The sequence below is a fragment of the Perissodus microlepis genome, chromosome 7 (assembly GCF_051167445.1).
Source record: "Perissodus microlepis isolate ML-2025 ecotype Zambia chromosome 7, ASM5116744v1, whole genome shotgun sequence".
In the NCBI taxonomy this organism is placed as follows: Eukaryota; Metazoa; Chordata; class Actinopteri; order Cichliformes; family Cichlidae; genus Perissodus; species Perissodus microlepis.
This window is the reverse complement of record NC_140467.1, coordinates 49132761-49421118: the sequence shown is the minus strand read 5'-3', so window position 1 is coordinate 49421118 and position 288358 is coordinate 49132761. Positions and strand designations below refer to the sequence as shown.

The window sequence follows — 288358 nt, the reverse complement described above, 5'->3', positions numbered from 1 at the left end:
CGTAGTTACTGTAACGCGTTACTTAATAACGCGTTAGTCCCAACACTGGAAATGATACAGGGAAAAAGTATTGAACACATGAAGAAAGGGGCAAAAAGGCATGGAAAGTCATGGCACCTGCTGCAACCTCTCAGTAATTAGGAAGCCATTATGCCAATTTGTGCAAATATCAGCTGGTTCAGTCTCACACCATCCCATGTGTTGGATTCCTATGATGCACTGAGTATTTTTTTCTTCAGTCACCTTCTTACAGTGTGTTAATAGACCTCTGTGCACTGAATCATACCTGTTATTAATCTCTGTATCTCTTCCACAGCATGTCTTTTATCCTGTTTTCCTTCTCTCACTCCAACCGGTCGCGACAGATGGCCACCCCTCCCTGAGTCTGGTTCTGCCAGAGGTTCTTCCTGTTAAAAGGGAGTTTTTCCTTCCCACTGTCGCCAAAATGCTTGCTCATAGGGAGTGATATATGATTGTTGTGTTTTTCTCTGTATGTATTATTGTAGGGTCTACCTTGCAATGAAAAGCGCCTGATGTTGTGATTTGGTGCTGTATAAATAAAATTTAAATGAACTGAATCCCACCCTATACACCATGTTTGCAGGTCAAAGTAACTGCATATTACCCCCAAAACATCATAGCAACAGTGAAGTTGGGAACATTAGGTGGGAACCTCATGGTTTAGGGCTGTTTTTCAGCATATGGCACTGGCACACTTCATATAATTGAAGGAGGGATGAATGGAAAAATGGACAGAGACATTCTTGATAAAAATCTGCTCCCATCTACCAGGATGATGAGGATGAAATGAGGGTGGACAGTTCAGCAAGACAATGATCCCAAACACAGCCAAGGAAACTCTCAGTTGGTTTCAGAGAAAGAAAATAAAACTGCTAGAATGGCCCAGCCAAGCACCTGACCTGAATCCAATTGCGAATCTCTGAAAAAAACAAAAACTAAAGCTCAGCGTTCATTGAATTCAGGGCCCATGAAGCCTTCAGGATTTGAAGGCTGTTTGTGTGGAGGAATGGGCCAAAATCACACCTGAACAATGCATGTGACTAGTTTCTCCATACTCCTCCATACAGGAGGCGTCTTGAAGTATCATCATAAACAAAGGCCTTAAGCGTGTTCGATACTTTTCCCCCTGTGCCATTTCTCATTATTACACAGCATTTATGGACATCTGTGGTTTGATTTCTTTGCATATGTGGACTAGATGGGTTGTTACTGACATGCAGTGAAAACTGCTGGTTTCAACTTTAGAAAATCTACAACAACTTCAATACTTATTTTAAATCAAATTTAATCATGACAGAAAACGTGACAGGAAGTAAGAGGATGAGCTGTTAATGGTGCCTTGCACTTTAACATCTATACGCCCAGTAATGAGACAACTGAATGCTAATATTCTGCACTTGTTAGATTTGTGAACATTGGTGTTTTTACCTGGAAAACGTTTGTGGTGACCACCTACTTCTGCACAGATGTGACCGGAACTGAGGAATTAACTGTTTTCACATTTTGACGTGATCTGCTGTGTTGATGGGATGAACCCACACAAGCACCATTCTCTCTTTCTCACTGGCTCAGCCTTGTCAGAGTAGTGCTTGCTTTGTTGAGTAAGTCTTATTTTGCTGTTATCTGGAGGTGCCATCCTCCCAGATAACACATTGGAGGCAGATGTTGACAAGCTTAGCATTTAGCCATGTTAAATTGGATCTTTTTTCTTTTTAACAAGAATTTTGGTTAATAATAATACCCAACAGCAGGTGGATCCTGATGCATCAGGTCTGAGATTTTCTTCCAAAGGCCTGCTTTGAAAAGTGATATAATGGACATGGGACCATCGTCATGTAGCAATCTATCCAGCTCACTGTAGTTTCAAACACCAATGTGAAACTCCAAGGCATTATAAAGCACAGTACAAGTAAACTGTGTCTTAATAAACAATTAGTCTCTGACATATATTCCCTCTCAACTTAAAAGATTACGATATGCCAGCTTTAGAGTTCACATCTCATTCCCAGGCTCTCTATGTGACATAGCAGCCAAGGTTAAAGCGAGGTCAAGTGAGCAAAGCCCTCAAGGCAAAGAGCGACCCATTCCCTTTTTGACAGGTTTTGTCTAGTCAGTACATAAATACTAAATTCCATGCATTTTTTATTGGAAATGCAGACATAACAGCAGCCTTCACATTAGAGAATGTAACCCTGTTGTCCTACCTACCGAGGAATTCTGCGAAACCGTCACCTTGTCCTTAAATGAAACAGACGTAAAGATTTTAACTAGTTATATTCCTCTAGTGAAACAGAGATGTCCTTAATAGGGCAATGTGAGCAATCAAGAAAGACAAAACATAATGTAAAAGTGGGGTATTATAATCATTACAAACACATCAGTCCAGTGTGTGCACGTTCACAGTCACATCAAGTAAATATCATCTATTTAGATAGTGAGAAAGAACATGCTAAATTAAGTCTACATTAAACCATAGAGTAACTACTAGTATATATAAAATGTTTCAAAAAAAATGCCTTGAATTCTCCTTTTGAAGTAATGACTGTATAACGAAGGGGATCATTAAGCCTCCGCTGTGCAGTGGCTTTTACAATCTCTTAACTTGCTGTTTTGGTTTAACGGCCAGCGGTTTTACAATTCTGGACTCGATCCTGATCACTTTTATTGACTTCTTTTTAAACCACAGCACCTACTCTAGTTGTTGTTAGCAAAAGAGGTCTCAGAAAATATATCTTGATGCATTCTCAATCATCCAGGAAAGTAAATCTCCAGTACATTTGCATCATTATGCAAATGTACTGTTTATAAGATTGGGGAACCCTGCAGTCAGCTGAGACTGAAGAAGTCACTTGGATGAGTGACAAAACATTTCTCCCACAAAACGCTACGTCCAGATGAACAGACTCAACTTTTGGAGGTCTCAGAAAATATGTTACGCAACTTGATGATGGCTATAACGTGGCTGTTATATGGTGAAATCAAATTTACTGCAACTTATGAAAACACCAGCAAACATAAAAACACTACAAACGCACACAAAACTTAGACATTAGCTGCAGAAGTGAAAGAAACCCAAGGCTCTGTGGCATGGTTAAAAGAAACAGAGGATTCAGTGCTGGGTATTAATCGTATGATACATATAATACCGTAGGTACATATGCTATTAGCTTGTGACTTCAGGAAGTGTTCTCTCACATTGTTGTCTCCCCCAAAACACTTTTGTTGCCTTTTCTGAGCTGTTTTTTTTTTTTTTTTAATTCTGTTTCATTTTGTTTGCTTTTGCAGCATTTTTTTTTTATTTGATGGTGTTTTCTTAATTTGCACTGAATTTGACCTTTCGTGGCTACTGCACAGAGATAGCAGAAATGAGTCAGAATGAGTCATATAAGTACAAAGTACTGGGCCACCTTCATATTGCACCTCAGGGAGCTATTTGGCCACTGAAACCCATGTTATGAAGCTCCTGGTGCACAGGTTTTGTGCTAATGCTAATTTGGAAATCTTGAGTCCGCAGAGTGTTTTTTGACTTTTCCAGTCTGTGTTCCTAAGCACTCAGCAACCCTGCTCTGTAAATCATGCAGTCATGTTGCCATGGTTCCTAAATGCTTCCACTTCACAGTAATACCACTTAACATATTTTATTTCTTCTTGGTTAGATTATTGTAATAGTCTTTTACCAGGTATCAATCAGAAATCATTACATATAATTCAGATCCCAACTTCTCCAAAGAACCAAGAAAACTGGCCACATTATACAAGCCTTCCACTTAAGTTGCTGTTCCCGTGTTGTTGTTAACCGGTTGCGGCAGATGGCCACCCCCTCCCTCTCTCAGCCTGGTTCTGCATCCTATTGCAGTACCATAGTCTATAATAGGTGTTTTCCAGTGAACGACTCATTCTTTCAAAAATTTTGTAAAAGCATGCATGGCTAGGAGTTTGTGTTTATACACCTGTGCCAGTGGGGCCATACAGGGAGTGCAGAATTATTAGGCAAGTTGTATTTTTGAGGAATAATTTTATTATTGAACAACAACCATGTTCTCAATGAACCCAAAAAACTCATTAATATCAAAGCTGAATGTTTTTGGAAGTAGTTTTTAGTTTGTTTTTAGTTTTAGCTATTTTAGGGGGATATCTGTGTGTGCAGGTGACTATTACTGTGCATAATTATTAGGCAACTTAACAAAAAACAAATATATACCCATTTCAATGATTTATTTTTACCAGTGAAACCAATATAACATCTCCACATTCACAAATATACATTTCTGACATTCAAAAACAAAACAAAAACAAATCAGCGACCAATATAGCCACCTTTCTTTGCAAGGACACTCAAAAGCCTGCCATCCATGGATTCTGTCAGTGTTTTGATCTGTTCACCATCAACATTGCGTGCAGCAGCAACCACAGCCTCCCAGACACTGTTCAGAGAGGTGTACTGTTTTCCCTCCTTGTAAATCTCACATTTGATGATGGACCACAGGTTCTCAATGGGGTTCAGATCAGGTGAACAAGGTGGCCATGTCATTAGTTTTTCTTCTTTTATACCCTTTCTTGCCAGCCACGCTGTGGAGTACTTGGACGCGTGTGATGGAGCATTGTCCTGCATGAAAATCATGTTTTTCTTGAAGGATGCAGACTTCTTCCTGTACCACTGCTTGAAGAAGGTGTCTTCCAGAAACTGGCAGTAGGACTGGGAGTTGAGCTTGACTCCATCCTCAACCCGAAAAGGCCCCACAAGCTCATCTTTGATGATACCAGCCCAAACCAGTACTCCACCTCCACCTTGCTGGCGTCTGAGTCGGACTGGAGCTCTCTGCCCTTTACCAATCCAGCCACGGGCCCATCCATCTGGCCCATCAAGACTCACTCTCATTTCATCAGTCCATAAAACCTTAGAAAAACCAGTCTTGAGATATTTCTTGGCCCAGTCTTGACGTTTCAGCTTGTGTGTCTTGTTCAGTGGTGGTCGTCTTTCAGCCTTTCTTACCTTGGCCATGTCTCTGAGTATTGCACACCTTGTGCTTTTGGGCACTCCAGTGATGTTGCAGCTCTGAAATATGGCCAAACTGGTGGCAAGTGGCATCTTGGCAGCTGCACGCTTGACTTTTCTCAGTTCATGGGCAGTTATTTTGCGCCCTGGTTTTTCCACACGCTTCTTGCGACCCTGTTGACTATTTTGAATGAAACGCTTGATTGTTCGATGATCACGCTTCAGAAGCTTTGCAATTTTGAGATTGCTGCATCCCTCTGCAAGATATCTCACTATTTTTGACTTTTCTGAGCCTGTCAAGTCCTTCTTTTGACCCATTTTGCCAAAGGAAAGGACGTTGCCTAATAATTATGCACACCTGATATAGGGTGTTGATGTCATTAGACCACACCCCTTCTCATTACAGAGATGCACATCACCTAATATGCTTAATTGGTAGTAGGCTTTCGAGCCTATACAGCTTGGAGTAAGACAACATGCATGAAGAGGATGATGTGGACAAAATACTCATTTGCCTAATAATTCTGCACTCCCTGTATAATGTAGTTCTCCCAGGAGTTGATGAAAGAACTGAAAGAGAGGTAAAAGAAAGTAGGCTCAATGTTTACCAGGTGTATCTACCAGGTGTATACCATTCAAGTATAAAAAAGGGCTCTTTTGACACCGCTCTTTTTTCCCCTTCAATCATAGCCCAAGTCTATCTCCATAAAAACAAGCCAGGTCATCAACATTACAATAAACTCTGAACCCTGAAACAGTAAGTCCATCTTTACAAACTTTCTTTTTTTCTCCCCACTGACTATACTTTTCAAGGTTACAGATGGCATACTTTTTTGAAAATGACACCATAACTATTCATTTCTTGTGGTTTTACATTTAAGCCGAGCATTTAATACACTGGGCTCTGCTATCTTTTTGCATACAGAAGCATGGAAAATGGGTAGGTCACCACGGCATAACTCCTGCCTCACTGCAAATTTACCTTTTTAACAGAATTCAGTCTGTGTTGGGAATGGCCTCTTTTAATCTTATTCTTTTTTTTCTAATATATATTATCAATGCTACTAATAGCAGGTCTTGGAACTCTTCAAATCCCACACACTAGACATTCAGGTAAAACTTGGGAACTAGGGAAAACTTGTCTTTATCAGCACAACATATAAAGTAACTGTGTGAAAGCACAGCAGTCTCTGTGGCATTGGTAGAAGATTGCTGTTACTGTAGCAAAACCATGTACTGCATAAAAACCATTATGAACATTATTCCTGCAGCGGCTCGGCCGGTTCTCTTATACTGCAGCTGTTGACTTTCTCAGATGTAACAGTGGTTTTGTGTGTCTGTTACTGAGAAGAGAAGTAGGCAACACAACACCAACTGCCAAAGTCCCATTTCTCCTTTAACACTGTAGGCGGCTGACTTGCGCCAAAATGAGAACTGTTAAAAATGAACACCATCTCTAATTGAACTGAGTGGCATCATGCAAAAAAGCATTACATCTTCTCATTGTACCATGGCAGTCCGAATGACTCTGTCTCGACAAAAAAATGCAAGCAGAAGCAGAAGGGAAGAATACTTCCAGGACTTATTTGACCTTACAGATTGGGACTTGTGGTTCTGTGATGCACCACTAAACGATCAATAGCAATACAATGCAGAGATGTTCCCAATTTACCCGGTGAGTCAGTTCAGTATTGTACCAATTGAGCTGATGTAAAAGACATTGATGTTTCTGGTGTCCAGCACTGAAAGCTGTAGAGGTTTTCGAAGCAGAGAGTACCACTTTATGGCACGGCTTGTAGGAAAATCCTGTACTTATCCTAATTGACTTCATACACATGCATAATTAGACTGAATGCTGGTGAAGTATGAAGCATGTCAATACACATCTGGGTTCTCATGCTAAGATTTTACGTAAGAACCCATTTCGGCATGTGAAAAAATACACGCATGGCAGGTTGTTTGACAGGATGACATTTCTCTATGAGAATGAATCACCAGCATCAAAGCATCATCCCAGGCTCATGCCTTTTCATTTACATGGCTGTCTATCACCGACATGGCACGCATTAGCAGTGAAAGAGAGAGCGAGATCGAAGTAGGTGGAGAAAGAGACCAGTAAAGCGTTACCTTTGAGCACATCTGTGTGAGCAGACATGTAATGCAGCAAGAAAAGATGAATGTCACACAGCAGCTATGGACATACATGAGAGAACACGAGAGAGAAAAAAATAAAGTGATCACACCGACTGTCTTAAAATCAATATAAAGATAGTGGAGATTATGAGTCATTGAAACAAATCCAAACTTTTTCATCGCCGTGCTTCAAACCATGATATATTTGTACTATAGATTCGTACCAGTTATTTATAAGTGGAATTTCTAAAATAACAAACATATAAAAGCCACTAATATGCAAAAAGACACCATGATATTCTTTCTTTTAGTTCAGCAGCTGCCAGAGACTCTTCTAATAAAAGTGTAGCCACTTAAAATGTAGAAAAATGTAACAATACGAAAGCTGTCACTAGCAATTATTAAACCTAGAGAGATAATTATAACCCGACTCTGCTGTTCCAATCTGCTTGGCAGTGATTAACTGAATTTTAAGTCATTTTCAGCTGTACGGCTCACGACTTTGATGTGATAGTTCACTCTTAGTGCTCTCTGTTGATTTCGGCCATAGCAGGCAGCTGTTTTCAGTGAAAATGCACTAAAAACCAACTGCTCGTTACCTGCTTAATGCTAAATGGCAGAGATGACATTAGCAGCTAGCTGGTTAGCATGTTTAGCAGATGCAGTGACATATGGTATTTTCCTTCCTCAGGTGTTAGGTGCCAAAAAAACAGATCAAAAAAAGTGAGAGGATGTTGGATCTACACTGATAATTGCCATAGAAATTAATCATCGTGAAATCGTGTGTGTTTTCAGTATGAACTTGTTTCACTTTTAAGCCCCATGTGGCAAAAAAAGGGAGAAAAATATCAGTTCTTGTTCAGTGGGTTTGACGAGGAATCTCTTATGCTTTTTTCCTTATTTTCTGACAGAAAATAAGGAACAAGTACAAGTGATTCCTCTGAGCCACAATCTCAGGCTTCAGACTTCTGTAAGCTCTTGGTTTCATACACTTTTTTCAACTCTTAGCTCTGTATGTCAGTGAGGAGTGAAAACCTTAATACGGTCTTCCCAGGCACACAAATCCAACTAATCAAGGCTTCACCAAGGCCCAGTATAAAATAAATGAGACTTATTTTGAACTACAAAATACAAAAAAGAAAAAAAAAGCTTCTTTTGCAGAACACAGGAATTAAAATAATAAGCATCATGGGTCTCGTTTCATAATGTGAATTGCACTCTAAAACCACTGGAGCCTACATAATGGTACTTGATAGTTTAGTAAATTTGAAGCCCCTCTTTAACTTAGAACTGAATCCAGGCTTTGTCTTCTAAATATGTCTCTAAGCCCTGAGCCAAAATAACTCCAATAAAATAAACAGGGTTATTCTCACATGTGTCACAGCTTTAGCTTGTACTCTAAGGAGGAAGCAATGTGGTAAATCCATTTGTCAGCTTAGATGTTTTGGTTTGTTTCCAGTTTAGACTTAGTTTCCACTCTCTAATTTTCATTTTCATTCACGTTTAACTGTTGCTTTTGCTTATTGCGAGTTTAGGGTTACACACCAAAAATAGCTGCTCTGGTTTAGCAAATTTAGATCTGGTTAAATAAGCCTACAGCTCTTGTCAGATTAAGTAAAATGGCACTTGGCATGTCAAAGGTACCCAGTGCGTTAATATGACACTGATAAATCCTGAACATATGTGATAAGTTACGAAGGTATGATAGCCATCTTACTGTGGCCATAAGCAGGAGATGGAAGAGGAGATTTTTTGTGAATGAGATGTCAGCGGTTTTGGTATTTCAAAGAAAAGGCCGTCCAAGTCTATTTCTTGGGGAAAAAAAAGTGACAAATATTATTAGGCTATACATTATCCCATGAACCCTATCAATCTTGTCTGCCATCAGCCCTGATGTCTGGATTAATAACATGGAACAATTTAGTTATGTGAGCTGGACAGATGTGACCGTGTTCACAATCTTTTTCAAAGTGGATGAGCAAAACACTATTGATTTCTCCTCTGCAGATGGATTAAGGAACGCGTTTGGCCTACTCAGGAGAGCGGTCTTGGGATGACTTCGGTGTAAATATGAAATACTTGTGTGTGTGTGTGTGTGTGTGTGTGTGTGTGTGTGTGTGTGTGTGTGCGTGTGAGTATTAGTGGACAGACAGAAAGATAGATTGCTAGCTGAAAGTCTACCAGTGACATTTGGCTGTTTTCTGTCTGACATTTCTGCAGTCAAACAAACAAGGTCCAATCTGTCAAGATCAACAGAGCAGTATATTGAGATACCTGACTAGATAAAGCTAACAGAGAGAGAGAAAAAGAGGCAGATTGTTTTAGACAGATTTTTTTTTAAGTTTAATTAAGATTATGATCTACTGCAAATGACCAATTATTTTAAAAGATGGCTAAATGAAAGAGAAACATTCAGTGTCAGTGGATATTTGATGGAAGGTTTTATGCACATTCACAAGGACACACCAAATAACCTTAGCAGTTTTTTTTACCCCCCCCCCCATTGATTTCTCTTTAACTTTTCATGTTCCAATCATTTTTTTCCCTTCTTGTCCTTCATCGCCTGATCTTGTATTTTTCATATTTCACTGCCTTCGCTTTCCTTTTCATTCAAACTGCCTGTGCACATGTGGGGGATATAATTATATTTGTGACTTGGAAATACAAGCCAAGGTTGACATATTATATAAGTACAGTAAAATAATAAAAAAAAATTAAATGAAAATAAAAAATATCTAGGGACGCTGTGTAAGATTTATATATGATGGAAATATGACCTGAATATGTACTAGAAGGATGCATAAGTTGGTTGTAATATATACCACATATTGGTTACATTGCTTTGGCAACAGATTTAGTTTTGTTATATACAATCTCTCTTTTTATGTCATAAAGTGTGCACGCTGAGGTAGTGACAGTGCAGATAAGTTCTAGTTGTCGGCCTGTATTTTCCTGCCTCTCTAATGCTGTCTTATTACCAGCACCCATCCCACAGAAAAAGACCTCCTTCTACCTGTGATCTTCCAGTGCTGACACTATCTTCTCAGTGTCTTTGCTTATGCTATGCAAAATGACAGCCCCAAGTCCTCTGTTCCACTGCCAGATAGCAGTGCGAGGGGGGCCGCGGCTATAAAGCAGAAAATACCGAATCACATTCAGCTAATACCCTCAGCGATGACAGCCTCCGTCTTAGTTCAGTTAAAATTTGCTGCTGCAGAGACACCAAGGCCTGTCCTACTCTGCAAGTTTGCTACAAAAAATAACACTTTTATTGAGTTTGCATTAGGGCGAGCAAAGAAACTGTCGAAGAAAGCGTCAAAGATGCAAGAGGGCTGTTTAAGTGGTGACAGGCATGAAGAAGAGGCATGTTTTGAATTATTTTTTTGTTTTGGGGTTTTTTTTGGGCTGTGGGGAGAATATGTTGGACAGGCTGAAGGAGCCTGGAGCACAAATGTTGCTCCGTCATGCAGGAAAGAACTAATTGGGAAAGTTTTGACGTCTGATAAAGATGATCTATTGGATTGAGGAGTGGGGATTTTCTAGGGACATAGATCAGAGTGAAGCCTCAGAATGGATGCCATTGTGGTATAAGAAGAAAAAAACAATGCAATTTAGAGGATACATGGGTCTAAGCAGTATTATTTGGATAACAGTTATGATTTCCTGGGTACACTTTGAGCCATCTGGAAAATCTTGCTGTAGGTACGGTTATCAAGATTGACCTTCAGTGTCAACTTAGTCACTGACAGCAAGATCCCAGCAGTGGTGGGATGATTTCCAGAAATCTTATATGGCATGCTAGAAAGATACTAATGCTGGGTGGTAGCAGCAACACCAAGAGAACTGCCCTTATAAAAGTACACCCAGCCCCAATGCTTGATCTAGAGCATAAAAAATATGCCTTTAATCAACAACTGTAAGTACAAAGCTTCTTTTCAAATCAGGAATACTTTGAGTCCCATAACAGCCACAGAGTGTATTGGCTGAACTGAAATAAATAATACTTTCTTATGTCTCTTTAACACTCCGAGATCTTAGTCAATGATGATCCTAACCCTACTCTAACCCCATATTTGGGGAAAGGTAAAACAGACTTTTTCATGAAAAAATTAAAATAGTTTATGGCGTGTGTCGGTTACAGTCATGATTTTCTTTGCTTAAGACTCGAAAGAACTTTAACAGAATATGAAAGGCGTAGTCTGATTTCCTAGAGTTAGGGTTGGGGTCATCACCAATGATGACTAAGACATTAGAGGTTTAAGTATCCAGGGGATGCACACTTTAACAGGTGAGCTATGGTGATGCCCCTTCTTCAGCGCTATTCTGAAAACAAAGATAAAAAGCTTTTCTTTTCTTTTTTTTTTAAAAAAAAGCAATGACATCCCTGACCATTCTCATCTCTGGCTGTTATAGGTGATTCGAGGGTGATCTTGTGCATACACATTCTAAAGCCTTAGGTCTAAAAATAGGCTTCCCTGCTGTCCCTATGATAGGCATAGCAAGCTTACATGTTGGCAGACAAAGGCAGTCTGTGTTGGCATCAGCAGGCTAAATCAGTGGAACGTGAGGAGGACATATGTGCAAAATTGACTAGACCTGCCTTGGTTGGCTCACTATTCCTCCCACATTCTGCTTTGCAGGAAGAAGAAAAGGTAGAGAGTGGAAATATATTCTTGACCGTCTGGTGCTGTGTTCAGGTCTCCCTTAAGGTTCAGGTTTGGATCTGAGATGAGTCCAGTGGGCATGTGAGATTTGTTGTGTAGGAGGCATACAGAGCTGATGCTTTACGATCTGCATGAGTTGGCTGTTGCTGTCTCTCACCTCCTGCTTAGTAGGTGGATTGGATGATATGCCAGATTTGTCCCAGACGACTTTGTGTATGGTGCCCGCAGTCAGTGTAACAAAGCCTTGGCTGTTTAAAATGGTTGGATAAGTAGAGAGGAGCATGTCGCCTTAAAGAACAGGTACAGTTTTTTCCAGGTTTATCTCATTACAACATTCATGTTCCAGATCTACATGTAAGTGTCGGAATTTTTAATGAACTGTGGACTGAAGATCTGGTTCACAGTCTGTGTAAAAATAGATTGTGATGATAGGAAGATAAAGTGCCATCAGTGTAAATGGCATATATTAACACACATCTATATATCATCTTCATGCATGCCAGTGTCACAGTGTTGAATGCAGCTCCAGTAAACTGTGACTGCAGGGAGAAACTATATTAGGAGTGTGGTGAAGACGGTATCAGTTTTATGACAACAGTGTCTAATATCTTAACAAGGTTCAGATCTGTTACCATGAACATTTGTTCAGACATATTTCTAAAAGATGTATCCCACTGACTTCGGTGACTTGTGGCTTTTCTTCGAGTCAAACAATGAGTGTTTTAACATCTACTGAATTTCATTAAACTTTTAAAGGATACTTGGTACAAGAACGTGCACAACAACATTTATTGCTGCATTTTTATTTAATACCTTCAGCGTAAGTCAAATTTTTTATGTATTCAATATTTGTTTTGTGACTAAACATCTGCAGATGAGTGGCAATCCCATCAGTGTTTCTTTGTGTTTAATGCAAATTGGAAAATGTTAGCATGCTGCTTAATACTGGGATTTACATTATCATAGTGTTTTAGCATGCCAACATGTCTGTGCGGCTCAGTAGCTTCGCTGAGACTAGTGTGCCACTCCCAAATATGTCTCTGATGGTCCCTATTCCATTTAATTATGCCCTGTCTTTATCCTTAATGGAACTTAGGCTCACAAAGCCCTTGGCTATACAATTTAGGAAAGTTTAGAAAGGCTGAATTTGATGCAAATTTTTTTCATGCATGACACACTACAGCCGTGCAAAAGGGACACATTAAATTGATCCAAAGATCAGGATAACCTCCAGCCCATAAACAGAACCAAAATCACTAACTTGGACATGTTCTGTCCTTTTGGTGTTAACAGTTACAAATACAAATACAGGTCAGCAATGCTATTAAGTAAATTGTGCCTCATGGAATACACAGTGATCAGACACAAAATGAAAACTACCTTTCTAATATTGTGTAGGTCCCCCTCGTGCCAAAACAAAACAGATCAGGACATAATCTCTTAGTGTCCCAGGGTTTCTGGCAGAAGGGTTACAGCAGAAGTTCCTTTGCATCCTGTAGGATGCACATGGACTACCAGATTGACAATTGCTCAGTACCTTTGGCTCGCTGTTCCAAAGTAGTTTTTGCAGTGTAGCGGGGAACATTGTCCTGCTGGGAGAGTACATGTCATGTTCATGAATGCCAGATTTATGAGTGGAAGGCTGCATTGTTACAGTTAGACCACACACCTTTAGACTCTTCAGGACAGATAAAGGCAGCTACAAGTTTGAATGCACTGTTGATCTTAATCTCAAATTCTACTATGCCAATAAGAACTCGTGTTCTTCAGTTCTTTACAAGCTATATGTAATTAAAGGGTATAATTTCCCTGTAATTAAATTCAATTTCACTGTATTATATTTGAAATTCGAATGTATTTATATTTACATGCAAATACTTAAAGGTAGGTACACTAAAATAAGGGGTTAACAAGTCAGATTTTACAGGAAACAAAGAAATAATTATACTGCAAGTAAATGTAAGTCCTGTCTAATTTCCTGGCAATTTAAAAACAAGCAATATTTATTTACATCATAAGTATGCTGTACCTTTTGGGGATATTGTGCAGTAGTTTAACCTTCAGGAAGTTAAACTTCAGGAAATTATGTGATACTATTATAATTACTTACAGTATAATCAGTTCTATGTTTAATGTAAAAACTGGTCTTGTTTACTTTACCTTTAAGTATTTGTATGTAAATATAATTACATTGCAATTTCAAATAACATACACAAACACTCCAGGGTAATTATGTCATCTTTCTAACCATATCATGGAGCAATGTAGTAGCTCATCCAGGTCCATGATCCACAACATTTCACAGGTTATTATGTGTGAAGTTCAGAAAGAAAGTGAACAGCTTTCTTGCCACTGGTTGACCGTTTGGCAGAAACTACCGAGAATTAAAATTAACAGAGAAGTCGAGGAGGCTTGAAAACAGTCATATCCAGACAAATTAATCAATTTAAATTCTTAGCATGAAAATATGTAAAGCACGTCATAGCACTGACCATATTACTGATGTAAGTGTGATAGGCAGGCCCACCTAACCCTTTTATGCATGACAACAATCTGGATTTTTTTTCTTAAGTATTTTTATTCATCTTTAGGTATGAAAAAAAGATTTTTGAAATTCATTTTTTTAAGCAGGTACTTTTTGAAGAGCTTTTTACATGTCCACTTAGGTGGACGACATCACCTTTGGAGTGGGTGGCAGGGTATGGAGTGGTTTATGTGCAAGTATACCATTAACACTGACACAAATACAAGAAAACAGCCTTTGAATAGCTGTCCACTGTAGTGACCACTATGCGTGAAAGGGCTAATGTAGGAGTCAACTCCCTCCATGGTCACGACCAATAAGATCATTGTCATTACCAGCTAACAGGATGAAACTTACCTGTAACATGTGTGACATTTTTCAGCCTGTCATTTCGTATTTCATGAAAGTCTTTCTTTGTCAATCTAGTAAGATCGACAATCGTATGTTAAGGACTATGCTAAATGGCTTGAACTAAAAAAATAAAAAGAAAGTACATCAAGAGTGAACATTTTGAAACTGCAACAAGTGTTCATGAAGGTTATGTTACGAAAACGAAACAACAAACGTCGTCTTGACCTTTTGCACAATTTGGGCGAAGACCCATTACTTCATCGCTGTGTGAAAGTTTGATTAAATTCAGACCAGTACTGTAGTACAAATAGTCAATTTGGGGATTATTGACAAATGGCCTAGCGACTCTTTGCCATGGCAGGAGCTCATTGGTCCTCAGCACAGATGAGCTAAAACTGATTGCACTGTAATCTGACTGAATGGAATACGGTCAACAACAGAAAACAGAACTTGCCTGCTGCTTTACTGTTGAGTTAACTCATACTTTTTGTGATAAGCCTGAGCATTACATAGTTTCCAGAGCTACTTTTGTTGGCTGGGTGGATTTTGCATCCCATGACATTAGCTGGATTTTCATGGACTTTTCTTTTAATCATTATTTCACTGGTGACAAGCTATTGAATATGCATGAAAAGCTGCACTAAAAAAACACGTCTCAGTGACAATAGACTGTAGATTACAGTCAATCCCTCAAACTGAGAGTGCAATGTGGATGTCAAAACACACAAAGGGATAAAAAAAGAAAAAGCACATGGCAAAAACAACCAAACAAACAAACACGCAAACAGGCACAAACAACACTGCAAATCCTGTCATCTTCATACAAAGATGCATTCAGCAGGCTGTTTGGTATTTCTGGTGCAAACCTCTCAAGACATTAATGAGTAAAATGTTAGCTCATGTTGGGTGGATGGATTTTCACACTAGGCAAATTCTGCCAGAGAGGTTTCACACAGAGACATTGTTTTGTGATTCACACATACCAAAGGAACGCAGACACGCACACACACACATACGCATGTGCGTGCGCATACGCACACAGAAATAAACACAGATTTAGGGAACACTTTGTTCGCTGGAAGTTGCATACTCGCGGGCATGGGGCTGCTGCTCTATATTCAGTGGCTGCCTATGGTTTGGATATAACTCATTTCTGAAAGCAAAAGCCTGACAACCCACTGTGTCTCCTATTGGCTTAGTTTTGTTTTTGTTTTGCCGCTGCTCTAATATTGAATCCCAAGCTTGCTCGCTTGAGAGCAATCTGGCTGAATTTACTGCAGCTGTAATGCCAGTTTCCCCGGGAAAGGTGACCTCCACTCCAGGTGTGGTGAATCTGTCATAGCTTCCCTCCCACCACCATCCCTGCAATCTAATGGCAACAATTTCTTTGCAGTGCATCTTCAAGGAAGTTGATTCCCTTTTGTGGCTAAAGGGATATTTCAAGATCAAGTGTGATAAAGCCTGACATAATTAGCTGCTTATTCACACATGCACATATGGTCGTGGTATAAAAATAATCCTACACATTCATATATCAAGAGACACAGAGGATGATAGAGATGAAAAGCCTTCTTTACACATTGTGCTTCTCTGATTAATGGGAAAAAAGGGGGCTGAAGGCACTGATAAAAGAATCTGTATTATTATCTCCTCATTTGATCATACTACCAACAAACAAGTGTGCAAAAGGCAGCTTGAGTGAAATTCATGTTTTGTTTTCAGTAGAAAGCAGAAGGTAATGAACCTATAACAAGACTAGATAGAAACTTGTATTTATGTTGCATTATAGATCAAAGAGTCCCGACAAAGTAGACGGATAAAAGCTTTTGAAAATGTGCCAAATTTGGAAAAAAACATCACTGTGACAATTTTACATCAACTAATAGTAAAGCTATGATTCCCCCACATGTTCCCCTCACCCCCCCACCTAGTTTTTGTTGTCTCAAAGTATACTATTTTACTGTGTGGCTACATCACTGTATACATTTTTAAGGTTGGGAAGGTGAGATCCAACTTATTGTAGAAGTCACATCACCAATAGCCCAAGGTCTTGAATAATCAGGGCTCACCTTATCTTGAAGACCTCATAGCACCATACCGCCACAACAAAGCTTCACTCTTGTGCTTCCTAGGATATTTAAAAGTAGAATGGGAGGCAGAGCCTTCAGTTTTCAGGCCCCTCTTCTATGGAACCTGCTCCCAGTTTGGATTTGGGAGAGAGACATCCTCTCTACTTTTAAGGTTAGGCTTAAAACTTTTCTTTTTGACAAAGGTGACCCTGAATTCTCCCTTAGTTAGGCTGCAAGAAGCCTAGGCTGCTAGGAATGTCACATGATGCACTGAATGCTTTTTTATTCGCTCACCTCTTTTCCCACTTTTCAATTAATCGTCTTTTATTATTCATCTCTGCCTCTCTTCCACAGTGTGTTTTTTTGTCCTGTCTCCATCCCACCACTCCCTTCCAGTCATGGCAGACGGCTGTTCCTCCCTGAGCCTGCTTCTGTTGGAGGTTTCTTCCTGTTAATAGGGAGTTTTTCTTTCCTGCTGATTGTTGGGGTTTCCTCACTATTAGTGTAGGGTCTTTACCTTACAATATAAAGCACCTTGTGGCAACTGTTGTTGTGATTTGGCATCATATAAATAAAACTGAACTGCAATTAAAAGGATAGAAAATGCAGTTCTGAAAAAGATGAATTCTTAATTTGTGCAACTTAAACGACTTCTTTAAACGATTTCTGTGTTTTACTATGAATGAAGCATTAAACAATCATTTGATCATGTCATATTGATCATGGAAAACGTATGTACCAGCTGTGCCAAATGAGGGGAAAGAAGGCAACACCATCTGCGGTAAGACGATACTCTGGTTGAAGGCATTCTGAGAGAACTTCAACTCGCAGAGAGGATAAGTACAGGGAGTTTCAAGAAATATAATTATTTTAAGTTCTGGGTATAGATATATTTTCTTTTTTGGCACAGTACTATTAGACATAATTTACACTGGCAGGAACTAGGTCAGCATTCTCATAACATGGCTAGTGATTAACACCCTTGTGGACAACCAGTAATGTGCTGACTAAGGTAAAGAACAGCAATGGACATGCTTATAACTTGAAGCCCAGAGGTGTATAATGACCACTGGTTACCATGTATCTGATGTGGAACAGGCTTCAGGGCCATGCAATGTAAAACAGGCCACTCCATTTATATCACAGGAGCTGTAAAGCTGTCACTGCCACTCCATGCTCTTCACACATAAAGCTGATTTGTGATGGCTCCAGTCCGCCAGCCCTCAGTCTCCCTAATGATGCTGAGATCCATCACACTCATTTAATCAGGGCTGTAAGGAAAGCAAAGAAGATGTATGAGCCCATTGTGTGCCTCAAAAGGTGCTTTATAAAGTCACTCTTGTACCCTGTCCCACACCAGTGGAAATTTAGATGCTAACATAATCAGTAATTCAGTGCAGTTGAAGATGTTTCGTTCTCCTTTTGTTATCACCCGCTTGACGCTAATGAGAGTGGAGCACAAACACCTCATACTCCTGAATGAATGTTAACATTTGATACAGTACAATGCCCATTCTTTAAATTCCACAAAAGAGAGGATGCGACTGAAGTCCTACAAAAAGATTACCTTCCCAATATGATCATCCCATAAAGAATTTCGACGTTTTTGATCAGGCTAATAGTAGATTTAAGCACTATAACCAAATTCAGGCACTTCTACTTCTTGGCTTCTTTATGTGTGTACACTAGTCTGGGGTTTCTATAATCAACATCTGAGTCTTTCTTTTCCTCACATCAGTTATGATAGGTGCATGCAGCGAGCATGCATGACAGCTGAATGCCTGAGGGTGGAGGCTGAGGTGGTGGACTTGGTGCCCGTGGAGGACCTGGGAGTTCAACGTGCAGTCAGCTGTGCACGATGGGGAAGCTAGTGGAGAGTGCTTTAAAGAAATATGGAAATAAGTCCATAATTCTCTGTCTGTACAGCAGGAAAAGTCTTTCTCGTGACCTCAAATGAATAATCCGTCATGTGACCCGCCCTTCAACTCACACACTCACAGTGTGGTAAGACAGATAATGAAGAAAGCATGGAAAAAAGAAGAAAGCCAGCATCTTAACAAACTGCTCTGACAGAGAAGTGCGTAAAAATCAATGCAAACTTAAAAAGAACTAGGCAGAGTGATGCCCCCCCCTTTCTTAGTGCTTTTGATTCTGAGAATAATAAATTTAAGTTATTGCTGTTAGCTTCTTTTGTTTTCACTCAAGACCATTTCAGAGGTCACTGCAGTGACTGGCTTTTACCCGTGCTTGACTGCAGACAATTCCACATCATCAGGCGCAAACATTGCATCAGCAATTTAGCAGAAAGCTGCCAGTTTTATTCTGTTCTGAACCACATCATCTTTGGTAGTGATTTTCAAAGCGCTCCTTGTTGATTCAGTGGTCTGAACCAGAACTGGTTCATTCAAAAGACATGTTGCCCATCGCTCAATACCACACTGGTGCTCCGGCGACAAAGTCCCACTCAGTGAACTGAAACACTGCTACTGAGCTATATTCCTCATAAACCAGCTAAAGAAATTGGAATGAGCCAGCATGGTGGCAACGCAGTGGTGCGGTTAGCACGGTGGATGGGACAGTTGTCTCACAGCAAGAAGGACCTGGACTCAAATCCACCATCTGTGGGGAGTTTGCATTTTCTTGCTGTGTATGCATGGGCTCTCTCCGGGTATTCCGGTTTCCTCCTACTGTCCAAAGAAATGCCGTTAGTGGGACTGGGTTAACTGGGGATTCTACATTCCCCATAGTGTGAGTGTAAATGATTGTCTGCCTCTCTGCGTTAGCCTTGCAACACGCTGGCATTGTGTCCAAGGTGTATCCAACTTCTCACCCCATGGCAGCTGTGATAGTCCCTTACAGCACCTGTGACCCTGAACATCCTGAATTAGATAAGCAGAAGAAAATGGATGGATGGTTTTAAAAAAACATCTAAATCTCAATATTTTAGACGGTATCTCTCAGAGTATCAGACACGCTGTTTTTTCACATTGATCTACAGTTCTGACTGTTACTTAAGATAATGTTTTCATATTGGCATAATGACTCTCCGCTATTTCAAGTACAGTGGTACTTTAAAGTTTTGATCATGTGGCTTTCTAAGAGTAACCACCTGAAGACTTGGGCCATCATCTCTTCGGGCTACACCTATGTTCACAGAATCTGGGATTACAGTACATAGCCAACATTTGCTCCAAGGGATATACTTAATCAGTCACAGGATGCAAATAAATCAATGACCTGCATCGCTTGCTCAGTGAACGAGTGCATCCCAGTACATTAGACTGCAACTGACGGAGAACGTGTCATTTCGGGAAGTGATTTTGCTCAGCTCGTTTCCTAAAACTGTTTGCTCTTTAAGGTGCGCAACTGTAACAACACCACCGTGTGCAGATCGTCTGTGAATGCATGGTGGATGCTGGTTGATATACTGGGGTGAGAAACTAGAGGATAGTGTGAGGAAAGAAGAGGGTTGTTAGCATTATGAGGGTGTTGGAAGTGTGCAGTCACCCAAACAAATAGCTGACTCTGTATTCCTCCAGGCAGAATTAGGTTACTTCTCCAGTGAAGCTGCCCAATATACTGCGCAATGAGGTTAGGGTCATTGACAGGCCTCAGATCATCACTTTACCTGTGTGTCACTGTGTGTGTGTGTGTGTGTGTGTGTGTGCAAGCATGCATTAATGAGTGTATAGCCATGATGTAAGGAAAATCAAGAAGAAAGAGAGACAGGAAGAAAAGAACGAAACAGAAATTGAAAGGGAGGTGGGTGAAAAAAAGAGGAGGAACACTCAGAGTGAGACACCCACCGTCGCTGCTTGCGAGAGCTTAGCCCAGTGGGAGAGCCCATGCCACCATATTAGATTTTCTGCCTTATTGCCTCAGCCAGACTCTCTCGCCTCAGGTCACTTTCTTGTATAAAGGGACATGCATTACTCCAATCTCCTGGAAACCTCCCAGATATGTTGATCCAAGGCCAAGGCTTTAATATCAGCCAGATAACCTCACACTGTGCACCCCAACTTAATTCAATTCAAACAACTTTAACAACGAACGTGTCAATATTGGAAAACATTAGCTTCGATAATACATGTGTGTATATGCCATTTGAACAGTCGCAGGTCCCCAGAGATCAGCGAGATTTATCTTAGCAGGGAGCTGCATCAGCAGCCACATCACCTCTCATTCAGTTCATAAAAGAGGAACACTGTTTAGCTAAAGAAGCCTCCTTCACTGTTTTTTCCAATCAGGGCAAACTTGTTCGAATGTTTTCCAGATTGAGATCTCACTGGTTTTAAAGAAAGGAGCAAAGAACATATATAAAATAGTGATTATTTATTGCCTTTGCTATTTTGCTATCTGGTGAAACCTGAATGATTAATGAAAGGCAGTTCATATCACACATGTGCAGACTTGCAAATGATTTAACGTGATGTAGCCAAACACTGCAACACTCCTGATGCCTTCGCTATAGATTAACTTTGCATGTAGATAAGATTGACACGTGGAGTCGCGGACGTGAAAAATATCCCAAATACTTGAAATAAAGCATGCTCATCATTTACTTTAACGTTATCCCATATATAACCTTGAACACCACGCTCATTCAGGAAATATGGTTTACAGGAAAGGATACGGCAGAACTCCTGGCCCTGTACAGTGTGTTACAGATGGGGATGCAGCTCTGCAGGTTATTACTGATGTCTGGAAACAAATGAGGAAATTACGAACAAATGCTATGACTCATCTATCATATGCATCCGTGACACGTCACGGCGTGTTCTAATGCGCACGAGTCTTTCTAATCCCCTTTGTGCGAATTCATATACTGAGCTGAAACCGTGAATCAATATCTGAAGAAGCCTTAGCTACATTCAATTTGTTCGTTTAGCTGCACTGTGCCATTATCAAAGAAAAATCGTCTGCATTATGCTTGTTGCATTTGAAGTCCGTGTGCTGGATGTGTACCTGGGTGAACTCAGAAAAGATGATTGAGAAGGATATACATAAAAAAAATCCATTATCGCTCTTATCATTTGCATTTTCTTTAAACAGAGAGCCACAGCAAGGTTTTCTAACAGCAGCACTGCCAGGAAAGAAGTGACTGAACTCTCCATGGCATGATATGCAGAGACTGGGGGAACAAAGGATGAGTAAGAAAGATGTTTGTGTGGCAAATTAAACAGAGATAAGGGTTCTCTCAAAACAGAGGAGAGAAAAGAGGCATTTGCCAAAAACCGAAGTCATTCCTAGGTCATGCAGATAGACGAAAAACAAGCTGAGACTGCTGCGGAAGCTGTATCAGCAGATAACAATAATCTGCACGGGGACTGGTAACAACCTTTTCTTTCATATATGGACAAATGGAGATGTCGCTGAAGTCTGAATTCATGAATGGCATTTCCAGAGGAACGGCAGCTTTAATGACTCAAAATTCCTGTTTTAATAGAAAAAGACTAAATTATGTAACTTAATTCGCTCTGCTACATTTAAAATCCACTGGGTTTAATCTTGGTGTAGTACAGAGACTAGTCACAGCTATGAGACACGAGTTCCACCCATCTGATCAGCTCTACGGTGCTGCAGTATCAGTTTGTTTAGCTGAATGTATGGAAAAGAGACGAGGGTCTGGAAGCCCAGGCTCACACTTCTATAGCACAGATCACTCTCCAGATGACATTTTAATTCAGTGTAATGATTTATGCATTTTCTATATAATAACCAATGCCAGGCCTGTAATGCATTACATTCCACTGCACAATTGCATTTCAGGTTATTAAACTTGTAATGTTTACTTTTCAAAAGGGATAGATGTATTATTTTTTAATTTTGTTTAATTATTTAGAAATCTGTAACCAAATAAAATGCTAACTTTATTAACTGCAGCACTGTGGTGAAGCAGTATACATCAGTTTGCTTCACTAGTGGCTGCATTACTACATTAGCACTTTTTTGTCTCCTGACTAACATTAAGACAGCGAACATGTTCATGATGACACCCGCTGATTGAATTTTAAGTCATTTATGGACAGAAGATCTAGAAAATATGACGTATGCAAATATAGTGTCCACATCCTTCATGTGCAAATGGTTAGCCTTCCTTATAAAGTTCAAGGGTTGTCTTTTCAGATGGAACTCTGTCATGTTTCGGCTGTGTACAGGCAGGAGAGTAGGACCCAAACGCAAACTCGCAGAGACAAAACGTGAACTCAAAAACACAGCTTTATTGCTGGTGTGAAGTGAGACACGAAAAACAATACAAAACTAAACCGGGAAGACTAAAGCACAAGGAGCCACAGGGAAAACTCACACAGCTATGAGGGAGACTATAACACTGACAAAGAGAAACACAGGGCTTAAATACACAGAGGGATAACGAGGGAATGAGACACAGAAGGAGAGCACGGCTGGGAGTAATCAGGCTGGACGAGACAAGGTAAGCAAAACTAGAAACACTCACATGAGACATGGACCTTCAAAGTAAAACAGGAAACACACTGACTGAACTCTAAACATGTAAACTTAACAGCAACTGAGAAGACAAAATATAGGGACCAGAAACATGGTACAAAGAGGTCACAGTAGACACAACATTGAACACAGGGAAGCCATATTACAAAGCCAAAGAACTAAACCTATGATAACCATAACTGAAATCTAGGGAAACAAGAAACAGTACAACAAAGGACTCAAAACATAACCCATAATATAAAAACACAAGATCTCTTCAAAATAAAATAGGAAACATGAGAGGCAGACATGACAACATAAGACAACAGACATGAAACACACGAAGGGCAAGGGAGACTTCACAGGGGTTGAAAACACAAGGGGGAGCTAATAAGCAAATGAACATAGGAAACCTAATAAGCTTAAACATACACTATGAACATCAAAAGAACTAAAACTCAAAACACTGGGTCATAAGACCCAGGATCGTGACAAACTCAAGCATATCTTCATAAAAAGTGGCTAGAGAGAAAAGTAAACACAACTTCCAAAACATCAGACGTCCATCAGCCAGTTTCCCCTAACCTCTAAATCAGTTTACAAGTAAAAAATGCTTGAAAGAAAAAAACAAACCTTGAATTCCAGTGTGTGAATGTGTGTGTGAATGGGTGAATGACTGAATGTAGTGTAAAGCGCTTTGGGGTCCTTAGGGACTGAGTAAAGCGCTATACAAATGCAGGCCATTTACCATTTTATTTAAACTGATTTTCTCCCATTTACCAACTTACTGCTTATGTTCAGTTTCGGTTTTATTTGTTACATGTACGTGTCATGGTCCTGGATCTGTTGCACAGAGTTTTCAAGGTCTGTTGAAATATCTTTATGTTGTTATGTGGCTCAGGCGATTAGAGGATCATCAGGGGGTCCTTTTGTCCCTCTGTGGGGGGATACTCCCACTAGGTTTATATCTGGGACTCTCCACCATTTGACCTTAGAACTGAAGAAGCTTCTCGGATGAGAGGTGAAACGTCTTCAAGTAACTTAAAGAAGTCCAGACGCTTTTCTTTGCAAGCTCCTTTGACTACGATGACCTGGATGACTGAGAACCTTCACAGACTTTATGTTGTTAAGTTTAGATTTCTTGTATTCTTTTAGAACTTCTCCAATATCTCTTGTAGGTTATCTTTAGTATTTTCAGTGTTTCATAGTTTAGTTATTCACGTTTCTAGTTCTTAGTTTCTTGTCTTAGTTAGTTCCCTCTTGTGTCCTGTTCATCTTAGTCTTTTCTCTGTATGGTCTGGTAGTGTCCCCTGTCTGTCATTCTCCCAACCACCCCTTATGTTGTCTCAAGTCTCCATTTGTCCATTGTTAGAATGTCAGTCACTTTCCTCTCATGTAGCATCAGTGTCCCTGATTCTTGACTCCTTTTTCCAGTGTAGTTTCTGTTAGCATGAGTTTTTCTATTCTGTATTTTATCTCCCTCCTTTGTTTTGTACTCAGACCACCAGCCTAAATAAACGGCTTGCTTTTGTTTACTACAGTTTACTTTTGAGTGTCTGTGTTTGGGTCCTCACATGCCGCAATATTTGAGCTGCGCACCCCGCAGCTCATGACAGCAAGTTATGACAGCGTCAGCATTACAATGAAATGTGTTTGACAAGACAACAACCAGGTCACGCAGCATCTGAAAATTCTACAGGATAAAAAAACTAAAGCAATATGAGTTTAAAAACTAATATGAAAAAAAGTAGATAAAATAAAAAAAGATAAAAGAAGCCATAAATAAATAAACATTCTTGGATTTACACGTCCCACTTCCCATGTCTGCCTGAGAGTAAAAAGTAGAGTAGCTGTTATACTGGATGGACGTGATACCTGATGATACTGTGGGCCTCACGCAGGCACTGTTGGACGTAGATGTCCTTAATGTAAGGAAGGATCTTGCCCGGCTCTCTGCCGCCTCTACCACTCTCTGCAGTGCTTTTCGGTTTGGTGGTAGAGAAACAAACTAGCTAATGAATGCAGCTCAGTGGTTCCTACAGTAGTAAAAAGTAAAAAAGAACTTTTAGCTCTAGTCCATGCTATAACCTAAGTAACATTGACCTCATCTGGGCTGTAACTGGTAGTTCCAAAAGTTTTGAAAGACATTGAGATCACCAAAAAAGCAAAGACAAAATAAAGAAATAAAAATAATAGTGCAATAATCTGTCACACGTGTCTTTTAATACATCGTCTTAATAACGTTGTATTTGGTTGTGCAATGGCAGACAGTCACAAAACAGGATAAAAATAATAATAATGGACTTTTTGGTTAATCTAAACTTACTGGTTCTATGTATTATATGAAAAGGTGGTGTGGCGGTGGAGAAATTAGAACTGCTGCCTCACAACAAGAAGCTTACAGACTTGAATCTTCGTGTCATCTGAGCAGTTTGCAGAGGTGTTGAGGAGGAAACAATGTGTTTTCGCTTTCACCCAAATTTGGACATCTTTTCATCGACGTGAGAAAACAGCTTTTCACCTTTCAAGCACATCAGATTGTTGTTCTGACGTCTGTTAGAATCATTTTCAGCATCTTTCCAAAAGGTTCTTTTCTTTTTTTTTCTCTGGGTGGCGGTACATAACTGCCATCTAAAAACTCACGTTGAGTCAACAAAATAAGCTTCCTCTGAACTCTGGTCTTTCACTGACACTAAATGCTGTCAGACACAAAAAGTATTTTCCACAGGGAAATGCTCAAAGAATGGTTAAACACAATAATAAAGATTTATTGTGCCTTGACAAAAATGTCTCAGCTGTAAATCTGTCTTGAAGTTTAATTTCTAAAAACTTTTTTCTCTCTATGAGATTAAAAGTGTATGTAATGCTGCATAAAAGAGATATATGAGTGTCACCAGCCTCTTGTTTAGGTTCTGCTGACTCTAGATTTATGCAACACACACAGGATTTAGAGTCAACTGAAAAATGTGTCCTCTGTGAATAAAAATGAGAAGGCCATTAAATACCTCCAGGCTTAAAGCCAGTAAAAAGTGACAGTTTCAATGTCTTTCCGGCATTAATTAATAAGTAGCCTACTGAAACTTTAATTATTGGTCAATCAGAGTTCTGGCTTAGAGGGCAGCATAAAAGTCACTGTGATAATAATAATAATAAACTGTACATACCATACGAGTAAAAACAATTTCAGACCTAATATTTGGCTTCTGATGACAACCAAAGGTTTATGTATCCTTTCCAGAGGAGACATTATGAATTTTTCTATTAAAGGGCAGCATTTTCGGGCGGTGTCACATTGACATTGTTTAGTTTCTTTACTGAATGCAACTTGTAGAGCCTGTAAGCTAAATTGTATACACTTCCCCTTCAAATCCTCTCAGGCCCTCACTCAGCACTACATATGTAATTTCATATGAGAACCTGAAAGTGATGGGTGTACAGTAAGTGGCTGAAATGCACATGTAGGCAGAAACCTGCCACTAATGACAGCCTCAGTTCTTTCAGTAAATCCCAATACTGACTATGGGAAATCATGATGTGTCGATACACACAAAAGCGCTTCTTTTTCTGAGGCTTTCCCCCCTTCTTCACACACGCTCAGACTTCTTTGTGATGTTGAGCCATGTGCAGGACTTTCGTCATGCGTTCTGCCATCTTGAGAGTTTCATCGATGAACTGTGTTGGGCAAAAAAGGCATCTTGAACATTCGAAAAACGTCTTAACAACTGTTTTTTAGTTATTTAGACACGTCCACTGCAACAATAGTGCTTAACAGTTAATCGTGTAATATCTAGAATGTGAGAAATTTCACAAATTGACTAGTTGCAACAGTGGCACAGTACCACATTCAAATTCAGTAAGAACGACTTTTTCTTTCACAAAAGCAGACTGCATGGCTAGGTGCTTGAATACACCTGTAGCAATGGGATGGAAAACACTTGAATTCAAAGATTAAGAGGTATGGCCCAATACTTTTGTCCATATTATGTATTTCATCCAGATAAAGCATCTTATTTTAGCAATAAATTCAAATTAAACATGTTGCAATGCCCTGCAAAGCATCCCTGACATCAAAATCTGAGTTGCAAAAGTCACAGTCATGAGGAAGGTGGAATTTGAAGTCAATCCATGCATGCTGTTGTATTCAGAGAGGAAGCTTACTATGGATGGCTACTGATAGGAAATGACAAGATGTGATGAATGGTCGAAAGATGTTCTTCGGATCTCTGCCTTGAAATACAAGGGGGATTTATTTATTTTTGCCTGCTCAGAGTATCCTCATCGTTTTTGTCTTTCATAAATATGTCTGAAAACAATCCTAAGTGCTGTTTCCAATCAGAAATCAGAATGTCAGTGACGCAGTAGCTCATCTGACTCACGATCCATCACAATTCACAGATTATTACCCGGACAACAACAAATGTGATCTTGACCTTGAGCTCAGTTTGGGTAAAGACCCAATCCGTAATCTCTGTGTGTATGTTTGATAAAATTCTGACCAATACTCGAGGACGAGTAGTGATTCTTGTGAATTACAAACAGAGAAAATCTACGACCGAGTCCTCTCCATTGCATAAGCTCAGTATACTTTCGCCCAGATGAAATAAAAATTGTCACTAGAATTTAACTTAATAAATGTTACATTAAGTAACCATTCTTTTTTCATAATTCAGAGAGAATTAAGCAACACTAAGGGAAGGTCACAGACAATTATGCTGCATGCTGGAAGCTTTCTATTCAAACAAGCAACGGCCAATTTCATCCTTATGCAACTGTCAATTTTTTCACGCACAAATGAACACAGACATACAATACATACACAGTGCTGACAATACAAAAGGTAGTCAAAGCTCTAAGTGAAGTAAATGCTCTGCAATTACCTTCAGCACACAATTTTTTTTGACCCCATTTGCCTCTTAGCAGGATCTTTTGAAAAACTATTTAATATACTGGAATATAAATCTTGACAGAAAGGGAAAAATAAATACAGTTAAAAATGCAGAGTTGTTCAAGATAGAGACCTTTTAATGCAATTGTGTATTACAAATGCACGATGAGTTTAAGGACTTCTCTAAACAATAACATTTAGAAAAATGCCGTAGTCGGGTGTGCCCTCAAGGAGTTGCCCCTCACTGCTGTTTGCCATATGACAACCACAATTTGACAAAAGACAAAATCCTTGAAGCGTTTTCAGATTTCCAACGACATCTGCCTTTACATGTGTCTATCAACATATCAGGGTTCTGGCTCCATTGACAGCAAACTAACAAGAGGAGCTCAGGCATCATTTTGCCCATCCGTGTGCTCCAAGCCTTGTGTAGGGGAACCTGAGGCATCCCTAGACCAGTTGGAATACATAATCTCTCCTGGGGCTCCTGGGCTTCCTCCCAGTCAGACATGCCCAGAATACCTCAACAGGGAGGCTTCAGGGAGACATCCTAATCAGATGCCCCCACAACCTCAGCAGGCTCCATTCAACATAAAATAGCAACTGTTGCAAGAAGAAGTTAGGAGCTTAGATAGGGTATCACAGAATCTGAGCTCCCAAGCCTATGCCTGCACAGAAAAACTAATTTCAAAAGCTAATATCTGGAGTTTCATCCTTTCGGTCATGACCCACAGCTCGAGACTAAAGGTGAGAGCTGGAGCATAGATGGGCTGGTAAATCCCAAGCTTCGGCTTCAAACTCCAAGCACACCCACACATGGAAGCAGTATAAGTTATTGGAGAGAGAGCTGCTGAGGCTGATAAATAGATAAATTACATGAGGGACTCAATGATAATGGAAACACTGTTCCATTTGTTATGAACGGACTTTCTGCCTTGTTGTCACAAAACGGCCGGAGGCTGAGCACCAAAATTCAAACCCACGTGCAGAAAACCCAAGGCGGAGGCAGAGTAAAGGGTTTAACAAAGGTTTATTAACTAACACCAAAAAATGATGTGGATTGGATTTAAGGCTTGATACATGGGGCATGATGGTCTTGGCCAGGTGAGTGGGATAAGCAGGGGACAGGTCCAAGAAAGCAATGGCAGCTGGCTGGTGATTAGGTACGTATGTGCAGGTGGGAGATGGAAGCGTTGAGGGAGAGGTGGTGCGGTCCAGGTGGGTTTGGTGGTGTGTGGCAGCTGTCCTGAGCGGTGAAGGTCCCGAGGTGGTGTAAGGGCAGGAGGGCAGGCAGGTGAGGCAAGGAGATAATTCCGAAAGCAGGCGGGTTAACCAGATTTCCAAGTTGAGTGGTTCAGTGTGATGGAGTTTTCCTGGAGTAAATAGGGTAGTTGACAAACTGGCGAGGACGCAGTGTCAGCAAGCAGCTTAAATCTCCAACCTGATTGCCTCAATCAGCTTCAGGTGAGAGAGGCTGTAGGCCCTGCCCATGGGTGGATACCAGCAGGGGCGGATCTAGAAGGGTGGCATGGGGTGGCAAGTGCCACCGTAAAATGATCCCTTGCCACCCCAAGTGCCACCCCAGTTTTGAATATGACAGTGTTGTTTATTAAAATAAGATAGCATTAACAGTTTGAGCGTAGTTACAGTCAACGGTGAATATAAATGCTAAAACTGAATATATTGGATAGTGTCGTTCCCCCCCCCCCACATTAAAAAATGGTTCAGCCCATAGCAGGACAGCTTTTTTCTTGTTTTCAGTAGCAAGCGATGCTTATGATTGTGCCAGAGCACATTTTGAACAACACCATGGGAATTTCGGATTTTACACAGGTAGTTGGATGTTACACTCTGGAAATGGAAGGAAGGTGAGTGTTATTAACCCTCTGTGGTCCACGACACACTGCACCTCCAAATCACATGACTGATGTAAGCTGACATAGCAAAAAGCTGCAGCCACGCTGACTCTCTATTTCAGCCCACATTGAAAGTTCGGACTTCAAAGTTTTTTACATTTTAATTACAGGCCAGTAAATCCAGAGTTATGATAACATATATAAGCCATGCTTTTTTCTAAATACTGTCGTCACGTTTTTGTGTGTGTGTGTTTTAAGCGTTTTCTAAGGACAGCACGAAAACAGTAAAGAAAGGAAGAAAAAGTGAGAGTGAGAGAGAGAGAGAGAGAGAGAGAGTTTTTAGATGTGGGAGATTTGTGATGTTTAGTGTGGAGTGTTTACTTAGTGTGTTGTGTTGTCTTGTGTAGCTGTTCTGTTGGGTAGTCGTTTTGTGTGTCAGTGAGGGCACTAATGAATGTCACAAAGGCACATTTGCAATGTAAACACTGTCACTAAGTAGAAAACCAGCGGAGTGATACACCTCCTGTTGTCAGGCCTGCAGGTTTATCCCTGTGCTGTTCTGTCTTTTGGTGGACAAACTTTTTTTTTTTACTGGCACACATCATTTGTGGGGCATCTTATTGCGAAACCTGATTGTTCTCTCATTTTAGTTTTAGTAATATTTTTAAATGGTTGTAGAAAATGAAAAAAAAAAACAAAAAAAAACGGCAGGTGTATTGGCTGCATTTTTAGATAAATAGTTGTATATGTTTACAAAATGTACAATTTATATTTGCATTTCAAGTTATAAAAATTTACTCAACTTGTCTGTGGGTTTTTTTTTTTACAGTAAAAAATACTACTAGAATTTTAAGTTCTTTGTGTGATTTCAGATCAGTAATAGTACTATTAATAGTAATAGTAGTACTAATGCAGTATGTCAGTGAAAAAAAACAACTAAATTCAGTTGAGCTGAAAAGATACCAAACAAGGCAAGTGGAAAAAAATAAAATGAAACAATCTGAGGGTGAAATGCAAACGTAAACTCAAAAGGAGTCAAAAATGGCCGGTTGTATTTCAGACCTCAGTGGTTTAATCCAACAAATCATGAAAAATTAGGTTTACATTTTTGTTCATGACAGTGCAGATTTCTGACATTTTGTGTAATTTAAGCTGTAACAATGTGATTGTTTTCTAACAAAAAACAGTGTGAAACTCAAGTTAGACTTGTGTTTGTAAATGAACCGCCCAATGTTGTGTAGCTTTCTGGATTTTATACTTATTGGGCTACATATTTATTTATTACACAGGCTATACAGTAGATAACATCAAAACTTACATGTTTATGTAACTAAAGTGTGTAATTATGTGGGCTACAGATAATAATTAAGTTATAGACTATATTTATATGAAAAACGTGTATACTTACTGCATTTGAATCATTTTAACCATATGTAACCACCTGCATATGTGTTTGGGGGGGAAAAAGGCTTTGATTTTGCCACCCCATTTGATTTCTTTGCCACCCTCATGCCACCCTAAGAAAATTTCTCTAGATCCGCCCCTGGATACCAGGGAGGTCCAGACCTTCAATGGAATTTCACAGCCACACACCCAGACCATGACACTTGTTGTGTTGCATCTTGATCACAATGCTTAACTCACCTTTGTGCAACAGTCGCAGAACCTCTAGGCTGAGCAACCATGAGGCCTGTGGGAGCAGCGCAGTTCAAGAATCATCAAGCCATCTAGAAATTCACGATGTTGTTCAGTTTTCTTTTCTGTGTGATAGGGCACTGTTGATGGCTACATTCACACTGACAGCATTACGTAACCAGAGAATGTAAGGGAGACCGGGGATGGTTGTAACAAAGAATGCAACACTATCACTTTCACTAACAAGGGATAACCTAAAAATTATGAATTATGAACTCAGTGTTTTCCCTGCCCTTGCATGAGAAACTGGGAAGCTGTGTGAAGAAGCATTCGTAAATCAACCAAGAAAGTACTTTCTTTGATCAACTGTATATTTTCATGAGTATTGATGGTGTTCAAATTATAGTTAGGAAACTTGTAATTTTTTTTTCAAGACGAGTGTCTAATAAGTAAAATATGAAGCATTTCATCTCTGCTATTTACAAACCACCATGCTACTACAGCTAGCTAAAGAACAGCTGACAGGGATGGGAAGGATTTTAACACCTTTTTAAAAAAAAACAAAACTAAATAATTTCCCTATCTTACTCCTTTTTTAAAACATGCCCTTCCTCTATTTTTTATATTTTATAGCATTTTGTACGTACTGAAATAAGAAGTGTTACTATTATCTCCAGCTCACAGACACAAAAACACCAACGAGTGCATAATGGTTCTGAAACTGACGCTGGATTTATTCATCTATTTATCATCTGTGGTCTTGTGTTGAAGACCGAGTATAGGAAGTTTTTAAGAAGAGGGATAAAAAATGATTTGAAGTGCATGAGGTCAGAATAAGGATATATAGGTGAACACTGTACAGAGGGCTGTTTATCACTGTACCTAATTCCAGTTGGTAAGATAGCCAAGTTTTGTGGTGAAATGCTGTGAAATTGATGTTTAAGCATTTATGTGCTTATGTACGTATGAAAACTTTCTATGACGGCAAAAAGAGAATTTTGTATATATTGAAAAAACAGGTACATGTTTTCATGGTAATTAGCCATGTGCTAGCCAAGTGTGCTGTGGGTGGTAATACCTGGTTACAGCAAACATGTAATACTCTTGTTTAACAGTGTATTGTAGTGAGATTTAGGTAAATGCAGAAGTAGTATAGTATAGTACAGCAGTCCCCAACCCCCGGGCCTCGGACCGGTACCGGTCCGTGAGACGTTTGGTACCGGGCCGCGAGAGTTGAGGCTCAGGTGTGAAATGTATAGTTTTCAGGGTTTTTATCGGTTTTCAGCGTTATTTTGTTATCGTTTTTATTGTTAACTCGGTTTTCCTGGGTCTTTTCAGGTGTGTTATGAATAAATCTTCTTTTTTTCAGTACCGGTACTAGTTTTATTTTGTTGTATTTATCCGTGACACCTTAAGGCCGGTCCGTGAAAATAATGTCGGGCATAAACCGGTCCGTGGCGCAAAAAAGGTTGGGGACCACTGGTATAGTATATTAGTATACAGTAAATTCAGTCAGCAAGGAGCTCTTTATTTTTTGGCTACATTCAAATAGATGCACACCCTCCCCCAGACTTTAGTCATAAGCAAAAAGACACAGTCTGCTGTCAGTCTGCCTTTAAATTGCACATAACTGCCAAGTTGACCAATGTGTGATTGTGATATTATGGTGATTAATGGAGATGTTGCCAGCTTTTGGAAAGCTGTTGCTGTCTTCATACACAAATATCAATATGAACTTCTTAAATTCATTGTCCAGCCAGAACCTCACACATTTGAAACAGAAACACCTCCACAAATAACAATGTAGGTGCTGCAGTATGCTGCTGTTTTAACTGGAAAATGAGAGACTCTCCACAACCTTGCTTCTATGTAGGAACAAGAATGCAATCACTTGGCGATGAGTTGAATCCCCTATTGTTAAAAGGCGCATTACGTGCAGCACTTCAGCGGTGTATCAGGATCGGTAGGTTGTGTTTCAGACCCAGGAACAGAGATCAATGTTACCGTAGTCAGAGTAAAGTACAGGGCTAAGATTTACAGATTTTTAAAAAAGAGATGAAAGACATTCTACTTACCAACATGTGAACTGAAACATTTGGAAAGTTTCATAAACTAAAACCATACTCACAAGTAAGTACCATGATGCGAATAAAACTGAATTATGTGGAGGGTTGCCACAATCTCACAATCCAGAGGCTTATCATCAAACACACAGAGAAATAAAGCCTGAAGAGGAAGAACAATGCAGTACTACATCTGCAAATGGCTGTGGTAAGTGACAGCTAAAGTGGTGTTTTCAGAAAAAAAAATACATTGTTGAGTGTATTATTGATTTGAGTATAATTATAATGCTTAGAATCTGACTTCTCTGCAAAGATGCAACAAAGAGATCATCCACAATTGTGTGAACAGAAATAAAGAGACACGCCTGAAGTGTATCTGAATTAAGCTGTAAAACCAGCTGAAATGCTCACTTCTTATTGTCATAAAAAGCGAGGTAACACCAGTGTGAAACACATGAAAGCAACACCCCAAAATAAAAACCCGCTGCAGTGTGACTACTTTCTGTATTAAATATCCCACATCAGACTCAAAGGCATGCAAAGTGTTGCTGAGTTTGTGTCAGAGTATGTGTGTGTCCATGAATGTGTGAGTGAGAAAGAGACTTTGAATAAAAGGTGAGGAAAAGTAGGATCTGAGAAAGGAAAACAGTACCTAACAGCCTGCAAATCTACTAAAAAGGACAGCAAAAGTGGGGACATAGCACTCAGAGAAAACCAAACAGAAATCTACGGGAAATTTCTGTAATGCCAGACGTGGTTGTCCCACTCCTTCCCTCAAAGACCCAATCATCTGCTTTCCAACAGTCGAACCGAGGGACATTAAAGCTAATCACGTTGTTGCACTGCGGCATGCTCACAGTTGAGGTTTGCAACAGTTTCAATAGTGTGGTTGCAGGAATGTTGTAAAAATGTAGGTAAGCGTGTATTTGTTTAAGTGCTCTGGTGGGATCAGCGAGAGACACTGATCGCACCCTTAGCGCTCCCAAATGAGCTGCAGACAAAGACACACAGCTGTGTAACTTTGTATGTGCGTACAAAAAGCTTTAAACCTTATATCAGGGACAAAGTCACGAAAGTTTGAAGCATATCTGGCTGGTGGTTTTATCTGTGCAGTTTATGTGACTGAAAATGCAGGTATGTTGTACAGCCTCAGATAACATAACAAAATCTAAGATCAAATGTGTCCCATAACCAAGCTTCATACAGGGGATTTGCAAACTTTCTTTCTGTAAAAGGCCCCATAAAGTCATTGATGCTGTGCTGCATACTTAAATCCGGATTAAAAGATAATGTAAGATAAGATGTGTGCTGACATTTGAATGCAGAGCCAAATAATTCTGGGAAAGCTTCTCATCTGGGATATACAGGAGGACCAGTAAGGACTTTCACTTTCAGAAGGAGATGCTGGCAGCCACCTCTGAATACATCACCACTTTATTTTTCAGCAGTCCCCAACTGCATATCTTCCCCCCCCCCTCAGAGACAAGCCTTAGGGATGGGTCATTGACCTTCTCAAGGGCAGTAAAATCTTAAATGTGTTGGTTAAATTTTATGATCAGTGATGAGAGCACATTCACATACAACATTCCGTTTTTTCTACTAAAATTTAGCTTTTAGGGAAATTGAACACAAATTAGTTGAGAGTTGGAAAGTCTGCAGCATACTCGTCACTGACTTTCTGCTGAATTAATTTGGTACACATCAAAATAATTTCATGTGCACATAATGTTTGACACAAGCTGCGTGCCCATCTTTTTTAGCACATGCATACAACCAGTCGGATCAACAAAGTGTCACTTCGATTCTGAAGTTATGCTTTGGAGTTTGAATACATTGTGGCTGCAGGTCTTATTTAGCCACACTTTGTTGAAATTGATTTTGATGATTGATGCACAGGAGTGAAGGTGAATTTGCTTCAGAGGAAAAAATATGATTCCTCACATGAATTCTAATATATAATATCAGCTTTTTTCCATGAAAGAGGAAACTTACATATACCTGTATGGTTACTGACATGCACATTATGGCTGTATAAATACAGAGTCAATTGGCACATTTGCTTACCTGAGTTATTGCTTTATTATTTGTTGCAGTGTCCCATATGTAGCTGGAAGCAAAGAGGAAATTAAGGTTCCATGCGTACATGTTCATCCCCTAATGATGTCAGTTATTAAACACACACACACAAACATAGTGGTACTTAATCAAGCTAGTAAAAATATCTGCTTCTCACTAACAGTGGTGTAAGTGCCACCGAGTTAGGATCTACAAGATGTCTCACATTTAATGACGCATGGATTTTTTTTTGTGACTCTGTTGCTTACTATAACAATACAGGAACTCTCATACTGCCGTAAATTCAATCAGTATCCATGTATTAATTATCAAACTACAATTGCACTTTCTCATTGAAATTCACTCCATACCATGCTCAGATATATCCTTCTAACTGGTTTCTAGCTAATTTTATGAATATTAATAGTCCCTGTTCTCTGTGGGAAGAACCTTTGTGAGAAAAATGTGATGCCTATGTTAGTCTTTTCCCCCACAGTGACTTAATTCAGCTTCAGAGACTGTTAATAAGATGCGCAGAATAAAGCAAGTTGAATATTGAATATTTGATTTTCATCTTATCTGTGCATTTTCTTTTCTTGACAGTAGTCTTGAGTGCTTGAAAATAACTGGACTCCTTTTTGGGTTTGTGAAGCTGTTTCACTTTTTCAAGAGGCTTCTCACTCACCAAACAACTTGTTCATTTTAAACCCAAATCCCACCTTGACTCAGGTGACCTCTACAGAGTCAACACACTTGCTTAAAATTCAAATTCAGGATATTAAAAAAATAATGACAAAAATAATGACACATTACACAGTATTTTATTTTAGAAAAAAACTAAATACAACCGTACTAATTCCACAGAAACTAAGAAGGTAAGCAGCAGACAACTGTTGCTAATCAAATGCAGTTGATAAATTGATCATCAGCAAGTATGAGCACCTCTAAAAAGCAGAGGTTTTGGCAGATTGCTGCTCTGTGATCTGTGAAGCGTTAAAAGCCCATTGCCAAACCATCATTTTATAATTAGAAAGATTATTCACCAGTGGAAATTATTTAAAACAGTTGCCCATTTTCCCAGGAGTGGACATCCCAGGGAATTCACCCCAAGGTCAGACAATGCTGTGCAGTATTTAGAAAAACAGCAACTGCTTTACTCTGCAGGTAGGTCAGTACAAACCGCAAGAAGGTTCTTTGAAAAGACAAGACCAAAATGGAAATATCTGTGGACATGTTTGACTTTCACCAATCCCAATGCTTGCCAAACACAGCATAGTAGCACAAACATGTTAGTAAGGTGATGGAAAAGTGCTGACTTGTGCTTGTTTTGCAGCCACAGGATCTGGGCATGTGGCAGTCGTGGAGTAAACCAGTGGCATTTCTACAGTACAAGCAAGGCTTGTGCTTGTCTAGTGAAAAATAAAAATGGACATTAGTTAAAACCAAAGTGAAAGCGAACCCTCTACTTTCATCTCACACTGTGCTGTCTTAAAGCTTCTTGCCTGTGTGCATTCATTCTTTACATTACTCCTATCTCTAGCATGTCTCGTTTCATTGGCATGTCCTTGTCCTGCTAACAAAAGGTTTGAGCTTGTCAAGCTGAGAGGCCAGCATATTAGCTTTTTCTGGTTGTTTGCACGTGTGCATTGTGAATAAACCTCTGGTCTTTGACAGGAGGCTGATGGGAGATTAGTGTACTAGACAAGCTGCTGATCGCTCTGCTGTCCCTGCTCTGAGATCAGTTAGGAGCTGCACTTTGTGTGGAAAAGAGCTGCAGCTAGATGAGCTTCTTTGAGTTATCTACACTAGTAAATAAAGCCTTTATGATGGAGAGGGAAGGTCACCTCTGAAAATGTTTGGTTTAATAAAACAGACAAGTTGAACTCAGACAGCACTTTCTGATTAGCATGTCTGAGAAATCACTCGGCTGAATAAATATACAAATTTTAACCAGCTGATTTGGTAAAACACCGCCAACACTTTTCATTAATATTGTGAATCCCCCTGTAGGTACATACAGTTAACTATGCCACACACTGCTTATGCCTTTTATTTCTTCTGGATGGATGCAAACTGCATTTCGTTGCCTTGTACTTGTGACATGTGCAACGACAATAAAGTTGAATTCTATTCTATTCTATTCAGCTGTGATTTATTATAAATATATATAATATGCTTTGTTATATCAAGGTCTTGGTCTGTTTTTCTGAGCTCCTTAACAGCAGTTTTTTTCAGATAGTAGTCACAGTGCAGCCATATTTTAAACATATAATTTTATATCACAGTAACAATTTGCCAATAATATAGTTTTATGTGTAATGAGAGGCTTTCACAGGGTTTTATTTGCTAATCTTCCAGTAATGCTTCTTAGAATTCCCCCAGCACTCATCATGTCAGCTAATACTAAATATTTGGATACATAGTAAATATTTATTAAACTACAGGAAAAGTGCAGCAAGCTGAAGGAGGCTGTCAGTACATATAGAAGAATAAAAGACAGGCAGCACAAAATCGTATTTTTTATTCTGATCGAATTTGTCATGTTAAACAGTGGAGGAAGTGGGGAGTGAGGTGGGGGTTGAGGGATACCATTACCTCTGCTTGCCTTTCTGTAATAGTCTCCACATGCCACTGGAGTGGACTCCTGTGTATACCAAAGTATCCTAGAGTCAGCTAAAGCTAATGCTTGGCCAGCACTGGGTCATCAAATAGGACAAAGATAAAAAACCATAAACAGCAGCAAATATACCAGGACATTCCATTTAATTGCAAATGAAAAGAATCAAGGTGTCACAATGATCCAGTCAAAATCCAGATCTTAACCTGACTGAAATGCTAGAGAGTTTTGTGTAAATTTAATCCTGTGAACTAAAGAGGACTGAAGCAACGCTGTAAAGACGTATGGGCCAAAATTCCTACAGAACAATGTGACAGACTCATGAAGTCATACAGAAAAGAATTACAAGTTGTTGCTGCTAAAGATGGTTCTACAAGTTATTGAGTCATAGAGTTTACTTACTTTTTCACACACTGCTTCTGCATTTTGTATTAGTCATCAATGAATAATAACACAGTTTATTCATTCTTTATTGACACCGAAGTTTATAAATTTTGGTTGAGTTTTATTTTTTTACTCTTTCCCTATTTTTAAACAGCGTAATATGTCTGAAGTTTTATTTACCTAATTTTAATATTTGGTAAAGACGTAATATGTAAAACCTTAGAATTGAGAAAGGGGCTCATTTGTTTTTATTAGAAGTGTGTATTCCACATTTTATGATGCACTGGAAAAATAATGCTATGGTGACACCTGATCAGTAATGAGCTACAAGGTGCTTGTGTGCAGACCGAACAGCCTTATTAAGAAAACCACACAAAACTTACTGAGTTCTCTCTGGTAGGCTCCTAGCTCAGATCCCAGCTCAGTTTCTCCTTATATGATTCTGTCTACATTAAAGCTCAAACTCTTATAACACTGTAATATAGTTCAAGATGGAAAGTCAACCATCAAACCCCCATTACATTTAATCATTACATTCAATCACGATGTTTTTCTTAAGTATTTTTATTCATCTTTAGGCATGAAAAGATGAATAAAAATACTGACTGAGGTTGTCATAATTCATGCATGACAGGGTTAAATAACAATAATTACAATGAAACGCGTCATACATCTATAGTAACATTAAACAGCCAGTGGGTGGCAGGGTATGAACTGACACATCAGTGTCCAATGTGGTGGTTTATGTGCAAGTATTCCATCAACACTGATACAAATACAAGAAAACAGCCTTTGAATAGCTGTCCGCTGTAGTGACCACTATGCGTGAAAGGGCTAATTTCAAATAAAATACCAGGACGTTCCATTTAATTGCCTTGACATTAAGCTGTATTATAAGCTGTTCCCAACGTTTTCTTCAACTAACATGATGTTTGCATGGAAGTCATCACTGGCGATGAGAGCTGGAGCTCTGACTTAAACCCAGCTGTTTTCAGTTGAACAGTCCACAGTTTCCATAACTGAAAGCAGACTTTATGAACAAGTGTAACCAGAAACATTTTGGGTTTTTTTGTTTTTTTTGACATTCACACAATTGTGTAACAGTAATACAACCCTGAGGGTGAGACTGTCAACACAGAGCTTTACTGTCCTGAAATGTCTGTGGGAGGATTTTTAATAGAAATGACCTGAAATGTAGTGTGTGCTATTTTCCTTTCATTGGAACATGACACATTGAAAATGCAGGACTTCAATGCTTTCCCAAAATGAAAATCATGTTGGAGATGCCATTTCGACTTACTTGGGGAGATACTGTCATGGAGGGGACAGAATAGAACTTCCAGGAACTGATCTAAAAATAGAAAACCTGCTAAAAATAGTTTGGAGGTGAACAAGAAGATGATTTTGAAGGGGAGATGATTACCCAAATTGAAACTAAAAATAGTTTTACACTTTTGGGTTGCTGTAGCTCAGGAGGTGGAGCAGGTCAACTATTAATCGGAAGGTTGGGGTTTTTGGGAATATACCTCATGTATCTTTATCTTTGATGATCTCATTTATGTTTTATCTTCTATTACACATTTACATTTTGCAGTTTAACATAGAGTGTTGAAAGAAAATGACACATCCATACAACACAAGCCTGTAATGGAAAATTACTGGATGCAATGGACAGGGAGGGGAACCAGACCATTTACCATTTTTAATTTTTATGGGTCCCAAAATATTTTGATCACACCTCATGTGAGAATAAGGGAAAACATTTTGACCAACTACCATGGAGAGAAATTTCTGTCCATAAACTACTGACAATCTATTCCAGTAAATAGTTAGTAAGATTTTTCAGTCTGCATGAATTCTTACCTCAAGTATGTTCCTTGAAACTTCTTTAGAGGACCAGTCCAGTCCAGAACCATTTAGGCTAAACAGTAGAAGTTGAGTTCACCCTTTTATACCCGCCAAAAAGTGAGAGCCTTTTTTGAAATTTGAATAAAAGCCTTGTAGCTGAAATCTCCTGCCAACATCCTTCCATCAAAGGCTCTCATGGGGTCTACTTAGTTATTAGCCAGTGCTCCATATTTGTGAGGTGTCACCAGTAATAAGCAGGTTCCAGGTTACCTTTGCCTGTGTCTGTCAGGCAGGATATCAGTTCCACAGCTCCCACAAGGCCCCACTGGGACCTTCTACCTGGCAGCACCATCAATTAGCCTAACGTACAATAATGTCACACTCCATGGAGATATGGGGACACGGAGACAAGGCTGCCTGGCCTGAGATATTTTCACATATGCTGTACATACCTAGCAGGAGAAGGGGAACCGCATAATATATGTCTTGCACATAGTAGCACATGTGGCTGGATGCATGCAGGGACAATTATTTGACATAGAATGCGCTGAAAGATTTTGAGACTCTTGTCTGACAAAAATAACGCTCTACCTTGGTACAAGAGCTCTATCCATCACTAAAAAGAGACACCACAACAGCTTCATGCGTCTAATTCTAACTTTTCTCTGCGGCAGTACAAAGATGTAACACTGCAAGTATAAAGACCAATAAATGCCCTGAAAACACATTTTCATTATGAGTAGTGGGGTCTTACATAAATCAAAAAAATCTCAGCTAAGGTTAGAAGCGAGATTTCTGTGGGTGTTTTTGTTTCCTTTTTCTCACTGGGAATGAAGAGGAGAGGATGTATTTAGAAGGAGATTTATGTTCTTTTGTGCACAAGTGAGGATTTAGAAATATCTGATGGAAATAGAGTGGAAAGCTTTTTGTCACTTTACAGAATACAGTAAAATTAGAAATGCTATTTTTCCAAGGTGGTGGGTTATTTTTAGCAGTTACTAAATTGCAATCAGCCACAGGTCCAACTGATGATACCTAAATATATTTTACTTTGATTGTTGCATTTTCTTCAAGTATTTTATGTGTACAGCTATACAGCAGCACACTTAAAATACATCTGAACCAAATACACTGCTCCGAAAAATTAACGGAATGCTTTTTAGTCAGAGTATAACATCAGGTCAGTTAAACTTCCTGGAGATGAATCAAATTTTTCCCTCCTAATATTTTCTGCTGGAGTCAGTTTCACTCCTGGTAGCATGAAGAGATACCTGGACCCTAACAAGGTTGCACAGGTAGTCTAAATCCTTGAGAATGGCACATCCATACATGCCATAACCAGAAGGTTTACTCAATAGCATGGGTGAGATTCCAGGAGACAGGCATTTACTGTAGGAGAGGCGGATGGGGTTGTAGAAGGTTCTTAGCCTATCAGAGAGATCTGTTGCTTAGTGTAAGGAGGGACAGGGTGAGCACTGCCAGATCTACCTCCAGAAGGAGACTGGTGTGAATGTCTCTGACGGCAGAGGGATGCACAGACCTCTACAAGCTAGGCAGTGGCACTCTGACTGCCATACGGTATTGGGATTAAATTCTTAGACCCACTGTCAGACCCTATGCTGGTTCAAAGGGTCCTGGGTTTCTCCTGCGCAGGCCAATACCCAGACTGATGTGGCAACAGTATGCAGGCAGTTCCTGGAAGATGAAGGAACTGATACCACTGACTGTCAATAGAACATCTCTGGGACATTATGTTTTGGTCCATCCAACGCTGCCAGGTTGACTATCAGACTATCATTATAGAAGTTATACAAGCACGTGGGGGCCATAAAAACTACAGAGCATCATTTTGAGTTGCTGCATTAAAATTCTGACAAACTGGTCTAGTCTGCCACAGATTTTTTGGGGTGTTTTTTAATTCAGCCCTCTGTAAGTTGATCATTTTTACTTCCATCAAATCATGTAGCGTCCTTTCATTCCTGACACATTACCCAGTTTATATCAGATACCTAGCATTAGTTTTCCCCAATGAGATCTGATGTGTATTTGAATAAAATCTTGTCCTTGTTTGGCAACGGCATCTTCTCACATCTGTTCAAGCCCAAATCTGACCCGAAATATACGACCGGACAGCGCAAACAACCATAGCAACAAAGCTGTATAAGACCAACCTAATACTGTAGGTTTAAATGAGCTGAAATGGTGACTGAAGTGGAAACATATGTGCAGTAAGCAAATACAGAAGGTAATGTAGCAAGAAAAACATCGTTCTGCTGTTGCTGTTTTGTATCTCAATAGCTTGCAAGAGTTAGTAGAATTATAAAGAACAGCTTAGCTGCTTTGCATATGTCCACTGGTTTCATTGAACTGTAGTCACAAGCCGTCCAGGCTGCTTATCAATGAAGAAAAACATTTTAGTGATATATTCGTACTTCCAGCTTGTAGTTGTAACTCCTGAACATTGCCTTTTATAGATGGAGCAGCTCTGTCTCTTTATCATTAATCTAACCCAAAATCCAGTTCCTTACTCTTGAACAGAGTCATCCGTAAAGTGGTGCAAACAAACAGGAGTTAAAGAAGTTATATAGAAGCCCATCCGTGAGCTTAACTTGACTGTGACAGCACCAAATTGCTCCTCGCTGCATCAAATTGAACTGTGCTCAACTTTCTGCCAAAAATGCCGAGATCTCTAACCCAGCACCGCTCTGCTCTCTGGTGCTCTTCATGTCTGAGTGCTCATTTGAAATGAATGACTACTGTTCGGTTTCTCTCTCAGTGTCACTCATGGTGTGAGCATTCATTTATAGAGATTGTCACAGCTGCTGCCAAAGCTGGACCCTGAGAAAAAAAGGTTTCTAGTTGTGTTTGTGTAGAGAGGATGTCACAGTTTCTGTTGTTCGGAAGGTTCAGCTTGATGTTCAGCAACTGGGTCAGGCTGCCTTGCCCTTTCATCTGAAGGGACCCTGAATGGGCACAGGTGGAATGCATTCTTTGCAGTAAAAGCTCTCTGAGAGAGAAACTCTCCCTTTCTCCAGGAGAATTGAAGGGCTGTTTAATAATATGTGCTTTCACAGCAGCTGATTCAGAACTAACTTAAAGCTTTTGAAAATAATACAAGAATGGCTTGGTAAGTGTCCATCCATCTAAAATCAACCCCATGGGTGGCTTCGCTCAAGCACATTATTACGCTGTGTGGTTATGTGGTCTCTGTGATAGTGTCCTCCGTTAGTGTAATGGGAGGCAATAGAGGAAGTGATGTAATAGATTCTGCTCCTTACACCCTCCAACTCAGTGACAGACTGGAGCTCAGCTGCTTTGTGTGACTTCAATCACTAACTTTAACAACCTGCTTTTTTAAAATTTATTTTTTAAATCTCTGCACGTGAGAAGTTGTTGTTATTATCAATTCTTTCCATGTACAACTTGTTTCTTGGTGGTTATGTCTTAGCAACTGACTAATCAAAGGTGTGTTTCCTTCAGATTATAAATCTCTCAATAGTGTTAACACTGTTGATGCCTTTTCGAGGATTTTTAATGGAATTACACCAATGTGCAAAAGTCTTGAGGCACCCCACATTTCTAATATTCAGAAATATTTCTTCTCGAAGGATATTCCAAATCTGCTCTTTGGATGGTGGCTGCTTTTCCATCCATTCTGTCAAGATGATTTGGCACTGTTTCAGTAATGTTCAGGTCTGGGCTCCAGGCTCTGGGTGGGGGTGTGAGGGTCCATGACTGATAGTGTTCAATGTGTGTTTTTCTATCCAGGTATGTTTTTACTGCACTGGCAGTGTATTTGGGAACTTTGGTTCTGAAAAATAAAGCCGCTGCCAATCAGACGTCTTCCAGAAGGTAGCACACGTTGGATCTTTTCTGTGTGCTATAATTCCATCAGTTTTGAGAAGATCCCTAATATCACTGATTGAAACGTAGCCCCAATGCATGAGAGAGCTTCCACTGTGTTTTACAGATGTGGATGCTCACTGTTGTACCTCTTTCATGACATTCTCTTTAGATATTGATGGCAGATTGAACCGAGCATTTCAAATTTGGGTCCATCACTACATAGAATTGTTGTCACTGATTTTCAGTCCTGTGTAATCGGCAAACCTTAGCGTGTTCTCCCTCAAGACACCATTGTTAAGAATTCTTAACAGTGGCGCAAAAGCCACACTTCAACTGAGAGCATTTCTGATGTGGCTTCAAGCAAATAGTATCCTCAGATTTTTTTTTTACGACCCACTGCACACCATGACAAGATTTGACAGATTTTCTTTGAGAATCATCTTGTTGGAGTTTATATATAAAATTTCTAGCTACAACTTTCTAAAGCTTCTAAATATCATATATAAAAGTATTTTACTGTGTATTTTACAGTTTTGTACTGTTCTTCTAGAATATCATTAAATTCACACAAATAGACTGTGATTTTACATTTCAAATGTAAATTAACGTAAAATCACTGTAAATGTAATAAAACATAATTTTCTTGTTTTTTAAATGTATCTGTCTGTACATATGCATATGTAGATTGTTAAAATACATTCACAAATGCATCATAATTTCACAAATATTTGTCCGTTATTTGAAAGATTGAACTGCTAAATTCTAATGTAATTGTGGCTCAAGAGTTGGCAGTTCGCCCTGTAATCAGAAGGTTGCTGGTTCGAGCCCCGGCTCGGAAAGTCTCGGTCGTTGTGTCCTTGGGCAAGACACGTCACCTACCACCTACTGGTGATGGCCAGAGGGGAATTATAAAGTGGAATTGTAAAGCGCTTTGAGGGTCTCAAAATATATGAATGCAATCCATTGCTATTTAAACCAACTGTTAACTGTATATTTCTGTACATTTAAGTATTATTATTCATATTGCCGCATTCATTGACCTTTTTTATAGGTAATTTCATTGTTTAATCACATTAAATTGTTCCTAATTTAATGTTTAAAAGCACTTGAAAAATGCAAAATCCCATGTAAAATTAGGGCAACAAACTGTATTGTCATTACTGAAAATAACCGTATTTTCATGGGGAAGTTATTTTCTGTTAATTTATGGTATTATTTTGGCACCCCAGCTGCCGGAATATTTCTGTTTTTTTAGGATTTTTTTTTTTTTACGGTGTAGATATGAGACCTGATATGTGTGTCTTAAAGAATATCCAGATCGAAATTATCATCAATAGAAATATTAAAAAAGTACTTTTGGAAAAATATTAGTAATTCAATTTAATTCAGTGACTGCTCCAGTCCAGGCCCAGTTAACTGATTATAATAAGCAAGTATAATGGGGATCAATTTCTACTGTTTCGCTGAATAATATGGGTCTCAAATGTATTACAGTATAATATTTCTAAGCTGGGTTTTTTTCTAAATGAGCTCCCACCGAAAAACTCTGAGTGCTGCTTTAAAGCTGTCAAAAAATGAGAAATAGTCAGTCAGATCACAAATTCAAGGATCATGCTTTCATGATTCTGATTTATGAAGAAAGATATCTGTCAGGTAAAGCAAAGTAAAACAACCAGCTTCAGTATTGCCTCAGTATTTCATCAACCCATTCTTATTCTCTTTGTATTATCATTCCAATTAAGGTGCTGACATGCCCAGAGCACTGCTAAAAGCAAGGTGAATTCTGCAAAGGAGAAAAAAAGACCTGTATTTAAAAAAAAAATTAAACCATGGCTCTGAGAAAAGGCCAGAGAGGCAGTTCTGCTCCTGCTCTAAGGAAAATCACTACAGTAAGTCCTTGTCACTGTTCTGTCGTACACATCATTGAAACTCTTCATGTAGGATTCAAAGGACGATGGCACGATGAAACGCCTCTGGTGAGCTGCAGTACAGAAAGATTATCATAAAAGGGATTTTGAGAAAAGGGGTTGATGGATATAACAGCTAATTTTTAACATTTTTAGCATTTATGAATAAGTGAATGACATTGCTAACTTAGATTGCCCAGCTTGCACATGATAAGAATGTAAAAATAAGGTAAAAGGTAAAATAAGCAAAATTATAAAAAGCAAAACTGCTGAATTCCAGCTGTTATATGTGATTTTGTGTTGTTTTTTCACACCTTTTTCAGTTTATTTCACACCTGTTTGATAATTTCGTATTTTACTTGTTTGATGTAAAACTGCTAAAATAAAATAGTTTCTTTCTTTAAAAAAATCTTAGTTGACTCAGTATTTATACGATTCACATATTGGAACATTTGAAAAAAAAAGATGGAGTAAGCCTTTCTAATATAACAGACTTCTTCTTAAATTAAATTGAACCTGTTAAAAGTTCTTTCTGTTCCGTGCGCATATTATATCTAACCCCGGCTCTCTTAACGGATTAAATCAGTGGCTCGTATTGATTCACACAATACTTTTCTAGCTAACCAGCAAACGGGACGGGTGTCTGTGACTCCCTTCATATTTTCCTTGAGGATGTATTCATAACACTCCTTGACATCTGGCTAAGAAGCAGCCACAAAATCCTCCGTCTTGTTTAGTTGAGAAGCCAGTTTTGAACAATCTGCTCTGCTTTTCTGGCTGCACACACAAACTGCTTGTGCACGGAGTGCTATTGTGTTACTCCTTTGCTCTGGATCTGGCTCCACCAGGGGAAAGGTTGAGGTCTGCAGAGGGCTAGTTTTTCGGCCTGGGATAATTAACCCCGTCTGTGGGATTGATTCCCTGTCCATTGTTCCCTTTATGTCATGGTATTTATCCATACTTCACAAAAAATCTCTGCTGGCTTAGTGCAGTTATGTGGGTACATTTTGTCATTTTGTTAGCCATTTTTAGAAAGCTGTGCAAAAACAACATCACACTAACATCTAACTCTTCCTAGTTTTTACATGCAAGCATACAATCAGGTTATTCGGTCAGCTAGTCTAGCTGTTATTGTCACTGCATAGGCAATGCTTTTTAATTAATTTCAAAGTGAGTTTTCAGAAAAAGTACTGAAGCACAGTGTGTGTTTGATTGGCTGACAACATTTCTCAGGGAGAGTTTACTGAACCTTTAATCAAGTATTTGTCTGCAGCAGTCAACAGGTTAATTTTCACTTTGAATTGAATTCATGAATATGTTTCAGGCGGGGCCACTGTAGTCCAAAGTAGACTGCTATTTTCATTTGTATTTTTAAAATGTTATTTATATTTTCATACATGGAGCCAAACATGATTGCACCGCTACTAAAGTGCTCTTGAATACTACTTCAAGAGTACTTGAATAAGGCATTTTTGTGCCTTGTGAAAGAAAAATCCAGCAAAGACCTAACACAGGAAACGAGAGATAAATAGAATTAGTAAAAATGTGCTGAATCCAAATTTGAAACTTTTGGTTCAAATCATCATCAGTACAGAGAAGGTCAGAGAGGTACAAACAGTGAGTGTCTACAGCCATCTGTAAAACATGATAGAGGGTTTGTCATGGTTTGGGGCTGAATTATCTCCAGTGGTGTTGGGAATCTTGTCAAAATTGATGGAATTTTGAAAGCAGTAACGTACCGTCAAATTTGAATCCACCATGCAATACCATCTGGAAAGCATCTGATTGATAATAGCTTCATTTTTCAACATGACAACGATCCCAAACACACTGCCAGTGCCTTAAAACAGTGGTCCCCAACCCCCGGGCCTCAGACCGGTACCGGTCCGTGAGTCGTTTGGTACCGGGCCGCGAGAGTTGAGGCTCAGGTGTGAAATGTATGGTTTTCAGGGTTTTTATCGGTTTTCAGCGTTATTTTGTTTTCGTTTTGATTGTTAACTCAGTTTTCCTGGGTCTTTTCACGTGTGTTATGAATAAATCTTCTTTTTTTCGGTACCGGTACTAGTTTTATTTTGTTGTATTTATCCGCGACACCTTCAAGGCCGGTCCGTGAAAATATTGTCAGGCATAAACCGGTCCGTGGCGCAAAAAAGGTTGGAGACCGCTGCCTTAAAACATACGTGGACGGAAAAAGAAAAGAATGGAAAGCTATCAGTCATGGATTGGCCTCCCCAGATCCTGGACTTTAAGATTTTTGAAGCAGCGTAGGATCATCAGGATGGAGCAAAAGGCAGCCAACATCCAAAAAAAAACCATGTCCTTCAAGGAGTCTGGAAAACTATTCTTGAAGAATACTTTAGGCTGTTTAAAGAAGGCTTGCCCAAGAGAGTTGAGACTATGTTTAAAAATAATGGTGGTCACACCACCTGGGTCTGGTTCTGCTGGTTCTTTCTTCCTGTTAAACTGGAGTTTTTCCTTCCCACTATCAACAAGTGTTTGTACATAAGGAGGGTCGTCCAATTGTTTTGTGTGTTTTCTCTGTGTTATTGTAGGGTCTTTACCTTGAAATATACAGCGCCATGAGACATCTGTTGTGATTTAGTGCTGTAGTGAATTGAGTATATTGTAGTTATTAAGTACAGAATATGTCATGTATGCTTCTGAAATCGTACAGTCTTGAAAAGGGTGTATGTAACAATGAGCTTTTTTTTTTTTTTAAGTATTCTTCATTTTTACAATTATTCACAGTGGCGAGGATTTACAAAATAAAAGTGTAAAATGTCAAAAGGAAGTTCTCAAACTATTTCAGCTCCTCTTTGCTATGTGTATATAACCTTTTCCAAATTAAAACATTTTTCCATCTGCAGCTCAGATGTCAAACTGTATATGGTGACGGTTGCTGGCTTGCCAACATTTGTTGACAACAAAGGAGCATTTGTGATATAAATAGGAAAAAAATAATCGAACCATACAGTAGCTGTAAGCATCTGATCAACGCACAACAAAGAACAGCCTTCATGTCTTCCTCAGTATGCATTGTTGTCTGACGACTTTTTATTATTTTTAGACTGAAGGTGACAGTAATGTAACTGTTTTTTTACTTCATATAATTAGATCATCAAATTCAAATAGTTACCTCAAAGTTATGAAAAAAACATCAACACATTCTCATTACAAGGTCTTCGAAAAGCACTAACGCAGCCACTCAGTGTTACTCATTGCATTGGTTCAATCAATATAATGAGAAGAGGAGGCATAATTACCTGTCTGCATTGAAACTGCTTTGCAGTACATTGATAATTGTGCCATGTTGTAAAAAAACAAACAAAAAAACAAAACAAAATACAAGACCGTTAGACAGCATAATATCAGTCACATTTCTAATTCCAGCTATAACTCAACTAGTGAGACTTTGGAAACCACTTTAAAAGCACCACATCATGTGGACCAACTTGGCCGTGTCCGGTTTGTTTTTGTTAAATGATCCTTTATACAAATGACTCCAAATCAGCTTGGAAATAATGTAGGTGATGTAAGGAAACATGGCATGATTGTAAAAAAAAAAAAAACTATACTAAGACCAGACCAGGCTTTTTCAAGACATTAAACATGGCATGCACTCTGCTCTTTTCCATCTTACTGCTAAGTTTTTATGATCTAAAGGCTGAATAATTTTTCACTGTCAGACTGTGCAGATTCCCTGTGCAAAGCCACTGAAATAGCTCAAATCTGTGCATCCGTTTTATGCATATTTTTTTTATTTTTTTGCTTATTATGTATTGCATTTGTTGTGGCGTTTCTTGGCTGCATAATAATGACTGCTGATGCACGATGGTAGAATTTCTAAAACGAAAACACGAGACAAAAGATGTGTCTAATTCAGTCAGAAAGACAGCAGCCAAAAGATAAAGCCTTTTTATAGCAAGAAAATGGCAACAGATTTCTATTTGACTTTCATAGCTCTCCTGTAAGCTGCTCCCCTGCCTTTCTGGAGACACACTGAAGATATAGGCAGGCTGTAATGTAAATCCCCCATGGGTGTTCATAGAGTGAAGCCAGGGCAACAACAATACTGTGTTGTCTGTGTCAGAGCCACTGGATAGACTATATCAAATTTAGCATTAGGGATGTGGAGGTAAAGCTTTACCGTGCAGGAGGACGAGTGCAGCAGCAGCAACGATCAGTGTACTCGCCATTTGAACAGTTTTCTTTTCGCTTTTTTGTTATTAATAGCAAAGCCCAGAGATTAGCGATTAGCTGATAGATTAGCAAAGCATGACATGGGTGCTCTGCCTGAACAAATACAATGCTCTCATTCAGGCAGGTGGCCATGCGTTTAGTTGGGTTTAATGGCTCTGCTTTCATCTGTGCGCTTACACTGCTACCATATTAAAAAGATATGCAGGGAAGGAATGCTTTTCTTCTCAAATAAATGGGAAATGTAAAGCATGTTGGTAAGTCTTAGTGAGATTCTCATGCCACAGTAAAATAAAAAAACTACAGAATGACTACTGTGTTTTGTTTTACGCCTCTTACCTCTGCGTTGCCACCCTGTGGTTTTATTGATTTGGATTTTGCTAAGAGAATGGCACTAAATGCACTCCGTGGACAGTTCTCTAACAGGTCTTTTCAGTTGTGATCCACAATGAAAGCTGGTGTGGAAAAAATAACATGGGCTTTGTCCATTCCTAAGATTACAAATGAGACAGGACAATGCTGTAGTTGTTTAAGGTAAGGCCAATCAGTGTGACAGGGGCATTTGCGAAAGGAAATGAAAGTATGCAGCAGGCTTCAAGTGAAGGAAGTTCTCAAATTGCACAGGATAGCAACTGAATTGCACAAAATAGTAGTAATGTTGCATCACCGCTCATTGACTGATCTCTGTGGGAAGAGCAAAAACGGTATTTAAAACCACCTGACACAGCCTCACAAATAAGCAAGCCACATTTTTCCCTGCCAATTCGGCACTTTTGAAGCAGCTTGAATAGACGACGCCACCAGTGAGCATGCTGTGTCAAGGCCAGACGAGAATGTATTCGCGCATCTAGTGGCTCTCCAGAGATAAGAACTCGGTCCCTGACATCATGTGCTGTCTTTTAAGCTATGAATTGAAGAGATCGATCACAAGGCTGGCATCCTTCCCCACTGCTAGTCTTTCAAGCAGACACCCTCCCTATCGCAGCTCACACTCCTTCAGGGTAATTAGTAGATGTGCTATACACACAGACAACTGAAATGCAATCGAGGTGCACAGTTTCAAAACACCCCCGGGATCCATAGAAGATTGTTCAACGTCAGGGGTTTCTCTGGCTTTCTTATTACAGCATGGTATGAGAACTCACCTCACATGTGGGGTTTTCAACAGGAAACAGAACTTTACTTGAAATTAAATGCAAGACAATTGCTTTTCCATGATGTTCGCTGGAGCTGCAACGAGTAATATGTTTCAGTGGAGCAAGAAAGGATACAGACTCTAATGACACAGCCAAAATGTGAAAAGCAATAGATGTAGGAAACAGAAAACAATAAGGGCAATAAAATCATTCAAGCAAGAATTGATGCCTGAACAACTGAAGAGTCTTCCATTCTTACATGCTAGCCATCACGCTAGTGCGGTGTATGGGAGAGAAATGGAAAATAAACATTTTCTCTTATGACAACAAACTAATGCATAAATGTTATTTGTGGGCCAACATTATAAAAGTTTAAAGTAATGTCAGTGTTGATAAGTCCTGAAATAATTGGTTGGTGACAACAGTAGCAATATGTTAACTGAACAACACTGGAGATACAGGGAGTGCAGAATTATTAGGCAAGTTGTATTTTTGAGGAATAATTTTATTGTTGAACAACAACCATGTTCTCAATGAACCCAAAAAACTCATTAATATCAAAGCTGAATGTTTGTGGAAGTAGTTTTTAGTTTGTTTTTAGTTTTAGCTATTTTAGGGGGATATCTGTGTGTGCAGGTGACTATTACTGTGCATAATTATTAGGCAACTTAACAAAAAACAAATATATACCCATTTCAATTATTTATTTTTACCAGTGAAACCAATATAACATCTCCACATTCACAAATATACATTTCTGACATTCAAAAACAAAACAAAAACAAATCAGCGACCAATATAGCCACCTTTCTTTGCAAGGACACTCAAAAGCCTGCCATCCATGGATTCTGTCAGTGTTTTGATCTGTTCACCATCAACATTGCGTGCAGCAGCAACCACAGCCTCCCAGACACTGTTCAGAGAGGTGTACTGTTTTCCCTCCTTGTAAATCTCACATTTGATGATGGACCACAGGTTCTCAATGGGGTTCAGATCAGGTGAACAAGGAGGCCATGTCATTAGTTTTTCTTCTTTTATACCCTTTCTTGCCAGCCACGCTGTGGAGTACTTGGACGCGTGTGATGGAGCATTGTCCTGCATGAAAATCATGTTTTTCTTGAAGGATGCAGACTTCTTCCTGTACCACTGCTTGAAGAAGGTGTCTTCCAGAAACTGGCAGTAGGACTGGGAGTTGAGCTTGACTCCATCCTCAACCCGAAAAGGCCCCACAAGCTCATCTTTGATGATACCAGCCCAAACTAGTACTCCACCTCCACCTTGCTGGCGTCTGAGTCGGACTGGAGCTCTCTGCCCTTTACCAATCCAGCCACGGGCCCATCCATCTGGCCCATCAAGACTCACTCTCATTTCATCAGTCCATAAAACCTTAGAAAAATCAGTCTTGAGATATTTCTTGGCCCAGTCTTGACGTTTCAGCTTGTGTGTCTTGTTCAGTGGTGGTCGTCTTTCAGCCTTTCTTACCTTGGCCATGTCTCTGAGTATTGCACACCTTGTGCTTTTGGGCACTCCAGTGATGTTGCAGCTCTGAAATATGGCCAAACTGGTGGCAAGTGGCATCTTGGCAGCGGCACGCTTGACTTTTCTCAGTTCATGGGCAGTTATTTTGCGCCTTGGTTTTTCCACACGCTTCTTGCGACCTGTTGACTATTTTGAATGAAACGCTTGATTGTTCGATGATCACGCTTCAGAAGCTTTGCAATTTTGAGATTGCTGCATCCCTCTGCAAGATATCTCACTATTTTTGACTTTTCTGAGCCTGTCAAGTCCTTCTTTTGACCCATTTTGCTAAAGGAAAGGACGTTGCCTAATAATTATGCACACCTGATATAGGGTGTTGATGTCATTAGACCACACCCCTTCTCATTACAGAGATGTACATCACCTAATATGCTTAACTGGTAGTAGGCTTTCGAGCCTATACAGCTTGGAGTAAGACAACATGCATGAAGAGGATGATGTGGACAAAATACTCATTTGCCTAATAATTCTGCACTCCCTGTATATTTATGCTACACTGTAGTGTGTGATCTTACTGAGAGAATTAAATTTAATTATTCACCCACTGGCTTCACTAATAATTGCTCTAAATGCTCTAAGAAGTGCAAATTAACATGTAGCAGTTAATTTCATTGACTTGTTCTGCATCCTTTATTTATGTTTAGCTGGTTAGGAATTCTGTTTGGTGCCAAAGTGAGCAGGGACAGGATATGAAATGTTTATTACCGCTGTCATCTAACTCTCGAGGGAGGAGTATCTGTCTGTATGGATATGTGTGTTTCTCCGATCAGCTTCATCCTTCATGAGTGGCCTGAGGAGGTAGAGCAGTTGAAATGAGGTCTTTGGATAAAGCCGTCCTAATATTGTGACCAACTCTTGTTTTCAGCTGACACTGGCAATGACAGCTCATTCACAACAGCTTTTAGTGACATCGTCAGTCATCGTCACACTTTCAGCCATTTGTTTGATACTGCAGTTGTCTTCTTCACTCCCTCTGGGGAGGAGACAGAACAAATGCCTTAGCAGTGGCTGCAAACACTGTATATAAAAGACTGAAGCACCAACAATGACTGTGATCAACTCATTGGTTGGTGAGATCCCATTTTGAAGGCTGCACTGGCTTCACTTTTCAAATCTTTCTTCTTTTTGGTCTCAATCACACATGTATAGAGCTTGGCTGACCTCTGGGAACCCCTGGTGTGTTTCCTGACTGGTTGTTTGAGGTTAATTAGGTGTAATAATCACAAAGAGACTGCTTCACCAAAAAATCCCTTTGTGATTGTGTTGTCTGTTAGCAGACTTCTACGGAGCCTCCCCAAAAAAGATAAAAAAAAAAATTGAAGATGTATTTTTGCGAGATCCCGCAGAAAGTTTTTAATTCAAGTCCATGCACTTCCAGGTCATGAACCTTGGAAAAAAAACCATAGTGATGGAAGACAAACACCTGTGGGAGAGATTCATAGACTTTTATTTTGAGCTTGGCCTAAACTATGAACACAGTGCTTTGCTTTACACATGGTTTTTATATAAGTGAGAGACATCTGAAGAGACTTCTTAGTACCAGTTGAAACACTTGAGGCAAAGTGTACTCTGACCTGGTGGACTTGGTTGGTAGAATACATAAACAGCTAGCTGGAGTACCCTGGATAACTTTAACGGGTACCTATTGAACTATGATAAATGCAGGATCTTTCTCAGGATCTCGCAAAAGTCCCTTGCGGGGCTCTGTAGATTGTGGCAATTGCTTGTAGTGCTTGTAAGATGCCAGATGCTGCTTTTTGTCAAACCCTAGCTGGAAAAAGTTGTCTTTTTCCATCAGCCTTGTACAGTTAAAGGGGTTCAAAAGTTCAACGCAATGCAGAAATGGAGAACATTTGCTTTCAAAGCAAAATGTCTGCATTACTGTTGAAACCAACACACCTTCAGAAGGCACAACTTTTGATTTGAAGGCAAACAGTCTTTGTTTACGGTGACAGATTGGTGAGATGCTGCTTCATCCACACAAACTATGGGTGATCTGCTAGTCATCAAAGCACTCACAAGGAGGTTTTCAATAGTTTTCAGCAACCAACAGCAATGATTCACAACTGCTTAGGGAATAAACAAGCAGTAGTTACCAGGCCTTCAAAGTAAAAGTTGCCAGTAATTACCAAGCTTTCTCTATACCTGTGTGACTGTGGCCTTATATACAGTGCAGCATCCTGTATAATCATACTCATTACAGTCTGTAGTAACTACTAAATATTACTCTGCTCATGTAAAAAAGGGGATAAAATGCTGAAGTTATATTTGGCTGTTTTATGAGATTATATAGCTCTGCTCTTAAAGCTAGTTCCTGTTCCTTCTTTGTGCTAAGTGTAAAGAGTAGAGAGCTCTGTTCAGCAAGCTTTTTTTTTAATGTTTGTTTGTTAATTATACACCTAAACCACATAATCTTAACAGGGACATTTTGAATGGGTACTCTGCTAATGGCAGTGAAATTACGAAATAAACTCCATCTGTCGAAAATGTCACGCTGAAAATGTAGCATCTTTCAGTTCATTGTGTTCTTTTATGCCCTTTCACTTTTCTAGCAACCTTTATATCCCTAAAAAAGAAGTTGCTATATATATTTTTGTAATAGAAAAAAGACTAAACCCCCACTTTACACTACCTACTCAGCACCAAATGGAACACAGGTACTGTTAGCAATGCAGATAAAAGGGCAGATATTTTCCCCCAAAGAGATGGTGCTCACTACACGATGGACAATTGGATGCTGTGACTGTGAGAGTCTGAGGCTGTTTCTCCATTGGAAAAAAAAAAGAAAGAAATAAACACACAAATGATTAAACTCATTAAAATTCAGATGATAAATTTGTGATAAGCATTTGTGTGATGAACTAAAGAGGAAAATTTGTGAACGAACTGATATAACACTAGAATTTCACTCAATTAAAACTGTAGGACAAACTTCCCAGGATGGTCTGCATGAAAATGAAAAATGCTCCACAAGGCAACAGCAGCTCACTTACAGTGAGGAGGTCCAATTTAAAGATTCCAAGTTGTTAACGAGGCCAAGCAGACGCTCCAGCTGCCTGTGTTGGGACACCTGTCAATCGACATGTCTTTGCCCCTTATTCATTTATCCACTTGCTATGAAGGTGGAAACTATGGAGACCACAACTGTCATTTCGCCAGGCTGTAAATCTGCTTTTAATACTATAAAAATGTAAAAATTTTGACATTTTAACTCTCTGGGGAGTCTGTGGGGACTGACTTCCTTTTGGAGCCAGCCTCAAGCGGCACCACCTGCAGTTTTTGCCACTTCCACGTTGGCTTTATTTTCCAGCTCTAGAGGTTTCCTCTTATCTAGAGCTCTATTGATGATGCGTTTTTACAGGGGGGATCTGAATTTGGATATTAGTCATATGTAGTGTTTAGAGTAAACTTTGATCTTGAGCTGCTGTAGAACAGGATGAGACATTGTTATTGTGGCCATCAAACCAAGTTAAAAATGAGCCAAAGGACAAAGACCTGAAAGCCCCAGTGAAGGATAAAGCTGACTAATATTATTTTGTTACTGTTTTGTTGTTTAGTTTTTAGTTTCACAATTTCATTTGGCTCTCCAGAACAGTAATTAAATTACACATAATACAACCTTTGAAAATATCACTTGCTCGTTTGCTGTTATCAAATTGTATTACGTTTGTCCTTCCAGCGATCTAAGTTTTGAATGTTTCTCTCTAAATTTGTTCTGAATATGTTTGGGCTACTCTACCCATGCAGTCATGTGAAAAATTATGCACAAACTTACTGCTTCCATGGGAATTAAGAAGTAAATAGCAGCCAAGTGCTAATAACCAAATGCCCTTGATTAACTGACCACTGGCAAATGTGATCACCTCTGTCAAAGCAGACATTTTGACAGTTGGCAGGTCTGAAGCATTTGGGTGTGTTAACAAACTGGCACTATCTTCTCAGCAGTAGTAGTTTTTGTAGATTTTATAGAAATATAGAATATAGGTTTTATAGAAAAAAAGATCAGACCTGCTAACATTAAGGCAGCTAATATTAGGCTCGACTTTCCTGAAAATCAAAATCACGTTTTTCCTCCGATAAGCACTTTGATTACATTCTCAGATTCTATGAGACTTTATTTGCTAAGAGCCTGAGTTCAACAATGTTAGATCCACTTCAAAGAAAGTTTCACAAATGCTACCTAACAGCAGCTAATCGAAGCAACAAAGGAAATGTTCACTGATAGAAAAGTTCAGGAAATCCTCACCAACTTACCTCAGTACCTTTAATAAACTGATGCTATCCTGTAAAGAAGAGTGGGCCAAAACTGTTAGCAATTTACTTTTTATCTTTAATACAAATATACCTCATTATTTTAGATAACACAAATACCTCATATCACATATTTACGTTTTATCAGTTATCACATGTATGTCACATCTTTTATTACACAAATAAGTGATATAGAATAGAGTGTTGAAAGAGAACGCCATGCGATACCAGGTTCTGTGTCTAGGAAGAGAAGGGTTGTTTTTCTGCTCTTCTCTTACAGGGAGATGTCCAGTAAAGAAAGTATAAGATGAACCAAGCACTGGGTCCAGCTCCATATAAGGGAAGAAGCCAAGGCTAAACCAACTTTTAAACAATGACATTAATATTCTGTTTCTGTGTCTCATAATAAAAGTGTTTACTGTTTGGGTGCGGTGCACTTTGTCTGTTTGGCATGCTGAACAGAGGAGGAGACAGGCACTGTTATTGTGCTTAATAAATTAGAAAACTTGTACTTTGAGTTTATTTTTTTTCTTTCTTCCACAATGATGTCAGAGTTTGATAAAATCATACAGACATCTATGTGTTATTTGAAGTTATTAATGCTAAAGGTGTTTGTACAAGGTATTGAATCATTCCGTGCACTTAGGTATACACTTATGTGAAATTAAAGCTAAAACTAACTTGGAACTTATACTAGAAATGGGGCCAATGTCCAGTCATGCAGTTATATGTCCTGACGGAGCATGGTGATGGTCTTCTTTAGTTTTCCCTAGGAACAACTCTGTGGAACAACTCTAAAATAGCTGCAGCATCATTTCTGACTCCCCAAACAAAAATTCAATTTACCTCTGCATTTAGTTTGCAGCAGAAAAGTTGTTGAAAGTTGATATTATCTAAACCCTCGCCGAGCAAAGCTAAAACTACGTGGCTGGCCCCCAAAGACCCAAAGCTTTTTTTTCTTTTCTTTGTCTGCTTAGTCTACCTTTCAAAACCAAGGACATTCTTTGTGGTACTTTATCGTGGTTGATGTTCCAAAACGTTAACAAGGTTTTCCTTTGACAAACAGAAGGCTACTAAATGCTTCTTACAAACACAGAACCACACGCCTATAGATGTGTATGGATGCGCTGCTAGAGACAGAGACAGCGAGAGAGACACAAATGCTTCGTTGTGTGCTCCATTTATAAAATGTGAATGTTTATTAAATGTTGACAAGAACATTAAAACACAGTATCAAGATTCAGCAAAACAATCTATAGTACTTCACCAAAAATAAATGGAAAAAAGAAAAACATAGTTAGTTCTGCGCTGGGAATGAAGGAATGGGAGGGCTGGGTGGAGGAGAGCGGAGATAGGAGTTGGGAAAGAAAAACAGAGCAATAAAGGGGATAGGAGTTAGGAGCGGAAAGAGCAGAGAGAGGAATTTAGGAGCCGGGGTTGGCAGCAGAGGCTAAGGCAATTAAGGAGGTACAAAGTAAGAAAGGGGTTTGGGGACGTGGCGGATCGATCGGGAGGGTGCGGATACTCTGTAATGAGTGGGTTAACTGGGAATTATCAGAGCCTCTGATTTCACTTCTTTTATCATCTCTTCCATTTTAAACTTAGCAAGCTGCAGCAGCAAAGAGTGACAATGAAGGCCTTTAACACAGAGGGAAGGAGGGGTGGGGTGGTGGATCATCATGGCAAATAATACATGTCTTTACATTTAAATAACAAGGGAAACATAGCGCTAACGTATACAGTGAGCACAAAGTCATGTTGAGGCGAACAGAGAATTCGGGAGCGGGTTGTCAGGATTCGAGGGCACAAGCGCAGTTCAACACAGTACCAAGAAGGTGGTGTCCATTCTAATGGGATCACAATCACAATAAGTAATAGTTCATTATTAGAATTATGTAAATCTCTCTGTTATCAACACAAATAGCGAGGGAGGCATGTAGCACATATGCATCACATTACTTCAGAATTCCACAGAGAGACACTCCCAGCCTCCTGTTCTCTTGTCCGGCTCATGCACGTTGGGCGTGTACAAACCGACGCATGTGCATATACGTGTACACACAGAAACACTGCAGATGCACGCTTGCGCTCACGCATACCGACGCTCCGTTCGGCAAAGAGACACGCACATACTCACGATTCGCACACATACTCAACGAGCGGTCCAATTCCCTCTCCTCGAGCGACTCCGCACAGTTCCAGCTTGTCTCGGAATTGACAATAGCGCACCGCACACTCTGTGCCACAATAACATCTGCAGGCATGTGTAACGTGTCTTCGGCGCTTCTTCGATGAAAAGACGTGGCAGGAGTCCACCACGACGTGACATATACCGCGTGTGCACAGCCGAGGCGCTAGCAGAAACACACACAGAAACGGGATCCTTCATCAAAGCACCGGGGATGACAGAAAAACTCACAGCTGTTCCAGTGTCAGAGGTATTAAGTGCAACATTGCTCGGTGCTACACGTTAACTCACTGTCAGCTGGAGCGACACCCTTTAGCACGGATTCAAAACTGCTTCCAAGTGACTCTCCAAAGCCAAGTAATCACAAAGGTCGCAAATGTCCAGCAAGGCAGCTATTGTGCCTGACGAGGTTCAAAAAACTCTTATCATTGTGCCTTTGACATAAAGACTGAAATTTGTGCTGCAGATTAGAGCGGGCATGTGCTTAAGGGATAATCATGTTACTCTTCTTCACTTGGATCTGGCCTAAGGAGCGCCACTCCCCACCTTTTGCTCATTTTATAAGAAGGGGGGAAAAGTTATTTTGCTCCACATGTTGCATTTTCTTCTTCTTTTTTTGAACCAGTGGATTTTGTAAAGTCTATGTGCTTGAGTTCTCTTTGTGTTGTAGCATAGTAAGAAACAGATTCTCATGCTCTAAAAGTCATACACACTGTACAATAAAATCTACAGATATTTTAAAGCTTTTATTACATCCAAAAAAAGTTGATTCACCGACTTTAAAAAAAAGAGACGGGAAAAAAACCGGGATTGCACTGTTTTCCGCCCATGTGCTGTGAATTTTTTCTTTCCTTTTTTTTTTTTTTAAACTGACTTCTTCTTTTTTCTTTTTTTGCTTTGTTTTCTGTAGGCAGTTTGGATGTTGCCATGACACGCTGTAGAATTTCTACTCTGAAGAAAAAAGACGGCGGTTGAGAGCGTCAAATCTTATTTTATAGCAACTTTCGCTCCGTTTGCATGACAAGATAAAACCGTATCGCACAAACCGATTCCACAATAATCATCTGGAAACAACAGAGAGAGGAAAAAAAACGTACAAAAGAGAGGACAAACAAGAAAGGGGGGCGTGAAGTTTCCTCTGGTCTCTTTCAGTGGCTCCATCAGTTTCTTCTAAGTTGTTGTCTTTTCCTGCTTTAATTCGTTACATCCCTTGCAGGCGTATTTCAGCTACTTAGTTGGACAGAGTGCAGGTAAGCCAGCCGTGCATCATGCTTAGTCTTTCTGTGCTAAACATTGTAGTCAATCGAGATGCTCTACTGAACCCGTGACAGGAAATTGATAGTGTTAGAGAACTCTGTCTGTCTGTCTCTCTCTTTCTCAGGCACGCACACATTCTCTCTCTCTCTCTCTTACACACACACACACACACACAAAGTGCTGGGTTACCATCTGTGAGTGCTGCATCAGTTGGCCAGTACTCAGCTGGCAGTCAGATCAGACAAAGTGCCCAATATGCTCCCTAATGGTCCAAGTCAGATGAATGACATCCTCCGCTGTCTCTTCTTTTTTCCCCCATCCTTTTCTTGCACCTCTTCTTCTTTTTCTTCTTCTTCACCTACTTCATCTCCCCAGTTTGATTCACTCTGCCACCCCCCATTCCTTCCACCAATTTAGCTCCTGTCAAATTGTTTCCTCATTTTCTCCGTCTCGCTCTCATTATCGGAGCGCCCGTACTTCTCGCCACGTTCCCTGCCGGGGCTCATTCGGACAGATCAAAGATGTAAATGTGACGTAGTGCACCACTGCCCTGTCCCCTTCTCCCTGGTAAAACTTGAGAGTTTCTTTGCAGAGGGTGGGGGTGGGGTTTGCGGGGTTGAATAATTTCCATATTCTGTCTTCATGTTTTGTGAACGGGGGTTGTCTTCACATATTTTACAGGAGTGGGCAGTGGAACTGAGTGCCATGTCAGCACAGGTTAGGTCAGGTTCATGTCAGGGGACCCATTTTACTTCAGAGGGGGGCTGGACCACATTGACAGACCCGGAGCAGTGGACTGTTGTTGGTTCAGGGCTCTGGTAAGCTGTTTTTGTGAACTAAACGTTCAAAAATAAGAGCGTCCGGGTTATTCAATTTCTCAAAGAATGGGACCACGGGAAGGATTAAGGTAGCCAGGGTGACTAGTAGCTGAGTGAACGAGGAAGAGGAGCAAAAAAATGGAAGAGAGACATCACGAGAAAACAGCAGAGTCAACTAAAGTCAAAGATGCACGTTTTAGTGAATAAACAATATCGAGACAAGTAACTCCATCAAGCTGTCAGAAACTGTGGTTTATAATGTTTGAAAATTTTCTTCTTCTTTTTTTTTTTTTTCCTTCTCGTGTCAGTTTCATTTATTCTCTGGGTCGCGGGTCGGGCGTATCTTAATCTCGGAGAATTTGAGGGAGTACTGCCAGCCAGTCCAGGAGGACCACTCAATGCCATCGGCATAGGAGGTGTGCTGACCGCGCAGGTACTGGCCGTTAAGGTTGGAGGTGTGGCAGTTTCGGTACCACCACGCGCCATGGTAGAAGGAGGCGCAGTTATTCTCCGAGTGGTCGTTATCTTTGTCTTTGGTGGTGAACTTCATTCCATTGTGCTTCAACAGAGAATCACCTAAAAAAAAGAAAAGAAAAAAACGGCAATTAAATTTGAATGTGTCAGTACACACAAAATAGTCGTATAACTGAAGTTAATGGATAAAACAACATAGATGAATCTGTAACTTCATAAAAATATGTTCTGCATCTAAGAGTGTAATTCAACTGTAATTAAAGGAAATTTAAACTGCTTTTTAAACTAAATTACAGTTTAATTATACTTGCCTACAAATACTTAAAAGTAGAAATACTAGAATAATGCGGTGACAAATCAGGTTTTTAGGAGGAACAGAGGAACAATTAGACTGTAAGTAAATTTAAGTTCTGGGTATTTTACAAGAAACGCGATCCAAATCGCACAGTTAGAACATTTTCCGTACTGCATCATTTCTTGGTTATTTTGTGGGAAAAACAAAGAACATTTTTGGTAAGTGGACTGGTTCTCATCTAACGCTTTTCTACTCTTCTGAGCACTTAAATCACTTCACACAACTTGTGCATTCACCCATAAGCACAAGCACAATTTTCGTGGTCCTTTCTAACTAACATTCACACTCCGATGGATGCATCAGAGACTTGGGGTTAGTATCTTATCCAAGGATATTTGGCATGCAGACGAGGGGAAGCCGGGAATCAAACCACCAACCTTCCAATCAGTAGATGACTGATCCTGCTCTACCGCCTGAGCTACAGCCACCCCCACAGCCACAGCCACTTTTTCCATCGTACATTGTAAGCACACTGTACCTTTTGGAACACGGACTGTATTATGTGGTGGCAAAACTTTGCCTAACTATCAGATATTTTACAGGACACGAGGATGTTTGAACAGTCATTGTTAAAAAAGGGTTTCTCCCCATCATTATGTCACGAGACCCCATATTTTGATGGGACCTGTTTTTTCTTAATTAATTCTTAATAAAGAAACCCTCCATATTGTGGCCTGTGGCCCAAAAAGTATACCATATTTATAATGTGACATAATTTTGATTTCATTGCTAAATGACCATAGAAGTGAAATCAACTCAAAATTACCCACAGAGTACTTAAATTTACTTACTTAGCTTCTGTGAAGCACTTTGTGATTTTTATCTTGAAAGGTGCTATATAAATAAAGTTTTACTTACTTACTTACTTACTTATAATTATGTCTTTGTTTCCTGCAAAAACCGAACTTGTTTGTGTTTGTAGGTAAATATAATTGCATTTTTGTTCAAATAAATTAAAGTGAAATTCCATTGAATTCCATTGGGATTTACTCTCTTAGTAAAGTATATATTATAAAGTGTTACTGAAATAATAGCTATCTCCTTTACATCTTTCATCAGAACATTCTTGGTTTAGAAACCTGTAATTAGACATATACACAAGCGATTAACTTCAAAAGACCTCATAACTTTCCAATTATTCTTTTTTTTGTTTTGCAGAGAGAAAGAGACAAAAGAATAAAAATACAGCTCCAGTGTCCTCCCGAGTATTTCTTGTCATTAGCTGAAGCAGTAGGTCAGACGGCTTTTTAGGCAGTTAATCAAAGGTTCTGTGGCGACCTTTTAATAACACTCCCCAAATGATTTCATTAGGTTGTTAATGGATACAAATGTTTCAGATGATAGATGAGACATACTAAATGGTCTGTCTCACATATGTTGATGTCATGGTTTTAGGTACGGCCATATTGTTTTTCCCTCCCTCGAGGTCTGAGTGTTTTCATATCCCCTTGCCCTCTGTGCCCTCATTCCGGTTATGTCTTTGTGTTTGTTTATGTGGTGTGTGTTTACCCTACGTCTTGCCCCTCAGTCTTTTGCTAAGTCAGGGTATTTTGTCCACTTTAAGAAATTTAGTATAATAATGTAACTTTTGTAACAGCTTCAAAGAGCTTTAAAAGCGTACTTATTCTATAAGAGGGCATTCTTTCCCATAACCTCTCATTGTGATTATGGCAGTGATGAAAGACCACTGCAGGGATGCGGCACAGCCAAGTTGCATCACCTAAGTGGACCTAATAGTGGTCTGAAAAGTCAATCTGATCCACACAGCTGAAAATATCGCTCTGACTATTTAAAGATTTATTACTGGCAAATCCTCTCACACTGACAACTGTTTTGCGAGCCGCTGCTGTAAATTCACCAGGAAAATGAAAGTAACGCCCTTGCAGATGCTGCGGTAGACCAAAAGTTTCCTGCAAATGGATGTTGAAAGATATGAGGTGCCGTAAGGGACATTATTACTGAAACGCTCTCACACACACTACTGAAACGCTCTCACACACACTACTGAAACGCTCTCACACACACTACTGAAATTTTAGCTCTCACACACACAACTGAAACGCTCTCACACACACTACTGAAACGCTCTCACACACACAACTGAAATTTTAGCTCTCACACACACAACTGAAACGCTCTCACGCACACTACTGAAACGCTCTCACACACACTACGGAAACGCTCTCACACACACTACTGAAACGCTCTCACACACACTACTGAAATTTTAGCTCTCACACACACAACTGAAACGCTCTCACGCACACTACTGAAACGCTCTCACACACACTACTGAAATTTTAGCTCTCACACACACAACTGAAACGCTCTCACACACACTACTGAAATTTTAGCTCTCACACACACAACTGAAACGCTCTCACACACACTACTGAAACGCTCTCACACACACTACTGAAATTTTAGCTCTCACACACACAACTGAAACGCTCTCACACACACTACTGAAATGCTCTCACACACACTACTGAAATTTTAGCTCTCACACACACTACTGAAATTTTAGCTCTCACACACACTACTGAAATTTTAGCTCTCACACACACTACTGAAATGCTCTCACACACACTACTGAAATGCTCTCACGCACACTACTGAAACGCTCTCACACACACTACTGAAATTTTAGCTCTCACACACACTACTGAAACGCTCTCACACACACTACTGAAATTTTAGCTCTCACACACACAACTGAAACGCTCTCACACACACTACTGAAATGCTCTCACACACACTACTGAAACGCTCTCACACACACTACTGAAATGCTCTCACACACACTACTGAAATGCTCTCACACACACTACTGAAATTTTAGCTCTCACACACACTACTGAAACGCTCTCACACACACTACTGAAATGCTCTCACGCACACTACTGAAACGCTCTCACACACACTACTGAAATTTTAGCTCTCACACACACTACTGAAACGCTCTCACACACACTACTGAAATTTTAGCTCTCACACACACAACTGAAACGCTCTCACACACACTACTGAAACGCTCTCACACACACTACTGAAATTTTAGCTCTCACACACACAACTGAAACGCTCTCACACACACTACTGAAACGCTCTCACACACACTACTGAAATTTTAGCTCTCACACACACTACTGAAATGCTCTCACACACACTACTGAAATGCTCTCACGCACACTACTGAAACGCTCTCACACACACTACTGAAATTTTAGCTCTCACACACACTACTGAAACGCTCTCACACACACTACTGAAATTTTAGCTCTCACACACACAACTGAAACGCTCTCACACACACTACTGAAATGCTCTCACACACACTACTGAAACGCTCTCACACACTACTGAAATGCTCTCACACACACAACTGAAATGCTCTCACACACACTACTGAAATTTTAGCTCTCACACACACTACTGAAATTTTAGCTCTCACACACACTACTGAAACGCTCTCACACACACTACTGAAATGCTCTCACGCACACTACTGAAACGCTCTCACACACACTACTGAAATTTTAGCTCTCACACACACTACTGAAACGCTCTCACACACACTACTGAAATTTTAGCTCTCACACACACAACTGAAACGCTCTCACACACACTACTGAAACGCTCTCACACACACTACTGAAATTTTAGCTCTCACACACACAACTGAAACGCTCTCACACACACTACTGAAACGCTCTCACACACACTACTGAAATGCTCTCACACACACTACTGAAATTTTAGCTCTCACACACACTACTGAAACGCTCTCACACACACTACTGAAATGCTCTCACACACACTACTGAAATGCTCTCACACACACTACTGAAACGCTCTCACACACACCACTGAAAAACCAAGGCATTTCAGTTAAACAGGAAGGCGTTTCAGTTGAACAGGAAGGCGTTCCAGTTGAACAGGAAGGCATTTCAGTTGAACAGGAAGGCATTTCAGTTGAACAGGAAGGCGTTTCAGTTGAACAGGAAGGCGTTTCAGTTAAACAGGAAGGCATTTCAGTTGAACAGGAAGGCATTTCAGTTGAACAGGAAGTTAATTCTTGACAAGGAAACTGAAGGAAAAAGTGGTAGATTTCAAACAAACCACTACACAGATGTCTACTCAGCAACCTGCTAGTTAGGGGTGGGTTTTTATAATCGATTAAAATCGATTCTAGCTTGGATAACGTGAAATCGATTCATTAAAATCCTGAATCGATTTTTTTAATATAAATTTATTTTGCCCGAAATGCCAGAATCTCAGGTGAAACCTCACAAAATTTCAACAACCACCAAACAGCTAAGACAGTAAATGAGAGCAGGTACACGGATTCTGCACAAAGACGTAAACACACAGCGCGGACCCGCGGATCAGAATCAGTGAGATGTCGCCTTTCTCCCCCGACGGCACGGAAACGGTCGGGGCTGAAAGCCGACAGCTAGCTGATTCTGATCTGTCGAGGGTCCGGCTTTGTTTTCACGCCGTTTTTGCGCCGATTCTAAAGCTGTTAGTTTTATCTCTCTCCAAACAATATTGACCGAACCAGCAGCAAAAGAAGATCCAAACTGAGCTTCACATAAACATCGTCATGAATTCCCTCTGACGTTTACTGTTTTGCTTCCACCACAATAAAATCACACTTCATGTACAGCTCTCTCTCTCTCTCTCTTTCTCTCTTTCTCCGTACTTCAAGAACAGTTTCCCGTCTAAAAATCTGTTTTCTGCATTATTCGCTTGCTTGTTACGCACAAGTCTACCGTTGTTTACAGCGCTGTCGGCCGATGTTTTTTTTTTTTTTCATTTTACATACTTCCGAAAAGAAAACCTAATTTCTGCCGTTCAATACTGAACAAATTTAAACTTTTTAAAATTATGCAAAATGCAAAACGCTTAGCCGTGTCTCTAATAAAACCGCTGGAACGTCAGAGGTAACGTTCATATGTTGATTAATGGTTTTGTTTCGTTTTTGATGTACTGCAGAATATTTTTTATAAAATCCCAGGCCAGGAAAAATCACCTTCATGTTTTTCTGTGTTTTATCTTCAGCTACTTTTACACAAAGGCATCTGCTGTGACGCTTATACCTTTGATAAAGTCTTGCGTGTGTCAGCTTCCTTTTTTTAGATACAAAAATATGTAAATGTACTGATCTGAATTATAATATTTCTGACTGTCAAAATTTCCCAGAATCAAATCGAATTGAATTGAATCAAATCGAATTCAATCGAATCGTGGAACAAATCGATTCTGGACCTTAGTGAGACAGCTGCATTACTTAACAAGAATAGCAGGAGACGGGCATTATCCTGGTTATTTTTTTGGCATATGTGCTTTTTGTCTTTTTTAGCAAAGAAAAAAATATCTTAAAATCATCAATAAAACCAGGGAGAGAAGGCTTAGCGTTCCTCCATTTAGCACAATGGATATGATATTTACTCAAAAGTATGATGATGTTAATAATGTCTGGGACACCCAATGCTAGATGATCCATATAAAAAAAAATTATGATGTAATTCAAATACTGGCACATCATTAATATTTAGGGAAATCCAATTTTTTAAGTTGCACCAAATACATTGTGTGATAGGGCATAGGAAAAAAAAGATGTTCTAGGGTTTCATTTTCATCAGTAACAAAAGAACACTGATCCACCTCAAAGCCAAATCTCTTTTTTTTTTTTAGAAATTCTGCCACAGGATTAATTTTGTTTAAAGTGTGTTTCTTTAACTTTAGGTAGAATAGGCTATTTCATAAATTTTTAGTATGCTTTATCCAGTGTATATGAAATAACTAAATTAGAACCATGCAATGTAACCATTCTGTTGTAACTATGAAATATTTTGTCTTTGAAGAAACTACTAACAAATTTCTTATTGCATTTTTATCAAACAGCTGACATTGCCCTAGCAATAAATTTGGGAGCACTGATGAGAAATTATTGTATATCATAAAAATTTTAATCAAATGAAGCAGAGGCAGTGGGACCAGTTCACAAAAATTTGTTATATTCACTTTGAGAACAGTTTAGACAATATTTTTCTGAAAAGTCTGTGTAACTTAGAATGACACCATTATCATCCAACAAATCTGTTATGAATATAATCTTTTTGTTCAAACCAGTCACTCTCGAAAATTGATTTTTGATTAAGTGTTATTACCCTATTATTCCATAAGGTTGAATTATGGGGAGAGGTTGTGGGTAAATCTCATTTTCCCAAAAATGCAAAGTCTGTTTTGGAAAGTTTGATATCTTTATGGGGATTTTATTTACCGCAAAATCACATTTCAAAATAAAGTCTAATCCTGTATACTATTTTATTAAACAAGGATCAGCCGTCCCCAACCCCCAGGTCCTGGACCAGTACCGGTCTGTGAGTCGTTTGGTACCGGGTCGCAAGAGTTGAGGCTTGAGTTTGAAATTTATGGTTTTCATGGTATTTATCGTTTTTTTATTTTTATATCGTTTACGTGGCGCAAAAAAGGTTGGGGACTGCTATACTAGCAGGTTGCTGAGTAGACATCCTTGTAGTGTTTTGAAATATACCACTTTTTCCATCAGTTTCCTTGTCAGGAAACAACTTCCTGTTCAGCGGAAATGCCTCTGGTTTCAGTGGAGTGTGTGAGAGCGTTTCAGTTGTGTGTGTGAGAGCTAAAATTTCAGTAGTGTGTGTGAGAGCATTTCAGTAGTGTGTGTGAGAGCGTTTCAGTTGTGTGTGTGTGAGAGCTAAAATTTCAGTAGTGTGTGTGAGAGCGTTTCAGTAGTGTGTGTGAGAGCGTTTCAGTAGTGTGTGTGAGAGCTAAAATTTCAGTAGTGTGTGTGAGAGCGTTTCAGTAGTGTGCGTGAGAGCGTTTCAGTAGTGTGTGTGAGAGCTAAAATTTCAGTAGTGTGTGTGTGAGAGCGTTTCAGTAGTGTGTGTGAGAGCGTTTCAGTAGTGTGTGTGAGAGCGTTTCAGTTGTGTGTGTGAGAGCGTTTCAGTAGCGTGCGTGAGAGCGTTTCAGTAGTGTGTGTGAGAGCTAAAATTTCAGTAGTGTGTGTGAGAGCGTTTCAGTAGTGTGCGTGAGAGCGTTTCAGTAGTGTGTGTGAGAGCTAAAATTTCAGTAGTGTGTGTGTGAGAGCGTTTCAGTAGTGTGTGTGAGAGCGTTTCAGTAGTGTGTGTGAGAGCGTTTCAGTTGTGTGTGTGAGAGCGTTTCAGTAGCGTGCGTGAGAGCGTTTCAGTAGTGTGTGTGAGAGCTAAAATTTCAGTAGTGTGTGTGAGAGCGTTTCAGTAGTGTGCGTGAGAGCGTTTCAGTAGCGTGCGTGAGAGCGTTTCAGTTGTGTGTGTGAGAGCGTTTCAGTAGTGTGCGTGAGAGCGTTTCAGTAGTGTGTGTGAGAGCGTTTCAGTAGTGTGCGTGAGAGCGTTTCAGTTGTGTGTGTGAGAGCTAAAATTTCAGTTGTGTGTGTGAGAGCGTTTCAGTAGTGTGTGTGAGAGCGTTTCAGTAGTGTGTGTGAGAGCGTTTCAGTAGTGTGTGTGAGAGCTAAAATTTCAGTAGTGTGTGTGAGAGCGTTTCAGTAGTGTGCGTGAGAGCGTTTCAGTAGCGTGCGTGAGAGCGTTTCAGTTGTGTGTGTGAGAGCGTTTCAGTAGTGTGCGTGAGAGCGTTTCAGTAGTGTGTGTGAGAGCGTTTCAGTAGTGTGCGTGAGAGCGTTTCAGTTGTGTGTGTGAGAGCTAAAATTTCAGTTGTGTGTGTGAGAGCGTTTCAGTAGTGTGCGTGAGAGCGTTTCAGTAGTGTGTGTGAGAGCGTTTCAGTAGTGTGTGTGAGAGCGTTTCAGTAGTGTGCGTGAGAGCGTTTCAGTAGTGTGTGTGAGAGCTAAAATTTCAGTAGTGTGTGTGAGAGCGTTTCAGTAGTGTGCGTGAGAGCGTTTCAGTAGCGTGCGTGAGAGCGTTTCAGTTGTGTGTGTGAGAGCGTTTCAGTTGTGTGTGTGAGAGCTAAAATTTCAGTAGTGTGTGTGAGAGCATTTCAGTAGTGTGTGTGAGAGCGTTTCAGTTGTGTGTGTGAGAGCTAAAATTTCAGTAGTGTGTGTGAGAGCGTTTCAGTAGTGTGTGTGAGAGCTAAAATTTCAGTAGTGTGTGTGAGAGCGTTTCAGTAGTGTGCGTGAGAGCGTTTCAGTTGTGTGTGTGAGAGCGTTTCAGTAGTGTGTGTGAGAGCGTTTCAGTAGTGTGTGTGAGAGCTAAAATTTCAGTAGTGTGTGTGTGAGAGCGTTTCAGTAGTGTGTGTGAGAGCGTTTCAGTTGTGTGTGTGAGAGCGTTTCAGTAGTGTGCGTGAGAGCGTTTCAGTAGTGTGTGTGAGAGCTAAAATTTCAGTAGTGTGTGTGAGAGCGTTTCAGTAGTGTGTGTGAGAGCGTTTCAGTTGTGTGTGTGAGAGCGTTTCAGTTGTGTGTGTGAGAGCGTTTCAGTTGTGTGTGTGAGAGCGTTTCAGTTGTGTGTGTGAGAGCGTTTCAGTAGTGTGCGTGAGAGCGTTTCAGTAGTGTGTGTGAGAGCTAAAATTTCAGTAGTGTGTGTGAGAGCGTTTCAGTAGTGTGCGTGAGAGCGTTTCAGTTGTGTGTGTGAGAGCGTTTCAGTTGTGTGTGTGAGAGCTAAAATTTCAGTAGTGTGTGTGAGAGCATTTCAGTAGTGTGTGTGAGAGCGTTTCAGTTGTGTGTGTGAGAGCTAAAATTTCAGTAGTGTGTGTGAGAGCGTTTCAGTAGTGTGCGTGAGAGCGTTTCAGTAGTGTGCGTGAGAGCGTTTCAGTTGTGTGTGTGAGAGCGTTTCAGTTGTGTGTCTGAGAGCTAAAATTTCAGTAGTGTGTGTGAGAGCGTTTCAGTTGTGTGTGTGAGAGCGTTTCAGTTGTGTGTGTGAGAGCTAAAATTTCAGTAGTGTGTGTGAGAGCATTTCAGTAGTGTGTGTGAGAGCGTTTCAGTTGTGTGTGTGTGAGAGCTAAAATTTCAGTAGTGTGTGTGAGAGCGTTTCAGTAGTGTGTGTGAGAGCGTTTCAGTAGTGTGTGTGAGAGCTAAAATTTCAGTAGTGTGTGTGAGAGCGTTTCAGTAGTGTGCGTGAGAGCGTTTCAGTAGTGTGTGTGAGAGCTAAAATTTCAGTAGTGTGTGTGAGAGCGTTTCAGTAGTGTGCGTGAGAGCGTTTCAGTAGTGTGTGTGAGAGCTAAAATTTCAGTAGTGTGTGTGAGAGCGTTTCAGTAGTGTTTGTGAGAGCGTTTCAGTAGTGTGCGTGAGAGCTAAAATTTCAGTAGTGTGTGTGAGAGCGTTTCAGTAGTGTGTGTGAGAGCGTTTCAGTAGTGTGTGTGAGAGCGTTTCAGTAGTGTGTGTGAGAGCGTTTCAGTTGTGTGTGTGAGAGCGTTTCAGTAGTGTGCGTGAGAGCGTTTCAGTAGCGTGCGTGAGAGCGTTTCAGTTGCGTGTGTGAGAGCGTTTCAGTTGTGTGTGTGAGAGCTAAAATTTCAGTAGTGTGTGTGAGAGCGTTTCAGTTGTGTGTGTGAGAGCGTTTCAGTTGTGTGTGTGAGAGCTAAAATTTCAGTAGTGTGTGTGAGAGCGTTTCAGTAGTGTGTGTGAGAGCTAAAATTTCAGTAGTGTGCGTGAGAGCGTTTCAGTTGTGTGTGTGAGAGCTAAAATTTCAGTAGTGTGTGTGTGAGAGCGTTTCAGTAGTGTGTGTGAGAGCGTTTCAGTTGTGTGTGTGAGAGCGTTTCAGTAGTGTGCGTGAGAGCGTTTCAGTAGTGTGTGTGAGAGCTAAAATTTCAGTAGTGTGTGTGAGAGCGTTTCAGTAGTGTGCGTGAGAGCGTTTCAGTTGTGTGTGTGAGAGCGTTTCAGTTGTGTGTGTGAGAGCGTTTCAGTTGTGTGTGTGAGAGCGTTTCAGTAGTGTGCGTGAGAGCGTTTCAGTAGTGTGTGTGAGAGCTAAAATTTCAGTAGTGTGTGTGAGAGCGTTTCAGTAGTGTGCGTGAGAGCGTTTCAGTTGTGTGTGTGAGAGCGTTTCAGTTGTGTGTGTGAGAGCTAAAATTTCAGTAGTGTGTGTGAGAGCATTTCAGTAGTGTGTGTGAGAGCGTTTCAGTTGTGTGTGTGAGAGCTAAAATTTCAGTAGTGTGTGTGAGAGCGTTTCAGTAGTGTGCGTGAGAGCGTTTCAGTAGTGTGTGTGAGAGCGTTTCAGTTGTGTGCGTGAGAGCGTTTCAGTTGTGTGTCTGAGAGCTAAAATTTCAGTAGTGTGCGTGAGAGCGTTTCAGTAGTGTGTGTGAGAGCGTTTCAGTAACAATGTCCCTTACGGCACCTCATAGAAAGAGCTCATAATGTTCAATAAACTCCCCATACATTTCCTCCACTCTTTGCCCCTTCAATTTTTTTTTTTTTGGAAAAAAAGCAGGCTTCACACTGTGACTAGAAATGGATAGAGGGATAAAGTGGTGAGCAGAATGAAAGAGTGCTCACCAGTCATCAGGTGAAGCCTAACAGCTCGTCAGGGCATCAAACAGCCCTTAATTGCCCAGGATGTGGCCGCACAGCTTCTTACCCTCTCACTTTGCCCTGCTCCACTCGCTATTTGGCATTACTATGGTAACCGCTCGGTAGGAAAAATAATTTGACAGGCATGTCTGATATTCACGTTGTGTGCCGCTTGATGTTAGGAGAAATTAGATAGTGGGAGAGTAGAACAAGGGAAAAAAATGCTTACTGGTGTCAACAGTACAATGATGTCCAGAGCTAGGATGAAAAGGGAAGGGGAAGGGTGGGGGTGGGGTGGGGTGGGGTGGGGGGGGTGGGCGCAAAAGCAGGCTCATTTACAAGGCAGAGGATGCCACTTGGGTGGCTTGGGGGCCGGCAGCCTCCTCTGATGCCCATTAAGATCCAGCTGCTCCCAGTAGAAATGAGCACCTGTCTGCTGATCAAAAGCAGCCAGAGCTATGGAAAATACTACTAATAATAACAGTAGAGCTGCTGTGGGGGAAGCTGACGTGAGAGTGTGACTATCCCGAGAGAGTTGGAGTAGCCATAATTTGACTGGATTCAAATGTCCAGCAGGCAAATGAGTTCAAGGTCAGGCTTTGAAGAGGACAGGCCTGGAGTTTTACAGGAATTTTAGCAGAGCCATAGCTGGAGGAACACCCCCCCCTCATACATACAACCCATTTTTCTCTTCCTCCTTCGCTTCATTGCCTTCTCTGTCCCTTAAATATCTCTATCCTCATTTTTATTTACCTCTTTTTCTCCCACACCTGTCCCCCTAGTTCTCCCATCCCAGTTTCCTCCAGTCGCCCTCCTTCTTATCGACTACTCTCCTCCCCACTCTCATATCTGTCCCCATTCTCTCTCTGTCTGTTCTCAAAGCACTGCTCCCCAAAGCTTCTTTAAATTGCTTCTTCATTTCAATGGCAGCTTTTTTGTTTACGCTGCAGGTCAAGCACGGCAATTAATTGGCAGTAATTTAATCAAGGTGACAGGTAGCTGGCTTGAATCTCATGGTGAGTGAGCAGAGAAACAGACACTAGCAGTCCCTCACTCTGAGCACTCTCTGCAAAGCTTAACAAGTGGACACGTCTACTGCACTGCAAAAATAATGCACTGTTATATTTGCTGGAATGCAGAATACGAGGGGCGTTGGCTGGACTTTCGCACACTGCTGTGTTTGCCATTAGGTTGAACGAAGGGGAAAAAAATAATATGTGCAAAACAAAAATGGTGTATACTAATCAGAGTGCACAGTATGTCTTCCAAGAAAAGCCTTAATGAGTTCACTGAGTACACAGCACATACCTGCATTGCCTGAATAGTCTCCCACAGTCAAAGGGTATCCGTCATCATCGGGGTCCACCGAGAAGAGGCCCACTCCAAAGGTGCCGTACTGGGCGTACGCTGTGTTATTTTCAAAGTCCTCCAGGTCGATACGTAGCTCATAGTTCCCCTGGATGGACAGGGCATGGATCTGCTTTAGCCCTGCAGGGAGAAAAAAGAGCGAGACACAGACCAAAATAATCCATTACCAAGTACTGCCGTTATTCTCAGCAAGAAATATAAAGCTATTTCAGCAGCCTCTCAATGCCATACATTTTCTGGAAATAAGCTGTAACATGGTTTTTGTCCCATTTAGAGTCTCTCCCTGCATGTGTAGGGTTTCTTTCCAAAACAAGATTAGAGTTTCTTTTCAAAGTGTGTGTGGGTGTGGACTGCTCACACTGCTGATTGCTTGGAGGTTAGAGAACCCAGCTGAATCTATTGAATACATCAGCGTTTCTCCTCTTAAATGAATGGCACCAGACACTGACCCTGCTTCAAGTGTAGTTCAAAATCGTATTGATCATGTTCGTGTATCACAAGATAATATTGGTTTATTTATAAGAACCGTGTTTATGTTTAGCATGTTGACTTTTCAGTATGGGTTTTAAGCCACTTGAATCACCAAAGTCTATTGATTACCAGTTGACATTATTTTGAAGGCTCCCAGATAAGGTGGCGATGTCCTGGATTTCTCAAAGCAGACAGGCTGCGTTTTGTATTTTATCATGTGCTTGCAAGGCTGGACAGCCTTATCCAGGACAGTGTCTTACTTTAAGAGGAGAAGATCGTCTTTCTTCAAAAGAAGAGGGTACCAATGTCCCGTAAGTCAATTTCTAGATTATTTCCCCTTGCTGTCTTGGACAACAAGCATACTCAGCCATAAACTTATCATTTCATCATCAAAGGATGCATTATTAAATGCAAATTTCACAACATCGCTGCTCCCTGGATGATAGAAAAATACAGATTTGTAAATCCTGGGCTCACCCACAGTTATTTTTAGAAGTACTTTTTCACAAGATGCTGTGAAAAAAACTAAGCACGCCTTTACTGCTATCATAGGAATTAATCAAGATCAGTTAATCAAGTGCTGATACTCAAGTGCACTTGATTAATTGATCTGTAGCATTCATGTATGTGTTGACGCTGCCAATCTTCCAGGGATTGACTGTCCCAGAGAAACTGGAAAAAATCATTAAGCTACATTGCAGGCTCTACAGGCCTCAGTTGACATTTTAAATGTTAAAGTTCATGTCAGGACAATTATATGAAGACTGAACAACCAAGGCTCAGCAAGACTTTTCCTTTGGAAAAAGTGGCCAAAGTGGAGATGTCTGGTCATGATACACAGCTCCCAGTTTAGCAAAAACCAAACACAACACATAAGCAAAAACACCTCATACTAACTGTCAAGCATGGTGATGGAAGGGTGCTGATTTGGGTTTTTTTTGCTGCCACTTGACCTGGACAGTCTGCAGTCAGTGAGGTATTCGAGACTCATATGTGAGTCAAGACTCACACTGTTTTAAATTAGGTCATGAAACAGGACAATTATCCCAAGCACAACAGCAAATCTACAAAAGAAAGGAATCAAGGTGTCACAATGACCCAGTCAAAGTCCAGACCTCAAACCAAACCAGCAGCAAACCTCAGTGGACTGAAACGATGTGAAGCAGAGTGATACAAAATTCCTCCAGAATGAGAGACTGATAGAGTCATACAGTAAATGAATGTCAAGGTGTCGTTACCAAATGCAGTTCTAGAAGCTATTAAATCATGGGGTGTAATTACATTTTCACAGGCCAGCATAGAGTCCTTTTCACATGACTGTAATATGCTTTAAATTTGTTCCAAATGCACTAATAAAACACTATTTAAACTCTCACATGTCAGGGACGCAATCATTTCAATTCTTATCAGATCTGTGATATTCAAAAAAGAAAGTGAGGGAGGTATTAACAAAAAATAAGCTGCTATTATGAACACAATTTTATCTAAAGCAAGAATCAGATCAATACGTGTAACTGGGCATGAGGCGCAGTTTCGGTTAAATCCCGATTAAGTCTGATTTTACTGACGTGTGAAGTCCCAGCTCATTAAGGCTCAGAACCAAATGGAAGAAATGTACTAGACTGGAAATCCTTTGCAAATTAAAAATAGCATCCAAAAAGCATTTTCAGTTTCAAGAAAATCTTAAGTTGTCAATATGTTCTAAGTTTGTGTATTGCTTTCATATCCAAGAGATATTCCAAAGACCTCTTGATAAACTCACAGTCCATGTTCAGCCCTTTCAGCTGTTTTAGATTCATGCCTGTCATCGTTCTCTCGAACCCCCGGATGGATCTTTTAATTATCGCTAAAGCCTTAAATGAACGTATGCAAGACAGAAAGTGCCAGAGGGAAAACAGGGTTGCCCTCCCTTCTTCCTTGCCCCCTCCTGCTCTACGTGTCCCCCCTGCTGCGTTGTAGTGATGGCGCTTCCCAGTGCAGGTTTTCCTCTCCTGAGCTGATCAAAGCTACAAGTTACACAGTGTCAGGCACAGAGAAGCAGGAAGAACTCTGTCTAGGTCTGCTTAATACCAAATACAAGGCAGGAAGACAAACAAAAGTGAACTTTGCCTCAAGAGTTTGTTAAACATCCTCCGCTATGCTTATAAGTGCACTCTGTACTGTTAGTGTTTATGTGAGAGAATAAAAAGAGAGAGGAAAAAAATTGAAATGAATGCATGCACTGATGGAAGAGCATCAAAGGCTTTATGGTTTGGAATAAGGGTTGGATTTAGTGCATGTGGAGCATGCTGCAGGCTACAATTTCTGGTTTAGGGTTTGTTTTACTGTCTGTCCCGTAACATGACTCAAAATCACCATCAAAGGTACTTCACCAGAGAAAGGAAGATGTTTTTTTTTTTGTTTTTATGGACCTAAACACTGTCATTTTACCTCCTACGGCAATCATCACCTCCACAAATGAAACTCATTCTCCTTTTTAAAGCTTACAAACCTCAAACTGACTCGGCCTAATTTGAATTCCATCGCTGTCGAGGATTGCTCTCTGAGAGTGCCTCGACTGAAGTAGAGGGCTAATTTGATGACAAACACAGCTGAAAGAACCCATTATTATTCAGAGACAGAAGCTCGCAGTCTGGGCCCAGGCACTTAGTTTGGATTTAATCTAGCTCAATGGGAGGTTGATCCCGTTCTTTTCATTTTCACAGTAGATCAGCAAATTGGAGCTGGAGAATCAGTTATTAATACAGTCATAGGCAGGTAACGTTATGCGTGCGGTTTCCAGTGAATAGTTAAAACTTTTATACGAGTATACGAATGCTCGGGATTACATGCAGTAAAAACACAGCGAGAACGCAACACACATTAATTGTTCTCCACATGCCTTCAGACAGAAAATCCTGGCACATTCACAGAAATATTTTTTGTGTCATAACCCTTTGAGAAAAAGTATCAATCCACACAAAGACCTAAGGGAAAAGTACCCCAGAGTGATTTGACAAACTTCAAAAGAAAGACTTAGGATGTTTTCTCTTTCGGGTGGGGGTGGGGGGGTGGGATGCCAGATGCAACACAACTCTATTTAAAGACTCTACGGCTTCCAACTGTATTTACATAACTTTAATTCAGTCCCTAATTAAAGCCCCAGAGAATCTCAGCAAGACTCCAATTCAGAATAATTAAAGAGGAAGACAAGTGAAATAACAACAGAGGCTTCTTTGGTTAAAATCTAAATGCTCAGGTGTAACTCTCTCTGTTAATTAAATGTTATTGTTAGGTTATTTAAAAATGGATTCTGGTACATGGGAGGATTTTGAGGTGTTTTGCTTCAGTATTAACATGCTGATTGCTCTGCTGGGGCAGTGATTCTCTCTCTTCTCGCTGATTTGCCATTTAAGAGAAGCAAAGGAGGCAGTCAGAAAACTTGTCCTCCTGTCCTCCTGTCCTCCTGCGCGCTTCACACGAGCAATTAGGGCATGCTTTCTTCGTTCCCTTTGTTCTAGCTATAGTGGCATATCATTATCTATTTTGATGTACTGTATCCTTTCTGCAGCCCGTTAATATTAAAATGTTACAACTGACCAGAGACTAAACCCATGTATATATACATGGGAAATGCAATAATTAGATCTTCAGTACAAATAGCTGAAAATAAATGTGGTTTCTATAACAATGCCAAAAAAAGAGAAAAGATACGATATGATTTTATTTCAGAGCCAGTTAAATATTTAGATTTGAATTGCTTTTCTTGTATAGAAGCAGAATGAGATCGGTGAGGTCAAGGTTGGTAGTGCTACATTGTGGAAGCCTGTGAGGCTGAAAAATGAAGCCAATGCCAAAAAACTGCAGTTGCTCGACTGACCAAAGGCGACCCACTCTACTTTAGACTCACATGTTAACATAGTACAAACATTTTCTGCTAAAGTCACCTCCATAAAGGATGATGCTTCCCAGCTCATCTGTTTGCAGCTATAGCGGTTGCTGCACAGCAAGAGTGTCCTAGTTTTAAATGCACATGCAGGCTAAGCTCCTTTCTCTGTGGATTTTGCATGTTTTCGCTGTGTGGGTTTTCTCCAGGGATTCTGGCTTTCTCCCACATATCTGTTAGATTAAATGGTAAATCTAGGTGTGGATGTGAGAATAAATGAGAGTGTGAATGGTTTTCTCTCACCCATCCAGAGTGTATCCCTCTCTTTGCCCTATGACAGTTGGGATAGGCTACACCCCTCCAAAACCCCAAATTTTAAGTCTTAAAGTTTTGCATTATTAGACATGCGGTCACTTTGAGTGACAGGCTGCCTGCTGGGCACCTAACCCAAGTCACTCAGGTATCACTAATCAGCAGTTATATGTTTCTATGTCACGCAGCCATACTGTCTGTGGATGTACAGCTGTCACTCGAGGGTGTGAGGGAAGTTGTATCTTTGTCCTAATTGGTCACAAAACAGAGTACTGGACAGATATGATGGCAGTTATAGAAGAACGTAGGAGATCAAGATTCAGTAGGGTTCAGCCTCTGGGCATTATTGAAATGTGTACCAATTTCATGGCTACCCATCTGATAGTTGCTGAGAGATTTCAGTTTGGACTAAAGTGGTGGACTGACAGACTGACAACTATTCTATTTAAATATAAAACATTTTAAATTACCAACAGAACCCAAGCTGTCTGTTAGTACACTCTTGGTTTTGCGCTACTGAACATAGTTGGCTGGGAAAAGAAATTCAAAAATGTTCTGGTACGTCAGAAAACATTAGACAAACTGGATGATGTAGTCATGAAAAAGAAATTACACTAGTTATACTATAAGTCCAATGTGGAACTTTCTCCTACTTCAAACACCAATAACAAGGTAGGGCAGACTGGTTAGTCCTGTTAGTGAGGTTTCAGAGAAAGCTCCTGTACTACGGTGTCCCTGAGAGGTGAGATGCACTGCAACTTAAGAAAAAAGCAGCAAACAGAAAGATGCTGGAAAAGCAAACAGGAAGTTTAATAAAAGACAACAGAAACAGTAAAAAACACAACCCCCCCCCAAAAAAAAAAAAAAGTTTAATAAGAGACATCAGAAGTAGAAAAAAAACCTCACAAGGCACAATGGAAGTGTTTTTGGGGAGACATTAATGTGACGGAACAGCTGTAGAAATGAGAGAAACAACGCATGAAAAGGATTTAAGCACCAAGACACGTTTAAAAGAAGCAGAGGATTCTTTGGTGTTGTGAGACAGAAAAAGAAGCAAGGTAATGTGTGTTTTAATCACGATTCATTTATTACTGTAGACACATATTTGCTATTAGGCGTTTACTGTTAGCTTGTCACGGTTGTGAGACACGTTATTGTCTCCCCCCCAAAAACCACAAATACAGTGTTTTGTGATTTGTTTTTTTTGTGGACTTTTGCAGCATTTTTCCTATTTGCTGGTGTTTTCAAAAGTTACAGCCCTTTCAAGGCCACCTTGGATAACATCAAGTTTTGATACTTTTTACTATAAATGTTTAAATCAAACATTCCTGCATATCAGAAATGAGTGTGAGCTTACTGGAAGTATCGCCATCACCAACAAAGTAAGGACATCGATACCAGTTTCTATGATATCCTGGTGAGGTAATCTACCCCAGCTCTACACCCTCCTACTAATGCTATCCAGCGCTTCAAACACAATATAAATGGGTAGCAATGTTCCTTAACCTTTCTTCATAAGATGGATTTCTACATTATACGAAACTACCCGTATAGGGATAATTACTCTGTGTAATGAAAAGAGGACAAATAATACTGGCAAAATCCTCTTATTTTGAACAATCAATGTGTTTACTGACAGGGAATCTCATTTAGAGCGTGCCTGATTGCACAATGATGGAAGAACAATCTATAAGCGTTCTTTGCTTTTCAATTATCGATGTCCTTATTTATTTTTCACAATGTCTTTACTAACAAAGTTGCAAAGCTAAAAAGTTCTGCGCCTTAAACATCTTCATCCAGCTGACTGCACATCAGGTAAACAGAAGACAAAGAGTCTTCTCTGCTAAATATATGAAAAGCAGACCAACGTTAAACGGAAAACACACAAATACGGAAGCCAGCTATTGATCCTCTTTGGCGATAAATGTATGAAAATGACAATCGAAATGATATATATAACCCGCATTACCTCATTAAACTAGGTCATGGTAATCTATAACTCATTTTCACAACAGGTTTCTGGGATATAGGACAAATTTAGCTTGTTTAGAACATGAAGACAATAATTTGTCTTTTTTTTAAATCTTTTATTCACTCTGAGAGGGCATGTTCCGCTTCTCCCAAACTAAAAGGAAGCAAAGCTCAAGCCTTCCTGACATTGATTAAACCATTACCATCAGAGGCTCTCGCTCCCTAAATGTGATTTTAGAGCTAATGAGACTGACATCAATGGTTTGATTAAAAATGCAGAAGACCTCTGTGAGATGCCTTTGTGATACTTGCTAAAAGGGCCAAATATTAATGATTTATTTCCTTTTATTTGAAAAATGTGTAGGGGAATGTATTTGATGCTTTTAGGGTTAAAGTCCTGCTCTCAGAGTCTCAGTGCCGTGCATGCAGCTCTACGGGGCATAAAAGAAAAAGAATAAAAAAAAAACCCCAGATCTCTAAACCCAACAGAGGAATGATTACACTTCTCTCTGCCGTTTGTGACATTTCTCGAAGTTAATTATTCATCATGCTTTTCTCCCTCTGTTGCTGGGGGGCAGCTCCTGAGACTGTTTCAGTAGAAAAAGGAGAAAAGGAGCAGCACTCTCCCATCTCCTCCTCTAACCCTCCCACGATAAGTCAACCCCTCCCTCATGTTGTCTTTCTTTTACTCCATCGCTGTCTTTTCCTTATTCTTCCTGTCAAGCAGTTTTATTCTACAGAGATTGTGGATGTTGGGGGTGGGAGCGGACGCTCGAAGAGGAGCGGTTATTTCCATAGCCACAAGGACAGTTCCTCTGCCCTTTGCCATCAGAGGCTAGGCTGGTTGAAGGGTTTGCGAACACGCGTCTAGTGAAAAAGCTTGCTGTCGTCTCCTCTTAAGGAATACAAAGGGCTTGCTATCATTGGTTCTCCCCTTGTCATCAAAAGATAGGAGTGGAGGGAGAAAAACAGAGACAGGTGTGCGCTGAACTCTCTGGCTTGCTGCTCCCTCCGAGCCAACTGTGACATTTGGTGGGACACAAAAGCAAAAGAATTTTATGATTAACTGTCACACCTCTGACATTGCTTTGCATGTTTGAAAACTTTCCTCTTGCAAATTCGAATCAGTCAGTTGTTCTAGAAACCTGATATTATTTATCATAAACAGGAAGATGGCATGTGGACGCTTTAAAAATGTATGCTAATTAATACATGTTCTTCTGGTTATACTGGAACTGGAAATTGGAAAATCTTTTCCCCTTACACACTCATATTTTGACTGTGAATGGTGGATGTTCTGACTGCCTCTAGATCAAATGAGATATGGCCTGAAACGTGGGGGCTAACATGGTCCTAGATCTTTCAGGCTTGGTAAGAAGCCTTACACACACACCCTGCTTTTAACCGATCGAACAAGTGCATATGAGCCTGATTTCACAATATTCAAAAGCATTTCGAGAGTGAATACAGAATATTCTTTAGCTGAACGAACACTTCAGTGGTACTATTTATTCAGCAGCAAACACACGGTAGCGTTCCCCAGGCTGAGTCTAACTTGGGAATAATGATCTTGGGAATGTTTGTTCACTTTGCCCACAGCTCCCTCATTACTGCTGCTAGGAGTCACTTGCTTCATCTTTGAAGATAGATACATTTTGCAATATATTATTAATACATATTGTTTCCTTTGAGTCTTATGGGTTTCTGAATAGACAAAAGCTCACTGAGCCGCATATTCAAGACCTCCAGCATTTTCACTGAATTAAATTCTGCGGCTTTAATGGAAGTTGTCTCGCGGTGCCCGCAGATGGAGGTGGTTCAGCATGGCTGCAGGTGTGAAGATGTGACTCTGCAGAATCGATAAATGGTTTGTAGGATGACAGCATAAAAAAAAAAAGAATTACACTGCTAATCCATGACACTCGACACTGAAGCGTGACATCACTAAATGAAGTTGTAAACTGGGAGGATATTTCTTACTATTTCAAGGTCAAGGGTCATATTTAATTAGGCAGAGTTGACACACAAAGCTATAGAATGAAGGATCACGACGGGTGGCAATGCTGTTAGTCTGGTTAGCTGTTGAGTGGCAGAGATGAGCAAAAGAGTGTTATTGCAGTGTTCCAATACAACATATAATTAAATGCTAATCCGCTGCAAAATATGTGTACTTTATAATTCTCTTTCTCAATCAGGGGCATCTCATACTGCAGTAAAACAGTTTTAAGTGGAAATTGGTCTTTTTTTATCTGCTTCAAAAAGCAATATTAAAAGTGACCTTGTTGCATAATGTGAAAATATTATATTATAAATCAGCTGGTCTTTCTAAATTGCACAGATAAAAGCCAGTTGTGATATTACCATCTTTTTATTTTTTGTTTAAATCTCTGGTGTGTGTTAGTGGTTGCTGACTAACTTGATCGCAAGTACTACTGCCATGCACATGATGCAAAATTAATGGGATACCACTGGAGTGGTATTCAATGACGTACAAGTAAAACAAAATACAAATACAGAATTTAACTATTTAAGAATGGTTTGCTATCAGTTTCAGTATAACGTGTGATAAAACAGGAACTGTATATATAATGAATATAACAAACACACAGGCAAGAAAGCAGAGGAAGTTTAAAGGTTTAAACAAATGATCATGCAGGATTAATATTATGTTCAACAGACAGGAAAAACAAACAAACTCACACAAAAAACCTACCATGTCCGTCAAATACCGAAACACTAGTTTTCTGATCCAACACAACAAATACTGCATAGATTGTTATTTAATCTAATTTTATGCTAATAAACTGGAATCTGTCTACCAATTATTTTTTACTTTTACCTCATGTTTAAATAATGTATCTGTAACATTAATTAATATTTTTCCCCAAATTTGTTCATAATTATTTTTTATTATTTTAGTATTATTTGACAAAAGTCAAGCATGTTTAACTGTTTATTAAAAACTACTTCTCTAACACTTACTGACAGTCAACAGATGATTAATTAGTTATCTAACCTGTTCCCCATTTTTCATGTTATTTAATCATTTATTAACTTTTTAGTAAATAGTTTGAACTGCAACTTGTAGCTCTCAGTTATAATTACCATATCAAAATGTTGGGATGTTATTGGTAATTTTCAGTAAAATGACAAAGGTGGTGTTACATGATTACCATACCATGCCGCACAAGTGCTGCACACAAAATTGAATAAAATTGAACATCATAAAAAACTACAAAAACAACTATAACACAATTTCAATTTTTAAAACTGGCCAACGTAGGTGACCGTTTAATGTGCAGAATATGTAGGAGCAAATAGTGAGATGATCTGAGAGATCAGACAGGAGTGCAGGGGTAAAGCAGCTGAGGTAAGGTGGGGCTATACCATTTAAGGATTTACAAACAAATACAAGAACTTGAAATGGACTCTAAAGTTCACAGACAGTGGAGCAAAGTCAGAACATGTGTAATGTGCTCTTCTTTTCATGTGTTCCCAATCAAAAACCATAATTTTAAACCAACCGGAAGAAGGGCTAACTCCAACACAAAGTGCGACCCAGCAATCAAACCAAGACGTAATAACGGCATGTATTACTGTCTCCAAAGATTTTATCTCTTTGTTTATTTCCTTCATATCATGTTAATGTCTACTTATGTTGTCTTTCCTACTGCGTACATGAAGCCACCATAACTGCAAATATCTCCACTTCTGTATTTGAGCTCTGCTGAAATCTCTGAAAAACAATGAGTACCTGCCGCTGCTGCTAGTGACAGCTCACAGTAAGACACTAACTTTGCGACGAGTCTGCTCATGTTGCTTATAATGTAGCTTGAACAGTTTAATTGCATGTTTGCATTGTATGGTTCAGCTACTGCTAGCGAGCTTGATTTGGAGCTCTTCCAATGCAAACTGCTGTCTGTTTCACAAAGCTCTTCCTCCACCCAATGCATTTTCTCATCATGACTATTATTAATGACTGGGTATGTTTTTTTTAAATAGATGAGGACAGGCAAAGGTTGATGTAACAGGCGAGATGCAAAGCTAATTGGCAGGTCACAATGATGTACTGTGATGTAGTCATGGCAGTGAGTCTTGATTAAAACTAATGGCGTTTTCCTTTCCAACTAACCTCTCCGCTATAGTTCAACCAAGCAACCGTAGCAATCAGCAGTGCATTAAGAATACATAGCTCATATACTGTTACTGTCTGATACACAAACAAAAGGATTTATACAGGGAGTGCAGAATTATTAGGCAAATGAGTATTTTGTCCACATCATCCTCTTCATGCATGTTGTCTTACTCCAAGCTGTATAGGCTCGAAAGCCTACTACCAATTAAGCATATTAGGTGATGTGCATCTCTGTAATGAGAAGGGGTGTGGTCTAATGACATCAACACCCTATATCAGGTGTGCATAATTATTAGGCAACGTCCTTTCCTTTGGCAAAATGGGTCAAAAGAAGGACTTGACAGGCTCAGAAAAGTCAAAAAATAGTGAGATATCTTGTAGAGGGATGCAGCAGTCTCAAAATTGCAAAGCTTCTGAAGTGTGATCATCGAACAATCAAGCGTTTCATTCAAAATAGTCAACAGGGTCGCAAGAAGCGTGTGGAAAAACCAAGGCGCAAAATAACTGCCCATGAACTGAGAAAAGTCAAGCGTGCAGCTGCCAAGATGCCACTTGCCACCAGTTTGGCCATATTTCAGAGCTGCAACATCACTGGAGTGCCCAAAAGCACAAGGTGTGCAATACTCAGAGACATGGCCAAGGTAAGAAAGGCTGAAAGACGACCACCACTGAACAAGACACACAAGCTGAAACGTCAAGACTGGGCCAAGAAATATCTCAAGACTGATTTTTCTAAGGTTTTATGGACTGATGAAATGAGAGTGAGTCTTGATGGGCCAGATGGATGGGCCCGTGGCTGGATTGGTAAAGGGCAGAGAGCTCCAGTCCGACTCAGACGCCAGCAAGGTGGAGGTGGAGTACTGGTTTGGGCTGGTATCATCAAAGATGAGCTTGTGGGGCCTTTTCGGGTTGAGGATGGAGTCAGGCTCAACTCCCAGTCCTACTGCCAGTTTCTGGAAGACACCTTCTTCAAGCAGTGGTACAGGAAGAAGTCTGCATCCTTCAAGAAAAACATGATTTTCATGCAGGACAATGCTCCATCACACGCGTCCAAGTACTCCACAGCGTGGCTGGCAAGAAAGGGTATAAAAGAAGAAAAACTAATGACATGGCCACCTTGTTCACCTGATCTGAACCCCATTGAGAACCTGTGGTCCATCATCAAATGTGAGATTTACAAGGAGGGAAAACAGTACACCTCTCTGAACAGTGTCTGGGAGGCTGTGGTTGCTGCTGCACGCAATGTTGATGGTGAACAGATCAAAACACTGACAGAATCCATGGATGGCAGGCTTTTGAGTGTCCTTGCAAAGAAAGGTGGCTATATTGGTCGCTGATTTGTTTTTGTTTTGTTTTTGAATGTCAGAAATGTATATTTGTGAATGTGGAGATGTTATATTGGTTTTACTGGTAAAAATAAATCATTGAAATGGGTATATATTTGTTTTTTGTTAAGTTGCCTAATAATTATGCACAGTAATAGTCACCTGCACACACAGATATCCCCCTAAAATAGCTAAAACTAAAAACAAACTAAAAACTACTTCCAAAAACATTCAGCTTTGATATTAATGAGTTTTTTGGGTTCATTGAGAACATGGTTGTTGTTCAATAATAAAATTATTCCTCAAAAATACAACTTGCCTAATAATTCTGCACTCCCTGTAATCTTAAGATAGGTAATAATTATTTCACTTCATTACTGGCTGGCTCTGTGCTTATTTCCTTTACTTCATGACAGTGTTTTACCATTAAGATCCATGTGATCCTGATATGATATGTGATGCATAAAACATTGCACTTGCTCAAAGAATAATTCATGCAGACAAAACAGAGGACAGAACAAGGATGTCAAAATGTCTGCTATAATAATACATGTGCCTGTGAATACTGATAGTAATCTTATTGCACATGTTAGCATTCACATGGGTAAAGAAGTAACTTTCAATATCAGAGGTGCTATTGTTAACACATTTTTGACCAACTAAGCCTATATGAACTAAGCCTATCCTAATTAAATGTAAATAGAATATCAGATAACTTTGCAATTTCATTTTCATTGCAGTATCAGCAAAAAAAAAAGACTATTCGTGCATTTTCTTCTCCTTATCTAACTGCTGAAATTAAAAGTGGCCTTTTTTTTGACAAGAAATACAACACTCAGTTGTCTGACAGTGACCTTAAAATCAATAGGCCATTTCCCAACTAATTCATTCTGACTAAAATCCGGCTGAAGATCAAGCACACCTATAAGTCAGCAGTGCTGGCAGTGAAAGCAAGGTGCCATAGGTTTGACTGCCATTCAGTAGGGAATTAGTGCCTTTGATGGCACAAGTGTAGATAACGGGTTATTCAGGGATATGATTAATTAGGATTACTGTTCTCTGGTTTGAGGCACACAAACTGATCTGAACTGTAACAGAAGAACTAACATCATTAGAATGCACACAGCGTTAGGCCGGCCACGGGTGATGCTCATTATATCTTAGCTCTGTGTTTTTAGAAAAAAAATGCATTGTGTAAAATCCCAAATGTTCTGTACCATCAACTTTTTATACTAAACATGCACCACTTTAAGTGTACTGTATGTGGAGGACATGGTTTGTCATAACATATTAAACACTTAACAAGGAAAGGAGGTAAAAAAAAAATGCTACTACAGTGGCAGAACCTCTGCTGATTTCTGAATGTATTGTTTTTTAACACTTAAGGCAAAGGATGACTACCTGTGATTCTGCTCATTATTGCTTTCATTTATTTCATTTAAGGTGTTTTACTTTTTCTATTCATTTCCACCTTTCTGTCTGTGAATTTCAATTCCATTGGATTACAGTTGTGGTTTATTTGCCTAATGATTTATTTTCATTTGGTTGTTTGCTCTTTCAGGATGTTTAATTTTTTAAATTTACTTTGATTTACTCGCAGCACTTCACTTCACAGAGTATTTCAAGGACAGCGTTAGTGTGCAAGGAGGCTGAATGTTATTCTTTTGGACCATTTCAGATGTATTTTTTTCCAAACCATGAGAGTGCCAAACATAAATCTTCAAAATTGCTGCTGAGGTCCCTGCCACAGCCAAGCCAGCTCGCTTGTTTATCCGACTTAAACGGGATTCATTTTTTTTACTGATAAGAAGGTCAGGTAAAACGCTGCGATACAACAAATTTAAATCTCTGAAGTCATGCTGATTTTAATGTTGGCTCGCGTCACATAAGATTAATTTATCCACCTCACATAGATGTCAGTATTAGATTTCGGGTTTGCTTTCAACCTCACGCTTTTGTGAAACTAAACACTTCCAAATGCCATCCACCGGGCAAAATAAAGGAAAGGATTTTGCTCAAGTGGCAAGATTAGAGTCATAAAATCATGAGAGAGAAGAATGAGAGCCAACAACCCATCACATCTGATATCATCAGAAATTAACCTTCGGGGTGGAAAAGACTGAGCCAAGAGTGGTGAAGGGAGACACAGAGGGAAGGTGGAGGAGAGGAAAAGAGGCAGGTAGACAAATGCTGAGAGATTTGGCAGGCCTTCAAGGATGTAATTCTAGGAGAAGACCACATTAATATTTAGAGGTGCTCTCAGGTAAAACAAAATGAGCAGAGCAGCCCCAGCTTGACAGGAAGGACTGGCAACAGACGGCATGAAGATCCACTGGGTGCGGAGTATTCACACAAGAATAATGCTTTAAGGTTTTCCAGCGGAAGATGCAATTTTCTAACAAGCTAAATAGGATGTTTAAAAGGTCACATACAGGTTAACAAGCAGTCCAAAATTGTGAAACTCATTGAAATTAGGCGCTGAAATTAACATACCTAATGTTTCATTTTTCCACATAGTGTAGAAAAACTTCCTTTGATGAATTAATTTAAATAATATATAATTTCTGATAGCATATTCTAAAAATTGCGCAGTTACGGTTATAGTTTATTTATATATGTTTGCATATACCCTCTTGCAAAAGTTTCACAACTACAAAATATAATTGTCTCAATTGTGTTATTTATCGAACATTTTCCCCCAAAATTTGTGTTGTAATGGAGATGACATCGTGTGGCAGCATGACAGCATGTGATGGAAATGATATGTGACACCCAACATTGTTGAACAATGTTCAATTTAATTATCCCTGACACAAAGTAACATCAATTTTTGAAATGGATGACTTGTGATTTTAACTTACGCTGTCAGGTTTGATTTGGTATTTCAAAAGTAAATGAAGCAAAACAGTTTAACAATCAAAAGCTGTAAATTTATACAGCTTGAAATGACATTTAACACTCTGAGCACAACATTTATGAAGTTTGGAATTAGTGAGTTGAGCTTCAAAATCAAATCAGATTGAAACTATGCTTTACAAAGTTTGAAACTGTTAACTTCAAATTAAGCAAGACCAAAAAATCCCTTCCTCTGAGCTTTAAAAGTGAGCTTAAATGTAATTTACTATAATATACTACTGTTGTAGTTTTAATTTTTAACTTCACTACCATACAATATGGGTATATGAATGTAAAGGACTTTGTTAATTGTTTATTTTAATATACAATATTTCCAGTTATATCAGCAGCTATTGTCCTTCTTACTTGTACATTCAAAGGAAATGTGAGCTCTTTGAAAATTTATTGAAAATTGACCTTGATTTGTTCTTATTTAGGATCCTTCTAGGGAAGCTTACCCTGTTTTCCACCCATGTGCCCCCCCTGACACATACCATACCATATATCTGTAAACTGTCAGTTTTGGATTATGCTGCCAAAATTATCTTTATTATTTATTATATAATTATACAGATATCCGGTCTTTAAGTGATGACGTGACGAATCCTACTTCCGGGCCTAAAGTAGTCTGCGTTTAATATGGCTTTTGTGTTGTTAACATGTTTAATGTTATGTATTTTCTTCTATTTAATCTCAAAAAGCTCCTAAAACAGTCAGTGATCACTGTTGACCTCCCTCGGCTTTTATTACCACTAATCATTTATTTAAGCTCAGTTTTTAAAAACTTAGGATGTAACTACAGCCCAGCCCATGCAGCAGTATATGAATGACTAACCTCGTATTGTGGATGGATTATCTCAGTTGTTCTCCTGGCTGAAGTCTGGTCCTTTTACAGCATCCTGCCATGCGATTACATTTGTTCCTGACCACCGAGAACACTCACGTTAACTTTTATCGAGTGGAAAAAAAGTTAGCTTGTTTATAGCTAACATAGCTGTGTCGCTAGCGGTCACGTAGCACATCATTATATACCAGCTAGCCAAACTTCAGTAACCCTACAAACATCACTGCTGTTTAGTTTTCTGTCTTCATTTATGTTGGAAGTGATAACAGAGCTGTACGTTTTAATTTGTTTCCAAAACCCCGCAGTCAGGACATGCTATATTGTATTTAGATAGAAGCTAGCGAGCTAACTTCCTGCTAACTTCTAACTCCGTTAAATGTCATAAATTCCGTTTTCATGGATGCCTGGATGTTAAACTCAATTGTTACACCTGGTAGAGCAGAACGCTGATCATTTTATTAAAGATGAAAGACTTTAGACAGTTTTTCAACTCTCAGTAATGCCATAGTGATCGTTTGATATATGGACCTGCAGCAGAGTTTAGGCCCAGACACGGCTAGTGACGTCAGACTTAAAGACCAGATATGTCCCTTTAAAGCCCAGAGAATGAATAGGAGGAAATTCAACTAGGGAGAAAGATTGCATTAGATAAGAAGAAGAAAAAGCGTCTGAAAGCGTAATGGGGAGGGAGAGAGGGTTCTTATTCAGCAAAGCATGAACTGCATGGAGTAGATTACTGAAACGCCACTGAAATGAAAGCTTTGATCAGATGCACATGACACAATTCTGGGCTAAGCATGGGCACTGTGCAAAGCATCTCTCTGATTCCAAGGTCAAAGTAATGAGAGGCTTGAGAGGGAAAGTGTCCAACAGGGCAACACATCTTCAGACCCTCCAGCACTGTTTGGTTGTAATGAGGTTGCTGAAAGGTCACCGCTAATTAAGCACCAGGCGCCATTAGAAATCTTTGACTTTTCAAGAAGTCAGTGCACTCAGTTGTCATATGGACAGAAAGACTTTTTTTTCCTGACCATTAAGCAAATAAAAAAGAAAAAATCCCTGCCTAATTGAAAATGAAGGCTAAAACAGAAGCCAAATTGAGGTATTTTAAAAGAAGTTTGCATAATGACCGACACTGACCTACAAAAGTGCTATAGATGCAGAATATTCCCAAGAATGTTCTCGGTTAATGATGAGATAATGACAATCGAGAGATTCTCAACGAGACAGGAACCCTTACTGTGTAAAGTAGCACTAGACTGTCTGACATATGTTTAATTCAGTGAGAGAAACCTACTCTTCACAGTTACCATAGCCTCCTCCCTTATTTAGAGTCTTGTTCACAATGCACAAGCGCAAAGCGAAGATGAGACCCTGCAGAAGTGTGTGCTTATCTTGGCTCAGAGGAGTTGAGGCAGTGCTTGAATTCATAAATTGTTAATCTATATGTCGTTCTGTTGTCTAATGTCTGACCAGGCATGAACAATGACGCACGGCTATGTGTACTCGAAAGCTGTTATGTGCTTTTTAATTGAAAGCCCTCAAGAAAAGCAAGACAAATGATGAAATGAATTATTGCATGAAACAAAATTGGAAATGGAATTATATGGTGAGAAGCTGGGTCCTCAAAGACCTTTCCGTCACTGTCATTAAGGGGATCTATTCAGTAATTCCTCAATAAAATTTTCAATCGTCCCATCTGTGCTCGTTCGACATTCTTTTATGAGCAGATTCTGCTCATAAAGATTGTACATCAACTGGAAGACAAAAAAATCCCTTCCCCCTTTTAAAGATCCTTCTGTGCTGCATGGACCACACCAGACTCTGGTACCAGCACAAGTAGAGAGGTGGAGCAATATACCTGTAGGCTGGTAAAGAGAGGCTTCAAATAAAGTACCTGGGTCTTGTGGAGAGGAGCTCGAATAGCTATCGTCCTCATACATATCGAAATTACTGGGAGAATTGCTCCAAATTGCAGCTATCTCCACTTCAGCACTGCAATCTTGTGCAGATGGAGTGTCTGCCAGGGTACAGCTGCACCAATCAGAGACAGTGTACTCTCCTGAAGGAAGCACAGGCAGAGCTGGAGGCCAAAGCATCATTGTGTCAGCGTGAGGAGTGATTGGCAAGGCCTCGGCTGCTTGGCTGACTGGTTCCCTGGACAGCCAACATCACTATGTCAGACTCACTGAAGAGGAATCATACTCTTGAATAATTGATTGAATATGAACGCAGTATTGGAGGAGCTTTAACTGAAAACACTTACAAGTGTTTTAAATAATAGATTGCAGGGGATTGTAGTTTTTATTTCCCTTTGTCTTATGGGATATGGTATCATATGATATTTCACTGTATTTTCAGACAGCTGGGTTCCAGAGTAATCTTAATCAGATCCCCTGGGTTGAACTGCACTCTCTAGCTTGTGCTGCCACATTAATCAACATGCATTTAAATGCATTTAGCGCACAAATGCAAATGTACTCATACCTGTATAACTGTAGTAGATTTCCTAGTAGACTGCAAGATGTCTAAGTGGTGTTTTCCAAGAAATGCAGAGTAGCTAGATTTGAGGTTTCAAGAAACACATACTCATCACATACATATAAAAGTGAGTAGTATCAAATATCTGAGTATGAATTAAATGATTTGTAATTCCAAAGGACAATGATCTACAGAGAGATGTACAGCTTAAATACTGAGAGAGAAACATTGATCTGAAACGCAACATCTTGGTTGAAAGAGATTAATGTAAGTCAGTTCAATGAACACACTGAAGGCTACGAAGGAGGCAAAACAGAGCTTCCACACACCCACACTAAAAGACACAAGTCAATGACCTGAGACAGACATCATTTATCTAGCGCAGTATATGCATTTTAAGTGCATTGTACCTTTCCAAGGCTTTCTGCTCTTCTTTCCGAGTGTTAAGTGAATAGTTAGGGACCAAAGTAATACATGTACTTTATAAAGCCCCTTTCATGTGGAGCCAATTATTATGGCAGCAACTGTATGAAACATTGTTGCAGAAACACTCTTAAAATTGTACGTGTCACAGTGAGGAATTAAATATAGTGTTAGCAAACTGCCGTGGTTGTACTAACTCATGAAATGGTTTTCTGGAATATAATTACTAGCGGGTACGGCTGGAGGGAGGAAATCTGCAGGGTAGAAAGCCAATGGCAGTAAAAAACACAGACCCACTGTTGGTGGGCAGATACTGGAGGTAAAGAGCTGCACAATGCACTGAAAAAAACAAAGGTTTTCTCGGCTTCATCCATACGTGATCAAAGTAAGAATTCTAATGCGTATGTTGTTGCGAAAGGCTTAGTGGATATAGAATCAGCATTACTCTGCATAATTCCAAATGCCTGACTCTTTAATGATAAAGTGTGAATCTGGGCTGATCGGGAAAATGACAAAGATAACATTAGGATCTGGGGAAATTAAGAGTAAAGGTTCCTCAGACTGTTCAGTAAATTACTGTTGTGGGAACAAATCTGGGAGTAACAACTGTATGATGGGCCAGGTTGGATGTTTTTTTTGTTTTGCTTTTAAAGACTTGGCAGTATGCAAGGCACACCCCAAGTCAAAGAACACCTCAGCTAAATAATGAGTGATCCCCGCATGTGAAAATAATTAGTTTGTGTTTTCAGCGTTGTTAAATGAATCGATCGGTGTCGGTACATTTAATGATGACGCTACAAGCTACAGGCTTTTAACAATAATTACAGAAGAACAACATACCGTGTTTATAAGGTGGGAGTATTTACCCAAAGGTGGGAGTGATAAATGGATTCACTGTGCTTATTATTGTTTAATGACATGCAAACAAAATTTTATTTCTTTATATAAAAAATACACTAAAAAAAAAAAACACATTAGTGTTTGATTAATGAACCACAAAAAGGTTAACAGCTAACTACCTCACAGTTGTCTTCAAAAAAATCCCACTAATATATTCTTATATATAAACTGGCAACTTGTTTCTTAGTGGAGACTGGAGGATTAAATGTCACCTGCTGTAAATAACGCAGGCTTCTGAATTTAAGATTTGCCTCCTCAGGCAGAACAAATCATCTAGCGACGAGTTCTGCATTATAGAAAAGACAAATGGCAAATTATATATAACATTTTTAATGTCCAATCATTCATACAGTATGGTTATGGGGGCTATTGTGCGAAGCAGAGAGAATGAAGAGTTTTCACAGCTATGCGAAAGGAGTTTTTTTAGAAACAATGGAAGCGACACATGGGGGATGGATGGTGAGCGCCTGGTGGAATAATGAGGCTATTTATTCCCTCTAACGGGAACAGTGAGAGTTCAGGGGTAGACTGTGTAGAGCCTTCTAGAGAGTTTCTCTAAGCGGCGACCTTCCTGTAAGGTACAGTAGTTTCAAATCGTCTTCTTATGGACATTGTGTTTACGCATGTATGCGTATTTACGTGTGCAATGCAACACCCCTGGTAAGAATATGCATTCGTATAGGGGTGAAATTCTGGGAGCAGTCAAATATTAACTTTGTTCATTATGAAGAAAAAAAATCAGATGTAACTTTTCTTAGTTTTCAGCTTTAGTCTCTCTTTTAATTCCCTTTATACGTCTCTTTCATCTTCACAACCCACTGGATTTTCCTCCTTAACCACTGCTTTCTTCTCTTCCTCCACTGTGAGCTGTTCTGATCGACGCTTGTTTTCTTTTCTGGTTATTTCAACACCTATATGTACATTTTTCAACCTTACTATCTATCTAACTCCTTTAATGTCTAAATATATAATCTGCTTCATGAGCATGGGCACAGTAGGGTGCCCAGCCAAAATCCCTTCACTTGAAATGAGGTTAAGGCGTCGCGTATCCATTAAAGACTGGAGCAATAAATCTTCCAGAGCACAATCAATCAGCAATCCATCCTCCTTTGTCCACTAACTGGTGGGCAGCAGGAGATACTGACCCCTGACCTTGCTGCTGTCAGTAGCCCTACCACTGCTGAGAGAAGATGCAGGACCACATGACTGGAGTGTTTGACAGATTGTCAGAATTGAAGAAACAATCTACTGCAATTGTTTTTATCTGGGTTCATAGCTTCTCTCAGAACAGGTCTACTTGTAGTGTAATTGGAGTTGCTGTCTGCCTGACCTTTCCAGTCCCGTCTTGGACTGCAGCGTTGTGCAAAGTAAAGAAAAGGGCCAGCTTTATAACTTGTTCCCATTAGTTGATCAAATGTTTGTTCAAACCCATGAAAACTTCCCTGGCTTATTGCAACAGCAAGAAACTGTCCACAGTCAAAATGATGGGTGGGGGAAAAAGTATGCACACACACACACACACACACACACACACACACACAAAGAAAAATGAGCTGTCATCCTCATGGGAATAGTGATGTTCTTTGAGCTGTGCTCTCTTTGTTGATACAGTCCTCCTTTAGATTTTCTACTGGGTGATGAGAATATAAATACAAGCTTCAGGTTGCAGCATTGTGATACATGCGCGCTGTGCAGGATAACTGTGTGTAAGGACGTGTTTATGCACGAATGTGTGGGAAAGAAAAAAGATTAGGAGGAATGAAAAAAACAGGGACATACTGTAGTTAGAAAAAGTGAAGATGTGCACTGAATATAATGGGTGTATTGTGACATACAATACTTTAACCGTGTGAATCATGCTCCCCAATTCTTGCGTTCATGCTTGAATGTGTGTGAACAGTGTGTCTATAAATTCCTTGTTTTGTGTCTTGGGCATATGTGCTTAAGAGTCTGTGGTAAAAGTACTCGCTGCCATGCTCAATGCTCAATGGTATGCTTCACCACTATTCCTACAGACACCTTGATTTCCAAACGGAAAACAGTCAAGTTTTCTTTTCTTGTCCTTATCCCTAAGAATGTCTGTTTCTGGAGTGGGCTGATAATAACTATATAACAGTTTTAGCCAGTTCCTGAACTCCTCTGTGTGGGGTAGCTTTTGATGCTCTGACACCAGCCTCAATGCAGTCATTGTAAAGCTCTCCCAACTTCTCAAAGATAAAAATGTCCTGACCATCCACTTCTCTTTCATCAGCTTCCAGTTATCTTTACATTACATTTAATATGAACTTTCTGTGGCTTACTTGTCTATGACTGTGATCTGGACAACTGTCAAGTCAGCAGTCTTCCCCGTGATTGTGGCTGTGTGCACTGAACTAGACCGAGAGATAAATAGTATTAGTACTGTTTGAATAGTAATTTTCTCACCCTCATGAAATATTTTGAGATACTGGATTTCTGATTTTAATGAGCACTAAGCCACAATCATCATCAAAATTCAAACAAAAAAAAAGGTTTGGATTTTTTTTCTCTACATGCGATGAATATGAGATATGTGGAAGTTTACTTTTTTAAATTAAACTAGGCAAAAAAATTATCTGTTTTTTGAGAGGCACTAGAATGCAGCTTTATATATATGTAACAAACATCTATTGCTTGATCATAAGAGTTCAATTACAGCACTTGCATGTGCCCCACTCGTTAAAGGTGAGCAGTATGTAAAGTGGTTCACACAATTTTCGGCAGAATTGCGTGCAATTTTAGTGACAGGCAGAAGAAAGGACTGTAGAGGAGGAAAAAAATACTTTTTTTTTTTTTAAATTTCTTCCCAGTGGCTGCTGTAAGTGTATCTTGAGGTAGGCAACCGAGGAATGTTAGATCACAACAAGGCACTCTTCGAATAAAGGACGACTTCCAAGCAGAGCAGTCGAGATGCATGGGTCTTATTAAATTGTTCCTACGCTCGTGCTGCTGGGGACCATCACAAAAATGATGTGACATTCTCTGGGCGTGCTTAGGAAATAAAGGATCATAGAATACTTGGAATAAACAAATTTAGTGGTGCTTAAAGATAATAATAAAAATTTCAGCTGAGGCTACAAAGTGCAATCCTCGAATTTCTGAAAACATTTCTTTTCAGACATTTTTTTAAAAGTGCAAATAGCATTGATTTATATCTTAATATTATTATAATTCATTCTTTTTTATTAAATTGTTGACATTTTGCCTCATTTCTTCCTAGATTTTCATAAATTTGCCGCAAATGAAACCTCCACTATATTTTGCCTTTAGTCTTCAAAGTCTTCTGAGAATCTAAGTACATAAAATGTTTTTCTATTTTAAGTGAATGATATGATGACATGCTTTTAATACAAATGAATACCCAAATGGGTGACACAGTAGGAAGTATACAAAAGCAAAACATCAGACAATCTGACAATGGAAGGGGCTCTATATTGAGTCATACCTGCTAATCTTTGATTTTACCTGTTGTCAGTCCCATTGCCACAGGTGGATAAAATCAAGCACATATCCATGTAGTATCTCGTACGTGAAAGAATGGGTCATTGTAAAGCGCTCACTGACTTTTAGCGTGCACGATAGTTCATTAAATTTCCTCCCTACATAACAATAAAACTACAATCGACTCCAAGCAGTGTGTTTAGGAACCACAGTGCTGCATCACATCACTGCTGTACATCACTTTTCTTTCTACATCTGCTCTGACATTAACATCAGCACAAAAACTGTGCTGGGAGCTTCATGGCATGGCTTTATGAGGCCGACCAGCTCCTGTAGGTGTATTGTGTAGGAGGTTCAGTACTTTTGTCCGTATTGTGTATGATAGTTGCACAGTCAGACCCCTACATTCTATTTCAACATGAGTAACCATTTTAATCCCTAAGCCAAAATTTATGTGAAACAATATCACACAGTAATAATTCCTGCTCTAAATTCTAGCTTTGCAGACTCTGATTTGCATCTCTTGTTATAAGATATGACATAAATTGTCAGAGAAACAAGGACACGATCCATAACATTACCATCCACTTTTAGTTCGAACAGCCTGAGGCTGAAGCTGTTTTTTTCTTTTTTTATAAAGAAGGAATTTAATAAAGCTTATTTTCAGCTCACAGCTTCTACAGCTGGCTTATTAAACAGCTGAGTAACTGCATTAACATTTTTGTCTTGGATTAAAACAATCTATAAGGGCTAAATGTGCTCCCTGCAGGATGGGGCAGACAGATTTTCGCCAGAAAGCGGGTATTGGGACAGCGGTGACAGCGATCAGCATCTCCGCAGGAAAAAAAAGGCAGGAGCAGCACAGTGCATCTGTGTGGGTGGGCTGCAATGCTTGGAAATCCAATGGGACAAGGCCAATGTAGGAGTGTGTAAACAGTCCCCTCTAGAACAGCTTGGTCTCATGGCAGCCACAGTGTGAAGTATGAAGGCTGTGGTGAAAGCTGAGTCTCAGATAAGACCAGTGTTCCCACAGTTGTAGTCACTGAAAAGAGCAGTGAGGAGAACACACATCCCTGGAGAATGCCAGAACTGGATGCAAGTTTCCCTAGTTTCTCTTCACTCCATCCTGTTTTTTTTTTGTTTTTTTTTATGGAAGTTTGTGATCCAAAGGTTGAAGTGGAACATTGTGTGCAAGCTGCGGGAGTGAATTTTAAGCAGTGGGAGTGCCAGGACAAGAACTGGGACTGATGCATAAAAAATATGAACAGTGCTCTAAACATTGCCTAAGTAGTCAACTTTTTTTTAAAAACCTAGAAGATAAGTGAACCCAGCACAGGGCTTGTGGTGTGCTTTACACCGACTTGTACTACAGATGTGAGGCAGGACCCTGTGATGCAGGATTGCGTGTGTGGCAGGCCCATAGAACAATTTGGAGAAAGAATTTGAGTATTTGATTATTTTTGCTGCAGAGCTGTGACTGGAGCTAGTTGGTCACCACAAGGACACGTGAAGTAAAATTAGCTGGAGCTGTAAGTTGTGCAGTTGAATGGCTTGGTGTCAGGGAGAGGTACGAGCTTTGATTTTTTAGCTAATCAGCGGTGCATCTTTTGCATGCTCACTAAGCTTCATCAGACCCATTTCCCCACTGTATTTACTGTAGGCTTTGCAGACTTTATCTTTTGCCTGTCAGCCGAAAGAAGATGAGTGATGAGAGGGTCTAAAAGCTGCTGAAGAACAGGGCAGTATACATCCTTTCTCTGTGACAGTAGGTTGCCCAGTGGGATTCTTCATATACTGTGTGGATTTGTGCAGTTCCTGGCTGAAATTTGCTCTGTTAAAATCCCCTGAAATAATGAGAAGAGAGTTTTGGTTTCTTCTTCATACTGGCTATCTGGGCAGCCACACACTGCAGTGCAGCACTCACATCAGCTTGTGGCAGGATGTAAACACTCGCCAAAATAACAGGGAAAAACTCCTGCAGTGGATAAAATGGCTTAACGTTAATGGAAAGAGCTTAACAGTGAGGGCAACAGATTTGATTTTACATTGTTATATCAATAAAACCAACTTTTTCTCATATAAAAGCTGATTCTATCTTCTCTTAATACACACTCCTTGAAGTATAAAGCCAAGGCAAGCAGGTATCATACAGGTCCAAGTCTCAAACAGAGGACTGCATCTCCTGACGTATTTCTGCCCCTCAGAAATGTTGAAAATCACAGAGCAGTACAAGTTTCTGCATCATACAGTTTGTGATTTTATAATTGCCAGTTTCTTTACACGACAAAGCAGCTGGATTCTCAGAGCTGGATTCATGAGGAAAGCCACAGTTGGGTTGGACCAATCAGCATCTTCTTAAATCTGATAAAAGGCAGATTGTTTAGCTAATCAACTGTTAAAGGTAAATGGACTTTTATATATATTCTTTTTCTTTTAATCCTATTAGTAAATGAGGGGAAATTTTGGATTGCCTAAGAAGACTTGAGGAGCTGGTATCAAACCACTAACCATCCAAAGTTACATTTTCTGAAACAAGAATGAAAAATAAATAAATAAAATCCTGCTAGTGTCATTTGTATGCAATCTAACATGCCAAAAATGTAATCTAATGAAATCCTAACTGTGGTTTTATTTTGGTTTTCTCTTTGTCACGCTGTGCCTTGTGGTACATTGACGTGGTTGGTTTTTATCAGCTTGTGGTAGACAGTGATACTGTAGATGGATTTTTGGCCAAATGGCCCGCTGTGTGCCTGCTCTTATTCAAGCAGCTCTGCACAACTTTTCAGATGGTTCTGTGTACCAGCTGCCACATCAGATTAGTGTCTTCTTAGAGATTCCTCTTGCTTTACAGATTATTCTTGCAGGGACATTTAAATGTGCACTGATTAGTGAAATATAAGCTGCAAAGTGGTTGCAGTATAAAAGGAATGAACATCCATTTTAAATTGGGGTGCACCGATTTTATATTTGGATTGGCTAATGGACTGATCATGAACTCTAAACGCTGGGGTATAGGATATTGGTGAAAATGAGCTTTCCACTTAACTCAGTTTTATAGTATGTTGTTTTCTATACTGCATTTAGCACGTTTATATTCTTGGATATATTTATTTGCCATATTTTTATTTGCCAAGTCAGGAAATAAATATCCAAGTTAAGCCTGCTGAATTACATGGATTACAGCTTATTATTACAGCCTACTGGTATCAGATCAACACTGATATCAGATCATTATTCAGTATCTGCAGATACCTTGAGCTGATACATTAAGCCAGCACTGAATGGTATCGGTATTGTTATTGTATTGGAACTGAAAGAAATAGGAACAGTACATCTCTGAAGAAGCTTCTCGGATGAGAGGTGAAACGTCTTCAAGCAACTTAAAGAAGTCCAGACGCTTTTCTTTGCAAGCTCCTTTGACTACGATGACCTGGATGACTGAGAACCTTCACAGACATACATCTCTGATTGTAAATTAATAAATGGATAACTGGAATTCAGTCCAGCAGTTGCATGAAAAGAAATGAAAAGCTGTTGTTTTTACAGGCAGTTACCAAAAACTAGAATTCCATTTTGTCATTGATTAAGCAGTTTAAGCTCCACTGGATAATGAAATGAGTACTGCTCAAGAATGTTGTGTTTCTGTTTTCTTTAAATAGAGACGAGGAAACCAAAACAAATTCATGCTCATTTCAACAATAAATATATGCAGATGCATGTATATGTAAGAGAACACTTGGAAAGTTGTTTAATGCTTTCATTTACATACTTTAAATCATTCACTTGGAGGGTTTAGATTGTATGTAATGTAATTCTGAGCAAGATTATTCTGGGATTTACTCCAATTAGACCTTCACATCCTTAACAATGTGAGCAAAAGTGTCTTCCTGAGCTACTACTACACAGCTTTTAAGTTATATAATATTTTCTTTGTTCAAAAGAAAAAGTAAAACATTAAAATTATTCTAGGTGTACTTTAAGGAAGTTGAGGCAGGAGAGAAGACATGACTGTGACAAGAGATCGTTTGTCTATACTTTTAATGCTGGGTTTGACACTGCAGACCAAGTTCTGTTATTGTAATAGGCCAGCTGGAAAACTAGGTTGGTTCCTTTGGGACCACGTTAAACTGTTTCAGGACCTATATTACAGGTAGACAAGCCTACATCAGCATCGGCGACCAGGTGTCTAATAGATTTGATTGTGACAATGGAATTGCCTTGACCCAGTTTTATGCTCTTTATACTTACTCCTCCGGGAGTTTATTCAGCAATATGTTGGTTTTACCTTTATACACACAACATGTGGGAAGCATTTTTCTATCAGGCATAAATTTTATTAGTTATCTTCTACTTTGACATTAACTGTACCTTTATAACTACAGATGTTTGACGTCAGTGTAAAGAAGGTTTAAAGAATACAACAGAATCAAGAGACAAATGCTAATGTAACATAAATAATATAATATAAAACTCGACAGTCATTATGAAACTCAGTCTGCAGATTGTTTCAAATCACCAGTGTGAATGACAGTTTGTCATAAATAGAAAAAGAGCTAATCCCAAGTGGAAAAGGCTGTTGCACTCTTTCTTTGGATTGACACAAATTAAAATGTTAGACTAATTGACACATATTCTGGCGCACAGATGATAATATACAGTGTATGTCTATCTAGGTGACCATAGTACTGGGTTGGAGGACCTTTTGCATTCAGAACTACTTCATGGCGCAGACTCACCTTCAACAAGGTGCTGCTGGAAACCTTCCTTAGAGATTTTGGTCCTACGGAAACGACAGCATCACACAGTTGCTGCACATTCATGTATGAATCTCCCATTCCAGCACATCCCAAAGGTGCTCTATGTCTGCACTTGTCAGCCAAAGTACTCAGGTTGGCTGCGGTGCTTAAAAATACTCAGCTGGCACTAAGGGGCCCATTGCGTGCCAAGAAAAAAATCCCCCAGACCACCAGCCTCAACTGCTGACACATGGCGGGATGGATGTTTTTACACCAAAGTGTGACCCTAGCATCCGAATGTCGCAGCAGAAAGCGAGTTCAATTCAATCTTCTATTTCTCTTCCATTGTTTTTTGCAGTGTTGATTCATATTTTCTGTTCTTAGCTGACAGGAGCGGCAGTCGGTGTGGTCTTCTGCTGCTGTTGTTCATCGGCTCCAAGGTTTCAACCTGTTCTGAATACTTTGTTGTGACGAGTGGTTATTTTTAGTCGCTGTTGCCTTCCTTTCAGACTAAAGCAGCCTGGCCATTCTCTTCAGACTTCTGGCATCAACAAGCCATTTTTACTCAGAGAGCTGCCGCTCACTGGATATTTTCTATTTTTCGGACCATTCTCTGTAAACCCCAGAGATGGTCCTGTGGGAAGATCCCTGGAAATCAGCAGCTACTGAAATAATAAGGCTGAGATTTCAGGTGTATCTTATTAAGTGGCCGGTGAATATTTATATTTATATCAATTTATCCAAAATTTTTCCAAAATTTATCACTATTATCATACTATCAGTAGTTCAGTAAATGCAATGAAACTCATGCTAATGAGAAATGTACAAAACCTCCGAGGTGGTGGGTGGTAGCTGTGAGCAGTGCTGGTTTCAGAGGAAGGAGTTGCAATGATTTTTTTTAGGCTCCAGGCGAGCATGAATCCATTTTTCATTTTTGCCATCGATGATCGGGGGGGTGACTAGAAAACAGCCCAGCCTGAATGACCAAGGGTGCGCTGAAAGGTTCAAAGTAATTTGTAGCCTCATTCAAATTCAGTCTGCTAAAACCTGAGCTTTCCATATTCCCACTATACTTCCACTGTGTGCCAGCTCACCAGATCCCTACCCACGTTTATTTTTTTATTTTTTTATGGGCTGCGCTTTGTAATGGCCTCAGGTCAGCAAAGAGACCTAGATTTCCATTAATTCACATAAATTCTGCAAAAGCTGTGAACCACACACAAGCATTCCTATGTCCAGCAAGGACACAGCGTGGAGGTGGTGAAGTGCCTAAAACCACGTACGCCCATATCATGTTGTTGGTCTGCAGTGCTGCCTATTTACACGCTATGAGTTATTAATTCTTATTGACACTCATCGTGTATCATAATTGATAGAAGTCTACGCTTTCCTTATGAGTTTATGGTTTCAGTTGCTAATTTAAAGATGAATTTGATACTAAATGGTGTTCATTTTGTAAATTACGCTTCTATTTAGAGCACAAATGGGCAGAAACTCTGGGTACCCTCTGGGCCTTGTGATTCACGAGCCACATTTGTGGCACAAAGGGAAAAAAAATCATTTACACTACGTTACAATTAATCTACAGTACATAGCGTGCCTAAAAAGCTGAGCTGCCCACAGATGCTTATGTTGTGTTACTCTTTTGTGCATGTGTGTGTGTGTTTGAGTGAAGAGAGCTCTAATCTAGAGAGCCGATGGCAGAATATCTCAGCTGTGGTAAGCACCTCCATGACCTTGACTGTGAATGTGTGCTTTTACACAAATAGATTTCTTCGAGCGCCACTTACTCTGCCAGTCTGAACTTGAGCAAACTGTTGTGAGGTGGTTACCCGCACTTACTACGATGATAGCTCATTAACACCTGGCTGCTCAACCTTTCTAAAATGAGCTGCTCTTTTTTTTTTTCAGAATTAGTGATGCACTCAGAAAATATACAAAGCAGGTCACTGTTGTCCATGGATGACATATTGTTTTTTTTAATAAAAACACAGATTTATAGGAAAAAGACTTTATAGGTTTCACAATGACTTTGGCTGATGTTAAGAGCTGACGCCATGTAGCAATTACTGATATCCTATAAAGCCGCTGACTATGACTGCGAAAAAAGTGATTAGATGTCGCCACAGAATTTAATTCTACAGCCGGAAATGTTTCTAATTTAGTCAGCTATCACGAATTTGCCCTCATCCTTGTGAGAAACTTGCTTTTAGACCATGATGTGCATGGATCCTCCTTCGCACCTCCCCCTCCCCACAAAGAAATATTTTGGTACATTTAATGAGAAGTGGTGAGAAGGCAAAGAATTTGGCTTCGGAAAAGTCGATAATTTCACAGTCGAATGAATTCTTTTGTTGGCATTCTTTCGCCTGTCAAGTTTTAAGGGGAGGCATAGACTAATATGCCTGGCTGCCAGTGAGAAATATAAGGATTTGGAAAAGGCGCTGGTTGAAAAAATACTTGTTTTAAGCAGACGGTGACCACTGAAAAAGCTGCAATAATAATTACACTGTTGTGCGTTTTGGCATATCAAAAACCAAAAATATTGTTATTGCATTGCAGGTCTTTTGGCCTGTGTTGTTCTGAGTGGTTATCACAATAAAACATCCTTGTAGTTCTTTCTCTCTGTTACCGCAGCATTTTTCACTGTCAGTAATACAGCTATTGCTGCTCTGTTGATGCTATGAAGGGTCAAACTCATCTCTATCTGTCGGCCTCTTCTTGGGCGTCTCTTTCATCTTGCTCCATCACCTGACATGACTAAGTGTTTTTCTCTCTTTTACTTTTTTGTCAACTCACAAGATGACCAACATTTATATACTGTGTGAAATCTCCTTCCCCCGAGCTTGGCTCACCATCCTCGGCAGTCTTGCGCATGAGTCATACATTGCAGAACACACACACACGCACACACCTGAGCCACTTACCCAGCCAGTGTTCTCCGGTGATCTTGCCAAATCCCTCACGATAAGATTCCCATCCTCTGAAGAAGTTGACTGAGCCGTCCTCCCTGCGCTGAATCACCTACACAGTCAAGACAGCAAGACAAGAGTTCAGGGGTCAGATGAGATTCATCACACGCGGTGTGCTTCATCATCCATTGTGATGACTCATTCTGAGCCCCTCTGTTGGTCGCTGAGCTCATCCAGAACTAAACTAAATGAACTCATAAATGCTTGCTCTTTCACAAATGAATAATGCAAACGCTCTTCCCACTAAAAAGGCAATTTGTCGGAAGATAATAAAAGGAATCCATTAAATCTTGACTGACTTTGAATCAAATTGCAGGGGAATCTGCATATGTAATTGAAAAGAAAAAAAATCCTAGAAAAGAGATGATATTCATAAAATGATAATTCTAAATACACACAGAAAGATGAAATTGCTTTTCACCACGTATCATAAAAGTCTCTAAAAACAGTGGTGCGCAGTGAAATTATATGATGAGCTTTTTATAGCATGCCTTCCAGTATGAGAAACAAGGAAAACCTTAGCAGATACTTAGCGATTTAGCTTAGCCATATGCATGTGTGAGGGTGCAGCATCTGTAGCGCCAAATGAAACACTCTATCTATTACAAGTGCTGACATCCCAAGCATCAGGCCCAAGATGAAAGGAAATTGGAAATGTGCTTCAGAAGAGAAATGCATGCAGATGGAAAACGGTCTAGGACCTACTGTTGGAAGACCATGTAAATGGCAAAATGACAAAAGAAATTCCCTGAGACAGTATATATTCAGCATGACTAATCCCCAAGCATACCACAAGGTACCAGATGGCACCAACAGCCATGTTTGCTTTTAACATCCGCACAGACAAAGAAACCCTGCTGAGCGACGGTTACGTCCTAATCATCTTCATCCTGATAATTGTCTACAAAATTGTCTTAATCTTCATTACTGAATCATCATCATCACTTATCACTGCAGGAATTTTTCTCCCCGTTCTAGATCGATATGTTCTCTAATACTGGTAGCTGCCCCAGTTCATTCTGAAGTCAGTAATGGAAATGTGGGTTTTTATTTATTTATTGCTTTTTTTCTTCATTTTTTATGTCCGATACACAGATCTGATATAACTTACATAAAGCTGTAAACAAAAATCTTTAAAAATGTCTGTCAGTTAATCGCTTATTATTATTATTATTTGTTTTTAACAAGACTAAATCATTTCCTAATACTATGTGACACTAAAGTGTTTGAGACATTGTACTGAAGCAGGATAAAACAGGAGCTCTAACACTATGGCTCAGAAATATCAAACACAGGGCATGGTCCACCAAAGACTCTAATCTGTCCCACTGGATGACTTTGGAAAATGCATTTACATAAGTTTTACAGCTTTTCCTACTCATAAAGAGTTTCCTTACAGCCATTCAAAACATTTTATGATTTTTTTCCATGGGCTTACAGTAAAAAAAGAAAAAAACATTCTGTCAATCATTAAATAAAATCAACAATTATTACAGGACAGTGAGTGATTTAATGTTGCGCTAACGGAACTTTTACAGAGTCACTGCTTACGACTTAAGCCAAGAATATACATATACATCTTTTTCACATAGAAAACTTGAGATGTATTTTTTTTTAAACTATTTTAAACTCATTTTAAACTTTACACTGACAGCAATGGGAGATTCACTGGTCCAGCCCAACTTAGATCAAAATGGACTGTACATGGCCCACCATATAAAATGAGTTTAACTCCTTCAGATGTGTTTATTGAAATTATTTATATTTTGGACAACAATCGCTCTCAAAGGAATGACGACACATAGGAATACAATATATATTTTTATTGGCTGCACAGACAATGATGGTAAGTTATACAAGGCCATCGTTTTTCTTTTCATGGGATTCATTTAAAGTAGAAAAATAAAGACTCTCATGCAACATAGCCACTGTTTATCCTCTTTTCAGTAGAAACTAAACAGCTGTTTTTTTCTTTTGCCTCTAAACATGCATTATAAACAGTGTAGCTCATTGTTTTGCAAGGACTGCATAGATCTGAAACTACCATTTACTCAAAGTGAAACAAAGGGATTTGTATCAGCACTTCCATAAGACTGTCTTTGCTCTGGTTGTGGCACATTAGACCATCGAGCAAGTGTCTCAGCTGCCAGTAATGATGGCAGTGATTGCACTTCTTAATTTCCACAAGATGACATGAAGAAATGTTGCTGCTTATAATAACTCTGAATCTACTAATTAGTATGAAAGCAGTGTGACTGACTGCCACTAGTAGGAGTGATGTGTTCTTTATTTATTCATTCATTTATTTAGTGCATCCAGCCTTTTATTTGTCTTAGATGTCATAGACAGCAAAAAACATTTAATTTACGGCTTTGAGGTTGTTCCAAGAGCTCTTTCCAAAGAGCCCGTCCAGCCCTCTGTTTTTGCTTGGGTTGTGACAGCAGCATTTAGCCTTTGGGAGAAGCCAAAGCCAGCTGGTCAAAGGTCATCTGAACTCCTGCCTTCAGCATCCTGACACATGCACCATTGGTAATCCTCAAAGTGCAGAGTGCAGCGGATCTTGGTGATGTCCCAAATCCCGGCCATCATCAGTGACTGTTCCCACAATGGCAGTGATTTTTGCAGGTGGATGATAGCAATGCGAGATCTCTTGGCCCTGCTCATGAGAAACCTTCTCGGAATTAACTTTTTGAAGTGGCCATTCAACGGGTGAGCCAGAAACTTGCACAACTTGACCAAGAGTTGACCAACAGTAGAAATACTACATCCCTTTAAATTTTCTATGTGTATGTGATGGAGCTCTACAGAACACAGACATTTTATGAGACATTTGTCTTCTTTTCACCATGTTTCTGTGGTGCTGTGTCTGGGATAACCGCAATGACGCTAATATCACTGAAAAAGAGTTAATGCTTTCAAGAGCCGTTAACATTTTTCGACTGTGCTAGTGGATCAAGAGTTACAGTAGTTTGACCCAAAGGTTTGACCTAAAACCTTTTAATAGCTGAATACAAGAGTGAGAGTGTTCACAAACACAACACATACCAGCCACTATGAAAAGCAGCAGTACTCTATCTACCTCAGGTCAAGTCTTGGGGTAGTAAAACCTAGTAAAAAAAGTACATTCCTATAAATAGTTCAACAACATATATGCTTTAATCAGTTATATTTATCAGAAACATCTTGACCTAAACTCCCCTAGCCTTGCACATTGGTTTACGCCAGATGTTTCATAAGCAAGTGATTGAGCTCCTGCTACTCTTACAGGTAAGTTCTACTAACATTAACACACCACCACCCCCCCATCACTTAAATAATACTACCAAAAATAAAATATATAATTTTATATCAGTCCCCCATTAAATTAATAATAATAATACAGGGAAATGTAACAGAATCCCTGATCTCCATCACACGCCTTTTTAAAGTGACTCCTAAACTTTTTTCCCTCTAACAGGTTAATTTGGGTTTTCACTTGCATCGACATCTCCTTGGACCTCATATTGAGAGTTGTGGTGAACAGTAACTAAATGCAAGTTCAGCACTTGGAATAAACTCCAGGTCTTTTATCTTCTTAATTTGGAATTCACCTGAGCATAAAACTCTATCTAAATCTATCTGTCAACTGTCTAATTATTCTTGAGCCCCAGATGCCTAAACAGTTAATGCAGCTCATTAATTCAACCCCACGAATTAAATGTGAAAGACTTGCGACCTGCCCAGGGTGTACCCTGCCTCTCGCCATGACAGTCTTCATATATATCAAAGAGCAAGGGAGAGCTTTTTTCACAGACAGCTCCCCCTCAGTCTGAATGGCAATTCTAAATCAACTCTCCATGAGCCATGTGTGCAGTTTTTGGTTTGTGAACTACGGTTGAAATGACAGAAAGCTCTCCAAGAAAGATTTATTAACCAAGTGTCCAATTTTATTTTGAACCCTTGCAGTTTGGGTTCCATGTGTTTTAAAGGGCCACGACTACCACCCACTTTGTTAAATATTGATACAAAACAGAAATTAAAATTAAAGCTGAAACCTGGCACTCCACTGCTGCGCATATAACTGTCCAAATACTGTCTCGACTGTAAATAATATTATTAATCATTCATACACAGGGTTAGAGTGTAGCTCATTTCCACATCCCAGCAGCTGAAAGCACAGATGGATGGATGACAAATGCACTATAATTCAGTTCTATTATTATTAACACATTTTGTACATTTTGTGTCAGAAAGGAGTTAATGGTAGTCATGTTGTGTTAACATGTTCTGCTTACTACAATTACCACATGGTGTCAAGCGTATGCAGGGAAGCTGTCTGAAAATAGCAGACATGTAATCTCTGGGGTTTAAGTTGCGTTCTCCACATTTCCAAGATGCTGAAAGTTTGAACTTTTACTTGAAATAATAGCTTGGAAAATTCACACACCCATACACACACACCAGTGGTGACACAGCTGCCATACATGGCAGATGACCTGCTATCAGGAACAACTTTAGTGGTCAAAGGAAACCTCTGAAAGTGGAGAGGCTGAAGATCAAACTGTCATCCACGAAAACCTGATCTGCAACCTGAGCTACTATACATAACCCGAGCTCATATTCATAAATGTTCATCTTACATTTGATACAAAAGCAGCTAATATTTAACCCTGTAACACCAAATCTATCATGTTTAATACATGTGTTTTGTGAGATTTCCAGACCTCTACATCATCAGTGTGATTTTGTTTTCTGGAAAAACGGGAATAAATTACACAAAAATGTCAGATGTCGCAAAAATTACACAAATGAAAAAATAAATCTGCAAGTTTCTCTTTTTTTTAAAAAACTTTTCACTCATTAAAAAAAAGGCTTTACAGGATAAAGACTTTTGAAAAAAATGATATTAATTGCTGTAACATTGGCTTATAATGTAAATTATGTACAAAAAATAAATAAATAAAAATAGAAATTGTGGTATTTTGTGTTACAGCAGTGAAGCAAATGTGTCGTTGAAAAAAATGACTTTTATTTTCCCGTTACCTCTCAAATCAAATCTGTCTAGCTGCTTACATGCTTACATATAACACACATGTCGGATAAAAGATAGACATGAGAGATTTACACCATGCTTTCAAACTTCTGTGTAACGGAGTTAAAAATACATCTGAAAAACATGCACTTACCTGTTCTTAATTATTATTTTAAGTGTGAATTTTATCATTTTTTTTATTGTGTTTTATTTTGAAAACCCAGAAACCGGATCTCACCCTAGCGTTTAGAAGCTGCTAAGGCTTCCGCTCCTCACAGCGCGCGTTTGCACTGTGAAGGTAAGTTCTGTAATGAAAGGCTCTGGCATTTTTATGGTTTCTGGTGTGAATGTTGTTACATAAGTTGTACATGTCGATGTATATAGGTTCATATTGATGTTAGAAAGTTTCTGTGTAACCGAAACAAAGGCTGGTTGCTGTTAAACCGTGTTTCTGCCGTATTTATGCTCTTTGGCACTAAGCTTTTGTCAGCCCCCTAGTGGTTGCTGCGCATAGCAGGAAATGTCTTTGGATTTACTGTTTTTCTGTGCTTTTTGTGATGTTGTTTTACATTGTAGGAGCTACAATTGCTGGTACCATCAGAAGACACCTGTTGAGTGTGTTTTATGTCTTCTGCAGGTACGTGAGCTTGTTAACAGTCATTTTGTCTGTAAAGCACAAGCAAGTGAAGATGTAATGCGCTATTGTTAATTTGTACACTAGAGGGAAATGTTTAGTCGGTGATACTTCTGTTATCCTGTTATTTTGTTTTATATGATTGTGAAATGTATTTTATTAGTCATAAGATTTCTTTTGTATACAAGTTCAGTATGACAGACTGTAAAATGGGAGAAATTATTATTTTCCATCTTTTCTTTATTAAAAAGTTAATTGTAAGTCTGTCAACACAGCGCACGTTTGCACTGTGAGGGAGCTACAATTGCTGGTACCATCAGAAGACACCTGTTGAGTGTGTTTTATGTCTTCTGCAGGAATAAATCGTGAAAAGCCAATCTTTCTGAGCGTCTGTGATTTTTTTTTTTTGAAGAGCTGGAAGTGTTACATCTGTCCCGCTGACACTGAAACATAAAGAGAAAAACTGCTCGGGTGAAATGAAGGCATTGCTTTAGAATTCATTTTGTTAGCTCCTATACAAAAGGTCAGCAGCCATCCTTGGAGCTGATGTTCGAGTCTTCATTAACCTTTCCCACTAGCTCTGTAATTCAGGGGTTGCGGTCTGACACAAAATCTGAGATACTGGTGTACCAGCTACCCCAATACTGTGAATCACTTCTGCAGCATTGGTGAGTGGTCACATGGAGCAGTACTCTACAAAAGCAGGATAACCAACAAGCAGTTCAGTTCATATCAGGGTTAACATACTTGTCTTGCTAGCCATGTCTCCCTCCACAGCCAATATTCTTGTAAGACTCGAGAGCCCATCTGAGGTTTAATTGCATGTTGACCCTAAAGGTCAGAATCTCTCTGTGTGTGTATCTTCCCTGGAGACATGAAGCTCTGCAGAGACACCAATCATTTTCTTTCACATGTTTGAGGAGGGAAAGGCACTGATCGACACTGGGAGGTGGACTGAAGCGAGGCTTTTTGGAGTGGGGGGAAAAAAAATGTGTAGAGATGTTAAAGTGGGTGCTTGATCGTGTAGTCAATCTGAACCCTTGTCTGTATGAGTACAGATACATTTGAAACACTGCTAATGTGCTTCTAAACACAACCAATGAGTTTAAATATTCATGTACTTATTTATTTTACATATATATTCCAGCCATTGTAACACATTTGTGTTCTGTTATGACATAATGAGTGTTAAATAGGTTACAGTCAACATTTGTTCCGATTACTCTGATTCCTCGGCTTCACTGTCTTTTCCAGCTACGGAGCTCTTTTCTCTTTTACCAGGTAAAGTTTAAACAATTCAACAGGTTGTTACAAATTCCACCATTTCCACTACCTGGAGAGAATATAAACAAAGTGCGCTGTCTGTTTTGGATGCAAAATCGACCCTTCATTTTCCCTGGAGATTGAGTACCTGGTGTCAGATATAATTGCGCAGTGAAAGAGAGGCTCGAAGGGAACCAATCTAAATGGCATTGGTGTTTTTTTTATTTATTTATTTATTTATTTATTTTAACTCTATAGCCATTAAATTTAGCAATCAACATTTACTTCATGGTGATAAAAGCAAAAATGTGTCTATTCCCACTCTAATTTTGAAGTCAATGAGTAATACAAACTTTCTGTCTCTGGCCTCTTTCATCGCTGACATGTCTGAGTAAAGAATGTGCAGAAATTTGAGGCCAGTGACGGTCAGCTGCCTCTTTATCCTGAATATGTTTTCTCCTGTTGATGTGTTCCTGGACCTCGCGCTATGAATCATCCATCCTAGTGGAGCTCTTCACTCCCCTGATTTGATTTATAGCATCCAGCACTAAATTCAGCACCTCACACTTCACTCATCCACATGCACACAGAGTCTGAGTGAGGCTGTGACTGACTGCTGTCTGCTCTGATCCCTACATTATGATCATTAATGCAGAACTTTCTCCGAACACTGGTCAGCACTGTCAGAACGCATTTTAAAATAATTTTTGTGTCACAAAAATCCCCCCCAAACCCCCACAGCTTTTCATCCGCACCTTCAAAAAACAGGAAATGGAATCAGTCACCCAGTTCAGAGTGTATGCCTCTTCACACGCTCACACACACACGCACACGTACACAGTTTCCACTAGGATGCAGCTTAACATCCCAAATGACAAATCCTCACACACAATGTCTGGCTAGAGGGCTGTACCTGACATCAAAGTTGTTTCTGCTAAGGTCAGAAGCTGACTTGTTCTATGTGGGTGAGGGGTAGGCAGTGCTCTCGCCGTACACAGACTGAGAACTGCAGTTATGATACAGCAGCAGTTTTATTAAAGGGTTCAGCAACGGATGCTGGGGTTTACTTACACAACATAAAGTATATAACCACCCTAAAGCAAAGTTACAAAGCCCACCGTGAATACAGCCTGGGATCACAACAATAAGTCAATATTAAAGGAAACTTGAGACAAAAAAAACGAAAGTATCATAGCATAGTACAATCAATTCTTTAAGTAAGTAACTGTTATAAATCAAGTTCCCTGAATGGATTATTAAGGTTCATCCCTCATGCATTATTTATTTATTTATTTCAATAAAGGCTCACTTCTCTTCCCTTCATCTGAAGACTCCCCGAGCAAGCTACAGGAACTGCCAATCCATGCCGTCAAACTATATGTTTTGCTAAAAGGCAGTAAAACCCAGTGTTGATTTGTAAATGCACAGAGGGGGCTGTTCTGATAAATCAGAGGACAGGCAGTAAAATAAAAAAAATAAAAAAAATCCACAGTCCCTCCACCACATCGGACGAGACCTAGGTGCCAACTGTTAAGTCTAAACAAAACTGTCATTCTCAAACAAAGCCTTAAGACAGATAAACCCATGTTTGGAAGCTTTTATTAATGCACTTACAGCAAGGTAGCACACAGCTCTGCCGTGACACAAACACACCACAGACGGAGAAAATAGTGCATCTGTGAATGACAGTCAAATGCACTGAGCTGAAATGAAACAGTGCACATGGATAATATGAGCCTTGAGCTGCCTGTGTTAAATAAACCTGTTCCCGATTGCCCGCTCTGACAAGTTGGCCCTACCTACACAAGTTTGATGGGATTCTTCCCTTAGGAATATTAGAATCAAATTTTGAGACTGCCACTAGTACACTGTAGTTCCAAAGAGAAAATGATCAGCTATGGCACTGAGCTGTTTATTATTGTCTCCAGGTGCACACACACACACACACACACACACATATATATATATATATATATATATATATATATATATATATATATATATAGCTGGATTATACCTATGTGGATATACTAACAGGGTATTATTTTGTTTATGACAGTATGTCACAGGGTACAAGTCAGTTAAAAGAATTGCAGTGGCAACAGCTGTATTTTTGTTAACTCAGTGGAGTGGATCTTTGTTCCCTTGTTTTTTTTCCTTCTTTTTTGAGGAGCAGTTATTTACAAGGCTGTACAGATGAAGAAAAATAGCTTTGAGGGTGCCAGCAGCTCCTGTAACATGTATTGTCAGAGTGTCTGTGTCACCAAATCAACATCATTTAAGTATTAGACATGTAAAAGTCAAGTTCACTTGACAGCTCTTTGAAAAAAAAGTAACCCCTGCATTTAGGGACTCTGGGTTTAGGGCCTGCAGCCACTGGCTAGACACACACACACACATGCAAAAAAAATAAAATAAATCAAGACTAACATCACGCCAACATCTAAATGCTCTATGCAAATACAGTCAGTAGTTTTAGGAGGACCGTTTAAACAGGCAAACAAGAAATGCAGTGAAAAAAAACAAAACAAAACAAAAAAAACAATGGCCGAAACAACGTTAACAAGCAAATCTCCACTCCTTAATGACCATCTCACCCAACACACGGGCTATTGCACAGGCATGATTACATTAAGCTCCCTGTAATCTCTGCAGTAGATGGAGGCTACTTAAGAAGCTGCCTTAAGCTCTTCAGCAGGCTTTCTGTCAACTACTGGGAGCCTGCAGCGTGCACAGACGGACACCCTGACTGACAGACCAGAACACAGGGAAGAATCAACACAAGCACTCAAAAGCTGATTCTGGGAGATTTACAGTCTGGCATGTGACTGGGTGGAAAAAAGGCATTATGCCAATAGCTTGTTAGCTCTTGGCATATAGGCTACATGCTGTGAGCACACTATGTTTATATGTTTGGTGCTTTGGCAACAGATGTCACTTGCTCTGCTCACTACCTGAAGGTAAATGGTAACATCTTCCTGAGCGCTTAATATATCTGCTATAAAGGCAAACTCAATCACACAGGAATGATCTTTTTTTGTTTTTTTAAAGCAGCATTTATGGAAAACAGACAATGCGGAAATAGCCAAGATAGACACGTAGACAGGAGGAAAATAAGATAAATAAAATAAATACACAAAACATGACTTGATGCTAATAAAATCAGCTCCAAAAGCAGCTCTGTGCTCCTTTTCATAAGATGGATCAAAACAGACTGGTAGAGGAGCTTCTAACAGTTTGATTACATTGTTAAGAATATTGATGATATAGTGACAAATTCAACACTGTCTGATGAAAGCACTCATAAATCCACAACAGTCTGCACAATTGCTATCTTCAAAGAGGAGTGCAAACATCTGCTGGTGAATGTTTTATAATCCTATCAGAAAGACAGATGTGCTCCAAACACAGCAGCAGCAAATGAGAACAGAAGGACAAACACAATCCACAAGCATTTTTTTTTTAAACTTTATTTATTTATTTTTTTTCACTCCTGCTTACACACATATTTCTGCATTTACATGTGCTTAAGTAAAAAAGATTATTCTTGGCTTGCAGGGGTAACCTGATTTCAGAAACATCATATAAATAAGAAATCTGGTTTTCCCTTTTTTGGGTGGGGTGGGGGGGTGGGGTGAAAGGATTAAGAGAAACCGGGTTAACACAGGTAGATCTCTGCTAGGGCTTGTAAACATTCTTCTAAATCTGCATGTAGACAAAGATCAAGGGCAGTACAAGACTTTGGGATTTCGCATCACACTGGTGTGGCGCGTGCCAAGATACAAGAAGCTAAAACTGATTTATTTATTAAAGCCAATATAAGCTTTACTTATATAAAGTGCTGTGCAAAAGTCTAAAGCCAGCCCTTGGTGCTTTATATTTTGCATTCAAAGAGCCAAACTTTTTTGTATTTAAAAAAAAGAAGAAAAAAAAAAACAACAAAAAAACAAAGCAGTTGTTTTTCTATTTTTGTCATTTGAAATTTGTTATTTAGCCACTTAATACTGAATTCTGAATCATTCCAGCATAAAAAGGGACCTAACTTAAGGGAGGGACCATTGTTGTGTCTGCACGACAGAAACCTGCGCCAAAAAGACAAAGAACGAAACTGTTTTAGTCTGTTGTAATAACACATAATTTGTTCCCACCGCTTTAGTTATATCTATGAAGAATGCCAAGGCTTGCACAGTTTGCACCAACAAGGTAATTGCCAAAGAGCTGTTAGCTAAACACTTGCCATAACTCAGGATGACATCCAGTGTGTCCTTAGAGGACAAAACAAGAGGTGGCAGACAAAAAAACAAACAAACAAAAAAACACAGCAAATGAACACTATCTGAAAGTCATGCTCTTAAGAAATAAAAAGTCCAGCAAAGACCTGACACAGGACCTGAGAAATACATCTGGCCCTTCATTTGGTTCATCTACTATTCACTCAGTGCAAGGATGGCTGTCAAGAAGCCATTCATAAGGAAGGGGAAACAGGAAAGGTGCACACATGCCAATTTACACAAGAACTAGACTGAAAATCAGTGGCAACGGGTCATATGGAGTGATGGATCCAAATTTGAAAATTCTGTAAGTACTGAGGAGGTCAGGAGAGAAGTGAAACAGCATCTACAGCCATCTGTAAAACACAGTGACGGCTGTCATGGATTGAGGCTACATTACATTCAGTGGTGTTGGATACGTTGTTAAAATTGGTTGAATTATGAACCCATGAAAGTACCATTAGATTTTGATCCAGCATTTGGAAAACATCTGATTGTCAGTGACCTCATTTTTCATGCTTTCAACACACTGCCAATGCTGTAAAATACCTGAAGAAAAAAATACACAATGGGACACTAGCAGTCTTGGCTTCCCCAGAGCCCGGACCTTAACATTACTGAAGCAGTGTGGGATCATCATGGCAATGACTGGAACAAAATGGAGCCAACATCCAAAGAAGAGCTTTGAATGTCCTGTAAAAATTCTGAAGACTACTTAAAGAAGCTGTACGACCTCTGTTTCTGCCTTACTTCATGTATTTCTATGTGTTTCCAAGGAAAAATAGAAAGAAATGAAAAGTGGTTCGAGATGAGGCTTGAGGCTTTTCGATTAAACAGTAGCAGCAGCTATATCAAGAGTCCTGTTCGTGTGCTTGCTCAGATAGGAAATGTAGAATTAGCAAATGTTTGTGCAGCATCTCTCCCACAGCTGTCTAACCTTCCCCACTCCCAAAAAACAACACTCATCCCAGCCTAATGGCAGTAATATCCTAAAGGACATGTCTGACTCTGCCTGCTGTAATGCTTCCAGTGGACAGCTCATGCTCTGTCTCAGCACCACAATATTATCTCTTTATGTCAGATATTTAGGGTGAAAACAGAGGTTTGCTTCATTGTCTAGAAAAGTAAATTGAATTTGGATAGAGTGACTGTTGAGTGTGCAAACTAAACATTAAAAAGAAAAATGCATGCTTTAAACAGAAGTGAGATTGTACTCGTAGGTTTTCAATTCTGTGCCTTACAGATCATTTAGAGATATGAAAAACAACTGGAGAAACTTCCATCCTGGATTTGCTTTATTTTTCAAACCAATAAACTAACAGGCATGAAATATTGAAGAACCTGCGAGTCAGATAGAGATGCTGAAAAGCCTATAGCGTCGCCTCCGACATGCTCAAAAAGGCACTCTAAGCCTCCCGAGGAGTGATACAACATGCACACAATCGTACATTCAATCTCAAAAACTTTTACATTTCAGTTCTTAGCTGGATTGAATATTTGAGAGTGATTGCAGTGCTTTCAATAAAAGCACCATTTGATAATGCAGACCCGCAGAGCACTATATCTACTCTCATTAATTATTTATGCCATGGTCATTTTTAGGCCCTTCCTTTTAACAAATAAAATAGTAATAATAGAAGACATTACCCTAAGCCGTAAGAATGTGTTTAAATGGCATTTGAAATCACCCTTTTGCAGATGGCAATGCTTGCCCAAAGGATTACTCTGGCTATATATATATGTATATATATGTATATATATATATGTACAGGCATCTCAGTTTCTTTGATTATTTGTATAGATAGTTGAACACTTCATAACTTATTTTTATGAGTGCTGAGTGTGTGTTTGGGAGCAAGTAATGACAGCTTTCTTCTTTTATGTCCTATCTGCCATCATCCCTCCTACCTCTGTTGTCCAACAGTCTCTGGGGCATGAGTTATGGCAGTGAGGAAATACTGACCAATTTCCTCTGACAACCATTCACATCAACCTGCATGAAATGTCTCTTCTCTTCTCTTCTCTTCTCTTCTCTTCTCTTCTCTTCTCTTCTCTTCTCTTCTCTTCTCTTCTCTTCTCTGCTTACTGTGTACTATACTAGTCCTATCCAAGATGCGTACCTCTGTCAAAACTAGTATGTTAACTCTGACTAACAATATCATTATGATTTATCAACATAGATTTGATCTGATACATCTTTTTTTGCTCCTGCTCATTGATTTTTATCCTGTTTAGCGTCTTCTCTTTAAAAAAAAAATGGAATAAACACATTTATATCTATTTGACATATGAGTCATCGTGCTATAGAGGATGCTCCCTGCAGTGCGGGAAACTCATATTCTGCATAGTATCTTACAGTCAAGAAAACTCAGCATGTTATTCTAGTTATTGATTTGTCTTTCGTATAAGGGTACCACCACTCTACTCACTTGACAGTTACTAAAACCCTACATTTAGTCTTTATCTACAATTTTCTATCTCAGTCTCTGAATCAACCTGGTACACGGCCATTTTTTCCCCATGCAGCCTCTAAACTCTTTATTTATTGATTGTGTAAAATTCTATTGTTTTTTTTTCAATTATTACATGTTTTAATTATAGTAAAAAAACAAACAAACAAAAACCTTTCTCTAAGTATTCACCACGTTACAACCTACTTTACAGCATCTGCAGTTTGCAAGCAGCCAATTTAGTTCAATTCAATTCAGTTTTACTTATAAATGGCCAAATCACAGCTGCAGTCACCCCAGGGGGACTATTGTAAGGTAAAGGCTTCTACATTAAGCCATTAAGACCCAACAGAGAAAAAACTGGCTGTTTCTTTTGCACACTTGTATGTTTTTGTTTTATTATTTTTTATTTTAAGTGAGATTTTCCTGTATGTAACGAGACCGCAGCTTTAATGCAGCCGGTTCCTGAAACTGCAATGGCTCCCAAATTTGTTAGCTATGTAATGCATTGTTTTCTTTTGGTTGCGCAAAAAAAAAAAAAAAAAAAAAACTGCCGTCACTTGATTAAAACTTGGCTGTCAGTGAATTTTCTAACCCTCAGTGAAAACCAAACCAAAATCCTATATGTTTTTTTATTAACCCTGTTCATTGCCAGGCAGCTCAGTTCACAAATTTGACTCCATCCCTCAGATCTCTAACTTCATGCTGTAAACTTCATGTAAAGAACCTTGTTATAATCTTGACTTCTGCTCCCAAATTAGATTTGCCGATTAAATCTGTCGTCAATGCTGGCTTCTCTCAGTTAAGACTCTTAGCTAAAGCCAAACCCTTCTGTTCTTTTAAATCCTTGAAAAGGTGATCCACACCTTTATCACACCCAGGCTGGATTAATGCAATTCCTTATATCCTAGAGTGATCAAGACTGCTTCACTAAGAGTTTTCAAATCTCAATTAAAAATTCATCTTTTCTCTTTAACCTTTTAATTTTAGTTTAATTTTTAACTGTCTCATTCTTATTTATAAATATGCTTTTAATTTTGCTTGTAATTATCCTCTTTGATTTTAATTATCTTCCATTATTAATTATAATTATAATTAATTATATGTGTATCCTGACACAGTACCAATATTTTATTCTCATAACCAGATTATTGCAAAAATCACACTTCATAGTGTGGACAGCTTGATGGAAAAAGTAGACACTAGAATTTAACTATGTGTTATTATTAATGTATAGTTTCAGAAGAAGTTAACCCCTTAAAAAAAAGAAGCAAATCTCAGATTCGTGATGTAAGAAATAGTGGATTTTGTGGGTGGCTGTGTTGATTTGGTCTGATTATGAGTCATGCATGCCATTATGGAACACATTTTCTTTGAACATGCTGCCATTTAAAACAGCTGGTGGTCTCTAATTTTTGCCCTTTTTTCTAAAGGCAAATCTTATAGGGTGCTATTAGAACAATGAAACAGAAATCGTCCATGCGAGCCCACACATTAACGCCCTCCAAATGCTAAAACTATGGGAACTGCTATTGGTGATATCTGGTGAACATATTTGTCTGCTGTATTAAGGTACAGACAAGTGAACAGACCCTGAAAACACATTCTCCTAAAGGTCATCACTGACTGATGCTACAGCTCTGCTGATTGACATCTAAATCTATGTAAGACAGCTGTACAATTAACAAGGCTCCCTAAAGGTCACTTTTTCACTGCAAATACTGCAGAACAGAAACATTTGATTGCATTTGAATTATCCATTTCAAAGTACGGGGAGCGATCTAATTCCTTTTCACTTATGGTATTCTTTTTTTTAAATCCCTGCATCCTTGTTATCACTCTTCCTCCCTTTTGGATTCTGATGTTTTCATCAAGCCCACTCCCTTCTTTGTCTCCTCCGAGTCCCACTCGCTCTCCTCTGTTCCCTCCCTTCTGCGAGTAACCTGCTCATCTTTCAGTGTGTCTGCAGCAGCCTCTGCAACAGTGCTACAGTATGTCAGTATGCTAATGAGGTGGCAGCATATGGCTCATTCCTTATTTAAGCTCAGCCGTCAGACAGGCACTAAGCCACTCAACTCACCATGCATCTCCTCTCCCTACCTGCCCCAGTTGGATCACACCACACTGATCTCTTAATGAGGCTCAAGCGTTATCACAATCAGCTCAACACACCAGGCCGGATCAGTAACTGCTATATTATCACCTCAATCGGAGCTGTTAATCCTTTTATAGGACCATACGCAAAGTCTGCTCACTTTGACACTGCTGCATCTTTCGGAAAACGGACGGGAAATCTGACAGGAAAGCACGTTCGCATTCAGAAACTGTTTTTGTGGGAGTGTGCTCGCTTTAATGCACAAACAGTAATTCATGCACAGACACACGAACACATACACCCTCCCACTCACACACACATACAAGCTGCTATCCACTGACAGGCTGGTATGTAGCTCTATTCCATCATGCTGGGCTAAGCACTCTGTCACTCTGACAGTCTGGCTTTATTTGATGATAGGAGGGTACGACCTTGCCTATCTCACGCAGTTAGTCACTGGTTTACAAGTGCACACACATGCACGCACAATTCACTGACATGCCGATTAAACAGCGACTTGAGCTGATATTTTATATGTGCTTATGTCACTGTCGCGGATGTGGAAAGCAAACTCAGACACAGTATAATAGGATACCTATTTCAGACTACATTTGCCTTTGCTGTGCTTCTTTTCATTATTAAGCTTGACAATGTGCATAATGACCGTAGCGGCATAATACGTCCGCCAGTATAAACAGTCAATTAGTGCGTAAAATGCAGACAATATAGCTGTGATTGCAGCCACAGACTGCGAGCAAAGTAGTTTGGAGGTTTGAAACTGTGCGCTCTCCTTTAAACCTTTGAAAGTTCTGCACACATTCAGGAGGAAAGCCTTCAAGGAGTTTTAACTATCCATTTAAAAAAAAAGAATAAACAAGGCAGCATTGCACCCTAACCTTTATAAATGGGAGAGATTTAATTATTCCCTTAAAGGATGTAGAAGACTTTTAATGCTGCTTATGTTATTTTGCGAGAAGCAGAAATCTTTTTCTTTAACAGCTCATTGAATAGATTTTTTTAACTATCCATTCAAATACATGGGACAGAGCTGAAAAACTGGGCTCTTGGTTTTACTTACAAGTATCACAACCTATTATATATCAAAATATTGGATTGTGCAGCTTCAGTTTCAGAGTCTTAGTCCTCCATTAAAAACTGCTCTGCTTTCCTGACAGCTGCTACATTATGCTTTAGAACAAATAGACAAAAATGGCTCTAACCAGTAAGAGTGTGTGCGTGTGCCTCCGTGTGTGTTTTGTGTGAGATACATCTAAACCACGCTTCCAAATATAACCTCAAACATCCCTGTGTAAATGTTTGTTCACCTCGCTTGTCTTTCATTTCCCAAAGATGCCGTTCATCCAGTATACAGTCTCACTTAAACCGTGATGTTTGCTTTAACAAGGCCAGACAGCTGACATGTATTTGATCAAAGAAAAACCACATTCTTAGGAAACAAAAATATCTATTTTTTTTCGTAATTAAATACAAAATATTACTGTACAAAGACAAGATTGCAAGAATTACAAAGCGAAAAACACACAATCAGTGCAGGAATTTGTCAGCTATAATGAAAACATTTTCTCCGGTGAGTTTGATGCACAGCGAATGGGATTACGCATAAAGTCAGATGCTGTAATATGCTTTCTTTGTATTTTTTCTACAAGAAATCTCAGCACGGGCAAAGCAAAAGAGTATCTGAATCTCTACTCATGATGACAGCACTTACTTAACCTTTACTGAGCATTTACAAAACAAAAGGTGTCATCATCGTCTGCTGTGACTGCCCCTGTAATACTGGCTTTCCTTTTCTGCTTTATTCATTTGATATTGTCACCTAAATTATGACTCACAAATAGTATGTTTTTGAAATTAAAAGCAAATCATGGACAGGAAACCTCTGTTTTAATAATTAGACAATACTTTTGGATATAAAATGTCACAATTTCATAATTTTACCAGAGTTTAGACATGTATCTATGTGAAATTTTGTGCCAATAATTGTATGAATTCTTGAGCTACAGTACTGTGCAAATATATGCTGATATACAGTATATATGTATATATATATCTATATATATATAGATATATATATATAGATATAAGGCCAACAGAGTGCGAAGTCTCTTAGGCAGCTTTCTTCAAGTAGTTTTCAGGAACAGTTCTCCAGGCTTCTTGAAGACCTTCAAAGCCTTTTTTAAGGCATGTTTGCTGCCTTTTTGTTCCAATTTTAAAAATAATGTTGAGGGGTGGGCTCTGACGAGGCCAATCCATGACTCATATTGTTCCATTGTGGGTTCTTCTGACTTCCTTGTCATGCTGAAAAATGAAGCCATTGCCAATCAGACTTTTCTGTGTTCATAATTCCACCCATTGTCCATCACTCCATAAAACATGGTACCAACGATCTTGAGTCCAGTTCTTGTGTAATTTGGCATATGTCAGCCTTTCCCCCCCGTTTTACTTCCTTAAAAATGGCTTCTTGACAGCCACCCTTCCACTGACACCATTTCTAATGAGGCTTCAGTGAAAAGTAGATGGATCAGCCAAAGAGCCCGATGCTTCTATCAAGTCATGTCTCAGGTCTTTGCTGGATTTTCTCCTGTTTCTTATGGACATGATCGTGAGATCCTGTTCATCTGCTGTACTTAGTTTCTTTTAGAACTGCCACATCATATTTTGTCTCCAACTCTTTTCAGATTTTTTAAGGACACATTGTAAATCAAGCGAAGACATTTCTCAGCTAATAGGTCTTTGGGAATCAGCTTGTTAGTGCAAAAATGTTATCTTATACCTGTCAAACTATGTTACCTTTGTCATATTTAGGAGATTCAGCTAATAAACTGGGAAGAGATTACGTGTTTTTGCAGTAGTAAAAAGTACCTAAAGATACAATACAATTTAAATAGTTTCTTTGCTGTTGTATGTTATGTGTACGCACAAGAGTGGTTCATCCCTTGAGTTAGGTGATGTTTTTATGCTTAAATGCTTCTTAGATCAGTGTTAAGTAGCTAACACCAACAACAAAAAGGTCAAGTACAATTACTGGAGTAATTTAAAAAGCAGGTAATGTCCAAAGAAAGACTTTGAAAGGCCTTCAGAAAGTGTGGAGAACTATTGCACAAGACCACTTTAACAAAATTGGAAGGAATTTTGACTCCTTAGGAAATCATAAAGAATTAAGGGGGGTAGCTGGGATAGGCATCAGCCCTCTGCGACCCTGAATTGGATAAGCAGAGGAAAATACATGGATGGATGGATGGATGGATGGGGTGACTCAAGACGTTTGCATGGTACTGTATGGCACAAAATATATTTTGTCACGTCTGCTTCAACCACCAAATTATAATCAGTTTTTTTTAAAAGTAAAGACTTTCCCAAATTTGAAAAAATCTTTGTCCAGTAACTGTTAACTTTATATTTAACCAGCAACATTTAATAAGTCCATCCTTGTCCAAAAACATATTGCAAAACTTCCCTCAAGACATCCAAGACACCGCATCTACAACAACAGTACAGACAGGCTGCTGGGCAACCTAAAAAATGCTTCTATCCATAAAATTGAGTGTGGAGAAAAAAAACTAAAAAAACTGCTTTCAAAGAGGCTCACTCTTTTGTGTATGTTTGTGTGTGTGTGTGTGGGTGTGTGTGTGTGTGTGTGGGGGGGGGGGGGGGGGGGGGGTTAGGTAATCGGTTCATACATGCAGATTTTAAAAGGCAGACCTAATAAAATGACCTTCTAGTACCTTGCATTCCCTGAATACATCTTGATTACTACCCTAGCGCACCAAAAGAGTGAATGTTGCTCCCTCGGGGAGAGACACACAGGGGTTAAAAGCTGTGTGTGTGTGTGTGTGTGTGTGCTCACTGTGATACAAATGTGTGTTTTTCTCTGACTCACCGTCCAGCCTCCACCGTCTGTCGTCATGTCACAGTAGACCTGGAAGCCTGAAGGGTGGTGAATAGGAAACACAGAATAGATGCCATCTTCTCTCTGTCCACTGGCGTACAGATCACCACAGTCACGGGGACGTGAGCCTGGGGACATGCAAAAACAGGGAGTCATTAAATAAATTGGCTCTAATATGGATTTCAAAGGCAAAGCATGCACTTGTACACGAGTCTTGCTTTGCCTTCCATTTAAATCCAGGCACTGCCACTGACACACGAACACAGGAATTGTAAAGGAACAGTTTGAGTGTTGTGAAAAAAAGATTGATGATGAGATCGACGAGCAGGTTATGGATGACAAAAGTGGAACAAAACACGCTGTAAGTCTGTCAAAGACGAAATTATGGGAGGAAAAATATGAAAAGCAAGTAGGTTAAATGAAGCTGGGAAGACACGAGGGTGGAGCGCAGATATACAGCACCGTGATGCGAGATAATACAAGTAGCTGGGAAAGGAATAATCAAAAGGAAGTTAGAGAAAAAGAAGGATATCTTAGTGAGGAGGTATATACATTTGAGGGATATAAAACAGACAAGGAGGCAGAAAGATTGGAGAGAAGTATATAACAGGCAGAATTCAAGATGAGTTAGTGAAGAGGAGACGTGACAGTGACAGAGAGAGCTTGTAAGCCACAGCAGAGCAGAATAGTAGCACCCTTGTCTGTGACTGAGAAACCCTTCTTACACAAGGGATACAAAATCTATTCACCAGGAAGCAGGAGAGAAACTCTGTGATGAGGACAGTGTTATAGATTATGCCTTCACCGGGTCAAACCCCTGAATTTAAAACAGCCAGGAGACTTCTTAAAAAGGCCATATAAGATTTTTTTTACAGAACCCTACATGATAGGAAATGTTTGCTCTCCCCGAAGCTTTTCAGTTTCTCCATGTAAGCCTCGGCTAATAAGATCCGAACTTTCATCACCGTCACACATAAATGGTAACATTTCCTACTTCTTTTCATTACTGGAAACTGGGGGTGTCTAGGTTCGATAGAAGAGTCGCTATTTAGGAATCCTCTTACACAGTCATTTCTTTTTCAGTTTAATCATCCCTTAGAGCCGAGAAAATTTCCTTCCAAGTACCACCTGCATTGATTGCACTTACACTCTATGTCTGCTTTTACTTGACCTGCTTTATGGCTGCAAGATATTTAATACAAAAGCATACAATGGAAGCAATACATGAATGGGAATCACTCGTTTTCAAATCTTTCTCCAAGACTTGTTAGTGACACAGGCTTTACATTCACAACTTTAGATGTCTTATAGTTGTATGCATATGTCTGGGCATCGATCATCAAATTACATGTTCTGTTAATTATTTTTTTAAATACAACCCCACTGCATTAGATATATATGTGGCCCTTTCATTGAATGCAATTACTTTTTTTTTTAATTTAGTAAACGCAGAAAATTAAACAGCAATTGTGGCATGCACAGAAAGTTATCAGTCTAATGAGTCATGGGAATGCCCCATTAGATATTCCAAAATGCAAGCATATTTTGGAATAAATAAGAACATTACTTGCAGATCACTTACACATACTCACACACAAGTTTTATCAGATCTACCCAGAATCACCTTACATGGGAAGAAGTACTGGGATGTCTACACATTACATCTACAGATCGGCCATAGGCATCACAAAGCTCCCGGCACAGGTTTTGTGCTGATGTTAATGCCAGAAGAGTTTTGGACTCAGCAGTTTCTGTAGTTTTTATAAGATTTCAGTTTGCGCAGGGTGCCGCCGGTGCATCGAGCACCTGGGGGGCTCTTCGACTGGTGGGGGAGGTTGTTACATCTTGCAGGAGCTCTCCTCTCTTCAGGAATTCACTCTGCAGGAGGGGGAGATACAGCAGAGGTGGAGGAAGATCTCAGCCTGGGTGTCTATTGTCTCATGTAGTCTGGAAGATGAGTGGATGACGGGGTGGGTGCAGTTTTCTCTGTGGTGGGGTCGGGTGGGCTCCCCCGGGCTCTGTGGGGCCAGGCGGCGCTGCTGTACTGGGCCCCGGTCCGGATGGGCCTGGGCCCCCTTTCCCTGGCGGGTTGCGGAGTATAGGGGTGCGGGGGAGCTGGCCAGCGGGGGAGCTGGCCCCGGGGAGGGGTCACTTGCCCCTCCCTTCCTTCCTTCCCCATCTCCAGCTGCCTCCCTCTTCCAGCTCCACCACAATCACCCACACATGCAGGGCCTTGGAGTAAAGGTGTGTCACCAGGGTGCAGGGGAGGCATCCCCCCCCTCTGTCCCCTTCTGGCTGCCTCTGCCTCAATTTTATCCCACAACTTAGACATTCACATTACTCACACTCTCATAACACATACATATAGGATCTTGGGGGTGGGCACGCTACACGGACTCCAAAAGACCATCAGGGTGTACAACCTCACCCCTGGCGTCGTTGCCCACCTCTCAATTTTAAATACACGTAGACATTGAGGGCTATCAGGAGGGGCTATGCGCTTACCTGCTGCTCTCTGGCAGGTAGCTCCATGCCCTCCTGGGTTTTAAATGCTCCTTAGAACACACATGCATCAACACTACATATGAGCGGGTGGAGGGAGGTTTGGAGTCTTCACACACCCCCGTTCTCTGCGGCCTGCTGGAGCGGGGGGGCTAGGAGGAGGAGTTGGCCGTCCGACTGGGGTCTGGAGTGTGGGGCCTCCCTGCTGCTGCGGAGTTGGGGCAGTCTGCTCCTCTCCACCGCAGGGAAAAGGGTAACACCACCTGGGTCTGGGTGCAGTTTCCCCCTCCAGGGGCAAGGGTACCTAGACCCGGGGCTTAGAGTACGCTTGGGGAGTGTGATTGTGTGTACAGTGTCTCTCTATGTCTGTCTCTTGTGTTCTGAGGGCCTCTGGATGTCTGGAGTTTTGATCTCCTCCATACCTGCTTCATGCCCTGGTGGACGGGGCTGTGGCTCCCCACACCCTCTAGCAGATCATTACATGAAGGAACCTTTTAAATACAAGCGCGTCCATGCTCACAGGTGTACACACGGGTGCTCACACACAAACTACACCCTTTTTGGCTCCTACCTTAAAGCACATTGTGCGCTGTCGATCTTACGTGCTGCACAATAATGTTTAACACTTAGTATTTACTGTTATATTCCCATAGATCATCATGATGTTGTTTATCCCTTTTTAAATGCTTGTTTTCTTTTTTCTTTCTCAACAGGTGATCCAGGTGATTGATATATGTATTTTTTGTCTGCTTATTTTGTTGGTTTTTGTTTTTTGCCCTTTATCCCCGTCCCTCTTCTCCACTGTTTTTTTTCCCTCTTTCTTTCTCCCTTTTCTTTTCCTCATTCAAGTCTGTCCCATATCTAGCAAGTGAAAATAAAAAATAAAATAAACAATAAAAGGTGAATCAAATAGACCATTACGGCAAGGCTGTGATGGTCCACTTGGTAAAGTAAATCCGTTGGGCATCTTTCTTCGCCTTTAGACAATAATTCTGATGGCAAAAGAGCCAAACGGGACAGGCAAAAAAAAAAAAAAAGATTTCAGTTTGCAATAACACCACTTAAAATTTTAGTTGATCAAGAAATATCTAGTATAGAACAAATTTCACCAAATGACTTGTTGCAACTGTGGCATCTTATTTCAGTATCGCTTTCAAATCAATAAGCTCTTTTGTGAAGGCAGACTTGCATGTGTGCGTGCTTGACTTTATACACCTCTGGCAATGAGACTGAAACCTGTATAGTGCATTTAATGTTGTTTATAGTTACTGTGAAAGCTTCAGCTCAGGAAGTTGTTTCAGCATATTGAGCTGAGTTTTGGATCATCTACCTGTTTTGAATTAGCCAGCCTTCTTTCACTCTCTGTTTCTTAACTTAAAATTTGCACTGTTATACTTAGATTTATCAGAATACATTTTTCAATTAGTCCTGAAGGTCTGCTACAAAACACTAAAGAAGAACATTTCTCTAAATATATTTGATGATTGTGGGCAAAGAGCCTTTTTATCAACAGCATGTACGGCTTATTGAGATGACGATTTTCATACTTCAGACATCTGCGATGAGACCGTAGGTTTTTTTTCTTTTATCTAGTGACTCATCCATGTAAACCTTGTCAATGCACTGAAATTGCACAATGAAATGGTGTAGCACTTCTCCTGTGTCAGCTAAACCTTCCTGCAGGTTTTTTGCAGTCATTAAGGAGTCTATGCTTTGCATTTCCTGCCCACTATTTCTTTGTTTTGTTTCAATCAAAGAATTTGTTTCAATCATTTCTTAAAAACTTTTTGGAAAGTAGAACTTAGACGGTTTAATTGTTTCTATGTCTTTTATAGCATTTCTGTACTTTGTAGGCACAAATTTGCTTCATTTGCAGGGTTCTGAGTTGCTTAGGTGATCATGTGGTTGTTGATTATTACTATAAGGATTTAAAAAAATCATAATAATGTACACAAACAAATAAGTTCATCAACTTTAAAACATAATGTTGCCCAGATCTCTACAGATCTTTTAGAAACATTACCTATAATGTAAAAAATGTACCATTGCCTATAACATGTACAATATATCTGCTTTCTGGTTTCTATTTGAATCTATTTTAGCGGCAAAGTAACCACCGGTGGCGCCAGTGTCCGGCAGCCTCGCCTCTGTCAGTGCGCCCCAGGGTGGCTGTGGCTACAATGTAGCTTGCCATCACCAGTGTGTGAATGGGTGGATGACTGGATGTGTAAAGCGCTTTGGGGTCCTTAGGGACTAGTAAAGCGCTATACAAATACAGGCCATTTACCACTATAATTTTTCCGTAAATGTAAGCTTCCAGTTGGTTCAGTTGTTGGGGAATATTCCCAGCCATGGATTTGAGACAACATTGGCGTCTAATGCAGTAGAGACGTATAACAATACAGCAAGTCGAGCTCGCTGAGAGCTGCAGAGCAGGCCTAATAGAGCGGTTTGATCAGAAACCCTGCTGCATCCAGGGACGGACTTCAGTGCTGTCAGTTTTGCATTCATATATCTTTGAAAATCTAATATGTTCTTTTGGGAATATAGAGCAAAGAGTACTGACATGAATTATTAAAACATTCACACCCATATGGAAAAGATGTACAAAAAGATGCACTCAGTTTGAATTTCAGCAGTTTGTCTTCACCATATCTACATGCCTAAATGCACTGAGTTGCTGTTGTATGATTGGTTATATGAATATTTGCGTTCAAATGTGGTTCAACAGGTCTGTCTAGTACATGTACTACATATACTACAAGCTTTTCTGTTGCTTTTCAACATGAGAACTTACATATGGGCACACAGCCAGTCAAAGATAGTCACTTTTTGCCTAAAGACTGCATGTAAATCTATTAAATCTAACATAAAATATGTGCACACACAACTTTTATAGTATCTGGTTTTAACATTTAGTATGTAAATCCAAATTTTTGGAGTTGGACTTAACCACCACAAGAGTTACTAATGCTAGTGATAATAAAAATAATCAATGCAGTTAACGAGTATGGGTAGTTAGGTGGAAAAAAAATCATTTTTTGATGCTCTGTGGTGCCGTTTTGCTGTCTATCCTAGTTTAGATGTTTTTGCTCCACACACAGAAAAAAACAACAAAAAACCCCCAAAACAATCCAAAAAAGAAGAAACACTGATTTACCACCGGCAGCTTTGATGTACTTTATCTTGACAGTAACTCTAGGGGTTAAAAGCAGTAAAACCCAGCATAAAACTGCATTTCAGGATTTCACAAGCTTAATGTAGAGCATATTTATAGTCTATAAGCACATGTAAACATACCATTTAGCTATTTTGAAGCCTACTGGTTCACAGCATTGTGCCAAACTCTACTTTTGAAATTTCTGGGAGCACAGGTGCGGGAGCAAAGCAGGTGGAGCTGGATGCAGCTTGGAAGAGAGGCTGAATACATTATTACTAGGAGGAATGTGGAATAAGCAGATGGAGTCAGGGTGAGCTTCAATAATGACCGGTCACATGTGCGTCCCTCTTCCTCTTCAAGAAATAGATCAAATAATAAGAGGGAAACAGGAGCCTACCATGAACATGGTCTGCAACATGTTAAAAAGCGAAGAGCAATCATGACATTTTTTTTTTAAATTACCTCCTTGCTCAAAAAGATCCTGTATCCTCTGCATTTCTCTTTGCTTTTCAACATGCTGCAGTGAGCTTGTATGGATTCAGTTGGAAATGAGGTTTTTTTGTTGTGCTGGTACCTCTTGTAAAAAATTTTAATGAAGTTATGGGATAAGATCAGAAAAGCTATACTGCATTTATCCCAAATTTGGAAAACAACAACAACATTTTTAATGACACCAGTTTAAAAATTAATAATTAATTGACAATAAATAATCTAATTTGCTCTGCAGCTGCTATACAAAAAAACTAATTCCAAACATTTCAGACCTGAATTTCTGGCTCCTTTTGTGTATGACTTAGCAATACGCACGTACAGTTTATGGACACACCTTGCCAAATTGTCTGGCTAGCATTACTTTTATGATAACCATTATTATTAGATGGTAAATTTACAGTTAATACAACTTTAATGAATAATTATTTCATTCCTAACAATAAAATTGTAATAAATGCCAAAGTTAAATGGTTTTAACGTCATAATGTATGTGTATTCTCAATTTTTCCAAATGTAAACATTGACCGTGATCTTGTGAAACTTCAGCAGAGACCTGTGCTATGAAGCAGGATTTGTATCAGGCAACATTTATGTTGCAGACCTAAACTGCATATAAGAGCTCAGTCTTGGGAAATCAGTAAGAAATACAGATTCTGACGAACAACTTTACCCTGCTTTTTCTCTGGTTGCTGTTAGTAATTTTCAAACATTTTTGTTGTTCTTTGAGCCTTATCATATGATCCTATTTCAATACCTATTTCAACTTATGCCAAACTGGAAGGCGGTCTAAGCTTATGTTTAAATTATGTTTTATTTTATTAATTTTTTTTCACTTGCTCTCAGACCTTTAAACACCACTGGGGCTGTAGCTGAAAGAATAATGTTACAACTGTCTTACATACATCTAAACATTAATTTAATGGAATACATAATTGTAATCTGTCAGATTCCCCTGTGTCTTAATAACGGAGCTGCAGTACTGATAAGTCTATTAACTTACACAGCCTGCAATTTGGCTGGCTTTCCTTGCTACTAATAAGTAAGACTTTATTAATATAGCAGTGCTTTTTCCAGTCTTACGGACTAAAGTGCTAAATGCACATGAACCTTCACACAGCACTGTTAATACACTGCTTTGTTTTATTGTCACATTGTCGTATCGTAGTTTGGGACTGGTTATATGCTGCCAAGACTACCTCTTTCATTTGAATGAGCTCCATTTTTGGACTGACAAACAAGGGCTTGATAACTGCCTGTGTGTAACTGCTTAGCCTGATAAAATATATTAGGATTAGTGAAGCCAGGATAAAGAAAACATATCCTTGGTAATGTCGAACTTTCTTCACCCCTCTGGAGATTATGATGCTAAACCAAACAGTAAGTGGAGGTGAAAGTAAACAGCAAGTGAAAACAAAACTAAACACTGAGTGAAGCAGAAGCAGGAGTGAAGCAAATAATCTTGGTAAATACACTACACAATGTTTTGTTTCTACAAAGACTTACACACATCAGTTACCACTCTACAATAACCACCTGGACCATTTTCTACCAACCAAAATTTAATAAGTTTTGGTTTATTTAAAGATGCGGTTTTATTGTTTGTTAACAGAAAAGAACTAGGAACTAAAGTTTCACTAAATTTCAACTTCCCACTATTAAAATCCTGCACTTTTTTTTCTTTTGAAAATTTGTCCTGTTTGTAAAAATATCAGAAGTCGTCTTGCACACTGCTCTAGATGATTAGTCTGCAGAGCATGGAGTCTGCCTCTGTAGAGTGACATTTAGAAAAATGCTAAACACCAGTCTTAATTAATAAAGATCCTAATATGTCATGCTTTCAAATTATGCACAGCAAGTCTGAAATTAGCAACTGTAGATCATTTCTGCTGCAGTGCGATGACTACTGGTATTAAGTTGGTGAAAGATGCCGCGCTCATCAACTGCAGTATCAGTATATACATTAATTTGAGACTACGGTTCACCAGATTACATATTTAGATGACAGCATAGGCTGAAAAACTTCCTCGGTGTGAATAAAATACTATACTGCATCAAATACCAAGATGTGCCACCATCTGAAAGAGGTCACATACAAAGAGGTTTTTCTTTTCTTTCATTTTCTTCCTTGTCACCAAATAGGCACAGATTTAAAAGGGAAAAAAAAGACTAATGCCTGTTTAAAGTGACATAAAAAGCACGGAAAAATGGAGCCTCAAGCTTAAACATCCTTTCAAAGAATCTTGTCGGTTCAGTATGTGAAGCTCTGTCCAGGGTGCTGAACCCTGAAGCTGGTCGATCAGTTAGCATGAATGCCTTTTCTACTCTTGACGTCTGTATAGCTACAAGTCACCCACCATTAAAACAGGTTTCTGTGAAGCACTATGTGTGTGTGTTTTTTTAACTTGAAAAATATACAAAAATTTCACATCGCAATAAATTAAAAAAAAAATAACAGACATACGTTCTTTTAGGTCTTTCCACTCCTGTAAAATTCTTAATATAGAGTAAATGGCAGGCGGTTTTATTTTTAATTATTTTTGATTTTGCCATTATTAGACAGTGCAGTTACAGACAGGAAAGCAGGTAGAGAGAGATGGTGGGTGAGTGGGTGGGGAAAGAAATGCAACACAAGGCTTCATGTCAGCATTAATCCAATCCAATCCAATTTTATTTATAAAGTACTTTAAAATACCCAGCACAGGAACAAAGTGCTGTACAGAAAAAAAGTTAAAACAATAGAATAACAGAAAACAGCAAAATAAATAAATAAAACACATAAAACATAAAATTAAAACAGCCCTATATTAAAACAAAAACAAGATAAAACAGCATCGAATCACTTAAAAACAACTGAAATAAAAATAAAAACCAACATCTCACGTGGTGTCAAAGGCCAGGGTAAAGAGGTGGGTTTTCAAGAGTGACTTAAAAACAGATAAAGAACTGGCCTGTCTAATCTCTAAAGGAAGCTCGTTCCACAGTTTTGGAGCTGCTACAGCAAAAGCACGATCTCCTCTAAGTTTACGCCCAGTCCTGGGTACATTCAGGAGCAGCTGATCAGCTGACCTGAGAGAGCGGGTGGCTGTATAAGGCTGTAGCAGCTCAAAGAGATACGATGGGGCTAGGCCATGGAGGGCTTTAAAAGTAAATAAAAGAATTTTAAAATGAATCCTAAAAGAAATGGGCAGCCAGTGAAGTGAAGCTAAAACAGGGGAAATGTGCTCAAACTTTCGAGTGCCAGTTAAAAGACGAGCTGTGGCATTTTGCACCCTCTGTAGATGACTAATATATGATGTGCTGACCCCAATATAAAGTGCATTACAGTAATCCAGCCGAGTGCTAACAAAGACGTGGATCACTGTCTCAAAGTGCTGCCGTGAAAGAATTGGCTTTATTTTTGCCAGCTGCCTGAGGTGAAAGAAGCTAGATTTTACCACTGCCTTAATTTGATTATTAAACTTCAGATCACAGTCCACTTTGACCCCCAGGTTTGTGACAGTTGGCTTAACATACTGGGCCAGGGAATTTATATACACATTGGGGGTCTCAGTGGGGCTACCAAAAACCATCACCTCTGTCTTTTTATCATTGAATTTTAAAAAGTTAACAGACATCCAAGTCTTAATGTCATCGAGACACTGAAGTAATGGCTGTGTAAGGTATCTGCCTTTTGTCTTTAGTTAAAAAGAAAAAAGTTAAACCCGAGATTCTACAGTTTAGCTTCCCAGCATATGGCTGCCTGCTCAACCTGTGAACTAAACCAGTGCCATGGGATTTCTAAGCATGTATTTTAATTATCTGTACTCTGCATTTATACTCTATACCTTGGCGCTATTAAAAAGAGGTAGACTATAACAGACGTTTTTTGCTTTAAGATGCTTTAATGTCAAACTGTCATTGCCTACACCCTTACAGGCAATGACAGTTATGCGTTATGGTACGCTATTATTCCAATTTTAAGACAAGAGTTGGTCATTTTTCTGCTTTTTTTTTAACAGGATCTAACATATATTATGTTATGGGAAAGATTGTAAGAATGGATTTGTTGGAAATACACACACCAGAATTTCTCTGGAACGCTCATCCTAAATGATAGATAAAGTAAACAGGAGTCATAAATAAATTAAATAATTCTCCTGTATTCTCTTATATCAGTGGGACAAAGAATAGTATATTCAGGCATGAAGCATATCTGCAGACTGTATTCTTCTTTCTTCCAAAAAGCATGTGAGTCCCAAAACACAAAATGTTTTTTTCCAACATAAAAATGTATGCACATTTTAAATTGGCTTTAAACTTTTCTTTTAGCAAAAAAAAAAAAAAAATCTTGCATTGGTAAATTTTCTGCAAAGTGGTGAAATTACTCATGTGGAAAAATATTAATAATGAGCGATAACGCGTGACAGACATTTAACTGAACTCAACACCTGTTTTTAGGCTCCACCGTAAGAAAACTGGAGAGAGGGAGCAGCATGCGAGCTACTCCAGCAGGCACAACAGGGCTGATGTAATCATCACTACAACCCCGTACTGGATGTAAACCAGAAATGGAATTAGGAAAAACATATACCTTGTACATGATGACTCCTTAATTTGAACAGGCATAATCACAGTAACGCAAATACATGTACAATTTAATATGATGGAAATCTTCAGTTATCTACTAAATAGCACCTTGTGGGTCTTATTTTGACTCTCTCTCTTTGACTCTTTAGAGTTTGAAAGTATTTTTCCTTCAAACTGAGTGGGGGGAAATCTATGCGTGTCACGGCCGAGGCCGCCTCAAAAGGGAAAGGACTCAAATGCTGGGCGCCGAACAGCACGTAAGTAGTTTCAGTGACAACGTTTTATTTTCTCAGTAAGTGTTCGCAATCAGGAAACTGGAATGTGAGTTTAACAAGTGCTAAATGCCACAATTAAACCAAAGGGGTTTTAAGCAGCCTGGGCTAAGTAAGCAATCTGGTTGTTGGTCAGTGGAAACAGCTGTTCCGGGGATTGGGCTGGAGGGAGAGTCAAACTGGGTCCAGGGCAAGGGTCAGAGTCAATGTAAATAGAGTACAGACGTTCAAGTATGGTTCGGGAGAGATACGGGCAAGCTATTCGTTCTGAATCTTCCTTAGTACTGCGTACTTGCCGTGGGTGGTCTGTAGTGGCATGAAGGGGTGAGTTGTCCGGGTGAGTGGTCTGAAATTCCTGGCGTTGAGGCAGGGAGGCAGGCAGGTCAGTCGGGTGAACAGCCCGTGGGACTGTCAGGAGGTCCAGTGTCCGGATTGGAGCTCTTCGGCGGAGATTTGTGTCTGGCAACTTGGTGCGTGGTAGGGTTAGCTGAGAATCTGGTGAAGAGAAGTTGAGTGCGCTGGCCTTATGAGTCCCCGGCTTCATTACCCACAGGTGCGAGCAATCAGCAGAACACAGAGGCCCCTCCCAGGGGTGGAGATGCCGGCTCGGAGGGAGACACACTAGCACACACCCGGACTATGACAATGCGGCTCATAAATTAACTAATGATTTCCTGACTGAATAGGGGAATTTAATGTTTTTGTCTCGGATGTTGTTGCCATTAATATATAGCCAGGAGACAGTAGATCAAAGCCAAACTGAAGTGTATTACATATTGTTGGATGACAAGTCTTGCCATCATCATGAAACAATATACTGGCACACTGGTTAAAACCTTCAGCACCATGGACAGAGCCTTAGCGGGGCATCCTCTGAACTGAACCTTGAGTTGACTGTGAGTTTCTGAGTTTTGACTATGAATTTTGTCACAGATTAAATTTTAAAGAATATATAATGTTTCTAATAGTGTTATTCAACCTAAAGACCTGCTTTTCAATTAACAGTGACGCTTAAATGGATTCCAGATCAAATTGATTATAGTTGTTAAGTCTTAGTATTTATATTAAATGTATTATAGGTACATTTGTAAGATGCGATACATTAAATATAAAAATTCTGAACATCGTTGACCCACTTACCTAAAATATAACAGTATATATGTTATATTTGTAAAAATAAATAAATATGGTACTTGGATTTAATTTAGAAACCCATCATCAGCATCAAGGAGAACTTACTCAGCTGCAACAGTTAGGTTGATGATGTCACAAGCCTGCAATATATTAATATTAAAGTATATAATAAATATACTAAATATTAGTCATAACTTTTTATAAAGCATTCTAGAGCATAAGCAAAACTTGAACTTCAAAATATCCCTTTGTTATGCAATTCCTAGACGATGCCTACTTCTTTATGTCTACAGATTTATGTAAACACCTGCACCTTCTCAAATTGTACCTCTAAGACACAAATTGTTGCTCTTTTATTCTGGTATCGTACCCGCTATACACGGGCAGCTTTCAATCTGTGACCTTGGCTACCTAAGACAGCGCAAATCCAACAGGGGGATGCCACTGGGTGTACTATGCCTGGTTGAAAGCCTTCCAATGGGGTGATGCCTCAGGCCCTTCTCTGCTTTTCAGCAACACAGCCCGGTGGCCATGCAAGTCATCTCTCATGCTGAGAGCGAGAAAAAAAATCCACATCTCTACCAAGGCCAGTGGATAATGTGGATGAGGTGGATGAGATGTAGCTCAGAGAAACATATTGATATCACGAGGAGATGCTGGATTGAATAAATATGTGGGAAGACCGATGGTAGACGCACGTCTGTGGAATAAAATTTTGATGAATGGTGGAGATGGAAGAAGAGAACGACTGATCGTGACGGGGAGCAGAATAGAGTTGGAAAAGGTCAAATGTGTCGATGTATACATTACATATACAGAGACAAAGATAAAAACAGAATATAAGAAAAAGAAAACCTTACATATAAGAATCCAAGCCCACAGGACAGATACATAAAGTCCAACCATGCTTCATTTCTCTTACCGTTGGAGCAGCCCTTGAAGCGGGCACCTCTGACTGGTGCCCTTTGTAAGTCAGCCTTGACACGTGCCTTCAGACCCACGTTCTCCTTCTGCATGGCATTAAGAGCATCACTAACCGAGTTCACTACCTTCACCATGTTGATCTGGCTGTCTGACAGCAGCTGCAACACACAAACAGGGAATGACAGAGAAAAACACTTAAATATATGTTGCGTTACACTCGTAATTACAATGCAAATGCACACAAGCCAGTCGTCTCTATTTACTTTGAACATTTCTAAACTGTGTACGCTGCACATTGCTTCAGACCATTTCCCAAAGCTTTCCGAGGGTTTTTTACTACCTCCTAGAGAGTCAGGCTTCTTCTACCTTTTTGAACATGTCATACACATTACTGTTTAGATATGCATAGTAAAACTAAATGTGAGTCTTAAAGTAAAATGTGGTTCTTGAAGTTTTCATAAAAGAAATCTGTTTTGGACCCTCTTAAGGGCTGGAATTTATTCGGTTGTAAACAATCAATTGAGCATAACATTAGTTCTGGCAAGCTGCAGAGTTGAGCTCAGCCAGCAACCCCCGCAGATCAGCGGATGTCAGTGCCAGCCAACATTAGCTGATATGGTAAATATAAAATGATTAATGCTATTTAAGCCTCATCAACCTGCATACAGGCAAGCCCCTTTGCAATCCCACCTTCATGCTCAGTGTCTTTAATCTATCTTTGCCTCCCGCTTTCCATGTCCATAAATGGAAAGGGAGGAGGTGTGTGCTCTCTCATACTTAATCTTTCTACAAATGCAAATAGAACAGCTGGGGAGTCCCAGAACAGAGCCATACCACCAAATATGAATTAATGCATATGGAATAACAATGCTACTTAGACTGTTTCCTGACAGAAATGCATTTACACTCTGGCAGCATAACAAACCCCTCTTCAGGAAAGTGTGCACTGTCAGTGGTTTCTGCACTGGATTCAAACACCATGTGAAAACAATACACATACTACACACTATCTGGAAGGCAGGAGCTAACCAGGTGCAGAGTCCAAGTGCAGTAACATAATTTATCCTCAAATGAAATAATGCCATTCGCTTTAATCTCCTCATATTTGCCAGTACAACTATAGATACAGCTACATAAGGAAGATTTATGAATTTCATCTCTACCAAAGTGGACTGAAGAGTCTAGCTTTGAAAGATGCATTTATATTTACCCACTTATGTGGCTTCATAAACCCAAATTAAAATGTTATATTCTCTGAACTTTTCCAAGGTAAAATCAAAGTTACATATGCAGACTTTGAAATTCCTCCTTAGTTTGCTCAAGGATGATCTAGATGTTATGGTTGAATATATATAGCAGTCCAACTTCTATAATTGGGATTCATATATTAAATGCAAGACTCGATCTATTTTACCACGTTCATGTTGGCTCTTTTCTGGGTTGGACTCAGAATATGTGGAGGTAATGCTTCCCAGCAATCAACTATGCTGTGAAACACAAAGAGCCCTGTGGGAAGGATGCTGATGAATGTGTATGCTAGGACTTGCAAAGATCAGTGTAACCTCTCTGATCTGCCACGGCCACATCCTTACCTGCAGCCCTTAATGTGCTTTTCATTGCAGAAAGGTTGTTTTCACACATTGCCCTAGTTGGCCAAAGTGTATGCACAGCCAGGACTTAAGCTCCATATGAGAACACTGCACACTATATTGTGCAGACAGGAGAAATAGTCTTGCTGTTATTTGTACACGGACACAATCCTCATCTCATTCCCTCTCTTTCATCTTACCTGTACCCAAATGCACGCATGCACACCCACAAACACACACCGAGACCTGCAGTGTTCAAAGACATGTATAGGGGATTCAGAATCTTCTATCAAACGTATGTCTGTGCAGCTATATTTGGGTCCTAAAACTGCATTAGCTAGAAACCCCAGTGGCCATTCCCTGCCCTCAATAACCATGCAACACACCTCTGAGGCACAGCAACCTAAAATGAAATAATATCACGGTGACACTGGGGGTTTAACTCACACACAAACACAACACAAAGTTGCAAACAAAAAGACACATTTACATGCATGCCTCCATGTCAGTGCAAAGAAGACGCATGCCTTTTGTTCAACAAAACTTTTTAGGCTTTCCGCTGAAGCCACTAAGTCATACTTACTTTGATATAATTCGGAAAGCAGATTTTAAACATCTGATATCTCAGTTTGTCAAGTGCTTTACAATCCCAGTTGACTCTGATCGAATTAGGAGTACATGGGCTGAAGACCTCGGTGTTCCTCTGTCTGAGGACCAATGGTCAAACTGTTTGTCCAATATTCAGAAAGGCTCAATAAACGCCAGATATAAATTAATCCAGTTTAAAGTCATTCACAGATCACATTTTTCTAAACTTAAACTTAACCGGATCTATAATTCTGTGTCCCACTTATGTGATAGAAGTAATATCGGTGAAGGTTCCCTTGCACATCTATTTTGGCATTGCCCTGTCTTGAAAGCTTTTTGGAGCCAAATTCTTACGTGGTTTTCAAACCAATTTAGGAAAAAAGTACCACTTGATGGTACACTGGCTATACTTGGATCATTTGCATCAATCGAATCTTTTTCCTTTTCACAAAAACAGATAATTACAATGGGCATGCTGGTGGCAAAGAAACGTATGCTTTTACAGTGGCGGTCTTCTTCGGCCCCGTGTTTTAAAAGGTGGCTTAATGAGATGGTGTCTGTGGCCAGGGTGGAAGTGATAGAAAGGGGAAACTGGCGAGTTTTTGTACGATTTGGCAGCCATTTCTAGAATTCTTAAAAATTAACTGATCATAATTCATGCCTCACACCCCGCGTGAATTTTCTTATTTTATTTTATTTTATTTTACTCTTTATTTAGTTAATATTGCTATAATTTTTTCCTCCTCTTTTTTCTCCTTTTTTTTCTTCTTTTTTTCCATGCTTATAAGTTCACAAATGCTAAATGTAGTAATTGTCCTCAGTTGAATCTGTATAAGCATGCTGTGTTTAATTTAAAAGCAAAAAATAAAATAATTAAAAAAATAATAAAAAAAAGAAGACGCATGCCTTCCATACAGGTATCACTTACTCTACACCTAGACTAGATACAAGAAAGACAGTTTGATGTGTACAACTGCAAGTGCAGGGACAGGTCCGTACTTACTTCGACAATGATGCAGCTTGTAATTTTGCCTCTGTTCACCACTAGAGTGGATTTGAAATCAAATGTCAAGATGTAATCGACGTGCAGACTTTCAGCTTTAATTTAAGGGGTTTAACAAGTATACCAGTCCTCAATTTTAAAGGGGCTGAAAAGCAATTGGTGAATTTACTGACAAGGAGATTCATAGAAAAGTAAGGTCTGTCCCTCATGATCCTATGCCAAATTAAGCAGACTAGTACACACCCATGCTACAGTACTGCTGGGCCTGTTTGCACTGTTGGCTGTAAAATTGATATGATGTGACCCTTTTTATATTTTATAAACTGTTGAAAAATTCGTGATTTTAGCTGGCTGCTAAGCAGTTGCTAGGCAGCATGATGGTATCACAATACCTGATGTAGACAAAAACCTTCAGAGGCCTAAGATGAACCTGTGTGGCAAGTTTGGTTGGTCACCTATTGATTGTCTAGAAGGAGTGTGTGGACAGACAAAGACTTTATATATTAAGAGCTAGAATTAATTTAAAGCTTTGAACTTGATTTGGTGACTGGTGACTAGTACTATCAATATGAGGTCCAAAGAGACCACAGGGAGGGAAGTTAGGCCATTATTAGGGTGAAAAATTCAGAGAGGCAGCTAAATAGCCAAATTCTTAAAAAGGCTTGAGAGGTCGTTATTTCATGGTCACAGAATTGTTTCTTTGGTTAAGAATAACCCTTTTATGATATTCAAGTCAAGAAGGTCAGATTGGACATGGCCAGAATATGTTGTGAGTGTGTGTAGTCTTTGGATGAATAAAACTTGTATCAGAATGATGGGAAGCAGAACCTATAGGGATGGAAAGAGAATCTAATGATGTGAAGCATACCCTATCATCTGTCAAACATGGTGTGAAGGCAATCTTACAGCATGCAAATGTATGGTTGCCAATTGAACCTGTGACTAGAATATATTTATGATGAAACTGCTTCTAGAAATAGCAGGATACAGTCAAAGGTGTACTGGGCAATGCTCAGTCAAATGCTGCAAAACTGATCAGGCAGTGCTTCACAATGCAAATGGTTAATGACCCAAAGCATATTGCAAAAGCAACCCCAAGAGTTTCTCAAGGCAAAGAAATGAGATATTCTTCAGTAAGCAAGCCAGTCACCTGATCCTAAACCAATGGCTCGTGCTTTTCAGTTCAGTTCAAAGAGACCTACAAACACACAGCAATGGAAAGTGGCTGCAGTTCATCTCAACAGAGGAAACAGAGCATTTGGTGATTCAATTCAATTCAATTCAATTTTATTTATATAGCGCCGAATCACAACAAAAGTCGCCTCAAAGGCGTGATGTCAGTGGGTTCATGCAAAGCAATTCTTTACTTTTGTAAAGGAGGGCTAGTTACTTTAGAGCCTCTAAAATGAGGGATTACATATAAAAATGTCAGTAACATGTAAAAGTTTAATGGAATACTTTTGTTAAACCCCTTGAGTTAAAGCTGTAAGTCTGCACTTCAAGCACATCTTGATTGTTTGACGACAAACCCATTGTGTGGTGTGGACAAGAGATATTTTATTTTGTATTCTTATGGTGACGATTTATAATCAGAACTATCATTGGTCAATCATTCATCATTGTCGAACCAGTTGACAGAATAATCTCTGAATTATATCTATGGTAATCTGAGCAAAATATTAATGTATGCATATTATCATCACTTTAATTAGTCTATTGTTGTTCTCTATCATTCTTTCTATCTGCTTAAGCTGTTGCAAATGGTATCCATATCATTGTATTCACACCTCTCGAAGCTGTGGGTCCAGTAGGGCCTTCTACATTCACCTACACACATATTCAGGCCCACACCAACATGCACATAGAGAGTCATGGAAAGTACGCACGTTCACTCCCGCACGTACTAAGAACAGGGAGGTCGTCTCAGGACAATCTCTCGGTTGGACACACAGTCTCACAAAATTGCACAACATATCACAAACTTGTTTGTTTCGAAAGTAGTATCGGATGTCTATATAAGGAGAACTTTGGAACTGTTATCATTTCCAGTAAGATCTAGCTGTGATGTCATCAGGGTAATATAAGGATGGGGAGCGGTCTGCTCGAAGAAGATTGAAAGATTGTAGGGTTGCTGTTGCAAGTTTCTTCACACACTGTACTGTGTGTTTTAATAAAATAATTTGTGTTGACCCACTATGGACTTCCAGTCGTATGTCTCTTCCTCAAAAAATCGAACCACGACAGTCTTGGTGCCGAAAACCCGGTTTGAGGAGGGAAAAATGGAGTTTGGCTGAGGTATAGTGGTGTCAAACAGACGGACAGTCAGGAGGTCGACTGAGTGATGGGCCCCGAAATAGGAGGTAAGCACCACCTGTTGATTCAAGAAATATCCAAAGGTGCTAAATTGGAAATTAAGCTAAATTAAATGTTCACTCAGTAGAGCTTCTGGTCTGTGTCCGTGGTGATTTTGGGGTAATTAGTGATAAAAGTTTGGGGAATATTGGACTGACTAAATTTATTGCTGTTTATTTTGGGGGTGAATTTTGAGTTAAGAGGTTATGTGTTTAAGTCAATACGGTGTGTGTTTAAAGTGATGAGGGTTGACTGGGGAGGCCAGCCAGCCAACCAGTAGTTTAGGGTATTCGGTCTGATTGATCAGCAGAACGCGGTTCGGGACCGGTTCAGAAAAAAATCGTTTTTAAAAATGAGAAAGGTAGGGACATTATCAAAGATTTGAGTTACCCTGTAAATGTTGTTTTTGTGCACATTTAACATTGTTACTGGTGTTGTCTTTAAAAGTTAATTGTGTTTGTTTGTACGTACCAAAAACAGGATTGTCTGTGGTCTTAATGCTAAGCCTTGACTGACACATCAATTAGGATCATGAAGTAATTACCTCTCATTAGGCAGCCTTTGCACAGTCTTACAAAATCAGTTACACCACAGCACTCAACACATGGAGCCTTGTTTCATGAGTCAAGGTTAAAGTCAAATTGTTAGTAAGTGTTCCCATTTAGAGCTTAACACAATTCAGACGATAATGTGCAGTGCACTCGCACTCAAAATCAGCATCTTTGCTTCTCACCATCGATAAAATCCACTCTCATCTGATGCTTTGTTTCTTAAAACTGCAAACTTAACTGCTGACCTGCTGAAACGCTTGTGGGAAAACACAATAAAGAGTCCGTTCTCATCCCTGGGGTGCCGAGTCACAGAACAGAGAGGCACAGCAAGGCTAGAAAGGGCAATTATAAAATGTCATTTAGTCACCATCTGCATAATATGACATCTTCACTTCACAAAGTCACCCTCTTCTCCTTTTGCAAATTGGAAATAATTTAAACTCTCAGCCATATCTGTCTATTCCTAACCTCAGATATAATTTCAAACAGGTCTAAAATGCAAAAGGAAAACATTAAGATTTTGTTTTGCGCTCAAGCGGCGTAATCAGTGACAGTTCATTTGCAGACAACCGGGGTAGTATACAAATGGTTCCACAAAGTATTTCCAATGAAAAAGGAAACACCTGTAACTTACTGTAACACATCTAAGGCGCATAATCATTGTCAGGTGTAATTTATGTTGATACCTTGTCTGTGCATTGTCTGTCATTCACAATCTACCATTTACTATACTATAGTATGGCAAATAAGTGTGTTAGCATATGATGTGTGCAAATGTTCAATTAAGAGTTTATGCGTAAGTAAATTAATTTAATATTGCATATAATATTGTACATGTGTACTTACTACATATCTTTAGTTAACAGGGCTGTGAGTTTACGGTGTGAAAAAGTACTTGTCCCCTTTCCTGATTGTTTTTTTTTTTTTTTGCATCTTTGTCACACTTACATATTTCAGATCTTTAAACTACTTTCAATATTAGACAAAGATAACCCATGTAAACACAAAATGCAGTTTTAAAATAATCATTTTATGTTTTAAGGGGAAAAAAGTTACATATACTTTTCACAGATATGCCAACATCTTATGTGAAAGCAATTCAGCAGTGCTTAAATTAATCATCAACAAGGGCTTGACTTAATTTGCTGTATTAAAGTGTTTCATAAATGTTAGGCCAACCTCTTCCTATCCTGAATCCATTTAATTAAACAGTCAGCGATTCTAGATATATGAGGCCTCTGAAGCAAAGAAACGATGAATAAAAGATTACCCTGATGATTGAGAGAGCCTTCATACATAAACAGGATGTTTTCATATCAAATATGAGTAATATCTGATAAGGATTTTGATTTTTTCTATATGTAGCTTGCTGTCGGGGTGGAGTGCAAAGAGCCCAGCTATGCCATTAAATCACTGTTAATGAAATAAAGACGTGCAATGGCTCTTCAACATTTCTCTGCTATACTTGTCCTTGCGAAATAGGCCCACACATGCATAAATAAGTACTGCATTTCATTTCTGTCTCAGAGTTGTTTTCCACAGTCCTAGAAATACATGATGTCTTGTGTTTTGTTACAAAATATTATATTTAACAAAAACAGTCATCAGTTCTAATTTTAATCCACTGAATTAAATGATCCCATTCATGTTAGAGGCAAATGACCTATTGTTACTGACTGTATTTTGGATATTTTTAAAAGCTTAATATGGTATATTAACAAATTTCCCACGTGTGGGACTAATAAAGGTTATCTTAGCATTTGTATTGTTTCAATTATTTCTTAAAACATACATTTTCCTTATTCCTTTTAAACTGTTAATTGCAATTGATTTTTTTTTATGAAGTCATCAATACCTACTGTTAATAGAGCATAGTCACACAGGCCAAGAAACTGGTTGGTAACTGTAATCTATTATAGGCAAAAAAAAATTAATATAACCCCAGTCACACAGGCTTAGAGACCAGTCAGCGACCCCCTGGAAACCAACTTTTGCTAGGAAAATGTGTATTCCCCAACCGGTTAACAAGTGGTGGGAACCAGTTGCTTGCTGTAGTGCTGTAGCTCAGTGAAACTGGACGCAAAGATGCATATGCACACCTACTTGCTAAGCAGTTGTGAAACTATAAAGAGTGTGATGCAGGAAATGAAGGCCATTTCGCCATCAGAGTAAAAGTTGCTCCTTTATGAAATGTGTTGGCTTCAGGAGGAAAAGAAAAACTTTTAGTATGAAAGAAAACAGTTTGTATTTCCAGTTTAAGTTATGTTTTTTTTTTTTTTTCAAATTTCACTACAGCTCAGTTGTTAGTTAACACATGTTTACGAGAAGTTAAGTGTCATCTATGCAATTTGTGAGAGACCAAATCACAAGGAGGATTTTAGTGTGGCGCCTTCTTTGTAGCTGATTTGATCCAACGACAGCTGGCAGCCTTCCGCAATCAATAACCAACCAATTCCTAGTCTTAGTTTTACTGATTGTGACTGAGGCTTTAGGTTTTCAAGCTCTTTAAATCTTATTTCTGGCAGAAAATATTAAACTCCTCAGCTATTTACAGTACTTGCATCAACTTTAATGAACATCTTGAGCAATACGGTTTTCTACACTAGCAGTAGTTTGGCCCGAGATCCTTATCAGAGATAGTGAGTTTTGCTTGTCAACAACATTAAAATTCCACAGGCACATAATTCAGTTTAAACTGTGACCTGTGGTTCAAGGATATCAGCAAGTCATATTCTTCCTTGTTGCTTTTTCCTCATTGAGTTTTTGCAGTCATATATTGTGCCAAACATTATATTTAGGCTCATTTTGTGGGCGCTGGAGTTCTGTTAATGGGCCATAGCCTTCAGTTTTTACAGTTACTTTGTACATCATAGCTTATGCACAGGGCTGCCACTGCTGGTCAGATCTAAAAATAAAATACATTAAAAATGTTTAATGTAATTCATACCGCTGCTGACAGGTTCTAACTTAATACAAAAAAAAGATTAATGGAGACAACCCCTGACAGTAAGAACACTTCATAGGAAATAAAGATCTACACTGCAGTAGTGTGAGGGTGTTGGACTGGAGTGCTTTGGGACTTGGGTAATTTACAATAACCAGAAGTGTAATCTTCAGTTAAAGCTTACAACTATGTTATATAAATGACAGAAGGCAAAATCAGTGAGTTGGCGCTTGAGAAAAGGGTGCAAGAATATTAAGCGCTATAGTTATATTTTTTAGTACGTAAAGCTTAAACCTACAGATAAGTAATTTGGTGTGACACCTTTATGTGTATGTGTAATAAAGACCTAAATAGAAATGTAACCTTTCTGACAGTATTCATTCTGGCTTGTTATAACATCATAGCATTGAGGCTGGTGAGGCAACACCAATGAAAGTAGTAAATCACATGTGTCTGAATGAAGCTATAGCTAGAAGTTATAGGCATCACCTCACTGCATATGTGAATTTCAGCAATGAAGCAAACTGGAGTCCACCAGGGTTCTGTTCATGGCCCTTAAATATTTACGAAATTAATACTCACTGCCGTACTCTGAACAAGTAAGCAACTGGTTGTCAAAGAAAAATCACCTCTCAGATACTAATGGACGACCAGTTTAGATACTAATTTATGATAGTCTTCTCTTCCTCCAGCTAACGGACAACTTCACATAGCACCACTGTGGGCAGTGAGGCACACAGCCCCTCCCCTCACTAGCAGCTGAAGTAGCTGAGGCTCATAACACTGAGTTACTCTTCATGAGGAATTCTGAGAGGTCAGTAGAGCTCCCATTTCAACAACACTGAAGTATTAAATAGTTATCATTAACATTAACCTGGCTGCCGGACAAGTTAATTTTACTCATTTCACCATTCGCAATTGCCTGACAGTAACATTAGCTGTCTTTTATCATTAAGGTAGCTGCCAAAGGCTACAGCTCAGTAATAAAACAATAATGTTAACATTGGAGCCTTGGCAGCTAACATTATCATTCCTGCCTGTCTGTAGCATTAATAGAGAGTGTTAATTTAACAGGATACCATGATTATTTGTGCCTAAAAACAACAGAAACAGTGGCATTCTATCCTAACAACTGTATTTGATCAGCAACAAAAATATGATGCTAAATGGGAATGGGTACTGAAATGTGATATTAAACAGGCTCCAGGGCAAAACGATTTAAGTATCAGTAAGCTCCAATGTTGTCTGTATTATTTTCAATACTGGAAAAAATTAAGAAAATAGATTTACTATTGGTACATAAAAGTTATCTTTCACATTTTATCTGACCTCCTCTGTTACTGATTAAGCCATTAATCCAAGGCATTTCCCCTGTTCCCTATCCCGAGGACAGTTGTCTCTTTATCTCTCTCAGAGCCTGCATGTGAGGGGCGAGGGGAGCTCTGTCTCGCACATACCACACAGATCCTGGTCTTTGTGCAGATGGAGGAGAGAATGAAATGCTCAAAAGTGTGGTTGCACTTTGCTAGAGTCGATGCCGACAGTGTTGTCACAAATGCAACAGGTCTTTTGCTTGTAAAGGTGGGAACATGAGAAATCTGTCAAAACATTCAGCAAAAGTGTTCAGAGGCAGAACTGCAGAGTTTTGGACTGCCTACCTTGTAGTTCATCTGCTCTTGCTCCAGGTGTGTTATGCTAGCAGCCTGTTATGCACGCACATCTAAATAATCAGTTATCTAAAATGTGAACATGGGCTAATGAACAAAGTGTTATGGATATGTGCATTCATTATCAGGTCGTCAAAACGTCATTGCTCACAATTCTAAATCTTAAATTCCCAATTAGAGTTTTTAGATTAGAGTAACACTGCAGCACAGTAAACGCTGTCAAATTTAGCTACGTTTTTCAAATTAAGGAAAGAAAATTGAACTAACGAGAAGCACCGCCTGCGTTCTGCTGGTGCTGAAACCTGACCATGAGCTGGATGTATTGCCTCATTGCCATATCCCTATATTTCACGAGCCTTTCCCATCACAGTGATTTATTTGGATGCAAATACGGGGGCTTTGGCGTACCTTTCTATTTGAGGCTGCAAGCACTTACTGTGAAAAATGAAATTCAGTTTTTCAATGATCGAAAAAGATTGGTCCTAAACCCGCTGCAATCACATTTCCCTGTACATCCGGTGATGTGGAAGGGCCTCTCCCTATGTAGCTGGGTGAAACTGTTCTTCAGGGGGCTTGCAGTGCACACAGAGCCATTACTAACACTGGCACAGTCAGCTCTGTGTCATCGTATAAATCAGACGTCTTGGCCACAGGTGGCCCATAGATCACATAGTCACACCACAGTGTCAGGCAGAAACAGCGGATGTGCGCACCACATGCCTTGCTTCCAAAGAGGAAATCAATCACTTGGAGTGTCTAAGCTGCTAGTACCACCTCCACTTAGCCTCAGTACCCACTGCACGATGCCACCCACACCAGAAATTAACAGGAGCAAAGGCAATGGACCGTTTTCCGTTCTCTTTGTGTGCTCAATCAGCACCCATGTTTTCTTAGCCAACAGGTCCAGAGCAGACTCATCTAGGGAGTTTCTGGGTGATTTTTATACAATGTTGATCTGTGAGCTTTAAAGGTCTGGCTTAACAAAAAAAGAAAAAGAAAAGAAAGAAAAAAAAGAAAAAGAAAGGGGGCTGGCAGAAGCAGAATTAATTCAGTAGTTTGAGCTATATGGCTGGCAGCTATGAAATCTATTTACTGCAGAGTAGAGAGACGAGCCTGATGGGCCAAAATTAAAAGACCATGTAGTGTGAAGATTCTCCACGCACATTTGGGAAATGTATCATCAATAAATCAATGTGGACAGTCGAAACTAAAAGGTGTCTAATTATGTTTACATCCAATGCTCAGTCTGACTTACACATTGGGAAACATTATGTTGTTTTACTGCATTAATGTGCAAATGTGTTTGCTGTTTCTTGAACCATGATGGGCATTTTCTTCCCGCCGTGACCTTGTCTTCAAACACTACAGTGAGTGAGTTGTACCCAGTGGAACATGAGCCCTATTTGCACTTCAAATTAGCTGTTATTTGGCTTTAACAGTCTAAAAAGAAATTGACACAGTCTACTTGGCATTTGATTAGTCAGTGATGGTGTTTGGATTCTCTAGTCGGGAAAAGGAAGTAACTAAATAACACCAGAAAGTCCAATGCTGTCACACGCTCCTGAAGGTGGTGTCACAATCGATACATATTGATAGGTGTGTCACAATCCAGTCCTTGAACACCTCAGTACAGTACTTAAAGTCAGGACTTGGTTTATGAGCATTGATTTAAATACAGTTCACAAATTGGTTCATTGATTAAGAAAACAACAACAACCAAACAAACAATCAAATCAAAACTGATAGTTTTCCCACAAACTGTGTGAATTTCCCTTTCTTCTTAAGAAATAAAACCCTTTCTACTCTTCTATGTGCCAAAATAAGTACAAAAAAATTGAAGATGCTTACTACTCTGGATGGTTTCATATATTTATACTTCAACTAAAAGCTGTGATGAAAGAGATATTGATCTTTACATCACACTGAAGTATAAGGAATGTTTCTCTGCTTATGCGTCTCACCTGTATGAGGCGTCCCTGTTCCGTTTGCAGTGTGTTAAGGTCTTGCCCGAGGCTGCTCTGCCCCCTGCGTAGAGATTCATAGTCCATTTTCAGTTGGCCTGCGTGGGCTGACAGCTTGGCCACCTCCTCAGCCAGACTGACAAGCAGAGCCCGATCCTGTCCTTTCACAGACTTCAAGTCGGAGTCGTGGTCGGTCAGTGAGTGGAGCAATGAGGTCTGCACACCCTCCAGTCGCATAAAGTTACTGTTGTAATCCGGACAGTTGGGATCAATGAAGATGTTAATTCGAGAGCCATCGCCTCTCTCAACAGTGACCAGGGCATTGGCTTCATCCTGGTTGGTAGAAATGTGGGGTAGGCCATCAGACATGGGTGGAGCCTGATAGTGATTCATGAAAAGGATGGTGCCAGTTACAGTGACGGCCAGCAATACAGCCACGAAGAGAAGGATAGTGCAGAGCAGGTAGCTGCAGCTCATCCTCTGTAAGTCAGAAAGAAGAGAGGGAGAAAGGTAGGCAGAGAAAAGGTATGTTTTAGAAAAGTAAATGCAATTACACCAAAAATGACATAAAAAAAAGCTGAGTTATTCAAAAGAAATGACTTTCTTCAATCACCGGGGCCATAGTTTTAAGTAATGTAACCATATTTCCGTGATAAAGTGTAGTTTTGAATTATTTATGCAGCAAAAAAAAAGATCCCATCAACTGTCGGCCTTATTAAAACTCAAAGAGACAATTTCTGTCCAAAGACCCTGCTTATCATTGGAGTGGTGATGCAGTGTGGGGGAGGATACTAGCCTCATACATGTCTGGAAACCACTCAGGGACCTGAGAGCTCCTTCTTTTCAGTTCTAACATGGAGAAGAAAACAAGAAAACATGAAGAAATGGGAGCTACTGAGAAAGAGTAAAGCAAAGACGATGTGGACGGCCAGTCGGATGCAAATAAATGAGCAGAAACCACTTAGAGAAAAAAATGGAGGAACTGTACCGGTAACATAGTCTTCAATAATTGGGCTATAAAATGTTTTTTTTATGATGGCCCTTTAGAATCCAGGCCCATTTTCCACTTAGGTTAAGCAATGGATAGGAGAAAGCACTATGGCCCGCCTATATGAATGATTAATAATTCCTAGCTCCCCAATATCTTTCTAACAAATGAATCACCAGTTGATGTCTAAGTGATTTTTGTTTTTTATTTTCTATAATCTGTATTTTTTTTGTTCTCAATGACTGTATGTGGGCTTTGGTTTATGTTAGCATGTGAAAGTGAGAGTGAGCACATTAATATGTAAATTGGCTGTACAAAGCACCGCGAAGCACACTAATAGACAGCTAATGGCCTGCTTTACGAGAGAGGTTTACAGTTCTTTTAATGTGAGGAAAATCAATTGTGTTGTGCAGGAAGTACTCCTATCAACTTTGTTTACCCACAGTCTTTGGATAGAAGACATAAAACGTTGTTACTGCCTGGATATGTGCAGGTGTACATGGGATGCCAATTTTGTAAACCTGAAGCACACAAGACACACAACCAATATGACTACTTCAACCGCACTTGGCATATTTTATCATTTTCTTTTTAATTCCTGTCTCCAGTAGAATCTGTTGATTACATTTAGTGAAATTTCATGAATCATTGCTTACTAAAGCACCTTAATGTGGCTTTTGTTTTTGAAATACCATTCACATGTGTGTGATCACTATCGCTGCAAAAACTCTCCTGTGTTAATTTTTTTTTAAAATGGGTTGCTGTACAGATGTAATGATAAACAATGTCGTTAAAACTACTGACAGCTAAAGTGTCAGGGGGTACCAGGCCTCCAAACTTTCTAATACCCAATTTGATTTAGCATCAGTGGGATGGGATGCTTCAGAACATGCTATAAAGCATCATCCTACAACCCACAGGATCCAAGGGATGCCCATGCCCTGACAGGTAAAAATGATGAGGATCTCAACATTAGTAGGTTAAGGGTGTTAACTGGTGTACAGGTATGGTAAAAAGAAAGTACACCCTCTTTCAATAGTAAGGTTTTACACATTGGGACAAAATAAAAAAGTCCATAGCAGATTTTGAAATGGGAAAAAAGATGCTCTCAGATGAACAACATGTGACATATTTCACTATGACATTATTTATTTAACCAAAAATAAGCCAAAATGCAGGAACTGAAAAAAACAAAAACACCTTTACTGCTTTAAGAGGGTAAGAAGCAATCAGGTGCTGCTAATCAAATACACTTGATTAACTGATCATCAAAAAGTGTGAGCACCTGAGTAAAAGCAGCAGTTTTGTGGGTCTGAAGCATTCAGGTGTTCCCTTTCAGTCGATTCACTCGGTACAACACATAAGTATGGGATATCACGCCCTCGCGTGTCCTGGCTGAAGAAACCTTTAATCACGCCTTTAAGGCAGATGACGTGTGATGACACGCGCACGGCCCCGCCTGCACATATAGCCGCTGTCATCACAGTCATCCCTCAGTTCTTACGCTCTTCACCTCGCTGAGAACACCTCTGCTGAGTTGGGCTAGCTAGCTGCTGCTAGTTAGCTCCGTTGTCTGCCGACTTGAACTTAGCTTAACTGCCCCTGTTGGTGTTAGCTTCCACCGCGCAGTTGGTGTGTAGGCTGCCCGCGGAGCACTAATTTCAAGTTTTCCCGTGCAGCGTTTTGCTTTGTGTTTTGGAATGGACTCCAAACCGAAGCGAGCAAAGCAGAAATCTTCTGTTCGCCCCTGTCCTCAGGGATGCGGTTTCTCTTTGCACGACAGCGACCAGCACGATGCCTGCCCTGTCTGCCTGAGGATCGTCCATGCTAGGAGAGCGTTGACGGAGCCCGAAGCCTGTGCGTTTTGTCGCCAGCTCTGGCGCTCGACCCTGGAAAGACAGGTGACGTTTGTGGAAAAAGTGCTGGGACGCTCAGCTGTCGCACGGCATGACCCTCTCCTTTCCGAGTCTGGAGCCCCGGCTTCGTCCGAGTCCGAAGACGAGGATTTTCCGGTCGATGTCCCCGCAATTAGCTGGGCTGACCACATGGAATATGTTGACGGGTTAGCCGATGACGAGCCAGAACCATGCAGGAGCGCTGACGGGCTTCAGCCTGGGTTGAAGCCCGCCAGCGCTCCCCAGGACGATGATGACGTGCTGGACATCGGCCTGGACATCCATGGTTTGTCGGAGGATGAGCAGGAGAGCTCATTGTCGGCCCAATGTACCGCTGCTGCTGCGCCGGTCGGCCACGATGACACATCTCTTTTCTCCCTGTTTCGCCGTGCTGCTGAGAAGCTGCAGGTGGACTGGCCCTCTCCTCCGCCAGCTCAGAAGCCGTCGCGGTTCGCGGGGTTTTTCCTCCCACCGGAGCCCGCAACGGCCAAAAACTGCCTTCCCATGTTCCCAGACTTTCTCTGCGAGCTAACAGCATCATGGGACAAACCTCTGTCTACCCGCGTCACTGTGCCCGGCTATGGACAGTACATGGAATTGGACGGCGCCGAGGGGGCTGGCTTAGCTAACCCACCCCCTATGGAGCCGTCTCTGGCTGCTTATCTGGCCCCGTCCCATAACCATGGTGTCGGCGTCCAAGCACTGCAGATTCTCTGCTTCGCAGCTGGAGAAGATTTATAGAGCTCAAGCCGGCACTGCTCGTGCCATGAGCTCTGTCACCATGCTCCAGACGTACCAGGCAATGTGCCTGGCGGAGCTCGGATCGCTGGTTCCTGATAACAGCCCGCTGGCACCTCTTCTTAACGAGGTCAGAGTCGCCACAGATTACATCCTCCGTGCGTCTCGCTGTGCAGCGCTCTCCCTGGGCAGAGGGATGGCTTCGACAGTAGTGGCGCAGAGGCACCTGTGGCTGACCCTCTCTGATGTCCCGGATAGGGACAGAGCTGTATATCTGGATGCACCAGTGTCTGCGGCTGGGTTATTCGGACATTCACTTGAAGCCATTCAGGCTAGATTCAATCTGAGGAAGAAGCAGACGGAAGCTCTGCGCGACATCATCCCCAGACGTCAGCCCAAGCCCAAGCCCGCAGCTAGCTCTCTAGTCGGTCTCTTGCCAGTCGCCCACTGCTGAAGTGGGTGTGCCGCCAGCAAGAGCACATCCTCCGGCCCGAGCTCCACGCCAGTCGGCCTGGAGCAAAGGCCCACCCTCGGGCCCCCGGCGGGACCCGACGCCCAGGAGGAAGAAGCCTCAGCCCTCCTAGCTGTGGTTTCGAGTGGAGAGGGGGTCCAGCAGCAGGGAGACGCTGTTTTTACCCCTCTGTTGCTGCACAAGAGGTGCCGCTTAAGTTCTGTTCAGGTTGTCAGCCCCAGAAGGCGCTGCACTTTCCTAACACTGTCTCCCAAGCACAAAACCCCTGCACACAAAATGCCTCAGGTAACTCCCTGTTCAGGTGTGTTAAATGTTCAGGTGACCACATCGAGTGTTCCCGCTGTTTTTCATTGTTGTGCCCCAGAAAAGGTGCCTCCAACAAAATGTATAAATGTACATGTTTCCATGTTACAATCAATAAAGAGTGTTGTTTATTCTCAAACAATCACAAATGCTCAGCCTGCAGGCAGAATGAGCCAGGTCAGGCAGGTGATGCAGTCCCCTGCAGACACACTGGGGGGCGACAACGCCCCGCCGACGGTGCTGCTCACTTCCCTCAGTGGCGCGCTTGCGCCCCCTCTCCGTGGGTGCTGCGAACCGTTGCCATGGGTTACCGGTTGCAGTTCCGGGTCAAGCCGCCCCGTTTCCAAAGAGTCGTAAACACGACTGTCAACACCGAGGCGGCCATGATACTCAGAGAGGAAATAAAGGCGCTATTGCAGAAAAGGGCACGAGTGGTCCCCGCTTCGGAGACAGACAAAGGTTGGTACAGCCGTTATTTTGTTGTTCCGAAAAAAGGGGGAGGGCTTCGTCCCATCCTCAACCTGCGAGTCTTGAACACGTACCTACGAACGTACAGGTTCAAGATGCTAACACTCAGACAGCTCTTGAATGCGGTCGGCCCGGGAGATTGGTTTGCAACAATCGATCTAACAGATGCTTATTTTCATGTGGCTATACACCCGAAACACAGGCAGTTTCTGAGGTTTGCATTCGAGGGCGTAGCCTACGAATACCTAGTGCTGCCGTTCGGGCTGTCGCTCGCTCCTCGCACCTTTACGAAATGTGCCGAGGCAGCGCTAGCGCCCCTCAGAGAGAGAGGAATCCGCATCTTAGCCTACCTAGACGACTGGGCTCTCGTAGCTTGCTCCAGAGAGCAGGTGGAGACACAGCTGTCGCTGGTTCTGTCACACATTCAGACACTGGGGTTCTCTGTGAACTTTCAAAAGAGCTCACTAATCCCGAGTCAGCAGATTACTTTTCTCGGTTTGGAAATATGCTCGCTTTCCAGCCGCACACGTTTGTCGGAGCACAGAGTGGCCGCGTTTCATCGCTGCCTTGCTCAGTTTCAGTTGGGACGCAGACTGCGTTTCCAGACGATATTAAGCTTGTTGGGCATGATGGCATCTATGATCGCCGTAGTGCCACTTGGACTGTTAAAAATGAGAGCGTTTCAACGCTGGACTCTCTCTCACCGTTTGTGTGCATCGCTTCACCTCCGGAGGAGGCTGACGGTAACCGCGTCTTGCATGCTAGCTCTCCGTCCTTGGAGGGAGCCCGGGCTGCTGCATCAGGGCTCTCGGATTGGGAGGGTGTTGTTTCGCAAGGTGGTGTCCACAGATGCTTCCCTAAGAGGGTGGGGAGCGCTGTGCGAGGGTGCATCAGTGAGAGGGATCTGGTCCGCAGACCAGCGCCAGCTGCACATCAACCACTTAGAGCTGTTAGCAGTGTTCTTAGCTCTAAAGCATTTTCATCCAGTCCTGGAGGGCCAGCATGTCTTAGTCAGGATGGACAATTCAACAGTAGTGTCTTACATAAACAGGCAGGGAGGAACACGCTCTCTTCCCCTGTTGAACCTGTCTCGCTCTCTGCTGTTATGGTGCAGTGTTCATTTTCTGTCTCTAAGAGCCACCCATGTCCCGGGCCACCTGAATCTGGGGCCGGACCTTCTCTCCAGGGGGGGTCCTCTGGTGAGAGAATGGAGGTTACACCCTTTAATAGTGGCTCAGATTTGGGACCTATTTGGCAAGGCGCAAATAGATCTTTTTGCTTCCAGGGTAAATACTCACTGCCCCCTGTTCTTCTCCATAATCGACCATGATGCACCCTTGGGCTTGGACGCGCTAGCGCACCAATGGCCAGACGTGCTCCTGTATGCATTTCCCCCAGTGGAAATGATATCTCCAGTTCTAGAGAGAGTGCATCGGCATTCCCTCTCTCTGATTCTAGTGGCCCCTTGGTGGCCCACAAGGTCGTGGTATGCAGAGATAATCAACCTGCTAGCAGCGAGTCCTTGGCAGCTTCCTCTCCACAGGGATCTCCTCTCTCAGGCGGGAGGAGAAGTGTTTCATCCGCGCCCAGATCTGTGGCGCCTTCATGCTTACCTGCTGAGAGGTTAAACTTGATTGCTAAGGGTTTGCCACCTAGTGTGATAGCGACAATTCAGAGCGCTAGGGCCTCATCTACTAGAGGCTTGTACGCTTACAAATGGTGAGCCTTCGAGCAATGGTGCCAGGACCGCCACACTCTCCCATTTCAGTGCTCTATTGTGGATGTTTTGACATTCCTGCAGGAGCTGCTGGATGAGGGCCTTTCATTTTTGACAATTAAGGTTTATTTGGCAGCTATATCTGCTTGTCATATTGGCTTTGACGGGGTGACACTAGGTGCGCATCCCCTCGCCATACGTTTTCTGAAAGGAGTTCGCTGGCTGAGGCCCGTGCTTAAGTCCAGTGTCCCTGCTTGGGACTTGTCTTTGGTGCTGGAGGCCCTTTGTAGCCCCCCGTTTGAACCCATTGAGTCTGTGGATATGAAATTTCTTTCATATAAGACTGCATTACTTCTCGCTTTGGCTTCGGCAAAGCGAGTGGGTGACCATCATGCGCTCTCTGTGCATCTCTCCTGCACACAGTTCTCTTCTGATGGCCACAAGGTCGTATTGCGTCCAAATGCTGCCTATTTTCCCAAGATCATGCCTGCATCTTCTAGCTCAATGGAGTTTGAGTTGCTGAGTTTTTGCTCCCCTCCTTTTGCATCTGAGGAGCAGAGGAGGATGCATTCTCTTTGTCCAGTGCGTGTGCTACGCACCTACATTGAGCGCACTCAGAATGTGCGTTTATGTGACCAGCTGTTTGTCTGCTTCGCTAATCCAAATAGAGGTAGAGCTCTGTCGAAACAGAGGCTGTCCCACTGGATTATAGAAGCTATCTCACTGGCATACGGCACCAGTGGTCTTGCTTTGCCCCACGGGGTGAGAGCTCATTCCACCAGGGGGATGGCAACCTCATGGGCTCTTTTTAAAGGGGTGCCTGTAGCTGATATTTGTGCGGCAGCTAGTTGGGCATCACCGCACACTTTTGTGCGGTTTTATCGGTTGGACGTTACAGCCCCTTCGGTGGCTCATGCTGTCCTTTCTGCTGGGTCTACCACTCACTAAGGATGTGGTGGTCCGATTCCAGTTCGGTGGCTGCTCTGTGGGGCGTGTATATATGTCCCATACTTATGTGTTGTACCGAGTGAATCGACTGAAAGGGAACGAATAGTTATGTCTATAACTTCTGTTCCCTGAAGGAGAGGAACGAGGTACAACACAAGGTGGCCCCACTGAGCAGTTTGGCTCGGTGAAGAGCGGCTATCGAACTGAGGGATGACTGTGATGACAGCGGCTATATGTGCAGGCGGGGCCATGCGCGTGTCATCACACGTCATCTGCCTTAAAGGTGTGATTAAAGGTTTCTTCAGCCAGGACACGCGAGGGCATGATATCCCATACTTATGTGTTGTACCTCGTTCCTCTCCTTCAGGGAACAGAAGTTATAGACATAACTATTCGTTTTAACACAAAGCCAAGGAAGAAAGACATTAGCAATGATCTTTAAGAAACAGTTGCTACTTCATTACGGTCTTATATCCTCCCCATTTGTTTGGGAAGGTAATGAGCCTATTTCCAAAGGACCACAAAAAACCAAAGCGCTACATCTCAGACTTTTTAAGCCTCAGTTAGCTCAATAAATTATAACGCTCATGACAATACAATTAGAAAAAAAAGGTTAAATTTTCAAAGCTGTTTCCTTTGGACACACAAGATGAAAGTGGAAATTTTTGGCTTTAATGCACACCAATATGTTTGGCAAAAACAAAACACAGCATGTCAGCATAAACACATCAAGCCAGCTGGGCTAGTTTTTTTAGCCACAGGACCTGAGCACTTTGCAGTCCCTGAGTTAAATGGTAAATGGACTGGTTCTTATATAGCGCTTTTCTACTCTATCCGAGCACTCAAAGCGCTTTATACAGCTACTTCATTCACCCAATCACACCCATTCACACAAGCACTTCTAAGCTTAAGTGCCTAACATTCATACACATTCATACTCCGATGGATGCATCGGAGAGCAACATGGGGTTAGTATCCCCATGGATATTTGGCATGCAGACTGGAGCAGCGAGTGGGATTGAACCACCGACCTTCTGGTTAGTGGCTGATCCTTCTGGTTAGTGACTGATCCGCTCTGCCACCTGAGCTACTTGTTGACCTTGAACTCACACATATTCTAGAGTCAAATGTGGGAGCTTCTGTGTGACAAATAAACTTGGGCAAAAGTGGGTTGTGCAACAGGACAATAATAATAATATTTCCAAGACACCAGCAAATCTACAGCGAAATGGCTGAAAAAGAACAGAACCAAGATTTCAAAGTCCAGACCTAAACTTGACTGAACTCCTATCCGGTCGTTAAGTCTGACATCACTAGCCGTGTCTGGGCCTAAACTCCACTGCAGGTCCATATATCAAACGATCACTATGGCATTACTGAGAGTTGAAAAACTGTCTAAAGTCTTTCATCTTTAATAAAATGATCAGCCTTCTGCTCTACCAGGTGTAACAATTGAGTTTAACATCCAGGCATCAATGAAAACGGAATTTATGACATTTAACGGAGTTAGAAGTTAGCAGGAAGTTAGCTCGCTAGCTTCTATCTAAATACAATATAGCATGTCAAGACTGCGGGGTTTTGGAAAAAAATTAAAACGTACAGCTCTGTTATCACTTCCAACATAAATGAAGACAGAAAACTAAACAGCAGTGACGTTTGTAGGGTTACTGAAGTTTGGCTAGCTGGTATATAATGATGTGCTATGTGACCGCTAGCGACACAGCTATGTTAGCATAATATAAACAAGCTAACTTTTTTCCCACTCGATAAAAGTTAACGTGAGTGTTCTCGGTGGTCAGGAACAAATGTAATCGCATGGCAGGATGCTGTAAAAGGACTAAACTTCAGCCAGGAGAACAATTGAGATAATCCATCCACAATACGAGGTTAGTCATTCATATACTGCTGCATGGGCTGGGCTGTAGTTACATCCTAAGGTTTTAAAAACTGAGCTTAAATAAATGATTAGTGGTAATAAAAGCCGAGGGAGGTCAACAGTGATCACTGACTGTTTTAGGAGCTTTTTGAGATTAAATAGAAGAAAATACAAAACATTAAACATGTTAACAACACAAAAGCCATATTAAACGCAGACTACTTTAGGCCCGGAAGTAGGATTCGTCACGTCATCACTTAACGACTGGATAGCAGGGCCCTAAGAGAGCTGTGCATAAATGAATGCCAACAAACCTCAATAAAGTCAGACAACATTGTAATGAATGGGCTCAAATTCCTCCACAATGATGTGACAGACTAAAGCCATCTAGTTACTGTTGCTAAAAGTTCTGAATCTTCTGGTGTACTAATTTTTCAAAATTACTTTTTTTTTAGTTAAATAAGTAATGAGACAGTATAATGTGTCTTCTGTTGTTATCTAATTTAAGAGCTGGTGATGACCAGATAATTTTTTTATTAACAACATGCTGCATACTGTACAACTAGACACTAGATACACTACATGCATTTATGCCACTTAATGTTCACTGCATATATGCACATGGACACATAGTTGCATGGAGACCTACATAATTTGACCATAATGCTTTTTTGGGAAAAAGAACATAAAAAAAACTGGAGCATTGCTTTATTTTTTCACCCATATACATCATCATAGAAATGAGCTCCAGGGGAATAATGCTGCACATAGCATTTTTTTTTTGTTTGCTTGCTCTAATTCAACATGTAGGCCTTATGACTATACTTAGAATTTACCGTAAAATCTTTCCTTACATATCAAAACTGTGTTTCTCTTTTTTTCCAGTTTGTATGAGGTGCGGCTCAGTGATTTTAACTCACTGGGCTTGGCTGTGTGTATGGATGTGTGTGCAGAGGGGTGTCTGTGTCATACATAATGTGTATAATGGCCTTGCTCTGCAGAATGACAGCAACGTAACATTAGAACGGTTTGCCTGAGTACTATCGCTAGCGGGCCAAGACATCAGTGAAAGCTATCACTGGCACTACACTAAATATTCATTGCTAGCACACTGATTATTAACGTAGAATGGAAAAGATATATGATAGTCATAGTTATGCTGACAGGCAGACCTCTATACATTAAAACATATTCAGAACACAGAGGAATAGATGTGTTTCATGCATGTTGAACCGTAACTAGACAATGATCAAATCTGTAATAATAATTTAGCCTTGAAAAATTAAGGCTAATGCATAATTGGCATTATATGCCAATTATATGCATAATTGGCATATAATATATAAATGTGGAGAGACTCCCAACTCGACCTAACTAGTTGCCAACTGGTTTCTATAAAAGAACGTGCCTATGTTACGTTGCCATTAAATTGCTGTCCTACAATAATCCTATTTTTTTTTAGGAATCCCTACTTTTTTGTTTACCAGTTCATTTATGGTAAATGAGCTGGTTCTTACATAGTGCTTTTCTACTCTGAGCACTCAGAGCACTTCATATAACATGTCTCATTCACACACATTTATATAAGAACTTTTTTCTACATCTAAGTGCTTGCTATCTAACATTCAACTCTGTGTCTTATTAAGTGTTATTAATCTAATTCAGTCTTATTGAGTCTGTCTTATTGCTGCTCTATTGCTGGTTTGATGAACCAAAGTTGCTTTGATCACTCATCTCATACCTGCCCTTCGTCTTCAAAGAAACATTTTCAAAGGGCAACAAAACCACAAATTCATTGCACATGGTTGCAGTAACTTTGGTGTTGCTGCAATCTCAAACCACCATTTTCCCTAACGTGACTGCAGAATCTTTTTTCATGTTTATGAATACAACAATGAATCAACAAAAGTGCAGTTCAGTGTTAAAGTTCTGTGTTTTGCTAATCTATCAATCCAGATTTCACCCTCCTGCCCACAGACACTGCATTGTTGGGAAGCATTTACTGAAATACTGCTGAAAACCTCTCAGTTCACTGATAGAGACACAGTCCTTGTAGAAGTGTGTTACTCAGCACCATCTTGAAATGCCCATAGACACTTATTTGAAAAGTTTTTTGAACCATTACTTATTTTAAAAATCAACAGGACATCAAAACTGCATGTTGTGAAGACAGGACACAACTCACTCAGTGTGTCACAGTCAACAGTGCTTTATTATAGTTCTTTTTGGATACACTGGCAGTTACCCACTGCTCCACCCCACCCCTGCAGCTGAGCCACAAACCACACTTCACCACACACGTATTCAATCAAATCAAATAAAAAAAAATGATTAAAAGGTTTGCTGACTTTTTTTTGTTAAGGTCTTTTTTCTCCTGGGAAGTTCTACTGCTTTGGGTGTCAATTTTTCCTACAACTTACAATGTCAATAAAAGACGAGGTCACTTAACAATAACATAATTATGTGTCATTATAGGATGTTTGCTCAAACAAGTACAGGATGAGGATTTATTTATTTTTCAACAGAAGAATAATCACAGGAAATGCACTCATTCTTCTGTTTACAGGTAATATTTTGGTCTGTAGAAACGCACTGGCTCAACAACAAGGTGGTTATTCGGTTAAGTTGATCTTATAATTTTATGATTTTATTTTTTTATTGTGCTGTGGCAAACAATGTTCCCAATAATAAACATGGCATAGGGATAAGACAACAGAAAAGAAATAGAAAACAGAGCAAGTGTAAAAAGAAATTAACTAACCAGGCATCTTTTCCACTTTAGAAACAAAGGTGGCTAATTTAACCTTTTTTTATGCATTATTAACCAACCAAAATGTTTCTGGAGCCAGAGATTTTCTTTTGCATTGTGTTTTGATGGTCAGTAAAAATGAAATGAAACAGCAACCTGCTTCATGCCCCATTGGAGTACGCAGTCTCCCACCTCAGGTTGAGATTTGTAGTGGCATAATGACAGTGAGAACAGGATGCAAGCAGCCTCTTAACAGTTAGGTTTTTTTTGTAAATGAGACTCTCGATCTCACAGCAGGAGACCACTCTGTAATTAGTGGCTGACTTTCGCGTCCTCTCCTTTCTGTACTCAAGCCACACCATGGGATTTGAGAGGAGAACTGGGGAATTCTGATAGATAGATCGGAAAGAAGAGGCAGAGAATCAGAGAGAATTCCTCTCTGTGGAAATGATGTCCTCCCACGCAGGAGAACTGGCAGACAGTTCTTGGACAAAAGGTTTTGCCTGCTCATTAGATAAGCAGGAAACTAGCAAAACTCTTCCAAGCATCCTCACTCTCTCGTCCTCTCTCCCTCTTCTCAAAACACAAACACGCACATGCTGACACAAATCGATGTATACACAGAAGACATTCACGTTGGAGCTGCCAAACTAATACACGCAGAAAGGTACAAAAATATTTTGAAGCTAAACTGGCATGCACGGACTGGTTTTAAAAGAAGTCATGTTCACCATTTCCACCCTCATTTCATTCACTGGCATTTTGAATCTGACTCATAACAGCATTCAGTGCAGTTTCTTCATTATAATCTGCCATACAATCAGGCTCCATTTCCCAGTGTAGCCATGACCTCCCCTCTCAGTTCAGAGTATCTGCAGGGTCTTATCCATCTTCCTCTTGTGCGTCTGGGTATTTGAGCTGAGGTTGTGCAATTGCTGCTTCTCAGTGGCAAAATATAATGTGTTACACACAACGATCCATTACTAAAGGAGTGAGAGAGTGGCTGGTGATTAAAAAAACAATTGTCGGTGAAACATAATCTCCTCCACAGGTGAGCAAGTAACTATTCAATGTCTGCCCCTGATTTGACTGAAAAGGAGATGGTGGATAGTAGTGTATACAGCAGTGCACGTAGTATAGAGGAAGAAATAAGGGGATTTAATTTGTGTCATTATAATATTATACATTATATCAGTTTGGATGCTTTTTATTTAGCCATTTCTATCCACTTCAGTGTTTGCTAGTCCCCATATCAACTTACATATTATTCTGCAGAAATCTAATTCAAACTCTAGCCAAAATAATTTGTTTGATTTGTGTAAATTCAACCAGTTAAAAAGACAAATTGCTCAAGTATACATGTGCGTACATGTTGTGATAACGGGGCCTTACCTTAGCTGGGGTCTCCCTGGCTGTTTCTGAATCTGACCAGCGATGTTTGAGTTGAGAGGAGCTGGGCACACATTCACAGAACGTCTGCATGGGACAAACAGATAGGGCCACCAGTGTTGGCGTTTGTTCAAGTCACATGTGCAATCAAGCATGCGTGCACATGCAAACAAACACACACATACATGCATAGACGCACAGGCTTAGGATATATACTCCTGAAAACAAGTAAAGGAATACTTTTTAATCAGGGTTTAGCAGGTAAATGTGTGCAGTGTGAAATTTGAACATGCTTCAGGATACAGTATGTGCCTAGTGCTGCTTATATGTGTGTTTGTCTAGCGGTTCTAGCTGCTACACAGATAAAAGCAGAGTAATTACGGAAGCGTGAGCTTTCTAACTGCTTCCAGAGACCACGTTATTCCATGACCTTAAACACTACTCCTCCCCCACTGGAATTGCTCAATTAGCTAGGGACAATAACCCCAACACAAAAGCACACATCCCCAATCCCAGCTGAGTACTTAAGAATGGATGCAGCAAACATTAGCAATTAATATATCAAAATGAGTTTTCTATCCAAGCCTGGTGTCACAAGATTTTCATTGGTGAATTTATATGACTAAGACTATATGTCTTTACACCTGTTATGAGCAGTATTGTAAGATTACTTTAAAGCTGTACTAATTTTCAGTAACCAGGGGGTGAAGTAAGTTGGGTTTGGTTAAGTTTTGCTTTGGTTTGGCAAAGAACCACCGACTCTTATATTCAGCAGACATGGCATGTCCACCCTCCCACACTCATTTTTTACCTCTGGTTTGGCCTTAGAACTATTTGTGTGCTAATTGTTAAGCTAACTTGATTTGTCTGACTGTTGTGATGCTCATAACTCATATTGTGGTTTTGCAGACACATGACTTCTAACGACATACCATTAACTTGCTCTGTTTTTGAACATGTGGCCAAGTGATTAAGGCCCCAGTCACAAAAACCTAGAGACCCATCTACAACCAACTAAAACCCACTGGTCATCAGGGAAAAATATGTATTCCCCTACCAGCTGGTGAGTGGTTGCTGGAGGTTGATGGCAGTTGCTGGGAAATCGACTGCTAAAAGCCCCAGTCACCTACATCTGCTGACAAGTCAATGACTCCCTGACAGTAGAGAAAGATGTGGCAAAAGCCTCTTTGGAATTGCTTTGGTTGGTCGGAGATTGGCACAGTCATCCAAAGTCCACAAAAAACCCCCAAAACAAACGTGGAAAAACACTGAGCAGCTACTTTTAAGGTTGTAGTGAAACTGTGAAAAGTGCGACACAAAATAGACACAGAGAACTTTTCCCATCAAAATAAAAGTCATGCCTTGTGAAAGATGTTGGCTACAATGCTGAGGCACAACTTTTATTCTGAAGAAAAATTTTCTATTTTGTCAGCTTGCGTCCCACTTTTTCAAGTAGCTTAGCTAGCAGTTTGCAAGTGATTGCAGATAAGTTTGCAACCAATTTCACCTAGTGTCAGTCAACAACCATATGGAAAAGAAATAGTAAAAACTTATAAAAGACTTGCATAAGATGTGGCCTACTCCATATAGTGAATCATATAAGGCTTTACTCGTGAAAGTGGCCACTTTCTCATTACTTTCATATATTGTTTTAGTAAGTATCCAAAACATACAAGTTTCATTTATATAATTTTTCAAGGGATCTTATATTTGTTTTCACTCTTGTATGTTTTTCATACAAGTTTCACACAAGACAGATACTAACTTTATAAGATTTATATATATCTTTTCCATATGGGCAACCTCGGGCAACCACTTGTCAACCAATGACTGAATAGTCAAAGGAGCTTGCAAAGAAAAGCGTCTGGACTTCTTTAAGTTACTTGAAGACGTTTCACCTCTCATCCGAGAAGCTTCTTCAGTTCTAAGGTCAAATGGTGGAGAGTCCCAGATATAAACCTAGTGGGAGTATCCCCCCACAGAGGGACAAAAGGACCCCCTGATGATCCTCTAATCGCCTGAGCCAAGGTGTGAAACTGGGTGTGGGTCCCAATCAGCCAGAGTTTCGGGTGTGTTCATTGTGAAACCTGGCCCCACCTTATCATGCGAATTCCTGAGGTCAGATGGCCCAGGATGTGAGTGGGCGTTAAGGCGTCTGGGAAGGGATCTCAAAACTGGATTATAGATGGCAGAGAGTTGGTGTCGTAAACCCCCGCCTCTGTTCAAAAGTGATCGCTCACAGTGGACATAGATGGCTTCTTTCACTCCTCTTTCAAACCATCTGTCTTCTCTGTCCAAAATGTGAACATTGGCATCCTCGAAAGAGTGTCCTTTATCCTTAAGATGCAGATGGACTGCTGAGTCTTGTCCTGTGGAGGTGGCTCTTCTGTGTTGTGCCATGCGCTTGTGACTGACTGAATACACATTTTACACTTGCAGCTGGTGGCAGCAAGACGCTCAATATGGCTAACTCTGGAGCAATGGGCTTATGACCTCAAATGAGAAATCTCTAAACATTAAGCTTTCTAAATGTGGAAATGGCTGCTTATGGGGGGCAAGTGTGGCAGCTATACAAAGCCACACAGTTACTGTGTGGGCCTTCTGAAAAAGCCACACTTAAAAGAGTCTTGAAATCCACTTAAAGTTGGGAGACTGCTGATAATTCTCTCAGATTCCTGCAGGTATGATGGATGCCTTGAGCTTTTTAATGTTAATATTTCAAATATAGTAGCTGTGAAAGTGCATGTTGTAAACAGCAGTTACATGTATGCAGTTGTGCAGCGTTGCTTGCCTTTGTGTATGTTTTGTCAGCTGCGACTTGCCGCGTATGCTACTCACACAGTCATTGTTATCTCGGCTAACCAATAGCTCACCTTTTTGCTCTAAGCATTCATTTCCAGTGTGTAAGACAGCAAGAAAGAAATAAAGGAAGGTAGTGAGAGAGAGAAAAAAAGTTAAGGGTGGGTGGATGGGAGAAGCGGGAGATTTGAGAGAGGTGTGCTGAATTCTAATGAGCAGCCTTAGGGTCAGTGATAGAAATCTATGTCTGTTCTGCCTAAAACATTGCAGCTGTCTGTGCAGTACACAGAGAGCTACAGAGCTGCGTTACTAAATAAACACAGACTTCACAGTGATATGACCAACGCACTAACAAATCAGCTACATAGTAGAGTGAAAGCTAATGAATTTGTGTGTCTTACAAATTCATTTTAGTAATAAAAAGCAGGCAAATGTGTTGTGAGTATACAAAATGCGTAAATGCTTGTGTGCACCAACACACATGGGCACAACGTGTACTCCCGTTTTGTTGCAAAAGGGCAAAAAAAAATTATAAAAACATCACATGTGAACACATACACACAGAACAAAAGCTTATGTGTTGCAGCTGCAACCCACTTAGATTCCTGAGACTCTGCCTTTCCATTATACTGAGCAGCATGGATCAGAGCTTTAGTTTGTTCATTCCCCTGCCTGCTAATGCTCACATTGGGGTTTCATGCTGCCAGTGCACACAAACATATACGCACGTGCCCCACAGTGACACACCAATATCTGTGGAGCTTCTTGTTGGCAGTGGTCCCAGCTTGGGCATGACTGCTTGGCAGTGTTTGTCTAGTCCTAAACTGACTCCACAAGCTCCACCAGCGGAGAGGATTTACACTTAATGGAATATTTGGGCTTTTTATTGGTTGGACCTTACAAGCAGAATCCTATCTGATGAGGCACGTCTCGATAAGACAGAGAGGGCTCAGACTTATCCTGGGCGCGCCTGAATGTGTACGTGTGTGCTTTTTCAATCAGCGTACCTATGCATTTGCATGAGTGCATAGATAGTGTGTGAATATAAATCTTTTAGGCCAGTATCCCCAGTCTATCTAAGAATATTTGGATTGTGTGAACGTGTTGTTCTTGGGATAATTAGTTTGCTTTGCAGAATACCTTTGCGTGAGACTGTGTGACAGGGACTTTAGCAAGGTGTGTTTAAGCCTAGTGCTCACTAAGCTGATGGAGTAAAAGAGGCTTTGCATATATTCACTTGTGGGCTTACTAATCATTTAATGGGACTTGCAGATTGGTAAATGAGGGGACAGAATGATGAAAAAAGCAGGAAAAGGGAGTATATAAAGCAGGATGAAAAGCAGAAGGATATTGTGTAGGGGTGAAAGCCCTTACATAGTTCAGCAGTGTTTCATATAAGAGATTATCTACTTAAGTGTGCATTCTCTGTAGACACTGCTATACCAAACAACACTCAAAACCAAACAGAAACTTTATTAGTGAGAAAATAATGACTAAATGTATAAATTTGTGCCATTCCTCCAAAATAAATTGTGATGTTCTCTAGCTTGTAATCAGATCTTAAGAAGATAAACTATAATACACCTTGAAATCTATAATGAGACAGATTAGTATTGAAAATATACATTTAATCTAACATTTTAATACCTTAATAACAATTCATGCAGTTATTTCAACAAGTTATTTTCCAAACCCACAAGTAAATATTAATATCCAAAATAATGACTTAAAGTAATTTGATTACATGTAAATATATTATACAATGTAAAACATTACATTTAACAGAATCTCATCAAAACAAATCTACTTGATTGGTATACATTCAGTCTATATGAAGCTTTTTTTCCTTAATGATTATTTATCTGAATAGATACACTTTTGATTTTATATACATTTGTATCAGCTGTGTTTTACTCACACAATTGCGTCCTGTTTATGAGGGCATTGAATCATTTTTGAGTGTATTTTACATTAAAATATGGCAATGTAAAATCACAAAGAACTCATTAAGTTCTTGGATTTTAAAGATAATGTGGGGCTATTTTAAGTGGGAGTTAATCCGAATCTTTTCTTTTTTAAATTTACAGTCATTTATTTCTTGAGGGTTTGTTTTGTTTTTTTTCTCTCTGAGGATTCAAATGTCACTACCCAACAAAATAAACATTGTCTAATTATTAATTCAGGGACTTACATTTAAAATTCAACAAGTTCTGAGGCCGGCCTTGCCAGAATAATGATGATTAATGGTCTTACACATGCTTACCTGAGATGAAAGGAAGCTTCCAACTTTAACTAAAAGAAAAGACACCCCAAAGCTGCACTGTATCATGTCTGCAGATGATCTGCTATCATCATTTACTTACAGAAGTTAGCCAGAGTGTCAGTATGGGGGTAGAACTTACTGTACCCAGTCACTGGTCCAAATGTTAAGCTATCTGTTGATTCCCAGTAAACCACCACCCAATATTCATCTTTCATGGATCTTGTCCTTCCCATTGTTATTTATGCAGGACTGAAGATGTATGGAAGTAATCATATTAACAAATATCTAGCAGGGTGAAATTGATTAGGTGCTGGTGTCCTTAAAGTAATGGTTTTGTGTGTTTTATGATGGCACAACTATAGTTTTGTTACGGAGAGCTGAGTTAACCCCCTGACCTTAGAAGACCAATATCCACTGCAGCACAGCATCCCCTCAGAGAGAGAGTGAACATGACCACTTGCCACCCGATAGCACTCAACCATCACATCTTTTACTCGTGCACTGCCACACATGTACACACGCACGCACACACACACACACACACACATGCATGCACATATCCTCTAACACGAGTAAAGGAGCAAACGCTACATTTGTCTTGCGCCATCAGCATCAAAATCTGATCTCCTTGCCAAGGTCAAATTTTCAAGATGTAGGATACCCCCTTTGTGCGAACGCAGTCGCAAACATAGACATACACAGAGAGATAGATGGGCAGACACACACATGCATGGACACACACACACACAAGTAAGGGGACCCAGTAGTGCTATTTGAGCTACAGTCATTAGTCATTCTGCAGGGTAGCTGTACCATGAAGCAGGACACCAGTATCCCTAACATGCATGTATTATTTATGAGTGCCTGTACGGTTTACACGTAGTGATATATGCAAATGTATACATTAAGGAGACGCAGCTCTTCATTTTTGCCTATTTGAGGAAGTGTCTGCCTTCTTATCACACTGCTATTAAAGTAGCAACACTGTGGGGTGGAGATTCATCTTGCTTTTTAATGATGCGTCTTATTTTTGTGCGCGCGTGTGTGTGTCTGCATGAAGTTCATAAGGGTATCAGTGAATGTGCTTGTGCATCCAGGTAGGAGTGTGCTTGCGTGCCCAGGTAAGTGTGTTTCTTGTCCTTGCATGATTGTGCTTGTGCACTTAACTGTTCTTGCAGCAGCAATCACAACTCTAAGTGGCCTGCAATTTCAAAGAGAGAAATTGAAGTGGGAGTGGAAAGGACGAAGAAAGACAAGCAAGCTGGTGAAGTTCAGCTGTGAGGAGTCCTTGATGAGAATTATTTTGATTATTCCTGACGAAGGTCACTCCACAATAATTTATTGAATGGTGAAGGTGTGCCTTTACCAAAGATATTCTTGTGTTTGTGTGTGCAATTAGGATGCTGTTGCTGTCAACAAAGTGCCGCTGGTGTATGTATAACCTCCAATAGAATACACCCCTCTTGATGTGCATATGTGCATGAGCATTATGTTTTTGACGTTTTATGCAATCATGCTCAAATCCTCCTTACCTGACCTGCGTCTTGCACATTAAAGTTTAATTTCAAGTCAAGACAAGTCAGGTTTATTTGTGAAGCCCAATCTCACATTCACTGTCTTCTTGGTCATCATATCACCAAAGCAAGGCCCGTTTGTTCAAATGAGGCTTTTGCTCTGAAAAAGGAATGAAAAACTTAAAGAATGAGGGAATGTCAGTGACATGGAACAAAACAAATCAAAGAGAAAAGTGAAAATTATGAGTTTAAATGTCTTAGAAGTCTAAGAAAACTTAAAAAGTGTAAGGAAATCACAGAAAATTAACATAATATTGCAAAAATTGTAGGTTGAGCTTTTGAAATATGATGTTTTCTGTCTGCAAAAAAGACCCATATGGTAGAGACATGATTTTTAAAGAAATTTCAAATCATTTTCTTTTATTAAAAACTCTTTAAGATGTTTGAAACTTACTGTTTTGACACATTTCTCATTCAATATGTAATATTTCCCTACCTCATACTGATAGGCTTTATGTGTTTAACAATTGCAAGCAACGCTTTTTTTTTTATCACTAAACGACAGCATAGGACATATAGGTCTTATAAGACATAAAGTACATGTAAAATATTTACTTAAAGTTCATATTTTGTCTCCATTTGGTTAGTCTCACATAACCTGTGAGAGAAGAGGTAACAATATATGCCTTTTGAAACTGAAAGCCCTTTTTCAATCTTGCTGTTTCACTTCATGCTTACAAAGAAGCCGTTCTGACCTTACGGTGATTGCGTGCTTTATAATCGTGGCTGCAGTGATATGTTTTTGCATTGCAGTGTGTGCGTCTCAGGGACAGTTGGTGACAGAGTCAGTCTCTGTGTGGCCAATTGCAGTGTGAGCTCCAAGGACAGGCAGTGGAGGGTAGAGCGGGTGATTTGTCTCTTAGGATTGAACTCATCCCCCTGCTCTCCTGCTGGCCTCTCCTTCCTCTTCTTTCTCTGCATGCTGTCTTATTTTGAAGGTGAAGAACATTTCTCGCAGTGTTTGCATGCATTCATTTTAGCTGATGCAGCATATTGTCTTTTCCGAATTTAGAGTTTGTGTAGCGCGCACAGTTACACAAGGTCACAGATCCTCAAATAAGCCATTAACATTCACATACGGATATTGTATGTTAAACAAAGCGCTACAGCACAATTTACATATTTGCTTTAGCCCAACGGAGACATAAATACTTATACTGTATATTTTATATATACTATTCTGACCATATAAAACATTTTAAACATTATCATATAAACTATTCCTCCTTTCTAATCAGTCTGGAGTGGCTGTCTGGGACCAACCAAAGTTCTACGTTGCTCTAATATTGTGATTTCTAGCCAGGATTTGTCTTAGAGGCATTCAGTCATAATCCCACAGATGGTAGCTTCACACCATTGGCTCTTCAGCCAAACACATATGCCAAATGTGTCTGACCCTGTGTTCTGTCTCCGACTAAGTAGGAATACAGCATCAACAACAAGCAGCATTAAGAAAATATATGCGTATATACATATAAACTGCTCATAAAGGGTAATATAATATTTTTGCGAGTCATTAGCTAGGGAATCCAAAGAAAGTGCACCATTTTCATCAATCATGAGCTTTACACAGAGCTGCTCCTTTCAAATCATTGTGGCCTACCATAAAGACACAGCAAATAAACTAATCTCTTATTATATTTAGCAGTCTGTAGCATAATCATTTTTGTTGTTTTTAGTTGGAGAAGATTATATTATTTTCTCAAAACTTTATAATCTGTGCTCTATGTATTAGGAATTTCTATTCTGATTTTGAATCATTGGAAAATCACAGAAAAATCAGACAGGCATAAAAAAGCTAGACTGTACACATTGAAGTAAATGCTCACCACTCTATAGCTAATCACGTCTGCTATTGCTTTTTTGCAACTTAGCTTGATATATGAAAACTGTGCTAAGAGGTAAAATAGAAACTCTTTTCATTAAAGTGCAGAAGAACTGTAAAAAAATGGCTAATGCTAGTGTATGGAAACCAAATTGCTCTTTAATAACTCTATCAAGGTTTTATAATGATATATTACTTAAGAATAGGATGTTATGTTAACCAATCAAGTGCAATGACTTACATTTGTATGCTTTTTGCACTGAGAAAGACTAAGCACAGCACAGGGCATTATTAAGATCTGTGAGTCCTTGACCTCACTTTCAATCCTTAACAGTGGATAACAGTGTATTTCTTAAACATCTTGTAATACTGATGTTAGGTTTTAGTATGAAATGCTTACTGAGTTACTGCCAGCACAAGTGTAGACAGTAACTCTTATTATTTATCATAACATAAATAACTGTAGGACTACAGAAGGTACCTTCTGATATGTTGCTATAATATATTTTTATTAAAGATCTAAAGAACAGATTTGTTGTTAAAGATATACCCATTAAGTTTAATTGTCTCCCTGACATTTGTACCTTTTCACATTTTCTTTGAAAGTGACATCCTCAACAACAAATAACCAAACTTCTTCGATGTTCTGCATTAGAAAAGAGTATGTGTTTGTGTTCGACTATGATCATGTATGTGTGAACACACCTGTTCATTAAGGTCAATTTCCTGGAGTCCTAAATCTGATTTTCCCTCCTCAAAAGTGAATGTGAAAAGATTATTACTGGCTTCGGTCTTGTTAGCCTTTACAAAGCTTCCCAGAAAGCAAACACAGTAGTACTGCTGCTGGCACTACTCATAAATACCAAAGCAATTTTGTCAATAGGGCCTTTACTGTAATGGAAACATTCTAAATTTCGGTGCACAATAACCCTTCAGAAGCTATGGGCAATAAGTGGAGCACGTACTGCAGAATGGGGATATGCATGCATCGTTAAGGGGCCTCTTCATGTAGAGTGCGGGGGTTTGATCGCTGCCTTTATAAGGTGTAGTATCGGTCACAGGAAAATGTTTGTGTTATTATATAACTTATTGAGAATGACACAGTTTCAGCATCAGTAAGGGCATATTTTTAGATTTAAAGCTATCAAAGGGCAAACAAATGGAAAAGGAATAGTCTTACGAGCAAACACATATTGCATGGTAAAGCAATACCCTAGCAATGAGTCAAAACAAAGCAAAGCAATGGTATTATGCATAAAACAGTGCTGCAGCAAAAATAAAAGTGCTGCAAGCACTGTTTTCCACTCCACGAGGAAAGCAGTAGTACCCACCTTAGTGAAAAATGGGAAATAAAGTAAAACCCTAATGGCTTGCCCAGGCTTGGTATGGAATATATACTGCTCAAAAATTAAGGGATCGCTTAAAACACATATCAAATTGTGATGAATTAAATATTCAAACTAAAAAATCTTTACTGACATATAATTCGTTGAAAACCAAAAGTCATAACAAGAGCCAGTGGAAACCAAAATCAGCAAATCTTTAAATGTTGCATTAGATAATGTTGTTCACATGTTCCCTTAACATTTTTAATGGTATGTTTTAATATATTTCTTAACCATATAACATATTTATGTTCATGTATAATAACAATCTTACTATATAAGTGTTCTGATTTGTGGTAAGACATTTTCCCTCGTGGTGAATTTGATTTGTTTTTGTTGCAAAAGTCCTGTTAGATATATCCAAGCATCCCATTTGTTCAATATGGTTTGAAATAACTATTTGCACTTGAATCCGGGAACAACACTGCATACAACAATTTTTTGTATGTACTGTTAAGCTGTTGCATTAACAGTTACTGAAGCCAGTTAATGCAATCCGAATTGCAACCTAGCATACTTTACTTTACTTGGGCTACCAATGCTCAAATAAGAAAAAAAAAAGTGATGAGGTGGAAAAAACGAAATGCATTCCACACCATTTGAAATAGAGCACTTTTTTTCCTTGTACATTACTCTGAAAACTTGGATCAAAAGTCACCAGCCTGAATCTTTGGGACTGAGAAGCAGACAAATATGAGAGCAGAAGCACACTTGCTCTCTGGCTGTTTGTAATAGGAACTGTCACACAACTGTCACTTTTCCTGTGAATGAACTAGGGCTGTGTCAAAAAAAGTACTCCAAATGAACAGTCAGAATACAGCAAGGACTAAATAAATGTAGAGTGACTGCATAAACAGACCAATTGAGTGTGGTTAGCTAGTGCTAGACATTAGTCATGCTCAGGAAGTAGCAGACAAGCTTTTCACTGTATTTACTGAACTAGAACTATATAATAACTCAAACTCACCTCATGGCTGGCAGGCTTTTCATACCAACTTCTTGCAAGGGCTAGTGTAGGTTCAGAAGTGACAGGAAAATAACCATATGGTATCCTAATGCTACTAGCTTACTGTTAGCTAGCAAAAACAAATCTTAATATGAGTTTCTAGATTACACATCGACTTGAGTTAAGACTGGCAACTGGAAATCAAATGGATCAAATTAAAAAACTTAACTTAGTTTAATTTTGACTAATTAAACAAGACGATGCAGTCCTTACAGCATGCCAATTCTCCAATTTCAAAACAACAGTAGGGTGGCAAACCTATAGATTTGACCCATTCTCAAAATAAGGAAACTTTAAAAGGAAGACACACAAGAACTTAATTAATGGAGTTCTCTGCTGACAATTTCTCTGGAGTTACGAGATTAAACTGCTTCATTAGTGTCTGGGGAGAAAACAGACAGACGAGAAAGGCAGACCTTGGGGGAGAGAGAAATGGGGAGACGGAGAAAGAGTAAGAGCCTGCTTTGTTAGTGTTTGAAAGAGCCACTTTCAAGGCAGTAATTATGACGCAGAAAGAATGTAATTATTTTCCCAGAATGCCAGAGGGCTTTCAAGTACCTCCTAATAGTGATGGGTGACAATCTAATAGACTACAGATATAAGTGGTGCACGAGGCTTAATTGGTGTTTAAATGTAAGTGACTTGTCTGAACACATCTAGGCTCTTTCCTAAATGTGTCGACTGCGCCTGCACCTTATGATCCAGCCTGACATGATGTGACAAATTTGATCAGAGAAAAGCAGTATCATTGTGCAACTCATGCAATCTGACAGCTTGCAGTAACAAGCCTGAGGTGTTGCGAGCGTTTTAAGACTGATTAAGCCGCTGTCACATTTTGCACTTCCCTGTTTAGTGCCAAATTCACAATCAGATGTAGAAACTCGATGTGAATAGAGATCGTCGCGGGTCATTTGAGAAAGTTACGTTTCAGATGGCACATGTTCGCTAGGGAAATGAGCCAAATGTAAGACGCTCTAAGTTACCAAGAAGGAACTCAGCTGCATTACTTCATGGTATTTGGATGACCAGCTTTTCTATTTTAATTAATTGTTATTTGGGGATTTATGCTTTACAGGGAAGCACAGTATCTCACTCTAAATGACTTTTCACACATGGGCTGAAGTGTCAAAATAAATGATTTACTATAATGGATAAACCACTTTGCACCTTGTTGCTGCTTTTCCCACTGCACTAGTGTGAACATGGCTTATGGGAACAGAGGCATTCTCTGTATAAGCCTGGTGGGAGAACTGCAGTGATGAGTTAAAATGTCTGGACTCCTAATGGAGGGAGAACACACCACACAAGTTTTTTTTTTTTACTTGAGCCTCTGTCAGCTTACATTTGAGCACTGTCTTCACACAGTCATTTCCTTTCCTCGCTACTCCGCTAAAAAGTCGATTCGAGAAGCTTAGTAGTCTGACTGAAATCATAAATCCATTTTTATTCATTTCCAGATTTTCATTTTGGAAGATCTATTATAAAAGGGGGGGAAAAAACTATTGAAAGCTCAATACATGCAGCATGCAGTGACATTTCGAGTAAGCCACAGCAACAAAGTGTTGTAGCTTGTAGCTCTAAGAAAATCTGCTCTGAAGCAGAGAGTGGGTTGTGAGGCTTGTGACAGATGTGAACAGCAAGCTGAACTTTATTTTAATAAACACTGTAGAGGGATGTGTTTGCCACCACCCCCAATACTCTGATCACCATTTGACCCATGGCCCGGCTCACAGCCAACTTCTAATTGTGACAAGGCGCATATGGCACATAATTATTCAGAATAATCTGTTACCATGGTGACAGCTGACCCTGATGGCGACTGACGCATGCTCTTTATGTTAGGCTCCGTGGTCAGAGGCAGTTTTTGCCTCTTTGCCCTCCTAATGTGCTGCGGATTAGAGATGTACATTATCACTTTAATCTTCTCTTTAACCCCTTCCATCAGCCTCGCAGCCCCAGCAGAGAGACACCTACAGCCACTCAGCGGAGCTGCATATGGCCACAAATGACGTGTGTTTTCCTGCTTATGTGTTTCATGAAAGCCTAATATAAACATACGATTTCATTCTCCCCATAGTGCCATCCTATCTCAGTAATCCACTTCACTCGTCATCTCCATCAACTCCTTTTGGTGTCTCTAAGTGTATGCTCATGATATAAATATACCAAGCTGCTGTTAAGCTCTTACTTAGTCTGTCTCTCCCTAAGACAGTCATCTTTCACAAAACAGATAAACAAGCCTTTCACTCGGGAGTTGTATATAACTTACTGGTGAGGTATCCCCTCCCCATTCATGATTTTTTTAGTAATGGCAAAATAATTTGTTTTGAGCTTAAAAATGTCAAAACTAAATTTTCCTCAGATCAGTAACAACAGTCAAAAAGCCATTGCAAAGTATATTAGGTAAAATTATGATTTTAATACAGTAATAATTTTGTTTCAAAGATAGCAGTCATTTTTTATCACATTTTCCCAGTGATGCTCATGCATCAATGGCACACACTCGATGCCAAGACTTCAATCAAGTTAAATTGTTAAGTGGATTAGAAACAAATGCTATTAGGGCAGAATTCTTCCATTAGACAGTGAAGTCAGTGTGGAACATTGTTCTATAAGTTTCTCAGGTTCATTTATTGATAATATATGGAAGATATCTAAGCCACTGCAGCTTTGTGACCCCTGACACGTCTCACTACAAGCTGACAGCAACTGCTATACCCCACGTAACAGAAATCCCCACAGCAATAACACCACAGCCACCTAAAATAGAAAATACACAATCATCACTTTCTCATCAGCTGATGACTGGCAGTGCCTTAACCCTGGAGTTAAAAGTCAGTCTGTCAGAACAAAGGTTAGTGACCCCAAATCCCCCCACCATCTCTATTCCTAAACTTGTCATTCCTTCATCCTCCTCTCCTACATCCATTCCTCTTGACCACCCTGCCCCATAGTGCTAAAGAGTTTCTCTCTGCATCTTCAACACATGCAATAAATCAATGTGAGCTGAGTGGCTGTAGAAATAGTGTGAGTCTGATTGATTTCTTATGTTAGCACATTATAGGAGCCTGTGAGGAGGCTGCCAGATTTCATTCCCCAAGTGAGAGAGGCTGTGCGAGAGAGAAAATAAGTTCAAAGTATGGTGGGAATTAAAGAAAGACACTGTTAGCTAAAGAACAATTTTCAAGACTTGTCTGTGATTATATGACAATTATGCTACAGTCTAGTCGCAAATTAAGGGTTGTCAAAAAAGAAATAGACTCTCAGTTTTATTCTTTACTTTTCGCTGCTTTTTCTCCAAACCCTACATCTTTTACAAAAACACCAGACTTCAAACTTTTCTGTTAGATGTGTGACAGAAAAGTTTAGCCTGCTTCCCTGGAGCATTTAAGAGCTGGGTGTCTCAGCTCCTGCTCCTTCTCTCCATTCACCCAACTCCATGGTATTTGTTTGCTTTGGCTTTCATTTCATTTTATCAACTGATAAATCACATCAGCACACCTCATGGAGTACTATAGTTTTCTATTCAATTTGGTTAATACATTGTTAAATTCTGGTGCAAGTAGTGTCTTTTCCATTATTTGTCCTGGCCCTTTAGTTGTACTGTGACAAATTTGGGGGCTCATCTGGGATTTGAACCTGGAGCCTCTCCAAAAATGTTGGCGGATGAATGTTAGGTATGTGTTGTTTAGTGTAAAACCTAAAGCAACCACGCCAAAAGCTAGCCAAACAAATAACATGATGCCACCAGTTCAGACACATTGCATACTTTATATTCACCCATCAAATTTAAAAGAGGTCCCAGGTTCAAATCCTGGATGAGCCCCCAAATTTGTCACAGTTAGTCAAGGGCCATGACAAATAATAGAAGAGAAATGACGTAAACCAAAATTTACCTTTTTATTAACCAAATAAAGTAGACAAACATTGTGCTTCATGGGGTGTGCTAATCAGCGTTTTCATTGTAACACTAGTTGGATGGGTGATTGAATGTTAAATATACATGGCTTTGGATGTTGTGATAACCTTAAACAACCAGGCCAAAGCCCACAAAACAAATAATGTGGTGTTGGGTGAATGGAGAGATGGAGCAAAAGCTGAGACACCAAGCTCTTAAATGCTCTGGGAAGACTGGCCAGGTGCTCCCTGTTGTACTGATTAACTCTGCCTACCAGACAACACAAATGAACAAACAGCCGTAACACATCAGGCCCTGACCAAGACAGAGGGCTGTCACAGATCCAGTCCAGTTCCGTTGCGTGTAAACTTAATTCATTAGTGATTCTGTAAGGAAACTTTAAATAAAGGTGGCAGACAAATGGCTGAGACACTGCTGTGCTGACAGACTTTCTAAAGGCTTTTACAATATCACACAAACCTAGACTCGAAGCACTTGTACCTGATAATCGGACAGCTTGTCTGGAAAATGTCAATTTAAGATTAGTAAAGCAAGGTCAAGATGAAAGTAAAAAGAAACTTTTAAAAGTGTATAGATTTTAAATTGTGCTTTTACATGCCATCCATGAGACACAAAAATAGATGAATGAAATTAAATAATACTAAAAACACAAGGATAGGGGGATATAGAGGACAGATAATGCTCAGAGAGAATGCAAAGATAGTCTTAAGATTCTGTTTTGAACTGTTTGATAGTCAGGGACTGGATGCTGCAGTGTTTGGGCCATACATCTTCTAAGTCCTTGGATAAAATAACAAGCACTCCAGCAGAATAACAAAACTAAGACATCAGTTTCAGCAGAGAATAATAAAATCCCCTCTGGCACAATTTAAACAAAACACTAACATTAAAAGCCTGAAAACTATTTATACTATTTCCTGTATGGATGTTGTATTAGATTGCAATTATTCTACAGGTGGCTATCAAGTCTACGTCAATACACACTGTGAGAGCCAAGTCAGACAAAATGCCAGTAAAGGACACTGCTCGCCTTTCACACAACAAGAAAATACAAAACCTCTGCCCAGCTGGTTGTTTTTAATGCATCATAGAGTTTAATCAATTTAATTTTTATGAAGTCATGGTTTCTTAAAGACAAACTGTAACATTTATGGTGAGATCTCAACAGTTCATCCCATATGACCAAGGTTATGAGCAAATGTGTGCAGAGTCAGTCTGCACATATTTGCTCATGAAAGCTCATAAAAGTGGTACTTTCCTTTACTACTGTGTTACCAAGGTAAAGGTAAAGGTAACATGGTAAACTTTACACACAGAGAAGATTATCAGCAAACTATCAGCTTAACTCGTGTTTACCTTTGCCACACAGATGGCTCGCTTTAACCAGGTTGGATCACCAAGGTCATCTCAGCGCCGTTCTCGACCGGGTTAACTTCAGAGGATCAGACCAGCAGCTCACTACTGATTAAATTACAGTCATCATTCCCACAGGACTGACAGGAAGACCATCGGAAATATTTGCAGATCAGATTTTAAATGTCAAATCATAATTTGTGTGTAACTATAACACCATTTTCCCGGTGCTTTGTTCATAATTATCATAATGGAGTTTGCAATTATGTACTTCTACCTCTTTCACATGAAAATGGTTTTTGCTGAATAGGTAAATCTAAATCTAACACAGCCTGCTCTGTGATATTAGTTATTCAGAGCACCTAATGCTAGGCTCAGTGAAGCCACATCAACCAAAGTGAGTCAGTCCAAGATGAACTTGCTGGTCCATGCTAAGCATTAACATTACAAGCTTATTACGGACTACAGACTCCATGTCAAAATGTATTGCATGTGATATAGAGTATTAGGAATATTGTAGAATGCTATGCCTATTATCTGCTGTTTCCTGGATATTTGTGTCCATTCACGAGCTGCTTTAGCTACCGAGCTTTAGATGTGTACATTTTACTGTAGCTGGTTTTCCTGTAATGTTTTGCATTACTAAAGAGTCTGTGTGTCCGGTTTCATGCACAGTAGGTGTCTGCATGAGTGAGTGTTTGTTTCTCTGAGGAATATGTCGTTCTGCTGATGCCAAATTCCACAGCATCAGCAGAACGAGTGGTCTGCAGTACTCAACATTTCCATATCCAATCACATTCAGGCTATAGTATTGCAGAGACGTGCAGAATTTCACCAAAGGAGACAAGACAAACCACATATAATAATTATGCTCTTGTCTAGTGAAGCCATACGAGGGGCTCAAAAACTGCTCTGAAATGAGATGTAAGTTGACATAAAGCATAATGGTTTCCTTTTTGGTGATTAAAAAAATGCAAGGTAGATGATGTATGACAAAGCCCATTTCAGCAGCTCTGTGTCTGTGTGATTTTTTTTTTAAATGGGCTGAGAACAATAATATGTTTCTTCCCAAAGATATAGTAAATCCAGCTATGTGGGCTAGGGAGGGATTTTTTTTAAAAAACCGCAACAACAATCATTCTCCTACATTTTTTTTTGACAGATTTAATGTTTGAATCACTTAAAAGGAGGGTTTTGGAATAACAACAAGCCATGGGAGTGAGGCCTACAATCCTCATTTATTCAAATGTGCCACTTTCCCCCAGCACATCTGAATAATGGCACACAGTCTGCCAGATTGAATTTTTAATGATGAATAAATAATGGATGTTAGTGGATAAGTCTGTTAATACATTAGCCATGAGTTTGTCATAACTGTTTAATTGGATAGCTGCAATAAATACATTTCTGCATACCCCCCTGCCTCCCTCTGTGTCTGATTAGTCCTGGATAGATTTCATGGATCAAATCTATTTTATTTATTTATTTTTATTCCTCTCCTAAAACTGTTCTCACTTCCAATACCTTTTGGCATCCTCATATCACTCACCTAACCTCTCTCTTGGTGTTTTCTTCATATCCTACTAATCACAAACGTAAAAACATAACTGACTTAAAATATAGTCAGCGGGAACTCTTCTACTATTAATGAGCGATACCAAAGATACTTTACTGCTTGCGGTCAGTGCCATCCTTGCGGAAAATGTGACATACATTTTAAAGGAAGGGATTGGGCTTGGTTTGGTGCAGGATCTAATTAATTCTCATTTCTTATTATCTTGTAAAAGCCAGTCCCTGAAACTAAAAAAAAAAAAAAAAAAGTCGGTGGCTATTAACCATCCACTGAGTGTGTTTTTTCTGACACATTTAACTGAATGGATAAGGAATTACATTTCCAAGCCAATTCATAAGTCAAGAATACTACCTAATTAGAACAAGGTTTTCTTAGCCTCCATCCTTGTTGTCAATTAATGCTGCTATTAACCTTGAGACATCTGATGGCGCATGGCCCATAATGACGCTATTATGTTTCCTCCGTTAGCTTAAGCAAGTCATCAGCAGGTAAATATATGAAGCTGGTTTGCTGTGGAATTGCCTTTACTTGGCTCAGAGGAGAACCAATAATGTGATTTTGGAGAGATGGCCGCACGAGAGAGAGAGCAAAGTATCTCGATCACGTGTGCTCTGGCAGTAAAAAGAGGCCCCCAGTACACAAGCACAGGAGCAGATGACACTCTTTAGCATTACTATTTTAAAAATCAGCTGTGGCTTGCTCCGAGGCATTCTCCATATTCAGCTTAGTTTATGTTAAGACTGCATTATCATCCTCTTACCCCCTGCTCTCCTATGCTTTTTCTGCTCCAGGTCCAGTGGCCAATAGATGGATTTCTTGATTAAACTTCCCTGTATATCATAAATTATTTACTAGATTTTCAAATGAATTTGCTCAATTAATTCACTGTTCAGGCTGCATTTTTAGTTTGATGCATCAGAAAGGAAAACTGCGTAGGTGACTTGTTTTGTGTGCTTCCATGTGTGATGATATTTAATCGTTGATTAATGATGAGGGAACATCAAGACAAAAAAAAGCCCATTATGTGGTGTTGTGGAGCGATGTATGTTCGCTTAAAAGAAGGGTCCTAATCTCACATCTCTGTTTTATCAAGACGCTAGCGTGACATGAACAGAGCTCTTTAACTCTTACATTGAAATTGCCAGGAGGAAATTGGACATTTCTCACTGCAGATATAAAGATAGGGTCCAATCTGTCAGGGAAACGAGCCCGGCTAGTTGTCCTCTGCGATGACTGAACTCTGTAATACATGCACACGCTGCATCGCTCTCATCCCTCACCCCACCGCTCGTTTCACATCTAGCCCACTCTTTTCCTGCCATCTCCACACACCTCTCATCTGCCTCTCACAGGTGATTTCCAATGCATTTTTAATGCTGAATTAGCAGGGAGGTGAATGATCAGCGGCATATTAGTGATATTATAGTCTCTTGGAATAAAATAAAACATTTTCTTTTCTTTTAAAGTGTTCCTTTTTTAATCTTCATGACTTTTTTTGCAACATATGCTGCAGGACCAGCAAAGGTCCAACAGATGTACTTTTCATGTCCTTCCCTGCCTGCTTTCCTCTCCCCCCAAGTCTTTCCTGGACTCTTAGCTCTTCTACTGTAAAACCCTACCCATCAGGTCAGCTTGTTGACAGGTCTGTCAATATGTGCTCTGGCTGGTAGAGAGTAACCTTGGCCTCTTTCTTAATGCTCGCATTTACTTTTTCTCACAACTGTTCAAAAACATACAACAGGCCACCACCATCATCATCATGTACACACGTTGTGTTTGCCCACACACATTTAAGGACATGCAAGTGCACTGAGTCACGTGCACCTTCGGGCATACACACTTGACCCAAAGCGTATGTAGTGCACAAAATCAACATAATCACCAGAACCATGAATCAATTAGGTACAGTTATTCCCTATTACAGCTGTTTTCCTGGATGCGAGTGAGCCCTTGGTGATGCTTTGGGGCATCTGCAATGAGCCTTGTAACTGATCCAAGAGTTGACTGTGTGGAAAAAGACGGCGTTCCCTCCCCAAAAGCAATGTGTGGTATATCTGATAACAACCCTTTGTTGATGGTACGTGGGATTTTGAGCAGCTGGAATATATCTGCGTCATCTTGCAAAGGTACATGTGCCCCCAGCTAGCCCGCTGTCTGCGCAACACTGATCTGGGACTGTCTATGATTCATTCGCTCCAACCCTCCTGTGTCATTTTTACTCCACTTTGGGTTACTCTTTTGTTTCTTTACTCTAGGTCTTGTTTTCATTCTTCTTCATCAAATTCTGTTTTCATTTGTGTTCCTGTCCTTCCTGGATAATGGCTCTTTTTTCTCCGAAGGCCTTGTTGGCCAGCTTGCAGCACTAGAGATCTGAAAGGCTGCACATTCATGTGAATAAGAAATATATACACTGAGAAAGTGAGAAAAAAACATAGAAATAAGGGATGAAAAGCACACAGGAAAGCAGTTCCAATGTTTAACCTTCAGATGAGCAAAGGCCTATCTTCATAGAGCTATGCATCCCAGCATACATTTCTATTCTGAATAACCACTAGCTCACCAATATTGTGGATCTGTAGTCTTGTTTGAAAAATTGAGCAGGCATTCCAGATGTGACCTGTTTTATGTCCTTTTTGAATATTGCCTAGATGCCCTTCCTGGACTTTTTACCAACAAGCAGTTTGTTTACAAAAACGTCGTATTAGAACAAAAGATGACAGAAATACTTAGAAAAAGAGTAGGAAACATGAGAACATTAAACACAATCATGAGACAGACTCATAATCTTAATCCTACCATGAACTAGCCAAATTACAATTTAACCATAGGGTTGTATTTGTGTATTATCTATTTGTCAGTATATTGGTACTGGCATTTACAACAGTGGAAAATTGAAAATTAATTACACAGTTATCCATCAGAAGGCGCTCTGCAACTTCTCTGTTTGCAACACCACAAAAATAACAACTAGCTAATGCTAGCAGACTATAAGACATGAGTGATATACGACTTGTCGTGACAACAAAGAAAGATGATCTTTATGTCATTATTGTAAGAACTTAATACACATAGCCAATATTTAAAAAAAAAAATACAGCCTATGTATTGGATTTTGAAAACTCCAAATATGGGAGTGGTTCTTATATAGTGCCATTTGAGTACTTAAGCGCTTAAGTGGCTTTATACAATATGTCTCATCTGCATAAGTGCTTCCTATCCAGCATTCGGACACACATTCAGAGTCCGATGAACGCATCAGGATCAGCTCAGGGTTCAGATTGGACTGGATTCTGGTTCTTCAGGGACTGAACCATCAACATTCTACATTGAAATACATACATAAATATTTTTTTTATTCAATTAAAAAAAATAACTGAACATATTAAGACTATCTGTTTACAACCATTTTGTAACTAAAAAAGTTGGAAATATTAAAAAAAAATATAAAAACAACATGCATCTGCTTTTTATTTCCATAGCAATTTGGTAACCAATATTTTGGCCACCTCTGGCCTCATTGCTCATTATGACCCTTCAGTATTTTGCAGCTGAACAGTGACCATTTCTATTGCTGTCACCATGGAGTTTGCTGGGATGCTACACAAAATGGCTCTGTCTGTGTCAGAAACCTAAACAAAACTGCATGCCGCTCCATTACGACACTCAATCACTTTCTATGAGAAAGCACTCTTCACTTATATAACAACTTGACAGTAATGGCTCATTACCTCTTTGATCCACCAACACACAGAGTCCTCTCACACATTCATACCTTCATTCTAACAATAGTCCTACACTCCTGTGAACCACTTAGGCTTTGAACCCACAATTCAACAATACTAAAACAATGGAAAGCATCTATAGCGCATGGATGTGTTTATAGCTGGAAGGAAGCTGATATTGCACCAATACAAAGAATAAAAACAGAGAGAGGCAATTAGAAAAGCATTTGTGTGAGAAGAGACGTACCCACAGGAAGATGAGAAACAGCAAAAAATTAAGGCTTTGAAATTCATTATAGTACACGCGCCAGTTTATAGGGGATGTTGCTATGAAGAGCAAAGTGAAATCAGTGACACCGAGGGACTGTTTTTGTTTTCTTCTTGATAAATAGAGTTACTATATCTATTCTGTCCCCCCTCCCCCAACTAAGTTTGAAAGGATTGATAAAAGTAAGTCATCACACAAGCGAAACATGCATAGACCCTCGCATGAAAATGTCAAACTATAAGTACTTTCATGTACTGTACAGTTCTTAACACAGCCTAATTTGAGATGGTTACAGTCCCAACAAAAGCGGCCACATGTAAAGACAGAGAAAGCAACTTCCACATTATCATTGTAATTGATGCGCTGAAGTTGACTGAAAGCAGAATGTGTAGCTATTGTTGTATCCCTATCGGTGATGTGACAAATACACGAAGCCCTTTGGTGTCAGGTGCTTCCTCGATGCCAAGCCAGAGCAAGGCAGGGGAGACCAAGGCCGAGGTTGTTAGAGCTGTAGTCCTGCCACAGCAAGACCCCCCACAGGGAAATCACAGGCCCAGTGATCCAGGGAAGTCTCTCTGCTCTGTTTTGCTCCAGTCCACATGGCCTCCTATACCTCTGGCCAGCTCAGCAGGTTCATTATTTCGACAAGGGTACCCACAGAAGCAGCAAGCCCACATCTGTCACGGAGACGGCACGCATTTACAATCTTCAGCCCTCAACATACTGTTATGCTGATGATTAAAGTATCATGGCATGGCTGTATAGAACATATACTTCACATGTGTCTGCTTCCACTGTAGCGTTGTTATTAGGGCCGAACAATTAATCAAAGTCACGATATGAAAGGCCGCAATTTTCCAATCGCAAATGTTGCCCTATTAAACACAAATAAGCCGTAGCGAGTAAAAGTTTAAACTATGATGACAACTGCAAATTCTTTCTGTTACAGTTAATAAATGTTGAATCTTTGCATATCCTAGCTGTCATCCTAGCTAGTATGCTAACTGTGGGCATGCCAGCAGTTTTAATTTGATCATTAATTAGCAGCGGGGAATGTAAGTGCAGCCACGACTCTCTTTTAGTCATGTTTTTGGTCTTTACCAAATCCTTTGGGAAGTAGCTGACTTTTTACAGGCTGCACTCATCTATATTTTCACTCTTTTTCACTAATTATGGCTTTTGGTTTAAAAGGCTCTACAGAGAAGAGGAGATTAATAATTCTCTGTATTGATCGCTATGTGGGAAAAGTTTCGCTGCCATTTGACGCATTCTTTATATGGAAAAAAAAAGAATAATTACCCTTTTTGTACAGTGATCATGGCAGTTTCATGTGTTTGTTTGTCGAGTGTAAATGGCTTGATTTTCTCAGTTGTATGCACATTACTGTTTTGAACTCATCACATGAACGCTATAAATCGGGACCTGAACGATTCAGAGCTGCAAAGAAGCGTGCTTTGTGATTGCAGATATCAAGATTGCCATCAGTTGCCTCTTAACAGCTGCTTGTCGTTATTATCATGGAGTAGCCACTCTGCAATCTTGTTGTGCTGTTATCCAGAAATTTAAAGGCACTTTGGAACTTCTTCATTATGTTTGAATGCTACTGAGCAATGTCAAGCATGAGACTACTGTTGATAGGCACACCCCCTCCCATTGACCAGAAGATATTGCACTTTTCCCTTCCATTAAAAACTGAGGTTAAGGTGCTTAAAAAATACATATGATACATATTCCATTAGTACATGAGCAAGATTACTTAGTGATTGCACTCGCTTCAGGACACTTCAGTTTGACGTACAGGACGAAAATAAAATAATCACACAGTTACTTAGAAATAAAAAAAAACACCATCAAAAGCATTTCCACTATTGCTGTAGGCGTAAATCAGTGTGTGCATGAAGTCCTACAGAGCCTGACTCTTGTGCCACAGTTGCGTGTGGGTACAAAGTCTAATTAAGTGAGTTAGTGCAGTTTGATAAATACCAGCAGAGGTGTCGACATAATTTGTGATATGGGTTGCTAATGAGTCTGTTTTTGATACTTGTGTGTGATAAACATAGTGTGTGTGCGCATATCTTTGCATGTATGTGTTGCACATCATCCTCCTTCATATAGCTTTCCTTCATGATGTTTTGGAGATAGATAGACTTCCTAACCATTGTTACACGCTTTGCTGACTCATTGATTCCATTTCTTGACTTTGATCAGTTTGTGTTGGTTGTGGTTCTAAAGTGAAGCTTAGGGTGTAAGAGCTGACAAACTGTCAGATATATTCCATGGTTTTCTAGTCATAAACAAAAAGGTTTTTTTCCTCAATGCTTTGGAAAGTTTAGAGAATGTTATTGATTATCTCCAGCCCAAGTGGGCAACCCCACTGGGCTTATCTCCCTTTAAAGCTGTACTGTGTGCGTGTTTCTGCATCATGTGTGGTAAAGATGAGAAATATACAGACATATCCTATGTGCAGTACATTTATATATACCATAGGTGTTAGCACATGTGTATGCACTTATATCACACTATGAAATTTAAAAAGAAAATGCCCCTTAACCTGCTATAAGAATCACAGCGCAGTAACTAATATACAAATCTATAAATCTGATATAGAAAGGGAGTTTTTCCTTCCCACTGTTACCAAAGTGCTTGCTCATGGGGGTCCATATGATTGTTGGGTCTTTCTCTGTGTGTATTATTTTAGGGTCTACTTTACAATATAAAGCACCTTGAGGTGACTGTTGCTGTGATTTGGCTCTGTATAAATAAAATTGAATTGAATAGACCTTTCAAAAGAAGACCTACAGTACAATGGGTTTTCTTTACAGAACAAAACCTTTCTTATTCCAGTGTTGAATTACAAAAATGTAAAACTGATACATAACTTAAAACAGAGAGTTGATGAATCACAATTTCATCAATTCATTCCAGCCATGTAAGCAAACAGGTTAACGATTCAGGCGAGTGGCTTTCATCGGAGCGTGAGAGAAAATGGAGGTTAAATCCTAACAGTTAAGCAGGTCATTGGCTTCAGGAGTCACATGATAATTCACTTCCTTGTCCTTTGGATACCTTTTTGATATTATGTGAATGACTGAAAACAAGTTCTGTTTTCCTATAATCATCATCCAGTCCTTTGGGCTTTCATCATTTTGACTGCATGCGACCAAAAGCTCATATTCTGGGGATGTGTATTCATTCCAAAGCAACCTGCTCTTATCACATTTTGTTTTTGTTTTTCTGTTTTCTTTTTGCCTTGACTTTTCTCAGCTCTGACTTTTTTCATCAACAAAGCCTAATATGAATGCTCTGCTATTGTGCTCGCTCGAAATTCTCCCAAGTTAATAGCACATCCAACCATGCGGCCACAGTCACACAGTTGCTTTGTATCTGGCGAAGATTTCAAAGCCGGTTTTTAAGTCGCACTTGAATCTCCGCTTTACTCTAAATGTCACCCATCTGTTACAAAAGGGCACAGATGACAGCCCACCTACAGCAACGACTCAAATATGCAGAGTTACCAGACAAATACCAGGCGATGTTTTGTAATATCAAGACAAACAGAGACCGCAAGAGATCTCTATTACCTGATCCCTCCCCACTGGGTCTGAAATGACTGTGTCAATAGCACGAGACTGGAGATAAAAGATTGGTATTACTGCTAAAGATTGCAGGAGAGACTGGCTGACAGAAAGAGAGGGATGGGGTGGGGGTGGCAGAGAGAATGGTTATGTCTGCCTGTGTGTGATAGTAACATAACAAGTGCCGAAGAAAGAGACAGATTGATGTAGGGAGGAGTGGGACAGATTGGAGCATTAGGCATTCTTATTTCCCACAACATCTCCTCTCACCCAGTGTTGAAGTTATGGATAACATTCGGCTTTTTATGCTTCACAATATTAGAGTCATTCAGATTTTTCTTTTTAAATCTAAACATGAGTCTTCACTTTTCATTCATTCATCAACAACACCCCCCCCCCCCCCCCCCCCCACCTCAGTTTAGTTTACTGATCAGACACAGAGAGGCTAGCATTGCAGAACACACACACACACACTCAACACATTAAAACCCAGGGCAGGCTATCTGGTGTTCACGTGACCTTTAAGTGCTTATAAACTAGACAGGGGAGCTTGCAGGCAATAAAACGCTGGCCTCGACTCCACTTATAAGCAGGTTACATGAAGATCTGCCAGCTGTAACATACAACACATTAAACTCATCTCGGTATCAGTCCATACTCATGCAGCAAGACTCAAACACAGGCCCACAGTGCCACTATGCAAGTGACTCTGACTGAGCCCTGAAATCTACAGGAGAGCAGCAAGCCACACATCCAACACCTAAGCAGTATTAGAAATTTGCCAAAGTCGAGCGTCTTTCTAACAATTGGAATGGCACCATTCGCAATTCACAGCACAAAAAACAAAACAAAAACATTCTAAAAACACATATTATTGATTAGTCTCACTGGGATAATAATGTTGTCGTATTTTTTTTAATTTTTTTTTTTAAATCTATTGTGCGATTTATGTGAGCTGATTTCTCATCGTTCCTATGAAACAAATCAAAGGTGCGTCAGCAATGGAAAGGTCGCCAAACTGCAGGCTCACGTCACATTTGCTCTTACTGTCTCAGATTTCTCTGAGGAACTTTTCAGCACTTTCACATTTCTTATTAAAAGCCATCTACATTTTTAGAAACAGGGAAAAGAAAACGTGTGTTTCCTCCTTTCTGTGTGTTTTGCAAAAGCCACAAGCTGTATCAGTGCCCCGAAATCCAATCCCTTGTTCCCGAGGAGACCTTTCTCTCTCTCGCCTCCTCTCTCTGTCTCTTTCTCTCTCTCATTGGCTGTCAATAACCCTCTACTGACCTTGTGAAAACACATTGACTATTCCCCAAAGTAAGCCTTTCGTGCATGCAACACCATACGCGTCCGACCCTGTCCCAGTTCACCCGAGCGGGAGACAGGCTGAACTCAAGACTGTCGGGAGGATGTCTGTGCGCCAAGTTTCGGCATTTTCAACAAGACAAACGGGATTTTCAGACAAGCGAGCAGCTTGCAGCCCGAAGTAATCTGACAATATGTGGTGAGGATGCAGCCGAGATGCGCAATTATCTCCTGCAGTGATTTTCACCTATTCCCCTTTTTAATGTGTTTCTAAGTAGGGCTAACTAACACGTTCACGCGCTGTGACACATTAAAATAAAAAATAAATAAAAAGTAGCCGTGGGGACCGTGTGATCCGCGGGTGGGTTGAAACATTATGACAGGAACAGAAGTGCTAAAGCTCGGGGAGTCGGGAATAACAGCTCATCTGCAGCTTCTGTCTCTACAGTGCAGTGATTCGCCCGAGAGGCACATCACCAAATTCAGCGTGGTAACACTGCAGCAAGCAGATGCACCACTCCTCATAATAATAATAATAATAATAATAATAGTAATTTTAAAAAAGCCCACAGACCGAGTGGAGAATGTGCGGAACATACCTGGTTTTTATGCCGAGTTCCATCTTCGAGTTCAGAAGAGCTGTTCATGATTCCCCATCGGTCATTTACCATCACACGAAGAATCGGCGCATCGAATCCGCCTGTGTTTCGGGGCGGCAGGGAATAAGCCCACTCTTTTTTAAGTCTTTACCTGCGATTCAGCCTACTCCATGAGAAAGAAAAATGGGGGTACTGGACGTAGAAAAACGGACAAGGCAAAAGTACTTATGCGGCACTTGCACACAATACGCACCAAGGGAACTTAGACTAAATTCCTCCAGACTTTCCTGCTTCTGTATCCAATATTCCAATTAGAAAGAGTTTTCTTCTATTACAATCTCCTGGAAATTAAAAACAGATTCACAAACGCGATTATTTTGCATTTAACAATTTTTTTTTAAAAAAGAGCAACCTCTCCCCCCAAAAATTTATCTCGATCAAGCACCAAGCGCAGTCCTTTTAGTCCACAAAAAGAAATCGACAAAAATCTTTGTTCGCTCAGATTGCTTGGTGCATTCTGACCTTTGCGTCCACCCACTCCCGTTATCCGGACACTTTGAGGCGCCAGGTTGGCCAAGACTATTTCCACTTATCACTGAACAGGTAGAGAGAAGATGGGGAGAGAGTTGCAGAGCCGCCGCGTCCTTTTCACTTCTCCAGAAACCCTCCAATGACGGAGCCGCTGGACGGATACTCTTGCTCTTTTTCTTTTCTGCGCCAGGCTGATCTATCTGGGAATTTCACACAGATGCCGTTGACAAGACGTGTTGCGGTGAGATTAGCGTGCTCCGCTTGCGAGCTCCGCACGGGGCGCTCCGTGCCTCCGACTGTCAATCAGCGCGTCCCTTCGGTACGTGCGGCGCGCTCCAGGGCAACGTTCCTCCCCAGTACCGCCCTGCCCTCGAAAGATGTGCCACCGCCTCACCGCCTACTGCTTCACTTCCACCGCAGCGCAAACCCTCCTATCCCGCTGCAACCCAAACAGAAGCAGATCATAGAATATATATATATATTTCTAATGTGGAGACCACAGACTGTAGGCGGTTAAACACAATCCTGAGAACAGATTGCTGATGGAATCCTCCTTGTGGAAATCTAATAAAGGTTGCTTCATATTTCAGAGATTGTCACAGCACCCTTTGAACATTATTGCACCCAGTGTCTGACTGGATTTTAATGACTAGACGTAAGATTACCTAGGATTTCTAATTGGTGTGACAGCCGTTAGAAGTGTGTGTGTGGGGGGGGGGGCTCTTTGGGAGTTAAAGGCAGAAGAACCTCACTAAGGTATATAAAAAAAGAAGGAGATGAAACAGAATATTAAACTGAAGCTACTACCTCATTTATTTCACAGAAGTCAGACGACTAGAGCCCTTTCCTGGATTAACACAAGTTTGTGGTGTGTTTCAAGCTCAGTGGACATCAAATCCCAAACATAAAAATCCAGGCCAGTTGTTAAAAAAGGGGGCGACAAAAAGAAAAACATACATACAGTGTCTCAGTTTGGTGTTGACATCACTACAGTTTGCATGCACGTCTGTACTGACTCTGCACTCGACCTGAGAGATTGAACTCAATTCATCCAAAGAGATTTGGACAGTTTCAATGATGGTTATGAGAAGCGCTGTTGGTTCAAAAGCTCCCACAGCTTCGGCCAGTGACTCAAACCATTCAGTGAACCCTTGTGCCATAGGGAAGGGGGTACTGTCATCCTCAAATAGGCTACTCCCATGAGGGAAGAAATGTTTTGTCACAGAATAAAGGTGGCCACTTGGTACAGCTTTGCATTGGTTTGCAGTGACACTTCCTGATGCCAGCAAAATTTCTCCCATACCATCACAGAGCCACTGGATCCTCTTGCTGCTAGGGTCAAGCCTTTATGTCCATGGGCATTCTCTTGGTGCATGACATGCATTCGCCCACACGCTAAGAAGTTGGTGATGGATGACTCATCTCACCATATCACCTTCTCTTTGCATCTCTGCAGAACAATGCTGACTTCTAAGGTGTGCATTCATCTTAAAATTGAGTTTTTCCACTTAAAGCTCGGTATAAAAAAGTTTCTCTGTATTTGAAGTAGTTATTGACTAGTCTTGCTTGCAGTTTAATCACGCCACTGACATTTTCTGAGGTAGAGTTGCTCCTCTGTTTTTCCTTGCATATGGCACTAATGCACAAGTATCAAGGTCTGTAAACGCGCACTTTCCCATCTCTGTTTCTGACTCTATTTTCTGGTGTATGCCGTATTTCTAAATGCACTGTATCTACTGACACACCAGTCAGCTGAACACAGAGTGTGATTAGCTGTTAATTGCCCAATTGTGTCATGCGATGAATCTGTGTGGAATCATTTGCATATTTTGTGTTGTGCCATTCTTTCATTCAGCCTTTTCCTTTCATTCCCACCTGTAGTAAAGTGACTATGTAGCGGCAACCAAATAAAAGGAAAATCATATGAATTGCCACTGTGAAGGGGGGAAATGATAATAAGGGAAAAATGTGCACTTGACTCGTTTGGTTCTTTTGGTAGCAGTTTTTACAAAAAAAAACAAAAAAAACAAAAAACACCATTAAAAGAAAGCTCAGCTGGTTAACATAATAGCTCTACTATTTGAACTCCAGTTATGAATTGATGAACATGTTCCTAAAAATCAATTTTCACTTCAACATTTTTTCCCACCCCAGACTACCACCACCACCCTCCTCTTTTACACACAGTCGATACGGTCAATAAGAAGGGCCTCAATACTGGCCTTGTTTCTGCTCATTTAAGGAAGTGTGATAAACTGATGATTAGAGATCTGATAATTAGTGCAGGGAGCAAAGCAGGAGTGACATTACTCAACCCTGTGACAAAGATGCAGTTGCTGGCAGAGGAGTGAGGATGGGTTGAGGGGAATAATGAGTCGTTGCTAAACAATGTACACTGTTAGCAGATCTGACATCCGCCAGTTAATTGAGGGTATTGTTAACCTTTACATATTGTTTGGGTCAAATTGGACCTGTCCTGACATTTAGCAGGATTAAAAATACCTTGAATGTCATCCTTTTAGCCTTAAATTTGGTGACTTTTCCTAAAGTGACCCAAAATACACAAAAACTATTTGAAAGTTTGACACTGTTGTGCAGGGGTTAGCTGATCTGGGTCGAAACTGACCTATATACTGTAAACTGAGATGGATTTCAAGAAAATGGTGGTTTTAAAGAATCTTGAGACTTTGACGTGGCACACGTCTGTGTTTTTTTTATGGGAAAGTGATGACAAAATTTGAGGTGTCACACGATTTTTCAGTCTTCCCACCACATTTGCCCAAGTTCCTGCAGTCACAGGGACCTGCTGGTCTTTGAGCATTCATGGGGGAACCTCCAAAGAGTTAAACAGTAAACACAGAAGTGATCATAGATAGTGCACAAAGGCAACAGATGTGCTACAGTAGTCAGAAGGTCCCCTGAAACAGATATGAGACCTGAAATAGGGCAGTCATGTTGGTGCACGAGCTATCATTGTCAACTCATACTAAGAAAGTTCCTGGTTCAAATCTAGGCAGAGCCTGTTTAAACTTTGCATGTTCTCCCCCAAGTAAAGAAATGCATGTTAGGCTAATTGGTGATTCTAAATCGGCCATGGGTATGAGGTAAATAAAGTCCTTGAATTGGACAGAATGTAGTGCTGTATTAATGTATAGTTAAAGTCTGAATTGTAGTTAAAAGTGGTTTAAGTGGTCAGTGAGATTAGAAATGAGCTATATAAATGCAAATATATTTGCTCTTGCTAAATAAAGCATCTGAAATATAATAAAATAATCTAAAACTAAACCAATCAGAGTTCTTTTTTTCTGAGCTGAGATCAAACTGAGAGCTTCGTGAGATTAAAGACAGAGAAGAGAGATCCCAAGAGGGGCTGGAAAGTCCTAAGATTATAAGGCACCTGAGCTGCCATTTCAGTGAGTGTGTGGGAAACACGTGAGAAATCCCATAAATGTAAGGTTTCCTCCCACTGCTTTAAATATGTTAATTTGAAATAAGCATGTTTTGTGTTTTCAGTGGTTCTTAATGTTGAATTAATAACAATGATTACAGTACAGATGGTTGTTCTGAGGATTTTTGTGATATAGCAGTGAGGACAGTGCACACCAGCTGTAATGGTTATACAATAATGTAGTTATGTAACAAGCTCCAACAGTTTCAGAATTGTCTTGCCATTTTTACATACAATAAAATATATTTAAGTTGTTACAGCTATCATGTTCTCATTTCTTAGGTAAAGCAAGACATGATACATGATAGCATACTGTAAAGGCATGAAATAGGAAAAGTATGTAAAGGTTAAGGTTGGATGGTTCGTCATGAATGTCTTGTAAGACAGAAAATAATGCTATGATACGCAGCAGACTGACTCTTTTTTGTAACTCTTTCAATTCAGATAAGGTTTCATTAAATTAGTGGTGAAGATTAAGTCCGTCACACAGATTCTTATAAATCTTTCAAGGACAGTATGCAACTTCACCCTTTCCAGTTCATTTTAAACCAACGAAACGACTACAAATCAACATGGAAAAGGAATTTTGAACTCTCATGTGAAATAACTTGTGCTTTTTCAGTTTTGGCAGAACACATTGTGCTCATGCAGGAACCTATCTGACATATTAGAAAACCACAATAGCACTGGAGAATTGTGGTTTAAAGTTTTTGAAGTTTGGCCCTGCATTTTTCTGAAAAGTCATCATTGCCACTTTTTTGTTAATAATTATTGGAGGATTGGTGGTGTGAATTCCTTCAATCTAAGGCCTCGTAGGTCGATTAAAGGAATCAATTTCCTAAAGTGAGTGCAAAAAACTTTAATAAAGAAAGAATGGGGGGAAATCTTGTAGTTTTGAATGTTACACATTAATTCTAGTTTCCCTTTCATCTGTTTAGCTATTTAAAAAAATACACGTGTATGTATGTTTTTAATAATATGTAATATGTATAGTACATTATGCATATGTGAATTCAAATCCACAAACAGTCATGCATGGAAAAATGGTTGTAAAACACCCATATCTCTGTCTAATTGTATTTGAATACATGCATGCTCAATGGCATTGGCTATGTGGATGAACATAATAACATGTAAGTGCAACATGCACAGTAGAAAGAGCATATGTACAGTCACTGGACACTTGTTGTGTAAAGGCTGTGGCACTTAAATGATGCTCATTTGGCATTAAGGGGCCCAAAATGTGCCAAGAAGATATCCACCACACCATTACACCACCAGCACCAACAGCCTGAAGAGTTGATACAAGGCTGGATGGATGCTTTCATTATGCCAAATTCACACCGTACCATCCAAATGCCACAAGAGACTCATTACCAAGGAACGTCTTTCCAATCTTCTGTGGTCCAATGTGTGAACTGTAGCTTCAGCTACAGGTGCGGTCTTCTGCTGCCCTTCTTTTTTATGGTCGTGTTGTGTATTCAGAGATGCTCTGCTGCACACCTTGGCTGTAATGGGTGACTGTTTATCAAACATTTAAACATACTGAATTGCTGCCGTGCAATTGGCTGATTGGGTATTACATATTTAATGAGCAGGTTAACAGTAAATATGCTTTTCATTGTTACAGCCAAATGCTCTATGTTTCTCCTATTTTTTTATTTTGTCATTCCCAATGTGTTTTTCCCCCCTCACAATCTGTGCAACCTTTGAGTACTCCTAAAAAACATCAAGCTCACCATTCAAGATAACATGTGATGACATGTTGGCAGGGGCTTCACATGTTTTTCAAATGTACAAATTTCAGTGAAGTATTTTTATGCAAACAGACATGAATCATGTCTGTTTTGACACAAAGTCAGGTGACATGATATCCTTTAGGCATTCGCAAACAGCTTCAAGAGAGCGTGTCATATATCATAACATGTAAAAACAGACATACGGTATCGTCTCGTGCTTACTGGAACAAAAGGCAGTTAACACCAAATGTCTTTTTACACCCTGGGGTCGTGGTAACCGCTTGATGAAAAACAAGGAATGTGCAAACATTGCACATTTTCTTACAAACTGCAGGAGTGTTAAATTTAGCCCATATCCTTCCGGGCTTTTGACAAAATATTGCAATAATATAGCAATTTATTTCACAAGGAATGAGCCATGAATTTAATATCGAGGGAAGAGACTTAACAGAGGGCTGCCAGATATGCAGCAGAGCGGCTGAAGTTAGAATCTTGGTCATCCCATCAGTTGTGTCTTTGACTGGAAACATGCATGCTTTCATTTATGTGCATTCATCTGTGTGCTTAGTTCTGGTTTCATCTCTGAATGTCACTGAAATCTGATCAGCTACATCGACAAAGACATCCAGAAATCTCCTGGAAAAGCTGTTTATCTCTAAAATTAACCCACACTATACAGCCATTTATTGGCATTGGTTTCCTAACATCCATTGTGCTTTTTGTTATGTTTCATACTTCATTCATTGTTGCTGTCTGAGATTTTCTCCTCTTGGATGTTCTTTCTTTCTTCCTTTCTTTTTTTTATTTTCACGCATGGAGTGGCAGTGGGACAAATGCACAGAACTGTGAAGATCCAACAGCGTGAACTGCCCTTCCCAAAATACCAAGTCTATAATTTGTAAAGTGACAGAGATGCAAAAAAAAAGGAAAAGAAAAAAGAAAAGATGTGTGTGAAGGCTTGCATGGTTATAAAAAAATATGAGGGACGTTATGACACTGTGGTTTAATGTAGATAATTGAACAGCACTCATTACTAAACAAGAAAAGAACACCTAGTAAAACGCATATATGCACATACAGATGTGCACAGTTTAATAATACATTCAATTAACAATGGCTCGCACGGTTATATACTAAAAAGGTTCACGCTTACACAAAAGGGCACACAACGATTAACGGTAGGTGGTATCAAAGGTGTCATGTTCTTATACTCTCATCAAAGGAATTCCATGAAAAATCAATAAGGAGCACAAACAAATGCTGTGTAGACGGGGTGAAAAATCTCTGGTGTTATTAATGTATAATGCCGGTCTTTCTCAACGTCTCCAGAGGAGGGGCAAAAACCACTCACACCTCTGAAGTGCAAAGTCAAAGGCAGTCTTGCATCTCTCCCCAGCTCCCTCTGTTAATTCCCTAACTTAGCCCGAGGTTAGCCATAGGTGTGGGACAAGATGGAGGTTACTGATACATCAGACTCTTTGCAGTCTTCGCTCTGCCCTATTCCTTTTTTCAGCTGCAATATCAACCCCGTGGGGCAGAACTATTTCATCAAACGCAGCACACACGCAGCCAACTGCAAACACACATTCTTGAGCACTGGAGGTCCAGTGAGTACAAATTCAGATTGAGGTGACATTTACTAATGAGGCTAATTAGGCACAAATCTGGGAGTTGGAACTCCATAAGTGGTGGTGGTGCTGATGATGATCACAAAAGAGACTGTAATGATTATGATCTTGGAAATATGGTGGGAGACTTCTGTATCTAAGCTATTAACTATGATTATGCTCTCTGTGTGTGATGTTTTACAGTATCCGTAGCCTGATTATGCTCCACGCGTAGCTGTGGTCCATTTATGAGTCAGGTGTCCCTTCGATCCACGCTTTCAATCTGAGAGCTAATGTTGTATAACTTATATACTCCGTGTTTTGCCATCTTTTCTTGTTTGCACGGTGTTTACCTTTTGGCTCCCCGTCAGAATGTCTCGGTGAGCTGCTGGGTTGTGTTTGCTGAATGGTTTGTAATTATCCGCAGGCCTCCCATGGGCAATGCTTCAGGGCACCTTTACAAGTTTGCAGTACTCTGATTAACCCCTTTTTACTTGAAGCAAACGCTCTTTGCAGGATGTTTGAAAACACAGTTTGCACATTTAGTTTGAGAGATGCAGATAGTAGAAAGTAGGAGTATTAATAAAAAACAACCCACCCTTCTGCTTTAATACACAATCACCTCTCAGCCTCTGACTTCCCAGTTTACTTTCCTAACCAACTCATTGATGTGTATAGGCAAAAACAAACGCACCTACCAAAACACACACAAGTATGTGACTCTGATGAATCCTGTAATATGTAAAGTCTCTTAATGTATGTGGGACTCAGCTCTCAGAGTGGTTTAAGTCCAATCTGTACCTCTTTAAGGGATTGGGCATTAAGTAGGAAGGAAGTAATCCAAAAATACTTGTTCATCTCGTAGGGCCATATAACTCCATTGAGTATCTTTACCCCCTACTAGGACGACCCTGTATATCTGAAGTAGTTCAAGACTTAATGTGACTTATATAATGCCCTTAAATCTCTTTGATGCCCCAAATCGCACATGTTTAGCTGTTTTCCTCTGTGGAACATGACTAAGTCTACCTAAGGCTTTTTCTTTTTTTTTTTTTTAAAAAAGGGAAAAAAAGAAAATAGAAACCAGTGGCCTCCTTTCCCAATATAGTGACAGCTTTTCTTCTGCCTTGTGTTTACAGGTGTTAGAACTAAACACACAGGCTTCAGCATCACCTTCCATGCTCGCAGTTACCTCATGAAGGTTATTTATTTCCCGGAAAAACAGACGGATACCTCATTTTACCATTTAACCTTACAATGTCCTTAAGCTGTAGGTAGCTCCTGGGTAGGAAAGGATGCCCCACTATTTTTTTTTTAGCCCCTGAAATCTCCTGTGAGTGTAATCTGCACAAAGTGAAAGAGACAGTAAATAACATGAGGATTTTCTTAATACTCCTGGGTCATTACATTTGGAAAGAAAATGCTTCTCTTTTAATGTGGACCGCCCACCCAAATCTCATTTTAAAACATGGTGTGGCTGAAGTGAAAATTAACTTTGCATGTGAGGTGAATTGGTAAAGTCTACAATAATGCTAGATCAGGATATATCTCCCCAAAACAACAGATGGCTGAGTGTGGTTGCTCTTATTACATTCATGGTATATGCAAATGGTAGACACTCAGATTTTCTTTCATTTCAGGATCATAGATTACAGTTCTGATTACCATCACAGGACACAGAAACTATGTGTTTCTGTGTGTTTCTTTGTAGTAGCTGGGTGTGGCGTATGGTGCCAGAGCATATGAATTGGATGGGCAACCAACTTTGTCAGCAGGCCATTTGTATGCAACCACTTTGCTATGAATAAAAAAAAAAAAAAAACAACCAAAAACTGAAATACTCATATTGTCACATAGGTGTATAAGTGCAACTGTACTTGCACCCTATGTCAACAAAACAGAGGTTATAAATTAAAATACACAGCAAAAATGTAAATGTATATTTAAAATAGTACTACAAGAGTCAATATTACATGATTAATAAACCTATATAAATTTACAGGCCACACAACAAATCTATAGGTAAATAAGCTCCTTTAAACTACGTCACAAATCTTATTACAACCATACACGGACAGTGCCCTCACAGAGAAATGTAGCCACGGTTCTAGAAGTGCAAAAATATCTGTGTTAGATTGCAAAGGCAAAGGTAGGACACAAGCAGGAGGGAGAGAAGTTTTCTCTAAGTGCAGAAATGGATCAATGAACTCACCGCACACTAGGACAATGGGCTGTGAGTACAGAATATCTTCAACACATTTCCATTTGTTTTGCAATTTTTGAGTGAGGTCATGCTTTTAAACTACCCTAGGAGCTGCTCAGCCTTGGAAACCCACACTGTTAAGCTCCCAGGTGCACAGTTTTTTTTTGTGCTGATGTTAAGGCTAGAGGAGGCTTGGAAGTCTGAGGTTATTAAGTCACTTTGTGGGTGAGTTGGTTGCTCAGTTTGCACCACGTTTTAGGGCACACTGCATGCCCTGCTGAAGTATGCCAAGTTTTCAGTTAATATTTATTTTGGAATCACATTTTTTGTGCAAAATTACTATTTTAAGCCTGGTAAACTTTGCTACTGTTGATATAAAGATACATTTTAAAAATCAGTTCACTTCTAAGTTTTCTGTTCTGTGACACAACACTTGTTCCCTTAACTTCAGTGCCATTTATGTGCTTGAATGAGTCATAGGCCAGTGTAAAGTAGCTTAACAGGACAAAAACATTCCTCCAAAAATGGTCAAGTACAAGAGCTGAACTGAAAGTGAATGAAAAAGCAGCCAATGCCCCAAGAAAAACTTTTAAAGTCTTACAGAAGGCCTGGAGAACTATTGCTCACAACCACTTTAAAAACAAATTACAAGAAAGTCTGACTCCTTGGAAACAAAATGTGTCTCAAGACTTCTGCACAGTACTGTAAGGGAGTGTAGCCACACACATCAGGAAATGTGAATTATTCATGCAAAATAATACACAACCAAGATGTTTGTCATAAATTTGTCATTTCTTTGACCAAAGGCTTTTGGTTTTCTTGATTCTCTAGGAGTTGCAGTTTTCTGTTTTGTCTCTCAGTAGTAGTAGTGTGTCATAGTGCTGTATTATTCGAAACATGTCAGGCTTTGGTTCTTGATTTAGTAAAAATGTTTTTGACACCCTATTATGCTAATTAACTTTAGCAAATTAATGTATAACTTATATAACGGTTGATTCATTACTACACTGAGTGCGTGCTTTCTGGGTTTAGTTGCCTGTACAACATGATTTTTTCCCCCTGAATATCTTTATTTTTTATATTCATGAACACACCGAGGTCCTGCTAAATAAATGTCTATACTTATATAACAATGAGTGTCAGTCGTGTTTACTGCGAGGCTAAAATGGAAACATTATGTATATAACATAATGCACTTGTATCCTGCATCCACTTTCAACTTAACCTGAAGCTTTGCAACAGTCAGATGTGCACTGCATAGACTGCTGATGAAACAATTCAGTTTATAGCACTAAATCACAACAACAGTTGCCTTGAGATGCTTTATATTGTAAGGTAAAGACTCAACAATAATACAGACAAAATCCCAGACGACCCCCTATGGTGACAGCGGGAAGGAAAACTTCCCTGGCAGAACCAGACTCGGGGAGGGACAGGGTTTTCGGTCACTGTATTAGCATATATTTACTGGCTTCCTGTTTTATTTTGAAGTCTCTGACTATCTCACACTTCAGTTAGTTGCATTTCTGTTTCCAGTCGTTTTATGTCAAACCTGTCAGTAATGAATCTATGTATATGTTTATGCCTGCAGCTTTGATTTGCTCGATCGTATTGTTTCTTTGCTTAAGGTGTTCAGGCATCATTTCTTGTTTCCCTTGTTTCAAGTCTTTTTCTTGTTTCTTTGTTTACTTTGCCTTCTGGTCTGTTTATTGGATTTTGACTTTTGCTCACTGAACTGTTTGCCTGCCTCACTGTCTGTGACCATCTCCCGTTTTGGATTAAAGATTTGGAATTTGGACTTTAACTCTGTTCTCAGGGTGGCCTGTGTTTGGATCCTCCTCCTGTGGAATTGTTGGACTATGCCTGCACCAGTGAATGAAGAAAATATTAATGTTCACACAGTCATGTGTCATGTTTATGAATCTGAATGCAATCATTGCATTTTATTGTATTATTACTGTAAATGTGAAATTGATTTTACTTAGCCTAGCCACATGGCTTTTTAATATTTTCACAGCAGAGTCCTGCGTCATTGACGGGTCAGGCTAATTATGAATACACATAAACATCCTCCTGAACACATGAATTTAATTTTCTGTTCTATCTTTTTTTCTCATTTGACTGTGAAGAATCAAATAGGTTATATAATGTGTGTGGGATTTTTTAATGATGACAGTTCTCACATGGAGCTGTGTGTCATTTGGCCTAATGGGAACAACTGGCCAACTCTCTTTGCAGGACCATCAAAGTCGTGCCTCATGTCTGATTACACAGCACAGAGGACAGATGTTTATCTGTCAGCTGTGATGTTCGACATGTTGTAGCTCATCACAGAAACGGTTTGCTCGCTAACATAAGCCGAATGCCATGAAATGTAGTTAAATGGCATTGCAATCATTCACCTTGGGATTCATTAGCATAATTCCACCTCTAATTGATTTATTGGGGGGCTGTTTTGTTGTCCTTTTGGATGAGATGAACCTGATTAAGCTGATCCATTTGTCAGGTCTGACCGTTGGGCTCTATGTATCAATGCATATTGTACATGTTCTAGCCTGTTGAGCAAATTGTTATGCAGGTAATATTATCTAGGTCCCACAACAAGCACAATAACAGCAACAAAATAAATTCGGATCTGTTTATAGTTAAATAATAGTCATGTTTTTGTGCCCTTCTCTCTCATACGTTATTAAGGACCAATGTAATGTGTATGTTGTGTCTACAGCATGTATTCCAGAATTGAAAGTTTGTGGTCATCACCAAAATTTTGCAGTGTTGCACCATGTGACCGCAGAGCTCTGGAAATGAATAAGCTGTAGTTTGTGCGAGAGAGTCTCTCCTGTGCCGATATACAGTAATGTGTGTGAATTACCAAGGTAGAGAGATGAAATTCTTCACTCAGCCCGTGTCAGTGCACTTTCAGGTGAAACCAAAGAGCCTGAACCAAAGAGAAGAATGAAAATGATATATAATAATCATAATATCACAGTCTTGCTGCTTGAAGTATCAGAGCTATTGGAGATGATTGCAGATAGGTCAGGACAGAATGTCAACCTATTGAATTCATTCCTGACTTGAAGGAAAGGTAAAACAGCACCTTGATTAAAGAGGGGTGTGTGGGTTGAGTGGCCATGGATGAAAGAGGATCTAACTCTTTAATCTTTTGGTGTAGAAAAAAATATCTATCCATGCACAAAAACTGTCAATTACTTATGTTGGGAGCAAGCCAAAGGTGAAAGGCTCTGTTCTCCTAAAAGCTTTGGCTGGCCCTAATATATCTGGGGTTGTGTCTATTTTGAATCTCGACAGTATAATATTTAATACCGAGAAATAATATCAAGTTTTTGAATAATTTATGCTTGCCTTAAAAAGGCTGAATGCTGTTATCGCTTGTTTGTGATTATACTCTGCCACCAGTCAGTGATTAATATCTAAATTTGGACGTAGCTCATTCCCTCAAGAATTGTGTTCAAATACTTAACTCGGTACTTTGGGAGTGAGAACAGAAATCCTCTGTTTGATGCGCCCATACTAAACATAGTGCAAATGTTCATATTAAATAAATCTGCACAGTATTCACTTTATTTCCACAGACTATCCAAAGGCAACAAATAATGCATAATTTGAGATGAGCCAAAGCCGAAAAACACCATAAAAATTATTATGAGTCCACCCAATTAATGTGCTTCAAACAAGTATTGATGAAATTCATGACAAATAATCAAATTTGAGAAAATATTTTAATAGCCCACACAGAGAACATCAAAGAAAAACAAAAGAAAGATCCCCACCGTAATAAACGCAGAGTATTTTATAAATTAAAGGTGAACTTAATACATTTTAAACATCATGGTTTCTTTAGGTTTTGGGATACTCTCATGTAAGAGAAACTGTGTATAAATAAAATATAAAAAACTGTTTGTAGCCCTAAAGGAGGCTGTGCAAAGTCTAATAAATTTTCTCAAGTCATGTCACTTGGCAATGTCAGCAGGGGTGGAACAGGTGCTGTAAATTTTTAATTGAAAGCAAAAATGGAGGTTAGAAAGAATGAGCTTACCAGACATCTGTAGCCTACAGCTCATATGTGCTTGACATGATTTGATTATACCGTTGTGGGCATGTGTTACTAGTAGCCCAGGATCATACCACAGCCTGATGAGAAATGAATAAAATACATTAACATTTGATAATGCACTACAGTCTTGATGACATCTCTAAACTTGCAATCACACAGCACATGAAATGCAGAAGATTTGCAGTGAAATCAGTTTAATTAATCCAGTGGATTTTCTCTAAGTGGCCCTAGCTCTATCCATTGGGGCTAACAATTCCTACACTGTCTCATGGAATTTTGTTATAAATATTTAATTTATTGCAATTTTTAATCTCTGGCTCTCTCTCCTATAATTTTCCACTAGTCCTGTCTATCTGCTCTCATCTCTTTCCCCTCACTCCCAGTAATTCGCAGCAGATGGTCCAAGAGCCTGGCTCTTTTGAAGGTTTTTTCCAGTTGAAAGGGAGTTTTTTTTATTGCCACTGTCACCAATTGCTCACTCACAGGAGCGCATCTGATTGTTGGGGTTTTCTCTCTATTATTGTAGGTCTTTATCTTACAATAAGTAAAGTAATATGAGGTGATTGTTATTGTGAATTGGTGCTATATAAATAAAATTGAATTGAACTGAATTTAATTCTGTTAAGGAATATAGATACCAAAAAGCTAAAAGTTGTTAATACGGGATTCTGAAAATGTCCGTGATCATTGTTTGTTATTTTTTCTTCGTGAATTTTCATTTTGTCTTAAACTGTAGTTAAGTGGTTTACACGTAAACTGTGACTTTATCCACATCTATGTGTTTTTGTCACAGTTTGTCACAGTTTGCCTCCAAACTGCGTGGAGTGTGAAGAGTGGACCCAGGTGCAGACATTCTAAAACTCAAACTTAACTGATGATGACCCGTTTATTAAGACAGACAGAACAGTACAAAATAAAAGGGCAAACACAATGCAAACTAAGCAATAACCTAAACTGGGTAAACTAGAAAGGAAACACGAACTATGAAAAACCCTGACAAACAGAAAAACAAACAAAACTCTAAACATGGCAATGATGATGAGGATGAGGATCTATAAAAACCTGAACGCAGGTCACGGCATGGGAACAACGCAGACGATCCGACAAAGACTGAATGAGAAGGCACAGACTAAATACACACAGGAGGCTAATGAGAGAAGTGGGAACACATGGGGGAACAGCTGACACACATGAACATAAGGACGTCACAGTGGAAGAGTAAAACTAAACACGATGAACACAGGCACACAAGACCTCTTCAAAATAAAACAGGAAACATAAGACGCAGACATGACAACCTGAACTTGACAACGTAAGACACAGACATGAAACACATGAAGGGCAAGGGAAACTTAACAGGGGTGGAAGACACAAGGGGAATCTAATGACAAAGAACTATAACAACCTAGGCATGATAAAAATAAACTTAGAAAACCTGAAGGGCTTAAACATAAACCATAAACTAAAACTTAAAATGCTGGGTCAAAAGACCCAGGATCGCGACAGTTTTAACTTGCTGTGTAGTTAGGATTAGGCTAAAAACCATGTAAAATGAAGAAAAAAAAACACCAAACTGAAGCTAATTAAAAGAATGTGGATTGGGTAAAAATGCTATTTTTAACATTTTTCCAAGCTCCCTTTTGGGGTTGCCTGTGTGATTAAATTACCTCACATATGCTCACATAAATCACACTTCTAATTATTTTATTTGTTTCAAAAACATGGTAACCTTTACAGAACAATTTGTGTCCATCTACATGGACTTTTGTGACATTACATTTTGGCCATATGAGTTTTAGATAAAGCCTCTGCTAGTAAAGTTTTGATTGTTTATCTGTTTCCTCTGTGTTTGGACTTGCACTAGATTGAGACATCCTCAGCAAGATTGGTTTCTGCTGATGCTACGTGCGCACGCACTACTGACCGGCCGGTTGCTCGTCGTTCTCCCTAAATCAACAATCTTCTTTGTCTTTGTCACAATAAGGTCCATATGGCTCACACCACATCACTCCATCAAGCTGTCAGTCTCCTCCCCGAACTCAAATCCCTGCTTAGCTATCCTGCAGAGTCATTTGAGGCATTCTGTCAAAGACACGATGAGCCCTGGTTTCATTTGAAGTCTACAGTGTACAGTGTGAACATGAAAGGAGACAGGAATTTTTCCTGTGGGGCTGCAAAGCTATTTACCAGCTGTTCAGGCACACAGTGGTGTGACTGCAGAAACCCCTGTCTCCCATGTAGTCAAGTGTTATTATTGTGTTTGTGGATACTGTTGTTAAAACTAGTGTAGAGCAAAAATGAATAATAGCAGTATCCTCATAGAGGAAGTAGGACGCAGTGTTGAACTGGTATTGCAATACAAAGCAAATCTTTCCACTGATGCACAATATGTGCCAATGCCTATTGTGTATAGGCACATATCCATTAATAAATTGTATCAGTGTGCAACTTAAACAAAGATTACATTGTATACACCTAGCACTAATGATGAAAACTCAGGATCATAAATACATGGACTATATGCTTTACTGCTTTATTGTGCAAAGTTTTATTGAAGCACTCTGACGTTTCGGGTGATGTGTGTATTCAACTGCTGTACCAAGAAAAGGCAAATTGGAAACAAATTGCATGGGAAGACTAAAAGGAAGAAAGAAATCCATTCTAAATGTGGAAGTGATTACAATACTCATGGAAGATAAAAGATGCATTTCGGGTATCTAGAGCAGATGGAGCGGCTCTCATAAACCGTCTCTCGAAGCACTTAGTTTATCACGGGTGGATTACAAACGGCTCTGTCCCCTTGTTGAATGCTTTCTTAGTGGGAGACTGTGAGCATACATTGTGTTATCTCATCTCGATTTCGTTTTCTGACTTGCAAATACTGCCATTTTTCCCCCCACGAGACTAAACAAAAACAAAATGGGATCTCTCACAGACATAAACCCGAGTAGCTCGGAAGTCAGTTGAGCTCGGAAAGCCACAATATCCATAGTAGCTGCTATTTCCTGATCAGTCCTTCCCTGCTGTGTCCCGGAGGAGTGTAAGAGTTGCACTGTCATTGCATTTCTTAGATAGCTTTCACATTACATGTAGTCATTTGATTTATTGCTATAATAAAGCTGCTTTAAAGCTGCTTTAATGTTTGGGATTGCATACCGCACACTGCATATGCGGCAGTGCCTTCCTCCAAAGTTTGAAAACAGAAAACTTTAATCCTTATGTATGCAAATTGACTTGAGTTAAACACCACTGCCAAACAATGCCAAATATATCTTGCTTAACTCTCACTTTGTATACGCTTCATTCGACAGTGGGGAACTCGGGTAAAGGAGAGGAGGAAATGATCGTCTACTGCTGACAAGGCTGTCATGCAGCCAAACTGCTATAATGTACAGTCTCAAAACTGGAGTGGTTAGATTAAAGAGTGTAATAAAACAAATCCAGGAAGCAAATCATTTTGGAACTGAACACAAAGAGAATACATGAAGCAACAATTATCCAAGTTAAACATTTTATAGAAATACACACGCACACATATCTAAAGGCAATTAACTTAAGATGTCTTCTGATTTTTTATAGTCAGACTTTTTGTTTTGGAATTAGATAAGTCACCTCATTATGTTTATTAGAACGAAAGCAGATTAAAACACATTCGCACGTGCTTCACTATGCAGAAGTGGAGCCCGGTCCATGTACTTTCCACGCTCCATGACCGAAAGAGTGTTTAGGGACAATAAACAGTGTAAAAGTAATAGTCTCAATTACTAGTACAGCAAACTTCAAATTAGTAATAATCCGTACCAGAAAATACAATCTCAAAAGAGCTAGAAATGACAGCTGGTTACATTATACTTTAGGGTTGCTTTATAGTCCAATCATCCTATTGCATCCCGTTACAACAATGGCATCTCTGCTGGGCAGCAGAGGAGCCTACAATTACTTTAGTGCTATCCACCCTTCGTAATATAGGAAAACTGTGGTCTAAAGCTGCAGAACCCCCCCCCCCAAAAAAAAAAAAACCCCAAACAAAACACACACACAGGTGAAAGAGAAGCATGCACACTGGGAGTTTATTTCTCATTTCGAGGATGAAGAAATATTTGCACGTCGACATAAAATGCTGATCGACAATACTGGGTAGCCAGTAATTACAGTAATGTGGCAGCTAAAAAGTTATAAGGTCATGAGATTTAAAGCCTCTTTATATTTTATTTAACTTGCATTTATAGTTCTACTGATTCATCTTTTTTTTCTGAATAAAATGTCTCTTCACTGACCCCCTCCCACCAACACGCTGACAAAAACGCCCGGTGGAACAAAGTTAAGGAGACGAGACAAACGAGCGTCTCCACAAATGCAGTCACATTAAGCTCTGATTTAAAAATCAGTCCGGCAGTCAGAGATATCCTCCTCCTGTTTTCCTCTCATTTGATGATGATTATGATGGATCCATGCAACTGCTCCACACACGCTAACTTCAAGGCGTGCAGAAGTTAATATGCCAACTTGTGCGAGGACGCCTGTGCAGGCACAGACACGTTTGTGCTGCAGCACTGCTTATGTGTGGAGGTGTGATATGAAATGATGGCTTTCCAGATATGATTTATTATCAAGCTCAGCACAATGACAATATTAATTTAATGCCTCAACGGTGAAATTAGATAAAAATGTCCTTGACTGATGAGCTATCGCCATTACCTAACCTTATCACCATCGTCCGTCCCTGGCATCACTGTCCATCGGCTCACCTCTATTATACATAGATAAAAACAAGATTAAATATTGAAACACATCAAAACAAAAATTTGCTCTGTATAGCGTCTGCATATCCTTGCGTGTGCTGGGGTTGGTGTAAATTTCCTCTTAAGTGAGTTTGAAGCTCAGTGAGAATGTGTATGTCACTGCCAATTTTTTGTGAATGAACGATCTACACATGCACCCTTCAGATGGATTTCTAGTGGACTTCAAAGAACAGGAGTGACTACTCATCTGTGGTTTCTGCTGTTTATGTTCCCATCTGCAACTAAGTTCAATCCCTGCTTTAAGGGTTAATAACTTTTGTGACACTGAGAGATCCATAGCCACTAGGCATGCTACATGCTTTGGCTTCTTCTAAAGTAAGTTACTATTCAAGGACTAGCAGCAGGAGTCTTCATACAAGTATGGGTATGGTATAACAAAAAAAAAGAAAAGAAAAAAAGCTACTGAAAAATATGTTGAAGATAAAAAAAAATCCCTCTTCCAAGACAGTTTAGAGTTTAGCTTTGAATGAGGCAACACTCTGTTTTGTAGCAGGATTAAATCTAGGCATCCAGACAGGCATAAATTCACCCGCCTTTCCTTTTTCTTTAAAAAAAAAAAATTGGTCTGTGCAAGTGACAAATAAAAACATCTTATAACAATAGTTGGTCATAAAATGACTGAATGAGTGTATATTTTGGACTAACATTTACATAAGTTATCTAATTAAACTGTTCCATAAGATATTTTTATGCAGAAAATGTCACTTCTTGTCTCCATCAGTGTTTGCGTGTCCTCTTGCCTCTTTTTTAACTGCCTAATTATTTTACAGTGATGAATGGCACCAAGAACACATCACCTGTCACCCTGTTAAGAGGTTTTCACAAGTACGGCGAAAGCATGAGGCACGATCTGCTCAGGTTCATCCTCTAGAATCCTATTACAATATTACATGTTAAATTTATTATTTTAAAAGAAAAAAAATACTTACAAAACACTCTTGTAATATTTTACCCAAAGGACAAGGAGATGTCTAATGGGATTAATTATACCTCAAGGACCAAGTAAAAAATGGAAGTTGTAATTAAGAGGAGAAGTGGGAAAGTTCAAATCTGACAAGCTTTGTTTGAAAATATCTAATAGTCTAATGCTGGGGTGTTAAAAATAAGGCCCGGGGGCAAGAATCAGACAGCAGAGACTTCACTGCAGTGCTTTGGGATGTGAGTGCATAGATTTTAAACTGTTAATTGTATTTTCATACATTTTATAGCTCCCTCACAGCATTCATCCTAACTTAACTTAAGAGTTCACTAATAGAAAAACAACTAAATGATGGAAAAGTTCCTGTTTTTCTAATATTTGCTATAGAAGTATTTAATAATTTATTTATTTTTATTGTAGGTCCATGATAAAAACAAACAACCACAAAAAAAACATTAAAAATAAAGGACAGTCTGGGTTCTGAGATACACAAATCTCTTTTGTAATTTTACAGGTTTGTCATGTAGAAAACTGAAATGCATTGTTACACATATATTACATACAAATTGCACAACTGCACTGCTATTTCTTATATTAAGACATGTCATGTTTAATTAAAATGTCTTTACACTTTTAGAAAAGGGAATTTAACTGATCCAACCCATCAATGTGAGCTACACCAGTTGCATGTGATCCAGGATGTATAATTAGTTGGACATCCCTATTCTCCCTAGTCTGAGTGGTAGTCTAGTTGTTTAATCAGGTTAGGTTAAACATTTGACAAGAAAAATATAAACTATGAAACTAACCCTTTCTACTCTGATTGCTGTTTTAACTATAAAAGTCATTATATACTGTTTTAAGAGAAACCGACCTACAAAGACATTCAGAGACAGGTCCCTTTACACATGTTATGTTATAGTTAATGAAAATTATTCCATGTATGAATCTGTCCTACAAATGACTAATCTGACTAACAAGCCTTAGAATATCCCCTAAAAAAGTCTTTATTAATATTTCATTGTACAACATTTTGATGTAACTTTGAAACCGATTTAATTTGACTAAAACAAGGACACTTACACAGCAGCAACAGAAGCACACAAAAAACCCCCAATGACATCTGTGCTGCTTTTCCACAACCGAGATCAAGGGCAAAATCACATCATCAAATCAAAAAGGATGCAGAAAAAATATAGAGAAAACAATCCTGCACCCAAACAGGGAGTCCAGTAAATAAAATAGTTTGATGCATGCAATGAGCTGCCTTGGGACGGTGAAAATCAATTACGTCGGGGGTCTGTTGGGTGTTTGGAGGGGATGTGTGCTGTTCCCTCCTGATAAGAACATTTCTTTGCTTGATTTGGTTATGCCAAGAGAAGATTATCGCCTGGCAGGAGCAGCAGTAGGCCTTACTCATTAAGTGGTGGGTTATTGCCAGTGCTCAACATCAGAGCCAAGGTTTTAGTACATTGTAATGGGGGCTGGGTAAACACTCAAACACACTGGGATTTTTGGCCTGCTGTAGTTTTGTAAAGCTAAATTGCCTGCTTATATCAAGGATTAGTTATTAACCTTGATCCCAGTGGCAGGGGTGAACTCGTCACTTATGTAGTGCACGGACATATCGTGACATTGCAGTTAGCGCAGAGACTTTACAAAAGCATGAAACAAGGCATCTTTTATTCTTTAAAAGAATGAGACACGGGTCATTATATTGGCTTGGCTGATACTGTTAGCCATTGTTTCCTTTTAAATGATTTGTGGGATTTGGGGATTTTTTTCTTTTTTTCCCCACAGCAGGGTTTATTTGAACTAGCAGAGAATCCATGGATGAATCATGCTGCCAAACAAGCTGTCCATTTGTGGTGCAAGATGATAATTGGTCTCACATGAGCTAACGGTAGCTTGGTGATACTTTTCTGTCAATTAAATCATTTCATGTAAACACTTTCTGGCCTTTCTAGCCTGCTGTAAATCTATACTCGAAGGATTGCCGTGAGCAAACTTCTCCAAAATCTGGCAAACAGAGTGCAAAATTAGAAAATAATCAAGTTACTGTAAAATAAAAAAAGTTTGTAAAATTAAGCTGGGTGATATTTGCAGGTATGGTCTTCAGACATGTTTGGTACAGCAGTTATAGTTGCATTAGACAGGATCCCAGGAATGAAAAAGCCTGTCATGTGTAATTGGTGTGTGTGGCACTGTGCTGAGCCACCGGGACCCAGAGTAAATATAACCTGACAGTGTGAAAAAAGGGAGAGAAAAGGCCCTTTTGATCCCTTATTCATCTCTACCCTGTCACTGATAAGGCTGGCGGGGTTGGACGATGGGAGGATGATTTTCCCTGAGGAGAGGGAGATGCAACGCAACAGTGTCACAATACAGACTTGAAGAGGCACACGGGGAGGGGCAAGGGGACAAGACTGAACAATAATGCTAAAGTATGAGCGATTATTAAAGCATTTTAATGTGGAAATAGAGGGCAAAGCAGGAGATGATTAACTACCTTTACTCCTGAATGAAGTGTTTCACATAGTGGATATATACGCTGAGGGACTCTTTCGAACTGGAGCCAACTACATGCATACTCTAAATATGAAAAAGCAGTGCTTTTGTCTTTTTCCATGGGTTCCAGTATGTTGTATTCAGTACAAATGAGAAAGGGAAGGCTTGAGTGTGTGTTAAGAAAGACAAAAAAAGTAGAGAAAGGGAGAAAAGGGGAGAAGTGGAGAGACACAGTTGTTCATTCAAGCATAATTCCATTACAGTTGGTGGCTGCTGTGAAGAGAAACCATTAGAGGTGTAATCAGGATGGATGGATGAGAATAAGGACAAGAGACTATGAGCGAGAGGAGATATAAAGCTGATCCTATGTGATTGAGCCATAGCCTATGACCCATAACTCCCCCAGGTGGGGAAAAGGACCATCAGGGAATGAAATGACACCTGTCACTGCAGGTAATAGCAGCATCAACTCTTTTTTGCAAATGCTTTCTTCCCATCACTATCTCTCCATCTCCTTTTTCTCTTCTGTCACCCTCTTACCCTTTTTTTCTTCTCTCTTGTTATACACTGCATGCCATCAGTATCACAAAGAGATAGGTTAGCAGTTTTACATAAAACTGCAGCCATTTTTTCCAGATGGCTGCAGTTTTAATGAGTTCACATAAACCACTACAATCTATGGAGACTGCACATTAAGTGATAACATTTTGATTCTGTGTCTGAATCGATTCTGTGCTGGTTTGGACTCTCGTATTTTTAACATGTTGTATCATTTTGCCCCTTATTTTTATTAGTGTCAGTGTGCCCTGCTATAAGCTTCATCTAAGCTATTTTTGCAGTGCTTTTTATGTGTAGCATGTCTCTAACCTAAGCCCATGGTCTCACAAGTTTTCAAATACTGATATTTTAACAATTTAGAAAATCACTGTCAACCTCAAATAGGATTTTGATATAGGGATTAAGTGAGTTACAAATGTACCTGTGCCATACTGACTGACCCTTAAGTGGTTTTATTCAACTCCATTACTTCACTAGCATATGAGTATTTGTTTTTTACATCTTAGTTTTGTCCAGTTTTTGCGATGTTACTAGGTATATTTATATGTTAAATGTGGTTTTTGATGGATGGTCAGAGCTACACATGATTTCCATGCTTGGGGAAGAATTTGGACTAGTCATACCGCTCAGAGGTGCCTCTGTGGTCACTTGCTTTTGGGAAATGAATGTGTATGTGAACCCAAAAATAGTTTAAGAAGCCAATGGGCACTTTGACATAATGCTCAGTGATTGTGTCATAAAGTGACGTGGATGTGCTGAGTAGCCTGCAAAAAGGTCCTTCTTATTATGACCATGAAAAATGAGTAAATGACAGGCCTTCAGGTTTGGAATAAGGCTTTCGCTGCACAATTGTCATGGCCAAAAAGTTTCTGCCTTAACAAAATTATTCACATATCTATGGAAAATCTGAAAAGAAAAATAAAAGAGAATGATGCAAATGGGAAAAAAATGCCAGAAATACTTTTTTTATCCAAGCAAAATGAATTCTATTAAAAAACAGTTTCAGGAAGATGATTATAAAAGTTGTTATTTGAGAATTATTACATATTAGGCATTTTATAATCGCTGTTCTCTATGGGTACATTGTGACAGTTATTATATCAGCCTTTACAAGGATTAAAAGGTGGGAGAGAGATTCATACTTTCTAATATTATTCTCACGATTAGACTGAAACTATATAAAAAATAAGTGGTTATCCCTTATACTAGTAGAATAAATATCCCACTATAAAAACCATTAAGCATAGCTCAAGAATCAGGATTTAGTTTCTAGTGGGATAGAAAAGAACCAACAATAACAAAAATTACTGAATTACTGAAAAATGAAATATATATTTGCAGGTTACTAAAGAAGGTAACCTAATGAAATGAGATATCATTCTCTATGTGTATCACAGAGAAAGCCATAGAGCTGGAAGAGTATACTTAACACAATTTCTCCAAGTAGTCTGTTTCAAAAGGTATTTTTTATGAATCTCTTTAAACCATTTGAAAAAAAAAGTGTAAAACTTTCAAAACCCAAATTCTGTCTGTAAAAATTTCAACACTGTAGCCCATCTGTTGGAAATGTGGAAAGCCCTTGACTTTCTCTAACACTGAATAGGGGAGAAAGCAAGATGAGGTATGTTAAAAGAAATCAATCTACACACTATAGACCCCTTGGGTTCCACGTCTGTGCTCCATTTTCTCCATAAGACATGGTGCTGAATCTAAACTAAAATCCAGGGTTATGTGATGCACAGAGTTGAGTTTGTGGTTTGTGGTAGTCCAGTGCTTCTAGAAAGCTGGCTCCTCTATATAAAAAGATGGCCATGTAAGACCATAATTAGATAACACTAACAGATAGAGGCAAATTTAGGAACGTTTCTTAAATTTTCCTTATACCCAGTGTTGGTCAAGTTACTTGAAAAAAGTAATTAGCTACTAATTACTGATTACTTCTAAAAAAAAAGTAATCCCGTTACTTTCCTGATTACTCATTTTCAAAAGCAATTACTTACTGTTTAAAAACATGATACGCAACCTAAATATGTAATAAAGCAATAGACCTTACAGCCCAATTCTATTTTTTCTGCATAATCCATCATATAAAATTGAATCAAATGAAAAAGTCTCTTTTTAAAATTTGTTTTATTAGTTTTAATCTTTTAACTTTATGCACATTGCATCAAGCAAAAAATTAATTATATGTAACATTCTCTGACTTGAAGAAATTTGTTTAACATTTAAACCTATTTTCTGCATATTCCAGCATATAAATAAAATATTTTTTTTGTGTTTACACTCACTCTTTGAAATAAATGCAAGTAAAACATACCTGTTTAGCTGGAGTGGGGCCGTCTGAGGTTTTGGATGTGGTAGCGGCAGTGGTAATGTCAGTGGGGGGATCCGGAGGTTTCTCTGTGAATTTCACATTCCTGATTTGAAGTTTAATTTTTTGCTGTAGAAAGAAGTTTTCTTCCCACGCAGGGTGAACAGCGGAGGCGGATGTTCCTGTCAATTTTTACAGAATCAAACTCTAAGTAAGGTCAGTACTTCCAAGCTTTAAACGTTGCATGGTCGTACTCTCTCCCACACTCCATATTATCCATTGTTGATCTACACACGTCTGTCTCTGCCACGCGCTTACATCATTGTCATGAGACACTCACAAAATCATGGTTTAGTAACACAGCGTGTAACAGTAATCTAATTACTTTTTTGCCCTTACTTTACTTGTTACTTGAAAAAGGTAATTGGATTACAGTAACGCGTTACTGCCCATCTCTGCTTATACCTGAATGGGATAGCTAATTCACAGCAGAAAAGTCTTGGAACAGCACAGGAAAAGTCCATAAAACCACGAGGAATAATCCACAGCCTAAATGCCCCACAAGAGATCTGGTCAAGAAAGGAAAGAGAAAACGACAGTACGAGTGTGGAGCGTGGTGAAAGTAATCAGGTTATCTTGCATTCTAGCTTGTAGTGCATATCTCTGTCCGTCTGTTTGTCTTCCTTGTCTTTTGTCATCTCTGGGGCTGCGTTTGGTCACTTTGAGGCAGGCAACCGTGAGAGTTAATTATAACTATTTACTATATTTGATGAACATCAATGGGCACCTTTGCACAGGGGTCCAGACAATATACAGGTGGCACTCCTCACTGGCTCATTGATAACTTTACAATAACACAATTAATATTGATCACAAAGGAGTGCAGTGGGACCACTATGGCCCATAAGCCATGCAAAATTTACATGGCTTATGGGTCATGTAGGAATCCTTTAGTATGCCAGAAGTTTTTGCTTAGTGCCCCCTGGAGGCCAACGCTGGCTCTCAGAGTAGACACTGGCTATAAATCGCAATATGTGGGGTGCTCCAATATGGACATGACTTCCACTGTGTGGTTTACAGACAGACATTACAGAATAGAGGGTTTCAAATATACCTGCTCGAATTCTGACTGAGTCATTTGAGGATCTCTGTCCAGTGGCTGTACAAAAAAGATTTAGCTGGGGATAGAGAAGCATCAGTATCAGATGACTCATTCTCAGCTGGCAAAGGAGAAATGGGTAGTGGGTTGACTTACTTGGTGCTGTTTTCCACCACAGACTGATTCATTTGGCTGTAATCCACAGCTCTAGGGCAGCTGTCTTATCTTCATGGATTGATGAGTTCTACTTGCATCTAATCACATTTTCAAAGAACTACTGTCTGAGAGTGAATAAAGAGTTCAGGATAAATGCAAACACAAAAACACAATGTTAATGCAGAGCTTAGTGATAATTACACAATACAAATAAGATCAAGAGAAAACATACTGTATGAAACCTGAAATGCTGTGTTTTGAGCATCAAATTAATATAAAGCATGAGAAAACCTTTTGTCTTTTCATGTGAAAGGAACACCAGACATTGTTTTCTAATGATGTGACATCAGAGTCATGTATGATGCATATTGATTAAGCAGATAGATTGTATGACTACTATCATGTCTAATCATGAATTCCCACAAAGTGACAATGGTTGGATCCTCCACTGGGAGATGAAAGATACTGGTTAATGAGTTGTTCTTCTTTTATTCCTTTTTGTTTTTGCCATAATTTTGAAATGCTCTCACTGATATGAAAAATGAAAGCTTGACTGTGTAACCAGTGGAAAAAAGGGTTTCTCTTTCTTTCTTTCTTTTTCTTAGACATTGATAAATAGATCAGGTAGCTAAAATGGTTAACACAGGATTATACCCCACAACAGAAAACACAGGAAGCACAGGTGGGCATTTTCTCTCTGCAGTTAGTTCCTGAACTAAACAAAAGGTGACACTGAGTTGGCAAGAAACTTTTAAGATTAGCAAAATGTTCTAACAAAAAATAGAAAGTGGAAACATTGTTTGCTTATTACCTCATGCTTATATTAGTGAGTATGTTAAAACAGAAGCAATCCAGCCTTCAAAACAGTGCCGTGAGGGGAGAGGTAAGGTTAAGTTGTCTATTGCCACTTTAATAATGTTAACACTTGATTTTGAAATGTCTCATTTGTCTGTGCATTTGTCCCCAGATTTTTGGTAGTGTAAACACTTTATGTTTCAAATACAAGGAAAATATACCCCAAGTACAAAATGCAGTTTTTAAATGAGGATTTCATTTCTTAAAGACAAAAAAACTATCCAAATCTACCTGTCCCTGTGTAAAAGAGTCATTGCTTCCTGAGCCTAATAACTGGTTGTGCCACCCTTGGGAGCTTGTTCTCCAATGAGTCAGAGTATGAACGTCTGTGAAAGTTAGACTGTTTAATTCATCCACATTGGAGGGTATTCAAGCATGAACAGAATGTTTAAGGTCATACAAAAGCATGTGAATGAGATTTAAGTCCGGCAACTCCGAAACCTTCATTTTCTTTTTCTTTTGCCATTCAGAGGTGGTGTTGCTGGTGTGTTTAAAATCATAGTTGCATTCTGCATAATCTAAGTGTGCTTGACCCTCATGGCACAATCTGATGGTTGGACATTCTCCTTCAGGATTTTCTGGTAGAGAGCAGAATTCATGGTTCCAATACTTACAGCAAGTCGTTCTGAAGCCAAATGCTTTTTCCACACAGGACCAAGCAGATTTGTATGTTATTTTTTTCTCATAATAAATGAAATCATCATTCAAAAACTGCATTTTGTATATGATTGATGGTCTGAAATATGAAGTGTGAAAAATATGTAAAAAAGTAAGAAATCAGGAATGAGGCAAATACTTTTTTACTGCACTGTATATGTATGTTAATTATGAAAATACTTTTCTTTGCAAGCCATTGCCAAATAAATGCAGTGTTTGATGAATCACAGAATAACAAGCTGTTTGACCTTTAGCAGCGGTGATAAACTTTAATTAAATAGTAATAGTACAGTAATATATAGTAATAGTACAGAAACAGGTGTGTTTTAGCCGCCCACTTATGATCCACTGTCCAGTGTCCCGAGATATATTTTAACAACCAACTGAAAAGATGGTATATGGCTAATGCAGGTTGTTGTCAGACTTTCACATAGTGTGAATCAGTTATAAAGCATATTTTAAACATTAGCTACCTGAATGATTTGAAAGGTACTAGCTTCTTATCTTATAATCGCTTTCAGAATACTAATAACTAACCAACTCTCAACTTCCAGGTATATCAAATTCCTATGTTTATACAATTTATGCGGATAAAATAGGGCAAAATACACTTTCTTTTTTGCTTCTGAAAAGCTGCCAGAATGCTGTTGCTCAGAAAACACTTTTGTGTAATTTTCACACTCTGACTTTGAAGTCAGGGCTCTTACTAGAGTGCCTAATACGTGGCCATGAACAATATAACTTCTGGAGAGCATAATTCCTCCTCTGGTAATGCAGGTAGTTGCTAATGTAGGTTTTTGTCTCTCAGAACCTCACTTTTTTTTTTTTTTTCAAATTTAGTGAACGTCAAAAGCCAAGGCTTATATTTGAAGTCTTAGGGAAAGTGGTCCAAGGCACTGCTCAGTTTGTTCAGTATATACCACCTTGCTTTCAGGTGTTCTGTTCAGCAGACATTTCTTTAAGCCTGGCAGGCCTAAAGGGGCTCTGTTGCAACCATACTGAAAAAAAAACCATCAAAAATAAAATCATCTAATGAGAACTGTTCACAATCATCCGTCCTGATTTGGAATTCATGATATCGTAATTAAACCTATTGTTGATTAGGCTGATTAGGTGGTACAGGTGGAACATTCCTGCATACAGTACTTGTTGGTTGCTGGTGACTCTAGACAGCAGTTTAGCCTTATATTGTATGAATGGGTGCACTTTAAGCGATTCGTCAAACCAATAAAGGTCAACGTTATTAACACAGTGGGACTAAATGGGTCACAGTGGTCCCTGAGACAATTATGAAAGTTGACCTATGTAAGCCACTTGTGTGAGACTCTCATGTGGCCTGGCGTTGTTATACCACGCAGTGTCTTCAGCTGTGACGTGGTGATTCATTCAAAGTCTGGTGTTTTACAGTTGGGATTAACAATATTCTGTTCTGTCTTTGTCAGACTGATGTCAAATTTATATTCTTTGTTTATATTTCTTTTGCATTTCATATAAAATGAAGACAACTTTGTTTGAACCTCAGTTGCTTTGTGGTCATATCTGGTTTAGCATGGCTTCCCAGACTTTTTTTTTTTGACAATAATGAGTCAGTTATTGCTATTGCGTTACATAAAGGTAGGGGATTTTCAAATATTTTATTTAAGTTAAATTGTTAGATTTGCTTAAGCTAGCTTTTGAATTCTCTGGCTTGACAGCTTTTTAGAAGGGATTGAGGATGGCAGGGATTGCAGTACATCTCGTAAAGCAAAATGATTTCTTCATTAGGCATCTCATTTGTTACTTTTTATGCAAAGTGCTCACAGGCTCCTGTAGTCGCAGTAGAAATGATGATCTGCATTAGACAGCAACCGGTGTCTAGAACTTACATTTACTCACATCCCGACCTTAGTCAAGCCTGGAAAAGGATATTGGAGCAGGTTCTCCTTAGTGACAACAGACGGTCGACATTTTTTGCCACACACTGAGCCTTATTACACTATTTACAGGTTAAATTGGCTCTGACACTATCAGAGATATATACTATGAGAGATGGAGAAAGATGTAGAAAGACAGGACAGGAGAAGCACATGAGAGATTATTTTCAAAAGTAAGTACTGTTAGGCGAGATAAATTTAACAAACCTGAAATTTAACACTTGTATCTAATACCTTATTTCATATTTGAATATTTTATCAGTTATTGGATCTATACACAGCATGTTTCTGAATTATGCTTCTATGAAAAACCTTGCAAATTAAGCTGAAGTATAGCAATACTGTGTTACCTAAAGGAAGCTTGTGAAATACCATTACTGCATTAGTTTGCAGTAATGTGATGATTTTTATAGTGAGTCAGTACGCTGGACTGGTACACATCAAGGGTAGAAGACATCAAATAATGTTATATATAAATATTATCAATTATTATATTTAAGGGGATGATTTTGATTAGATTCATTTTGATTAGATTCATTCATAATAGGTAATAATAGATTGCATTTATATAGCGCTTTTCGGGGCGCTCAAAGCGCTGTACAATTCCACTATTCATTCACTCTCACATTCACACACTGGTGGAGGCAAGCTACAGTTGTAGCCACAGCTGCCCTGGGGCAGACTGACAGAAGCGAGGCTGCCGTATCACGCCATCGGCCCCTCTGGCCAACACCAGTAGGCGAAGTGAAGTGTCTTGCCCAAGGACACAACGACCGAGACTGTCCGAGCCGGGGCTTGAACCGGCAACCTTCCGGTTACAAGACGAACTGACAAGTCTTTGAGCAACGATTGAGCAACACGATCGAGTGACAGTGAGTGAGTGAGGTAGCTGCTAACAAATAGACCATCATCTGTTCTGAATACAGCATTCTGAAATTGCATGTAGAGGGCAAAGATGTTTCAGCTTGCTTTAATACTTTGAATGTGCTTTTATGCAATTTGTTATGGCCTGTATTTGTATTTCTCCTGACAACAAATGCTGTAATGTAATACAACATTTCAACAGAAGGAATCTCCTCAAGTCCCCTTGATGGTACTGAAATGTGCTTGAACAAGCAATTGGACCTCTTATCCCATGATCAATATCACAGGCTGTGAGGGATTCTAAGGATGAATTAATAATACAGTTTCTTTGTAAAATAATACATGGACCTACACAAGGTAATGGTCACATATGGATGAAAAACGTGCCACACTGGAGAGCCACTGAATCACTCCACCTCATTACAATCATGCATAATGTATAAAAGATTGGGTTAGAAAACATTTTTTCCCTCTGTGTGGTCATGTGTTTGTGCTTGTTTTCTATGTTGTTTTTCTCTGACCTGAAACATGCTCTCAGGAGGTGCAGCAGCCATATATTCACCGATGCCCGGAGGCCTTGAACCTAATTGGTCTCAGAGCCCATGTCACTTCACAAATTTTACCGTAATTTACACTGGTTAACTAATCCCTCGAAGGGCTTTTGGGTGTGGAGGAACATTCTCTCCACATTTTGTCATGTTTAGTATTTACCTTTGTTTTTCTTAGACACCTTTTGACCTCTAATTTCCCAGCAGCATATACTGATCAATATGTAAGAAAAATGATGATAACCTCAGTCTGACCTCGCTCTTTGAATCCAACCAGAAGGAAATGACTGTCTGTAGGGGAAAGTGTACATTTACTGTATTTTTACACCAATTTATTATAGCAGTAGTTTTCTTTTACAGTAACTACAGTGCTAACCTCTGCCTCCAGAAGACATTGAAGTCATATTTTTTATGTATATACTGGACAGTGAAATAACCTTTGACTTTGTAGTTCATGATGGTTTCATTGAAGGCCATTAACCAGATCATTACAAAGTTTGGCATTGTAGTGTTTTGTTTCTCATATTACACAACATTCATGGTTTGTGTTGGACTCCTGGTTCTATTTAGTTGTAAATTTTTTGAGAAAAGAGAATATTTACATAAAAAGTTTGCATACAAGTGCAGTTACGACCAAGAGACTGTGGTGGTGCATCTAGGAAAAGTATCGCTATCCAAAAACATATGGACAGGTGCCAGCTAGATTTACCAGCATGAACACTGCTTTTTGTTGTGCATGCTATTTACGCTCTAACAACATTTTGTCAAAATATTACAGTTCTTAGTCTAAAATTAACATTTTACCATGTACTGTTTTTTTAGTATTTCCCTTGTAATGTCAATGTAATTGTTTATTAAAGTAAAATTATTACCGTACTGTAGGTCTGTCTCTATAAAATACAATTCTTTGAAACAAATGTGCTCACCAGTGTACCATGAATTCAGCTGCTTGTCTTTCCTGGACTTTGACAAGATAAAAAAAAACCAAAAACCTCTGTTGGATTTCCTCTGCTCCTTGCACCACTTGGTTGTAGAAATCCAGCTACTGTATGTTTAACATTTCAAGACCACAAAGGTGAAGAATGGTTGGTGGAAGTCATAAATTCTCGTGAGTCTGCCTACGTGAAACTTTCCCTAATCCAGGTGGTCACTAAAACATTTTTATGCCCTTACAGTGTGTTGACTGTTTTCTAAATGAGACAATGGGACATCAAGAAAAATGATTTTCAGAAGAGTTAAGTTTTTAGGTCTGACTCAACAGAAGCCAATTTTACAGTAACCTGCGTTTAATATTATGTTTTTCTTTTCCTGAAAGGTATCAGCGTATATGGCATTTACAAATACTGAAAGAAATTTCTTGTTACCTTGTAGTTTTATGGTATGTAAGATCAATGTTATGTGTAATTTAATCTCGATTGGAAGACATTTAAGGAATATTTCCCATACCACAATTGTTGGCATTAGTTTTAAGCTGTTTTAAGCATCTCTCTTTCTTTGCGTTTTTTGCGTGTGTTAAGAATACCTAGAATATTATTCATGCCTGAACATAATTCACAATTTCACCTATGTTCTTGAAGTCAGGGAAAGATAGCGTCTTCACATAATGCAACGTTAAATGGCCTGTAAAACAGCAGCTCAGAAACCTGACAGCAACAATATGTAGCTGAAATTAGAAAAGCCTTGTCAAGACTTGTCAGGTTGGGCATCTATTCTAACAGAGATTGCAGAGGCAATGATCGTACGTTGATGATGCACAGCTGTGAGCCATTATCATTCCCCCCAATACATAGACACACACACACACACACACTATCCAGAGAGAGAGAAAGAGACTGAGCGACAGATAGAGAGGCATCCCAGGCTTCTGTAGAGTGAAGACATTTAGGATTCATTTCATCATAAGATCACAAGCCATCATATGAACACAGCTCTATAGAAAGGTACAAGGGGGGTAACATCTGAGCGAGCTGCAGACTGGCAGTGAGGAAAAACCTCAGAAAGCAGAGGTTGAAAAAGAGGAAAAAGTAAGAGGTGAGAAGAAGAGAGAGAGAGAGGTTGAAAGCACCCACGGCTGGACAGTGGGGAAGTGGTCAGTGTAATGTTACCGACCTTTTCATTAGAAGATTAAAGACTTTTGTGGACCTAAGTCTTTAGTGAGGTTTATAATAGACTCGACCCTAACAATGACACCCAGAGGTACAAATTGTTAAGATGGAGATATTTGACTCATATTAGGCAGAATTATATATGGTATTTAATTAACTTTTATGTAATGCAGTTAAAGAATAAAGTAGTTTAAATTTAATACTATGCACCTCAGTCATATATGGCTTTTAAAAGTTGGAAGGCGATGAGGTGGTTATTCAATAAATCACAAATAGCAGTAGTCACTTATTCCTGCAAGTACTTTCCTAAAAGTCTTGAAATCTGATTCTTATGAGAAAAGTTGACAGAACATTGACATTTTGTGATTGTGAGAAGGTCTTTTTTTATTGTAATTTAAATCCTTAAGTCCTACTTGTCATAGGTGATGACACTAATTGTAGCATTTGGAGATCAAAACTGACTTAAAAACAATGAAAAACATGAGTAGTTTTTGATGCCTGTCATTTGGAAGATTACTTTTCCTTCTCTCTTTCAGCCCCATTGTATTCATTTGAACTTCGCCAACTTAAAGCTATTGGATGCCGCCCGGAACGTCTGTTCAGGAAAACAGGACTTACTATTCATAAGGACATGTATCTCAGTCATATGCAGCACTATAAAGAAGCTACTTATCATGCTAAACAATTGCCCTCTTCTTGTGATATGGTCAATTGTTCTACCTGCATTTTTTTCTCCTACTCAACTGTCATCCAAATTTGGATTACCTACAATTATTCAGCTATCTTCCATAATTACTAAGTTAAAGTCATCATCGTGTAAACTTGATCCACTGCCAACTAATTTAGTTAAACTTTCACTCCCCTCTCTTGGCTCATTGGTTGTTAATATCATACACTCCTGTCTTATATCTGGTTCTGTTCCATCTTCTCTTAAAACTGCAATAATAACTCCAATATTGAAAATGAATGGTTCAGACTCTTCCAATCTAAATAACTTCAGGCCAATTTCAAATTTGCCTGTCCAAGCCAAAATTCTGGAAAAGATAGTGGCTGCACAGGTTCATAGACACCTCACTGGAAATAACATTTACGACCAGTTTCAGTCTGGCTTCCATTCATTTCATACTACAAAAACAGCTCTCGTAGAAATCACAAATGATCTTCTGCTTGCAGCTGACTCTGGACTCATCACCATCCTCATTCTCCTTGACCTTACAGCAACTTTTGATACTATCTCCCACCACATCCTTCTTCATAGATTAGCATCTATTGGCATCAATGGTTTGGCACTCGCCTGGTTTACTTTGCATCTCTCTGGCCGTTTGTTTAGTTACTCACTCACAGACCACGATCTACTCCAGTTAATTCCGGTGTACCCCAAGGCTCTGTCCTGGGTCCTTTACTTTTTATCATCTATCTCCTACCCCTAGGTAACATTTTCAGGAAACATAACATCCAGTTTCACTGCTATACAGACACCCAGCTCTACTTATCTTCCAAACTCACAGCTACTCTCCCACCCACACTCATTTCTGACTGTTTAAGTGAAATCAAGGTCTGGTTTACTCACAACTTTCTTAAACAGCAATAAAAACGCAATTAATGGCAATAAAACAAAATTTATTTTAATAGGCACCAAATCAAAACTGACTAAAGTTCCAACTAGACGTTTTTCACTATCCATTGATAACTCTGATGTCATGCCCTCCCCTCAGGTTAAGAGTCTTGGTGTCATCCTCGATAGCACATATAAATAATATCACTCGGTCTTCCTATTTTCATCTTCGTAATATTAACTGCCTTTGTCCTTCACTCACTCCAAACAGTACCGCCATACTTGTCAATGCTCTTGTCACATCCTGTTTAGATTGCTGTCATTCTCTTCTCTATGGTCTACCTCATAAATCCCTTCATAAATTGCAATTAGTTCAAAATATAGCTGCACGTATTATATCCAGAACTAGATCCAGTGAACATATAACACCTGTTCTTAAAAAGCCCACTGGCTTCCAATTCACCTCCATGTCAATTTCAAAATCCTGCTTCTTACTTTTATTTTTTTTTATTTTTATTTTTATTTTTATTTTTTTTGTGTCCCGTTTGGATCTTTAGCCATCAGAATTGTTGTCTTAAGGCCAAGAAAGATGCAAAGCAGATTTATTTTACCAAGTGGATCATCATGGCCTTGCCATATTGGTCCATTTGATTGACCTTTATTATAATTATGAATTTATTTTATTTTCGGTTGCTACAAACGGGACAGACATGACTGGGGGATAGGACAGGGAGAAAGAATGAAAGAAAGAGAGGGAGAGAAAGAAAACCAAAGGGGAGAAGAGACGGTGAGAAGGGGGGGAAGAAAGGAAAAAACAAACAAACAAACAAACAAAACACCTGGATCACCTGTATGGAGAAAAAAAACAGAAGAGAAAGCAAACAACAAAGAGCAACATAATAAAAACAGCACCATCACAATAAACTAGCTAGCAGTAGATAACAGTAGATACTAAATAATAAACGATATTGTGCAGCACGCAAGATAGACAGCGCACAATGTGCTTTGAGGCAGCAGCCAAGAAAGGTGTAGTCTGCGTCTGTGAACACCCATGTGCAGTGTTGGGAAGGTTACTTTTAAAATGTATTCCATTACAGAATACAGAATACATGCCCCAAAATGTATTCTGTAACGTATTCCGTTACGTTACACAATGACAGTAATGTATTCTGAATACTTTGGAATACTTAATATATTATCATGCTTTTTACAATAATAATAATAATAATAATAATAAATTTTATTTATGAGCGCCTTTCAAGTCACCCAAGGACACTTTACAATAGGATAAAACAACAACAACGTGAATGTACTATTGCTGTGTGATTTATTACTATTACTGAAGGTCCGCGACTCCGAACTGTAGTAAAGGGACCTCTGACTAATACGGCGGGGTCCCTGTGGGCTCGTAGCCGAAAAATAGCTTTACTTTGTTGTGTGGGTCAACTTTTCTTGCGAGAGACAGAGAGAGGCGTTGAAAGACTGCTGCAACGGAACTTATTGTTTTCGGAGGAAAACACGAACACAGTGTACAGTCGAGTCTTAATAGCTTACTTACAGCTGGGCTCGTCAGGCTCTCTTCTTGGCTACAGTGGTTATTATTATATTTACATGCTTCCAGCTCCCGTTTTTGCTCGATGACAACTCGTACCTTTCCACTCCCCTTTTTCTCCCTCCTCGCGCTCACAGACCCATAACGTGTATGGCAGTCCATTCTCCCTGCAACACGGACTACACTGCCCATGATGCTACATTCTTTAGAGCTATGCTTGTAGCATTCTGCCTGTTAGCTTAGCACAACAACAACAACAACGAAAAGGCGCTCTCTCACCCAGGAAACACACAGTCGCAGAGAGAGAGAGAGCGTCGCCCTGTAACCATGGCAACCGTAACGCTGCCGCCTGGAACAACAGAACATAGCTGTCAAACAAAACCCAAACAGTCCTGACCCGCGACAAAATGAAACAGGAAAGTACCGCAGTGTAATCCATTTATTTCAACAAAGTAACTGTATTCTGAATACCACCTTTTTAAACGGTAACTGTAACGGAATACAGTTACTCATATTTTGTATTTTAAATACCTAACGGCGGTACATGTATTCCGTTACTCCCCAACACTGCCCGTGTGTACACCTGTGTGCATACCTGTGTGGATCAGCATGCTTGTATTCCAAAGGTTTCTCCATGTAACGATCTGCTAGGGAGTGTGGGGAGCCATAGCCCCGTCCACCAGGGTATGAAGCAGGTATGGAGGAGATCCAGGCCCCAGATATCCAGAGGCCCCAGAGTACAAGGACCCGAGGAGGACCACCAAAGGGGGGGGAACCGTGCCACCCTCCTGGGAAGAGCTGAGTAGAGCCCCAAACGAGAGGTCACCCCGCAGCTACGGAGCAGAGGCCAGAGGGGGTTGCAGTGGCATGCCCGCGGGCTCTGCCGGCAGCCAGCTGTGCCAGAGAGGACCGAGCTTCAGGCCCAGAGGCCAGAGGCCTGAGGGCACCCCACCCCCCGGAAGGAGCCCAGCCGGGCCACAGGCGCCCGGCCCCGCCAATCGGCCACCGGGAGTGAGCCGGTACATGCATGAGTGCCCAGCCCCAGACGACAAGGACCACCAACACACCAACGTCTGAGGGCATCAGCCACCGGCAGGGAGTGTGGTGAGGGGAGATAGGCCTCCGTACTTTAGAGGGCCTGAGATGTACCCAGAGAGGTTGAGTCTAAGACCCAACCTGACATATAGACACAGACAAACAGGCACACGCGGACACAGACGTGCATTCCCACCCCCATATGCACAACCAAATACTCGGCACTCACCCAACGTGTAGACAGACACAAATAGACACTGCACAGACAGTCGCACTCCCCAAACATACTCTATATCCCAGGTCCAGGTACCCCCGCCCCCAGAGGGGCAAGCCGCACCTAGACCCAGGAGATGTAACCCTTCTCTCTGGGGTGGAGGCAAGCGGACCACCTCCTTATCTGCAGTAGCAGGGAGGCCCCGCATCCCAGACCCCAGTCCGACGGCCAGCACCTCCTCCCAGCCCCCCAGCCCTGACGGCTAACAGAACCGGGGTGAGTGAAGACCTCAAACCTCCCTACGCCCGCTCATATGTAGTGTTGCTGTGTGCTGTTCTAAAGTGCATTTAAAACTCAGGAGAGCATGGTACTAGCTTCCTCTCAGAGAGCAGCACGGCTCCTCCCGAAAACCCTTAGTGTCTAAATGCATTTAAAATTGAGGGTAGGGCACCAGCGCCAGAGGTGGGTTGGAGTACAACAACCATCCTCTGGATGCTGTAAAACGTGCCCACCCCCAAAGCCCCATATGTATGTGTTATGTGAGAGTGTGAGTAATGTGGATGTCTAGGTTGCAGAATAAAATTGAGGCACAGGCGGCCAGAAGGGGACAGAGGGGGAGTGCCTCCCCTGCACCCTGGTGACATACCTGCACCCCAAGCCCTGCGTGTGTGGGTGGGTGTGGTAGAGCGGGAATAGGGAGGCAGCTGAGGATGACCCCAGTAGGCACCCCCACGCTCTGGAACCCACCAGGGCAAGGGGGCCCAGGCCCATCCGGACCGGGGCCCGCAGCAGCACCGCCCAGCCCCACAGAGTCCGGGGCAGCCCACCCGACTCCACCCCAGAGAAAACTGCACCCACCCCATCATCCAATCATCTCCCAAACTACACAAGACAATAGACACCCAGGTTGAGTTCATTCTCCCCCTCTCCTATATCTCTCCCCCCACCTGCAGAGTGAGCTCCTGTAGTGAGGAGACCACCTGCAAAGATATAACAACCTCCCCACCAGTTAGAGAGCCCCCTAGTTGGGCCGATGCACCAGAGGTCCCCTGCACTGGGGCTGAGCCCCCCTGCACCCACCCGCCCACTGCTCCGGCGACACAACAGCCAGGACCCAAGCCCCCAAGGCCCGGCCAGCACCCCAGACCGGGGGGCGGAGCACCCCCAGACCCCTAAGCCTCCACGCCCGTCCCGGACCCTCCCAGGGGCAGCCAGGCTACCAGGCCAGTAACCAACGTCCGCCAGCACAGACCCTCCCCCATCTCCGCTGTACGCAGCCACAAGGAAAACACCATCCAAGAGCCCCAGAGCTTCTAACCAGGTCATGGCCACATCCCCCAGGTTAGGCCCTCCAGGGAAACGTCCCTAGGGACTCCCCAGACGCCCTAAGGCCGTCCCTACCCCCATATCAACCACAATAGCGAAGGCAGGACCAAACCATGACCCCCCCACCCCCACTAGGTGATGAAGCCGATCAAAGGAGCCCAAAGGGATTGATCAAATGTGATGGCAGAGGTTGTATCAAGACTAATGTGATCTATTAGATGGTTTTTATATTGGTTAGAATTAAAATTATTTTTATTTTTCCAGTTAATGAGGACCATTTTCTTGGCAATGCATAGGGCCGTAAAAACAACGTGGGCTGTGTTTATTTCTGCAGTGACCTCATCCAAGTTGCCCAGCAAGCATACTAAAGGGGAGGCTGGAATGTTACATTTCAGACACTTTGATAAGTCTTCACATATCTCACGCCAAAATTTCTGAACTGGTGGACAGAACCAAAGAGCGTGGATGTAATTGTCCGGTGTATTTGCTGTGCAGTGTGAGCAGTTGTTGGAAGGCGTATAGCCCATCTTGAACATCCTATGACCAGTATAGTGCACTCTGTGTAATATTTTGTATTGTATTAATTGCAAACTGGGATTTCTGATCCATTGAAAGGTTTTTAAGCATATCTGAGACCAAAGGTTTGGGTCTAAGTTGATTGATAAATCTGCTTCCCATTTTGCAATAGGAAGGGATATTGATTCATCTATTTTAGAAAGTGTTCTGTATATTTTAGACAATAATTTGGGGGGTTTTAGACTAAAAAATTGTACCACACTTGGTGGTGTTTGTAATTCAGCTTCACTGGGATTAAATTTCTTTTTTACTATGGATTTAATTTGTTGATATACCAAAAATCTTTTCTTGTTGATCCCATATTGTGTAACTAGTCTGTCAAACGAAATAAAGTCTGTTCCTTCCAACATATGTTCCAAGTATTTAATTCCTTTGCAACTCCAATCTGAAAAGTTTATCATATTATTGTTTTGTAATATGTCCGGGTTGTTCCAGATAGGTGTACGTTTGCATGGGATTAATGACGACTCTGTCATTTTTAGAAACTCCCACCATGCTGTCAGAGAAGAGCTGATGTTGATGCTTTTAAAGCATTCATGTCGTTTGATGTTTGAGCTGATAAATGGTAGGTCTGAAATTTCTAGGTTATTACATAGTGCCTGTTCTACATCTATCCAAGGTTCATCTAAGAGGGTGTGTTTAAACCATCTAGAGATGAACTGAAGCCTGTTGGCTAAAAAATAGTGATTAAAGTTAGGCAGATCTAATCCTCCTTTATCCTTGGTCCTTTGTAGTGTTTTTAAGCTGATACGTGGGGGTTTATCTTTCCAAAGGAATTTAGAAATGTACGAGTCTAGAGATCTGAACCAATCTTGTGATGGCTTATTTGGGATCATTGAAAATAAATAGTTTATTTTTGGCAAGATCATCATTTTTATAGCGGCGACCCTTCCCATGAGTGATATGGGTAAAGATTTCCATCTAGCCAGGTCGCCTTCTACTGTCTTTAAAAGTGGGATGTGGTTTAATTTAGTTAATTCTAAAAGTTTAGGAGAGACATTAATACCTAAATATTTTATATTTCCACATTGCAGTGGGGAAGGAGAAGAATTATGGAAGGAGCAATTAATCGGAAGAGCTGTTGATTTCGACCAGTTAATTGAATAATCTGAGACACTTGAGAAGGAATTTATCAATGCAATTACCCCAGAGATATTGGTTTGTGAGTTTTGGAGAAAAAGTAACACATCATCTGCATAAAGGCTGATTTTATGTTCTATATTCTTACATTTTATGCCCTTAATTGTTGTAGCCTGTCTAATTGCTGCTGCTAATGGCTCAATAAAAATTGCAAACAGTGAAGGGGAGAGTGGGCATCCCTGCCTGGTGCCCCTCAAGAGACAGAAGCTGGAGGATGTCTGGTCATTTGTTCTGACACAAGCTGTTGGGGAATTATATAATATTTTTAACCAGTTTATGAAAGAGGGTCCAAAACCAAATTTATGTAAAGTTGCAAATAGAAATTTCCAGTTAACTCTGTCAAATGCTTTTTCTGCATCTAAAGAAAATATTATGGTTTCAGTGTTTTTACTGCATGAGTAGTCTATTAAATTAAGTAATCTACGTGCATTTGTTGATGAGTGCCTACCTTTTATAAAACCAGTTTGGTCAGGATGAATTAAAAGGGGGGTTATTTTCTCCAGTCTCTTTGAGAGAGCTTTGCAGATTATTTTAAGGTCTACATTAATAAGGGATATTGGACGATAGCTTGAGGGATATACAGGGTCTTTGCCTGGTTTTTGTAAGAGACTGATATTTGCAGAGTTCATATTTGGTGGTAGTCTACCATTTTCTTTGATTTCCTGCAACATCCTGTGAAAAACTGGTGCCAGAATTGTCCAGAATTCTTTGTAAAAATCTGTTGGAAAACCATCTGGACCTGGAGCCTTATTATTGGGCATACTTATCATAGCTTCCTGGAGTTCACCTGGCGTCAGTGGCAAATCCAGTGCCATTGCTTGGGTGTCTAATAATTTTGGAAGAGTTATGTTGTCGAGAAATTGATCAATTTCGTTTTTAGATGGGTTTATTTGTGGTGTATATAAAGTTTCATAGAAATCCCTAAAAATTTTATTTATTTTTTTAGGATCATATATTGTATTCCCAGATAAATCTTTAACAGCACATATAGTTGTTTTTTCTTTATTGATTTTTAACTGGTTAGCAAGAAATTGTCCGGATTTGTTACCGTGTTCATAATTTTGCAGGCGAAGTCTTTGTACTAAGAATTTAGTCTTTTTATTAATAATTTCATTTAATTCTAGTTTTGTCTTGCGTATTTTGTTTAATATTTCTTGATCTTGGTGTGACACATAGGCTTTTTCTAAGGATTTGATGTTTTTCTCTAGTTCCTGAATTTTTTTGTTTTCTTCTTTCTTCTTATGTGATGAGAAAGAGATTATTTTACCTCTCATCACGGCTTTCCCTGCTTCCCAGAGGACAGATGCTGATGTTCCAGGAATGTCATTAAAGCCTAAATATAGAGTCCATTCTTTTTTAAAGTATTTGATAAACTCTTCGTCTTTGAGCAGTGATGCATTAAATCTCCAGTTTTTTCTTGGTGTAGTATTATTCATCTGTATTAGTGTTAAAGATACAGGAGCATGATCGCTGACAGCTATAGGATGAATCTCAGTGTCTGTAATGTTACTCAGCAGTGAGCTGCTGACCAGAAAATAATCCAGACGAGAGTAGGAGTGATGGACATGTGAGAAAAAAGAATATTCCTTACTGTTGGGGTGAAGGGAGCGCCATGCATCGCAAAGACCAAAGTCGCTCATATACTGTTTGATTATATTTGTGGACTGCCAGTTACGCTGAGTTCCTGCTGTATTGAGCCTATCCATTTCTTCATTTAGTCCCAGGTTGAGGTGTCCCCCCAGAACAATTGTGCAGTCTAGGTGTTCGGAGAGTGTACTAAAAAAACCGTGGAAGAATGAGGGGTCATCAACATTTGGACCATATATACTTACAATACCTAGCTTTTGGTTAAGTATAGATAGTTTGACGATTAGGAATCTGCCCTCTGGATCTATAACTGTATCGAGTACTGTGAAATTAATATTTTTATGTATTAGAATTGCTACTCCTCTTTGTCTAGAAGTATAACAGGCTGAGAACACATTAGGAAACTCAGGTGTTTTAAGTTTATTCAAACCTGTGACAGGCATGTGGGTTTCTTGTAATAAAACAACATCTGCCTGTAATTTTTTAAGTTGGTTAAGTATTTTTAACCTTTTTTCCCTAGAGCCAGCTCCATGCACATTCCATGTGACAAATCTTAGCATGCCCATAGTTGTGTGTTTGTGGCTAATGATGTACGCTGTGTGTCTCGCTTAGACGGGTGAGGAAAATGGAAACACATCATGTTTTTTTTTTTTTTTTTTTTTGGTAAGTAAAGAGAAGAAAATGCGCGGCAAGAAGCTCCATAGGTCTGACTATGTGTGTGCATAATAACTAATATGAGCAAATGTGTGCATGTGTCCTATATCTGTGTGCGCTGTGTGGCTGTTGTAAATGTGTTGCCTTTAAACGCATGTGTGTGCGTGATCGTGCAGAGTAAGCATGTAGAAATAGTGTCGTTTGTGGATGGATAGGGAAACAGGTGATCGACATAGTGATAGAAAAGAGAAGCAAATAAACCAAAGAGCAAGGTGCGCGACAAGAGAGAGAGAGGAAAAAAGAAATAAAAACAGAAACATTCCAATTAAAGCACTGGCGGAGAGTGACAGTGACGTTATACTAAATTAGCAAACTGAAATTACATAGTTAAGCAAAAGTTAATACAAGAGAGTGTGAGTGAAGAGAATAGTGTAGCGGATTCTTATCTGGTGTGCGGTCAATACAGCCATGGAGTGGTGCCAGGGTTGCGGTAGAGCTGTCCGTCCACGTAGAGCCGGTCCACGGCGATGACAGCCCGGGAGCCTTTCTGGATAAAACTACGTCGGACTGGGAAGAGGACCCTGCGTCGTTCCAGGATCTCTCTGGGGAACTGATCGTTCACGCTGAAATCCGTTCCTTTCAACTCTTCACCTGCTCCTTCTGCTTGAAGTGGCCGAATTTGGCTACAATAGGACGTGGTCTCCCGCTTCCTGTCTTCGGAGCCCCTATGTGATGCACTCTATCGAACCCTATGTTTTTCACCGTGTCCTCCGGCAGCTTCAGGTGGATTTTAATGAAGCTTCTCACGGTCGTTTCCGGGTCCTCTCCGGCAGACTCTGGAATACCAGAAAACACCAGATTATCTCTCATGCAACGGGCTTGTAAATCTATAACGGTCTCTTTTATTTTTTTATTTTCTATGTTTAATTGGGTCACATTTTCGGTTAGAGATTTGACCGAGTCCCGTAGCGTGGCGTTTTCCGCAGCAAGTGTTTCCACCTGCCGCTGGCTGAACTCCAGGGATTCTTTTAGAGATTTAAATTCCTGGTGTAAGATCTCCACCAGGGACAGCCTTGCATCGAAACTGGACAATCGCTTATCGATTGACTCCAGGATGTCGACGATATCTTTGCCGGCTGGCGATGTTGTGCTGGGGGAGTCTGCCGGGCGATATCTTTTAGATGACGGCGTCTCAGCTTTGGCCGGGGAAGACGCGCTCTGGGCCTTCTTCATTACTAAATCTTCAAAGCACCGGTTGATGTATTCTTGGAGAGCGTCTAAACTCTCCTCGTTGTCCTCCAGGGTGTTAGAGATGATAGGACAGATGTTGTTAGTTATATGACAGTTGGTTAGTTTATTTGGCAATACTGAAGTTTAAAGAAACTTTGTTAAATTCTATGCTACCATTCGCTTTTTTTTTTCCACCAAATCTCCGGCGTCTGACGTCACCTACAACATGGGTCGCTTACCTTTCCCCGTCACTTCTGCTTCTTACTTTTAAAGTGCTTCATAATCTTGCTCCTGCATATTTATCTGATCTTCTCCATACATACTCACCTCCTCGTACACTTCGCTCTTCTTCAGCTTCCCTTCTCTCTGTTCCACCTGCTCGCCTGACTACCACAGGACTCATTATTATTATTATTATTATTATTATTATTGTTATTATTATTATTATTATTATTATTATCAATATTATTATCAATATTATTATTATTATCATTATTACTATCATTATTATTATTATTACTTGTGTGAACATGCTTGTGAACATAAAAAACAGATGCCTTTGGGTTACAGTTAGGGTTTGACCTATTACGACTTACATCTCATTGTAAGTTAACACTTACAATCTGAACTATCACTCTGAACTACCCTACTTAGTCATCCTCAAATCAGGACCATCAACAGCTGTCAGTCATGCTGGCAAATCTCTCAGTCCTTTCTGGATGGATACAAAGGTTCTCTCACTCACACTAATATCTTGTACTCTTAATTAGACAACATCTCTGTTTCCTTTCCAGAAACTCCCCAGTGCATGGTTCTCAAACTTTTTTCTAACATGCCCTATTTCAGAAAAAAGTTTAGAAACAGAAAAAAGAAGATCCAAGTTGAATTAAATAAAGGTCAGTACAACAGCACCAGAACACTCTTTTATTTTCCGTAAAAGGAGAAAAAAATATTCCTCTTATTTATTTAACCTGGTTATCGATGCACCCCCTGTGGTGCTTATACTTACACTTACCCACTAGGATTTTATATTTTTAACTGGTGTATGAATCATCTTGTGTAAGGTGTTTTCTATTCTGTACTGCATAGTTCACTTTCAAGACGCACTCAGATAGTGCAAACCTTCGCTAAGGCAGCTCCCTCTCTGTGCAGTATTTACTTTTAAGGGAATAGTATTGTAATTTGTATATATTCATTTGTTCTTTCTTCTTTTCAAATTAATTTTAAGATGTTTGTAGTGCAGTAAAAATAACATGTTTTAGGGTAAACTTGAAAGAAATGCAGATGTGAAATGAAAAAGTTAGATCAGAGATCAAATGTGTTTTGGATTCAAACTACAATTTGATATTTAGAATCCCCACATCTGTATGATTTCCAAACTGTTGCCAATACACACAAAGGCAGTAGAATTTTTAAGGATAGTTTTAAAGACTAAATACCTTTAATGGAAGTATGACTTTTTTAACTTTGAAAAAGAGTTCAGAGGTTCAAAGTAATGTGTAAGAATCTCAAAATATCATTCCCTATATGTCTATATGTTGTCAATACAAACAATGGCAGTAAGTAACATCGTTTTAAATAACTGTATACAGGATTATTATAAGTTTGGCCTTCAAATCTGTTGACCTTGAAGGATATCAGAGGTCATACAAGCTTCATACAAAGCATATATGAAGTTTAAAATCTTTATATCTTACATTCTGTATGTTCATATTACACACCACACTTATGAGAATCATTTCAAGTTCTGAGCCTTTTTTTTTTGTCAATTTTTGATAAATAAAGTTGACCTTGAAGATCTTGGTGCATGTAAGTCAAATTTTAATGTTTTGTTAACATGACTCCACCCTACACCTTTGCATCATTCATTTAAAACCTTTTGAGCTTTTATGTTTACAAACAGACACAATGAAATGCACCAGTTGTGTTACAGTCCAGCTCTGATGCACCACCAAATTTCATAAGTGACACAAAAAATGTGTTAAGAACAAAGCATATGAAGAGGGCAGTAATGCATTCAGATTTTACACATATTATGTAAAACTCTTTAAAAAAAATAATAATAATAATAATAATAATAATATTAATAACGCATTTTATTTGAGGGCGCCTTTCAGAAAAGCAAGGTCACCTTACACCTGCTAGCTGTGCAATTCCTGTCCTATCAATTGCAGTAGACTCCTCCCTTTATGGATTTGGGCTTTTTCTTGTGTTGCCATGATCAAAGCCTGTGTGCCAGCCTTTTCTAGGCACTAGTGGACACACCTGCTGTAGTAGTGGCCACGTTACTGTCTTCGAAACACTAGATTATTGGTTCAAGCCCTTGTCAGGACACATGTCCAGTAATGGTTCCCAGCCAATGCTACCCAAGTCTATGTCAGAACAGGTAACACATAGCAAACACCATACAGGCTCAGATGTCGCTGAGCTTAATAATCAGATCACATCAGATGTTGGTGAAGCAGGATTTATTAATGCATGTGTGTGTGCATACATATTTATATGTTAAAACATATTTATAATTCATATTACAACATATTATTATTTATTTAATAATTCTGTCAAGGATAGACACAAGGGAAGGGAAGCTTGTTATTGATTATTATATACAGGAGCAAAAATGGAAAAAACAAACAAACAAAAAACTCCAAAACAAAAGAAAAACCAGTTGACTCTGTTTTGCAACTGAAGCTTTTAGCGCAATTCACAATGCTGCTCACAGACAGGGTCTTACACAGGGGTGGCTCCGCTCAGCTTTGAAAGGTCTTCATGCTTTTTGCCTTCACTTGAATTTGGCAGCCAGTTCCAGCCCTTTTGATACAAATTCACCCTGGCCAAGTTCACACATAAAAAGATCTTGAGCACATGCTTTCGGATTAACTTTTCATAAGGTTACCAACTGGAGAAAAGAATGCTACTCAAGCGTTGCCAAGAAATTTTTATTCTTTCATCTACCCTAATAAATTTTAAACATATTTAGTGGCTCAAATAACAGTTGCAAACACAAGCTCTACTACTTCAGGTCTTTTTTTTATTACATCCCATATTTTGACTTCTAGCACTGTTAGTGGCATACCGGAGAACATGGTGGAGTATTTAGCAGCCAGAGATCTGGAGATAAACAGAAAAAGAATGGAGGATAAATGCTGCTATTATTTTGGATATTGGATGAACTATGGGACTTCCTTTGACACATATCAAAAAGAAAGGCAAGTATTTAATAACAAATGTGGGGGTAATATGTCAACGCTGTTTACATCCCAGTTTTGCTGATCCCAAATGGCCAAGACAGCCATTAATTCAAGTTTCAAAATAAAACAACAGGGGGTAGGAATGGATTTTAACAAGAGTGAAGTTTGGCACCAAGCAGTGATCCTCATGAACCCGTGAGTCTTGACAATCGCAATAAATTTTTGTATCTGAAGACAAAAGAGGATCTAAAGACATGATAAAAATCCCTTATTTAGAGTCTTCCTTGGACTTGACAGGGAGACATAAATGCAACACTACAGATTTCAGCCGTATCTCTGCTGACCTGCTGAGACACGGAAAGACAATTATAGGGGAGGAAGATGACAAGCTTGTCAGCATGACGGCTCACTATGAATTCCATTTGTCCTCCAAGCCTATTCACCGTGAGTCACACCTGATTGAACCTCCACAGGGGAATGAAGAGCAGCCTTTATAGCAGACTTACTCTGCCTGTTTGCTTTAGATCTACATGTTGTGATACATATTTGTATGCAGCGGGGATACTATAAATATAGGGTTTCATTATGCACATACAAGCACTTACAGCCTTTGGAATTGACTTAAATAACTCACCGTGAAATGCAAACACTAAACTGAACAGAAATGCCACCGGAAACTGAAAAAGAAAGAAGAAAGAAAAGCAACACAAATAGCAATGGGGAAGTTTGTTAAGAATGCTTAAGGATTATAGCGCCTATGTGCAATTAGTACAGATGAGTCATAGAATTTGCAAAGATGCCAGTAGTTATATTACTACAAAGCACATAAAATAAAATAAGCAAACCAAAAAAACATGTAAGAAAAATAAAACAGAGAAAACAACAGTCGGGTTCCAGTGGCATTGATTAAAATTGCTGTCGTCATTAAAATTTTATTAAATGAATTAAATTATTCTAGCATAAAATGTAGATACATGAATATGAATAGAAGGTCGCTGTTTCTTGAAGGCACAAATTAAATTATTTACAAGGAAATTAATATGCCTACAAGGTTTGAGGGATGGTATGGTAAGCAGATGGTGAGCGATGCACCTTAGATGTAAGGGATTAAAACATCAAGATCTGTTAACCTGCAAACCATAGGTCTGAGTTTAAGCTCAGGCAGGAGGACAATCTGATTAGCTTTCCAAATATGCACCGTGCTTGTGCCCTCCCTCAAAGCATGTGCTTTAAAGTGTCTAAAAGGTCATAATTTCAAATATATCTTTAGAGAAAAAAAATGATTTGACTGTTAGCAGTTTCATTAAGATTGAATTGACCCTCTCCATAACTCAGTGTTCAATGACTCATATTTCACAGAGGGCATAAAATTGTGATAAAAGAGCTCCTTAGAGTTTTTGGATAACCAGCTTTAAGACAGTGACTGTGATTGAAATCACACATGAAGATGTGAGAACGAGGCCAAAGGAAGATCTGTGCATACGACTCTAGGATGTGTGCTGATTAAAACCTTTAATATCTGCAAATGCATGTCTTTTATTGGCTGTATTCTGTGCTTTGAGACTCGCTAATGAATACATTGTAGATGTTTACAAGAGAACTGCACACAGTCCCACAAAACCTGTATCCTTCAACGCTCCCCAAGGTTGCCACTGGACCAGCTGTTCATATAAACTTAACAGGTGTTTCTCTTTCCTGAGATCCTCACTAACTTCATACTATTTTTTTCCTCATTTTCTTCTTCACCAAATATCAAGGTGCATTTCCCATATCATTGATTGCTCTCATTTAAGCAGTCCATTATGCCACCCAGTATAAGATGCTTACTCTGTCTGTCCAGCTATCTATATTATACTGATTTGTCTGCAGATACAGATTTTGTTCCAATATACCTCATATGTGTTTTACAAGAAAAACAGGAAATGAGCAGGCACGCACATTATGACAGTTCATTACATGAACCCTCAGGCATTTTAGCAACATGCTGGACCTTGAATGCACAATATGCTGCCCACAATCCAAAAACTGTTAATTTCACCACACGTCCTTTTATTTATGTCTTTTTAAATAAATCACTAACCACTTAAAAAGTGAAGGTTTTCACATTGAATTCTAGGTTCAGTAATCTACAATGTCTACATGTTTGAAACCACTGCCATTATCAGAACTGTCTTAAAAGTGTAACTTGAACCATGGCTGTAACCAGCTGTGCAGTCACACAGGTGTGGGCCATGGTCATTTTGGTGTAGGCTTTTACTTTGAAAAGACATGGGGGATTCAATTATGTTATGATCGTTATGATTTGGTTGCATTGTCTGGTTTTGGCATGAGGAACGAATGAGAGTAGGACCATAGTCATTGGGCGTGTAACTTTTTCCTTTGTGCTATTTTAACGTCAAGTGAAGGGAAAACCTTTTGATTTATTCATTTTTGGTTGTTCATACAACGCTTATCTTCCATAGTTCTACATACACAGTTTCTTCAACCAAAGACATAAAGCAATACAAAACAAAGTCAATTTTGTACACAACACAAAATTTGTTGTGTTGATTGTAACGAAGTTCTAGGACTTTGTCTCTATAAAAGTGTAGCCGGTCATCCGAGCACAGGTGCTACACCTTAAACATGACACAATAAGAGAAAAAAGTTCTGAACTTTACTCATTTGGTTATAACCCTGATTGGAACACAAATGATCACACAAAATGTAAGCATCATGAAATATTGTGGAAAAAATACAGGTGCAATATACCAAAACAGAGTAAGACCGAAGGACATGGTCCTGTGATCAGTCACCTATCTTAACTGTAATGGAATTTTTAAATAACTTGAGTCAAGCAAGACAGAGAGATAGTTAGCAAACTGATTTTAGCTTAAATAAACTGGCCACATGTGGTAAACAAAAAGAAAATCAGATGTGATTGCATGTTGTAAATCAACCTGGCTTAGCCAGAGCCGAAATATAATGACTTCCATCTAACCATAGAACCTTTACTTTTATATTGTTTCAGCGTTAGACTACTTTCTATTTCAATTAATTTAATCTTCATATACATAAATATTGTTGACATGGAGAAAAGGGCCTATCTATTCTATCTCAGCATCAAGCAATATTTTCATTTCCTTGTGTATGTTTGTATTTTGCCTCCCTCATTCTTTCTGTCTAAAATAATTACATCCAGCCATCTGTTACAAATTGCTTCCCAAAACAATGGTTAAGTTTTTTTGTTTTGTTTTGTTTTGCTTTGCTTTTTTTGGCACGAGCTCATGATATGTGCAGTATTTATTTAAGAACGTGATGTAAACATTATCTCTCATTTCCAAGTTTCATCCTTTTGTGTTGACATTTCTGGATGGATGGTTGGATTTCTGTGCTCTTTTGCGTTTTAATATGGCAAAAGTGGGGGTTATACGAGACTCTTGCAAAATATCACAGCATCATCATATATTTGCACCCCACTGCACACAAAACCACAAAGTTTTTCTACCATAAAAATGCAATCAATTGAAGCTCCAACCCTGTGCCTTCTATGTATTGTTATTGTACATCACTGATTGAGTCCGAGTTTTGCGTACCCTTGAGAGAACAGAAGCTGTTAACTGCTGTTTTAGTGGCTCTATCAGTGGGCTGTAACGAGGACATAAACATTGTATAATAAGATATTCTGTTTTGGTGTGTTCTTTTTTTTTAAATGCTCAGCCATTTCCTGTGCCCTCAAATCTTTAAATTATGCATGGAAGTGCAATCGCTATTATGTGTTTCTGATTAGTATTTTTTTAAGTAAATGGCCGTTTTGTGAGCGCGTATCCTCCCTGAGGAAAAAAAAAGAAGTCTAGATGAGTTCTAAGAGAAGCCGAACAAACCGTTTTGCTGTGTAGAAACCTCAGTGTGACTCTTTGTCAGAGGGAGAAAAAAGAAGTTGAAAGGGATGGGGAGGGAGGAAGAGCAGCGAATTAGGATTCTCACAAATTGTTTGGCCGGACCGACTTGTCAGAGAGCTGGGTGAAGGGGGCTCCAGATGAAAGTATTAAGTTCAGCCCTGAGTTTTGCAATTGTGTTTTCGCCACATTCAGCAGCTTCCACCGCAAGAGACTTTAAGCTTCAGTGGAAAAAAAGAGAAAGAAATAAGGAGTTTCATGACCACTTGATAGTCTGTATGTAAAACAATTTCCCCCCAATAAATGGCTTTACTATTGCATTAGCGCCACAGACGTTTTCACTATATGCAACTTTCGAGTGACTACTCCCTAGTAACATAAATACCGGCCAGAATGTGCACATATGCATATTTGCGTTCTGCTTGATTTGGGGGAGCTATTGGAAACAGTAGAAGCATCTGTTAGACCCTGTAATCCATCCAGATTTTAGCCCTGTGAGCATCTGCTGCAGCACACTCCAAGAGAGAATCTGTGCTAGAGAAGAAGAGAGAAGAGGAGCCGTATGAAAGCAAGAAAAATAAAGACACTGAAAGTAAACACGAAAGTTGGGAATGAGGAAATGTATCATTTGTATCTGTAATAGTACTTTAAGTATGATAATAGTTAACCATATAGTTGAGATTTATGCGCAACACAATGGCACATGCGTTCCTAGCAAATCTGGTATAACTAAAAGTTTTGGCTCTCAGAGTAATACTCATTGCTATGAGATGGCAGAGGCACACTTCTGTCTTCGACCACTGCGATGCGAGCCCGTGCCACGCCAGCTGTCGTGGTCATTACAAGGTGGCAGCAGTGCCAACCTCTTGGTCGGCCAGCAGCTGCCTTAGCAATGTGGACCTCTCAGATTAAGGCTGGACCCAATCTGCACTGATCTGTTCGAGGAAACAGATGACGATGAAGGGACAAACAGCTAGAAACAGAGACAGCGCAACTAATCCGGAGAGCAATCAGACCATGCGCACACACACAAACACAAAAAAAAACTCATCACAGAAAATTACTGCAAATGCTGCAGATGCCTTTAATGTGGAGATGAAGCAATGAGCAATGTGTTCTTGGTTAATTTAGAGTCTTTTAGGGTGATTCTGGGGCTTGATAGCAATTGTTACGCCTGTTGAAGATGCGTCTAAGGTACGGGAGGTATTCATTTACGCACCAGAAATCGTTTTTGTACCATAGTTAAATTTATACCTGATGAAGGCAATGTGTCTGTGTGAGATAGCACTTTCTTACTATCCCTTCTGGGGTGTTGATGAAAACATTTTTTTTTCCAATGCTTCTAACCGAGAGAGAGAATATAAACAAACAGCTGTGCAGCACCAGTGACACCTCTGTTTTTACTGAAAAAACTCTCTTAAATATCAGCTTGCTCTCACCTCTTCCAAAAGTAGAATGTCTATTTATTTTTTGTTTTGGTAGAGAAAAGTATTATATCAATTTTTTTTAGTAGTCTTCTCAGAAAGAATCCTCTACAAAGATGACTTTGGGAACCACTACAGAAAAAAAAACGTGTTTTGTGTGTGGAGATATTTTAGCATACTTTACGATTGTCTTGATTTTGTTTTTGTCATTGAGAATGAATCCTTTATCTTTTTTTCTCTCAACAGGTGTTGATTTTATAGAAAACATTGGATACCCATATTGCATCTGATCATCTTGGTGGACACTACAATGCAAAAGTCTTGAGCCATCCCACATTTCTTTATGCTTTCCTATGAAAAATAGATACATTTTAACTAGGATTGCGTTTAACTGACTGAACATCTAGCCACAAATCACAACAGAGCCTCCGCTGCAATGTACAGATGGCTGTAGAAACTCACTGCTGTGCCTCTCTCCTGACCTCCTTGGCAGATATTGACAATGATTTGAACGAAAAATCTCAAATTTGGACTCAGCCCTCCACAGTTCTTGTGTAATTTGCCATACAGCCTCTTCTCCTTGTTTCCCTTGCTTAAGAATGTAAAAATGAGTGATAAAGCAGGGAATGTCCAAAGAAAAGCTTTGTAATACTTTCAGAAAGCCTGGAGAACTATTGCTTAAGACAACTTCAAAAAAAAGGAGGGGGAGGAGTGGCTCAAGACAAGATTTTAACCATTTATTCATAGTAGTATTATTATGATGTACCCTACTATGCAGCAGCTATAAAATTATAAGTGTGTGCATGTCTGTCAGCTAACTTGACATTTCAATGAGAATAATGAACCCAGCTTTATGCAAATGCAAATAAAAATATTGGCCATTATAATTGGCAGTCTGCAAATATGGTCTCAATCTAGACTGATATCCAATGACACTGCTAATAGTGGATTCATAGACAGGAGTGACCTTCACCAGCAATGATAAAATATGAATATTTCTCTTTAGGCTGTTGAGCTGCTTGCATGTTTTCTTGTGGAGAAGGCATTAAGAGGGGATGTTGAGGGGAATACTAACAAGAATCAGCGGCTTGCACTGCATATAGGAAATGAGTGAGTGGTGCAGAAATCAATAAAAACTCAGCAAGCCCTATTCAGACAGTGGGCTCATCAATTTTAATTGTGGTGGATATACAGTCATCTGCTTTTACAGCATTAATCCAGTGAGTTCTAGGTCAAAAGATTTTGATTCCGCTCACACTGATACGAGCCATACACACAAATGAGTCATGGATTAATGTGATTGGACACTGGAATCGGCTGTAAATGCTCGTACTGTCCGGCTAAAATCCAACCCAAAACAAAAAGTAGGTGAGAAACTTTTGTTCTAGTCACAACAGAAAGTTTGCTACAGTCAAATCTATAGCAAACTTTTTTCTATTATTGTTGGCTATAAAATTTCAACTGTTTGTCGTTCCCCTTGCCCTATTTTTCACTGCAGTTATTTCCCAGACTCTTGTCCTACAGAGTCATGCTCTTCTAATATGCACACAATTTGGTTTTGTATTGTTAGCGAGACCTTCCCTTTCCCTTTTTTCAGAAGTGGTCCTGAGCAAGTTCAGGGATTTCTTCTACAAAATAACTCTGCTGCCTGATGGCCCAGTAGCCATAGTTTAATTTGGGTTTTTAACCTTGTCCATAACTTGTTATTAACCAATAAGTTATTGATCTCTTAGCCCAGAGAAGGGAAGCAAGAGGGTAAACTCAAATTCAGCATCACCTTTTTAAATTAATATATACATTTAAACAAAAGGTTCTCACTTTCGATGCGTGTTTTGTTGTCTATGTAGAAGATATAGGGTTTTAATGAGTTTCAAATTGATTGCTTTTTGTTTTTATATATATTTTATGTAGTGTCCTGACTTTTATCCAAAGAGGGTTGTGCAGCATCTAATAATTAAATAAGCTTTGCCCCCAATGAACAACATTTTTTAATTAGATTTATGAAACAATATTACAGCCAAATGTGGCAGAAACTCGTGACTGCTGAATTGAGTGAAACAGTGAGTTAGTTCTTTAGGTTTGTCTATAAAGCGCAATATAAAAAAATGTTTTTTGTGCTTTTTTTTAATAGTTTCCGCATTATACACTATAAATCTATTAATATGTTTGATTACTGTAGATGATGTCTTTCTGTGTGTCTGTATTTTCACTGTGTCTTAACAGTATTGACCTGTAAAAGATATGAACACAGGTGGCAATCATGCCCTCTTGCTGCCTCTTGCTTGAAAGTGACTTAATTTGGTATCACAATTCCCTTTAAATATTTCAATACAGGCAAACAAGAAAATATTCTCAAAGTGAAATGGAAATTTTTACAATCACACAATTTTAACCAGTGGTTTGAATCCGAGTCTGGCATTTACTCCTTAGATAACCGTTTGCCTACACACCCAAATTAAGACTTCATAGAAGAAGATAAAATGACATGTTAAATGACATATGGATTCCTTAAAATGCATCCATATGTGAGTCCATTTGTTTAATGTTAATTATATTTAATTCACTTTAATTTAATCTGTGTAATGAATGAATTACTATTATTAGTTTTAATAGAGGCAGTGTGTGTGGTTTACTATCTGCCCTGCTCAGATTTCATTGTCGACCACCTCTGCAGACTTCAGCACAGCTGTCTGCTTCCATACTCTGTGTGTTAAGAAGTGTTGGGAAAGTTACTTTGAAAAAGAGATTAATTATAGTTACTAGTTACTTCTTCAAAAAAGTAACTGAGTTAGTCACTGAGTTACAAGATTCTAAAAGTAATTAATTACTTGAAAAGTAACTATTGTGTTACTTTAAAAAAAAAAAGTTTAACCCTCTGGGGTCCATTTCTAACTACTTTTGATTTTACCTCCACATTTCACCTTTTAAAACTATTTACTTTGCCTTGTTTAGTATCATTGTTTTCAGCACAACCTCACGTGTCTGAATTTACAGTTATGTTTTCATTTTGACATACTGTATTAACACAATTGATCTAAAAAAAAATTTTGGGATTGGATGGGGAAAACACACGTTTCAGTCAGCTGAGCCCACAATTCAGATAGGAGAAGATGGAGGAAAACTGTGATTTTTCTATTTTAAAAAATGTGGAGATTTTGCAGAAAATGTCCTGCACAGGGACCCCAGAATGCTAGGAAAGGTAAAATAGCCACTGTGCTTACTAGCCACTTCATCAAGAGTACAGGTTAGACTTATTTCAGCTGGGCGCTCTGTGTGGTAGCATATAAGGGAGTGCAATGAAATAGTGCTTTTACATGGTTACACTGCTCACGAAGTAAGGGTAAATTAATAATACTGACTCATCTGCTCAATATCCTTTCAGGTGCACCTGGGGAATCCCCATCTGTTGGATTTCCTGATCAAGGTGCCGCTACTCAAGTCAGGAGACAGGTGAACTGCTGGAAACCTGCTGAGAGACCTTCTGTCTGGGACTGACAAGATCACAACTGTGTAATTGTTGTGATGAGTGTCTTTGTCAAATCAGCCGCAAAGACAAAAAAATGTAACACATATTTATTTACAAGTTGTTTTTCTGCCTAAACCTAACCTGCATTTAACATACATCAGAATATTATAAAGGGATAGTCATGTTCAGCAGTGGCAGTTATCATGTGCTGCTTCCATCTCTTATGGGTCTTTATTAAAAGGTAGTGACAAACTTCCTGTATGGTTGTTTCGGTTGGAGGACTTACATAATTACATTTTTTAAATATCAGGCTGAAAGTAATACATATAACCCCTCAAATGTGTAAACAAAACCATGTTACTTCAAAGAACTATTTATTATAGCTAAATGGCAGTGTCAGTGCTGAGGAATACTTATCCCTTCCCTGGAGACATTGCTCCGTCTTATAGCTGTCCAAGTAGCAGCTCCACTCCACTGCTGCAGAAAATGTTGACTTTTCTGTTTTATCAGGCAATAACCCTTGGGTGACCCAAATTTAGTGCACTTGAGTGTTTTTGTACAGGCATTAATATGACGAATATGATTGAACATCTGGATGAATGGATGAAAGAAAGTCTCTTATGGTTGACAGAAAACACAATGTTGCCAGAAGTGTTTCTCGGGTAAAATCTTTCCCCAGACTAGTAAATCGTAGTTCAAACAAGGCTACAAGTCTGAAGCCCAGTTTACAGTAGATTAACCACCCAACCTAATTCTAGCACCAGTTTTACACATTAAGAGGATTGGAAGAAGAAATCTTCTTGTTCTGTATTAGCTCAGTGATAGAAGGGGATCACAGATGAAACATACTGCATGTACAAGGTCAAAAAGTGGTTGTGCATAAACGCTATTTGTATGGCACAAGTTTCGCCTCTTTTCTTAATAGGCTGCATCCAAATATGCGCTGGTGCTCCTCAGTCACATCCCCATCCATCAAACGGCAGGAGATTCTCCAGACAGGGTTCACTCTTTTACCCATCTGTCAATCAGTGCCCACAGGCACACAGCCCAGGCTCCTCCTGCCAGACCACACAACACCTGCCACCTAATTGCTTGGCCACAAAAGCCCAACCTTCACCTGGATTCTTGGGCCACATGCCCTAACACTATCGGGAACCCAGCATCGAGTGTCTTACACTGCTTAAATTTTTGGGACTGTGGATATCACTGCTCACTTATAGGTCAAACACATACTGCAAACACAAAGTGAGTGCATTGTATTCATGAGCCACATTGTAACCAGTGGAGGGTTGCATTAAAGTAAATCATTTTTCATCTTTCATTAGCTAAGCATGATGGATTGGTGTGTACTATTTGTTATATTTTACCTCCTCTGGTGTTCAAACCATATGAAAAAGCTCAGTGGTAGGTGGGAACAAATAGCTAACACGTAAATCCTTAAGAAAGCTGAGAAAACTAAGAGCAGACTGCGGGATACTGAATCATACTGAATCTGAAAAAGCGTACCAGCTGTCTCAGCAGAGTTTCTACATGAACTGTGAACCTGCAGGTACTTTCTTAATAAATAGCTCCTGGATAACTCTGAATGCTAAATGGAGCACAGGAACTTTACATTAATTTCTCATTATGTCACTGGGAATTAGTTTTCATGAAATAAAGAATATTAGCCCCTGACTTTTCTGGGCCGTTGTTTGTTTTGTAACTTACATTTTTGTCCTGCCCCTAAACATTCGTGTGAGTACAGTTTAGCTTGCAGTAAACCGCCTGGTACATCATTTTATGCAATCTTTGAATAGCACATAATTATAATATGTTTCACAAAAAACCTTATATAATATAGAAAAATGATGATTAGGATGTGATGAGTAAGATTTTAATTTCCAGTTTATAAAATGTCACTTGCTTAGCAAGCCCTACCTTTGACAACAATGTCTCATCTTCCTCTCCTGCTGTGTCTTTCTTATATGTTTGTCCATATCCCTGTGCCACAAATGTATGTTTTTTTTCTCTCTGCCAATTAAAAATCGTTACTCCATTTCACTCACCCCTCTGCTGTAGGGCTGCCTAGAAGCTGAAGTGCCATGCTGGCAATGTTATATCTGCACCTTGAGCATGAGGAGGAAAAATCCATACAAGTCATGTGATGTCATTATGTTCTTATTACTGAGCGAGTGTATGGGTGTTGTCTGCTGGAAGTACATGAAAAATTACAAGTAACGTCTTTGACATTGTGTATTAACCTGCCTATCATATTTAATTGCTCATTAATTGAATATGTCAGAACACCATGCTGGCCCACTTTAACCTCTTGGTAAATCCTACTGGAGTGAAGGCTGCATCCTCTCTCCTAGCATGTAGCAGGAGCCAGGGCAGCCAGAAGCAGAGATGCACTGCAGCACACGGAACAAAAAGAAGCAGAGAAGTAACTAAGAAAAAAAATCTTAGTGAAAATAAGTCTTCTTTTTCTTGAAGTGTTCTGGAGTAACAGTATAAGTGACTGAGAGGTGGGGAAGCTGTCTGTCAGAGTGAATTTACTGCTAAGTTATGGCGTTGGCATGTCTATCTAATATCTAAGTGGGTCTATTTTTCCTTGTGTTGTGCAAATTGAAGATGCTGAATCACTACCGTGCTGTATACATGTGTACAGCATGTACAGCATGGAGGATATATTTTTCTGGGTCTATAGGAGAATTTCATCTTGAATGCTAGCTAAAGCTCTGTTTTGTTGTACATAAAAGGCTATTGTAGTACCAAATGTGTTCTGTAAAACGTATTTCTTAAAAATATGTTCAGTTTTTTGTGAGAGGTAAAAATGTGCACAGAAAGCCCACAAAATGTATTAAGTTAGATATCTGGGGAGAGAAAAGGCGTTTGTTATATTGAAATAAATTTCAGTAGATGATTTAACAAGTGGATTTCATGGTCATTAAATGATAATTCATGGTTTGAAAAATGCTAAGAAAAAAAAAAAGCTAATGTTGTAAACACTCCATGGGATAGTTCATAACTAAGGTAAAATCACTAAAACAGTCCTTATTAGATGAAAAGGTTAATTGGCCTCATGTAATTAAAAATAAATGAACCAATGCAATTACTAGTATTTTATTGTCGTGGGTTTTCTTTGATACCTTCTGAAGGACGTGGCGAACTGCCCAACGGTCTGATCATTCCATTCACCGGAGAAGGAACGCACCCATTCCATCTTTCCCCCTGGTGAAACACTTGGATGTGGTAAGATTAACAGATCCCACATTCTATTGATGACTGTTATTACTGGGTACACCCACAGAGAGCAAACTCACTTAACACCTGACTAAATACTTTTCTATCTGGAGAAACAGGCAGTGATGCAGTAATAACTAATATTTGCTCAGTTGCCAGAGTATATAATTACTGTCTTGTACAGAATTTAATGAAATTAAGAACTCGATTAAACAGAAAGAGAATTTTAGTGTTATCAAATTTTATTATTCTTATGAAATTGTGGCCATTTTGTTGCATTGTTCATTTTTCAGATTTAACACATATGCCAGTGTAAGAGCGCTACGGTAGAATGGCAATATTTTATTTTATTTTATTTCAGTGTTTGGTAAATGGAATCTTTTAAGTTGTTCATTTGTGTTTTCCTTAACTTTGTGTCGCAACCTTCCAGCTATTCACTAATCTCACGCATTTTAGCATCTGTCTCTTGAGCCTGCACTTTGGCCCAGTATACTGTAGCTTAATCAGACTGGTTGGTGAGGGCATTACAATAGTTACATAACCATGTCATTAAACTGACACTTTGGATGAGGTGAAATAGCTATCAAATATATAGACCGGTGTAGATTAATTGGATTTCTACCCACAAGTGAGATTGAATCATTTTTACTTGATGCTCTGTAGAGGTTCAAGTTTGTGAAGTTAAATAGATTTAACACACAAACATCTGAAGGCAGCTGCTTTTCAACACAGACTGGTTTTAACCTGTTGTGTGGACTGTAAAATGTGTTAAATGCACGAACTGTAGTTTTACGCCATTATAACACATTGACGTAAATCCTAATGGGATGTGAAATACAAAAGTTTGTAATGACCTTATAATCTGTGCCACTGTTTACTAGACTGCTGCAGTTTATATTTTGATGATAATGTTCATATTTACTTTGTATTTATGATCTGCACATGAACTCAGAATTCCAACTTTTTGCCAACTTTTTTCCCTGAACATAAGCTGACAGAGCTGGATCAATCCACTAACTGTGGAGCTTAAAGCAAAGCTTCAACAGATCCTGCACAGGTGTGTAGATATGTGTACTTACAGGACTAATCAAATGGCTTTAATCTATTTGCATGTGAGAGCCTTCATCATAGACTGGAATGTGATGGGAATTTTGTTTAGTCTTCACTTTTTTTAGTCTTCGGAGTGTTGGGAACTAGCCAGTTTCTTGAATGACAGTCAACACTTGTTTATGTCCTATCAGTCCTGTTTTAGCTATTTAAAAAAAAGCTTTAATTTTTCAGCTGACAGCTTCTGGATCCACCTTAAACTTCTCTCAAAGCAACAGGACAAACCAAAGCAAACAAATCTACCGAAAATTACATTCCTCCCAGTTCCCACACTTGAGCCAGACATTTTCTGTGAGCTGCTGATTGTCAGGGGACTTAGTGTATGCTGTCTGGCTGCAGCTGTTCTGCACCCCAGGGATTTCAGGTCTAATCTGTCAGGTGCATGCCGAAGCATTTCTTTATCAACTTTATCAATAACAGTGCAGCACTGCCAGGGCAACACGGAGAGGGGCGGCCAATAGCCAGTGCTTTGCTTTGGAGCATACAATAATTGCTCAGCCTCTCCTACAAAGAGCCTGGCACAGGAAGGCGTTTTAATACCGCCTACTGCAAACTAAAAACACATTTGGCTGTTTTTCTTCGCTAAAACATATAAATAATATTGTGCGTGTTAGTCCTGTTGGAAGATAGATGAAGATGATGATGAATATTTTGTGTGGATGTTTTTCTATTTTAGAAGGGAAAAATATTTGAATCTAAGAACAGTGATATAACAGAGTAGGCCTTTAAAACAAGTCTCAACCGCCTTTTATAATTAAGAAATTAAACGGTTCATTATATTAAGTGATACTGCGGCCAGGACGAACTAGGCCGGAGGTCAATGATTGATTTTGTAATCATATCACCAGACCTGTGACCATATGTTCTGGACACTCGGGTAAAGAGAGGGGCTGAGCTGTCAACTGATCACCACCTGGTGGTGAGCTGGATCAGGTGGCAGGGGAGGACGCTGGACAGACCTGGTGCACCTAAACGCGTAGTGAGGGTGTGCTGGGAACGCCTAGCAGAGGCCCCAGTCCGTGAGATCTTCAACGCACACCTCCGGCACAGCTTCAACAGCATTCCGAGGGAGACTGGGGACATTGAGTCCGAATGGACCATGTTCAGCATCTCCATTGCTGAAGCTGCTGCATTGAGCTGCGGTCGCAAGGTGGTTGGTGCCTGTCGTGGTGGTAATCCCCGAACCAAATGGTGGACACCAGAGGTGAAGGGAGCCACCAGGCTTAAGAAGGAGTCCTATCAGGCTTGGTTAGCCTGTGGGACTTCGGAGGCAGCTGACAGGTACCGACAGGCCAAGCGGAATGCGGCTCGGGCAGTGGCTGAAGCAAAAATTTGGGTGTGGGAGAAGTTCGGAGAGGCCATGGAAAAAGACTTTCGGACTGCCTCGAAGAGATTCTGGCAAACTGTCAGGCGTCTCAGGAGGGGAAAGCGGTGCTCTACCTGCACTGTGTATAGTGCTGGCGGAGCGCTGCTGACTTTGACTGAGAAAATTGTCGGGCGGTGGAAGGAATACTTCGAGAACCTCCTTAATCCCACTGACACGTCTTCCGAGGAGGAAGCAAAGTCTGGGGATGAGGGGAATGACCTGCCAATTTCCGGAGGCGAGGTCACTGAGGCAGTTAAACAACTCCTTGGTGGCAAAGCCCCTGGCGTGGATGAGGTCCACCCCGAGTTCCTGAAGGCTCTGGACGTTGTAGGGCTGTCCTGGTTGACACGTCTCTACAATGTTTTGTTGAGATCAGGGGCAGTACCCCTGGACTGGCAGACCGGGGTGGTGGTCCCCATCTTTAAGAAGGGGGACCGGAGGGTGTGTTCCAACTAAAGCGAACCTCAGATACAGGAGGAACAATGCGGTTTTCGTCCTGGTCGCGGAACACTGGACCAGCTCTTTATCCTCTCAAGGATACTTGAGGGTGCATGGGAGTTTGCCCAACCAGTCTACATGTATTTTGTGGACTCAGAGAAGGCATTCGACCATGTCCCTCGGGGTGTCCTGTGGGAGGTGCTGCAGGAGTATGGGGTGTCTGGCCCATTCTGGCCCACACTCGGGTCGGGGATGAGTTCCTGCCCCAAGTGGAGGAGTTCAAGTATCTCGGGGTCTTGTTCGCGAGTGATGGGAGAAGGGAGCCGGAGCTCGACAGACGGATTGGTGCTGCAGCCGCAGTGATGTGGATGCTGCACCGGTCCGTCGTGGTGAAGAGAGTGTAAAAGCCCTACCCTCACCTATGGCCATGAGCTGTGGGTAGTGACCGAAAGAACGAGATCACGGATACAAGCGGCGGAAATGAGCTTCCTCCGAAGGGTGGCTGGCCTCGCCCTTAGAGATAGGGTGAGAAGTTCAGCCATCGGGAGGGGCTCAGAGTAGAGCTGCTGCTCCTCCACGTCAAAAGGAGCCAGCTGAGGTGGTTCGGGCATCTGACAAAGATGCCTCCTGGGCGCCTCCTAGGCGCCTCCTGGGTGAGGTGTTCTGGGCATGTCCCACCGGGAGGAGGCCCCGGGGCAGACCCAGGACACGCTGGAGAGATTATATCTCTCAGCTGGCCTGGGAACGCCTTGGTGTTCCCCCGGATGAGCTAGAGGAGGTGGCTGGGGAGAGGGAGGTCTGGGCTTCTCTGCTTAGGCTGCTGCCCCCGCAACCCGGCCCCGGATAAAGCGGAAGAAGATGGATGGATGAATGGATGGATAATATTAAGTGGTTAATGCTAAATTTTAAGCAAAGGTATGTGTTTTATAAATTAAAGTGCTATTTATCAAATTAAAAAACAACTTGGACGCACTGCAACTGGCCAAAATCAGCAGGCTTACATATTCAGGTGAATTACGCATTAATCATAATATTTTTCTTCAGCAAACAAAGCAGAACATCAGCGCCTCATTTATTTCAATATCGACTCACTCAAAAACAACGCTGACAGTCAAAGAGGGGATTTAAGACTATCATCCAAGATTAATCACTCTTGCAAGGAATACTGAGATAAGAAAATTTTGTGAAAGTGTTTCAGTCAGAAGGCTTGTAAAAAAAAAGATGGAAACACGGTGACCAACTGTGAAAACTAAAATATGACAGGTGAGTGCCAATGTTATTGTTTTTTGAAATAAAACATTCAGATAAAATGTTTTGCTCTGTGTCTGTGATTAATTTGTGTTTTGCTTCTTCTTCAAACTCTTTATTCATTGAAATGATGTGTCTTCCCTGAACAAAGATGCATTATAAAGAGCTATTGCATGTGGTATAAAAGATTTCCTGGCTCTGTCCTTGTGGCAGTGGAGCTGAATCAGTCTATTAGAGAAGGTGCTCCACTTCCTGAGCAGGATTACCCATGATGAATAGCACTTTGTTCAATGACCTCCTCTCCACCACAGCTTCAATTGTCCAGTTTGCCACAAAACTAGTGTTCCTGATCAGTTTATCTATTCTGTTGGTGTTACCAGCTCTAGTACTGTTTCCCCAGCAGACCAAATACACTGCACTTGCCACAACACACGGATCTCCAACATTTTGCTGTTCATGTTGAAGGGTCTCAGCTTCTTTAGAGCGTGCTCATCCCCTTCTTGCATATAACTGCTAACTGCTGTGTTGATCTTCCTGCATGTTGCTTATGAGGATACCCAGGTGAACCAGATGAACATCGCATCCCATGATAGACACAGGTCATGTAGTTGTCATCTTCCTTCTGAAATCGGTCACCATCTGCCTGATTTTCTTCACATTCAGGAGGATTTCTCTCAGACTGCACTACTGCTCTGTACTCATCCTCTTGCCCATCACTTTGTATCCAGTGCAGAATCATCAGAGTACTTCTGAGCTGGGGTTGTGCTGAAAGCATTTTCTGCCTTGCTAAGCTTGTTAGTCATCAGCTTGTGACCAATCATCTAATGCTACTTAATTTGCAGGGACAAAATGTTAACATTTCATTAATACTTCCTAATACGACCAGACCTTTAGTTTACCTTCAATAGACAGTATGATTGCAGTCCAATTCAAACCTGCTTAGAACTAAAACAGAAATCTCTTTGAAGAGGCATTTTGATTGGATGAGAGATCTGTCGTCCTTTTACAAGAAAGATCCTAATTTCAGTGCTTCAAACATCACTATCACACAGTGCATGCAAGGCAATTTTCCATGGACCTTTTTCCTCTTTGCATATGTGACCTTTCAGAGACATGTTATGTCAAAATAGTGAAGAAAGAGGAAATCCTTATTAAATGGAATGATACGCCAAGGAAAATCAAAGCTCGGGAACAGATGTCAGTTGACCAGTAAATTGTACAAGTCCTATCTAATTGTTCCATATGACAGCGCTTGCTGCCCACATCGTGATATAATAGTAGCACAGATAAAATTGCCTAGGCACATAAATTTTCATTCCTGAGACGCTTTATTTAGTTATATGCACCCTGTGGCTCCTGTTTGACTGTGATACATTATTAAAGTAAAACAGAGGACTAAGGTCCGCAGTTGGAAGAAACAGTTTCAGTGCTTCTCACCAGTTACATGTTAATGAGTTTCAAAGATCCAAAATATAATGAAAAAAACCTTTTCTATTATTCATGAGCACACAAAACACATTAAAAAAAAAAGCTATTTTGAGATTAATAAGGATTTAAAAAAGAAATGTAATGCTAATGTATGTCCTCTTGTATGTTGTGTTATATGTATAGACAAGAATCCATATGAATAAATTAGCTCCATCTGTCCATAATGCAAAAGACCTCCACATTATAAACTGATTTACTGGTTGTGTCACATGCATGATTCATCAAATACAAGGTCCTCTGTGAAATCTCAGGAATCGTGTCTTTAATTTATGGTCTAATAACAAGGGACTTCTATTGATATTGGCTTTTCTGATTTAATGCTAATGTGTGATTGGAGCGGCTACAGCTAGAGTACACTGAACCAAATCAAGTATGAACACACACTGCCATGGTGTCTTGAGGTAACCACAATGAGGCCAAGTTAAAACTAGTTATTGATCCTGGGCTAATTTGCACCTTTCAAGACAAACTACTGCTTGATGTCTCTCAGCTCTTAAGTAATAAATGGAGAGCTTTTTGGGGGAGGGGGTGAGTAACAAGATGATGTGATCAGGAATTGGAGCACCACAGACAAACCAAAGGGGAAGCACAAGAAAAGGACATTAGGTAGCGAGCTGGATGCTTTCTCATTCTCTATCTGGAAGCTCAGGAAAATCTTTAGAACACAATGGTAGAATAGTGAATTGTAAACGGCCTGAGGTGTTACACCCAAATGCATCCCAGCTGCCATATGAATTATTCTGGCTCCACTGTTACCACAGGATTTGGAAAACAACAAAAAGACTTTAAAGCAGGTCTGAAAGACGAGTCGATGCATACATGTATAAAGGATGGTGGGGGAAAACTGAACTACAATTCCAGTAGGTTATGAACAAAAATAGAGCGCTGAGTCAATGGAAGGAATAACACAGGAGGAAGAGGAACCTGCTGTCCCACTGTCCCAAGTTATTTATTTTTTCATTAGCGTATGACTGATGCAACAAAGAGAATGAAAAAACATCAAACTCTCAGATCAAAAGGCTGAGAATTGACCCAAAGTATATAGGCATTTTAGAAATTAGCCTCATTCACACTTTGCAGTCAAAATACATAATACTCAGTGACAAATGTTTTCTTGGATATAAAGAGTGCACTGGGACTCATTACTTAAATGTTTATTTGCATGCAGCACCCCATGGCGAATATTTTTCCCATACCTTGCGCAGATTTTTAGCTACGCTAAAAAAAATTTAAAAAAACTATTTAAATGAACATTAAAAAAATATGGAAAGGATTTCCACATCATTAAATTGCTTTATTTTAGCATTGATGCAATTTTGTTATTCCAACTTAATGTACTTGAAGTGGATTAATTAATGATGAATCAACTTAATTTAACTGAGCTGAGTCAAACATCGCTAATTGTTGATATTATTAAAGCATGCTAAAATATAGCGTTTACGGAACATGCTAGCCATCTGTGGCCATTATGGTGAAATGCAAAGCAGCCAGCAGTGGGCTTTTTGGGTTACAAAGGGTTACATTTGAGCTTGAGTTTAGATCTATATTGTTTGGTTATTAGTTAAAAGGGTCACCTATACTTCAATGTTGTATGATATGATAATAAGGTACTGAAACAAAAGACATGTTTTTAACATCAACCCAGATAATTAAACTCACAAAGGCTTAATTTTGTTTTCATTTTCAGCTTTTATTCAAGTTGTTTGTTTGCTTGTTTGTCTTTTATTTCTTTTTTTATAACTGCACTCACTGAGACTGACTAGGTTACGGTTTGGAAGGAATAACATGAAGAGGCTCATGACGATAGCTTGAAGATGAGATCTGTAACCGTCCTGTGATAGCAAACTCAGGCCAAAGGCTATAGCGGTGCTAGATTCAAACGCCAGGTTTTTGAATTTGATATAACCAGCTCGAGGCAACCTGTGGAGGAAATGAGAGAGGAAAACCTGAAATATTTTTTTTAGGTTAAAGCTAAAATTTGAAAGGCTAAGCAAGGGGAAGCACAGATGGGAGATGACAAGAAGCTGAACAAAGTGCCAGAAGGTGTCCACTATCCCTTTGGGGGATGTCCTGCTATACTAAGTGTACAAATTTGGGGCGTTTGAGATTAAACAGTCCTGGATGTCTGGGTTTGAGTTACAGCAGAGATGTCACTGAGAATATAAATAGTCTACAAATGGAAGAAAAAAGCATGATCCTACTGGAGCATCTATATATTCATATTAAAGAACTCCCTAATTATAGTATGGCATAATGGGCATCTTCAAACACAAGGGACGGGATTCATTGAGGTTATTCAGCTGTGTAGATGGAGTAAATATAAAGAGATTAGAGATGTCACTGATTGGGGAGCCATGAGATGAGTTTTGAAAGTGAAGTTGAGGAGAGAGCTGCGGTTGCTGTTGTGCCGTCGTCCTGTGCAAAGGTCTGTGGAAATAGTCAAGTTCCAGCATAGGGGAGTTTTCTGAGTTTGTAGAGCTGCAGAGACATCAAGGGACTAGCAGACAGAAAAGCAATTAAGTTCTCATATGCACTTTGATTTTCTATTCAGAATCACAAAACCTTTTCCTATATAACACTGCACAGACTCAAACACACAGAAGAATGGTATGAATGGTTAAATAGGATGATCAACAGTTCTGTATTATTTAATCTTGTGTTTTTAAGTGCTAATCACACAGATTTATGATGATGGTAAGTTGCCATTTATCCTTTGGCCACTTAAAATCTTGTCAAAGGCTTACTGGATGCCTGCTGGTTTACTGACAATTGTGATGGTTTTGATGGTTGTGTCACAGACACTGCTCTCCCCATCAATATATAAACAAATACCACTTTTCACAAGATTGTGTCAACGTGCAAGCGGTCTTTGGAATGCTTATTAAATGAAAGTTCAGTTTAATCCCCTGGTTTTCCAAATGCTATCCCGGAGCTGGATAAGATGACATGGCTGTCTGGTTGGAAGACAGCTTGCAGACGCCTCTCATGTCAGTTTGTCACAGCAGGTTTGATGGCGCTTCAGGTGACAGGTAGGTAGTCTGGGAGGAGTGACAACTGCCTCTTTTAAAGTGGTTTTGCAGTCATGGTGACACTCGGAGCTTATAGTTTCAAATCTTTACACTTCTTATGCTCTAACCTTTGCAAACTCTAGGTATTCATTAGTCTAGTGAACATTTAAATATACGGTACAGTAGATTTTATTCAAAAAATTAGGCATGGCGTTGATATAATTCCTAGGGTAACTCACATAAAACTTTCTACAGCATGTTGCAACTGCTCATGCAAGATGTGAAAAAATGGAAGAACTTAGGGAGACTAATTACATCTCATTTAGATTTCTATCTACCAATCAAGCTTATTTTATTATGCTTATGTGCTACTTTCAGATCACTCACTGGAAATCCCAGTTTGTCCCCTTGCACGTCCCACCTCCACATCATGATGCAAGTGTTTTTTTTTCTTTTCATAACCCAACCTCCTTGGTGTGCCAAACTCATTTACATTGCCAAGAGGAGCACTATAGACCCTCTTTAGACCCCTCTTGTTAGTCAGTATCTTTTTATTGTATTGGAGTTTTTTGTGATTGTATATTTGTTTTTTTTTTTAATTATTCTGACTAATGTAAGTATTGTTGATGCAAGTTTTAGACCTTTGATGAGACTGCAAGTGCACATAGACAGGAACTAAGACTAAGACCTCCAGGGAATGATAATACAGTGGCAGCATTGCTCAAAGCAATCCAGAGATGCATTAGAAGATGGTCTTGAAGTTGAGATTGGTTAAATTTAAATCAACAATAACTTCTGTCTTTTACATGATTATTTTTGTTGAAGCTCTCTCTTTTCCTCTTCTCCTGCACACACATACAATATTTGTCTAACCTGTCACTGGCATCCTCTTTATTTCTTTCCCTACTTGCTGTAGTGGTCCATGTAATGGCACTTTTATTCAGGAAACCTGTGTGCTTTGACTTTAGTTCTTTCCTTATGGCTCGATTGCACTAGATTGGAATAAAAGGACAACCTTCTTGTGACTAGGTAAAAGTGGTTTAGCTGTATTTTTTTCACATTCAGTTACGGGTAGTGATAATAAATAGTTGCCGTGAGCAGCTGGTTGCCCAGAGGTTGAGTGTGTACCACCCTTGATCTCTGAGTGTCCATTTTTGATTGGCTCCTGATTACAAAGGTCACCTGGTGAGAGGCAAATGTCTAAATAATAGCTGTCAGACACATTACAATCAATCAGTCTGCGTCATCTATACCACGTCTCATTGCAATAGCAGACTTTATTAATCTGGTAACCAACTGATTGTATTCTGGTTATATAAGTTCTAAAGTGTATATGTCATTTTGTATCTAAATTGCCATCCTGCAGCAAGTCCATCACCTATTGTGGAGATATTTGTTTTTCAAATGCAAGTTGTTAATGTGGATTTCTGTTTAATGTGAATGTTCTGTGTATGTTGATGGAAACAGATTGCATGTAATTACCAACTTGACCCCAGTGAATTGCAGACTGATTGCAGACTGACTCTGTCTCACTGCTGTTTTATTGCTGTTTTATCACCACCTTGATGCACTGAAGTCACTCTGATGATGGTTGATGATGGCTGACTGTGAATGATTGAAGACTTGATCCCCATCTTTGAAGCTAACATTTCAAAGGCAACAAGGGGACACACAGTCACAATAATTCTCTACCTGCAGGGAGGGACTATGTAATTGCTTCCATTTGTTTGTCTTTCTGTCTGTATGATTGTTTGGAGTCTAGTGTCCACAGTTTTCAAGTTATAATATTCAAATTTTGTCTGATGACAGATAACAATAACAGTTGGAGCTGGCTTTGGTGAAAACTGGGTCAAGGTTAAATTTAAATAAACAATAATTGCTTTTCTTTTTTACAGGATTAATTTTCTTGAGCTCTGACCATAGATCTCATACAATCGGATGGACTGGATATTGGCTGGATATATTGTTAGAGTGTGAGGCATTTCCAAGGATAATTCTGCTTGGAAATGATGGCAAACAAGCAGATTTAATGCCAGATGTTTTCTAAAAACTGTTATCTTACTCTTTGCTGTAGGATTAAGATTTCTTTGGGCATTTTTAAGATTTGTTTGTTTAGAAAAAAAAGCCTTAATTGGACAAAAAATCATGGCCTTTTCTTCCAGCACGGTTCACATGGTTCCCAGATCTTTTTTATTTTGATTCTTAATTTCTAAACTAAAAGAAATGGAAAAGAAGGAGAAAAAAAACAGAAATTTTGAAGAAAATTTTGTGAGCTTATAGGATAAATAAAGCATGATTGAGTGAGCTAGACTGATTGACAGTGATTTTCAGAGGTGAGGGATCATTAAGGTTTATTCCAGGCCCTGTTTACCTAAGCTGATTAGTTTCTGTCTGGAAGATGGTGGCATAAACAAAACTCTAGAGATAGCTCTGTTTATTGATGACAGCTTGTTCACTTGCTCAATCACAACACCCTCACCGGGATACTAAATATTTAACACATTTGATAAACTGGTCAGCTGGAGAATGACATTTTTTTTAGCTATGTTGGCGCAACCATTTCAAATAAATAAACTGGGCAACTTTCAGAATCATAACATGAAAGAACAATGTCGCACAAATACTGTATGTAATCGTAATGCTAACTAAACAGAAGTGGTTCAAGTGATGTCATTCAATTACAGGGTTAATTAACTCTGCTTTTTGGATCACATCACTGTTTATGTGGACCACAAAATTGTTGGGCTTTGTTGGTTTGTGTTCATGTGACTTGGGGCTTCAGGCAAGAAACATGAGACGGAGCTGCCATTTGTTTGTTTCTGTGTGTCACTAATCTTTTATTAATGTTCATATATATTCAAGTAAGGGTGACAGCTCCAGTATTTACTGCACCTCCATGAGATTACTCTCATTAAAGACAAAATGCTGACCTTGGTAAGACACAAATGGATCTTTAAGAGACAGGCTCTTCCATCACAGTGAAATGGAGCGCACCCCATCTCACAATACTGCTATTAAGTTTCATCAAGGCTCATTACATGCTGACTCTGTGTCATCTCCTGTGCACTGTAAAATCCCTCCCTGCAAACATAGAATACCACCATCAGAACTCTGCGTGATCACACTTGTTTGCTGTTGTTGTTACTGAGTGCCTATCACAATAGACTCTTAGGGTTTGGCCTCTATTATGCTTATTGCAACTGTGCATAAATTCTTTTTAAGGAGCCATTCATTAAGAATGAATTCAGACTAATCGGACTATTTGTTAATGTCACAATGCAAGAATCAGGAGCTTTAATTTATAATTGATCCTAATCCAATAACAACTAAAATTGTATCACACTTATTCTCTGATTCCTTGACTGGCATTTTTCATAGCACAGCAACATTACAGAGAGAGAAACAGTGAAACTGGAATCGAGGTAGAGGGCATGTGAGACAGACAGACAGGATGGTGGGCAGACACAGCAGCATGCTTATATGATCTTGACCCAGCAGTCGATAGGGAAGGGCGGTGAAACCTGATTACAGACAGCCCACATCCCAGCCTGCTGATTTCATTTCCCTCATTCTGTTCAGTCGGGTAAAAGACAGAGGTGTGATGTTCTGCACCAGTACACTGCACTGGCTTGATTAAACTTTAAGCTCTTTTTGCTCAGGTGTGATGTTACCCACATCTGTTTTTCTGTCAGGTATTATCCGCATTTCCATTTCACACTAATGAAACAAAAAAAGTGCACTTCTCTTCACTTCCTTATTTGGCCCTAAATTAGACTTACTTTCCTCTGTGAAATAACGTTTTATGAAACAAGAAACACTGAAAAAATTCAGCAGCTTAGTGAAAATATTAAAAGGATTGTTCTTAAATACAGCCTGTCACAGCACTCTGTTCGCTTGAATTGAGTTGAAACAGGGTGATGAAATGAGTAGAAGTCAAATAGTGTCTGAAGGTGGTTGGATGGACATCCAGCAGCTTGATGAGGTTTGAATTAAGGCCGATCACACCTCATCAAGTGCACTTCACACACAAACTGCCTGTAGTGTCACCTCTGGCACTCTTTCTCCTCTCCTGCACACACATACAATATTTGTCTAACCTGTCACTGGCATCCTCTTTATTTCTGTCCCTACTTGCTGCAGTGGTCCATGTAATGACACTTTTTTTTCCAGGAAACCTGTGTGCTTTGACTTTAGTTCTTTCCTTATGGCTCGGTCACGCTAGATTGAAATAAAAGGACAACCTTCTTGTGACTAGAAAAAGTGGTTTAACTGTATTTTTTCACATTCAGTTGCAAATAGTCATGAGCTGGTTGCCAGGAGGCTGAGTGTGTACCTTGATCTCTAAGCTGCCATTTTCAATTCCATACTGATTACAAAGGCCACCTTGTGAGAGGGATCCTGTGTCCAAACAATAGTAGTCCAACTTGGACTGACTGTCACGTGCAGATTGGCCAAGATTCACAAATAAAAACCATCTAATTTCTAAAGATAGAAATGTTACAGTCAGTCACTCTGCATCATCTATGACGTGTCTCTTTGCATTAGAGGATTTCACTCATCTGGTAGCTATCTGACTGTATTCTAGTTATATTCCAATATAACACCAAAATTCTCAAGTGTACATGTCATTTTGTAGTAAAATTGCCATCCTGGGAACACGAATCTCTGGATCTTGACTTTCATTGTCAGCACACATGGTCGGTATTGACCATTAAAACACATTTTAAGAAAATTTTAAGAGACCATATAGAGTAATATATCATATGAAACGCATGTAGAACATTCTTTTGTTTTTTCAATATGATGCCCTACGACATCACACTATGCCATAAAGATCACACGCTGCATGAATATATCTTAAAATCTTACATTTTTACAGCTCACAGAAGCCAGATTTTAGCCAGTTCTGCCTCAACCATATTGGTAAAGATGATAAAATACACAATTTTTTTACATGTCATGCTTGCAACAAAATTATGAACATGTAATGGTTCAAGGTCATAGGTCATCGGCATCGTATAAATTAGGAAAAGGGTTTAGTTTCCACTGGATCATCTTTAAATTTTAAAGCAATGCATTGGTCATTGGGCGACATAAGCATTTATTTTATTACAACATAAATACATATTATGTTGTATTTTCAATACAACATAATATGACTTCACAATGACAAAAAACATGAATCTACTGCACTAGATTTCAATCTTACCAATGCTGACATCAACATAAAACATTAAAGTTTTAGTACAGCCCTTGCCCTTCGGTGGGAGTTGTGCGCCCTGAGTGCTCTTGTTTTGGTTATGCTGTTGTCTCCAATCACTGTTTTCTCTATTGTGACTGTAGCAATAACTGAATATGTTCGGTTTTCTTCCTTTAGAAAGAAAACCACATCACTATCAGATGACAGACTTTGGATCCTCAAAAAAAGGTTTTATTATGTTTCAGGCTTTTAATTATTCTGATAAATACTGATCAACAGAACATCATTGAAATGGGTGCACGCAAGAGCTACTTTAATCATCGCTCATACAAACAAAAACATAAAAAGTCCATTAAGGAGGTTTTCAGCACAATAAAGAATAAGCCATCTGTGCAATACCTATTTTGGAAAAAAAAAAAAACATAATCTCACCTGATGACACAATTTAATGTTATGAACAGTTGTGCTTACTTGTTAAGAGCTATCAATCCAGTGAATTAGTAACAATGAAACGTTATATGTACAATTCCTCTCACTTTTTCACTCCCTCAACACAACTTATTTAATCCTTTCTCTCCTTTTGACTAGATGAAACGCTTTCACTTATGACAGCATATCCTTCAACCATGAATCTAATATCTTTGTGTGTCTCCACAATGAACAGTTTTGTTCCATTCACTACAATTTACCAATTTACCACCACTGGCCTTGTTTGAGCAGTTTTACAACTCAAAAGAATTTTCAAATAAAACTGCCTTCCTCCCACAGATGAACAGTTGAATTCATGAGTTTTAAAAACGCACCCTAGCTCATATAAGTGCACTCAAAATATTGTAACATTGCAGCCTTTCTTGGTAAGGCCAGTAGCAATGTGGCTGCTGTTAGCAAACTTTAGAGAGATGTGGACAAACTGACAATAATGAGCATGTTTGCTGATCTCCACAGAAAAATGCCTTTAAAATAACTAACAGCTGACAGTTATACCTTGCAATAGCAGTGGGTGCTTTTCAACAAATCATATATGGTCTCACTTTAAATGGAGAACAGGAAAACTATTCACTTTATGTCCATCTCTGCAGACAGTGGGAATAAAAAACTCTCTTCTGACAGGAAGAAACCTCTGGCAGAACCAGGCTCGGGCATGGGCTGATGATCAGTCGCAATTTCATATTCAAACATAATACTAAGATCAATACTTCATGGTAATAGGTCTGTTAAATGTCCGATGTGAGGGCAGCATCCTAGGCAGAGAAGCCCAAACCTGACTCTTCCCGGTCACCTTCTCCAGCTTGTCCGGGGGAACACCAAAGCACCCAGGCCAGCTGAGAGATATAATCTCTCCAGTGTGTCCTGGGTCTGCCCCGGGACCTCCCCCCAGTTGGACATTCCTGGAACACCTCACCCAGGAGACACCCAGGAGGCATCTTTGCAGGATGCCCAAACCACCTCAGCTGGCTCCTTTTGATCTGGAGGAGTAGCAGCTCTACTCTGAGCCCCTCCCGATGGCTGAACTCCTCACACGATCTCTAAGGGAGGACAGCCACCCTCACCCTCAAAACTCATTTCCATCTCTTGTATCCGATTAAATATTATGCTTAAAATGGTTCCTTGTGCCGCACCATTCTTGTGGGAGGACGTGATTATAAAGAGGGCATTGGTAATGAGAGCATTTTAGAAGGCAAGAGCAGTACTCACTCTTTTCTCATAACCTTGTTTACTTGCTTGATTTATCTGTCTCTTTTTGCACTGAAAACTTTCTGGGTCCTACTGCTTTTAGTGTGAATCATCAATAAATTCCTCATAACCCTCTAGTAGAAGCTCTGACCTTAGGCCCCTAGTTAGTTTATTTTACAAATCTCAAAGAAACAACAAAGAATTCAGTGGAGTAGCAGAGTGCATCTTTTTGCCTATCAAAGTGCTCAAACCAGTTAGCAGTATGTACTTACATACTGTACTACATACACACATAGACACACACACACACACACACACACACACACACACACACACACACACACACACACACACACACACAGACCTACACACACACCAGTATCTAAAACATTTGCAAAATTGCTAAAAATGCTTCAAAGGCAAATCAGCAATTTATTTAGAAAGATTACTGCTTTCCACAGTAGATGAAATGATCATCATTCTGACCTCTGCGCTGTATCCAAACATATTTGCCTTTCCTCCGACCGTATATAAATTGTTTTATTTTTGGTCATTCTCAGAGTCAGCCGTGATCCTCTTATATAAAGCTGGTTTCTGTTATTTTGTTACTTCCTGTTATTCTGGGGGAACTTATGTCATGTTTGACTTATCCTGCTAAAAAGATTAAGGCACTGGTGTCGCAACGACTTTTAGACTTAGGAGATACCTTACTTAAAAGGACACTTTTAAACATATGGAAAACTGTATATAAGTGTTTGGTTTTTTTCTCAAATCTGGTTGGAAGTGCTGCTTACTGGCTGCAATTTTGTTGTCTTTAATTTTTGATACTACTTTGACTCCAGCTATATGTACTGTAACTGTTACAATTATCCAACAACTGAATCATAGAAGCACTCCTATTCTTTAGCGCCACTGCCTATTTTCTCTTCACATTTCAGGTGGTCTGCAAAGATTATTCCACTGTAATGCCTCGGGGCTCTGAAAACAGCAAAGCACCTCTGTGCTACTTAGAAATCAGCTATGAAATCACAGAGCTCACATGCACATGGTCAGCAAGGGACCTATAAGATGTTGTACATACTTGTTGTTTGTTTAAACAAAAAGTATGTACAATTTTGATACTGTATTGATTTCAGAACCTCAGAAGAAATGGGGTTTGTGGGCTTGTGAACTAGATTCTTAAGGTCTTTGTATTGTGAAGTGGTACTGAAGTAGTGGAAAGAAATCACTGAACGCTCAGTACTGCAATGGCATTTATGTAACATCACATTTCTAATACAATAGGGTAATACTAAATTAATGAATATTATTATGCTCCTTTTTATTGTCCTCCGTAGTATTAACTACTATTATAGACACCCTCACCACTAAAACGTACTTGAGGAATGCTAGTTAGCTAACAGATGCAAATACTGTATTTTGTATATACTAAACAGGTACTAAACAGCTGCCTTTGTGACAGTGAAACAACAGTTGTCATCTTTTTCTGGGTAAGACATGCACACATACCCAATTACTTGTTTAACATTGGAATTTGAACCTTGCAGAACAGATGTGTGGTACTAGAGAGGAGAGTGTTTGTGTCAGCTATGGGATGGCGGTCCAGAATAAATATATTGCAGTAGCTAATGGTTAGATTACCCTGACATTTTGAAAAAATAATCATAATATAAACCAAGAATTTAGATTTTTTTATGATGCATGTCCGAAAACTGTTTCATTTTCATCATTTCAACTTCTATATCTGAATCATTACATATCACCAAAAATGAAACATAACAGCCACAGACATTTGAAAGTTGTTTTCTGATCATAAGACAAAAATAAATGCCCTAACACGGTAATTTTGCTCTGTGAAAAAGACATCAAGCATGTTTTCTGTGGCTGTATCAAAGTGCATTAGTCTTAAAAAAAATGTACTTTGTTTTTGTGTATTTTTTTCAGGCAGTCTGGTTGAAAATGGGTTGCTTAAATGCACATTGGATTATTACGCAGGGTGAATGGCAGCCACCCCAACACATCTGTCAGACCAGGAGGCTATTAACGAGGAGAGAACCACACTTTTACCCAGAATATATTAGTATGCCATGTGGGAACACTGTCAGCCTTCGTTCTTAAACATTCACCACCACTGTCCGTTGAAAAATGTATTTATGTTTCCATGACAGCAAAGATATAGCTGTCTTACATACATCAGTCCTTTCTTCTCAGCAGATGCTAATATGGCCTCACAGATGAACTAGTTACAATTAACATGATAAACTCTAGTTTTCTCTTCTCATGCATTACTTCCTCAGATACTCATTGTTAGATGTGCAAATTTGGGTTTCCAATGAAATCAGTTCCTTTGATTGGAAAAACGTTAAATTGCTGATAGTCATTTTTCCAGACCATTAAATACCCTATTGTTTTCTGGGGGGCATCTCCAGCGAAAAATAATGTCAACAGCCATAAATAATCATTCAAATATACAAACTAACATACCTTTTTCATGTGTATGTTCCAGCAAAGATACTCTTTAGCTTGCACCACATTGTTAGTTGTCTTCTCATAGATTATTGGTGCCATAGTTGCTGAGTTGCATCTCTTTTGTTTTGCATGCTAATTAGTGTGAGCAAGTCCCTGTCCACATCTGGTGTCACTGCTTGTTCCACATCTTGCACAGTCTTATTTTCCAATCACACAGCAGACAGTATCACTGCATCTACTTCAAAAGTCGACTGTTTTCAGTGCAGCTCTGAAACTATGTTTTCTGTGTTACAAAAGGGGTTCAGTTCCTACACTGACGTGGTGTCATGTCTGCTCTAGAATATGTAATGTCTGCGATAAGAGTTGGAAATGTAAAAAAAAAGAAAAAAATTACATCTTAAAAACCAACCTGTTCTCTGGAAAACAGTGTCAGAATTAATGGAAGATGGCAACAGATTTTTAAGTGCATTCAGAATTATTTAGTGCTTTTCTATTCTAGTCGCTAACCACTTAAAACACTAATCCATATTTAACCTTATCCTTGTGCTTTGCTCTATACATTTTATCTACCTCATATTCATGGTCCATTTAAAATCTCTAATTCACCTCCCACATTTTTTTTTAATTAAGGGAGAATTTTGATTTTAAGGATTTTAAGCGAGTCTATATTTGTTCTTTACCTAACACTATTGCAATTCTAACTAAAAGAATAGAGCTAAAACACCAAAAGAACAGGGTACAAATAACTAAAGTCCTCTCTCCTGATGTGTTAACAATGTGCTATCAATATTGTTTCTATTAATTCAATCAGCCTGATTATTATTTTTATCAATTCACCTTCCTGGCTTCCTGGCTGAGTTTATTTACTATATTTTGTAACTGTCCAGTCATGGGGACCACACAAATCACATTCTTATCACAAACAAACATATTTCCATAGTCCTCCCTTTTTGATTTTTTGTTATAGAGCTACACTAATGACATACTGTTCTCTGCTTGTTGCTGGATATATCTTGAGCTATAAAGATTATCAGACTAATCACATGCTTCAGTACATGCTGCCTCTTTATATTTTACTTTCATTTTATTTTTATGAGTTAAGTGTGTTCCACTCTGGTTTTGTACATGAATAACAAAGGGAATAGAATAATAAAGCTGCTGTGTAGAGCTGTAAGTGTTTAGGTATGGGTGAAGGCCTCAGAGTCATGGTCTCAGACGGTGACAAACAGGTAAGTAGGTGCAGTGAAATGACATGAATTGTGAAAATGATGACTATGACAAAAGCTTAGAGATTGACTGTCAGGTTTTCAGACAGGTGCAGGTTTGGATATGTGAAAGCAAATGAACAAAACAGCCACGAACATGAACATGTCCATAACAAGTCCAAAAGTACAAAGACAACATGGCACACTCGATCAACGAGCAGGGAGCAGGTGGAAACAGCTGGTTAGTAATGATTACTGAGGGATCTATTAGGGAGGCAGGAAACACACCATGCTGCTGAAATGAGTAATGAAAACTAGCAGTGCAGGAGCACTGAGGCGCACTGCAAAGCTCTAGGACTGAAGGTGAGGTGAGCAGGAGACCTCGAGCAGGCAGCCTAGGGACTGGAGAGCAGCAGAGCAGGAGACTTTGTGCCTCAGGCAGAAGTAGTCTAAAGGGCAACCAGGAGATCTCAGCTGCTTCAGAAGATTTTTCAGGAGGACCATACCAAAGGATGACCAGGAGATCGATACTGTGATATAATGAACTTTCTATCCAATAAACATACATTATTATTATTACTATCTATTCTTTATAATATTTCTTTCATGCAGAAATGTAAATGTTACTGACAAAGGATGTTTCTCTTCTCCATGAGACTAGAAATATAATCCACACATGATTTCTATAGAAAATACCCTAACCTTTCTGGCAAGCTAATTAATACTATATTGTTACCATAAATTGTCAGATATTATCTACTACAATAAACGCAGAGGAAGATGATCAAGAGTCTATGTGATGAAGAACTCACAGGCAGATGTCACAAGGATAAATTGCTGCAAGGGAATGAGCCAGGCTGCTGAGACTCTGAACAGTCACTAGAATTGATGTAGTGACACAGTATTATTTTTAAAAAATCCATCCTATGTAGGTTCAGACAAAGCCCAGGGTCACTGCTTTCACTCTTAACTACACTCTAAACCCCACAATGCTGTTTAAAGAATTTAAAGTCTTTGCTGAAGAATGAAATTCTCTCTGTTTTTGTGGATTCATAAATGCTATCTATCTATCTATGAAAGCGACCGTGACTGTTGCTTAAAGTCACCTCATGCTTTCCATCTCACAGGGATAGGGAAAAGAAAGTCTTTCTCCCAAAGACGATAGGGGACGCAGTCTATAACTGCAATTACTGGACCAAGGAGAGCATATTTTCCATCTCGATGCTGAAAGAACACTTCTAGAAGCAACATTTCAGGATTATAGACACATTATGGGCTCAGACTCTCTGCAGGCTAAAACCTTTTTCAAATTCATACACATGGCAAACCAACCAAAGGTAGATGGAGCCATATGAGCGTAACTGATGTGAGCACAAACAGCTATAAGGGGCACACTCTAGCATAGAACCAAATTCCCTTTTTGTCACTATTATCCTACAGGAAAAACAATATTGCAGGCAAAAAAAAAAGTAAGTCCTGACACACCTGAGTTGTTTTTAGTAAGGAATGAAGTAGTTTGAAATGCTAACCCTCAAAAGGAGCATTCTCTGGCTTAGGGCTCTTCATTGCATGTGTATACTATAGGAGTCTGGGCTCAGATGTGCATAAGGCGGGAAAAAAAACATGAGACTGAGAACACAGAGTAAATATAAACAGCAGCTATCGGTACAGTGGGGACAGAAGCAAATACATTTTAGTGGCGGCACCTTCATACATTTATTTTCAAAATTTCGACTGCTTCTTTTATAGTCAGGTTTCTCACTGAGCGCCTTGCCGTACACTTACAAAAAACATGAAGATAACAGAAAAAACAGACAACTCAAAGAGATCTGCAGACTGCTGGGCATTGCTTCAGCTGAGAAGACAATATATTCACCTTTTTGTATGCCTGCCTGGCTGAAGGTTTATTCTCAGTATAGAGTTAACAGTACTGTCAATTGTTAGCTCTTTAAATTAATGGAAGATTTTACTATGAACATCAAATGTTACACTATCACGTAAATACAATAATGGCAATCAGAATGATCTGAAGCAGCAGACTCTATGTGTATCTTGTGCAAATTGATTTGGTGGTTAAAAGTGCCTACTGATTACACTGTAAGGCCTCATGTGATTGATTATACCAAATCTCACAGTACACAATAACCTTAAAGCTCCTTGTACTTGAGTCAATTAAGGTCCACATGCAGAGACAGTGTAGTTATAAAGTGTCAGCCATATGTAAGAGGGCAAATGTCTCCCACCTGCTAAGCTGCAACAAGCTTGTAATATAATTTCTACCATGATGAAAAGTCCCACAGCAGTGACAACACCAGTAGGGAACAATTAGCTACACTGTTGTGGTATCTATCCCAAACAGAAACTACTGGGCTGCTTATTGTGCTCAAACAGGATGCTGAAGTATTATCGAGTGCTAATCAAGTGCAAATCTTTCAGGAGTTGGGGGTGAGACTGCCCTTCACAGTGACTAACTGAGCTGTGAAGGCTGACTACGTAAACAGCCCTTGGACTCACTGTCTGTATTTTTTCTGAACCAGCTCTTCATCTGCACATTTGTAAGACATGACTTCATCAGACCCAACCTGCTGCTTACTTCATCAACTAGTTAGTATCAGTATAATGTGTAATAGTGTAGTAATGTTAATGGTGTCTTATTTTTATTCTGCTTTTGCTTTATAATGAAATATAAATATTTCAGGACTGAAGTGAAGTGTTTATTGGAGTTAACACACAAATCCAAATTTAAAATGCAGGATAACAAATCAAAAGGACCTCACATTGGGAAGTTAAGGTCAGGATAAGAATGCGATACATGAAAGGACACCATCCTGCAAAATAGGCAGCATTTGAAGATAACAACAGAACATTTTTCTTTTAAGGAGCAATCAAATATTTTGGCAACAAAAGGTGGCTTGCTGTTCATCAAAATTTGCTAAGATATAAGAGACTGATGATGATTCTTTTTGTTCCAGCAGTCAAATCCAATAAATGTGGATATTCTATTCACCTAACAGATGATTTCAGCGTACCAAATGTTGCCAATTCCTGTAATTAGACTCTCTAGTCTAGACCTTGTGTTGAAGAAATTTATTATTTTCTTAACAATCAAAAGCACAGACCTAGTGCAGAGTGACACAGTCTTGAAAAGAAAGGTTGAGCAAGGTTGAGGCAGACTTCTGAGAAAACTGTTATTCTTTGAAAAGTTTCCATGCTCCAATTTACAAGTACGAATATGTAGCTGCAAAACACTAACATACAAGGGCAGTTCTGATCTGCAGAATTATTTTTCATTTGTGGCTATGTAGTTTCAAGGTGGGGTTGGTATTAGATCAGGCGTCTGCAGTGGTGATGAGCAGGTTGACAGATGAGGTCAGGGAGGAATCTCCATGGACTGTAATGTTTGCAGATGACATTATGATCTTTAGTGAGAATTCGGAGCAGGCGGACGAGATCCTGTAGAGGTGTAGGTACACTCTGGAAAGAAGAGGAATAAAAGTAAGTAGAAACACGACAGAATATATGTGTAAATGAGAGGGAGACAGGTGTAACAGTGAAGCTGCAAGGAGCAGAGATAGTGCGGATGGATGAGCTTAAATTCCTGGGGTCTGCCATCCAAAGCAACACAGAGTGCACAAGAGAGGAGAAGATGAGAGCAAAGGGAGAGTGAAGTGGGTGGAGACAAGTGCCAGGGGTTATTTGTGACCAAAGGACAGCAGCAAGAGAGAAAGCGAAGGTTTACAAGTTGGCAGGGAGACCGGCTACAATGTGTGGTTTGGACACTGTGGCTTTGACTTTTCTGGTGCACTGGAGAAATGTATGTGTTCAAATGCAAATGTAATGCAAATAAACAAAACTGATCACCTGATACAGTTGTATGACCTTGTTGCACAGGTAGAACCAGGTGAAAAAGTAAAAGTAAAAATGGCATCACTAAAAAGCAACTGTTTAAAATGAGCAATATATGATAGTCATGGGCCAGTGATACTCAATATTGTTTGCGGTCAGTTGCTGAAGACCTAGAATAAACAAACTGCTGGCTTTGTGTAGGGTTTTTTGAGCTGGGAGAGGATGGATCAACAGGAGGAAAGGTGAGGACAAGAACAAAGCCATTAAATATTCATTGTTCTTCCTATACTTCCACAGAGCTGCATTTATAAATACACCAGGTTGCCACTGACACTCTAAAAAGATTTGTTAATTTTCTTGCCAAGAGAGAATAATAATGAATGAAATAAAGAAGATCGTAAAAGAGAGAGAGAGATGGAAACCAGGAAAAGGAAAGGAAGGGCAAAACTTGTCAATAAGCAATTAATTCTATTTGTCAGCTTCAGGTTTGTTGAATGCAAAATGAATCACAGCTGCAGCGCCTCGATCAAGTTTCTGACAGATAACCTCTGAAATTATCTCTTTGTTACTCTTGTCAAAGTTTAGATGTTGTTCTTTTTGTCAAAGCCTTGTAAAATAATGACCAGGCGATAAAGAATTCAGCCAAGTAATTTATAACAAAAGATCAAAATTGCATTTCTTTTAATCTCTGATACAATGTAAAAGCTATAGATTGAAATAAATTGCAATAAGGAGGATTCAATTTAAATAGGGCACAGACAACTGCAGGGTCCTGCCATGGTAGCCTTGCTCTTTCTTTTTCTTTTTGGCAACTAATTTCAAGTAAGTAGAAAACAAACTTTAGCTACTAAAAATTCCAACAGCACTTCATCGCAATTGTAGAATGAATGTTATTTAATGCTTTCACACTTTTTAATGCTTCTTTGGAGTTTATTTCCACCCAGTAAAGTTCAGGCATGCCTAATAGAGGTTACATTTCAGTCTGCCAGCTATATACACGAAATCCAGAACATGTTTATAGTGAGCTGCATTTAAATTGTGATTATATGAGTTAACTTTAGCATTTAAATCAGATTGTCTTTACTCTGAAAAGCTGGCCTTACTTGCCCTCCTGTGACAATAACTTTTTAATTTCTTTCTTTCTTTTCTTTTTTTTGCTTCAACTGACACGACAGCACAATAAGTTTATCATTTACTTCTTAATGTTTGTGTAAAGTGAATACAACAATAACGGGTGCCGGCTTACCTCAAGCTTATTTTACACTTGTAGTTTAAAAGGGAAGTTATGCATATAGTAATAAATAGAGGCAAGACTCTGTAAAGTAAATTGAATAAAAGTTTATTTTAGTTAATATCAGTTCTTGGTATGAAATAATGAATAACGTGTCAGTCAAAGCACAGAAATTCTTCCCTAGCAGTGCTTGAAATAGTAACTTGTCAGACTTCTGCTGCTACTTGAGGAGAATCGAATTTTGTTTGTGCTTAAAGTATTGGAAAACCAAATTTGACTGACCTTATATTTTCTGTTGCATGTAATGTCCATCAAAACTTTCCAGAGTTGGTCTCTGTGCACTGTCAAATTCACAGAGAATGTATTATGTGAATTATATTATCTGATTCCAACTTAAATACTGACTTTAGTTTGGTCCCGTGTAGCAATTTGCTTCATTTTCAATAGTGCAAACGACAAAATGCTAAACATCGCAGTACCTGTTTTTGTGTGTGTGAGTGTGTGTGTGTGTCTCCGTGCGGTGGGGTGGGTGGGTGTACCTAGTGTAGCTATCTGCACCAAGAAACAAGGTGTCACATCTGATCAGGAAGCATATCACTCATGTTTCCCAGATTTAATTAGTAAAGCATGGGCAAAGCTGCCCTTGGGAAGCCAGTTTTCCTTTTTCTTAATTGGTGCATTAATTAGATCAGAAAAGCACATTGTGTTTGCCCACTTCAAAGCTGACACTGTTGAAGCATCTTGTGATTGTAGGTATGTCTCTGCATATAAATATGAAGACGAAGACTGAGAAAAATGATATCTTCAAGGGGGTTGAGAGGACGGCGATGCCGAGGTCTGATCCACATGTTCCCAACCAGCTACAGGTGACTCGCTCAAATTATGCGTGAGCCACTCTGAGCCCATTTCCTTGTATCTGTTCTGTACTTTAGTAAGCCATTACAAAGGCAAACCAACCGTATTTTATCATTCTATTCCATTTGAGCTGTTCGGCATTCGCAGATCAACACGTTTGCCATATCTAATCATGCTCCAAAAGCTCAAACAGAATACTGAAAAGGGGATTATGGTCCGTGAACCCACAGAGATAACAGTTCGTTCTTACTTGGAGCCAGATGATAAAAAAAAGAGAAAAAACCCCACAAAAGCGCCAGGTAAAACCAGCTGGTTGCACACCCACTATTATGCTGCAGAGTGACAACAAAAATGACTATTTACGTTTTAACAAGTGAGTTTAATTTCCCATGTAAAAACTCCAGCGCAGGGTCTTGCTATGAAAAGAGGTTTTGTGATTCAGCCAGAGTGCCTTCTCTAGTGATGTATAATAACGCTATAATAGCCTGCATGCATCAAAACAAACGACTGGCCCTCATTTTTCTTATTAGAAATTGTAACTTCACCGGCTGCTCAGTCCTAACACAGACTGGCTATATATAGTGTGCTTTTTTCAGGTGATATGAAAGCACAAGTGGATTTTCATAATGTAATCATGTTTGTTATCTCTTCTGCCTACTTGACTTTATTGCAATGCCTCTTTCCTTTGTCTTCACTTCCCCCGTATTAAATATGGGGAAAATGGAAGCTTAAGATATGCCTCGGTGCTCTCACAGCCTTATCACTCATCCTAGAGCAAATTAAGCTCATTATAATCCATTAGTGTGTGTTTTAGGGTTCCCTGTAGGCACAAGGAAAGCATCTCTCATCTCAAACCTCTGTGAGAGGCTGGTAGCCCTCAGAAATTTTAGAAAGGCTGATATTTTCTGAAATTGCTGCTGAAGCTATAGGAGCAGCATGTGCTACATTGCAAAAAGCATCAACTACTGAAAAGCTTGTCCAAAAGGATGATGAGAGTTACAAGCATGGGGTTTAGTGTATTGTATGTAAATGGTTTCTGGGGTTTAGGAAGTGGTAACTTTACAATTTTGCACCCACATAGTTCTTCTGTGGACATACACACATAAGAAAGTTGCCTCTCTGATGTGTTGCGAACTGACATGTAAAACACGAGCTTTTAGCTGTCCTTCACACATACCCTTATAATTGACTCAATTAGCAATCCACACTGTCCCAATTCTCAAACTCAGGGACTTGTGGGAAATATGTTCAAGTTATTCCATCTAAACCTTCGCCCGCCTACAAAGGCAGACTCCTTTAAAACTGCCAAGAAATTAGTCCCAGTGCTGCGATCAAGCTACAGCTCAGCTGGAGAGAATAAGTGTAGATCCAACAGTCTTGTCATGTTCTATCTTATACTCCTCTACCCTCTTCTTCTCACACTTCTCTCACTCATTTTAAAGTGCGCCGTGCCTTTAGCTGTCTAATGCAATGCCTCATTATCAAGTGCACCCCCTCTCTATTGCTACTGTCAATGTATTCATCTCACAGCAGGCTCTATCCTCCTGTTATCAGGGAGGAACATATTTTTATATGTTCATATGGCTCAAACCCTGTTTTCCAGTTAAACTATGGTGCACACATTACTAAGATATCAGTGCAAATGGACAGAATACAGATACATAATCATTTGAAATAAAAAAATAAACATTTCAGAATCTTCAATTATGGGACGCATTTTTAAAAAAAGGTATGTACAACATTAGAGACTAAATTAATTGTGCACCATACCTCAGCTAAGCTATTTTAAGCACACGGGCATATGTAACTGTAAAACACAGCTCATGGTGAAAATATTCATGGACTAATAAGGGCACTGTTTCAGCACCATGGATAGAGACACAAAGAGGAAACACAGGCAAAGATAACAGAATTAAGTAAACAGTTGCCTGATTACTGTATTGTAGTGTACACCGTCTTTCTGATTTCCTTTATTCTCTCTTTGATGCACTTTGTGCACGTTATAATCACTCCTTGTTGCTCACTATCAGACTTTCTCCTTTGCTCCCATAGGACATGAGTCATGATTTGTACGGCCACTAGAAGTCTGAACGCCGCTTGAATATGTACAAGTGCTATTTTGGGATTTTTGCTAAAAAGGTCACATTTTCCAGAAGGATTAGTCTTGTTTGTTTAAACATGACATATTGTGCACTTTTCCATACATTTAATTTTATCCTGGGGATCAACCGGCATATCTTTAAATGATAATAGGCCATTTTACTTACAGTCTCCTCAAGGCATTCCTCCCTACGAGTCCACTCTGTTTTTGAATGGCCAGCTTCTGGAAGCAAAAGAAAAGGCAGACAGCTTTATAGCTTTATTGAGGATTTTATTTTTTTCATTTTTTACTCAAAATGTCAACACTCTAAATACATTCATACGAATTCCCCAAACTTGTTTACCAGCGCTGTCAGGACTTACTGTGGCACACAAGTTGTTTGTTCACAGCTCTGTTATAGAGGCAAGCGGCAAGCACGACCAACTTCTTTAACTTGTGAACAAGCTGTTGATACAGTGACTAAGTGAGTCCATTAGTTTAGTAATCTCTTTCTTCAGGATGTTCTGGGAAGTGGATTAAAATGCTACTGTGACTTGTGAACATATATATTTTTTTAAAGTTACAAAAAATTACCTGTCAGATCAGTTGTTGGTATTTATATACAGGAAATTAGCTTTAATTGGGCCACAGACTTTCTGCCATGCTACAAAGAAATTAATTCAGTTTATTTTGGTTAAGTTTATATTACATTAACAATAACAGCATCATAGAAATGAGACAGAAATAAGGTAGCACACTGCTTACAAGAGAGTTTTAAAATCCAATTTAAAAACTAACAGCACTAGTCAAACTCATAGGATGTGATACCATCAGAGAACCACAGTCCTAGCATCAAGATGTTAAGATTAAAACTGATTTAGTTCATAAATGAATACAATTATAGGCCCTTTAGACCCTTCATGTAACTAACCACCAAATTCGCTACCAAAAACAATTAGCATGTGTTTGTGTTCTTTCTTTTGCATAGAGAACCAATTGCTGTATGTCTCTGCAGCTCTTTTCTGCAGAGAAGATAACTGTTATTAAATTGGAAGTACAGTATTCATCCAGAGCTATGTTTGTACACAGTGTCTACAAACATACAGTGACTCATAATTTAATTTGCCTAAAACCTTACTAAATGCACGCACATGCACACACATGCACAGACACACACACACACACACAAGACAATAGGGCATTTAGATGATTTGGTTGCCTCACCAATCAGATTTATCATGCATTTGCTTGAAATACATTTAAGACAATGGTAGCAGAAAATGATTAAAACATATTTGCTTCCTTCATCTCTTAATGGATTGCATAATAAGCCTTCTTTTAACATCGCTCCTTTCCAAAAAAAAAATCAATAGTCATTTCATGATTCATGTCTGGTCATATCAAAGCAAGCCAGCGTGTCTTCCATGGCTGGCTTTGTAGCAATGCTCCTGAATGAGAAAATGCTTAAATCAAAGCTTATAAACATGCATCAACACATTGCTCCTTATCTTTCAACAGGGAATAGCTTAAGCCTCAGATGAAACATTGCCCATGTGCACAGGGATCTGGGAGCAGCATGATGTAAGCGCACAGTCACAGTCCTTTACAACTTTATGTCACTCATCTTGGTTTTTATAGTTGAATTATATAGTTTAAAGAACTTGGTTTATTTTCTATTCAGCGGTCTCAGTAACACGCCATGGGCAATGTTTTCAAAAAGTAATAAACTCTCTTATCATACTCATGTACCAGCTTGTGCATCACTCACATTTAGTTTCTACAAACAGCCTGTTTACTGACCTGGTTTAACTTCAGTAATATTCTCATTAGGTTGTGCTTGTTTCATAGGGTCACAATGCAACATATTACTGTGTCTCAAGTGGGATATTTAGGTTAACACGCTTTCATAGTGCTTGAATTTCAACAGATTTCAACAAATCAAACACAAATTTGTTGAAATTGTTTTGAGATTTGCAGCACTTGTGTGTGATTTTCAGGCTCCTTTGCTGTATTTGCTCGTTGAACCTCGCATTACAGATCATTCTAAACTATTTTACATTGAAGATGACATCTTACAACACATTAATGCCAGAATATGGTACAGCAGACATAATATGGCTAACAAATGGCTGCTAAAAACTAGAGATGGACCGATCCGATATTACGTATCGGTATCGGTCCGATACTGATCCAAATTACTGGATCGGATATCGTAAAATGTAATCCGATCCATTAAATATCAAAAAAGCACCTCACAAAACTTGCTACACGGCGTAACTCGGCTCATAACCGTAGCACGTTGCAGCAGTATGCTCACATGATAGAGCGGCTGTGTGTATTTGTAGCCTTGCTAGCAATCCAGCATTTCATCTCCGAGGAAGTTTTCCCAGAGAGAAGTAAAGCAAGTGTGTAAGTTCATCTCTGAATGTTTGTAAAGCATTCCCACGTTAAGCTTAACAACCGATATATGGAGCGACTGCCTCTCTCTCTCTCTCTCCTGCTGCTGCTACTTCAATCCTGAAACTGCTTAATGATCAGCTGATCGGCTTTTCTGTCGTGAGTCCGTCTCTCTTCTTTGTTTTTGGCCCACTTCTCACCAGAAAGAGGAAACCAGCGGCTGAACAACAGCAGCACGTTTAAGCTTGATAAGCTGTTGTTAGAATTTATTTAAGATTACTTTCTACACCAGGATCCTTTTCTACGTAGCTGACGGCTGGTAACTGTGCAGGGGCGGATCTAGCAAAGTTTAGCCAGGGGGACCGATAGGGCATGAACAGGGAAAAGGGGGCACAAAGACATACTTTTCTTTCTTATTCTCATTTAAAATGTCTAGCTTTTAATAAATAATTATCTGACTCTTACACCCAAAGTTTTAATCTGATGTAAAATATATAGAAGTCCATTACTGTATATAGTAACTGTTAAGTCTAATATACCCTAGTAAGCTATAGTACTTTTTCCTTTGGGAAAGTACCATCTGTGAATTCTGCAATTCTGTTGAAGAAAGATGTTGAATCTATTTAATTATTCTTGAAAAATAATTTATTTCTGTGCATTTTTCCCCCTGCATCAAATTAAATTTGATTACATCGATTAAGCATCATGAGGTGGAGGGTGGGGGGTGGTTCCCTATTTTTTTATTTTGCTGGGAGCTTGCAACCCTATTAGTTAGGTTGCTTAATATTTCTGCTAAGTACTCTTTAAAATACCAGAATAGGGAGGATGGAGTAGGTTTAAGTTTATTAGATTGATCAGTATTGCTGAACTATGAAATATTTTGGGCGCAGTGTATTTTTTACATACAGGTATAACAGAATAGCTTTAGTGTTGTTATTTATTTAAACTTGAGTATAAACTTATACAAAATGCAGCAAGATATTAAAAAACGTTTTATTGATTAAAAAACACACTATATCGGATTCATATCGGTATCGGCAGATATCCAAATTTATGATATCGGTATCGGTATCAGACATAAAAAAGTGGTATCGTGCCATCTCTACTAAAAACCTGCCAGTGCAAGCTGGGATGGTGTCTTTACCATCACCATCTGCACTTGCAATGCATTCCTTAGAAGTGTTGGGGTCCGTATTAAAATGAAAGTAATGTCTAAGATATTAGTCATTATTTCTTTTGACCTGTAGAAGGTAATTTGCTACACACCTTCTTACATTACTTTTGCATTGCCAGGATGCATTGTCACATAATGGATGACACATTAATTACAACACAAGCCTGAACTGTTGGTCACTGCTTTTGTTGAAAGCCAATTTTTGACTGTTTGGCTGGGATAGGCTAAGCTTTAACATTATTCTGGGTCTGCGGTTATTTGTTCATTGCTTTGTGTTTTCCTTCTGTTTTAGCATTTACTTCCAAAGACAACAGATAGGTTTTCCTGCCCCAGAGGAAGTTTACACTGAGCCACAACCTTCTTTTTATAAAACCTAAACTAATGTCCATATTTAAGATCACATTAAACTTTTTCAGTGATTCGGAGAGAAAATATTCATATCCAGTCTGATTTGATTACCGTTGCTCTACTGTCACAATGAAAAATGAAGGTACCAAAGAACCTCCCACCTTTAAAAATGCTGATTTACATGTTGAAGAAAGAAAAGAAAAAGTCAACCGAAATTAGGTACATCACTGATTGATTCACATGATGTTCAAATTATTCTCATGGATTCTCATTTAACTCAGCACTGATTTTATAATATTCCATCAGTTTTTAGAGCATATGAGCCGCATCTCTATGGTAAAAATCAATGCAATAAAATGCATCAGAACATCTCTAGCTCTGATTTTAACCCTCTGGGAACCCGTTTCCATATCATTTGTTATTCTTTTGCCTGACAAACCATGTTCTACGCTATGCTATGTGAGAGACAGTCCATACTGTGGGCTGCTAGTACTGTTCTTAACAATGTTGCATATGAATTACATAATAATCTGTCATAAAGATGGGCAGTGTGGAAAGTTTTCCATCATTGTTAAAATTCCATTAGTGACAAACTATTCTGTTAACGGGAGCCATGGTCCATATTGCTGATCCTCAAATGCTATAGACCAATACTTTTCTCATCATCGTACACAAATAGAAGTCAGCAGCTTTGTTCATCCTGCAGATAATCGAAGAACTCGTGTGAAACGAGTTGCAGTCTGTTACACATAATGCATTACTTTGGAATATGTAACACATCCATTGTTTATACTAGCTTGAAGTAAAATAGGTATTAGTAAATCCACTCTGGATTATGTGAAAAGATGACCCTTTTTTCAAAACTTGCAAACGTATTGTTTTCCTTCTATAAATAATATTTTTTTAATATTACAAATGTATTTACAGTGACACACTGGAGATGACACTGCTATTTTTCATAGAATGCAGAATAATTGGAGCTTAACCTCATTATCCTCCCTGTAATTTCTGCCCCTGGCCAAGGTATCAGCCATGGAGGGTGAAAAGTGTGCACAATCCACACTCAGTGATCCAATGGCAACCACTACTAGCTAGGGCAAAATTTGTATTCGAGTGATTAAGGAAAGTTAAAAGTGGTTGCAAAGAGGTATATGATGCTGTACCAAAATCTCTTGCAACTGATTTGGTCGCTTGTAGATTGGCACCCTCTTGTCTGTAGGCAGGTAAGTAGGTCTTTGTTGATCCCAGGGATATTGTTGTATTACAGCAGCAAGATAAAGAATAAAAAATGGTACAGTCTACAATAAACAATAAATAAAAAGTTTTATGTATGAGTAAATTTACAAAGTAAACTCTATGAAATGTAACTCCTAAGTAAATAAAACCTTGGGAAACTTTTAAATGAGAGTCACCTATAAAGTAAAAGTCATGCCCTTTGAAATGTGTTGGCTAGTTTGTTTTTACAGACAACTCAACTTTATGTATAAGACAGACTGCCCAAGTTATCCCTTTAAATATAAATATTTCCAGTGAGAGCAGTGAGACGATGATTTTTCTTCCTTTTATGAATAATATGGAGATATCACTCTGAGGGCTTTTCAGAAAGTTGTCAGCTTTGTCGTCAGGGAATCAAAACAGCAGATCTTAGTTATTGTATACTGTAGTTCAAAGCTGTCGGCAGGTGCTCTGATTTCCATCACTTGACTGTTGTGACATCTTGTTTTCTTTCCATCGGGCTATTACATTTTTCTTTTCTGTTCTTCCATCAGTGGTAGTAAAGGTCTTGCTAAATAACAGGTATGAACGACGTTTCATGAGGAAAAAAACAATGGGGGAAGTTGACTGCAGGTTTTTAATGAGGTTCCATTAGCAAAATAATTGCATCAGGAATGCTCGTAATGAACTCTAATTACTTGTGGTCTAAATGAGAAAATCAGTGGTGGGTAAGGGAGAGTTCAGGCATGCTGCAGGTGAGGCTCCTTGGGGAAATTTGCATGACAAATGACTCAAGTGTCACGTTCACTTATCCATGTTCAGGAAAATGCATAACCAGCCATGTACCATTGTTTTATGCTTTTTATTCCTTTTCTTGTGTGTGTTTATATCCACAGTGTTTTCTGCCCCCCCCCCTTTTTTTTTTTTTTTTGTTAAACGGCATGTGTTTGTCAAAGTAATTTATGCAATTTTTCAGTTTGCAGTACACACACACACACACACACACACACATATATATATATAAATATATACACATTTTTTTTCATTTGTCCGTCAGATAAATGCCCTGCAGTATTCCCAGTCTGACCAGCTTCTTCCACCTCCTCAGGCTCTGTGTCTTTGTGTACTTTTAGTCTTGTTATGCTGTCAGAACTGGAGATTAGTCATTCAATCAGGCTGAAGAGCAGTATTTTTGCAGATAAGGCCCATGCTGAAGGAGCTCCTTCTCCACACTGCTCCATATGTCGCTTGAGATTGTCTCCCTGCTTATCGACGCAGGACATTTGCATCTTTCCCGCTCTTTCTTTCCCTTTCTCTCCGTCTCTTTGCACTCCTAAACTTGCCTTATCTCGTAGTTCTTCCCTGAACTATCTGAATTACATTGTTAGTTTCTTCCCCTCTCCGACTGCTTCTCATTCTGCTCCCATCCAGCTATCTTCAACAAATGCCCCGTCAAATTCTGCTTTTATCAAGCATTAGGGGGTTGGAGATTTGACTGAATATTCTCTTTGTTTATAGCCAATACAGTCAATTCTATCTGTTTTCTATTCAGACACTGAAAAGACAAGAGTGAAATTGTTGAGCCTGCAGCCATGCTGGCAGTGACTGCTCAGCATGGCTGAGTTATGCTTGAGAAATAGAATGACAGATTTAAGTGACGGAAAATAAAACAGAAAATCAGAGGAAATTAGAAAGGAAGTTAAATCCCGGAAAACGTCTTTTTACTCGTCCTCTTCCTTATGAAATGTTTTCATATATAGAACGCACAGACATGTCCTTGCATCTGTGTATCTGGGCACAGTCTGTTTTCAAACAAATTAGCTAACATGACAGATAAAGTTCATGAGCCAACATCTGCGATACTGTTAGCATCAAACAGCAGTGAATGAGGCTGAGCTTTCAAGCAATGCTCAAGATTGGGGTTTTTTTTATAAGAAATGTCTTTTTCTACACGTGCCATGCCATATTTTACCAGCACAAGTAAAGAAACTAATTTATTTTGTTTGCTAATAAAAACATAATTGATAGATGCATTGAAAGGAACATAAATTAGAAGGTTTTACTGGCGTTCATAAATTGCAGCAGATGTGCTTCTCTCATCCCACACCAAATGAAACCATCTTGCAAATTAAAGTCAATGGAAGCCACTGCCAACACACTACACATATTTAATACTCGATATCAGCAACAAGTAAGGCACAGGCACAATAAGATAAAGTTGATTTTTTTGTATTTTTTAATTTTGTATTTTAAATAAATGCAGCAACAACAACAGTGAAGAAACCTAGAAAACTCTAATATAATATAATAAACCAACAAATATTTTTTTACAGGTAACGATTAATTTACCAATATTGATGTTTTTATAATTTTCTATTATATATAATCACATTTCCAAAAAACACAATCTTTTGCCCCCTGCTTTCAGTCCACGGTTGGTTTCTTCCATTTCCTGCCTGTCTGGTATCAAAGGTCCTGTCACTCAACTAAACATTTCTTTGGAGCTCAAGGGAAACACTAAAGGTAAATTTTATTAGCAAATTAAAAAAACTATAAGAAAAAACTGCTTACTAAATGTTTGTATCTGTCTTAAATAAGGGTAATATCCAAGCAAGCTTAGACTAAATCAAGACTTCTTCTCATACAATAGATTCCTCGGAGGCTTACCTTTTACTGTTTGGCTGTTTCTCTTTTTCCTTGTACACTGTGCAGCATAAAATAAGATATGCTGCACAGAAAAAAAAAGCCCAAACAGGGCAATTTGTCAGAGTTAGATACATACAAGAGAGAGGCACAGAGAGTACAACCCAAACAGCCCCTTGAATGGACCTAACTACTGTATGTAATTAGTAATAACAACATGTGATTTTTGTTTATTATACTGCATCTCAAAATGACTCCTTATTATAGATATTTGTAGAGGTATGCATGTAAAGACCTGCTGACACGTGTGTTTAAATGCAGGCGGTCTTTGTTTCTTTCTTTGCGTCTCTTGTCGCCTGCTTCTTTCCATCACACTTGCTTCTTCTTTCTCTCTTCAGTTTCCTGTGTTCCTTTGTTTACTTCCCTTGCCCTTACTCCAAAACCCTTTTCCGTTTTCCTTCTAAGTCCCAATCCTTCTAATCTTTATTTTTCTCTCATCCACAGCCTGTGCTGCCAGTTCACAGAACACAAAGACACTAGTATGCCCAAAGAAAACACAAGTAGCCTAAAGACTCTAAATCTCCAGTGTATACCGTATGTGAAATGTTTCCATGTTCTCCATCGCTTGAAAACACAAGCAAGAAATGTAAACAAAGTAACCTGTTTTGTGTGTGTGTGTGTGTGTGTGTGGGGGGGGGGGGTTATGACACTTTTAACCTAAATTCTCTAGGGTAGGTTAAAAGGCTAATCATTCTAGTGTTAATGACACTATATAGATTATTTGGCTGTTTTTGTTAAGTATGCAAATAAGCTTGGAATATTTGAAGGGCTGGAAGACAAAGTGTCATAAAACATGCTGAGTACAGATGAGGTCCTTTAATTCCTGACAAAAAGCTCTAATACAAACTAAGTCAAAGGGATTAAACTAAAATCTCAATGCCTGAGGAACAAGGAAGAAGCATAAGATGGAGCATAACACATCACACAAAGACAAGGAGGAAGAGGGGATTACCTCAGCAGGATTACTGCACTAATAAGGGGATGAAAAAAAAAAAGGAAAGGAATAAGACACAGGTGAAGGTAATCAAGACCATGAGAGGAAGCCGAAACTAGAGATGGACCGATCTGATATTACGTATCGCTCCGATACTGATGTAAATTACTGGATCGGATATCGGAGAAAAATAAAAAAATGTAATTCGATCCATTAAATATCAAAAAAGCACCTCACAAAACTTGCGACACAGCGTAACTTGGCTCATAACCGTAGCACGTCGGAGCAGTGTGCTCACGTGATAGAGCGGCTGTGTGTATTTGTAGCCTCGCTACCAAACCGGCATTTCATCTCCGAGGAAGTGATCCCAGAGAGAAGTAAAGCAAGTGTGTAAGTTCATCTCTGAATGTTTGTAAAGCATTCCCCATGTTAAGCTTAACAACCAATATATGGAGCAAGTGCCTCTTCTTGCTGCTACTTCAATCGTGAAACTGATTAATGATCAGCTGATCGGCTTTTCTGTCGCGAGTCCGTCTCTCTTGCTTGTGTATGGGAATTTCTTTTATTTATGTATTAATCACATTATTTTATTGTATGATGCCACTGGATTTTAACATGTCTCACACTCATACAGTAAGACAAATGGTGGGGGTCTAGTAAGGAAGTTGGGGAAAGCAGACAACTCCGCAGGAAGAAAGCAACTTCCAGTCACCTTTCTCACTCACTATGTGTTAATAGACCTCTCTGCATTGAATCATATCTGTTATTAACCTCTGTCTCTCTTCCACAGCATGTCTTTTATCCTGTCTTCCTTCTCTCACCCCAACCGGTCGCAGCAGATGGCCGCCGCTCCCTGAGCCTGGTTCTGCTGGAGGTTTCTTCCTGTTAAAAGGGAGTTTTTCCTTCCCACTGTCACCAAAGTGCTTGCTCATAGGGGGTCATATGATTGTTGGGTTTTTCTCTGTATCTATGAAGCGCCTTGAGGTGACTTTTGTTGTGATTTGGCACTATATAAATAAAATTGAATTGAATTGAAGAGTCTTTTGTCTCTTTGAGGACTCTGGGAGGTAGCAAGGGAGTGTGAACCTTAAGGTGTGAAACAGCTGTGTACTACCTTTTGTTCCTGAAGAAGGTATTTAACTGAGAGCCATGTTAGACTCAGGGAGACTCTGCTGACCGTCTGCCCCGCGGTCATGCAGGCTCTCCACAAGCTTGGTTGTCTGTTCTTTGTGTGTTTTGATTATAGAATGTCAGCTACCGCTCACCGCTCGTCTGCAGGCTTTATTTAATGGAAAACTTCCACAACACTTGTTTATTGCCCACTTCGCGCCAGAAAGAGGAAACCAGCAGCTGAACAACAGCAGCACGTTTAAGCTTGATAAGCTGTTGTTAGAATTTATTTAATATTACTTTCTACACCAGGATCCTTTTCTACGTAGCTGACGGCTGGTAACTGTGCAGGGGCGGATCTAGCAAAGTTTAGCCAGGGGGGCCGATATCGCATGAACAAGGAAAAGGGGGCACAAAGACATACTTTTCTTTCTTAGTCTCATTTAAAATATCTAGCTTTTAATAAATAATTATCTGAATCTTACACCCAAAGTTTTAATCTTATGTAAAATATATAGAAGTCCATTACTGTATATAGTAACTGTTAAGTCGAATATACCCTAGTAAGCTATACTACTTTTTCCTTTGGGAAGATACCATCTGTGCAGTCTGCAATTCTGTTGAAGAAAGATGTTGAATCTATTTAATTATTCTTGAAAAGTAATTTATTTCTTTGCATTTTTTTTCACACTGCATCAAATTAAAGTTGATTACGTCGATTAAGCATCATGAGGTGGAGGATGGTTCCCTATTTTTTTATTTTGCTGGGAGTTTGCAACCCTATTAGTTAGGTTGCTTAATATTTCTGCTAAGTACTCTTTAAAATACCAGAATAGGAAGGATGGAGTAGGTTTAAGTTTATTAGATTGATCAGTGTTGCTGAACTATGAAATATTTTGGGTGCAGTGTATTTTTTACATACAGGTATAACAGAATAGCTTTAGTGTTGTTGTTTATTTAAACCTGAGTATGAACTTATAAAAAATGCAGCAATATATTAAAAAAAACAGTTTTATTGATTAAAAACACACTATATCGGATTCATATCGGTATCGGCAGATATCCAAATTTATGATATCGGTATCGGACATAAAAAAGTGGTATCGTGCCATCTCTAGT

General features: G+C 39.5%; 1 protein-coding gene across 2 annotated transcripts; it reads right to left on the bottom strand.

Annotated features, from left to right (window-relative positions):
• Positions 1-58588: 58588 nt before the first annotated feature.
• Positions 58589-192275, bottom strand: fibcd1b (fibrinogen C domain containing 1b). Of its 2 annotated transcripts, XM_084935633.1 has the most exons (8): positions 191196-192274; positions 164030-164113; positions 150484-150963; positions 137827-137986; positions 124770-124906; positions 105100-105196; positions 74296-74475; positions 58589-62263 (listed from the first exon to the last, which is right to left on the bottom strand). In XM_084935633.1, the coding sequence occupies exons 1-8, from the start codon at positions 191265-191267 to the stop codon at positions 61998-62000; spliced, it is 1476 nt and encodes a 491-aa protein (XP_084791759.1). In that variant the 5' UTR covers positions 191268-192274; the 3' UTR covers positions 58589-61997. The 2 variants fall into 2 exon arrangements, with proteins under 2 accessions (XP_084791759.1, XP_084791760.1); XM_084935634.1 differs by lacking the exon at positions 164030-164113 and having other exon boundaries at positions 191196-192275.
• Between the last annotated feature and the right edge of the window lie 96083 nt (positions 192276-288358).

Coding starts and splice junctions, on each gene's coding strand:
- fibcd1b (XM_084935633.1), bottom strand. CDS start 191,267: ATGGTAAATGACCGATGGGGAATCATGAACAGCTCTTCTGAACTCGAA. Junction 164,114..191,195: donor GAACTCGGCATAAAAACCAG/GTATGTTCCGCA, acceptor TGTCCCATGCAG/ACGTTCTGTGAATGTGTGCC. Junction 74,476..105,099: donor CACCGGAGAACACTGGCTGG/GTAAGTGGCTCA, acceptor TTCTCCCTGCAG/GGCTAAAGCAGATCCATGCC.